This window comes from Trichosurus vulpecula, chromosome 4 (assembly GCF_011100635.1).
Source record: "Trichosurus vulpecula isolate mTriVul1 chromosome 4, mTriVul1.pri, whole genome shotgun sequence".
Taxonomy (NCBI): domain Eukaryota; kingdom Metazoa; phylum Chordata; class Mammalia; order Diprotodontia; family Phalangeridae; genus Trichosurus; species Trichosurus vulpecula.
Genome location: NC_050576.1, coordinates 49,266,771 through 49,555,128, shown reverse-complemented (window position 1 = coordinate 49,555,128; position 288,358 = coordinate 49,266,771). Strand labels below are relative to the sequence as shown.

Below are 288,358 nucleotides of genomic sequence, written 5' to 3'. Positions count from 1 at the left end.
CAGCTATTGCAGTAGTCCAGATGTGAGATGATGAGGGACTTCACCTGGGTGGTGGCAACATCAGGGGAGAGAAGGTGGCTTATCCAAGAGATGCTGCAAAGGTGAAATTGACAAGCTTTGGTAACAGATTCTACCTAGGGGATGAGAGATAGCGAGATATCGAGGATGACACCTGGGTTTCAAGATTCAGTGACAGAGGATGATGTTGCCCTAGACAGTAATAGGAAAGTCAGAAGGAGGTAAAGGTTTAGGTGGGGAAATGATGAGTTCAGTTTTGGGCATGCAAATTTAAGATGTCTACTAGATAACAGTTGAGGTGTCTGAAAGACAGTTGGAGATGCAAGATTGGTGGTCAGTAGAGAGGCTAAAGCAGGTTAGGTAGATTTGAGACTCATCAGCATAGAGATGGGAATTAAATCCATGGAATTTTTTTATCTTCTGGTTTCATTGATTGTGTGGTGCTTTGCATCGATATGGTTCAGTTTTTCCAAGAGCATGTTGATTTCTTAGCCATTGGACATAGATCACATATTCAAAATATCAAGAATTAACTTTGTTCATTGTAGAAGGTTTAAAAACTGTAATTTTTAGCACTCACTGACATACTTTCTCCCAGTCCAACATCATTACTGTGGAAGCAGAAGGAAGATAGACACAAATGAGACCCAATTTAAAATTTTTTCCTTGCTTCATGGGTTGCCATGTCTAAAGAATTTGCTACCTAATGGCCAACCAACTGGTGATGTTTCTCCATTTTTACCTAGTTTGGCCCTCAGCAGATTCAGTCCATTTCCAGGATTATATTGGAAGCTGTTCCATCAGAGTAGAGTTTGCCAGAGCTAACACTCACCTTACATAAAACTAGTTTTACCACCACACCACAAAGAGGCATTTGCGTAGGACTCTTCTTTAAAATCCCACATGTAAGGGAAAAAAAAATAGATAAACCATTTATAATGATGCTTAGAATGTTAACTGTAATACAATGTTATATTCAAAACAAAAGGAGGCATCTTGGGATAGTGGAAAGAGCTTTGGTTCTAAGTCACAGGACCTGACTTCAAATCCCAAATCAGCTATTTACTATTGCTGTTATTTTGGCTGTCACTTCAGCTTCCTATGCCTCAGTTTACCCCGCTTATAAAATGGAGGCCTCTAAGATCCCTTTCAGCTATAAGTATACGACCTTACAAACAGAATGTAATCCATCAACAAACTTTTATGAAACCCTGACTATGTTTTAGGCACTGTGCTAAATGCTGTGAATAGAAAGAAAGGCAAATACTGTCTGTCCCTGCTCTCAAAAAACTCACATCCTAATGAGGGAGACAATGTAAAGGAATAGGTACATACAAAAAACAGAGCAGATGAAAGGTAGGTTTAGAGGGAAAGGAGAATGTAGCATGGAACCATAAAGTGCAGTAGTATGAATGCTGGCCTCATTCTGCCTCACCTCTTCCCACTACTTAAACAGCAAAGTTTTCCTAAACTCGTTTTCATATAGTCACAGTGTTGGAAAGAAGTTTAAAGGTCCTCTAACCCTACCTCCTTTGCATTTGTGGGAATATTTCAGTAGATAACAATTAGTACTTAAGTGGTAAATCTCAGAAATCCCTGATTCACAGGATTATAGGGTTATATAAGGACTGTAACTTTATTGATGCAGCTCAAGACTGAATTGTCCCATTTTTTTTAGTAGTCAAGTCACACTTATGGCCAAATTAAGCCACTAGTTAATATAGAATCCAGAGCTTTTCACATAAATAGCTGTCAAGTCAGGTCTCTGTTGCTCTGCACTTGAACAACTGATTTTTAGAACCTGTATGCAAGATTTCATGTTTATAGTTATTAAAGTTTATTTTGTTTTATTCAGGTATTCTAGACTGTGACATTTTAAATCTTTTACCATCTTTCTATTAACTATCCTTCTCATTTTTGTATCCTTTGGAGATCTGATAAATATCCTTTCTGTGTCTCCATCCATTCATTGATAATATTTTTGAATAGCCCAAAGGTCAAGGACAAGGACAGCGCCCAGTGGTACCACAATCAAGACACCTCGCTGGGTTTACACAGTACCAGTAGTCAACACTATCGAAATAGATTTTGGCAACTAGTGGTAGTAGTATAGTTACGTAATAGTTCTAGTAACCAGTCTTCAACCCAGCAGCACTTATCAATGTTTTATCCTCAAGGTGGACAAAATGGAAGATCCTGTCAAATGGTTTGATAAAAATTAAGATACACCATGTCTCTGTTATTCCTCTGATCTGCCAACCTAATAAACCTAATAAAGGGAATTGAGGTTAGTTTGGCATGACTTTTTCTTAGTACATCCACTCACTCTAAGTAGGCATTTGGTTCTTTTCAAAACATTCACAAACAATCCACTTAATAATCTGTTCTAAAATTTCTCACCAACCTCAAACTAACTTAATAATAACATTGGTCAGAAATAAATGGTATCTTCTAGTTTTTGGACTTTTACCATCTTTCAAATGTATTGGCTTCTTTCCCAGCCTCTTTAACTTGCAATGTAATTATTTGCAATTACTTTTTTTTTCTTTTTTACAATATTGTTGGAGGAGAAGGTAACATACACCATAGACGAGGGGTGGGAAACCTGCGGTCTCAAGGCCACGTGTGGCCTTCTAGGTCCTTGAGTGTGGCCTTTTCACTGAGTCCAAGTTTTATAGAACAAAACTTTTTATTAAGGGGATTTGTTCTGTGAAGTTTGGATTCAGTCTATGGCATAGACTAACATTTTGCATCTTTCCATATTTTCATATATATATATATGTATAGACACATATATATACACACATATAACACACACCAAATACCTATGTATGTATGTATGTATATATACTCACATATGCATATATGTGTATGTATATATATGCTTATATATGTATACAATACTTGTGATCATTTCATTAGTACGAGAATGAGGAAATGTGGGCAATACAGATCATCATCTGCAACTTATGATCTTAGAAAATTGCCTGGAACACTAAAAATTTAAGTGAATTACCCAACGATGCTTAACCAGTATATGTTAGAAAGGGTACTTGTACCGGGTCTTTTTAATATGAATTTGTTTCTTTCTCTCTACTATTCTGTGCCGCTTCTTTATTACTAAATTATTCAATTTTATTTTATTCTTTTTTTTGTGGAGGGGGGAAAGATATCAATCATCTAATTTACATGTTTCTATTAACTATTGCATTCCCAATCCATTGGAAAGCTTCTCAAGTTCAGGTACTCACTTGGTGCTAATAAGATAGATGACCATATGCAAATACTGAACCCAATTTCTTTATCTATCTGTAATATTTCCATTAGAAGCTCACCTCTGCCACTTAGTACCTGTGTCACCCCAGGTGAGTCACTTAATCTCCCTAGTTCTCATTTTCCTCATTTGTAAAATGAGGGGGTTGGGCTACATGGCATTTGAGCTGACTCTTGAGCAAAATCAGGGATCTTGACCAAAGTCAGGTACACTGAGAGGTGGAGGTGAGGAAGGAGTGCATTCTGGGCATAGTGGTCAGCCAATGCAAAGCATGAAAATGGGAAATAGAACAGCACAGATGAAGCACAGCAAGAACACTAGTAAGGCTGAATCACATAGTGTGTGGAAGGGAATGATTATGTGTAAGCAGACTGGAAAGGAAGAAGGGACCAGGCTGTGAAAAGATTTCAGAATTTTTTTTAACAGAAAATACCCTATCCCTCTTCTCCTGCTCATTACACGGAGAAGTTCATGACATTTCAATGATAATATGATTTAGCAAGTGTCTTTGCTAAGGATAAAAATGCCCTTCAGGATGCCGTAGGAGTCTTTTATGTCTGTGTTCATTTCCCAAACAAAAGTGATGGAAACAGAGAGCCAAAAGGACCTGGGAAAATGGTGGTCTGAAAATTTGGGGTGAAACACTCTTTCCCCCTTTAATTTTTAAGGCACTTCCAACACCCACCTTCTGCCAGAGGGGTGATGGACTTAAAATGAAGCACGAGACATACTCTTAGGATGAACTCAACATGGGAGTTTGTTTTGTTGGAATATGCATATTTGCTATAAGGATTTCATCTTTCATTTTAAAAAATTGTTCATTGAGGCTTCAAAAATCATAAATGCTTATAAAAACAAACAAATAAATACATTTAAGGTTGTTTGTTATAAAAGCCTTAACAGGTGAACATCTAGTTATGAGCTACAGATAAATGTTTCCTTTGGGGGAGACAGATTCATTCAATTCAATTTAATAATCATTTATTCAGAGTCTACTAAAAATGTGCTAGGCATTGGGGATACAGAGATAAAAACAGAACAGTCCTTAGCCTCAAGAAACTTAAATTCTATGGAGGGAAGCAACATATATCTAGATAAATGTATGTGTACGTATATACGTATATATATATGTGAACATATGTATATACACATACATATGAACATGCACATGTGTATATAATATATAACAGTATACATACTATAATATGACATAAACATGTATATATAAATATATATGTATAGATCATTTATATAATATACACATTGGTATATGAATACATGTACACACACGTGTATATGTAAAATATATATATTGTTTATATATAGCGTGTGTCTGTATATACAGACACACATAAGGTCATTTGAAGGGGGAGCAATACATATCAACTGCGATGCAACAAACCCATCTTTGAAGTTCCTCTGCCCCTCCCTATGTGACTTTGATCAAGTCGCTCCACATTTCATCTGGATAAGGACAGAGTTGGACTAGGCATCCGCTAAAGTCTATTCTGGTTCTAATTCTCTGAACCTAAATCTTTTGTTTCCTATGTCTCCGATACGTATATTTTTTTTGGTGAAAATAAAAAAGAAAACATTAGCTATTCTTCCTTTTCTGAAGTGTTTTTCCTCTAGCTGGCTAGCTGGACATACCCAACTACTTTCTGAATGCCGGGTAATCTGGGTGGTACATGAACTCTTCAAAAACTCTCATGCTCGTAGGGACTTCTGTAGTGCATTAAGTTTTAAGATACAATGAAAGAACTTTTGGCAGCATCCTGGTTCCTGTTATGTGACTCGAGATTAGGATCTTAACAAGGAAACTTCTAAATAAAATAACAAAAGATTTTTTTTGCAACAATCACAAACTAAGATGACATAGTTCCTCCTCTTACAAGAGGTTCACATCACTTTGACTCAGGCATCAGCAATTTCCTTATATTCATAATCTCAAAATTGGTTGCTTTCCTTTATCTTATTCAGCAATCTCCGTGCAGATGAGCATTCCCCTAAGATGTGCAATTTTCTTTTCAACTTTTAATTTCTCTGGGTACAGAAAAGAAGCTCTGGACCCTTAATTGAGCAATTACTATTTTTAAGTGAATCTAGAGTGTAAGGATAGTGCCAAAACCCTCTTTTCATCCGCAGAATGAGCAGAGCTGAGTCAGTGGCACAAGTTTTCTCCTGGCAGCCTCCCAGTTCAAGGTAGAAGGGCCAATTCAAGCGTGAAAGGGGAGCCCATTTTTCACCCCCCTGCTCCCTCCTTGACATCTACCAAGTTTCCTGAATGAGTGCCAATTAGTAGCAACTTACAAGTCTCTTTGGAGGTTTTAGATGACTTGCCTCTAAGAACTATTTGTATTTCTCATTTAGGCTCTTTCTGCAAAATGGAATTGGCAAACTCCCCACACCCCCAACTATGTGGCTTTCCCAATGGCTCAAAGCAGACCTCTCTGTAAATCATTATTTCCAGAAAGTCCTAGGATGCCGGGAGTAGCAACGCGGTTCAGTGGAAAGAGCACCGGATCTGCAATTGGAGGCCATTGGTTCAAATCCTGCCTCGATGACTTTGGATAAGTCATTTAACTTTGTTGGGCCTCTGCTTCCTCATCTGTAAAATAAGGGGGTTGGACTGTCAGGATCCTTCTTGCTCTAGGTCTCGTGACCCCACTAAGTACTAGTTCCAGGACAGCAGTTCAGTCTTTCTTAGATACTTCTGTAGAATGGATCTGCCCCATGTTCTGTTATGACTTAGCTACCAGTTATCCCAGAAGTCACATGTAGAGAACAAATAATAGGTTAACAGTCAATATCCCACCCTGACTTATTGATTAATAAGGTTCCTGACTCACGAGATAATCATATCTTCTACTGCAACCAAGTACCTTAGCATCTAGCACAATGTCTTGTGCAGAGTAGGAAGGCAACAAATGCTTTTTCATTTAATTCACAAAATCAGAGAATTATAGAATAGAAGAGTTAGAAAGTAGTACAGAGGTCATCTGGTCCAACCTTTAACCACAGCATGAATTTTAGCCATTCCCAACAAGTAAAGGCATTATAGTATAGGACAGGGCTATCCAAAATGTGGCCTACTGGCCACATGGGATAAATCTTGGCCACCCAGAAGTATAGAAATTTACATAAATGCTTTAGTAAAGAAAGCCAAGCTACTGCAGAGCTCTCACTAAAACGGCAAATAAAAATATATTGGTCTGTTGTTACAATAAAAACTTAAGGTTGGACAGTCCTGGAATAGGAGAAAAACTGCTGGCTTTAGAGTCAGAGGATTTGGGTTCGAATCCTCTGACTTTTGGTCATTACTTAGGCTCTCTGAGCCTCAGTTTCTTCAACTGTAAAATGAAGGAGTTTGACTAGAGGACCTCTGAGATCATTTCCAACTCTTAATCTAGGAGCCTGTAATGTCTGGCCTTCTCTTGCCCAAGAAGGAGAATTCAATTTGAAACAGTTCTAATTGTTGGGAAGTTTTTCTTTGCATTAACTTGAAATTGGTACCCCAGGAGAAGGTAAGCACCTTGAGGACATGGATCGTATATTTTGTCTTTGTCTATAAGATGCGAAGCACCTCACTAAATGTTATAGGTACGTGATACATGTTTGTTGAATTGAATACAGTTGAAATCTGCTTTCTTGTAACTTCAGCCCTGCAAAGCCCTTACACCTTACTCCTCAACACATATTCTTTGACCCAGTAACACTGGCCTTTTTTTTTTTTGGAAGGGGAGAGGCAGGGCAATTGGGGTTAAGTGAGTTGCCCAAGGTCACACAGCTAGTAAGTGTGTCGAGTGTCTGAGGCCGCATTTGAACTCAGGTCCTCCTGCCTCCCGGGCCAGTGCTCTACTCACTGCTCCACCTAGCTGCCCCAACTCTGGCCTTTTTGACATTCTACAAACAAGACACTCCATCTCTTGGTTCCAGGCATTTTCTCTGGCTGTCCCCCATGCCTAGAACTCTCTCTTTCCTCATCTCTACCTCCTTGACTTTCTTTAAGTCCCGGTAAAAGTTCATCTTCTACAGGAAGCCTTCCCCAACTCCACCTAATTCTAGCACCTTCCCTCCATTAATTATTCCCTATTTATCCTGCATATAACTTATTTGTGCGTATTTGTTTACGTGTTGTCTTCCCCCATTAGATCACAAGCTCCTTGAGGGCAGGGAATATCTTTTGCCTCTTTTTGCACCTCTAGAAATTAGCACAGTACATGGCACATAGTGGGTGTTTAATAAACGCTCATTGATTGATTTAACCCACTGCTACCAATTCTGTTCCCTTAAGCCAAGCAGAACAAACCAGATCAATTTATTCATGAAAATCCTTCAAGTATTTAAAGACAGCAAACATGCACCACAGAGGTTTTCTCTTCTCTGGCCACTGTCTTTCTAAATTTATGGGATGCAGAATGGCATAGACCATTTCAGATGAGGTCTGATCAGAGTACAGAATATAGCAAGAACTCTCACCTCTGTCATTTGAGACATTATATTTGTATTCATGCAGACTAAAATTACATTAGCTTTTTTGGCTGTCACATCACCCTGCTATCCTATCATTGAACTCATAGTTCACTCAAATCATCGGATTTTTTTTTAAAAAAATGTACTTTATAACTCATTTCCCTCATCTTATGCTTGTGCATTTGGTTCATTTTTATCAGTCACTACTATTAAATTGGCTCTTGTTAGCTTCTATCCGCCTTTACTGACTTGAGATCTTTGTTTTTTATTCTGCAATTCAATGCACAAGTAATTTCTCCAAGCTTTGTGTAATTTGAAAAATCGACAATTATGTCATCTATGCTTTCTTCTAAGTATCTGATAAAAATGCTGAACAGAGCAAGGCCAAGGGCACAGAGGGTAAAGATTTCCTTCCAGATGGACATCATTCCATGAAACATTACTATTTGTGTGTGGTTAGTCAGTCAGCCAGCTCTGGACTAATTGTATCATCATTCAGGATACATCCCATCATAATGTCCATGAAGATACTGGGAGAAACTTTGTCAGATGGCTTGCTGAAGCCCAGATATATGACATACGTATCATTCATTTGACCTACTGGTCCTGGCCCCAAAGGAAATTACCTTATTCTGGCAAGATTTGTTTAAAGTGTATACTTAAAACCTTGTGGTGGTCAGCTTTTCCTTTTCTAGGTCTTCACAAACCATCTCTTTATAATGAAAAATGTTTTTTTTAAATCAGTAATTATCTGAAGTATTCGCCTTCTTCTACTCTGAAAATCAGGACGATATTTACCTGCTAATCTTGAGGCACTTCTCATTTTTAATGACTCTTCAGAAACAATATTTCAGCCATCACAACCAAGCAGTTCATTCAGCAACCAGAGATCTAGATTATCTGGGCCAGGGAACCTGAAATCGCTAAGAAAAACAACGTTCTCCACTCTTGTTTCCTAGAATCCCCAACTCCTTGGTCTCCTTAACCACCCCCCCCTCACTAAATCTAATCAGTTGTGAAGTCATGTTATTTTTACTTTTGCAAAATTTCTCTTACGTGCCCCCCTTCCCCACCTATCACTGCCAGCACTCTGGGACAGGCCCTTATCACCTCCCACGTAGACTGTTGCAATAACTTGCTTTCCTTACCTCTTGTTTCTTCCTCCATTCAACTACCAAAGCTGTCTTCCCAAAATGCAAGTTTGACCGTGCAACCCCCTATAGAATAAACACCAGTGACTCCCTGTCACCTCTAGGATCAAATGTAAAATCCTCTGTTTGGCTCTTAAAGCCCTTCATAACTAGAACCCTCTTGCCTTTCTCGTTTTTTATGCTTACTCCTCTCCTTATACTCCGCAATCCAGTGACATTGGCCTCCATGATGTTCCTTAAACATAATCTTCCCTCTCCAGATGCCAAGTGTTTTTACTGACTGTCCCCTGTGCCTGTAACTCTCTTTTAATTTTTTTTATTTTTAAAATATTTTTATTTTTATATATTTATTTATATGCAAATATATGTTTGTATATCATATATAATATATTTACTTTTTATTTTTGTTTTATTTTTAACTTATGGAGAATAAAACAAGCATTTCCATAACATAGTATAATTTTATTTTTTATTGTTATTTTGTTTTTTGGCAGGGCAATTGGGGTTAAGTGACTTGCCCAAAGTCACACATGTATCAAATGTCTGAGGCCAGACTTGAACTCAGGTCCTCCTGACTCCACGGCTGGTGCTCTACTCACTGTGCCACCTAGCTGCCCCATGACATAGTATAATTTTAAAAAGTGATTGCATATGAAACTGCTAATCCATTTTATACAACTTGCTATTATTTTAAAATATACAATAAACTTATTGTGTAAATTTCTTTTTTCCTCCTTTTTTTCTTACCTCCCCCTACCCTGCCCTAGAGATGTCTACAATTAGACACACACACACACATACACACATATACAAATTTACATATATATGTATGTGTTTACGTATAACTCTCTCATTTCTCATCCCTTCTTCCCATCTTCTGGAAAAACCTTTCTGCTTCTTCCTTAATCTTAGTTTTCTATCTCTGAGATAATCTCCAATCGCTCTTGTATGTATCTCATTCAGACTGAGCTCCCTGAGAGCAGGGACTATTTTGTGCCTTTCTTTGTATTCTCAGTTCCTAAGCGCAGTACTGACACAGCGTAAGTTCTTAATAAATGCTCATTGACTGGACTAGATATTTATTTGGATGGAGCTGTCGTTTTTCTTCTAACCATTTTTCTTCTTTCTTTCATATAAATAGAATTCTTGATAGAATAAAAGAAATCAAAAGAGATGTTGAGTAATTCAACCTTTTCCTTGTTATCCATTATCATCTTTTCATCTCCGTCCAGAAGTAGTTCTTCCTTGATCTTGCTCGTGTTAAAAAGCTCTTTTTAGTGTCTTTCGTACTTACCATAACATAAGCCTCAGCTCTTACTTGACTTTATTCTTCTTGACACTATTTTTATAGGACCTTGCCCTTCTTTAGTATTTTACCTCAGTCACCTGTCCTTACTTTCATCTCCTTTAAAAAAATAATCTCAGTTTGTTGATGACCTCTCCTTGAAGCCACACATATCTCTTAAGACATATCTTTCTTTTCTTCCTCACTGGAAAAAAAAACTGTGAGTGTGTCAACAGAGTATCATTCTTGAAAGACTCCTCTTAGGTCTTAAGCTGACTTTTTTTTCAACATTCTCAAACTATGATCTTTCTCATTCTATGTCTGAGCTCTTTTAAATTCACTTTCCAAATGCCTAGTGTACATCTGAGACCAGAGCTGGCATTCCTTTGCTTACTCTTTCAATCTCTAAGATGTCATGGTAAATGACAAGGCTTCCAAGGCTCCTATAGTTTCAATTTTATCAGTCAGTTCCTCTGCCATCGGTAATAGTTTTCAGTAGACTTTGAGATGCCCGGGTTGAAGGAATATGCCCTGGAAGCTATTTGTAATATTATTATGTATTTAAGAGCAGGAAGATAGTGTCTTGGTGTTGGAGGTTGAGTAGTGATAATGATAACAGTAACTGGCATTTGTATAATGTTTTAAGGTTTGCAAAGTGTTTTACACACGCACCCTATGAGGTAGGTGCTGTTATGATCCTCATTTTACAGGAAAGATAATTGTGGCTAAGTGAGCTCAGGTGACTTGCCCAGGATCACACAGCTGTCAATGTCAGAGGCGGAATTCAAATGGACGTCTTTGTGACTCCACGTTCAGTGGTCTGAACTGTGCCAACAGTAGCTCTCAGCAGTAGGCATGGTAGTGAAGAGACTAACCCGTGTGTTTGTGGAGATGGAGAAATAGTATGAGAATCGGTGTAGAGCATAAAAAGATGCATCAGAGGGAAAGAGAGAGTCGTGGCTGCAGAAAACACCCTGTGAGTCAGAGCAGAGGGTATGTATGAGGGCGTTTCCAGGAGGTTGGGACCCTTGTTGGCTTGTTTGTACATAAGCCTAGAGCTGGAGGAAGGAGCTTGATTTGAGGAAGCATCGGGAGAGTGAGGATGATGGTAAGTGTAGAGGCTATTGGGTATCCCTTTAAAGACGGTGTGCAGATGATGGTTCCCAGTGATAGCAGTTTAGAAACAATGGCCAGAAACCCTAGCATATCTGATCTCTTCCCAGTTATCCAAATTGGCATTTTCTGAACTTCTTGAAACTTCCGCGGAAATTGAGTTTCTGGGGGTCTAAGTGGACCAGAGGAGAGTGAAATCAGCATGAAGAGCAGTGGGTCAGTGACAGTTTTGATTAAAGACAAAACACTTAACCTCAACCCATCATTGCATATTATGGCAAGTGACTTTTCCTTTTTAATCAGACTTGGGATTCCATTGGTATTAGGAGCTCCCAGTGAGGAAACTGTCCCTAACGACAGCAGATCAGCAGTTGCTCCACAATGTTTAGTCTCAGAGAGTTGTCTTGAGCCCTGAGCGTTTAAGTGATTTGTCCGGTACGCGTCCGAGTCTGGGCTTAAACCCAGCCCTTCCTGACTGAAGCCAGCTCACTATCCACTACAGCAACTTTTAATGACAGTGATTTCCCAAATTATAGGGTGGGTAGGATTTTTTTTCCTTCTGTCCTTCTCATATGTATTTCTAATAGAAGGATCACCTTGACATGAGAACCACTTCTGTTCTACAAAGTGATCCATCAAAATCTTTTTTTGGTGGGGGATGTTATTCTGCTCTGTCAAGAAGTGTTCTCAATATAAGCATTTTCTTCCCGGCTCTCAGTGTCTGTCAGCAAATACCCACAAATTAGGGGCATACCCTGTGTCTAACATTCTTAGGAACAACAAAAACAACTCAAAAAGTATTTTCTTTGAAAAATGCTTCCCTCTCCCTGGCTCAAGCCTCTCACCATTCCGAACCATTCTCCATTTGGCTTTCAAAGTGATTTTCTTAGTGCCACAGGACTGAGTGTGTCACCTCTCCCCACCACCCATTAAACAACAGTGGCTACTGATTACATCCAGGATCAGATATAAAATCTTCTGTTTGTTGCCGGCTACCTTTCCAGCCTTACATTTTACTCCCCTTCACTTGCTCTGTATGATACAGCTCTACTGGCCTCCTTGCCATTCATCGTATACAATGCTCCAACTTCCATCCCTGCTCCTTTACACTGGCTCTCCCCCTGTGCCTGGAATGCTCTCCCTCTTAGCTCCCCTAGATACTTTTAAGGCATAAATCTTCCCTTCTGTAGGTGGCCTTTCTCCATCCCCGGTGCTGATAGTGCTTTCCCTTCCCAGATCACCTTCCATTTACTCATACATCTTGTATGAATCTATTTTTTACATATTGTATTCTCCTGCCCCCAAATAGAATAGGAGCTCTCTGAGGGCAGGGACTGTTTTTACTCTTCTCTGCATCCCCAACACTTACAGAGTGCCAGGCATATAGTAAGATCTCTATAAATCTTAACTGACTGTGTCTTCCTTTGAAATCTAATCTCCCATAAAAAGCTCTGCAAAATAATCCCTTTCTAGCCCACTCCTCCAGAAACATCTTTGCCATGCACCCTAGGGTCCCAGGCATCATAGGGAAGGCTTGGCTACCCTGTGCTTGTTTGGGGCTCAGCCAATGTGGATTTGGCCACAACCATACATGTAGACACTTTCTGTTTGCTGACATGTGTCCAGTGGGCGTTAGGAGTAGGGGGTGATATTGAAGAGTGTAGGAAGATTTCGTGGGAAAATGTACTATATGTACAAGGACTGAAAAATTGTGTAAGCTTCTTTTCTTGTTAGAAAAAATATCAGTATGGTCCTTTAGGTTATAAGTAACATTTTCTATATGAAGCATACATTCAAACTGGTTGATGGTTTTAATTTCCTATTACATAGTCAAGCCTAATAGTCTGTCTTTCATAATATGAATGTTAATTTTTGGAATTAGAAACCCATAAAAAATCCATGAGAGGCAGGACAATATAGGGGATAGAGAAGTGTTCTCAAAGCCAGGATGATCTGGTGTTAACCCTTGCCTCTGCTCTAAACTCACTGGGTGACCCTGGTCAAACTCTCAGAGGTCCAGGCAACTCCCTAAGACTATGGTGCAGAGGTGACAACTTGTATTAGTAGAGGGAATCTTCTTACCTAGGAGTTTCCAATGCCAATAAAATGAAAGGCCCAGTCCCTACTCTCACCCATTAGAATGTATTCTCACTGGGGGCACAGACTGATTTTGCTTTTTCTTTGTATCCCCCTCTCAGAGTAAGGGCTTAATAAGTATTTATTGGTTGACTGATCTAATTGTTAGCTGTTCTTCTTAAATTCACCTCCCTGTAATATGCACCCATTTGGTTCTTAGTTTTGAAGCAAGGAAGAAGGCAGATCATATCCACTCTTGCTTCCACATGTCAACCTGTCAAATATTTTAAGAACATTATCATGTTCCCACTTAGTCTAGACCATGGGGTCTATTAGTATTGTGGGGAATCTTGTGGCCACATGTGACCCTCCAGGTCCTCAAGGATGACCCTTTGATTCAGCTGCAGGTTCCCCACCCCTGGTCTAGACCTTTAGCCCCCATTTTCACACAGACTAAAGCTTGATTTTAAGGTCAGGTTTCAAGTTTAATATGAAAAGAAATTCCTGAATTGCATATTATTTTAAAATTGCATATGTCTTAGATTTAGGTGCCCTGTTAACTTTCATTTTGGGTTCTATAGCCATTGGCAACAGTGACTCAGTTTCCTGATTTGTAGGCATTGTGGCCTGGAGGTAACCCTGGGTTTTGAAAGGTTATGCTAGTTAAGTCAAGCTCTGGCAGATCCTACCAAGCAGGGGAAGATTCAAGTATATATCTTTAGTTGTCTTCATTAATAAACATTTTAGAAATTATCTGTGGTGGGTGAAAATGCAATGATATCATTGACTGGCTTTTCATCCTTGAGGTCATCATCTAATGCCTCATTGTGGAGGTGAGGTGAACCTGGGCTTTTGAAGGCTATACTTAGCACAGTATAAGCCCTGACAAGTCCAACCTACCGGGAAAAGAGTCCCAGAATTTGAGATTTGGAAGGACCTTGGTGGCCATTTAGTCCAACCCATAGCTAAAAGGAACCCTCACTATAACATATTTGATAAGTAGTCATTTAACTTCTGTTCGAAGGCTTTCAATGAAGGGAAACCCATGCCTTTGAGGCAATCCATTACATTTTTTCCACAATTCTAAGAGTGAAAGATTTGGGGTTTTTTTTTTTCCTGACCTCAAGCCTCACTTTACCTCCCTATGACTTTGTGACCTGTTTCTCTTGGTTCTGCTGTCTGAGGTGAAGCAACACAAAATTCATCTCTCTCACACAACTCAACTTTGTGTATGGGTTCTTTTAGAGTGGAGCTTCTTAACCTGGGGTCCATGATCTTGCTTTTTAACTATTTTGACAACTGCTTCTATAGAATTGTTCTCCTTTTGCATTCTATGTTTTTTATTTTATGCAGTTAAAACTGTCATTCTGAAAGGGGTCCATGGGCTTCACCGGATTGCCAAAGTGGTCCATGATACAAAAAATTAAAAAGTTCAAGGATCCCTGTTTTAGGGACTGTGTATATCTCTAGCCCAAAGAACAGCTAATTTAAGAGAAGCTCACCACCATGCTGACCACACAATAATTAACTTTTCAGTCATAATAACTTTTAAGGACTATATGCTAGGGGTAGGATCTGCCTTAGTGGAGAGCACTGTGGAGGATAAACTTACAGATCTGTGAAATATTGCATAGGATCATAGATTTAGAGCTAAAAGGAACCTCAGAATTTATATGATCAATAGTCAATAAATATTTATTACATGCCTACTGTGTACCAGGCACTATGCTACACACTGGGCATGCCAGTGTTTCATGGATACACCAATACTAATGTTTTGTAAAATGTGCAGAACATAAAAATATGAAAAACAAAGACAGTGCCTGACCTCAAAGCACTTACAAAAAATACCAGAATTATTGCCAAAGAAGCGACATATGGCATTTAGGTGTCAAATATGCCACTGGCTTGTGTTCATGATGATGATGATGATGATGATAATGGGGATGATGATCTAATCCAAACTTTTATAGAGTGCTTTTAAATTTGTAATAAATTATTAGACAGATCTAAGAGAAAGAACACTGAATTTGCTTGTAAGAAAGATACACTACAACTGAAGAACAAAATACGGGCTGTCAAAGTGTATCTTACAAGTGCCACTTGTATTGGGCGAAAAGCACAAAAGAAAATTCTTTGATATAAAGGTAAAGGTGCTGAAATTAATTTTTAGTACTTCCAGATTGTCATAAGCTTTCTAGTTCTGATTTTTGTAGAGATTTTGTTATTAGGCAGTATCATTTTCTAAAAAAGGCCAGTAGCTATGCTTAGAAAATACCCAACATTCCTTTAAGTATAATTAGCTAACAGTGTCAGACTTAGAGATAGTTTGAAAATTTGTTTTGTTCTCATGAAAATTTCTCTAGATCCCTTTTCAAAATGTTACTAATGGTGTATCCATGAAGTCAAACATTGGCATGCCCAAAGACGATGGCTCCAATTTAATGGATATTTGTAGTTTTCATGAAATTTCTATTTAGTAGAAAATTAGCCAAAATTCCCTCATGTCCTGGCCCATGGTTGCTTTAAACCTTTCTCATGAATTTGCTTTGTCTTCAGCTGCTCCCCACCTATCCTTTTCCTTTTCAGGAAGTTAAAGAAAAGTTTGATGTGTTAATTCTAAAAAATTCTCCAATAGAAAGCAAATAATCAAATAGACCTATTAGGAAGGAGCAAGACCCCAGTTAAATTTTAAGGTTGATTTTTCTATTTTTTGTAGTTACCAGACATTGAATAGAAACCAGATGACCTGTTCAGGGACATGCTGAAGATGGAGTTCTTGAATAGATTGAAACCTCACCAAAAAAGGTAGCGAGAGCAGAAAATGAATAGGAATAAAGGAAAAAGAAAAGATCCAAGCATATATACTCTTATCATCATGCCTTATCCAACATTCAATGGCCAACCTCCCTGGAAGGGTTTTGTGGTTAGGCATGGACCACATGTGTGATCAAATTCATCGGGACTGAGGTGTAAACTTGACTGCTCTGGTGGATACTGGAATGGGGAGGAAATATCTAATTAAATTTTGCATGGCTGCTGAGGCAACAGAATGTTACCATAGTGATTGAGATGAAACATGCAAGAAGAAAGATAATTAAATCTAACCCTTGTAGTAGTTTGACAGCCAATGCACTGCCAATAGAAAAACTTATCTACGATGTTAAAGATAAAACGCATTTCTCTAGGAAAAGAGCCGTACTCATATTTTGTTGTTCCCTTTCCAAATACATTGCTCCAGGTGACTCATTTGAATGTTCTTGTCTAATAATTCAATACGATTGTGACCTTGGTCTGCAGCTGCCTAAAACTTCTGCTTGTTCATTGTATCATGGGAACCGTTCACTACAAAAAAAAAAATCCGGTGTTCATGTAGCTGTGTGTGCGTACGTGTGTTTTAACTTCTTGTTAGCTAAAAGTATAGTAAAGCCTAAATTGTCACATTTGAGCTTAGAATTCAATAATATCTAGAACGTGCTGCCCTCTTCAGGAACTAGTGATTAAAAATACTTTGATTTTATTTATCGATTCAGGAAATATAATGATAAAATGTATACTCTGGTATCAAAGGTACTGTTTGAGTCTAATGCTTCTAATGCTCAGGAGCTATCATAGAGTAAAAAATAAAATAAATTGATTTTTTGGAAGAAGCTGTGACCACTAAAAGTTTTCCAGTAAAACATAAATTTTGATCTAAAAGTTTCAAAGTACCTATTTGTGCTCCAGATGAAATATGTGAGTAGTTATTCTAATTGCAGAGTTTTTTTTCCATTCTTTAGTGGATTTGGTATAGGCAGTGTACAAAGAAAAGAAAATGGCTTTTGTGTCAGAGGATCTGGGTTCGAAAGTGCCTCTGTCACTGGTTAGCTACCTGACCTTGGGTAAATAATTTTATTCTTCCAAGACTCAATGTCTTCATGTAGAACATAAGAGGGTTCTACTCAGTGACCCCAAAGGGTCATTCCAGATCTAAATTAATGGCCCTGTGAATCCTGTAAATTAGGGAATTCTGAGATTTACCATTTAAGTACTAATTATTGTTATCTTCTGAAATATTCAGAATGGACATAATTATTATTAATATAGTTGACACAGACACCCAACTAACATAACACCCACCCATAGCTGAACCCTTAAGTTCGGTCCCTAAGCGCCCCTATGATATTGCTAAGGTTGTGATGACTTATTGTTGCAGTTTCGCCCTTTAGCGTGCTTAGTTTACGAAAGCTTTATTCTTTCTAGAATGACTGTTCTTTCCATGAAGAAATGCAATGCTATTTCCATCAGATTTTTATAAATTATTTCATAGGATAGTAACAATAATAACAGCTGACATTTATATAGTGTTGTAAAGTTTACAAAGCACTTTATACATGTTCTTTCATTTGATCCCCACAACAACCCTGTGAAGTAGGAGCTATTACTAACCTCATTTTAGTTTATTTTTTTTTGTTTTGTTTTTGGAGTGGGGGGGGAGGCAGGGGAATTGGCGTTAAGTGACTTGCCCAAGGTGACACAGCTAGTAAGTGTGTCAAGTGTCTGAGGCCGGATTTGAACTTGGATCCTCCTGACTTCAGGGCTGGTGCTCTTCTCACAGCGCCACCTACCTACTACAGTAACCCCATTTTATGGATGAGTATGTTGAGGTTGAAAGAAAGCTCAAGAGACTTGCCCAGGGTCACATACCTAGTGAGTGTCTGGGGCAGAATTTGTGCCCAGATCTTCTGACTCCAAGCCAATCACTCCATACACCTATACCAGCTCCCTCCTTTTATATGACCAAAGATTTAGAGCTGGACAGGGGCCTCCAATTCAACTCATTCTTTTGCAGAGGAAGAAACCAAAGCCTGAGGAGACTAAATGACTCGCCCAACTCACATAGATAGTGATGTTCAGAGGCATCGTTCTGACCACAGAGCCAGTAACTTTTCCCATCGCATCATTTTCAAAACTATTTTTAAAGTATTAGCCTTTGAGATGAATAATATTGAAAGTAAAATATTTACCTCTCTATCAATACCACATGGATCTACAATTTTCCCACCATGGGAACTTACTCCCTCTGCCACAAGGATTATAATAGAGAGCTATTAGAAGACTCAATACAGAGTTAGGAAGGGATTCTTGAGCTTCAGTGAGGCTGAGACTTGCCAGTGTTCACCTAGATAGTCAGAAGAAGAATTTGAACCCAGATCTTGCTCCCTCTGAGGATGAAATTCTATCTCTAATGTAACTTGTTCTATTATATATGGGACTGGACCTGTGATTTCATTAGTATGAAGGAACCTCCAAAATAAAAGCTTCTAATACCACTTCAGATACGTACCTCCTCTGAAATTTATAGTCCTTTGAGAAGTTAAATGTCTTGCTCTGGGATACACAGGCATTACGTGTCAGAGCTGGGATGTGGAACGCAGCTTTTCATGACTTGGAGACCAGCTTTCTATCCACTAACTCATGACACCTCTGTACTAGCTAATGTTTTATTTATGGCATTGAGGTACAACTGAATTGGGAAGGCTTTTCAAGGGACATTCTAACTTGAATACTATCTGGATACCTTTTAAGATGTTATTTTTATTTTTCCATAGTTCTAACTCATTAAAGAATTTCAAATCATTTAACATTTCTTTCCAGACTTCAGAAATATGAAGGAGTGGGGGACACTCCATCTTCGCTACTTAACACAAATAGAGAATCTTGTATTATTGTTATACTAGAAAAGGGGAAGTCCCCACACTTAAATTTGCTTCTCAGCTTGCCTGCTGACTTCCTGCTGGGAAGATTCGTATTTAGCAACATACTTAACTTTAGCACGGATTGTCTAGTGCTGACTTCATGAAGATATAGTGAATCCTAAAAAAATCCCACAAACAACAACCACCGTACTTTCTGTATCCTTGGCAAATTCTCTCTGAACTGAAAGCGATATAAAAATGTAAGAGAGAGCTGACCTTAAAGCCAGGATAGACCTAAGTTCAAACCCCACTTGTTACATATACTTGCTCTGTGACCCTGGGTAGGTCATTAACCCTTCAGCCTTAGACAACTCTCTGGAGATGTGTATTTCAGAGAAGGTTCTTCATGGAAGAGTTTCTTCATTTGGGAGTTCCCTACACTAAAGAAATCACAAGACCAGTCCCTATCTCTGTACAAATTTATCAAAAACATTCGCTTAGTCCTGCATTCTCACTATTTCCAAGAAAATTATTTTCTCTTCCTATTCTCAAAAGCGCCCATTGAACGTCTCGCTTAATCTGTAGTTCAAGATCTTAGCCAGATAAAATATCCTTGTCAGATCTCTAGGGCAAGAAATGCTAGGGTGCCTACTGTCCCAGGGCCTGGAACACGTGCTCTAGTCTACATTAAAATCCTGATTTGTGTTTTCTACGATAGATTTGTTTCATTTTTGTTTTGCTGCTGATGCATTGTATATGGCAGGTGGGATCCCTGTGGATGAAGGTATAATAACTAATAACATTTTCTTTGCTTTCCAGGGTATTTGTGGCACAGTGATAAATTTCATCTTTCCTGGAATGGTAAGTAAGGCTCTTTCTATATTTGATAGTACTGAACACAAAGGAGAAAGTGAATTGGTACTTTAAAAAAAAAGAAACCTAAATGAATTGAATGGCCTGATAATTATAAGGTGGCTCATACATACATAAACATATGAATACTATATCCGAGACCTGTAAGCAAGCCAAAAATTCTTACAAAATGGTCTGATTCCTTCAAAAGGAGCATAAGGACTTGCTTTCCCTGTAGGATTACATTTGAACCTGGGGTGTTCCACATTGTATTTCTAGCATAATTTATTTTAATACATACGCAGACACACACATAAATATGGTTTACATTCTATGAGTAGAGGGGAAAAGTGTATCTTTGGTACCTTTTGTTGAGTAGGGGAGTAAAAGTAAGAATCCTATGGAATTTTTACTGTTGTATGAAAAAAAATTGATCCTTATTTATGTTTGACAGGGGCTCTGCTGCATCTATGAATTTCAAATAGTTTATTTTCCAAAAGCATGTATCATAACTTCTGAACAAACTAGCTTCTGTGAAATTTTTATTTAAAAACATAGTTTTAGTCATCTTTCTAGGTATTTTTTATGACTGAAAAAGGCAATATTTATTTTTAGTCCTGATCATAACATCTTTACAATCAAATAAAAATAAAAATTCATCATGTTGGATAGAGAAAGGTCATTGTAAAATTATATGTCTCAGCCAGCTACTCTTGAATCCTTTGAATGTGTAGTTATGAAGGGATGTTTGCTGAGCAATACTTTGGTCTTTTTCCTGCAAAACAAATAATAATGTCTTCATAAAAATTCATTTTGAAATGAATCAATCGATAACCAGAGCTATTATTACAATAGTGTAGAGATAGATTTGTGTGTATAACTCTATATAGATATATATACAAATCTTTCTCTATTCTATCGAAATAACAGTTCTAATTTTCTGTATGTATATGTATATATATATATATGTACACACACACACACACACACACATATATATATGTATGCATACACACACATGGAGACAGACTTACTGGGAGTAGTAGCTTACTGTAAGAAGAGCTAAGAAGATGCTCAGGTCCTGCTTCTGAAATAAACCATGTAACCCTTGGAAAGTCACATAGTTAACTTCTCAGGACTCTAGGCTCTAGAAGATGCGTAGTCTTAAGACTCTACGTTCCATTGGTACCATTAGTACCCTCACCTGGGATTTCCCTATACCAGTGAAATCACAGGTCAAGCCTTGTCCCTATCTTCCTAGGAAAAAGAAGTATTTGGCACCAAATACTGATATAAAGCATTCTTACTTCACAGTGCATATCACAGTTGTAAGACCTTGCCATCCATCCCAGAAAGAGCCCATCATCTCCTTTTCAAAGATTACTCTGAGCTCTGGCATACATATGCATAAAACAATGGATTTCTAAAATGAGTGTGAAGCTGAGAGTCATATTTATTTCTTTAGTACCAAACAGAAGTGCTTCTAGAATTCAAGAAAACCTGTTGAAAAACACATATTTTTAAAATAAAATAAAGTTTTGAGGTAGTGCTTTGGTTTCTAGTGCATAAGGTGAGGGACTTGTCTTTAGAGGACTTTTCCTTTTGTTCCTTTTTTTTTTTTAAAACAAAGAAAGAAAGAAAAAACTCGAAAAGGTCAAAACCTGCAGGTGAATCTGTTTTGAACTTAATCTTTCAACAAGCAGATCAAGCTAGTGGGTAATAGTTTAAAAGAAAACCCTTTGGTGTACTCCACAGGACACCTTCCCCTGCCTGCCAGCAAGTAGACATCCCAGAAGCGCTGATGTCAAGAACTCTTTTAGGGTCCGAGGTGAAAAGAAAACAAAACGTAGCCTGAAAACCCAAAGGGATGCTAGTATGAGAATGTACCTTAACCTTGCCCAAGTCTTCAGAATAAATTGGTTGTTTTTAGGGATTTTAATAAAATATAAACATCACAGAATCATAAAATATTAGCATTGGGAGGGATCAAAGAATGATGGACCCTTGGAAGGGACTTCAGTAGCTATTTAATTCAGTCCGCATCTGAAAGGAGTTCCCATTACAATAAACCCAACAAGTGTCCATTCAGCCTCTGCTCAGAGACCTCCAAGGAGGAGGAATTCATCCCCTCTTGAGGCACACTATTACACTTTTGGATGGCTCAAACTGTTAAGAAGTTTTTCCTGACATCAAATCTAAATTTGTCACTTTGTAGTTACCTGGCGGTCCATTGCTCTGGCCCTCTAGGGTCGGGGAAAACAAATCTAATCCCACCTCCACATGAATTATTGAAGAAACTGGTCATCTTCCACCACCACCCCATCCCCCATCCTTCTCTTTTCCAGGATAAATAGTCCCTACTTCCTTCAACTAATCTTCAGCTCCTTGTGAGCAGGGTTTGTTTTGTGTGTTGTCTTTATATCTGCCTAGGATAGTGCCTGGCACACAGTAGGCACTTAATACTCACTGACTGATTAACGCACTTGAGGCCTTGTACCATCCTGGTTGCTCCCCAGCTTACCAATTCTCTTCTTAAACCGTGGTGCCCAGAATGAAACGAGACTGGATGGCACTAATCCCCCCATAACAAAGCAGGCATTTGGTCATCCAGCTTTTGTTTGTGAGCCCTCCAATGAGGAAAAGGCCACTACTCCCAAGAGAGCTAATTCCACGATTCTATTACCCTACTTGTTAGGAAGGTTCTCTTAAAGAACTTGGGTTATAAGCAAATTTTATAATCAGAATTTAGTGTAAGGGCCAAATACTTCACTTATTCATTGGCTAATTATCTAGCAACCTTAACTATCCATAACATAGCCAAGAAGGTGGAAACCCTAGAGGCTTCTGAACAGTCAAAACTGATGTCATAAAGTCCATGTTCTTAACGCTCCAAGACTTTTCTCATGGGAGATCACTTCAAATATTTCCTCAGGGCCTATTTATTTTTACTTGACATACAATTCTAACAGGATTGGTTTTCTGTTTCTGTGGTCTACAGCAGATTAGAAGCAACAAATTAAAAGTGGGAAAAGAAGGGGTAGAGAAATATTTCTGGTGGCAGCTATGCAGTCAATACAAAGAAATGACAGAGGATGTTGAGGGATTTTAGGATTATAGATTGTTTCACAGGAGGCACTGGGGTTTTTGGACTCCAGCCTCTAACCACACAGGTAACACCAACTACACCAGTGTAAGACAGATAAATACATGAGGACTGCTACCAGCACAGGTTCACACTTGATCTGGGAAGATAGGAAGACAGCTTTGGGGGGAGGGGAGGTTAAATAAGCTTGTTTGCTTTATTCTAGTGTATTCTTCTCAAGAGGCTTTGCTAATAATGGGAGCACCAACGGCTATGGCAAGAAGCAGGGAGGTGTAACAACAATGTGACTAGCAGCTGTTGTGAGGTGCAGGACCCAACGAGACCAGCAACAAGAGCTACCAGCACAGGTTCCTTGATCTGCTTTACTAAGGAAAGTAACTTTAAGGGGTTAACAATCTAACTTTAATCAAACATACAAATATCGTTCACCTAGTTCAGGAGGAAAAGTCAGCAACCTGAACTTCAGAGCAAATACAAACAAATTACAAACATGTATTATAAACAGACCAAATACAAACCAACATCTGGGTTAGCAAAGCCAGGGTGCAGTTACAATGACTTGCCTAGTGTCATGCACCACTCTTCCAGTGAGTGAGAGACCCAAGGAAAAATACCACCCTCTGGGTTGATATATCCTGGTCAGGTTCAAAGGGCATCACAACATTTGACTCAAACCCATGTGGCCTAAAAGCCTCTGGTGTCAAAAACATGTAACTCAAAACCCTTGCAAATTAAGTTTTCCCTTGAGGCAAGGAGGTCATCAAAGACTCCTGATAGAATCAAAGAAATAAAGGTCAGACTCTTCAAGGGCACTTGATTACATAAGAGCTAATAGAGAAAACAGTAAAAGAAAGTCCAACCTTGATTACTGATACAGGAGGGCAACTACCCCTACCTCTCAAAGCGGTCAGTTGAGACAGGCATAGCATTCTAGCTTGTGCACTCCCCTGTATCCCCTCAAGCCTCAGTGGAGGCTGGTTGAGGCACACACAGCATTATGCTGTCATATTCCCCACTCACTGACCAGTGCCCACTTAATTTATAGGGCAACAAACAAAGAAGGCATTTCGCCAGCATTAAGCTCACAGGTTAACTTTAGCAATATCGTCATTCAGCGCAAGCGTAGTAAATGCTGCTTCCGTCATCTCTATATCTCACTGCACAAGCGTGGCGGAGATGTTTATAAGTCATAAGCCTAGGAAACATCATCTAACACCTGGGAACTAGAGATTGTCATGGCCGTGGATCCTTGAAACTACAGTCTAAAAAGAATAACAAAATCCTCCTTACTTTCATAGATTTAGAGCTGGAAAGGACTTGAAAAGTCTTCCAGTCCTTACATCCGTCATTTTACAAATGATAAAATGGAGGTCTGGCCAGATGAGGTGACTTCCCCAAAGTCTCTCAAATAGTAAGTGGCAGAGGTGGCATTTGAAGCCAGACCCTCTGCTTCTAAAGTGCTGTTCTTTTCGATGTAACATCCTGACTCTAGAATAGGGGGGAGAGGGGGATGGGAGAGAGAGAGAGAGTGGGGGGTGGGGGAGACAGAGACAGAGACAGAGATGAGAGAGAGAGAGAGATTTGAAAAATAAAACAAACCTTATCCAATCTGGGTCCTGGAAAACAGATAATGAAACATGACCTAAAGAAGTGGAGGAATATGGGGCCAGAATGTTGCATACATTGTCAGAGATGGTCAGTAATGGTTGATTTCTGCTTAATTGTCTTTCTTTGTTACAAAAGAGGGTTTGGTGCTGGTGGGGGATGGGTATATCTGAGGGTGACTATGATGCAAAAAAAAAAAGCATCACAAAACTTAAAAAAGAAATAAAAAACAGAAGAAATTACAGAAGTCTGGAGCCATGTACGATAGAGACTGAAAACCCTCCCTACTTAAGTGCCCTCTGTGGACATTGCTATAATTTCTATAGCACATCACCATTATTGAGGGAGGTATTATAGCAAAAAGAGAACTGGATTGTTAAGGAGGAGACAGGTTCTAATCTCAGTTCTGCCATTCTCTAAGTTGACTTTGCATAAATTGCTGTATTTAGGGGCAGCTAGGTGATGTAACCTGCCCTGGAGTCAGGAGGACCTGAGTTCAAATCCAGCCTCAGACACTTACTAGCTGTGTGACCCTGGACAAGTCACTTAACCCCAATTGTCTCCAAAAAACTCAAACCAAACAAACAAATAAATTGCTGGACTTTCCTAAAAATCCCATTTTTCCTTTTCTATGACATGATGATCTTTGAATTCCTTCCTGCACTAAAATGCTGATTCTTAGATAAAATATATGGCCATGAATCATTAGGAAAAGATCCCACTATGATCATTATATTCTCCTTAAGAAAGTGGAGAAGCGTGGTAATGTTTTATTTTTTTAAATAAGTTTTATTTAAAATAAGATTCTTTTATATCATAATCATTCCTGTTCATTACTACCACTTTTAATATCCCTCATCATACTTCCAAAATTGTAACAAAGAAAAGAGGTTAAATATAAACAATCAACAGGGTGACTGTGTCTGACAGAGTATGCAACATTATTCCTCTGTAGACCCTCGCCTCCCCACTGAAAGAAGAGTTCTCCAGGATTCAAAGTAGTCATTACAATTCAGAGTTTGGCTTTACTTTGAGTGTTTTTTCCCCCTCCTTTTATAGTGGTAATGTATTTTAGTGAGTTTTTATAAAAATAAAATTATAAAAGTAAAGCATGCATTTCAGTTATTTTGAAATTTCACTTTTATGGAACAGACCATATAGGATAAATAAATATGGGGTTACTGCATGTAGATTTTTGTCGATTTGTATGCTATGGCCCTACTTACATTCACAAATTCATTTAATAAATATTTTGAGGGCGTATTATGCACAAAGATGTCTTTACAAAGAAAAGTAAAACATAATCCTCCCCCTTCCTCGTGGAATGTAACAATTCACCCTTTTTCTCCTTTCCGTTTCAAGGGACACAACTGTGAGTCTTCTGGAACCATAGGAGCTTTATGCCTCTAGGCATCTGCCTTATGATCTTTTCCTCCTCTGATTGCTTAGTTTTAACCTGATCTCATCAGCTCAGCAGGGTTAGGCTCAGTTAGTACTTGGCTAGGAGCCTACCTGGAAAGAGAGACACATCTCCTGCCTTTGGGAAGCATCGGGTGTAGTAGAAAGAGCATTGACTAGGGTCTGTGGGTCTTGGTTCAAATTCACCTCTGATGCTTCCTAGCTGTATGAATTTGGGTCAATCACTTGCCCTCTCTGGGGCCCAGTTTTCTCATCTTTAAAATGAAAGGGTTGAATCAGGTAGCCTTTGAGGTTCCTTCCAGAGCTATATTTGTGATGCTACATTTTTCAGACATTTTGCCCAGTCCTCTCAACTGTACTCATCACACTTTCTTATAGCATAGTTATAAGTGGAAGTGTCTTTTCTCCCCGCTAGTTTGTGAGCTCTCTGAAAGCAAGGTCTCTGCCACATTCATCTTTTCAGCCCCTAGCGACTAGTGAAAAACTAGTGTTTTTCATAAAACAGGTGTTTAATAAATGTTTGTTGAATAGAATCTGAGGGGTCAGAGAACTGTGTGTTTTTAATTCATCATTTCCTTGCTTACGTTTTCTAATCACAAGTCAACCTCAGGCTTCAGAAGGAAACAGATGTAGAATCATAGATTTAGAGCTGGTATGTATTTCAGGAGCCAATTCGTCCAGCTCCCTTACTTTATAGAGGTCCATCAAGGCTACATGACTTGCCCAGGGTTACATAGGTACTAATTGGCAGAGCTGGTCTTTGAACTAAGGTCAGCTGACACCAAATCCAGGGCTCTTTCCACACTATACAATAAAATTGTAGGATTATTCTCCTTCTAATCTCTGGGCTTACTCTCCCAACCCACAGGCATACTAGCAGGTCAGGTTCTCAGAACTATGTTGGCTAGGGTATATCTCCTCTAGGAGAGTTCAGAGGTCTTTCTGGGTCTTTCTCTAATGTTGTCATCTTCAGCCTCCATTTCAATGTTCTCCCCAGTGTGATTCATACTCCAGGGTCATTTAACCAACTGATTTCAATCAGCTTTTTCAAAGGAATATGAGAACAGGGAGTAAGAGCAGAATGTGACAAAAGCCTCGTCTGCATGCTAGGTTTTCCTTAAAAGTTATCCAATAAACACTTTTTAAGCACCTGTTATGGGCCAGACACTGTAAGAAGCACTGGGGATGTGATTAATTAAAAAAAAAATCACTGTAGGAGTTTACCATCTACTTGGATAGACAACACCCAAAAGGATGAAATCATCCTCACCATTTGATTGGTTCAGGAGACCAAAGCCTCAAGCTGTTGACATCTCTTGGTGGGAGGGGCAGCTAGGTGGTACAGTGAGTAGAGCACAGGCCCTGAAGTCAGGAGGACCTGAGTTCAAATGCGGCCTCAGACACTTGACACGTTTACTAGCTGTGTGACATTGGGCAAGTCACTTAACCCCAATTGCCTTGCCTTCCCCCATGCAAAAATTTTAAAAAAGAAAAAAGGAAAAAAAAGACATCTCTTGATGGTTGCCTGATTACAGAGTAGCCACAATTAGCTGTAGGCTCTCTCTGAGGCTTGCCTGGCAGGCCACGATGGGCAGGTCAGGAAGGGGAACTTTATTCAGCTGAATCAATTGGCTTCAATACATACCCTTATTGAATATCCCTCTCCTGCACTGGCTGAGTAAATCTCCTTTTCTGAATTGTCGAGTGACCTACTAGTGTCTCATTTCATTCCAAAACCAAATAGAAAATGCCAACGGACTGGCTTGAGGTAGGCCCAGCCCAGAACCATAGTATAAACATTTTATCCCAAAGACAATATCTCTCCAACACTACCTCAATCCCTGGAGAGAGTAGGCTCAGATTCGAGGGGTCTGCTCTGACCATATGCCCCATCACGATCCTTTTGGATAGATTAAATAACAATATCTCTCATATCGTTTTCAGATAGAGTACCTTGAGGTTTACAGAGTGAAGGTGGAGCTTCACACCAGTCTTGTCAGATAGCTAATGCTGGTTTTGAGGCAATGATCAGATTACTTATCACTTATTTTCCATGAGTTGATATTTTATTGCTTTCTGATGTGGAACTTTGAAAATCTGGGAGAGGCTAGAGCTACAGTGCAGTGTGGCCTGAATTCAAATGTCATAGTCTTCGTATATCGTCGTTCACATACTTCTATCAATGAGTCCCTGTTGCCCCTAGGATAAAATACCACGTCCTCTATACTGGTTCTACAAAAGCCCTTCACTTTCTGGCTCCTGTGTTTCCAGTTTGATTTAATGTGACTCCTCTTCATGCCCTCTCCATCCCAGTCAAAAGATCCCCTCACCAGCTGTTCTCCATAAACGGTATTCTAGTGTCTTTGCATAATTGTCCCCAAATCAAGTATTTGCTCTTCCCTCTCCTCTGTTTTGAAGAATTCCTAGTTTGTTCAGGCGCCACCACCTGATCCTTGATTCTCATTCTCTCTCTCTCTCTCTCTCTCTCTCTCTCTCTCTCTCTCTCTCTCTCTCTCTCTCTCTCTCTCTATCTCTCTCCTTCCCTCCCTCCCTCTCCGCCTTCCCTTCCTCCCTCTATGTGTGTGTGTGTGTGTGTGTGTTCTGTATTTGTTTTGTATTTCTCTATTTGTGTGCATGCCATAGACCCTTCCACTCCAGTAGACCTCAAGTTTCCTGAGTTTCAGGATAGTTTCTGGCTTTTCTTTTGTTGGTCTTTGTAGCCCCAGAGCCTGGTACATAGTAGGAACTTAAAGAGTGTTTGTTGAAAATGTGGAATCCATTGAAATCAAACTTTTAAATTGTGACTATCCTTCCCATTGTTAGATTTTCTCAAAGAATAGTGATAAAATGCTAGAAGACGGAAGAAAAGCAAATCACTCAGTGTAATTAATCTACGCTTTAACAGAATAGACTCCCCTGCTCATTCCCAACTCTGGCTGTGCTTAATGAATAAAGATTAAATGCACATTACTATGAATAGTCACAACATCCAGCCTTCAATCAAAAAAAAATCTTTTCCCTGTATATGTTAATAAATGATTTGTTACTTTAACAAATTAATGACAAAAATTATGTGCTGGATTTCACTAAACCCATAGCCCATTTTGTCCTTTACTTTTAAAATTTAATTCCATAAATGTTTTCCATCTACTGCATGTCAATTTTTAGGTAAAATGACAGTCATGTAAAAGAATGGTTAATAACACAGCAGAGTGATTACTGTTCCTTTAAAAAAAAAGGAAAAGATAAACAGAGTCCTCTATTTTTCCTTCAATTAAAACTCCATGCAATTATTCTTGTAGATTATAGATCTCTTTGGGGACTTGGGGTTTCATACAACTTTTTGGTTCATTTCACAGGAATAATATTCATCTTAATTAGCAAAAACAATTGATGGGCTTTTTACAAGAGGGAGTTCACTCAGCGCACTGATTATCACCACTAGATTATCCTGATAACGGAAAAGTTCCTGCTTTTCCAGCAGTTTGTTGAATATGTTATCTTGTGCAGTCATTGCTTTGTTAAGGACAGGATGGCTTTCTTGATGAGTGGCTGACCCATTTTGTCTAGCATTCTAACATCACTAGGCGTAGTGCCAAGTTGGCTTCTGTAACTATTTCTAACCATGTGTTCAAGATTCAACTATGCAAATCACAATTATTAAACAAAAAGACATCACTGATTTGAGGCTGAAATGTATTACCTAGCTTACAAGGTCAAGATACTTGTTTTCTTCATCTGTTCAAATGAAGTTGAGTCAGGAGTGGTCAACAGTGATGGAAAGGAAATTATCTTATAACTTTTAATTTAGATTTTGATGAAACACAAACTCTTTTTCTGCCATGTTGGGATTTTAAAGTATGGCACAGTCTTGGTATTTAAATTAGAATAGTATTGCTGGGTAGAAACAAAAATACTACAAAGTGCATTAACTATAGTAAAAAAAAAGATTTGATTCAACGAATGTTGATGAAGCCCCTACTATGTGCTAGGTGTTCTGCTGGGAGCTAGAAATACAAAGACAAAACTGCTCTTACCCAAAAGAAGCTAATGTTTTACTGGCAGGATAAGGGGTTTGGGGCAGATAGCATGGACAGGGACAGAGATAATTTAAATGTACATGAAATAATAGTAATAATAATGATGGAGGAAGGGAACAAATGTTTATTAAGCACCTACTAGGTGCTAAGCACTGTGCTAAGTGCTTTACAGATGTTATCCCCTTTGATCCTCCCAACAACTCCATGTGTTAGGTACTATTATTAACCCCATTTTAGAGCAGAGGAAACTGAGGCAGCCTGGGGTTACTGGACTTATCTTGGGCCACAGCGTCTGACTCCAGGCCCAGCACGCTATCACTGTACCAGATAGTGACTTAATAATAATGATGATGATGGTGATGATGATGATAGTAACTAACATTTTATAGTGCTTTAAGATTTGCAAAGTGCTTTACATGTCCTAATAAATTTGACCTTAATAGCAATAATAATAATTATTATTATAATATTAGCTAAGATTTATATAGTGCTTACTATGTACCAGACACTGTGCAAAGCGCTTTGTATTATCGTCTCATTTGGCCCTCACAACAGCCCTGTGAGGTAGGTGTTATTATTATTCCCGTTTTACAGATGAGGAAAATTAATTAAAACAATAAAAACTCATTTAAATAGGGGGAAGGGAATATGCATTTATGAAGCATCTACTGTGTACCATGTGCCAACTACTACGCTAAGCACTTTACAAATACTATCTAATTTGATTTTCAAAACAACCTTGAGAAGTAAGTGCTATTACCATCCTCATTTTATAGCTGAGGAATCTGAGGCAGGCAGAGATTAGGTGACTTGCCCAGGGTCACACAGCTAGTGTCTAAGGCTAGATTTGAACTCATGTCTTTCTGAGACAATACTAACACCTGGGAGACTCAGAAGTGACTCTCGGGTAGGAAGTGGCATCTGAGCTGGGCCTTGAAGGATCAAACACTCTATGAAAACATCTCAGATGAAAAGGACAATGAAAGGGCAAATTTGCTTGTAGGCTAAAGCTAGCAAGTAGAAAGGTGGAGAAAGATAAAATTATGAAAATAAAAAAATCTTAGTGGTAATTTCATACAGAGGCAGAATCTAATATTCTCTTCAGAGTACAATATGTTTACTTTCGGATATCATTTTGAAAAAGGGTACATAATATTATAAGAATATCAAATACTCATTGGAATGGTGAGATTTGAATGGATGTTGGATGGAAAGTCTACAGTGCTTTTGCACATATTGAGGGTATCTCTCAGTAGTCATTCCTGAATATTTGGGCTTTCCTCACACTCTGATAAAAGATAGAAAAATCCAAGAAATAGTTTCTAGCAGCCCTTTCCCTCCCCACCCCCCATCCTTTCCCCTTCCTTGTCCAACAACCAATCTTTGCAAGTACTAGGTGACTATATTAACTTTCTCTCCGTAATTATGCCCAAATGATCCCTCCTGAGGGGCACCATGAAGTGCTGATTCTATTATACAAAACTTTCACGGATAAACTTCTAGAAATAGCCTGCTTTTGATCCTTCTAATTCCTCCCCACCTACTGCAGAGTTAGCTTCTTTACCTAATACTGAAGTGAAACTGTTCTCTCAATTAAGTCAGTCAACTGTCATGCTTTTTTAAAAAGTGTTTCAGACACTGGGGATATAAATTAGAAAGTGAATCAGTTATTGTCCTTAAAGAGTTTATATTCTATTGGGGCAATACAAAATGTATACAGATAAATAAAATCACAATATATACAAAATAAATATTTTATTTATGTAGTACTTTAAGATTTGCAAAGTGCCGTACTTTACCTATGCTCTCATTTGATCCTTACTGCAATCCTGAGGGGGAGATGTCATGATCATCCCCATTTTATAGATGAACAAACTGAGACTGAGAGAGGTTGAGACTTGTCGCAGGATTATGGAGGTGGCTGTGTCTGAAGCAGGATTCAAAGACCAATCCTGGCTTGGATTCTGTCCATGACGCTGCCTCAATGCACAGTGATTTAGAGGTGAGGGGTATTGGGAAAGATCTTTTGAAAGAGGTAGCCTTTCAGCAGGGGATTGGGAGCCAGAGCAGCATGGAGGTGGGAAATGATAAGTTGTGTCTAGGGAAGAGTGAGCTGGCCAGTTTTCGTGACAGCAGTAATGTGTCATGTGGAATGTGGAGAGACAGGCTGGAGCCGCTGTGTAAAGCTCTTTAAATGACAGAATGGTTTGCGTTTTGTCCTAAAGGCAATGGGGAGCCATGGAAACTTCTTAGCAGAAGGACATGACCAAACCTGTGCTTTAGAACATAAATTTAGTACTTGTGTGGAGAATGGATTGTAAAGGAGAGAAACTGGAAGCAGAGGACTAATTAAGAAGTTATTTTAATAGCCAGGGCCAGAAGTGATGAGGGCCTGCACTGGAGCTGTTGTAAATAGAAGGAGTTGATACATGTTTGTAAACAGCAAAGTAGGAGCTGGTTGGATAAGGAGAGGTTGAAAATTAGGGAGACAGAAGGATGATCCAAGAGGCAAGATTCTGGAGGGGATGAGATGGAGTCGCATCAGAGACACAAAAAGAGGGGTCAGCAATGATGAGAAGGTCCAGTTGATGCCCCATGATTGGATCAAAGAAGGAGCAGGTGGGTGATGGCTTTGAGGTAATAAGAAGTGTGGAATTTTGGTGGAACAGGTGGCTCTGCTCGTGAGAAGGAAGGGAAGGTAGTGGTGTAATTGGCTTGAGAAGGGAAGGCTTGCTTGCTATGGGTGATTTGATAGAAAGTCCTTCAGGAAAGAGCAAAAGGACCCTGCTGAGACTGCATCACAAAATGATAGTTGGCCTAGTTAGCATCTGAGCAAGGTCAAAGAAGTTGGATGAAGGGAGTAATCCAAGATGGGGGTCTGGAACTGGAACAACAGTGATGGCACTAGGGAATGACAGTTCAAGGACAGTATCAGTTCAAAGGGTAGTGGTGCTAAAAGACAGAAAGTGCAGAGAGAGCAGGGGTGAGGGCCTGGAAAACAGGGAGGAGAGGAATGATTGGACAGAAAACGGCTTTAGGAGCATGAAGTAGGTAGCATCAGATGGTGAGGAGATTATGATCAGACACAGAAAACTCAGAATTATGGATTATGGGGTTGATCACTCAAGCTAGTCAGTCCACTAGCATTTGTATTTATGTGCTAGGTAGTATGCTAAGTACTGGTGATGGATTATTGTAAGATTAAGAGCATGACCATCCCTGTATGGGGTGAAGGTCCAGGTCATAGAGGCTGAGGAAACTGATAAATTAAGAAGGGCAGGGGGGTTGTGGGTGGGAAGGGAATTAACTTGTAAATTGATATCCTCAAGTACGGGGGCAGGTTTTGGGGGTCAAATCCAATAATGTTTTTGTCAGCTTTTATGTTCCTTGACCTTTCTAAATCATTGGACATCCTTGTCCATTACCTTTCTTCTTGATTCTCCCTTCTCCTTTGGTGTCTTGACCCCGTTCTCTCTTGGTCCTCCTAATATGCTTCCTACATGCAAATTGGAAGTCTTCTTGCGAGTTCTCTCTCTCTCTCTCTCTCTCTCTCTCTCTCTCTCTCTCTCTCTCTCTCTCTCTCTCTCCCCCTCTCTCTCTCTCTCTCATTCCTCTTTTTCCTCCTACCACCAAAGTTTGAGTGTTCCTCAAGGCTTCTCTAAGTCCTAGGAGCTCTTCTTGTTTTCATTGCAGTTATTTGTCTTCTTCTAAAACTACTTTAAAGTCCTGATTTCTGGCCAGTTGATCAATCACTCCATCAATCGATCAATGGGTATTTATGAAATACCTGCTATGTGCCTGGTTGTATTCAAGGTGCTGAGAACCCAAGTACCAAAAAAAATGAAGCAATCTCTACTTGCAAGCAACTTGTGTTCTGATGGAGAAGACCACAAGGACATATATAAGTATACACAGAATATATATATATATATATATATACATATATATGTATATATATATATGTGTATATATATATATACACGCACACACACACACATACACACACACATATATGGAGAAGAAAAACAGTTTAAAATACAATGTCATTTGGGAAGCAGGGCACTAACAGTTGGGGGGAATCAGGAAAGGCTTCATGTAGGAGGTCATGCTTGGGTTTCATATTAAATGAAGAAATGGTAGAAAGAGGTAGGAATACACAGACTATTTTTTCTCAAGGTAAAGTAATTAATTAGCAAAGGAGAGGCAGAACTTTTGTAGCAATCTATATTTTTCATAAATAAAGTCTGTCACTTGTTTAAAGGAATTGTCAAGTATTTTGGGGATGTTGTTGGTTTCATCTTTTTTTTTTAGAGGAGGAAGGTAAGGTTAAGTGACTTGGCCACAGTTTGTCACATAGCTATAAGGTCAAGTATACAAGGTCGGATTTGAACTCAGGTCCTCCAGCGTGCTGCACCACCTCGCTGCCCCAGGTGATTTCATCTTAAATGAAGAGAAGGATTCTGTGTAAGAGGGAAGGAGGAAGGATTTTCCAGGCATTGTGGGGAGTATGGTATCTCCAGAAGTCAGAGGAGCTAGCTAGACCCTAGCTCTAAGTCTATGATGTTAAATTGCAACTATTCTCTATGACTTTTTTTTTAAATGGGAAGACCAAAGAATACAGTTTGAATTTAACTAAGAGATCATGTTTGTTTAAATCACAGTTTGGGATAGGAACTAAACATGAATTTAGTGGCACAAGAAACTTCCTGGTGAAGAAACCATCTCTATCATTGAAGGTCAGCACCTCCTCTATTACTTATATTGTCTATTAGTGGTTTGCTTTGAGTACCGAGTGGTTTAGAAAATTGCCCAGAGGGACACAGGCATATGTATCAGAGGTGAAACTTGAACTCAGGCCTTCTTGGGCAGCTCTTTATCCATTATGCCATGATGTTTCTCTTCATTGTAGATACAGACATATATACACATATAGACACTAATACACATATATATGTGTATTTATGTGTGTGGATTAGGATAGAGACTTGCTATATTTAAATATAGGAAGATATTAAAACAGATATAAAAAGATGAATATATAGATAATAAATGTAAATGCATAAAAGATTTAAGTAAATATAAAAATATTTAAAGCATCTCAGAATGTCAACCAGAATTGAAAAAATTAACTCGATGATAGAAGTTATTTTCCTATGAATACCATAATGTAGAAATAGTATGTAATCAAAAAAATGGTTAGCTTTAAACTGGTACAGATACTGGGGCTTTTAAAGAAGTCTCTATTCTTTGTAGAAAGTTGAACAGATCAAATATCAAGCTTATGCCTTTTTCTTGGTCAAATGAATTTACCCTTCTTTCTACTTGGTGGGGGGAGGGCGAAATCCACAGACTTTATTATTTCTTTTCCTAAGGTAAGGAGACTAATTAGCAAGGAGAGGCGGAACTTCTGTTGCAATCTATATTTTTCATAAATAAGTCTGAGACTTCTTTAAAGGAAGTGTCAAGTACTTCAGGGGAGGTGATATTTCAAAAAGCCAGGGCAAAGTGATTTCAGATGGTGTTTGCCAAAGTCTTGACTACACAAAATTGCTTATTTTTAGCAAGAGTTGAGAGCAAATGATTGGAGCCCGGGTATGGCCTTGCTTATTAAATGCTTATTAAATACCATGAAAGCCAGTTTCACAATGTAAAGTATGTGTTCTGGCAGAATTGAAAGGGTTATTGGAAAATAGATTCAAACATTGCAGGATAGACCCAGAGTAAGTTAATTAACCTAAATTAATCAGATAAAAGTCTAATTTATCTGAGTCATCTGTCACATCACTTTCACTTTAATCTGGGAGGAGAGGGAGTAGGAATGAGAAAGGGTTGCTTTTTTTTTTTTAGAAATATACATCCTAATATGCATTTGTAGAAGCTTATGTTTTTGCAATTCAGAATAGCTTTGCTCAATGCACGGACAAGAATTTAAAAATACCACCATTAGGAATGTTTATGACCTTGAACAAGTTTACCAACCTTTTTAGGGCTCAGTTTCTTCACTTAGTAAGAGGCAGTGATGGGACTAGACTATCTCTAAGGTCCTTGCAAGCTCTAAATGCCATCCTTTGATTTTATGATTCCTATCATATACTCTAACATGAGTTTCTAGGTTATAGGTGACAGTTATTTTACTGTAATCATTCCCTTTAAAATGGAGGGTTTTTTTTCCTTCTATAATCACTAAATGAAATCTGCCTTTGTTAAAGATAGGACTTTTATATATAATGCTGATTTGGGGCATTTTCTGTAATAAGGTAACATGCTGGTGGCTTTGTGCTCAGAAATACAGTAAATAAAGAAGCCAACAAGGTCAAGTTAGTTCCAGATTTCCTCTGTGTATGTACGAGCAATAACCGACATTAATACAGCACTTGAAGGTTTGCAAAGCAGTTCATATACATTATATAATTTGATCCTCACAACAATACTGTAAGATTTGCGCAGTAGATGTTATTATCCAAAGTTTGCTGATAAGGAAACAGAGCCTGAAAAAGGTTAAATGACTTGCCTGTGGCCACATAACTGATAAGTCCAAAGGCAGGATTAAAACCCAAGTGTCTGCTTCTTCAAAGTCCTCTCTCTCTCTCTCTCTCTCTCTCTCTCGTTCTCACTCTCTCTTCTCTGTCTTTTTCACTCATTCTCTTTCTTTGTCTCCTCTCTGTGTCTCTCTTACTCATTTTCTCTCTCTTTTTCACTCATTCTCTCTTTTGCACATTCTCTCAGTCCCTGTTTCTGTTTCTCTCTCTCATTCTGTCTCTTCTCTTTTTTCACTTATTCTCTCTTTTTCACTCATTCTCTCTGTCTCTCTCCATTTGTTTGTCTCTCTGTCTCTGACTCTCTCTTTCTCTTCATCTCCTCTCCTCTTTTTCCCCTCAACTCTCACATGCACTTTGTTCAGTGTGGTTACTGGGTACTTCCTCCACCAGTGAACTCTGATGCCCTTCAAAACTTACCACATCCCCAAATTCCTCATGCTGGGTCAAACTGGTAGCAAACCAATCCATCCTCCAGTTAGCTACACAAGTGATTTTCCTAAGGCATGGGTCTGATTATGTCACTCCTTTCCTTATTCAATAAGGTCCAGTGGCTCCTTAGTTACCTCTAGGATCAAATATTACCTCCTCTGTTTGGTTTGTAAAGCCTGTGACAACCTGGATCCAATCTGCTTTTCCAGGCTTATTCTATATGTACATAACTTCCCTTCACTCATACTACTGCCCAAACCGGTCTTCTTGGAGTTGCTCCCATGGGACACTCCATCTCCTATCTCCATGACTTTGCACATACCCTCCTTCCTTAGCTCTGTCTCTGCCTCTCAAGTTCTAGAACCCACTGCTCCAGGAGACCTTTCCCTGCCAGTGCTTTCTTCCTCTCTGCATCCAAATTACATTATAGTGATCTTTTATATCATTTGTACCTTCTCATTTGTTGATACTATGTCACCTCTGAGAGAAAATTTTAGCTCCTCAAGAGCAGAGACTTGTTTATTTTTTGTTTCTGCATCCCACACAGTACCTAGAACATGGTGGGCCCTTGATAAATGTATTGATTGATTAGCAATTCTTTCCTACTCTGGTTAGACTCATCTTTAATGCAGATATCAATGAGTCCATACTAGAAACCACAGCTTGTACTCCACTGACATGACAAGATAGAGAAATGGCATGGTAGATAAGAGTGCTAGACATCAAGTCAGGAAGACCTAAGTTCAAATCCTGCCCCCCACACTAACCTAAGTATGTGACCCGGGGCAAGTCACTTAACTTCTGTCAGCCTCAGTTAACCCATCTGTAAAATGGGAATGATGATAGCACCTATCTCACATGGTTTTTGTGAAGGTTAAATGAGATGCAGACTTTGAAGCAGACTAGATAACGATGATGATGATGATGATGATGATGATGATGATGACTCTAAAGCTTCTGAGGTTGCCATCATGCCAAGATGAGGATCTATACGAGCACTTTAATGGAGGTATGATACTAATGGATGTTTATATGTATAAGGAAAAACAGGAGTGAGATTTCAGCAGGGTTCATGATAATAGTACAAAGCCACATAAGAATGAATTAATAAATGAATGTTTTTCTGGAGCAGGAGATTTTAACCTGTGGTCTGTGGGTAGATTTCAGGGGGTCTGTGAATCTAGATGAGAAAAAAGTATACATATTAATTTTCGGTGACCTTTGATTTCCTTTTTGAGCCTATGTATGTTATTTTACTCATTTAAAAACATTATTCTGAGGAATCCATTGGCTTCATCAGACTGCCAAAGGGCCCCATGACTCAAAAAAAGGCAAAGAAACCATATACTAGAGGCATATTTTCTAAACTTAAAGACATGTTTCCCAGGAAAAGTTTTTCCTCCTGAATACTAACTAGAAATCATTCTAAAGGATATGACAAACTTTTTAAAGTCACATATTTAAAGGAAAAAAAAACTATTCCTGAGTAAACATAAATATTATTAAAGGTAATTAAAGATAATTGACTAAAGCCAAATATTGTATGAGAGCAAATTTTTTTAAACACTGTTGGAAACCGTCTTTGTCTTGATTCAGATAAAATAGATTGTCGCTACGTTAAAATTCATTGACCAGACCCATTTACCAATAGCTGCTGTTCATGAAAAAGCCTTAGTTACTTGGTTCAAAAGAGTTTGTGTATAGCTATTTATTTTTGTTTGTTTTCCTCAATGTTAGGATTCCTTAATTGTTTGTTTAACTAAGTGTTGTTAACACCAGCTTTTTAAGAAGTTTATAGGCACTTGTTTTGTCACTGTATTCTTCAAACAAGCTTGACTCCTTGCATGTGTGGTCCCTCTGATGAGCTAGAACATGGGCATATTAGATGGTTTGAAATTGATGTAGTGTTTACCACATCTGTATATGTTCATGTAGGTGAGCTGAGAGAGCCAGAGAGAAAGAAAGTGTATGGAGGCAAGCAACTTGGCGGCCAAAGTGGAACTTCCCTTGTTTGCTCTCCTTGGTCGCTAAGGCATTAAGGGAGAGATGCCTGACCACTCTCTGCCTAGGGGATGAGGTTAGGAAGGACACTTGAGCACTCAGCCACACTAGGAAGTTTCAAGAATAACATATCATTGTCTAATTACCCATGAGGCACTTCTAGTCAGTTTTTTATGAATCAGGGAGGATGCTCATTGGTTCTACCTTTTCATTTGATCAAACATATGATTCATTGCAAATGAGGAGTTAGGGTTTGTTCCTCATGGCCAATTCAATCCTATAACCCAATTGATTCATATGATGGAATTTTATTCTATTCACAGTATAAAGGGAGAAAAAAAACAAAATTGGGAGGAAGGATGGATTTCTTAAAATGGCCCAGGCCCTTCTTGAAAGACTGGAGGGAGGGCATGAGAGACAGGCATGTATCAATTCTGACTCTGTCTTTCATAGTAACCATATTTAAAATTATAATCTTAATGCCTCAATTCTCTAAGTTAGTGGAAAGTAAAGTGGTTAGGCTGATTCCTTCCCCTTTGGGCCTGGAGACTTCTCCCCTTTTATAAAGCCCCTAGGGCCAGAATGTAGGAAAAGAATGATGAGGAGAGGGAGAAGACAGCCATGCTTCTTGGTTCCTAGGGGCCCAAAGGGGCCATATTAATCCGCCATGCTTAGGCCAATCATTTAACCTCTCTAGGCAACAATTTCCTCTTCTCTAAAATGAGGAGGTTGGAGAAGGTGGTGTTGAAGTCTCTGCGCAGCTCTAAAATTCTATGTGTAGGTTCTCTGACAATTCTTGAACACTGTAGAAATCTGAAGTATTATTATTCAATTGGCTCTCCCATACCCTCTCCACTTACCTTTGTTTATTATCTTGTACATTGAGAACATTCATGTAGCCCTATAAGGACAAAGCACCAACCTTACAACAACCTCATGAGATGGGTAGTATGAGTGGGATTATTCTCATTTTACAAATGGGGAAACTGAGACTGAGAAAGGTTACAGCTGATCTCATAAGGTATGGTGGGCAGTGTGCTGAACTTGGAGTGATGAAGATGATGTCTTCTAATCCCACTCCAACATGGAGGCCATGATCTGGAACAGTTGACCACAAATAGCCTCTGACTTTGTTTCCTTATCTGTAAAATAAATACAATAATATGCATGGTACCTATCACACAGGTTTGTTAAAGGAAGATGCAAAGTGCTTTGCAAACCTTAACACTCTAAATGGATGTCAGTTATTATTATTGTTAATATTTTAATGCTCATAACAGTTTACATAGCCTATAAATGCCAGCACTGAGATTTCAGTCTACTTCTCATTCTAAGCTCAGCACCATTGCCACCACATTATGTTGCCTCTCTAATAAATGTGATGTTTGTGTTAATGATCCCAAAGCATTGCAAAATCAATCTTAAATTATCTAAGAAAAGTTAAGTTATATCCAGAATGCTGTACTTAATTGACAGGAAAATATGTTTATATATTTTGCAATATGTAAAAATATTTTTAGCTTTGTATCCCAAGTGCCTAGCACAAATGGAGATGGGGTTCTAAATTGGGGATGAGGGTGGTAATAAAATGGAAGGAGGAGATACTGAGGAGATAGGATAAACAACTAATTGAATGTTGTAGACGTGGGAGATGGGGGAAAAAAACAAAAGATGTCACTGAGGTTTTGAATATGCGTGACTAGAAGAATGTTGGTGAAATGAACTCCTGTGGGATGAGCAATTTTAGTGGGAAATAGAAGTCCAGTTTGGGAAAAGTTAAGTTTGATGTGCCATCAGGGCATCCAGGTGGAGATAGATGTCCAGTAGGGAGTAGAAAATGTTGGTCTGAAGCACAGAAAAGAGGTTGGGTCAAAAATAAACATTTGGGAGTCATTATCGAGGATGAATGGATGAGATGATTAAGGGAGAGAGGTGGGAAGAGAATGCCTTCATTAAGGGAGTAGGAAGAAGGAACAAACAGAGGAGAGAGGAGTACAGGGTCACTGAAGCCAAGGAAGGAAAGGTTATTCAGAATGAGGGCATGATCAAGAACAAGATTTATCATCTTTTTGTATGTGTATCATGGACCTCTTTGGCAGTCTGGTAAAGCTTAATACTGCTGTGGTTTGTTGCTCATATCCATCAACTGAAGGAAATGCTAAATTCAGTTAAAGGTTAGTGAAAATAATTTTTTTTGACCAAACCAAGTTCATGGACACCCTGATATCTACTCCCAAGTTAAGGCGTTTGTGATTCACATCAGATTTTACAGAGATTTAGAATAGGCAATAATGGGTCAGTCACTAGTTGGTTACCTTTGCTTCGGTAGGGTTAGAGATAGAAATCAGATTGCATAAGGATGGAGAGTAGTAGGTGGTGAGGAAGTGGAAGAGAGTGAAAGGAGGGTAGCTTGAAGAGATTCTTAAGAAGGTTTGGCTTTCTTTTTGTAGGCTGGAGAGATGTAGGTCTGTCTATGAAGAGTGAGGGAACAAACAAATGGAAAAAGAAAGATCAAAGGAGCAGGGGGAAATTGATTTGGTATTTCAATACTGTGATGGATCTGTGATCTCATCAATCTGAGTGTTCCCTCCAGTGATGCAGACCTCATCAATGTGAGTGTTCCCTCCAATGATGCGGACTGTAACTCTTCCCTGCCCTAGATGACTTTTGCCTTTGTCCTGTCTTAAAGCCTCCATAGAGATCCACTCAACATGCTAAGGGACTTCCTCTTGGTAGCTCCCTCTTTTTCTCTTGACATTGTTAAAGTAACTAATTGAGTAGATCAGGAAAAATGTCACAGATGCAGAATACTTGTATTTCAGCAAAACATTTCATGAAGTCTTTCATGATGTTCAAATGGTGAAATGTGAACATGGTGACAACACGTTGAACTCTATTCAGAATTGCTTGAAGGGCAAGAATAGAAACAGGAATAATGATATCTAGCATTTATAGAATGCTTTAACATTTGCAGAGTTCTTTATAAATTTTGTCTCATTTTTATCTCAGAATAACCCTGGGAAGTAGATATTATTATGAACTCCAATTTATAGATGCAGAAACTGAGGCAGGCAACTATTTGGTGATTTGCCAAGGATCACACAGCTGGTTAAGTGTCTGAGGATGGATTTGAAATCAGGTCTTCCTAACTTCAGGTTTAGTGCTTTACCCACTGAGCCACTATGCTGGCCTAGGTAGTTGATTAATGGATTGATATCAAATTGGAGTAAGGTCATCATTAAAGTTTTATATGAATTTCATTTTCATTCTCTTCATTTTATTCAACACATTTATAGTCGATGTCATACTTATTAGGTTTGGAGAACATATGAAGCTGGTAGGGATGGCTAATATAACGGATGAGAGAATTAGGATCCAAAATGATCAAGATAGGCTAAAATAATGGAATAAAGCTGATAAAATAAGACTTAACATACTTTAAAATGACAAATCTTAAGATTAGGTTCTAAAAGGCAACCACAAAGCCAATAGAAATGATGACTTGAAGAATTCAGAGAAACATGGGAAGACTTAAATTAATTGATGCATAGTGAAGTAAAGAAAACAAGGAAAACAACATACAGGACATTAACAATGAAAATGAAAGGACTATCTCCCCCGAAAGGGCTCTCTGCTCTCCCCTGCTCCCTCTCCAAATGAAATCAAACACTGTGTAATTATAATGAATAAGCTTTACCCTAGAGAAGAGTGGAGAAAATGCAAACCCCTCCCTTCAGAGGGGATCTTGGTGAGCAAAGTACTGGACTTGGAAGTCAGGAAAACCTGGATTCAAATCCTAACTCAGGATTTACTTACTATAGCTGTATGACCCTGGGCAAGTCACTTTTAACCTCTATCTACCTTTGTTTCCCTATCTCTAAAATTAGGATAATAATAGCACCTACTTTGCAGGGTTGTTCTGAACTATTAGAGATATTTATACCATAATATATTTGTAAAGTGTTTTGCAAACATTAAACCACTAGAGAAATGTTATTGGTGTTGTTCTGTTGAATAATTGATTTCTTGATTGAGTCAATTTACATTTTATTAATTGATTTTGAGGGAGATGAGGCTAATTGGGAGTTCATTTGGGGGTGAGCACAAGGTGGGGTATTGTTCAAGATAAGATAATAATGTGATATAGCAACCAAATAGTCAATGTGATTATAGTCTGTATTGACAGAAGCACCATCTCTGAACTATATCCTGCTTATCTAGCCTTCAGTTATGAGCATCCCATTTTAGGAAGGATGTTGAAAAATTGAACTGTGTCTAGAGGAAGGTAGTCAGGATGGTTAGGGGGCTCAGCAATTAGACTGTACAATGTTCAGTTAAAAGAACTGATTATATGTAGTCTAGGTTGAAGACTTAATGGGGATATGAAGGCTATCTTTAAATATTTGAAGGAGTAGACATTCTCTTCTCCATAAAAGGCAGCATATTGTAGTAGAAAGAGTGGTCATTTTGGAGTTCGAAGACTTAGGTTTGAATCTTGGTTCTGCCCTTTACTCTTGGTATGATCTTGGGCAAAGCTCTTTGGGCTTCACTTTCTTCATTGCTGAAACAAGGTGGTTGGAGCAGAAGGTCCCTTCTGCCTTCAAATCCTATGAATGAGGCTCAACGAACAGTGCAGTGCCTGGCACGTAGTAGGTGCTTAATAAATGTTTATTTAATGAAATGGATGAATTTGAACTCAGGATCGGAGAGGACTCTTAAAAATGAGAGTGCCCCCAAATGGAACATGTTGCTTCATGAAGAAGCAAATCCCCCAAATCCTGTAACAGGTTACTGAAAGAAAGCTGGATGACCTACTTGCCAGGTACATTGTATAAAAGACATGTACTCCAAGTAGAAAAGGGTAGGTGACATGTACTCCAGGTAGCCTCTGAGGTCCCTTCCAACTCTGAGATTCTGGGATTCTTCTACAACACCCTGATCTTCCTTCCTTCTTTCTAATTTCAAACTGGGGGATAAGGGTTAAGAGAGAAGGTAAATGTGATGGAACTACATGATGCCATGATTGCTCTTCTTCTGTATATGTGTTCAGGTATGCGTGCTGGGTATGTCGGGAGAAGGGGAGGAGAATGGGAAAGGACATTTTGTATTCTCAAACCCCAGTTAGTATACATGTGAGTTTATGTATGAAACATTGCCGTAGATCAACTCAGATAGTAAAACGATTTTTTAAAGCTATGAAAAAGAAAATGGTGTGAAGTCATAGCATGGAGCATTAATTGCTGAATTTTCTGCATTTCTGCAGACCAAGCATATTTTATGGAACTCTCCAGCTCTATGGAGCTAAATTAGTTTGGTTATTTGTTTGTATTTATTTTATGTGTTCTTATGCATTTTCCATATGTGTTTATCCTTTGTCCTTCAGAGATGGTATGTTCCCCAGGGGAGGGACTATTTTTACGCTTTTACTGTAGTAATTCCTGCAGTGAATAGTACAAAGTAGGCATATGATGAAGGCTGAGTAACTGATTGGCTTCATCATCTCTTATCTATTTGCTTGCAAAATTTGTAAAAGATGCAAAATTAAGAAAAGATGAGAGGAGTCTGGGCTCCGAAAGTCTTTTTGGCACTAAATCACCCTGGTGTGCCAAATGTAGCACAAATGGTCCTGTACTGGGAGTCCTCTTCAAAACAGTGGGTGATCAAATAAAACGTCAGCTGCAAATACTAAGTGAAAACGATGGAGTCAAGGACAATGTGCTTGGAATTGGAGTTTCTCTTGCTTGAGTGATATTACGCTTGAGTATCTATATATGAGAAATTAGCACACGTGTATATGCATATGTACCCACATGTAGGTGTTATTCACACATCCATACATATGTATACGTGTGTTTTGTAGAATATAAATTATTCATCCAAATAAATTATTTAAGCGACTTAACATTTTCTTTTAAAGAGATCAATGGAGTCTTGCTATTTAAAAAAAAAGAAACTTTTTTCTATGACATTGCAAAAATTCTAACGCTAAGAGAGCTTTTGTGAGATTAAACCTTTTAAAAATGAATACTTATGTCCATACTTATTATATCACAGATATACCATTTTTTTTTACTGGCAAAAGTGTCCAACATTTCCTGGCTTTTATTATTTTTTGTGGGGGGGGAGAGGAAGGATTCAGTGGGTTACAAAATAACTTCAATTTGAAAAATTTGATTTTTAGGGGTTGGTCTGGCAGAAATGGCCCGATTAATATAAAAGCAGATTTTCTACAACAGTACTGTGATTGTTTGAATTGTATAATTTGTGTAATGAGATAAAATAAAAACTATTTTTTATTCAAAATTTATGTGAATCCAGCTAAGTATTAGTTCTATAAACTTTTATATATCAATGTAGTTTACTAAGCTTAGCAATATATATTCAACTCTCAAGTCCATCTTTATGGTGCATGGCTCTTAATCAGAAAGATGTTTTGCTCTTAGAAAATTATGAGGAACCGGTATTTATATAAGAAGACCTTAAGACCCTGGGAAGAATTTTAAGGCTTTTTATGAAGCTCAGTATGCATTCTTTTGCTAAGTTTTGGCATAGTTTCAATTTGAGACTCCAGTGAAATTCAATTGGTTTATTTTATAATTAAAAACAAGGAAATCATAGTAACAAAAATATATAATGTATAGCACTCGTGTTTATAATAGAAACATCCATAAAGGAAGAAACATGTTCTAACTTTTCTCATTACCCCAAAGGGAATTGCATCTTTAATCACAGAAAGCACAACTGCTTTCTAATTTTGTTTAAAGTGTTTCAGTACTTACAAAACCCAGATCAGGTTATTGTAAATCTAAAGCAAATTAGAATCATTGGCCTCTGCTCAGCTGTATTTAAGGGTACTATGTAAATCATAAATTTAATGGCATACTAAGACACACATCTGTTTCTGTTTTGTAGAAGTTAATAATCTAACTACAGAGTATTTAAACACTACTTTCATTAACTGGAAAATTGAGAAAAAAGATAGACTAGGTTGAGCCATAAGGTATGGTAGGACTGCACCCTCAAAGACGTTGGTAAACTCTGTCTAAACGTGATTTTTTTCCAAGAGATCTGTGCCAGGGTCCACCTACTTCTTGCCCATGTAGGATTTCTCTCTGCTTAGCAAAATATAGTTTAAAGTAAACAGGCTAGCATTATGATCACAAACTCACACCTGTGTGTAACAGATTTGAATGGAGATTTTTTTTTCCTGTTTTCCAATGGGGGCCAGGAGACAAAGAACAACAATTATATAAAATGACAAAATGAGTGTTTGATTTTTCATCTGTCTTTCATCTGTCTTTATCTGACTACTTGAAAGTTTTCTTTTTTAATTCATGAATAGGAAATCCTTTTAGAAACTGAATTGGAGATACAGCTTTGCTTAAGTTTCTTGAATATCACTTTTGTAGTTAGTATTTGTCTTTGTATCTAATTTACTGTTATGATTCTAAATATCAAATTTTATTTAGCATGCCTTTTTGTTCTTTTCATATTAAACTTACATCAGAACTGACTATGTATGTGAGATAGTGTTTTACGCTTTTTAATTTTTCCATTTTGCATGCTGATTATCAATCAGAAACTGAGTATCCACTTTTAGATAACTAGCATTATTTTTTTTCTTCAACATATTTCTTTGTTGTCTGAACAATTAGAAATAGGTAACTTCTTTTTGAGTTGTTAGCTCCTTCAGTTATTAGATGGTGTTAATGAGACTAATGTCAGGAATTAAATTCCCAATAAGCGTCAGTTAGCTTTACCATGAGGAAAGGCTAAAATCTGCCCTCTTAACTCTCACTGGTGATTTTACAAATGAATGTTGTTGGTCACAAGGGAAACTGTATAAGAGTGTGGATGACTCAGTGTAACTTATCACCATTACTGGAAAAACATCCCAAAGCCTGTGGTAAGTCTGGTAGTGATTCTAGGGTGTCACTGCATAAGAATGACTTCTCAATCCCTTGTGGGCTTCCCATTGTTTGTTTTTTAACTGAAATGGTGCATCCTCTCTTTAAATATCCTGGTTTCCTATTGAATATTTCAACAAAATCTCATCATTCCCAATTTCACTTGAGTGCTCCTCTGAGATGGGAGATACATTTTTATGAGTTTCCCAGTCTACATCCCAAAGTAAACTAAAGCTATTCTGTATTAATGGTTTGGAGTGTGTTCAATACTATTTGGCTGTCGCATCATCTGCTAGCCAAAGACCTTATCGGCTGATGCTTTGTTGTCTTTTAAGTGTACAACTTAAAAGCTTTAATAAATAACAAAATTCAAGGTGAATCTTTCAAAGAGGAAAATATTCTCTGATAGCTGTGTTTGGAAGGTCGTATCTTAGGGAGTTGCCATGTCATTTTTTTTTACTAAGACTTATGTAATACAAAAATCTTTTCTCACCCTCTCTGACACTGTTGGGATAACAGTGAAATGAGGAAATAAAGGCAGGATAAAATACATCAAGCAGAATTATAGTGGCTGCTAAAAGCCTTTGTCAGAGAGATTAATTCAAGAAAATTTTATATATTTGGATATGTGTGCATGTGTGTGTACACACACATAATATATGTATAAACTGTAGATATTTTGCTAAAACCAAGTTTCCCAATGAAAAAAATATTAGAGTATGTTTTACCATAGAATTTTAGACTTTTGGAGTCTTTTGGAACCTTGAAGGGCCTCATCTAGTCCAGGACTCAATACATTCAGTCATTCAATATTTACTAAACTCAACTATGTGCGAGGCACTATGGATAAAACACAAAGGCGAAAAAATCTTTCCATTTGAGGAGTTTACAATATTAATGGACAGTATACTATTGTCAAGCAAGTAACTTAAAACTAATGAAATTTCATGTAGAAATATTAGAAAGTGCCATCTACTTGCATCTATAATGAATTTTCCATAATTTAATGCATATTTGCCTTCTAATTTTGTTTCCTAATGCTTACAGAAATATTAAGTAATATTTACCATCCATGAATTATGAAGTAAAATCAGAGATGGGTTTTCAAATAGATACCTTAGAATGATGAATCAAAAATCAAAGTTTGGGTATATGGTAAACTGTTATTTAGTTGCCTTTAGGGATTAAGACTTATAGTCTGCTTTAAGAGCGTTAGCTCCTCGAAAACAGGAATTATTTCCTTTTTCGGTTTTGTATCCTTGATGCCTGAAACATGAAAGGTGCTTAATAAATGCTTATTGACTGATGGGTTCATCAACTAACATATCGGAACCCTCATTACAAAGTGCTGTCCCAGAAAGTGGAAATTCTTCGTTAATTTTCACAGAACCACAGTTAATTTTTATCATGACACAAATATAGAGAAAGATTTAGAATGACTCCATTTCAATGACTTTTGAAAATATGAGTATGCCAGTAATGAAACCACAGTAATTCTTTCCCAAAATACCAAGGCCATTATGCATTAAAAGGGAGGGAAAGCAAATCTATGATCAATATACTTGACAATACATTTGATTACATATTTTTTTAAATGAATAACAAATCATTACTGAAATAGAGCCTCGGAGTCCTTGAATATTGACTATTAACCCCTTTTGACACAGTTGCTACGTGATCAATGTTATTGTTGTTCAGTTGTGTTCGACTTTTCATGACCATTTGGGGTTTTCTTGGCAGAGATACTGGAGTGGTTTGCCATCCCCTTTTCCAGCTCATTTTACAGATGAGTAACTGAGGCAAACAGGGTTAAATGATTTTCTCAGGGTCACATAACCTAGTAAGTGTCTGAGACGAGATTTGAACTCAGAAATAATAGTCTCTCTCACTCCAGGCTCAGAGCTCTATCCAATGCGCCACCTAGTGTCCCTTTAATAGGCAGCTCCTATGGGTCAAATAGAGTTAAGATTATCTTTAGAAATTCATCTTCTGTTTTGACAGAGGAATGATATAATAGGATCTAAAAGACCTGAAACTAGAATTGTTCAGGGTCTAATACCCTCTTTACAGAGGTAAAGATAAATAGGACAATAAGAGTGATGTACACAGATTATGGGAGTTGGAGGATATGGTTTCATGGCTCTTGCTAGGTTCATTGACTAATAAGTAGCTTTTGTTTCAGAACCGGTAAAAAGGCAGCCAGCAGTGACTGTGGCAGAGTCAAAAGAAAGCTGTGTTTAAAGTCAGGGAAACCGGGCTCAGATCACAGCTGTATTGCTGGCCATTGGGCAAGTCTTTGAAACTCTCTGGGTCTGTTTCTTCCTATGAAAAATGAGGGGGTTGGAACAGATGGTCTCTGAACTTCCATCTCTAAATTCTATGGAAATAAAAAAAAAGTACAATGACTTTAGTAGTGTAATGGGTGTCAAGGTGCATGGCTGTGAGCACATACAGGCAAAAACAGAAGGGTATGATACAAAGTTGGGCTTTTAGCAAAATATGAAAGGCTAAATAATGACAAAAACTTTCTTCAGCTGTAAAACTATGAGAATTTAGTTACGTATGCAATTACCAGAATTGTAACTACAACAGGACTAAGGTCAGTCAAGGAGCACTCATTAAGAGTTTCCTAAGGGCCCAGCACAGAGGGTACGAAGAAAGGCAAAAATATAGTCCCTACCCTCAAGGAGCTCACAGTCTAACAGAGAAGACAACATGAGAATCACTAGGTATAAACAAAATATACACAGAGTAAATGGTGCTGGAGTTTTGTCCCAAGACACCAAAATTTTGAAAGGGCAAAAATGTATCACATGTTTCTTGAGCAGTTTGGATCCCTCTACAATAATCACTTCCCCTCCTCCCCTGAAGTTCAACACAACTTGTCTTAATTATTTATTGTATTATTAACACATCACAAATGATAAAGTTTACTTGAAGGCTATTTTCATGATGTTTGCCCTAGGTGTATTTCAATCTGATGGTTCTGGGTGGTAAAAATGCTAGTTATGACTCTGGCAACCATAAGCAACTAGAAAATCTATTAAGTATAGTATATGAAGCTTATATCAATATTGTTTTTAAATTTTTTTAATGTTTACATTATTTCAGAGATGGCATCTTTACATTTTGCAGAAGGCTAGATTTCTATGACCATCCTGGGTAAGATTTGTTCTGAACAGAGATAGTTAAGAAACTGGTTAAAACTTGTTGGCTTTGACAAATGTTTTCATATGTTTCTGTTCTCCTGGAAAATGAATTTTGGTTTCATCTGAACCTACATGGCAAGGCTGAAATGTAAAGCAAAACTGGGATCTTTCATTCAGTTCTAGTTAAGCTCAGAGTTCAAATCTAATTTCCCAACTGGCCCAGAACTGCAGAATACATGTTGCAAAATCTTTGCCTTACTTGCAGCAAATATCTTAAAATAATCACGAGTAAGCACGAAGAACTAAGTTTTAGATGAAAATTGGCTAATTTTATTTCTCTTTCTGAATTTGAAACTAACTGAGCTTCACATGGTTTAGGGTTTCATTTTTAAATTCTCACTTATCCCTCAACATAGACAAAAAAAAATACCATCAACAATGTATATATGTCTCCCTCATTGATGGGTCCCTATAGCAGCAGTAGCACCAATTTAACAATATCCCTCTTCCTCCTCAAAAATATTCTGCACATGCCCACATGGGCATCCATGTGGGCATGTGCATACACACATATACATACACACCTGCCCCCCAACCCCCATGAAGCTACAATTGCATTGCATAGCTATCTCTAGATTTGCCAGAAGGAGTAAAGAGAGATCTGCAAGGAAGATGTAACTACCTTGTGTTCTGTTTTGTTATTAACTTCACACTATCCAGAATATTTATTAGCCGTATCCATTTTCGTTCCACTTCGGATCCTATAATTTCAGTTACAAAAAAACACTGCCTTTGGTTCACCTATTCATTTTGACATGGACATAAGCTACCTCCCTTTAGACAAAGGTACTTAGATATTACACAAATTTTAAAATTGGCAGAAATTTCTGCATCAGAAACAGGCCCATTGGATGAAATTATCCTCAGTTTCTTGAAGTTACTTAAATTAAAAACATGAGTTTCTACAGTTGGAAAAAACATCCATGGTTAAAATGTTTGAAGCCCATCAATCTCTCTAACCACATAGCTAATGAGTTCCTTCTGTTTTCTTTGAATGAAATCACCGTGAGTGGTTAGATGTTGATTTAACATAAAACAAATGGAAATGGGTGTTTCCTTAGTCATATGTAGAATTTATTTTTAAAAACAATTAGCAAGTATTATGAATAAGTCAATGACTTTACCATTACTTAAATAATAATATAGATCAAGTCATTAAAATTGATTGGAGAGTAGTGAATGCATGCTGCAGATTTAAAATCTTCTTAACTTGCTAACAGCTGCAGACATTAGTACACCTTTCATTTTATTGATGGCTCTTATTTTTCCCCCAATACCTGTATTAAGAGAAATAAATGAGGTGTCAGGCAAGCTGCATTTTCTGAACTTGTGGTCCTATTCTATATGCTATATTATTTAAGTGTCCCCTTTTAACGCTTTTAGGGGTCCACAGTTTAGTTTTACTAGATTAATGCAACTGAAAAAATTGTTTCTATCATCCTCTCTCTACAAACAAATGGAAGTGTTCATTATTATGTATATTGGAAAGGAATGAGAAAGTTCATTTAGTATTTAATATACTGTTATCCAAAAGGGAAAAGAAGGGGGAAAAAGGGAAAAAAGCAAGAAAACCCCACTCTAGCCCCACCTCACCAACAAACACTTTTCTAGGCTTAATCTTAGAGAAAAAACAAAACAAGCAAACAAAAAATCCCTACTGAATCACTTGAACTCCATCATCAGTGAAATCACTCAGTCTTTTATTTCTTAATAAATAGATATTCTACTCAATCAGGTTAAGTACCTCTCTATTTAGCCAAATATTTGTCATCTCCTGTGCTACTAAGCTCCTCTTCTGTCTGTCCTACACCCTTCCTCCTTTTGCAATGTACTCTCTTTAAAAACACATTGGAGAGTGAATCAGTGCATATGAGTCATTAGAGCATCAAAAAAAAAAGTGAGGAGACCTGTGAAATTTAGACTGCATTGTCTCATATACTCTTTCTAAGAAATGTATATAGAAAAACCACATATGGCCTGGTCTGGGAGAGAAACTGGATTTGACTATCAACTATGACCACTAAATAAAAACTCCAGCACAAGTCGTATGTCCCAAAGGTATGTAGGATTAGGTACATTTATGAACTCTATGTGAGTTTTTGTGAATCATGTACAGAAAAGAAGGCAGGTACAAATAGGTAATTTGCATGCATGTGTGCAAATTCCATTCTTCTTGCTTTCACATTTTAAGTCATATTTTATTGCACTAAAACTCTTTCAAAGGGCATTTATTTCCGACCACTCTAAGTATCACTGTTCATAGAGATGGTTCATTTCAGTGTCATAGATGCTGCATGTACTGTCTACCAAAAGCTGCACATATTACTATGAGATTTAAAGCTACCAGTGCTGAGTAAGTGGATTTTTTTTCCTGTCTGGGTTACATGTAGCCTTCATACTATCTTAATTATGTCTTCTAAGGCTAAGGAACCCCAAATGGAAGCAAGCTTAGTAGAAAGCTCAGGTGCAGGGGGTTCTGCATGTGGCTCTAAGGGTGAGAATTCTTAATTAGAACATTAACACACGAAGTGGAAAGAAATCAGATTCTCAAAGCTGCTCATTTAGCTCGGAGAAATACTACATAAAAATTTCATTATGATTATCAGCCTTCAAAGTAAGCTCTGTACTGACAGCCCATGTTCTGTTCACTTTTAGGTACAAACTTAGGAATGACTAGATAATATTCGACTTAGTGCTGTAAATATTTGGCACTGTGACAGGTTACATAAAATTTCACTCACCAAACATCTGTGAAGCACCTACTATCCGCAAAGCACTGTAGATATTTATAATTTTGGTGTCTGGTATACACCCTATGAGTTAAACTTGAAAATAACTGCTAAACACACTGTAGTTTGAAATGATTTCTCAAGCGTGAAGACTGGCTGTGCCTACAGGGATAAAGAGTTTTAATAACATATATGTGTGTATATATACATATATATAATTTTTGAAAACAAAACAACCAACATGAAGCATACTTCCTAAATACTGTTAAGCTTTAGGGCAGTCAGTTTTTCTTCAAAATAAATTCCAAAATACATGGCCACATTTCATCACTTGGATCCAGGTAAATTATTACCAAATACATCTTGAAACTATTATTCACTTTACGATTTTATTTAAAAACTCAGTCATTTTGAAACAAAAAAAAATCAAGGTTTGACTTATTTCCCACATGCATAAAGAAACTTTGCTTTGCATTTTGTTTTTCAAGGGTTATTTGCCATATCTTATTCTGTGCTCTTCAGTTTGGGTCCCTGGTTTGTTGGGCTTGACTGTTTGCTGACACTGCTAACAGAAACGTGCTCAGTGGACAAGAGCAAAAGCAATTTCAATCTAAGGAAATGAAGGAAACAGACCCAGAAGAAAAAAAAAAAACACCCAACGATGAATGCGTTTGAGAGCCAAGCGCCTTGTAGTCTCTTTTCCTTCCTTTGCTTATCCTGGTGGGTTTAATCAGAAACAAACACAACACTTCAGTGAAAAATTGTCAACAGTGTCAAAGTTTAGCCGGCTCTACGTAACTGCAGGGCCAAAAAAAAAAAAAGTCATCGTGATTAAAAAAATATCTATCTTTCATTAAGGAGCTAGCCGGAAATCTCAGGTATCCAAATGCCATTAAGCCCCAAGCGTCCCTTGCTCGGGCAGCTCGCGCCGGAGCCCGACCCGGGCACACACAGCCACAGTACGTTCCCTTTGTCCTGGCAGCCAGGCACACAAAAGGAAGAGGGGGACGGGAACTAAAACTTTCGGGGGCCTGGAGCTCTCAGCACTAGTGCCGACCTGGAGGTGGCGGTGGAATGGTGGGAATGGTAAGGGAGGGGGTCCTCAAGCTTCGGTGGAGGAGACAGGGGTGTCCAAAGTCAAGTCTCGGGGAAAAGTAGCAGGAGGAAGGTAGGGGGCTGGGGGTGGCGGCTACCACCGGAGCCCGGGAGGCCTCAGCAGCACTTGGCTCTGCCCAGCTTTGCGCGAGTCGGGCTCTTAAGCACCCCCTTCACCCGGTGCCTGGAATATAAGAATTTCACAAAAAGCATAAATGCGTGCGCGCAGGGGAACAGGGGCAGTCCAGGGTGGGCAAAAAGCGCCGAGGACCGACAGAGGGACGGAGAGGAGCTGGGGACTTGCCGGGCAGAGGGAGCTCTGGTCCCGCACCCGGGCCGGGGCTCGGGGGGGAGCCCAAGCGGAGGGGCCGGGGTGGGGGTGGGGGGCAGGCGAGCGCGTTCCGCGGCGGTGCGCGCGCGCCCCTCGCCGCCGCCGCCGGGACAAGTCCTGCGGCAGCCTCATTGGCTGCGCCGGGGCCTGTCCTCCCGCTGCTCCGGCTCGCTGGGGCTGCCGCCGCGGCTGCTTCTGCAGCAAGCAGCCGCAGCCGCAACCGCCGCCACCAGAACCGGCTCTAGCCCCGTAAGTGTCCCCCTTCGGCCCTCCTCCCCTACCTCCCCACTCCAACCCAACCTCTCCGCCCCCCTCCTCTGCAAGCGCCCCCCCCCCCCCCCCAAAGCTAAGGCACCCAGCGGCAGCAGCAGCAGCTGCTCAAATGGAGTGGAAAATGGTCATTGGGTGGCATTGACTTATAGATTATCTGCTCCACGTTGGGTACTTAGCTGCCTGTAATCTTCTTTTGAGTTTGCCCGAGCCCCTTGCTGGAAAAATCAGGAGGGAGAGATTTGTCCTTTGCCGCTGTACACGCTAATATGTTTATATGATTAGCTGAACTCAGAGGGTGGGAGGTGGAGACTGGAGGAGGAGGAGGCTGGAGGTGACTCCAGTTCAGACCTTGTGGAGAGTCTGTGTCAGGACTTAGCACTCCCCCATCTCTCTCTCTCTCTCTCTCTCTCTCTCTCTCTCTCTCTCTCTCTCTCTCTCTTTCTCTCTCCCCCTCTCTGCCTTTCTCTCCCTCACTCCTCTCACACACGGAGGTGCTGGAGCGAAATAAGGAGCTGGCCATAGAATTCCTGGGGATTGTTACGGGGGGGGGGGCATTTTCCCCTTCCTTTCTGTTGTGTTGCATTTATTAGAATTTTTCCTTCCCCCCTTTTTCTTTTTTTGAATTTCACTGTTTGCTTTCCTGAGCTTGATTCCTGGTCTTCAGCCTTTCATGGGGCAGCAGCACCAGCATCGGGAGAGAAGATGAGAAATGTGAGGAGGGGTTGCAACTGTCTCATGCCAGAGGCCAGAATGTCCTCGAGGGAGATGTAAATTAGGTCGATGCGAACGACCGACGGAGGGGGCTTTGCTTTACAAAACTGAGCTGGCCCCTGCTGGTACTGGTGTGTGTCTCCTTGTCCCCCCTCCCGCGATCTCTGCTTAGAAGGGACTCCGAAGTCGGCTTACCTCTGATTTGGCTTGGCATCTACCACCACCCCTCATCTCCCTCCCCCCGCACATTTTTGGGGGTCTTGATTTTGCATTTTTTTTAAAAAGACAGTGGGGTCTGGGGGGGTTATGTTTTTATAAAATCCCTCTTTCTCGGAGCGGCGTCTTGGAAACTGCATGAAAATGTTGACTTAACCCCAGTAGCCGCCCGGCGCTGGCTGCTTGGGAGGAGGAAGAGGTGGAGGAGGAGGAGGACGAGGAGGAGGAGGAGGAGAAGGACAAGGAGAAGAAGGAGCAGAAACCGTGTGTGTGTGTCCCAGCTCGGCGAGCCGCAGAGCTGCCTCCCCTGGTCCCTACTCCAGACTGCTCGTGCTTCCCGACTGGACTGAGCCTCCCCCCCCCCCACTTCCCGCGCCCCACTCTCCCCATCCAGCCTCGATTTCTCCGGCTGAAACCGAAGCCCTCTCCCTTCCTTCCCTGCCGGATCCCCTCCAGGCTCCCCTTGGTTTTCTGCGCCCCTCTCTGAGCTGCTTCCCCACCCTCCTCCCCTAGTGGATGGACCGATCTCCCCAGGGTCTGGCTCCCGAGACGGAGGTAAGAGCTGCGCGCTGCGAACAATGTGCTGCTTTCAGAGCCTGCTATTTGCTCTCTTCCATCCATACCTGTTTGCTTTTCGCCTCCGCTCTTAGGGGTCGGAGCCTTCCCCCCCCGCCCCCCAGCCCCCCTTGCTGGTGGGAGCTCGGGCTTAGTTTAGATTCGCCTGTTTGTTTATGCTCGCCCGGGGCAAGGGTGAGACTCGGGACTCACTCTCTGCCTTTCTCCCCCTCCCCCAGACCCCGTCTGCGTCCGTTTTGGAAATCAATAAGAAGAGAAAAACTCCTCGGCCCCAGCCGTTGGGCTTTTTTTTTTTTTTTTTCCTGAAGCTGAGCGTTGTGCGCTGGGGATAAATCACGGGGCTGGGGGTCGGATCGGGTGCGCAGGGTTGTCGCTTTTTCTTTTTTAAGCGTGTGTGTGTGTGTGTGTGTGTGTGTGTGTTGGGGATGTAAAGGATGCAAACCCCCCCCCCCAACTGGGCGGGGGTAGGAGGAAGTGAGCTGGGGGCTGAAGGGGGGACTGGAGTAGTGAGGGTAGGGGTAAGTGGGAGGGCCTCGGGGGAAGTGGGGGCGCCTCGGGGGAAGTGGGGGCCGGGAGGACTATCCTCGCCACCCCCCCCCCCCCGCCCCAGCCTGGTCAGAGTTGCTGGCTCGGACGGGCTCTGCAAAGTGCATGCACCGCTTAATCCCGGCCAGTAAGTAGCTGGAGAGGGACGACCCCGGAGGAAGGAGGGAAGGTGGGATGGAGAATGAGGCCGGGGAGCTTGGGATTGGGGGGAGCGGGTCAGGCGGCTGGGCCGACTGGTGTGGGGGGTGGAGGTAGGCGGCGAGCTGTTGCGGGTTTTGGGGGGTTGTTGTTGGTTGGCTGGTGTGGCGAGAAGCTGACTGGAAAACGTAGCCAGATGTGGACGGGTCGGGGCGGGCGCGGGCGCCGGTTATGGTAACAATTAGGGGCCGGCGGGCTGCTGTTGTGGCTGCTGTTGCCCCGGTTGGGTGGGGGGTCTTGGGAACTCTCTGGGCGGGGGGCTGAGGCTGGAACGGGGGGCGTCGAGCGGGGAGAATATCTCTTGGGGAGGTCTGGTTAACGCTGGGGTCGGGGGGCAGCCTCGGCCTGCTGGAGACCCTTAGGAATGAGCTGGAGGGGACTCGGTTTTTGTGCGTGTGCGTTTTGTGTGTGTGTGTGTGTGTGTGTGTGTGTGTGTATGTGTGTATGTATGTATGTATCTCTATATCTCTATGTGGGTTTTGGGGAGGATGGCAGGGGCGGGCCTGGGGAAAGCCCCGCCAGCTCTAGGGGAGCTGGATTTTGGAGGGTGCTGGGCCAGGGGAAGGGGAGGGAACGGTTGCATTGGGCCGGGAGACACCTGGGCCTGGGCGCTGCAGGCTCGGGAGAACTTGATTGGCTGTGGGGCCCCTCCAGCGGCGGTGCGAGGGCTAGACTCCTGAGAAGGGAAGGCAAGGCTAGGCAAGGCTGGCCAAGGGGGCCTCGGCAGCCCGCAGCGCACGGCGCACGGGCTCTGGCACTTGGGACTATTAAAGTTTGTTCCTCACTCGAGACTTCGGGATTTGGGCTAGTGCACTGGAGAAGGCGGTAGCGGCTGGGCTGCCAAGCGCGCCCCTCAGACCTGCTGGTCCTCCTAACGTGTCACTTTTTGGGGGCGGACCTCTTCCTCTGCTTGTCTCCCCTCCAACCCCTCGTGTCGCTCTCCCACTTGCGCCTCTCCTCCGCGGGCCCCGCGGTTGCATTATTCTTTATGCACACTATTCTGCTGCTGCCAGGGATTGAGGGAGAGGGGCCGCTCTCCTGTTCCTTGAAAGGGATCAGGCTTCTTAGCAGCTCCTCCAAGGAGCCTGGACGAGCCTGAGCAGCAGCCACCATATGGTTCCCGTTACAAAAGCCAGGCACTGAGGCAGCCTTGTCTTTGCTTCGCCTTGCGTTTCCCCCTGCATTCTTTGCCGTGCGCACGGCGTCTCCCTCCCCTCTCTTCTGGACGCGGTTGGTTCATTCATTTGCCTGTCAGAGTCTGTGCCTGGAGCAGGCCCCACCGAGGCTGCTCCGGGGGCTGGACGCGAGCTGCCCACTGAAAGGAAGTCACAGCCGTTCGGTAAATAATAACCTGTTGGGAATAGCTTTTACCAAATCAAGTGCAGTGCAGTGCCGAGTTCTGCAAGGCAGGGAAGGAGCAGGGCAAACAAAACTGACCATGGACTTCATTTGGAGTTGCAGAATTGTGCACTTTTTTTTGTTTGTTTAATAGGAGGGAGACTATATTTAAGGAGTGATGGGACACCTTTACTGTATCCTCGTTCTTAGACAAATGGCAACTTCGTAACTTTACATGGAGTGTTTCTGTAATGGAGGGAGTGCTAATGAGAAAATTTTATGTTCAGGTGCTTACTCGGGCTTATTTTTCCCCCCTTTTGTCCGTCTCCCCACCCCCCCTTCTGTGCTTGATGGAAAGAATCCTGCAGAACAAATGTTCTGTTGTTTGGTTTGCTCAGACGTTCGAATTCTCTCCTTTTGTTGTTTGCCACTAAAAGAGGTGCCATTTCACATCATTCTGCACAAATTGTTTGAATTAATGCAAGTGTGAATTCTTACCGTTTGAAGGGGACTATTAGCATATCAAAGGTTTCTTAGCTTCAGCTCAATTGAGAAAACTTCAGCCTGTCTTCCATTTACTTCCAAGCAGAGGCCCAAAGGGCAGTGAGAATTGTAAAGGGGGAAAATGGGGAGGTGGATTCAGGCTGTGTTTCTGAACTTTTACTGTTTTGTAATTATGTGAGTGAAAAACATTGTCTATTACTGTGGAGCCCTTGCAGTCGGCAAGACAATTATTTTCTATTGATAAATAGTTTGTTCCAAGAAAAAGGGTACCCTTCTATGACAGTCCCTGTTGCCTGGTTTTTGGTGTCTCCTCTTTGTTAAGTCAGATCCAGGAGACCTCTCCTAACTGAACTCGTACTTTAGATATGGCCTACACTTCAGTGGACTGAGAAAGAAAGAACTTGTAATTACTCTATGAAACAATGAAAATCTTGACATAAAGGCACACTTGTTTCCAAATTGAGGTAACTTTTCTTTAATATTTAGACTAAACAATAGAAATTCCGTGGTGGCTCTTGGGGGAAAAAAACCCTAAAATGCTAATATCACCTCTATTAAAATAATTTTTATCTTGAACATTAAAAACCCCAAATTTGTGGATAAACAGTATAGTAAATTTACATGGATCCTCACCTGTGAGGATACCTGTAGGATACCAGTCCTTATGAATTTTATGTAATGGATAGTTAGTATCTAAGATTAAATGTCTTAACAGTGATGTCAAGCACTAATTATAACAGTAACAATAATAGATGACGTTTTGTAGCACTTTTAAGGACTGCACAGCGCTTCGCACATTACCTCATCGTTTAGGTCACATCTTTATATTCCAATACTTACCATTCACATTTATTTCACATTTTATGATTCATTCACTCAGTTCAGCTTTATATATATATATATATATATTTTTTTTTGCTTATGTTTCTGAAGAGATGGAACTTAGCCTATTTCAGTCATTTAAAGGAAATCAATCTTCATAAAGTAAGACCGAAGTAAAATATTTTGGTAATTTGGGCCATTTTCTGGACAGCAGATGCTTCATAGATTGGGGGAGGAGGTGGTAGAGTTTTGTTTGATTTAGATTTCTGGCAGAAATTGAAACCCTCTCTTTTTTTTTCTTTAAGTTTGTATGAAATGGAATTTTCAGCTAAAAAAAGTGAGTTCTTAGAGCTTTTGAGATTTGGAAGCTCTTTTTATTTTTTATAGTTTTGCCTTTGATGGTTGGTTGATTTTGAACACGAAATTGATATGCCTTCATTGTAATAGGCATTCTTTAGTAATGTTCAAAAGAATCCCCTGGTCTTAACTTAATAAAGAAATTGAGCTGTGTAGTCTAACAATCTTGGAGGGAAAATATAGTTGGTTACATAACATTAGTCAGCTTTCAGTTTAAAAGGGTGACAGTTTTGGGGGGGTATTTTAGAGATGAGATTTTTAGTGGCTTTCAAATTGCATATCATTACCCTGAAATAATTTTAGAGTTAAGTTACCTTCTTCCCCTCTGTTGTCTAAAGGAGTACCTTTTTGTGGTATGAAAGGCACACACTGATGGGATTGCCATTATCACACTTAAGTTGCTGTTAACTAGTCTGCTTTGAATGCAGAGAGCAATAAAGCAAGCACATTAGTCTTTAGAGCTATTAGAGATAATCTAAAAATTGTCTAGAAAATGTTACTCTTCAGTTTATATGAAGGTGATCCTGATTTCGACAAATCTCTAAAGGTGTAAAATGCAGGGGAAAGAAGATTTTCAACATTCAGATGACAAAATTGGACCACTTAGAGAAAAATTAATGTGCGGCAGCAGTACTTCAGCTGCCTTTTTCAATCACTGTGGGTTACTATGTGTTGGCAACAGAAAACGAATTTAGAGTTACAGATAGCTCTGGGAGCTAGTAGTTGGGGAAATCAGGCTATTGAATCATGTGAGGTAGGACAAACCAATTACTTCAGGTTTTGACTTGAGAATTTCCAATAAATATAATTTTCCTTGGCTTTTGACTTCCCACTTATTAATGGGTTGACATCAAAGCAGACAACACCACTTCCAAATGTTATAAAAACCTGTGTAAAGATACAGATCTCACATGTAACACTGGAAGTCTTCATTTAAGGCGAGCAGTTGGAATTTTTCTGACTGCAATTTTCACAATCAGCAGAGACATTAACACCAGGCTTCTGGGTGTTTCCCTTCGTTAAAATGAGCAAGAAGGAGAGCTTTAAAAACCAGTTTACTTAGAGATTAAGAGTCCTATTTTGAAGGATCACTATAGACACTTCCTTCATGTTTCATTTATAAATGATCTAGCTTTTAATGTCCTCAAGTCAAATAGGTAGTATGGTTTTGGAGGTGAGAGAGAGGGGGGTGAAAAAAATGGTGCGAAAGCTTCAAAACACATAAACATCCTGTTTAGAAAACATTTCCTATCAAAGGAGTAAGGTAACTTTTATTTTAAAAAAAATGGAATGAGTTGGAAACAGCTAAATCTTCCAATAACACTTCATATTTTGGCAGATGCAATTTATGATTGAAAGAATTCATGGTAATTTATGCCAAGGTGTGGGTTTTCACTTGAGAGGTAAACACACTTAGAACCAATTGAGGAAAAAAATATTTTTACTTAAATAAAATTTCTTGCCTCCATCCTTTCTTTTGTGTTTAAATATTTCAATTTAATGGTATTTGGAAGGAAAACCTAAATGAAAAATGATGAGGCAAGAATCAGCCTTATTGGGAAATTGTGATTTGTAAAGTTTCTGAGGATGCTCAGGTGCCCTTGACATCATGACAGTCCACTGTCTGGATGGGAGTGTTGAAGGAAAAGCCCAGATGTGACATTTAGAAGAAAAAGAACTTCTGCGAATTTCTGCCATTTTTTTTAGTAGAGAAATTTGGGGCAAAAACTGAAAATGAGTAGGTTTTTTTTTTCAAAATGAAGAGAGCTTCAGAAAGAAGACCTAGAATATTTTTTAAAAATTTAAAGCATTTTGTTAATTAGTATAATCATTTGAAAGAGGATAGAAAAAGAGCTTTAAGCTAAGACCTTTGAAATAGGTATTAGTGACTTTACCAGCTAAAGTGTAAAATAAGCTATTATCTGGTATAAAACCGAAATCTTGCTCATACTTTAGGTAGCACCCAGTTGCAAAATTTATTGAAATATCAGTCATATTACCTAAATAGATAACTGTTTTCTAAAGCTTTTGGAGAATGACTCACTCAAATTATTTTTATTCAGAAGTTAGATTGAAATCATAGATTGGATAACTTTTCTCTTACCTGACATTAATTACTAACTTTACAGCCACACCCAGATGTTCATCTCTCTCTCAAAACAATTCTTGGAGATTCATAGGCTGGGTAAGAGGATTTAATCTTCTAGATTGCTATAATTAGACTAAATTGAGTTTGTTCTCCAAATCTACTCTCTAGATTCACTTAAAGATTATGGAGGCCCTTTAAAAAAGATAATCTGATCCTGTTTTTTTTGGGGGGGGTAATGTTTGGAGGAGTGGTTTGGTTAGAATAAGGATATATGTCATTATTGAAAGAGGCATATAAAAACGTCAAGTAATCATATCCTCATTGACTTAAAATTGTTTTAAGAGGAATAAGTCTAATGCATCCCTCCAAGTTCCTCAATATGAAACTTGACATTTTCCCAGTTTTAATTAAAATAGTTAAAACAGGTCATGATTTCTTTACTTGTTCAAAATATTATTATTTTTGCTAAATATTAAAGTAATACATATTAAGAAGTAAACTGGTATTTGAAGGTGCATGACTGTTCCTTAAGAAAAGGGTTCAGTATCAGATTTTTGAATTTTGGCAGAGATATTTATGGAATAAAATCAAGTAGTGGTCACAAATTCCAATTAAATTTTTTTCCGGATTTTTTTTTCTTTTTTTTTTTTTTAACCATCACTCTATTTCTACAAGTCTCCTATTTACCCCAGATTATTAGAAAGCAGTAACAGGAGCAGTGCAGACTAACAGAAGGAAATGAAGGTAACTACACTGGGGTTAACCCCAGCAGGTAAGTGTAGCTTACAGCAAAATGCTATTGATGGCTTTGGAGGCAGAAAGCAAGTTTAAATACAATTTGTTTAATTACAACAAAAATTCAGTTTTATGAAGTAATATACTTTGTCTTTGTAGAGGATTTTATGCATTGTGTGGTGGTAAGTAAAATCCCATCACAGTTGTATAAATTTGTTCAATTACCAGAACAGCTAAAAGAAAAAAAAATCAATTTACACTGAAAAGCAACAGAAATTAGATTACCTTGGTTAGGAGGAACTTGCCAGGAGTGACTAAATTGCTTTAATAATATCTCAGATTTACTAGAGGACAAAAATACTTATCTTTTACATACTGCCTCTCCCCCTTAAGAAAAAAAAAAACTTCCCCCAATCTACTGTTTTGTCTCTTTTTTTGTTAGAACATTTTTTTCTTCCTACTTAAAGAAGAAAAAAAAAACCACAAAGCCAAAGCCATGCAATTGTGGAGAAGTCCTAAAAGTTAATAGAATAGGAAAAAAAAACCCTTATCATATTATTTAAAAAACAACGACAAAACCTCAGATTACTTTAGCTATTTGGTTGTATTAATCATTTTCTGGACTTTTTGGTCTAATAAATAAAATTTTAAACATTTAATGAGAGGCAACAGATAAAATTAATTACATTTCTTAGGCTTTTTGTGACATCATCTTACTCATTTGAATGTAAAAAAAAAACCTGAGCTCTTACTTAGAATAACTAAGTCTGTTTGTTAATCAAAAGATAAATTCTAGGCTATTGACTGTCTTTGACTCATCTAGTTAAATGGCAGTTTTGAATTCTTGCTTCTGTAAGTTATCCTAGTAAAATAGCTGGACACCTGTTTTATTAGCAGGTTGATTCATTCTGGGTCTCAGATTTACTAGAGTACAAGAATAGTTATGTTTTACATACCCCCACTCTTCAAAAAAAACAAACAAGTCCCCTCCTCTTCCCTCCCCCCCCAACCTACTGAGCTATTCTTGGGACACAAAGTCAACTTTCTGGGATTCCTGGAAAAACTGGTCGAAAAGAGAGGACAAATGTCACTTCAAATAGAGATGTTTAAATCAGATTTCTGCCTAAGGGTAAAATTTAGGTCTGTTTTAGCCCGGATGTAATGTCTCCCTCTACAGAGCACAGCATTAATCACGGCCTGACAAGAGAACTTGGGCTGAGGAAAATGGGCCCCTGTTGGACTTGTCATTGATTTTTCCAATCTGTGAGGAGTACATTATAAACATTAAAATTCACACAAAGGGATTAAGCCCCAATCTCTACATTAAGATGTTGAAATCATTTCCCTTAAAAGAAGGCTATCTAAAGCTGAAAGACTTTTTTTTTTGAGAATTTGTTTTTTAGGTAGGGAGAGTACTTTAATAAAAATAGAAACAGATTAAAAGGTACCTTAGTCAGAGTCACAAATCACCTTCCTGAAAACATGGCCCGAGTTAAGTTTACTCCTATTTAACAACTTGGAAAAGACACTATATAGCTGATGCTAGAGCGAAAAGAATAAAGATGAAAGTGAAATATTTCTGTGGGTCAAATAAATGATGAATAAAAGTTAAATTTTTCACATTCTCCCAAAAATATTTGTATTGCATTTAAAATTTCTCCTTTTATTCCTTAAGATGAACAAAACACAGCCCTTATGTGCTTTAAAGATGACGGTAGTTTGTTTAATAGGAGAAAAAAGGGAGTTTAATGTTTTCATGCTCCAATTAGTAAGTGACTGCATTTTATCAGTCTTAGCAAAGAAGGAAAAACAGTGAAAGGCATTCCATTATAATCTCTTAGAAAGTACTCAAGTAAATAATTTGATATTTAATTTCATCTCGTTGAAAGACAGCTTGCACAGATTGTATTGAGTAAAATGCACCTTTCTGTGTCAGAATGTTCTATTTCTCTTTATGTATGATATATAATTAAAGCTACTATTTTAGCACTGAGTTTTAACGGTGACATTTATTTGACTGATCTTAAAGACAAGAGCATTATTTTGTTTTAAGACTCAATTCTTGCTCATGGTTCACATAAACACATTTATCTAGCCCTGTGTTGTGCCCTTCTTTGGGAAGTATTGTTATATCAGTCAACACCTCAGCCGGAGTACTGCCGTGACTCTACATGAGAGAATCATCTAACACCCATTACTGTCAGAAATGGGTCTTGGCAGCTGGGGGAGGGTTGGGTGACCTTGTTTTTTACTAGCTCTTTCTTTGTTGTGAATGGGAGATGTCCTACATAGGACAGCCCTGTTTCCTTTAAAAAGTTAGGTCTGTAATCTTAGTCATTTAATCACTCTTAATTTGTACATGAAATTAAAAGTAACATTAACCCCCAGTGTAATGGGTGAACTTGGAGAAAGACTATGGACCATTTCATTAGTTGCTTTTTCATTTCTGCTTTGCTTAGGTCACATTCACTTGAAGAACTCTTGACTCCAATTTGTGGGACAGGAGGCAGATTGCTGCTGTTTAAAATGCCTTAAGAGAAAAGCAAGTGACCAGTTTCTCTTAAGTCACTTATTTGTAAAAGGTGCCTTTTGTAGCAGATTAAAAAGCTTATCAATCTCTTTCATTTTCTTATCCCTTAATTACCCTTCTGGAACCACTGAATCTTAGAGCTGGAAGGCATCTTAGCCACCTTTCATCCAACCCCCTGCCTGATTTTTGCTGATGCAGAAACTGAGTCAGGGAGGGGGTGGTTACAAGTGTTGAACTTCAGAGCTAGGATGACTTCTGACACTAAAATCTTTTCATTTCATGCTTCCTCTCAAGCAACTTACAGACCTCAGAGTTTTCTATTCCTTTTTGCTGTTACTGATTTATGAATAACTGTTAATATCAGTTGCATACTCTTTAATCCATTGATTGTTCCATCTTTAGTCCTGCCATATACAGTGTCACTTTTTACATTCCTCTAATTGTAGTTTTTGTTATAGACCACTTCCAGGGCTACCTTGTTTGTTCCGAGGAACTAATTTTGAGAAGTACCACCTTGTGTGATTATCTTATTTGTTTCATTTACATGCACATAAACAGGTTGGTTTTTCTCCCGTTCAGTTTGACCGTGTTTTAGTAAGGCAAAAGGCAGAGTTAATGTTCTGTTAATGAATAAAAGGAGCACAACATAAAGAAATTAAGTTTGGAATCTTCTTTGTTGTTTTAAATTTGATGTAAGATTACTATGCATCATCCCCCTCACCCATCCATGTATCCCAGCAAATTATAACAATTCTAAAATAGTATTCTACCTTCCTTGGTTCTTGTTCCTTAATAGAACTTTAATGCTTACTCCTTTTTTTCTCAGTGCTGTCGCAAAGGAATATAGAATTCTACAACCTTCTTGGTTGGGCAATATGCCCTATGGATAAAGAATAATACGGAGTTGTCTCACTTCTTTTAGGCAGCTGCTACATGTAAATCACCATACCAAACCTGTCTCTGTAAAATAGCTTCTTCTTATATTAGCTGTATCTAATCTGAGATTGTAACAAAAAAAAAATCAAGGGTTTTTTTTTAAAGGGCAAAAGAAATCCCCTGCAAAATAAAGCTTGGTTTCATTCGGTCTTGCCTTCCTTCCTTGCTTCCTTCCTTCCTCTCTACCATCCTTCCATCCTTCTTCACTGGAAGAAACGAATATCGTTATGGGGTTTGCCTTTTGAGGTGCTTAGAAAACTTGGCATATTTGTTAAATTTTTAAATTGTTTCATTCTGTCTTGTTTTTGTCCTTTAAAAAATGGCATCCCTCTGGAGAACAGAATGAACGAGCCAGAACCTGAATATATTCCAAACCTTCAGACATAGCCTAAGAAACAGAGGATGCTTCCCTTGCAGAAGAACTTATATGTACTTACTTCAAACAAAAAAAAAATTGTCAGATATATCTACAGTATTGTTGTTGGCAGAAGATTCATTGTAAATGACAAAAACCTAACCCTGAAAACGTGCCAGGAAGGATAAAGTCAAGATTTGTAAAAATCAGATTTTGCTGTTTAATGGGATGTGAATCATGTAGTTTTTTATTATTATTTTTCTTTCTTTCAACATTTCTTTGGCAACTTTGTGATTCAGAACTTACAGATTTTCCCTTTTGCCTTTGGCTGTAAATTGAGTGTGAGTGCCATTCTTGTTTATTTTGTCATTTTGAGGTGAATCAGATAAACTTGGATGTTCTGTCTTGTTTTTGGGTGGTCTGTCTTGGCAGCCTCTCGCTTTCTGTGTAAGCAGAGTAGTGTTTTCTTTTCCATATAGATCCACTGTATGGCAGCAGCTTTTGAGTGACTTTGACTTAACCCTTCCCGCTGCTCAAGGACAAAGAGGGAAAGGGAATAAGCATTTATTTAGCACCTACTTTGTACCAGACACTACTATACAAATATGATCTCATTCAAACCTTACAACCACCATAGGAGATGGGCGCTTTCATTATCCCCTTGTTACCATTGAGGAAGCTAAGTAATAACAAGCAAAGCTGTAGAGAGCCAGCCTTAAATGTCTTAAAGGAATTTTTACTAGAACTTGTTTTCATCCCCTATTTGTTAGAAAATTTCCATCAAATGGTGATAATTGTCTTTATTTTTTATCCTGGCTACTACCTATGTTTCCCTCGTATTTTTGCTAACCCTTTTTATTACCTGCAGAGGGAGCTTGTATATGAGATAAAATAATCAGGGACCTCTGGAAGTTGATACTTTCCTTCTGGAAAAATTTAACTTCATTTAAAAATATTTCTTTCCCAAGTTTTTGAGAAATGTTATTCTAGGGGAGAGAATTTTTAAAGTTCATATGACAGTAGTCAAATGATAGTGAAAAATAAATATTCTAGATACCAACCATTTACAGTATATTGTCTTTCTAGCTTAAATATTTGTCCGTAATTTTTAAGGGATCAAAACTGGAAAGGTAAAGTGTCTAATCAAAATGTACAGTTGAAAAAGGGGGAGCAGTTGCAGATCTGCTTGGAATGCTTAATGGAATGGTTTTGGAATGGTTATGTCTGCTTCAGGGAGACTGGCTATAGAGCCATCTTTTGTCTACTGTCAGCAAAGTTTTACTAGAAAGTTTTCCAGATGATGTAAAATGTTTTTTGACAGACCTGCACATAAGACCAGAGTGGATTAAGTTCCTCAACATTTAATTAATAGATCTTCATTAGACTGCTTACAGATGCAAGGTAAATGCTTTGTTTAAAAAACAACAACAAATCAACAGATCACTTTGGATTAATGACTTACTCCTGATAATGGGACAGTTTAGGACAGTAACACTTAACTGCATAAGCTACCAGTTAAAAGCCAGCAATAAACAGTTTAGCAAACTGCTGAATGAATGGGAAAGGTCGGGGAGGGAAGGGAAAAGAAAATGTAGCCACAACATAGACTATTTGGTTTAAATCAGATTTGTAAATACTATGCTACTTAATTTCTAGGGAAGTGAAATGCAACTGTATCATAATTGGTACAGAAATACCTCAGATTTAGGGGTTTAGTGGAAGAATAATGTGAGGAGGATAAAAGAGTGGTAACTAAAAGAGTTAAAATATTTTTATTGAATAAAATATTTCACATTAATTACCGTACTGAGTAGGACATTTTGCAATTGACTACTCACAAAAATTCTGGCATTTTTGTTTGTTTATTTTAATTGCTTTGATTTTTTTCCAGTCTTTGCTTATTAAATAAAATGGAACTAATATTTCAGACATAGGTTCACATTTAAGTCTTGGGAAATATGTAGATGTTGATTTCTCCCTACCTCACTTAGTTTATCAGAGACCTATATTGACTTTATATTTTGAGCTTCTTTTTTAAATACCCAGAAAGAGTTTTTTCCTCCCCTGTCTTACTGAACATCATCTCAGTGGCAATTTATTATTTATACTGGCTAATCCTTACTAATGTGAAAAGTCAGCTTGTTACTGTTACACCAAATGGCCTTCTAAGTAGAGAAACAGTTAAGTAGATCCCCTCTAATAGGTTGTTGTCTAATAAAGAGATTTATAGCGTTGGCAAGGTCTATTGTATCGGTATTACCCTCTCACAGCTTGATCGTGTATTATCTTAACAACTCAGTACTACATTTTATGTGGAGTATTTTCATAACAGGGTAAGAATATTAGCCACAGCAATTACATTCCAATAGGATTATGATGGTATGTTTTATACAGAAATATACAAATGCCGACTTTTACATAGAAATTTTGATGGCCCACCCGGCCTTTCAGGGTTGCAACATTTGCTTGTGAAATATTAAGATAAATGGTGATACCTTAACTTGTCTGTTACTGAAGAAAATGTGGAGCAGTGAATAGAATCTGGTTTTCCCAGCTCTTTTCTCCTCCTTCTTCCTCCTTCTAGTCCTCCCCCACCTCACTGTGAGGTAAGAATTGCTTGAATATTCAGTCCACTCAAACTGTTCCAGGGAGCACATAAGTATCAGAAAGTCCATGTAACTTCTGTATGGATGTGGGGAAACACTCAGCTAGGATAACTTCTTCACAACCTTGAAGGTAGGAGATGGATATTTTTAATAATGATAATAATAATAATATTAATAATAGCATTGGAAAACCCTTGTAAAGAAAATAGCTCAATTAAAAGTGCCCCCCCCATGTTTTAGTTCTACTGTAAAATTATTTTGTATATTTTTTTAAAGAAATACTTATAACAAAGAAATTAGCTGGATGCTACTTAAATGTCATTTTCGATTTTGCCATTTTCCATCAGAAATTACCCAGACCCTTGTTCTTAATTCTTTATAAAAGCTTTATAACTCAACACTGTTAAAATTAAAAAAAATTATTAAAAACTAATCTGATTATGTTCTCAGCTCATCTGTGCCAATGATATTTAAGTAGAATGAATTTTCATGTGTTATCAAGTCTATATAGGAGTTAAAAGGGTTTTTTTTAATATCGTTTGAGGAGAATGCAAAATGATTACTTTTTCAGTAGACAGGATTTTTCTCTGTAAAATGTGAATGCATTTTTACATGGATTAATAATTTTAAACTTATAAGTCTGCTATAGATCATTTTATATATCTACTCCAAATTAAATTAGAAAGTATTATAAATGTAGACTTCGGTCTATATTTTTTTAATATATTGAAAACTTGAAAAAACCGTACTTAAAAATGACATTACTTTCAGAATTCTACAAAGACTACGAAATTATCAAACGAGTCTTGTAATCAGATAAGTATTATGATGATTCAAAGTTGGAATTTGGGAAGTGTGTTTATATCTACATATGTATTTGTAATAGGGAGTGCTTAGAATGCAGAGTTGAGAACCTGAAGATTAAATGTTATGAACTTTTGGAGAAAACCAAGAATATATTAATTACTATGCTTTTAGAATATTCTGTTACTTTTGGAGTGACAGAGTCATCCTAGACATTCAGAATGGAAACTGTGCTGGTTTTGTTTTCTTCCTTTATAGATAGCTAAGTTATGTGTCACTTCGCCTTTTTGACAAAATTGACATAAAGCTGAAATCTGATCATGAACTTATTAGACCTAATCATTTTTATTATTTATAGTTTTTTTATAGCAGGTCACTTTTAGGAAATCATCTCATGCAGACACATTCCTGAACCAAAGGTTTAAGATACCTACCCTTACTTAGATCCTGCTCCATTAGAAAGTAGAAATGAGAAGATAATATAGTATTTACTGTCCATGTGCTCTGTTTAAAGCATAGACAACAAAAAAGATAAAAGCAACAAAACTTTAAAATATGAATGGAAAAGCTCTCCATAAATTTAATGGAATATTTAAGGAAGTAAATGCTTCATATAGTACATTAAAATAATGGAAAACACCAGACCAGTGATGGTGAAAAATCCTACCTTTTACATGAAGTTTATATTTTTTGATTATAGAATGTGAGGCATTCATTAGCTAATCCATTTTGGTGACTTATTTGCAAACAATTTCAGAACAGTAGGTGCTTCATATAATTTAGAATAGTTGATATCCTATTTTGTCATTTGCACTGAGATCACCAAAACAAATATGTGATGTTGAAGAAAATACTTTAATTATATCCAGTGTACTTTTAAATGAGGGTCTTCCTTCAAATGTGGGAGTTATAGTTTCACATAGTCTTGTATACTATTGTAAGCATTCTGTAGGAGTATAAATAGAGTCAGCTTGGCCTGGGATTTTTCCTTTCTCACTCTACCATGTATAAGAAGACAGTACTTATAAATTTACTTACTTGACAAATAGGTCAGTTCGGCAGTATCCACCTTTATCTTTGGGTAATGTTTAAATAGTCTGTATAATGAAAGATTGGAGGTAGTGAAACGCTTTGAAGTATACTTAGAATCTTTGTAGGTTTTGGTCCATGGGATTCAGTTACAGCTGTAGCACATTAAAGTATTAAAAAAAATCATTTCCAACAGCTCTTTTCTAACATTATAATTTTTATAGTAATTTAGAGTGATTAGTACTTATAAACTATTTTGTAATGTTGTGGTGACTTAAAATTGTAAATAATATAGTGACTTTTATAAGAGAAATCAATGTACTATAGTCCCTGATTAATGGTCAAGTATATATTTTGTGGTTTACTTATTTTAATAGTTTTTCCCCCCCTTAATGTGTTCTGTCTGGCTTTGATTAGTTTTGTTGTAGTTAGTTGCCAAGACATATAATTCTTGTTCTCATGTCTCAGAATGAAAAACTATAACAGATTATAGTTCTCTTCCTTCTGAAATACAAGAGATATTTCTGTCAGTTACATTTTTTTCCTTTGGTAAATAATAATTACACACATACACACACACATACATCTAGACTCATAGCTGAAATATCATGGATAAATAACATCAAATAATACGGACATATTTTAATTTTCGTTTTAGTATCAATGGGACCTTCAACAGTACTTGGCACATAGTAGGTCCTTAATATAAGATGCTTATTGATTGAATTCAAGAGGTATAATTTCTTTCCTGACATTTTCATAGTCGTAGTGAATAATTTTTTTGCCTATAATTCTTAATTCCTATTAGTAGGTAACTTCGCACGCCATTGTATTCAGACTTGTAAAAATTCCTTGTTGAGTATATACAAGGAAAATCTCTATCTTGTAGTATTAATGCAGATTGATTTCTATGAAAATCAAATGAGAGCTTTTACCTATAGAATACAGAATCCCAGAGACCTTAGTTACCACCTCACTAATTCACCCCATACAGCAAAGCAATCTTCACTACAGCGTAAGTGACATTAGGGCAATCATTTGACTGTTAATTTTTAATTGAGAATTAAACTAAAATATATACTTCATTTATTCATATTAATCTTATCAAATGGATTTGCCTTGCATTTCTGAAGAATGTAGATAGGTTTTTCACATACTTACCTATTTATGACAATGTAGATATTATGAAAGGGACATTTTTCTAATATTATTCTGCCTAATTAAATTCTTCTAAGAACACCTGTTTAACTGTAACCCATGTAGCACTAATATTTGTCATGTGTCTTCTGAAATAATGGAATAATGTTTTCTTTTGATGTTTGAAGAATAGTGGCACCAGGTTAATCTTGTCATAATTGATGGCTAAAGGTCTTTTTGTTTTTAAGAAGTCACATAAATTTCTTTTGATTTCCCTTCTTTTCCCCTTCCCCCATGCATTTTTTTATTCTCTCTGTAGCATTCAGGTTATAGGTAGAGGTAGTTTTTGCTGGAATCATTATCTAATGATAATCTTTAAAGTATTTTTGCAGTAATTAGTATTGTGTTAAAACTACCTTGAAAAAACTAATGATTCTTCTCATTACATAATGTATGAAATGATTTCATCCATAGGAAAGTTATGTTATTATGCAGCATGAAAATTGTAGGTATAAAATTTAACCATTTTAGTTGGTATTTTTCCCCCAATAAAAATATTTCTTGTTAGCTATCATCTTAATCTTTTTATGTCTGTGTTATTATCTCTCTTCCCACGATTATAATCTTCCCTTATGAAGAATTGGCCATTTCCCCCTCTATTCTCAATTCAGAAATAAAATGTTTCTTCTAATGAAAACACTTTAAGGGATAGACAGTTTGGGAAATTTTTTTTTATATTATCGTAGTTAAATTGTGTTCAGTTTAAGAATAGAATGACAGGGGATATACATGAAATTAAAATGTTGAAACTTTAGTGATTATAGATAGGATTAAGGAAAAAAAAACCAAAACAAACCACAATCATATTACTCTTATGGAATTAATGAATTAGATCTTTGGCCATTGTCTTCTTTGCCTTTTTTGAATTTGCCACTATGTATTCATTGGTAAGCTAATACCCTTCTACTTAGGCTTAGAATTTGTTTGCCTAGATTTAAGTTCAGCCATGAATCTCCATATTGCCTAAATGGTTAAATTCTAATTGGCAATTGAAATGTCATGATGTTTCTTTTCCCTTATTTTCTCTTAAATAGTCTTGTGCTAATTTTGCTGTTAGGTTGTTACAGTTTTGCTGAAATTTGACTTGCTTTTATAAAAGAGACTTTAATACCTCACTTGTAAAAAACTTAAAATTTTACTAAAAAGGATAAGCGGTTAATGTAACACAGCCTCACACTGAAGATGCTTTTTATCAAGTCCAGAAGAGACTCCATAGTGTTAGTGTGAGTACAGAAAGAGATTATGAGTGACACTGAGAATCTGCCATAGGTCTGCTTTCTCTGTGAATTGTGAAAGTATTGTTCCATGTGAAATATCCATTGAATGCTTGTTATAATTTTGTGATAATTCTATAAACATGAAGCATTTATTGTGTGCCACTGTTGAGTATTGATAACACAAAGTTTTTTTATTTTTCTTATTATACCAAACACTCATACCGTATACACAATTTATCTACTGTGTATTTGTGTGCATACATTTCATGTTTTTGTATATGTATATGTATATATTATGAATTTTGGATGTTTGAAAATTTAACGTGTCTTTTTTTCTGTCTTTGCAATTAAAATGCACCTGCATGTATAGATTTCTAGGAATTTGTACCTTTACTTCTTTCACACTTTGTGTGTTAAACTGTATCTTTTCAACCTTTTAGTTTGGATAGTTCATTTTTAAGGGTTGATGCTGTAAACATTTATGTTTCAGTCTAAGACAGTTCATTGCATAAAGATAAAAGTTGAGAGGACATCAGGATTAAAATGGATCTCAGTGGGCATATGGTCCTGTCCATGTCCCAGAAGGAATCCCTGACAAGTAGGGTTCAAGCTTGAAGACTTAAAGTAATGACGAAACCTTCTACGGTGGTCTATTCTTCTTTTGACTAGCTCAGATTGTTAGGAAGTTTTCCTAGCTTGTACCCATTGCTTCTAGTTCTGCCCTCTAAAAACAGATAAACTTCAGTTTTACTGTGTGGGCTTGTTGGTGGGAGTCAGAGGCAAGAAGAATTCCTGGTAGCTGGAAGAGACCAGAGAGAGCATTTGATTCATACAGCTGCCTCATTTGTCAAGGAGAAACCGCCAAGGAGAAACCTGTGAACTCAAAATAAGTGACTTGCTTAGGGTTACATGGTAATTTTTACCAAGCTGGAGAGGCCTATGGTAGTGACCCAGTGTTGTTTCTCTTGTAGCTAAATCCAGTGGTTGGTATAGTAGATGATGAGTTTTTGATTCACAGCTACTTTTGAAGTCTGTTTAGTTAAGAGTTGGAGTGAATTTGCATCAGTGGTGGAATAGTAACAAGTCAAGTCAGCAAGCATTTATTAAGGGCTTACTATGTGTGCCAGGCACTGAGATAAGCATTGGTGATAACAAAGAAAGGCAAACACAATTAGCCAGGGCTAATGGGGGAGATAAGATGTGAACAACTAGATCAGATAAGATATCTTTTTGTTAATCTATCATTTATCTATACATACACATATCAATATATACATATGCATGTATTTTATATGTATATATACATGCACATATGAGAAAATACATAAATTGGAAGTAATTCTTGGAAGGAAGGAGCTAGCAGTGTGTGTGTGTGTTGTCTGTGTTGTGTGTGTGTCTGGGGGTGGGTAGGACACCAGGAAAGGCCTCACTGAGAAGGCAGAATTTGAGCTGAGTCTTAAATAGGAGACAGATGAAACCAGGAGGTGAAGAGAACTGGGGGGACCATCAGTGAAAAAGTGTTAAGATTAGGTGATGGAATATCTTGTGTAAGGAACAGCCAAAGTAAGCTAGTAACAGGGCATCACAGGGACCACGCATGGGGGAGTAAGATGGCAGAAGACCAGAAAGGTAAGAAGGTGCCAGGTTATGAAGGGTCTTAAAAGCCAAATACAGGATTTTATATTTTATTTTGGAAATGACAGGTATTTTAAGTATTGAAATATACCTTTGCATCTGAATTTTAAACATGTGACAGTATCATAGTTTTGAAAGTTGAACAGAAGAAAATCAAAAAGTACAGATGGGGAACACAAACCAAAGGTCAATTTTGTTACTTCTTCGTTAAATGATCTCTCTGTGTGTCTATTTATCTATCCATCTCTCTGTCCATCTATATCTCTCTCTCTCCATCTGTCTAATATTTCTTTAAAAAACTATGCAAAGGAAGTGCACAGATTTCTTGTATAATCCTCTTTTTTTGTATATTGAGATGTTTGTATGTAGATGATTGATTGTTCACTTCACAATTAGGAAAAAAATTTATAGGATTTGTTGTTGACCTTCTGGGCATTCCTTAAAGTATTTTAAATATTTTGGGAACAATTTGACAAAAAATGCCTTTACATTTATAATATACATTATGGCAAGAGTTCTGTTTATGTCAGTTTTACAGACATTTGGTTTCCAAGAACGCATTCAGTTAAAGATGAAACTGGCTAATTTCATTGACAGTCTATATTGAACCAAATAAAATAGAAACCCTTGCGTATGTATGTGTTGAGCCTGACTAGTGGCAAAATAGAAATTGACTTATTGTCTCTGGCTTTGAGATGAAAGAATATGTTGCTTTTGTGATAAAACAGCATGTTCTTTCTTTCTTGGTAGATTAATAAGAATTTCTATGTATATGCCCAAAATAATACAGGTATGCAAATGCTATTAAGAATTTTATAATTACAGCTATGTTCTGGAAATCCTTTTGGATTGATTGCTAGTTTTGGAGAATAGATCTTACTGTCTTTCTTTGTAAAAAGTTAATTTAACTGTGTATAGCTGTTATGTTTAATAGAATATGATTTGACCATGACATATCCAAATCTGTCTAAAAGTGAATTATTTTATGATGGTATTATGTTGTACTAATGCCATTATGATTAAAGAATACCTCTGTAGAATTTCAGAGCTGTTTCAATACTGTTCCTTCCTGAGGGTCATTTTCAGCATATTTCTAGCAGTTTCTCAAACACATCAAGGTCAAATGCTGACCTTGAGAGCTTTAGCCATGAGTGTGTCCCTTCCTGCTTTCCTCCAAGTCTAGACGCCTTTCTGTCTTCTTAGCCTGCTATCCCTTTGAAGCTTTTGTGTTTCATCTAATATCTTCCATTATTTCACCATGCATTTCCCAAACTGTCTACTCGCCACTTTTCTTTTATAGAAATTGCTAAAAATTTTCAGATTCGGTCTCTCTCCTTCAAAGATTTAGAAACAAAGTTAAAGAATTTTCTCATGGGCTTTTCATTTCTCCTAAGCTGGTATCTATTTGGTGATGGTGAGGAAGGGGAATTATAAGCTCAGTTAGCCCCTATTTGTGCTAAATGCAGAAAGCACCCATATGCCCAATTCAGTATCAAAAGCAATTATAATAAAACCAGTAATAACAAACTTTACTAAGCCATGGCAAGGTTTAGGTTCCATTCCCCTCGTGCATGTGAAAATGGTGGCTGTAATATTAAATGAAAATCCACCATTTAATTCAACAAAATATGTCTCTGATGCTTAGACTTATCCAGTGTTTCCGGCAAAACCGGAAACATTTATTCCTATTCTTCTCTGCTTTAGAGGCAGTCAGGAGTTCAGAGATAGGGAGCAGAACTATGGGGAAAGATTCAGTTCAGCATAGCAATTTAAACTGATGAGACTAATTGTCCTCCACAAATAAATGCCTTTGGTTTTATGTTAGGGTTCTGTAGCATTGGATTCCTGGAAAATAGAACTTCCTATTACTTGATTGGAAGGGTTTTGTAGACAGACCTCATAATTGACCTACCCAGCCATTTGGTTTTTATTAAGCACCGACTGTGTACTGAGCACATTGCTTAGATGGGGGATGCAGAAGAAAGACAAAAGATGGTCCCTGCCTCAAGGAGCTCTCTGGAGTGTAACAAGTAATTGAACATGCAGATAACTATGTCAAGATAGCTTGTGTGTGTGTGTGTGTTTGTGTATGATTTCACATATGTGTCTTTGCACACACACGTGTTTGTGATAAATTAGGAGTAATCTCAGAGGGAAGTCACTAAGATTAAGGAGGACTGAGAAAGCCTTCTTGTAAAAGGTGGGTCTTTAGTCAAGACTTGAAGGAAGCCAGAGAATCCAGGAGGCAGAGATGAGGCAGGAGAGAGTTGCAGGTGTGAAGGACAGCCAATGAGAACACTTGAAGTGAATATCTTTTGAGAGGAACAGCTGTCAGGTCAGTTTGGGACGAACAGCGGAAATCTGATAAAAGTTGGTCATTGGTAACCTTCTCACATTCCTTATTACTTAATCTCTTTCATGTTAGATTTATTTCATGTTGTTTTTAATATTCTTTACTATATAAACATAAGTTGTATTCTAAAATAGGGGAGTAACTCACATTTCTCCTGTTTTCCTATTTCTCTGTTGTACCAAAATGACAAATAAGAATTACATTAGTAGGTGAAGTGTTCATACTAGGGCCAATTTTAGTGGCATAATCTATGATTGTTTATATTTTATTCATTTGCTTTTTATTCAGGGACTACTTATCCAGTGTTTTTAATTTTATAAATGGTATGTGTAGTGAATAGGGCACTGGACTTGGAATCAGGAATATGAGTTCAAATCTTGCATTAAGAGGTTGAGTTAATGGCCTCCGAGAGCCCTTCTAGCTCTAAATCTGTGATTTTATGATGCTGTGATTGTGGGTGTTCCTTAAATTGAATGCGATTATTTCTAATTCTTCTCCTTCCTGCTCCGCCCCTTTCCAAATCACCCCTCCTCACACCTGTGATTCTCCTAGGCTGGCCTCTTCAGTACTGTGGGCATGTGCTGATAGACGATGACATTTGTTGAATTAATGCTTTTGGAGACTGTCTTGGAGAGTTGTCACAAATTTAGTTGACTCAATGAAAAGCAAACATTTAATTCAACAGACATTATTCAGTCCCTACTATGTGCAAACACTTTATTAGTAATTTACAAGTTTCTGTAGAAAAGCTAAGGCAGGACTCTTAAGTGTCTCTGCGCTGTATCCCCTAACACTTGATTTCCCTGGGTTCCATTAGATTTTACTCCTTGCAGCAAATATGCTTCTTATTAGGAGAAGTAAACAGTGGAATTCTAGTTCCATTTTTTGTCACCTTTCTTCAGACCCCCTGAAAAGCAACCCGACGGGAAAGAAAAATCAATAGGACCCTCCCACCTGAAAACGGTTTTTAATTGGGAAAATCATAGCACTATCTCCTTTTTGCTGGTGGACAAGATCAGTTGAACAAATCTGCAGTTCAGGTAACGAGTGTTAAGGGTGATTAGGGAGTGTAGAGATGGGGGGACTTTTTGGAGTTGGTATCTGGAAATGAATAGAAGTCCTTAAAGTGAATTGGAGAATATAACACTACTTTTATAGGAGGTGCAGAGTAGATAGATTGGTTTACTGGATCTTTCAGCAGAATGGATGGTAAATGAGTGTAATGTTCACTTCTTAAAACTAATTACATAGAAATGGGAAAATCACTAATACTTAATTTGAATGCTTAAAAAAGGAGCTTTTTTGTGAAGGTTATGAAATCATAACCCTGTAGTACACTCGGAGGATGGAACTTTGTTTCCAGCTGGAAAAAAAGGATCCGCTTTTTGCTGTCCTTTTCTTTAGCTACTTGATCCAAATTGCCAGGATTCAGAATCTGATTGAAATCTCGTTGTACTATTGCTTTCACAGCAGAAGACTTAATATAAATTGCATGTGATCTAAATGCATATAATATAAATAACATTATGTGAAACTGAATCATTCTACAGTTTGATTTAAAGTATTAATAAAATCTAAATTTGTACATAGTGGCTGTGGGGCTTCAGGATTTTAATTTAGGGAAATGCCAGAAAAGTGGTGTGTGTGTGTGTGTGTGTGTGTGTGTGTGTTCCATTTGATGAGTGTTATGTGAGAATCACGTCTTACTAAATTAGGACAGACATATATATGTATTACACCATTTACAAACTCTAATTATTAAAACCTGTTAAATTTCATATTTAATTTTCAGATGTCTCTTCACAAAAAAGCTGCTTAAGATTTATTGTCAACGTTGTCTGATTCCTCTATTAAAGTTGATTAAATTGCAAATGCTAAGCTGAGCAGGTGTGGGAAGGTTGTGCTTTGGATTTAGAAGTGGCCGTGGAGTTCCATCCACCACAGTAAATCGTTAATGCTAATCGGTATTAAGGAGGGTAATAAGTAAGTCGTGATGGTTGGTTCAGTATTACAGGAGAGCGGCACACCTTTCACTGCTTGCTTAGGCTAGAAGTTAGACCTTTCCCACTGTGAAATTTGCCACATTCTGATGTGGAGGTGAGAGCTAAGTCCTTTGTGGCCAAATTAATTTAATTTCTCATTTCATCTATCAGCAGTTTGTGCATCTGTATTTTGTGGGGTGTTGGGGTGAGGAGGAAACCCAAAGCAGGGGGTTTAATGTCAAAAAAAAATAGTGGTCCCAGTAGTAGTCTCCTCACAATAGACAGCTTTTTCTTATTTAACAGAAAAGAGGCAGACTCCAGTATGTTAATAAGTAGAAAAATGGATACTACTTTTAATTTAGGGGAAAATGGACTTTGGAAAACCCTACCCCCACTATGAAATTTTTGCCTGATTCTTTTTTGCACATAATAGATGCTAGGTAAAAGTGTCTTGAATTGAACTTTACAAGAATAAATTCACATTTTATAAGGGTTTTGAAGATAATTGTGAAATTATTTGATTTTTATAAAAGAAAGGTTAATGGTACCGTGGCATAGTTGATATAGAATTACTAAGCTAGGAAGGGCTGGCTTTTAGTCTGACTTCTCATGCATAGTGTCTTTGTAATCCTAGGCTAAATTACTTTAACCTCTGAGTGCTCTTGGCAACTCTCTTAAAACTCTTAAGTTGTTGAGAGGATACTAACCTGGATTTGTAGAGGGAGTGGGGGTTCCCTATAGCAATGACATCATAGATTCACTCTCTTATCTCTGGTCATTTATTCTCATGGCCTTTTTCCTTGAATTGTTGTTGAGTAGGTTTGCAGTCATATCTGACTCTTCATGAACCTGTTTGGGGTTTTCTTGGCAAGGATACTGGAGTGGTTTGCCATTTCCTTCTCCACTTTTCTTTACAGATGAGGAAACTGAAGCAAACAGGGTGAAGTGACTTGTCCAGCGTCACATAGGTAGTAAGTATCTGAGTTTAGATTTTGAACTCGGAAGATTGGTCTTCCAGACACGAGGCCTGGCACTCTACCCACTGTGCCACCTAGCTGCCCTTTGTCCTTGATACTAGCTTTTAAAAATAGGAATTTCTCAACCTCATTAATTAAGCATTTGATGTAGTGGATGGAAAGCCAGTTCTGGTAATCAGGGAGAGCTGGGTTCAAATCCCACTTGTGGCTGTGCTCCTCTAGGCAAAGTCAATTAACCCCCTATGGTAAAGATCACTCACTTGGAAGGTCACTGAAAGTTTCAGAGGGTGGAAAATTCATTGCCCTGTGGCCACTTTGGTGATGAGTCTCTCTAGATTTAGCGAGTCTGTTTTCCAGTCAGCAGATATCATCACCAGGCTGGTACTAGAATCCTTCTCGGCTTGATGTAGGACCTGGGTTGCTGCAGGTGTAGACTTGGAGAACCCAAGATCGCCTCTGAAACAATGAAGCGTGAATTTTAGCTGAAACCAAGTATTATAATACTGGAAAAAAAGTTTTAAAACTATTTAAAGTAGTCTTAATTCTACAGGACAGTCCTATTAAAGCGGGAGTTCTTAACCTGGGGTGCATGGATACGGATAAGGAACTGTGGATAGGTGTTGGGGGTCTGTGAACTTGGATGAAAAAATAATATTTTTTATTTCAGTATCATTGATTTCCATTGTAATCCTATGTATTTTATTTTATTAATTTAAAAGTGAGAGTGGCTCCATAGCCTGCCATGAACAATCTATAACATAAACAGGGTTAAGAACAGACCTATGTTAAACTAAAGTTACAAAAAGACAACATAGGAGTCATGAAATATAGGAGTACACACTTGATTACAAATGAATTTAAACTAGGGAAAAATCAAACTGGGTTAGGATGACCACAGGAAGTTTGTTGGAGCATCTGGGATTTGAGCGTTGTTCATCTGGGTTTGTAGCACATAGGCAAGGAATATATGGGTCATAGAATTATTTCACATGAGGCGACTGAATCTGGGATCAGTTAAGGGCACAGAGCAGAGTCTGATCCTCTGCCTGCAGAGGATTCATCATGCCACTGATTTTCCAGGTTGGTATGAGCTAAGTATGTGTGTTTGTGGAGGTTGTTAGGAAGATTATTAAGTATATTTAGGGGATGCTCGAGTCAATCAATACCATTTGAATTGGAGTTAAAGGAAGGTATTTGGAGAGACAGCAGAGCAAATGTTTTTGTGGCCAATTGTAGAGGGATTTGAAAGAGCATTGAACTGAATGAGGGTCAGGAGACCCAAGTTCAAATCCTGGCTCTGTTTGTAATTAGCTGTGTGATAACTTCTTTCTAAATTGAAGTGAGTCACTGTGGTCAATCAACCAACCAACATTTAGCAAGGGCTTAATATGTGCCTGGCACTGAGCTAAAAGCCAGGGATACAAACTCAAAAATAAGGTAGTCTTCTAGGAACTTAGCATTCCAATTGAGGAGCTGGGTACATAGATATTTTGTAATATACACAAGATGTTGGCAAATCAAATACAACTCTTTTAATTAAATTGACAACTTATGTCTGATTGTAGATTGTTTAGACTAAGGGAGACTGCTGAATAGATGTGAAGAAATAAGGGATTGGAGCAGGACACTTATGCTGGGAAAGGAAATGAAAGAATGGGCATGGGGTAAGGTCTTAGAAAGAATGATCAGCAGAATTTTATGTCTAATTGGAGGTGAAGGTGAAGAGGAGTCACAGATAATTTGAGATTGGGAGATAGACGGGGGGGGGTGGTATTACTTTAAAAAAATTGACTGACACATAGGTACTCAATAAATGTTTATTGACTGATTGAATCAGTAATTTCTTGATATTGTCCAACTATCTCCCCATTCCAATCCTCCCTTGCAACAGGAATGCCCGTTTTGACATCTGTTTTTTTTTTTTCCCCAGTGAGGGCACTACAGTTGCATATAACATGAAAACAAATGAAGCCTAGAAATACAGAAGGAACTTTTTTTTTTCACAATTTTCTGAAAGTAATGGGGCTTTTCCTGCTGAAATCTATTTCAAAGATTTGGGGTTTTAGAAGGGGACTGGATACTAAGTAATTTCACCTAAGTCTATATCTATAGATGCACACTGGTACTCCTATGATGGGAAAAAAGGTGTAATTTCATACAGCACATTTTACTCAAATTTTTTTCTTTTTGCCATTTCATAGCAAATACACCTCATTGTTATTTAAAATGAAAGTCACCAATTGAATGATGAAGGTATACTTTATGCTAAAATGGTATATGAGTATGGAAGCTTTTTCAGGAGACTAATAATGGAGTAGAGGTTGCTTTAATACATATTACTATATAAAATGCTTATTAATGTTAACAGATGTTGCACTTTAATCCCCCTGAATGATTGTTTGCTAGCAGCAGGAGATTTATTAAGCTTGAATTGTGTGAAATTGTGTGTGCATAAGCTGCTATTTAGATTGTAAAAATGCTATTGAAAACTGTTACAAAGTTTCAGCTGTAATTGGCAGAGAAGTATTAGCTATGCTAAAGGGAGCATGTGTGCATTGCTGGCCCATGTGCCTTCACCTCTTTATCATTTATCTTCTTGTATTAATGTCACTGAATTATTAATTCATGAGCTGGGGTGGATGGGGTGAAGGCTCCATTTAAGTGTGTGGCAAATTTATCCTTATCGCTAGAGACATGAAAAAAGTCATTTTGTGTTATCTGTAAAATGGAAAGGACATTTTAAAATTTCATTTACAATAATCCACTTCACTTCCAGTAAAACACCTAGATTATTACCACCATAATATAATGCTTTTATTAAAACTTAGTAACCTTCTCCACTGTGTCCTCTTCTAAATAACATTGATAGACACCGTAGGCTTCATTTACTTTTTGGTTGATACATAATAATTGTAGTTCTGAAATGTATTAATCTATTTTCTAGGAACATCGTGTAGAATAACAGCCACGTAAGTTGGAAGAAACATGAGATTAAAAATAAAGCTTCTGCTGTGTCTTAACGGGATCAAGAAACAGGTTTAAAATGAGGAATGGTGGAAAATGGGGCAGCTAAGGGGTACAGTGGATAGAGCACTGCGTGTAGAGTCAGGAAGACTTACCATCCTGAGTTCAAATGTGGCCTTAGACACTTGCTAGCTGTGTGACCCTGGGCAAGTTACTTAATTCTGTTTGCCTTAGTTTCCTCATCTGTAAAATGAGCCGGAGAAGGAAATCAAACCACTCCAGTATCTTTGCCAAGAAAACCTCTAGTGGGGTCAGGAAGAGTTGGACGTGACTGAACAACACATACATGGTGGGAAATAGGAAAGCTCAAGGAAAAAAAAATAGTTTTCTTGGTAAAGGGAGGACTGTATGCAGTGGTAGTAACTCTTGCTAGTTATTGGCAAACCTAATGTACTTTAGAAATTTAAGATTTTAAGCTTAAAGGATAGGACTTAAAGGATAGCATATCATGGGAATTATGGCCAAACTTTGGGAAAGTTTGTATTTTAATATGATGTGGAACTAGGGCAAATTCAGTATTCTGTGGGTGAGCAGAGGTGATGACCTGAGGATTCAAGAGCTTAGAGGCACTTAAAATAGATTGATTAGTGCCTTTGGTTCACTCAAATCATTTATTTCCCAACCTCCTGCTCTCATGGAACGCTCCCTGGTTACAGAGAAAAAAATTAGGTAAAACTGAGTGATGGCTTGCTGGCTCCTGACAGGATCTTCAATATTTCAAGTGCATTCCATATTCCAGTCCATAATCTCTTACTTTTCCTGTTAGGAGGGGAGGTGGTGAATTTCAAAGCTTTTTTTCTTCTGGTTTCCATCTTAAACCAAACTAATGGTAAGGTGCCTCAAAAGCCTTTTCCCAAATCAGATCACTTCCCTTTGTTGTTTTGCATTTAATGTCTTTTTCTGCTCTATATAATTGAATGAAGTAAATAATTTCCTCCCAAATTATAAAGTTTTCTCTAAAATATTAGAAATTGATGGCAGTATTAATTATAAGGTTGGATGTGCTCTGTACCAATATTGGATATACTCTATACTAAAAGATGACATTATTTTAATCAACAGAAATAAGGTATTGAAAAGAAAAAAAGAGACCTTTCAGTTATTTACTAGCAGGGATGGGGTGCTAATTTTTATTCTTTAAATCATTTCAAAATTTCCACTTCAGAAGCCCAGAATTTTTGAATATTGGCTTCTATGACCCTTCTACCCAATAATAGAAACAGCAGCAGCATATTCTTTATATGATTTAAAATTTTACTTTTACAACTTTTTTGAGATCGACTGAGTTACATGTTGGTAGCCAGATAGTTGATGGAATTGCAACTGACTGATTTGACCACACCTATGAGATGGTGCTTGTCGGGCCTCAGGATCTTAGGGTGTCCTGTTAGATCCATTTCCAGGGATTTCTGTGGAGCCCTCCTGTATTCCTTGCTTCAGTATCAAAAGGGAATACTGTTCATTTTCCTAAGATTAAAGGAGCTATTAAAAAAAATCTAGCACCGTAGGTAACTTGCTTTCTAGACAAAATTTGCCTAATGTATTTTAGTTCACTACTTTATATCTGGGGCAGGTATGTGGAAGGAAGTGTTCTTTAATTAACAGAACTTTCCCTAAACTCTTAATTCTATTTCTTGAACCCAAAATAGGAGTCAGAAATTTTTAAACGAATTGTTAAAGTGATATCTAGGCAGCTGAGATGTTGGACAAAGGATCAGCTTTTGGAGTGACAATTCGAGCTTTGTGTCCAAGATATTCACAATATAATTTAGTATTTGCGATATATTTTATATAATTAAGATTTGCAATATAATTTTCTTTTGATGTAGTAGCTTTCTATGAATTATAATGTAGTTGAAAGGAGTTTGCTGCTAAATAGATTTGAGATTGACAAGTAGAGACAATATAATCTTTTAAAATTTGCTCTTTATGGTACAGTGGTGGCTCTGGAGTCAGGAGACCTGGGTTTATATCCTGGCCCTGGTACTTAATTCCCTACAACTAAATGCAAGTCACTGGGCCTCAGTTTCCCCTGGTGTAAAATGAAATGGTTAAATCTAGATGATGTCCAAAGGTCCTCTCCTTGCTTTAAGTGTATTTTTAATGCTTGATCTTTGGTGTGTGTGTGTGTGACATGTGCACACGTGCTCATTTTGCATTCTTGGCTGAAGTTTAATTTGTTATTATCAGGAAATTTCTGTCAGTTTAATTGATTATCCAGTATGACTCGTTTTTGTGAACAGAGGGCAGAAGTACACACAGATCAATTATTTCTGAATATACAGCATGATGTGGTGGACATCATGACCCTGAGCCAAGGACCTGGGTTCACATCCTACCTTTCTACATGCTGACTATGATTTTGAATAAGTTACTTAACCACAAAGTTAGCCTAGGCAACTCTGGCTATAAATTGTAGAGCTAGTAGTGTTTGCGTAGTTAAGAGATGTTCCTTATATCAATAAAATTACAGACCCTATAGGAAAAAAAAACTCTCTCTCCCTCCTCCCCTCCCTCTCTCTTCTCTCCTTACTCCTCTCTCCTTTCTCCCCTCTCCCTTCTCCCCCCTTCTCTCCCTATAGCCTTCTCTGCCTTCTTAGAATTTAATATTAAGAATTGCCTTCTTATGTTCATAGGATCATAAATTTAGTGCTGGAAGGAATGACAGAGGTCATCTAGTCCAACATCATCTTCTAAGAGATGGGAAAACTAAGGGTCGAAGGCACCGGTGGGAGGGTGGGGTGTCACATATAGTCAATGGCAAAGTCAGGATTTAAACCCATCTCTGACTCCCTAGCATGCTTTCCAATGTCCTTCATTATTATGAACATCAATAATACAGGTTTTATTATAGAGGGGCCTGAACTAACTGATGTGGGGCATGTGGAATGTAAGACAGAGTGCATATTGACTTCCATTAGTTTTTCCTGGAACTTGCTTCCTTGGGGGGGGGGGAAATCAGTGACCTCTGATAGGCTCCACTCCCATCCTACCAAATCACTTGGAATTTTTATATATATAGTTTATACTTACCTGTGAACATGTTTCCCCCCCACCCCAAATTTAAGCCCCACCCACCATTGAATGACTCATTTTTGTCATAAAAGTATATTGAAATGAATTGGGTTCTCCTAGAGGTGGAAGAGGAATTATGTGTAGTTCTCCTGATGCCTCCGTGAAGGATGTCATGCCTACCTTCCTCAATTGAAAGCCTCGTAATACAATTAGGTCTGTGAAAACACATTTTCAGTCCCCCTTAATAGAGCCACTTGGCCGTCAAGTTGCATATGAAACAGCCTATAAGGCATTATTAAAGGACAGATTTGGCACTGTTGACTTCTAAAACTGTTAGTTCATTGTTGCTTAAAATAATAAACTCCTTCATTTGTATCAGCTGAAATCGATGTCATTTTGGCTGCAAAGAGATCCCTCTCTCCCCTCTCCAAGAACCCCAGGAAAGGGATACAGGCAACCAGGTGGCACCATAGTGTTGAGGAGACCTGAGTTCCAATGTGGCCTCAGACACTAGCTCTGTGACCCTGGGCAAATCATCTAACCTCTGTTTGTCTCAGTTTCTTCAACTGGAAAACAGGAATAATGATAGTATTTGCATGCCAGGGTTATTGTGAGGATAAGATGAGATAGTGTTTGTAAAGTGCTTAGTGAAGTTCCAGGATACCGATTGCTATAAATGCTAGCGGCTGCTGTTTCTATTATTGGGCAGAAGGGTCACAGAAGCTGACATTCAAATATTCTGGGCTTCTGAAGTAGAAAGCATGGTGAAGCTGCTCAGATAGTCCATTTTGAAGGATTTTTCATTTTGTCTGCCTTTCATTAAAAAGGATCTTAGAAAGCATATGATTCATGGCATGTTAGTGCGAATAAGGTTGGCAAAATTTAAAAACTTGCAACATATCCCCTCTTCCAGGATAATTGTCAATCAGAACCCGTAATGAAAGCAGGAAGTATCACATAGCTGCTTCCCCCCTGAAAAAAATTATGAAGCCATTAAAAGCTGGAGCCCTACCATATTCTTGACTTCCAGAAAAATCCTAATCTTTACTTTTATTAACTAGTGCCCTTTTAACTTGGCGACGCTGCTCCATGTTACCCTTAGTTTCTGAATCACTTAATGAAATGACTATATTTTTTTATTTTATTCCGGGGATATTGTAATTTTTTATATTTTATGCATTTTCTTCAGGGGCTTTTCTGGGGAGGGGAGATAGTTTTTGCACCAAGATGCAAAAAAAGATTATTATTAGAAGACGACACAATGTATGTAGTTGTTTGCATGTTTCCCAACTGTGAGCTCTTTGAGGTCAGAGACTGTCACTTTTCTCTATCACTAGTATCAAGCATATCCTAGTGCTTGGCACATAGTTGTGTTGTTGTTCAGTTGTGTCTTGACTTTTCATGACCCTCTGTGGGGTTTTCTTGGCAAAGGTACTGGAGTGATTTGCCATTTCCTTTTTCATCTCATTTTAGGGATGAGGAAACTGAGGCAAACAGGTTTAAGTGACTTGCCCAGGTTCACATAGCTACTAAGTATCCAGGGCCAGATTTTGAACTCAGGGAGACTTATCTTCTAGCTTTCAGGTCTTGCACTCTATCCAGTGTGCCATAGCTGTCCTGGGACCTAGTAGGTACATAATTGGATTGCTAATAAGAGATCAGGCTGTAATTTCATTCAGCCTTTTCCTCATATTTCAAAGTTAACAGTTACCGATATAAGCGGCATTAAAATATATATATCTTTAGCATTACATCAAAATAGAAAGTCCTAAATACTTATGACCCTCCCCTTTTCATTGCACTTCATATTGTAGAAAACACACTGCCCATCATTTGAATCTGTGAATTACATCGAGGGGCAAGAAGACGATAAAACATTCCTCTGTTTTCTCTTCCGATTTCTGATTCCTTCCTTTTGAAAAACCATTTTTTTCCTTGTCTCCTAGAACCAAGGGATCAGAATTTCAAAAGCATGGTTCATATTTTTAACACTGTAATTTTAATGGCTGTTCTGGCTGTACATTTGCTCCTTGTTAAGGGAGAGATACCTGGTTCAGAGAAAAAGACATTGAACTTGGAAGAAGCCTCATATGGAGGAAACAGTGCAGAGGGCTTTAACTCTTAGCTCTCATTACTTGTTAATGACCTGTGCCACCTTGGCCAAGTTACTTATATTTCTGGGCCTCATTTCGCTCATCTGTCAAATGAGGAGTTTGGTGTAGATCCTTATGGTCCGTCCCTGCTCTGAATCTTTGTATGATCCATGACCTGAATTCAGATTCTGTCTCTTCTTACTATCTCTGGGACTTTGATTAAACATCTCCGGACCTCACTTTCCACATCTGTAGAATGAAAGTGTTGGACTAGGTGGTTCCTCCCTGCTCTTCCTCCAAGGTTCCTCCCTGCTCTAGAATTACGATTATACGCTTCCTCAATTTAAAGGGAAATGGTTGCAGTAGAATCAGGTGATTTCTAGAGACCTTTTCAGGGGTGTGTGTGTGTGTGTGTGTGTGTGTGTGTGTGTACACGTATGTGACAGAGAGAGAGAGATTATTGAGTAAAATTGTAGTTACTGTTGTAAGAGATTTGAGCCAATTATCTAGGAAATGTGGACTCCAAAATGTTTTCCTGAGACACATTATTTGAGGGAAAATAATTTCCTGGCTTCAGTTATTTGGATTGTTGCTCTCCTTTATGTTGGGAATATGGACATCCTTTGTGCCACAGGACATCATGGCTTTACAATTATTCTTCAAATTAGTAGGTCCTAAGTCATAGAATCGTAAAGAAACCTCTACTTAAGTTGTTGGGGATTTCAGAAATGTCATAGATATTTTACAGCCGAGGAAACAGAGGCACCAGGGAAATTAGATGACTTCAATGAGATAATCTATACCAAGAACCTTTCAAACCTTTAAAGTGCTGTAGACATGTCAGTCACTGTTATTTGAGATCAAACACCCACTTAGTGACTCGGCCAGAAGTAAACCCTAGGGATCTTGCCCCTGTTCTAGGGAATCTTTCCACCCATATGTGTTGAGTCTTTGTAAATGCACAACTACGAGAAGAGTAATGTGATTCTCATTCCCCTTATTGTCCAAGTAGCAGGAACATTTATTGTCATTAACCTTTTTTTAAAAAGATTTACATTTTATTGGCTTATATTTGTTTTAGATTGCAACTACTTGGATAAATGTCTCCTTGGAGTCAGGAAATACAGTCCATATCTTTGTATCCAAGGTGGTGGTGCCTTGCACCTTTCTTTTTTGGGGGAGGGGGTTAGGGAGTTTCAGAACTGTGATTTCATTGTTTTAGGGAGTTCCCTGTACCAATGCAGATTGTCATTTTCTGTTCAGTTTATGGTCTTAGAGAGTTATATGGGAGCCCTGAGAAGTTAAATGACTTGTTTAAGGTCACATAGCCAGTATGGTCAGAGGTAGTCTTAAAACTCTGGTCTTCCTAATTTTTTAGCCAGGCCCTCCATCCATGACACCCCCACTGCCCCTCTTCACACTGTCCTAAACAGAATGCTTAGTAAATCAATTAGTGCTGCTTCTAACCCCAAAACATATATTTCAAAGTATTGAAATAAAATTCAGACAGTTGTAGCTATAAAAATCTTAATTTATGATAAAAAGAAGGTTTAAATGAGGATTAAGATGCCCCTATAAATATTGACTTCTGAGTAATAGGTAAGTTGTATCCTTTATTTATCATAATAGGCCATATAATGTACGTGACAAAAATTTCATCGCAATTTATTCTTTATAGTTACTTCTTCACATTTATTTCTAAAATCATTGGACACATTTTATCCAGATGACCTCATTACTACCAAGAAATTCCTATTGGTAATATTGATGATCTGATGTAGGACAGGTCCTGGGTCATTATTATTTCATTTAGTGGTCATATATATAGACCAAGAGGGAATTTGAATATTGATTCAGGGAATGGCCAGTTACAGTGATTTATGTGCCACTGATTTCATGAAGGGAACCATTCATGGGGGCTGCAAGATTGAATCTCTCAGGCCATCCCTGAGTTTGTTTCCTATTTGCCTGTGTGGTAATTAGGTCATGCTCTCAAAGAAATTATAACAGCATTCTCTCTATGAAACATGAATGCAGTATTTCTGTGTTTTCCCCCTAACCTTAACCAGTGGTTTCTGATATTAGAAGAGCAAATTAGATTTTTCATATTCTATAATTTATTAATTTATGCTATTTAAGGCATAAATATTTTAAAAGGAATGAAATTAAGACATATGATTGTAGATTTAGAACTTTTCTAATCCTCTAATTTTACAGATTAGGAAATAGAAACAGTGATTGGATGCCCAGGGTCACACAGCTAGTAAATGTCTGAGGCAGAATTTGAACCCAGACCTTCCTGATCCCGAGTCTTAGAGAGTTATCTGGGAACCCTGTTAGCATGCTGGTATTTTAGCATGTTAGCATAAAATTACTGGGTTTTTTGTTTGTTTTTATTTTTGAGCTGTTTTACTGTTTTTATTTTTAATCAGTTAAACATTTAAAAGAATCATTCATTTTGTATTTTATCTCATTTTTGCAAAATTTTATTGGCATCAGTTGCTTCATATTAATTCACTTATACATCTTCGTTGAAGTGAATTAAGGCCAGGTCCCTGCACTAGACAAAATGTCTGCTTTCCAGCAGCTGCAGTGGGGTTTGGGGGTAGAAATTAGTAACTGCAAAGTGATTTGTGGAGGGAAGAGAGCATCAGTAAATGTAAGGGATGATCAAGATAGGCATGGTGGGGGGCTTCTTTAGTTGAACTTGGGAACAAAGATGATTAAGATTAATAACCTGAAAATGACATTTCTTACTTTTTTTTTTGGCCACTTCGTGTTCAAGGAGGAAAGCCATAAAATGAAAAGCGTCTAGACTTCTTGGTGGCAGAAATGAAAAAGCCTTAGCCTCAAAGTTAAAAGACCTGGGTTTGAACTGTGACCCTCACATCTAATAGCTATAGCCATGGACAAGTCACAACATCTCTGAACCTAAGTTTCTTCCTTTGTTAAGTGGGAATAATGATATGTACTCTACCCCCACCGTCTTCTTGGCATATCCCACTGGCATCATCTTCTGATGCTGGAGCTCTTGTTCTGGAGACCCTGCCGTCCTGAGGAGTGAGAGCCGTCAGTATCTAGCTGGACTCAGCTCCCTGACTGTCCTTCCCGCTAGGCAGTTTGTGTGCTGCATCCTTACCATTTTCTCTGTCCTCTGCCCTCTGCCTCTTGTCCTGGGAACAGTGATCAAGTTAAGACTACCTTTGCTTCTGAAAAGGGCATGGCAGTCAACTGTTCTGTGGCTCTGCTTTCTCTCCCTGTGACTACCTGACCAAACACTCCCCGTTCTCTCCCTTCTAGCTGAGGGCAGGGATTGTCTCTTTTGTATCCCGTAGCACGAGGGATACAAGTGCTTTAAAAAAGACTTTTTCATTCATTGCTTCATTGATTCGTTCATCGTACTGCTCATCTCACGGCATTATTTTGACGAAGTTGTTTTGTAAACCTTAACGTGCTATATAAATGTCAGCTATTTTGAAGAATTATTTCTGAGGTATGGGTAGCAATGCTGGTTTTGTTTGTGTGCTCTCAGTTCAAGAACAATTAGAGACTTTGAAAAAGAGCCAGACAAGTGTGACATACTGTGAAACTAGGTCTCCTGGAAAACCTTCTGAAAGCTGGTCAAGAGGAGACTATTCAGGGTTATTAAAATGAAAAAAGCCTTCAAAACCCAAACCCTCATGCTGCAAGTGTACATTACGGCCATTTTTTCTTATATAATAAGAATAATTTCTTACAATAAATAAAAGCTATTTTAAAGGAATGGATTGTTTGGAATTCTCTACGATATTAGGGAAAGCATTAACTTTTCATCTAAGTGTAAGATGGGTTGGACTTGGTAAGTGTTTTTTTTTTTTTAAGTTCATTATTCCCGAGTTTGTGTTTGGTCCTAAAATCTTGCCTGTGCTAGTTTTAAAAATGAGAGCTACTTGTCATTGTCATTGCACAGCCTAGATTTTAATGAAGAGAATGGCTTCGATGGTACCTCTGGTGCCCAGAACTCTCAGTATGTTTAATGTGCTCAGCATGGCACCAACATAGTACAGCCTAACATTGTAAATTGACTAATAGAATCTTTCAACCCCGCCCCCTTCCTCTAAGTCCTTTCTGTGGGAGTTTTTATCATTAGGGCACCAGGAAATTTCAGCAATCTAATAGGGCTAGAAATGTTGAGAGACTTTTCATTTGATTTTTTTTATGTTTTTAAATTCAAAGGGGTCTTGACTTGTGTCAATTCACGTAAAAACGTGTAGTAGTTTTTAAAGGAAGAGAGAGAGAGAGAGAGAAAGAGAGAGAGAGAGAGAGGGAAGGAGGAAGAGAGGGACGGAAGGAGGGAGAGAGAGAAAGAGAGAGTGAGTAGGGGGAGAGGATGACAGAAAAATTCAAACCTGGCAGAAGGACAATGTCTAGAGCCAAAAGGACCTTTCTGATTAGCACTAGCAAAAGTTTACTTGGCATATTGAATGAAAACTCCCAAGAGGGGGCAAAATCAGCTGCTCCAGGAACGTAGCTCTGAGCAGATTGGGAAAAAAAGAACAGAGTGGGGTTGGGCCAAGTTGCAATGATAATTAGAAATGAAAATGTGATTTATATTATTTATTATCCTCGAATAACAGAAATGGACAGTTGGGTTTCATATTAATGGGCAGTGGGCTATTGCTTGTAAAACTTCACCAATGCAGGGAGAAAGCAAGTTTGTTACTGGTCGTAAGGGTAAGATTGCTCTCACTAGCAAATTCAGCCTTAGCAGTTAAGGGAAAGTAAGATCCAGAAAGACTGGTTTGGGGAAATCAGTTTTGGTTTATATTCAGAGTATGAATTGATTTTTCACATTTGGTTTCAAGCTTTGCCCAACATTGACACAGTGCACACTTTCTGTGGAATTCCTGCAGATGGCTTTTATTAGAAGGATGAGTGATCTTGGTTAGGTCTTGTACTTCATTTTCTGTTTCTTTTCCCCATCCTTTCCCATTCTTTATGTTTTGTGTTAGAAGTTTGATGTTCTAGGTATTACTAGGGATTCCTTCAATAGGAGCAAAGGATGAGTCCTTCAGGGATGGGTTCTTAGAATTGCAGTATTTTGAATGGAATCTCCATCCTGGTTGAGAGAAAGCCAATTTTAGCCTTTTTCCTCTTACAATAACCTGTTAATAGGAAACATCTTCAGTACTCTATGGCTCATTTACATTCATAGTTGAAGTGATATCAACAAAAGAATTTTATATTCTCTTTGTCTCTGTCTCTCTCCCCTTCCACCCCTCCTGCTCCCACCTCCTCTCTCCCCCTCCATCAGGGCTTGGGTTAGCCGTTCTGTGGGTTAGCTCTACTTCCCAGTAGTGAAGCACTAATACAAAACTATTAAGATGCTTTAGTGTATTTTCCCTTTAAGTACCCTGGCTGACAGACTAGTGCTGCTAATAAATAAACACAGGTTACTTACTATCTGTGGGTCTGCTGCTGTCTGTTACCTTGCAAGCTGAGCATAAGACAGGGAAGCCTGTTGGGATATGAACAGTGCTGAGGCCCATTCCTGGAATTCACCCTTCAACTCTGGAACATATGTCAGTTTAATAGTAGGGATGCAGTGATTGACTTATTGCATGCCGGAGTCAATAGAATACTTAGGATTATTTTTAAAATTTTTGACACCTCATGAGGGAAGCTTGGTAGACTCTAGCTTGTGGTTGATGTGCAAGCGAGCACAAATGCTTGCTTTTTATAACTATCCTGATGCCTACTCAAAATAAAATTAAGTCGTTTGTTTCTTCATAGATAGCGAGATAGAAAATGAGGAAAGAAGGGATTAGGACATCTATAATTCTTGGCAAAAAGCGGATTGGGTTATTGAAAATCACTGGTGTTTATAGCCAAAGAGGCTATTTTCTGTATCTTTTCCTTGTGCTTTGAAATTAAATGTCATTGAGCATTAAGGGACTTTTTTCTCTCCTTTCTGTCCATTTCTCCACTACCTTCTGACCTCCTCCGAGGCTCTAGATACATAAGCTTTCTGAAGTCCCTTGAAAAGGTTTATTAAGGCCTCTAGGAAAACACATTATTAGTGTAGGGGAAACACTTTAAGTAATCGTCCCTTCTGTTTGCTGAAAGGCAATTTAATATGGTCTTTCTGGTTTTGTTTGCTGTTTCTGTTTTGTTTTGTGAGATGCTGTTGTCTGTCTCCCCTTTTCAGGCAATTACATGGTCTGAAAGACAAGTCTGTCAGCCACATCTACGCGCATAAGTGTCCTTTGGCTCCAGCTTGCTTTTGGGTTAGCATTTTTCTTGGGATTAGTTTCACCATAGTTGATTAAGTATTGTGATGTCTGCTCCTTTTAGTCTTGGCTGATTGTGGTTTTTAAAAAGTATTTGGATTTCCATTAAAATTGTTCTCTTTGGAGAATTGCTTTAAATTTGGAGCAGAGCAGCATGAAAGTTCTTGGACTTCTGTTTTCTAAATTGTATTTCGAAGTTCATTTACCTTTTACTAGTAAATCTTGGGGGATGGGAATTTTATGGAATCTGGCCTTTCGTGTAGTTTAATGGAGGCTACAGAGCTCTATTTGACATTCTTTGCCCTTGTCATGACAGAGCAGACAGATGGACTCAAGTTTCATTTGATGGGAATAGGCAGTGACTTTATAAACGCGTTACAATTCCCTGTTTCTGTTTGTCAGAAACATAACCATTTACACCAAGCCCTTCACCAGGCTGATGTTTACTTTTTGCCACAGTCATTCTCAAGAGTTAAGCTAAGAATACACCAGGTCTTTAGTATGCTTAGAATGTGTCCATGAAGCATTCATTCCTGGCCAAGTACCACAAAAGAGACTTTGGTTGTATGGTTAGGTTTTGTCCCCCTCTTTCTCTTTTCCCCTCTCTGCCAGAGGTTTTCCTATCTTGGCAGCTGTTTCCTAGAAGGTGGTCATCAATCTCTCCAAATCCCCCGATTTCTTCCTTCCTTTTCTTCCCACAAACAAGAACTCATTGAAGTAATGTATGACAGAACACAGGCTGATTGCTGGCCATTTAAAGAAAGAGCTCAAGTTTTTAAAAATTGTACATGTAGGCAAGCCGCCCAAAGGCATTATCTCGTTGACATTTTTTTTAAAGGTGCATTAGAACGCCATTGTGGGCACTCAGATTCTTCACCCCAACTGGCAACATTTGAAAGGCTTACTCAGTTTCTTTCACTTGTGCCTAATAATGCATCTCATCCACATGCTGACATTCTAATTGCTTGGTCAGATCATATGTAGGACAGCCTGTATGGTACATGGAATTGTTAGATGATTAGTTGTTTGGGTGTGACAGGTGGTGAATTAATCCCCATTTTTGCTTGCATGTTGTTTGGGTCTGTTATTTATTTATTTATTTATTCATTCATACATTTAAGCTTTTTTACTCTATTTGTAGCCATTGTGTCAAGCACGTTCATTTGTTAGGTATGTGTGCTTGCTTCAATTTGGTTGTTTGTGTGAGAGAGATTTCAAATTCATTTGGATCCTTCTGGATAAGAATAAGTAGCCAGGGTATGGTAGTAAGAGAGCCCTGGCTCTGGAGGCAGAGGATCTGGGTTCAAATTCCCTGTGCCCACTTCCCTTGATGCTTAGTCTCTGTGTGACTTTGGGCAAGTTTCTTCACATCCTTGGTTCTCAGTTTCTTGTTGTCAAATGAAAGGATTGGACAGAATGGCCATCTTTGAGGTCCTGCCTAACTCTCTTGTCTCTACTAACTGTTGATGTCTCTGTAGTATTTCAGTGTTTTTTTAGTTACATCATCTCTTTGCTAGCATCTATTATCAATAATACTGTGAGCTAATTGGTGCCACTGCGATTCCCTGTGATTTCACCGGTATAGGGGAGCTCTTGATGAAGAAACCTCTTGGACTAATGTGGATGGGTGCCTCAGTCTTCCAGATCTGCCTGTGGCCTTGAGAGGCGGTTACGCCACAATCATGTTATTTACTTTATTTTAACGGATAAGAAGACTGAGGCCGAGAGAAGTTTAGTGTCAGACAGCTGGAGGTGGATATGACATCATGTTTGATGGTTCTTTCCCCTGATGAAATTTTTAACATTCAAAGCTGAATTCAAAGCTTTAATTTTTGTTTAATTTATATACGTTTAACTCTTGATTGACAGAAGCAGGGGCAGAAACAAATGCAGGAGGTGGGGTGGGGATGGTCTCTGAATGAGAGAGCGTTAACTGTGTACCTGGAGAACCTTTATGTTTTCAGAGCCTAATTTAATGGAATTAAGTTAAAGTGGGTCATGGGAAATGGCTAAGATATATGGGAAGTTCTGCATTCCCCCTCAAGTAAGTCACCGACATGATAAAATGAAAGCATGCGTGTTGTTCTGATTTTTCATTTCGGGAATAAATCTTAGGTTTTTTTTAATCTCTGCAATTCTCCACCAAAATGCTATTCTGTTGCTTTGTTAGAGTCTGTCTAGAGGCAATCCTGAATTCTCAAAGTCTGTATTCTTGACCATTGAGCATCAATGCTGCCCATCTAGAGGATATTGTTGGGATCCCAAGGACAGGATGGCCCAAGTTCAGACACCAGGGGAGATGATTCACTAGGGTGACAGCAAGTCATGCAATCAATCCCTTTCTGGGGAGTGTTTGTGGGATCTGTCTCCCCATCAAAGTCCTGGATCCTTGTTATATGTATGGAAGGCTAAATCCCTGATTGGTTACCCAGAGTCAATGACCTTGCTTTAAAAACAAAACAACTTTTGGTAACTGTATTTCCATATAATTGGTTCCTTTTGCAATCATACATATTTTATACCCTAAAAAGATGATTCTGAGAACAAGTCCATAAGCTTTAATAGACTGAAAAAGCAAAGAAGGCTTCCATGATACAAAACAGGTGAAGAATTACAGGTCTAGGCCTATTCTCTCCCATCCCACACCCCAAAGTCCTGTGTGTTTCTGGAATACCGTTATTTAAGAAGTAACAGTTGAATGCATATATGGAAACATTCTTAGAAATAATCATTACTTACTGTGGACAAAACTTTTCTTATTAGCTTGCTTTAAGTCTTAGCTCATACCACCTCCCAACAGGAATTCTCTCTTGATTGCCTCATTTTCTGATGTTCTCTGCAGAAATTACTTTGTGTCTAGTTCATATATAATGTGAATTTACTTATCTTTGTACCTTTGTACATCCTAATGGAATGGAACTTCTTTGAGGGCAGCATGTCTTTCATTCTGTCTGTTCTGTTCTATTGGTTCAGCACAATTTTGGCCCCTTGCCAGCTCTTAATAAATGTTTATGAAGGAATGGACAAAGTAAGAATGCTGTCCATGGAGCTTGATGTGTGATGTCTGTGGAGACACATTGTAGGACAATGGATGGGGGAAAGCCAGTCCTGCTTCCGTCATCCGGTTAGCTGTTCAGTGGTGGGCTACTTACATTAGCCTCTCCTGGCTTTATTTTTCTCATATGTAAAATGGTGGAACTGGACTAGGTGTTTACTGAGTTCTTTCCACTTCTTAATCTGTGATTTGAAGTAGTAAATGGCAATTTAGTTGTAAGATCAATGAATTAAAAGCTACAGTGGAGGAAAAGAAAAACAAATCCAAATGATCCTCAATTCTGTCTTATTACCCATAAACCAGTATGAGAATAGTTAAATCAGATATCTCTGACGTTAAAGAGAAAATTATCAGAGTGCATGGATTAGAGAAAAAAATAAGGATTTTGGTCTTAAGGAATAACAATACTGAGTTGAATCATATTTAAAGGTATTTTGAATATTTGAGCAGAAGATACCTTAGATTTATTAAATAAAATTCAGGAGAAAGGAGATAAATTTGTTAATGCATAAGCATTTGGTAGAGAAAGTGACTGTTGAATAAAATGTTTTAATACATATCTTGGATATGCCATAAAGCAAGCACCTTTTTTTTGAGCTTATCATGTGATGCTTCTCTGGCTTTCTGTTGGCTCTCTTTTCCCCCTCCCTCCATCCTCCAATTCTTTACTCTCTTCCCCTTTCCCTATAAGGGATTCTTTAGTGTTAGTGCCATGCTGTGTCCATCATAGGGACTATGGTGATTCGTAGATGTGATACGCCACTTTTGACTGCCCTGAGCTCTAGGTGGGTAAAAACGTTAAGGAACATTTGCTTTCACTTTGTGTTAGGGAATTTCTCAATCTGGGCAAATATTGAGGTTCGGGGCCAGACTCTCTGTGCTGTCTCGAGCCTAGGCTAGCATCACTCAGGATTTCGGCAGGGCTGTGGAGATGAGAGAGAAAGAGGCAGTCTTTGCCCTGCTTACTGCCACAGCTTCTCTAAAGGTTTTCTTTTAGGAAAGGATGAGGGAAGAGAGACAGAGGGAGAGAAAGACAGAGGCAGAGAAAGACGGTACTTAGGGAGCTGCCACGGTATGGTTCTTACATGCCGGCTCCTTTCTCTTTCCCACTTTCCAGAGGGCAGAAGAAAAGAACACACCATACTTGTGGTACTGTGCTTTCTTTGAACTATGGGTCAATAGGGTAACGTAATGAACCACCTAAAGATAAAAGGCAGAATGAATTCCTTACCCAGACTGATTTTATTTTTAAGAGTTTCAGTTTCTTCCTCAATAATGTTAACTCGCAAAATAGAAGTTATGCTTAGTATTATGCAGTTTTCTAAGTGGGGTGCAGTATTGGGGAGGAAAGTGTTGGAGGGATTGCCACCTGAATAAGAAGCATCTTACCTACCCACCTGGACTGGGCAGAAGGGAGGCCTTCCTCAGAGTATGGTCAGGATTTCCTAATGTATTGATGCTTTGCTGAATTCTAATCATAATCCTTTCTTGTTTCTTTGTTCACATGCATAAAGAGAGAACCTGGAGACTTGGATATATTGCTCTAAACATTTTCTGTGGAGGATGGTTCATTTCTAGGGCCAGGTCACTTACTACTGTGTAGCTTAGCTGAAAACCTAATGTAGTTGTACTACCTGTATGCCTCAAGCCATTAGTAATTACTCCTGTATGTACTGTTCATATATAAAGGTGATAAAAATAACTTGGAAGCAGATAACACATTTTACTTTGTTCTCTATCATGTTTTTATAGGTAACTCATTAATCAGTGGACATAAAACATTCTCGATCAATGAATAATTTTTTTTCCCATTCTGGTTCCTGACTGTCTGGAATGATATAGTTGATCAGTTTCTGGGCTATAGCTCTAAGCTAGTTTGCAAATATATGCTTCCTTTCATTTCAAGTGTTCTGTTATTAGATAGATTTTTTTTGGACTTAGAAAGCTTGGTTTAAACATTTTCTGGAAGATTGACAACCAGTTCAAGGACTTGTTCAACCATGTAGAATTAGACAAGACCATCCATTAAAACATCCCATTCAATTCCTTCAGGAATTCAAATTTCTTGGGACTAAATACACAGATGCAAATCATTTGATTCACCCTGCCCTCACACCCTTCTTACACTCGATCCTCAATTTACCGTCTCCCTGTTTAAATCATTGGGAAAATGTTTAAGTATAATAACTAAAGCTGACCAATCTCCCTTTCTTCCCACTCCTATCAAAATTATCAGACAAATGGTATAGGCTCTAAAAGCTCCTTTTTTTTGCAAGTCAATCAAAGCGGCACATTTCGACAGGGATGTTAAATATTCTATAAGTTCATGATTTTGCAACACAATTTATCCAAAGCCTTGAGCACTTTTAGAGTTAAGGTTCAAATAAAGTATGTTATAGGATCATGTATTTAGACCTGGAAAAGACTTCAAAGTTCATTTGGTCCAACCCCTTTATTTTATAGAGTTAGAACCTAAGGCCCAGAGAAATTAGAGGTCACACAAGTAGTAAATCACAGAGTAGAGATTTGAATCTGGGTCTTTGGATTTCAAATACCTCCAGGTCCGCACCATGTCTTGATGCCTGCCAAGACTAGGCATATTGTTAGAACCAACCTATATGCTTATTTTTTTTTCTTTTCAGATTAGTTTTAAACTCAGTGAGTTCCTACTTTTTTTTTAAGCATATTTCTGTAGCTGCAGTACATAGTAAATGATGGATTTTTTTTTCCTTTCAGATATGAAGATCAATGATGCACACTGCTGGGTTCAATGAAGCTGGGCATTTATAACTGGATTCATTAAGGAATACAAAGGAAATATTTAAAGAGATCAATAATGGTGTCTTCTGGTTGCAGAATGCGAAGTCTTTGGTTTCTCCTTGCAATCAGCATCTTACAGGGTACAGAAGGTAAGATGTTGTCTTTTAAAATGTACAGAAGTATATAGACTTTGAAATATTTACAGAATATCGGAGTATTCTGTCATGGAACAGGTGAGGATGAGTAATTAATTCATCGGCTGTCTCATACCTTTCTGAATGATTTCTTGATGATGAAGTTTGTTTAGTAGTTATAATTTTTTTTCCCTTTTTTATAGTGTTACACTGATGTGTATTGTTAAAGAACTAGAATTTCACTTTTCTTGACTGAAAAGTGGTTTATTTTTTAGCATTGTTTTCTACTTACCTTCATACAGTGCCGTTCTGCAGAGTAAGTGATTATAAGCTCCATAAATAATCTACAAATGTTTTAACTATGGCTTGATGGAACTAAAAGCTATCTTTTGTTGATGATTTTATGTTTATTGACTAAATTTATTCCTAGTGAAATCAAAAGCAATTTGTGGTGCCTGGGTTCTGTTTTTTTTCCATCATCACCTCAAGTGTTAATATAATATTTCTAAAACTCCAAAATAAATCGATCAAATCTGTTTTTGAAAAAATAGTTATAGTTCCTTTAGTGTTTGTGATGTTATCCATCTCTTTAAAAAAAAAGAGAGTGTATTTCTCACAGTGTGAGACTTTTGCTTGATTCTTAGGCCAGACGCTTAGAAATACTTCAGGGGAATAGTGTGTAGACTAGTTTAAAATAATTACATTTTGAAAGGCTTAGAAATAATCTTCTGCAGCTTCCAAATACAGTACTTGTTTACTTCAGCATTTATTTCTTTCTAATCTGTGCTCTTGGGCTTGGGTTGACAAGCCCATTTTGCAGAAATAATAATAGCAATTTCTGTAGGTAAACTTAAAGGAACCCAGAGAAGGAAGTTTTATCAAGGGCCATGAGAAGCCCAGAGAGCTTTGGTTCCTCCCAGAGTGCTTTAAAAATTTTTTTAAAAATACTTTTATAGTAGGGAAGGATATATTGTTGAGGACTGTGTCTTTTAAGAACACACTAATCTTTGTGTTTTCATTAAATAATAATCGCCCTTGTGATTCGTTAAGGACTACGCACACCCATCTTCTTGCTGCCTTCTGCATCTTTTAGTGGTAGATGAAGTATTTCCACAGAAAAGATGTGTTATGTCAGTAGAGAAGAGGAGGTATTGTTCAGACATTTTGTACTGATCGGGTCAGAAGTTAATATGGAGCTAGGATGCAGAAATTTTTATAGCTAGTTAGTTGACTTGCTTTTTATATTCAGTGTAAAAATAGATTTTCATGAGGAATATATAAGGCATTTGAGAGATGCATATAAAGCTGGGTAGTAGAAAATGGAATTTTCCATTTTATAGTTTCTTCCAGTTCAGGATGGTTTAATGAACATGACAGATAACATTACTTAGCGTTTATGTAGCACTTTAAGGTTTGCAGAGCACTTTAGAAATATTATCTCATTTTTGCCTGACAACAACCCGGGTGCTGTAATTACCCCCATCTTCCTGATGAGTGCTCATGAGGCAGACAGAGGTTTAAATGACTTACCCGGGGTCGCAGATCACCCTTGAATTCAGGTATTCATGACTCTGGGTCTGGTACCCTTATCAGCCTTACCAACTTGCTGATTTACGGTTTGCCTCGAAACTAGACAACATAACAATATTAAAAATTTCTTTTATATATTGTAAATATGTCTATATCATACAGATGTAAGGAAAAACCAGAGAGCAGGTAACTGAATCTTTGTATTATGTAGATTTAAGGAACAAAAGAAAACAGAACAGATAGGTAATCCATTTTCTGGGAAAAGAAGAGCTTCAGAATTAGGCATTTTGCATAAAACATTTTTAAAAATTTGTGTCATTCTGATATTGTGCTTTATTCTTCCTATTTGATATATTTTCAGAAATCGATAAATTCTGCAGTTTCACTTTTGTGCCAGGTACATTTACAGCCTCACAGACTGAGAAAGGATTGGAATTTAGTGAGCACCTTGCTTACCTTTATTAAGGTGGATTCCCTCATTTTGACCAATGTCAATTGCAAACATTACATATCCAGCTAGTTGTTCTTAGAGAGTTTCAGCCGATTAAAAATTCACCATTCTATGTCTTTCCTGGTGATGAACTTCTCTGAACCTGACAAAGAGTTTCTGGAATGACAGGCATGGGCAGTTCATCTCGATATGCCATATGTGAAGCCTTTCTAAAGTGGTGTTGCCAAAGTCACTGTCATGGCCTTAAAAAATGTAGTCATCACCATCATTCTAGAGTGAAGCATTGGCCAAGGTGGAAAATAATATAAATTAAAATTATGCTGGATAACTGGTTTTTTTTTAGATTGTTGTTTTCAGATCATGAATGTTAATGTTGAGTTGACTTCAAGCCACAGAACAAAATTAAAGAGTGATGATAAGGATCTCATGAGAATGCATCAGAATGAAAAGATACGCCAAATTCAACATGCTGACAATTAATAGCACTCCATACATAGAAGCATCACAAGCCAGAGATAAAAGAATAGGAATTGAGTAAAGTTTGTCATGGAAAGCTTGTATACATGAGCATGGTTTGTTTTTTTTTTTTGGCATCTGGTCGGGGGGAAAACCCTCACTAAATTCCCTGCTGTTCTTTTTGAGTGTTTCTGTACAGTTAAAAAAGATTCCAGGTGTGGACCAATGGCTCATTAGTCCACATAATGAAAATTTTTCCAATCAAGGTAGAGACCTCATTGCTGGCACAGTATCTTAACTCGCTGGGGGGCTATGGAGCAGAGGCTGTTTCATGAGAAACTGTAGTTTTATTTTCAGTGTCACCTATTAGGTCAGGAATCATATCTACTGTAAAGAGAAGTTTCATTTTTGGATGTGTTGGGCCAAGGGGGGGTTGCTTTTGAAGCCATTCCCTCCTACAGGTAAAGAAGAATCTGGAAAGGACCCATACTGCAAGGGATATTGTACAGAGTTAGCGCATACTGTTTTGACATTGATCAGTGTCATATGGGTTTTGTCTTTTAAAAAAATATTCTGACATGGCATGAGAGGCCTCTATCAACATTAAGCAGATAATGCTCTTTGAACACCTGTAGAGAGAACCAATCAAAGAAAGAATAGGGACAGAGGAAAGTAAAGTTAGGGTTTGAAATGTAACTCTACTACCTTTCAAAGCCTTTTGTGCTTCTTTTTCCTGATGTCTTTATTCACCACAACTGGGGAACTCCTTCTGCCAACCCAGATTGCCCAAAGCACTTAGAGGTTAAGTGCCTTCCCTAAGGTCACACTTCTCATCACTGGCAGAAGTAGGGCTTGAGCCCAGGTCATCCTCACTCCAACCCAGTGCTCTCTCCTTCATACTCTGCTTTCCTAAGTAAGGCAAATTTTTGCTTAGATATAAACTTGGCCTTTAATTTCATCCTGGCTGATCAGTCATGTCTGACTTTTGTGACCCCAGTTGGGGTTTTCTTGGCGGAGATACTGGAGCAGTTTTTCATTTCCTTCTCCAGCTCATTTCACAGATGAGAAAACTGAGGCAAACAGGGTTAAGTGACTTGCCCAGGGTCACACAGCTAGTAAGTGTCTGAGGCCAAATTTGAACTTGGGAAGAAGAGTCTTCCTTACTCCAGGCCTGGCACTCTATCCACTGCGTCACCTAGCTGCCCAATTAAATTTCATCCTATCTCCTTCTTAAACTTGGATGTTTATAAGTAGGATTCTTAGCTTGTGTGTTCCCCACATATGGCAGCATTCTTGGTCCGTTCATACACACATATTACCTAAGATCATGAAATCATATGGAGTTCCACTTCTTATCAACATGTAATGGCATTTTGATGTAGTAGTCAAGGCTTAATTTAGTAGTGCATTTATTTTCCATTTATAATTGTAAAAAACAACAAATCCGATGATAGGGTTGATTTAATATTGCTATGTTGAAATATTTGTCTTATTTTAGATACATTATTTTTTTGCTGTCCTTATTAAAGCAACAGCCATTAGGAATTCTTCACACTTTATTAAAGATGCTCACTTTGTAGAAGGACATTGGATATGATGATTCAAATGAGACTGCATCAAACCTTGCCTTTTAAAAGTTTATTCATAGCTGGAAAGTCCTAATGTTTAATTTAGCCTACAAAAACTAGGGTTCTTCCTTAAAAGTGTTTTGGCAGTTTAGATTATATTTGTACACATAAACTTACATGCCTTATAAAAGGTGGAGATTTTTGCAAAATATTTTTATAACATTTTTAAAAGTGTTAGAAAAATAAACTCAAAAATCTTCAAAAGTCATTTTTGCTGAGAAACTGGCTTTCGTTTGATTCTTTTGGCCCATTCTTAAAAGCATAGTGCCCATGGTAGAATCATGTATCAGTAAGTAGGGAAATAAATTGAATTTCTGTGTTCTAGAGAATTAAATTATGCCATATAATGGAGCCCTGGCAAGTGTAAGTCAGACATATGAAGGTTCACATTGGTTGATGTGACAAGTTATAAATAAAGTAGCCTATCAGAAGAGTCAGATACAAGGATTTCAGGTTGTGTCCCATATTCACTATATATTAGATTTCATTAGTAAAATTTATATTCAGTTAATTTAAATATCTTATTTCAAAGGAAAAAAATAATTAGGCATCTGTAAAAATAGGAATGAGAATTATAGGTATTGCTACTTTAAATATTTTTCTGAGTAAGGCAAGGAAACCTTAGAATGTAACTGAAAAAACATTCTTACTTTCCCTTAAGACCATTTTGGAGAAGGGCTCCTTAACCTTTCGATACCTTTGGGAGGCTGGTAAAGCCTTTGCACCTTTTCTCTGAATAGTGTTTTTCAATGCATAAAATAAACTATGTAGGATTACAAAGGAAACCAATTATATTGAAATATATTTGTCAGAAAATTGAAAAAAATCCCCAAGAAATTTACAGACTTGAACAAGGATGCCTGATTCAAAATATATATTATCTATATAAAAGTGCGGGTGTGTATACACACACACAGAGAATAGTTTATATGTTTCATTTTGTTTGCTTTTTGGTAATGACATGTTCTCTGTGTTGGTCACTTGTCACAGTATGATCTTATGGTCTTCCACTCTGTACTCTTGATGTGAGGAAAAGAGAGTAAGGACAAAAATGAGTGGGTCCAGATTAAAGAATGGGACGGTCCAGGCAAACCCTGGCCTGCCAACATTCTCTTTACATCAGTATCTACTGAAAGAGACGGTGACTAGAGGTCTAGTGCCATAAACACTAGATTTGGAAGGAAAAAAGGCTTTTTCAAATGCAGAGGAAAAGGATGTATTTAGGATTTGAAGAATTTTGATTATTTGAGGAGCCTCTCTGTATGTGAATTCTAATCGTTCACCAGAGGTGTTAGCGGTCTTTGGTGTGAAAGCCATAAGTTACCCAACCATTTGGGGATTAGCACCCACATATTTCCATTTTTTCCAAATTTCTGCTTCAGCTACTATGCCTCTGATAAAATCAACAGGGACACTGTGAAGTAAGGGATGATACACCCTGCCCACTTCCCTTGCTTTGGTCAGGAGTGTGAAAACATTGACAGATCTTGATCTGGGCGCTACAGTATAGTGTTCTACTGTTAGAAATGGGTTCTAACTTAATTTGAATTAACATATACTAAGCATATTTTCCCTGGAGGAAATTAACCTCAAAAATATCGTGGGACATAATTTTTTTACTGCCCTTTCTTTTGACAAAAATAGGCTTTGTTGTTAAGATTTTTTTTGACATATCCCATTGAAGAAAATAGACCCTTAAAATTGTCCCCGAACTAAAGGAAGGCTATATTCTTGTTACATTTTCAGAACCTCCTCATTTCTTGCTTCAGTTCACCTTTTTTCATTGTGATGACCTTGCCCTCTCTGAATGGTTGTAACCACATGCCCAGTCTCTAAGACCAAACTAAATTGGCTTACTCTAGCTTCCTTAGATTTCCCAGTCTAGCAGAATTTGACAGCACTTTTTATTTGTTTGTTTCTGTGTATTAGATTAGTTGAAGACTAGGGGGTAAATTTTCAGCAAGGTGCATGGGGACTTGGCCACATGATTCCTATTAAAATTAATGGGAGTCACAACTCCTATTAAATTAATGAGAGTTGCATGGCTAAATCTCTGTTTGCTTCATGGCAAATGTACCCATATCATCTTAATTCACAAATTATGTAAATTAGATTTCTTCCAAATGGTGTATTGGTATATATTTTGAATGATTATATTCATCTTAAAAAGAAAGACTAAGGTATTGTTCCTTACAAAAATGTATTTACTGCCCTTTTCAAGCACACATTTTAGATAGTCTTAGCCTTACTGTATTCTTACAGAATGTATTTGTTCAAAGTGGAGCCTTTTCCTTCTTCAGCGCCTCCCTTTTCTAATTATAGAATAGTGTATAATTCCATAAAAAAGGTGGAATTTGATATCATAATAGACCCTGGTAAAGGTGATTCTTAGCTGGAAAACACAAAATAAGAACTCAAAAGGACAGCATCACAAGCAAAGAAAGCTATGCCACTTAATGGTATCTTTTATTTCCTAGCAATTTAGGCTCCTCTATGAAAGTACCATGACATGTACTGTTATGTCAACCTTTTTAAGACAGATCTTTGGGAAGGAGCCAGGAGAGGGAGGCAAATGTCTCCTTGGCATAAAGACTCTGTGAGGGCCACTGTTTAGGCTGAAGAGGGGAGAGGGAAAAGTGTGTGGCAGGTGAGAGAGGAGCCCACCTGGATCTTGAAAGTTGGTAATGGATATTTTAACTATTATTCTTGCTAACTAGACCCTAAATGAACTTGTGTATATGCTGTTAAAGAAGTGCAAGTAACATCAACATTCTTAAAATTTCAGTATACTGGACAAAGCCCCAGTCACCCCACCCTAGTTATAGCTTTGGTTTATCCTACTGATTTTTCTTGCTGTAGCAAAACTATTATTTCTGAAGATGAGAATGAAGATTAAATTGAATTCCTAAATGTGTCTTCTAATAAAAAAAAGATTTAATTTGAAATTGTTAACTCGTGTTTCTTTAGTATGCAAACTAGGCCATCTTTTATATATGTAGATGTTTTTTTCCTGACCCACTCTTATTGAGATAAGTCTTTTATCCTCTTTAGTGAGTGCTTTCCCTTTCCCCTGTGTGCCTCCCCTTCCGCCTCTTCCCCCATAGTTTTAATGAACTTGGAGAACCAGAGCCACAGAAGTGAAGAGCATGAACCAGAAGACTTGCTTTGAAATTCTGGCTCAGCCTGTATAAAAACTGCTTGACCTGGGGGAAGTCATTTACCATTTCCATACTGGTTTCTTCATTTATTAAATGGAGTGAATAAGACTTCCTCTACCTGAAAACACTTGGAAGTTGACTATGATGAAGATGACAATGATGAAAGGAGGTATCTGTTCACATTTCAAAGTTACAAGGATCAAATATCATACTTTGACAAACAAAAGCTAACTCAGTAGGCCTGAGTTCAATTGTACAATTTTCTTAGTTTGATATTGTAAAAGAACATATTGTCTTTACTAATATACTTCATATTTTCTTCAATGAATTTCTAAAGCCGAAGAACAGATTTCCTGATCATGCCTTCTGCCTGCTGGCACAAATTTTAGACTGTTGGTTTGTGGCATGTGTATACATACAAAACATTTGTTACTGAGAATCTCATGTACTATCTATATTTTGAAGAAATTGGTTATTTTATTTTGATTGAATTTAATTATTAATGAAAATTTCCCTTCTAAAACATGCTCATTATTTAAATGTGCAGAAGGTATTTGTTGGTGTCTTATTTTGCTGAACTCTAGTATAATTCTGTTAGTTGCTTATTAACTTTTTTTGGATTAAATGCCATGCACATGTTATAAAGAATGAATCTTTAAAAAAAAACAAAACCCACCAACTTTGTTGTGATACTTAGACTAAACTTTTTGTTTGTTTGTTTTGTTTTGCTTTTGGAGGAGTGTGTGTGTGGCAATAAGAAACTGGTTCCAATGCTTTGCATAGTAGTGTCTTCTTGATAGAACAAGATTGACCTGAAAAACCAGTGTTTCCATCACATTGTGGAGAGGTTTCTTGCCAAAATATGTGCTTGCTATCATCGTATGTAATCTGTAGGTTACTTCCATGCCCCACTATTCCTCTCCTTCCTTTTCAGTTCATCAGAATGATAGAGGTATAACTAGATTCCTTAGACCTCTCTTGTTTTAAATCATTTTCTTAATATTCTCATAATAGTTCCAAGTCTGCTCTTGAGATCTTTTGTCAAATAGCCGAAGGGAGCCTGGGACCTTGAGACCTTTTAGCATTGATGCCAAGGATTGCTTGAAACATTGACCCAGGCAGGAGTGGCCGTAACAAGGCCACAGGAAACAGAGATTGAGTGTCCTAACTTGAAATGACAGTATTGGCATACATGTTTACTTCTTATTTATGTGGTACTTTCCTGGGGTTTGATTTTTGGGCCCCCAAGAGTCCCACTTTAGATTTCTTTTTTGAATCACATTTAAGAGTAGAGATGATGTGCTTTCATCCTTTTCAAGATCTGTAATTTGAGGGTCCCCAAGTCATCCGTGGACGGATAGATTTTAGGGATCATTGAGTGAATTGTATTTAAAAAATTGGTAAATATTTCAGTATATTTGGTTTTCTCTGTCATCCTATTTATTTTGTGTGATATATAGAAAACATTATTCTGAGAATAGTTCCATGGACTTTATCTGTCAAAGGGGTCCATGAAAAGGTTAAGAACTCCTGACTTAGATGTTAGTGTGCCTGTTTATTTATGTACGTGTACACACACACACACACACACACACACACACACACACCCACTCATCCGATTTACCTTTTAGGGTTTCTTTTCCATTCTACTCCCTTTTAAAGCTGAGTTTTGAGCCCTTTTATCCAATATGAAATAATTGTTAGTTTTATTCATTTCTTTTGTGTAACATTTATCCAGGGGTAAACATTTTCAAACTTGAAAAATTAAGCATATTTTTTCTAAAGGCAGGATTGACATTTTCAATATTATGTTGTTCTTTGAAAATATCACACCTGCTCCTAGGTTGTCATTGCTTTTCTTTAGTGTAACAAATTGTATCAGGTTTGGCACAAAATAAGTTCTCTGTATGATTCTGAAAGTCAATGATCTTAGAATCTCTGTTACTTTGTAACAAAATAGAAACTGAGTGAGGGCCTCCCTTGCTGAGGAGTATAATGCAATCACCGAGAAGTGATTTGTAATATCTCAACATCTGTCTGGAAACAAAAAGGGAAACTTGAACTGACTCCTTGAACTTTCTGAAACTGGTGGGGCTCCAGTTTTATGTATTTTCCCTTTCCTCAATGTGCTTTTGAAGAAGAAAAGAACTTGAATTCTACAAATGGCTAATTCACTGAAGCTATCCACATTTCATCAAATAGTCAGATCAAATCTTCCCAAATGGCATTAAAATCACCCTGCCATTGAAAAATAGCTGCCTCCAGTTGAACAAATACCTTTGATGAGCTCCATTTCTGTCTTGTCTTTTTCTTTTCTTTTTCTTTTTTTCTTTTTTTGGGGGTGCTATTCTACCCTATGATGGTTAGTTCTTCTACTTGGGACCGTAAGAATAATGGCCCCTTTTCCTTTTCCCAGACAAGTCATTGGCACCCCAGTGATCAGAGCAGAGGCCGGTTTTTGTCCTGTAACTGTTTCTTAATCATTTTAGGCATAGTGAAAACTCAATGACTATGAATTCATTTAGTACAGATTCAATTCTTAGCTCTTAAATTTGGCAAGTTGAACTAATTCTTAACTGATTCACACTATTTGATTTATTTCCTTCCCCATTTTCACAGATGGAAATAAGAAAGTGCCATTTCTACTGAAATAGACTGGAATGTGGATGAAGGTAGCATGCTGTTGTATTTTTAATCTCACGTCACCCTGGCCATGGTCTGTACTGACCAGCTGATTTTTTTTTTCTTTGGAGGGAGTATATCATATATTATCTATACTTTTATGCTGGCATTAGTCATTTTTATATATTCTGTAGAAGAGCTGAAACACCGAGGAGCAAATTTTAGTTCCAGGAAAGACAGTCGTGCTTTTAGGGCCAAATGAGGTTCTGATTGATTTGATTAGCAGCCAGCCCCATGGGAACATTTAGATCAACAGTTTAGAGCCCTGGATTGTCAGAAAGCAGAACTTTCCAGGAGGAAAGAGGATGGAACAATGGTCACACTGTGTCTGGGGCCGCAGAGGGATTAAATCCAAAAAGGACTGAGATTCATGTTGGGAGCCCCCTACTCTTTCTTTGCTTTTGTTTCATTTTTGCACCAGACTCTTTTTAGGTTTTGTTCTCCTCGGTCTCATTCTGGCCTTCTTCTTTCTCTCATAGGCCTGAGAGAGGCAAAAATTGGCACCATGAGGTGGATATGCTCAGTATTCAAAGCAGATTGTGTTTTTGACAAGCTGCTTCTAGTAGCTGGTTTCAGGCTCGGGAAATATTTGTATTGACTAGTATATTTCCATGAACTAATGTGTCCCTTTTAGCCCATGTCACTGAAAAGCTTCATCCAGACAAATTGCTTTGGCTCTTTTGAGATGGATGCTGTCCAAGATCGCTTGACACTTTTTGGTGAAAGATAGACTATCTAATTGGGTAAATTACGTTTCTATTAAAGGTCCTTAGAGGGCATAGATAGGAATCTATAAAGGGACCGTAGATATCATCTGATTCAGTTCTCTCATTTTACAGAAGAGGGAACTGAGACCCAGAGGGTTCAGGTGACTTGCCAAAGGTCACACATGACAATATTCTGTCCTCTTGAGAATAGTGAGATGTCTAGTAGATGAGCTGTGTGTGACCTTTTCTTGCCTCGAAGTAGGCTCTCATCTCATGGGTATTTGTATCCCCAGCACTTAGCATGGTGCCTAGTATGTAGCAAAACGCTTAATCATTGTGTTACCTAGTCTGTCTTTCATTCTATTTGTCTATTGTCTGGTTATGTTTTAAAAGATCTTTCCTAATTTTTTGGTTAAAATTTTATACACACACATATAATTTATATTTGTACTTGTCTTTCTAATCTTACCATGGGTGGTTCTAAATTGACTGCTTATTCATCAACTATTTTAAATCATCCTGTGGTCACTTGTGCAAACTGACCTTTTTTCCTTTGTGTTTTAAATGACTGTTCTCCACATTTATCCATTTCCCGATTATTCTATTATTCTCTCTTCTAACACTTTACATCATTGCTTCTGATCATTTTTCTTTCTCTTTTATTCTAGGTGTTTCCCTGTTTCTCTAATGGCACAATTAAAAAAAGAGTTCATTACAGTCCAGTAGCATATTTGTCATATGCCCATTTGGGAAACTTATTATTTTTTTGTGGCTGCTTAAAAGTGATTGTGCATTACCCTGGTTTCAAGATGAATGTGTTTGTAGGAAACAGAAAAAAGTGTCATTTATACTTATGTATTGTTTAATATTCATCTCTTGTCCAACATGAATGATAGACTAGAGGACAAGCTGGTGATTTGTGATGTGGAATTTTAGAGCACACAAAACATCACTTAAACAGATACAGCTAAAGACCTGCTTTATTAGCATAATATGTCATCTGGTACTTTTCAGCTTTGTAATGTTACATATAAGCAAAGGCTTTTATTGTTTCTTTTTAGGAGTGGAAGTCACTTATTTATTCCCAAATTAGTTTATAGACATATCACAGATAGGGGCTGTAGAAGTCAGCTAGTCCAATTCTCATCATTTTTTCAGATGAGGAAACTGAGTGAATTGCCAAATGACCTTGCTGATTGCAAATCCGGTGCCCTTGCCTACCCTACCATGCTGTATATTTCAACATAAATTAATTTCATTTCATTTCAATCAGTCAATGAGCCCCTATTCTATTTCAGATACTGGGCATTCAAAAAAAATACTATTTGTCGTCCAGCAGCTTTCATTTTCTTAGAAGAAACAACACGTACACATAGAGGTATAGATACAATCTGTACACAAGATGTATTCAGTACAATTCAACAAGCTTTTATTAAATGCCTACTATGTGCAGTGCATTGAGTTGGATTTTAAGAGCAGAGAGATGAAAAATGACATAATCTCCATTTTCAAGAAGCTCGACATTTCTTGGGAAGTAGGGAGAGGGATCAGACCCCAAACAAACAGAAACAATTTGAGGTAGAAGGGGGTAAGGGCAAAGGAGAGATTCAGAAAGTTGGAGGAGATAGCATTGGGGGAATCGGAAGGCTTCTTGGATCATTTTCATAATACTTGTAGTTCTTAGTGAATTATTGAATACAATCCTTCTCATGTATGAATATGTATGAGTTTGATCCTATTCAAATCCTAGTAAAGTTAATGTAGCTCATCAACTCTTTAAAGGAAAAAAATTTAATATCTAGTTTCCTTTTTTTTTTTTTGGTCTTAAAAGAATTGAAGAGATTTTATAGTAAGATTAAAGACTTTTAGTTTTCTTTCCAGAGAATGGATTTGGACTTAGGTTTTTAGATATAGCTATACATACCTCCCACCCCCACAGCTCAGTGTATATATTATTATACTTGTAACATAGTACTATATATTACAGATATTACATAGTATGGGATATGTGTGTGTGTGTATATATATATTACACATATACATAATTTCACATAGTATGGGATATATTATTGCACATGTACATAATATATATTATAGACATTACATACTATGTACACAATATATATGCACACATGTATATATGCACACATTATAATGTATACTGTATTAAGATTAGTGTATATTTGCCAAATAACACTTTTAAAGTATATTTGAAAATGTAGAATAGGTCAACAAAATTGTTCACTATAAACATTACTTAATATAGGCCAGGCAGCTTGAGAAATTGTCTATTAAAATATGTTCATTTTAGATTCCTATTAAATTGGGTTTAGCAGAATTTCAGGTTGAACCTACTTTTATAGTGTGGGCTTTATTTGTATTTTAAATAAGATTCCTATGTTATTAGGAGGCCAAGTCTAGTATGCCTCTGACCTACATATGATCCACCCCACCTAGAGACACAAAGCACACAGAACCTTTAAAGATGCTTTAAAAACACACACAGTCTTAGTACAAAAAACAAACACGTGAACCAAAATCCTGCCTCCCACTTATTCCCTCCCTTACTCCAGCAGCCTCCTACTGTCTCTAGGTTCTTTTCTGCTAGAAGTTTTAAAGAATTAGTTTTGTGAAATTCAGTAATGGTTAAATACCAGTTTTGCACTTTACCTTAACCCTTTTATTTATTTGCCACAGGAAGGCTTTTTAATACCTTGCTTTGTTTTAGAATTTAAGCAAATGTGGACACTCCCAGTAGAAGCTTTCAAAAGGTCTTTTTTTTTCCATTAATGGAATAGTTGCAGTGATCCTAGTCTTATTTACCATAAAGCTGGTCTTTGAGAGCTGTCATTCCATTCTCTCCACAGTATTGTTAATTGACTGATAGAAAAGATAAGCAGAAAAAACCTTTAGTGACTAAAGAAGGGATCAAGGTGTGACTCAAAAGACCAAGCTTTTGGTGAGTTTTTGCCTCTTGATCCCCCTTCTATTTGGAGTAAAAACTACTAAACAGGGACAGGAGAACAAAGTGCATTAAAAAACATTCAGAAATGTTAAGCAACAATAAAACCCGTAACCATTTAAATGACAGCAGCTGACTATTTGAATTAACTTTGTGTTTGGCTTAATTTGGGGTCCTAATTATTCCTAACTTAGTGAGTAGATTTCAATTATAGTATACTGCAGGGATTTGTAGCTAAGGCAACTAAAGGAATCATTTTACATAAAGTACTTTTGTTCAACTGATTAGGCAAGTTAAAATGGAATGATAGAAAATTGAAACTCTTCCCTGATAAGGTCCCCCAAATGGTTCCAGTGATATCATGAATAAGATAGTTTGCTTTTAACACATTTTTAATGTTTAGAGAAGATGAACTATTCTAGCACCTTTTATTATTTTTCTAAGTGTGGATGCTTTTATTTTATTTTGATCCTTTTTTTTCTTTATGCCCTGATCAACTCTCACTAATTCCACTCACTATAGATCCCTCTCTTGTGATAGAGAAAAGGTTGAACAAAACAAACTCTAGATAGTAAGTCTGCCAACCACTGTCCACAACCTCTCTACAGAGAGGAGAGGCATGTTTATCATTGTCTGTCTTCCAGAGCCCAGATTGGGCTTTGCATTTAATCTGAATTTTGACATTTTTCTTTGTTCTTATTTACATTACTTTATGTATTGTTTTCTAAATTCTGCTTTCTTTGCATCTGTTGATATGTCTTCCCATTTTTCTACTGGTTCATTATTTCTTAGGGCAGTGTGTTATTTCATCACATTAATATGCCAGAATTTATTCCATCATTACCTGCTCAATCACTTTCTACTCATTTTCCAAGTACTTGCTATACCATTGATTGTGCATTTTGCCATTGAACAGATACGGGATGAAGTATCATAATGGTTTTAATTTGTAATTGTTCTATTCTTCCTTTGGAGTGTGAAAACACTATGAAAAATAAGGTTAGTGGTGGGAAAACTCTTCATGGTTTGGGGCCACTTATCTATTGGGGAATGGTTCTCAATCTTCTCTGTCTGTGTCAGTTTCCTATGTGTCTTGGATATCAGACTTTCATCAGAGATATTTCCCCCCCCACTTGACATTTTAGATGCTGTTGGTGAAACAAATGAAATACTATGGGGAGGAGTGAATCTGTTATAATGTGGCGAGTTTTTATGAAATATTGTTCATATCTTTCTTAACCCTGATGCATTATCCTTATGACTTCAATTCTTCAAGAAACCAGCAGTCTCATCTATGCAGGGATACCTTTTACTGGTTGCAGATCATACCCATCCTGCCTTTTCATCCTGAGTACTTCTTGGCTTTGTTTTCCCACACATCCTTCATGAAGTCTTAACTTTCTAGAGGCCTTCTTTCTTTCAACTAGAGTAACAAGTATACACTTAGTATCCAAAATCTGGGCTTGGGGAGTTGGGTGGTACATTTCAGTTGAATGTAGCTCAGGAGGCAAACCGTGCTTCTTTCCATAGTCTTAGGATGCTGCGTTTCTAATAATCAATTTTAATATAAAAATGTTTATTAGGTACCTACCATACACAAGTTGGAAAGATAGCATGTTATAGTGAATAAAGTATAGTGGGATTAAGATTACATATTACAGATTGTTGGAAGGAGATTCCACACTGAGAATTCCCTACCCTGATGAAATTCCAAGTCTGCCAAAACTCACCCTCCACCCCCCATTCTTACAGTGGTGTGGAAAACAAAAAACTCCTCCTTGCTCCTCTATCCTCCCCAAAACAAGTTAGCAAGTTTCTTTTGGGGGGCATTGAGATTATAAATACTGACCCTGTTTTCAAGTTCCTTACATTCTTGGGTACCTGGCATATAGTAAGTACTTAAAAAGTGTTGGTAGCTTACAGGCAATGAAGCCAAACCAAATGTGGTTTCCACATTTCTGAAAGTAAGTAAACTTCATCAGCAATTTATAAAATAAATGACCCAGTGTATATATGTATAATTTCATCTACCCCACACTTTTCAAACTGTATTTCTATTCACGAATAGTTTCAAGAAAGTAAGCTAACTAGTGAGAGCCATTTATTTTATTTTATTTTATTTTTTGACTAAATTATTTACCAGATAGGGATTCTGTTCTGCTTTCTTAGCAAAGAAGTTTTATTTATTGACCTCAAAAGCTCCTTGGCAATGACCACTAGACTAAGGGACTAGACAATAGTAGGTCAGAGAATTGTGGCTAGAGATGTGTGTCTGCATTCCATTCTCCATAATAATCTCAGGGCTGGTCAAGTCAGAGGGAGGAGTGCCCATCCTGACCCCATTCTTCCTTAATAGTAGAGTGAGTCAGTGTTTCGTAATCGGTCCAACTTTATTCAGTGTTTTCTCTGCACCATTCTTGAGGATTTAACAAGTTAGGAGAAGCTGCAACTCTTTGGGACCACAGGGCCATTTGTCCATCTCTAGAAGCTGCTGAAATTTTGCTGGTTAGAAGCACCTTGAAAAGATGACAATGATCCTAGGAATCGTTGATTTTATATGTGTTGTTGAAGCAAAAATCTAAGAAAATGTGTATTTGTACAGTAATATTGTTCAGTTACCAGAAACCAGATGTGACATGCTTGGTTACACTTGTCCTCAAATGGATCACATATGGTTTCTGGAGCTGTTTCATCAGCATCACTTTTGAGGAAGGACCACATTGTACATCTTAAAAATGATTTTGCTATCATTCCATCTGCTTTCCAGGACTAACCTTTTTCATTTATACTAGTCTCTTTTCTAGACATTTCTGGAATCTTTTCAATCAGTAATGCCCTACTCCCCTTCCCTCTTCCTACCTCTGCATAGTCTTTCTTTCCTTCCTGGACCCTAAACTATTGTCTTTAAACATTCTCAGTTCAAGCTACCACTCTAGTGGTTTTTTTTTTTCTTTTCTCCTTTTGATACCAAATTTATCTGCTTCTGCATCATTAACCAGAGAAACCTTGCTTCTGCCCAGGCTACTCTACAGAAACTTTTCTTGAATATCACCAATGATATCCTATTTGCTAAAATTCATGGCCATTTATTAGTTCTAGTTTTTTTTACTTCCCTATAACAGCATTCCCTATAACCCTTTATTTTTGAAACTGCCTTCCACTCAGAAATTTCAATTTTTTTTTCTGAAAATTAAAGAGTAGTTTCAGAATTTGGGCAAAACTATCCTCTGGAGCTTTCTCTTGGGGAACCCAAAGGGAGATAGATAATCTTGTGAGCTCTCTGATTTTGAAGTAGACCAAAAAAAAAGGAGGAGAATTTAACAGCTCTAATCTCAACTATCCAACATTACAATGGATTCTTCCTTAGGAGGTTTTTGCCATCACGTTTGAAAGATATACAACTTTATTAGTTCTTAATGATTCCACCAACAGTTTAAAAATGAATGATAGTTGATGTTTGTGATCAAGAAATTGTTGACTGTGCAAATAGAGGCCTGGTGAAAATAAATTCCAGCTGTGATAAAGGTTATAGTAGAAATTAAGGTAAACAAATAACCCAACTATTGGAACGTTATTTTGCAGTGTTCATTAATTTTGAAGGAAAAATGACTGAAAATAGAAATCTTTCTTTGATTACTAAGTTACCTACTTATTTTATTGAGACATTTAATGAAACTATCTCATTAAGTTTTAGTAAATTAAATTTTCTCTTTATCTTAAGAACTTAGTGATTTCTCAACTGATGAGTACTATTGACTAATGAAAATTTAAAATGAAAGTTGATTAATGAGTACCCAGCTGGATTGTATTTTATATTTTAGAAAAAATAAAGTAACAAATTTATTGTTTGAACTTTGGCCTCTTTTAAAAACAAACAAACCCTTTTACATCACACTTTCTTATTACTTTTAGAGAAAGGTAATTTAACTCCCTACCTAGTTACTAAACCACTGAAAAATCTGTAAGTAAAAACATTGTCTAAAAGTAGAAGGTAACATTTTAATTCTTTTTTAATTAAAGTGATATTCACCAATCCTTTTTGAAAGTATTAATTTTTTTACAAGGATCCCCTTTAGTAATTATAAATATTGTGATGGATTTCTTTCCCTTTACACAACAAATTGTGATTCAGAGCATAACGCATATTATAAAGATATATTTAAAATACTATATATGTATGGGAGAATATAAAAGCAAAAGTAGTGGATGACAAAAAACCAACTCTGGTTTACCACTTAGCTAGGTACATAATTTTGATTTTTCTGGATGAGGTTTTGCTAATATTGTCTTACAGTTTTTTGTCAGAATGTTGTGTGGCTGTAGCATAAGGACAGAGCATTTTTAATACATCAGAAATTATACACTCAAATGAATATTGTCCTACAAAGTAGTAATAAGTAATATTACTTGTTTCATTGATGATGCCACTGCACAGTGAAATTTATTTTTTTTTTGTTTTCATTTGAAATTTCCTTCACAGTCAGTTTATATGCTGTAGAAAAAAACAGAATCTTTGGAGGAACCTTAGAGACCATCTTGCTCAACCCTTAAATCAATAAAACTTGTCCTCTTCAGCATTTCTGACCATTATCATCCAGTCTTCACTTTAAGGTCTCTCCTTGAAAGGAACTCACCACCTCATGAGAAAGTCCTGTTCACATTTGAATTGCTTTGATTGTTACAGTGTTTTCCTCACACTAAGCTCAGAATTTGCCTTTCTCCAGCTTTATCCCAGTTTTCTTAGGGTTATCCTTTGGGTTCAGGCAGAATAACTCTGATCCTTTATTCATATCTTGTCATTAGTCCCTTTGAGTTCCCTTTGAGTTCCTTGATAGAGAGGATTCCTTGTGAAGAAACTCCCTCTACCAATGCAGAATGACAGTGGACTCTGCCGTTGGTAGTCAGTCTCTAAAATTAGAGAGCTTCGTGGAGCCCTGAGAGGTTAAGTATTAATACTACTACTACTACTAATGATAATAGCTAATATTGATTGGAGTACTTACTGTGTGCTAGGCACTGTGCAAAGCGCTTTACAATTAAGATCTCATTTGGTCCTCTCAACCACCCTGGGAAGGTAGGTACACTATCGTTACCCCATTTTACGGATGAGGTTAAGTGATTTGCCTTGGCCATGGTCAGGTCACTCAGCTAGAATACATCCCAAGCAGGATGAGAATTTACATTTTTCTGACTCAGTGGCCAACGCTCTATCCTGTGTTCCCTTTTCATGCATTTTATGTCATACCTCTTAAAAGCCAGATTAAACCAAAATAAGGGTATTACTAGCCTCCTTCCTCACTAAGGATTCTCTCCTTTTTGGGGTGGGGGGTGCTGTGTTAAATCCCTCCTTCTTCTCTTTCCCCTAAACTTTTGCCATTGTAGAAGAAGGTACCACTATTTTTCAAAATGAGTTGACCAATGACAGCCTTATTGAAGATAAGTGTATAACTTCTTATTGTGACCTTTTTGAAGAGAACAGCTATTTTATTTTTTGTGAATGATTTTCTGGTATATTTGTTTAAAGACACAAATCTAATTGTTATATTATAGTTACATGAGATCTTGAAAAAGTGAAGAGAATATTCCGAGTGTGAATAAAATAGTCTTAATTTGTAACCAAGTCTTCTTAATAGTACATTTTTTGAGTTTAATTTTTATACTTCTTCAGAGTATGGTTACTTGAAAACATAGGGGAGGGAAAATAAAACCTACATAAATTTTTGGGTGGCAAAAAATAGCATAAAAAACTCCCTTTAAAAATATTTTTAGATATCATCTTTATTTACCATAAAATAACATATTTCATATTTATTGTTTTTGACAATTTAGGAAGGAAACATACATTTAGCTGAAATATCCACTTAGATGATTTTGGGAGCTGATAAGTACTGCACAACAAGAAAAAAACAGAATTATAGCACATCCTACTTCATTAAATTATTTTCCTTGCTGTGCAGAATATTTAAGAAATTATATCTGTACTTTGTTCAAGGACTTGATGTTTAAATTTCTCCAGTGAAAGTCTAATTTATTTATTTAATTTTTGGGGGGAGGGGGAGATGATATTAGAAGAAAGAAAATGCACAACCAACAGTTGTCCTTAGAGTGAAGAAGGTAGCCGCAGCTGGTCCAGGGGAGAGGGTCTGCTTGCTACATGGAAAACTCATGTCAGCATTTCCGCCTTGCGTTCTTTTGGGGTATCTTTGTTATCACTGAATATGAAACTGTTTCAAAATGACAGGCAGACAGAATGTTGTGCTGAATGTGTAAATTGGAATTATCACATCTAGCAGCTCTCTTTACCAGGTGCCAGCGTGGTGCGCACTAATGTCGAGAGATTGCCAGGAATAGTTTTATTTGCTAATTATCCCTTATCTCTTCCAGTATATAGTTTTTAAGTAAACAGCTTGCCCAGGTGTTTTCAGGAATGCCTTAGCAGGACAATGTAAGACTGCAGGTGCTCATGTGGCGATAGGATGCCATACAGATCATTGGAGATGCCGACATCCATCTGTGTGAGAAATGTTACTGCATCCGAGGATTTGACTCCCCAGCGTACTAAGAACAATCCTGTCAGTATTTTTCAGCCTCTGAAATACTTAGGAGTGCAGAAAAGTGAAGGAAATAGCTATTCAGACCATAGGGATGTGTGTGGGTGTGTTTTAAACAAAACAACCTGATGATACTCAACATAAATGAGTAAACAACAAATTCCTCTCCATTCCCAAATTGGGAAGACAAGAAAATGCAAAGGAAAATGGAAAATTAAGGATTTAAACATTTTTTTTCCCTCTATCCCTTTTGTTCCCTTCTCTTGGAAAGGACTGTTTAATATCACTGTTCTGCTTTTGTAGGGCATTTCTCTTCATTCAGTTCCTGACTTAAACAGACTCTGGGGTGACAGTTAATTACTAACCCAGTACTAGAACATATTTTAAATCCCTTTAAGAATTTTTACCACAGTCTGTTCCTCAACATGGCTATAAATGATTTGTGCTTCCAACTTAGCCCATCCAGAAAGAGTTTCTCTTTTCTTCTAATAATACACATCACTAGAGTGTCCTTTTGTAACCTCAATAATTGGGACCTCCTTGACTGCCACCAGTGTTTCTTTGAGGTGTTTATTTGCAGGCTTTTGGTCTAGTCTGTGGGTAATGTATTTTCATACCAGCTTTCTCATACGTAAGAGTATGCCTTTTCATCAGGCCTGCCACTGTCTGTTATTCTTTTCATTTCATGAAGGGAATTGGGGAGGAGGGGGTGCTATCTAGCAATGCAGCCTCAAAGACTGTGGAAGCTATGAAGCTTCCCATCAGCAATATGGCCTTAATTGGACTTTGAAAATAATTGTACCATTTCACCGCCTGCTATGTTTCTCTCAACAACGCTGCTAAAAATTCCACAGGAGTTACCGTGTCAGCTTTGATTTAGGGGTTAGGAAGTATTGTTATTTGTATTGATTGGATGGATCTCTGGGTCTTTTCACTGAAATGCCCTGCAGTGAGATCACTGCTATGCCTAGAACTGAGTTTCTCATGTGGTAAGGAAAAGGTAAATAAATCCCATTCCATGAAGCCTAGACATTGACTAAGTTGTGGATGGCCAGACTAAATTAGGCAAAAGTCTGAATGAGAGACTTCTTTGGGGGGAGAAGTGTGATTTTATTACTTTTAACGTGAACTGAGCCAACTTGAGTGTTGGTTTGCTTAAGTCTGTTGAGTATTTGTTTGAATGATTGGGTAATTATATATGGTGAGGTTTTCAGAACGATTTCTGTTCATTATTTTGTTAGATCCTCGTTGTGAAGTAAGTACTGTAGGAGAGGCCCTATGGGACACTAGGGAAAGCACAGAATTTGGAGTCGGAGAGGTAGGTTCTAATCTTGACTTTGCCAATCATTAACTGTGTGATTTGGACAAGTCATTCTATCTCTCTGAATCCTAATTTCTCATCTATAAAATGAACACTTTGGATGCCACCCTAACAGTTCTAGGTCTGTGATGGTCAGGAGGCATGAGTGGCTCAGGTAGGATTCGATCACAAATCCCTCAGATAAGAACAGTGATGAGCATTGTTTGTAAATGAGCATTTCTAATATTTGTAAAAACAATACTTTTACTTGAATACAAAGTAGTTTCCCCTTGATTGGGGAATGAATTAATAAATTGCGATTTGTATAAATATAATGTAATATTACTGCCCTGGAAGAAATGGCAGATGTGAAGAATACAGAGAAGCCGAGGATGATTTTTATGAACCGATAAGGAAATAAATAGAATCGGGAAAGTAACATACATGAAGACAAATATGCATGTTAGCTAATCTTATTTTTACTACAGTGGAAATGACCAAAAAAAATCAACACTCAAAATTAGATGATTTTTAATGACCTTGCTTAGCCCCAAAGAAGAGATGAGAAAATATATCTCCTTTCCTTCTTTACAAAAGTGGGAGACTATGGATTTGTAGAACATTGTATATTCGATCAGTTTTGGTTAATTTTTTAGTTATCTCTCCACTCTATTTGTTTTCTTATGAAACCTCTTTACCCTGGATTTGGAGCAAAATTTTATATTAAAGTCGTGAGTTCTCTGAATTATTGCTGATTCCACGTGAGTCAGATTAGAAGATTAGAAAAAAGAATTCACTTGATTATTTACTTATTTATTTTTCATCAATTTAGCCTGCATGTAGCGCCAGACTTCCTTCTGGATGGTAATGGCAGTCCGTATAGTTTTACTATATTTTGAGAGTTTAAGATTCAGCCGGAATGTACAGTGTGTGTGTGTGTGTGTATGTATGTAAAGATTTTGTTTAAAAATTCAGTCGTGTGGGAGCCATCATCTCAAATGATGTCTGCTCAAAGCTCGAATAATCTGTTTAAAAATTGTAAAATGTAGCCACTCAGCCACAGGATGCCAAACAGCTGGTTTGACTTATTTTTCAACAGCATTGACCAGATATTTTGGCATTGTGTAGGTCTTTTATCAGAAAAGCATTAATCAGTACACCATTATTTCTACCTGTGTGCAACCTTTGTCTTATCCCATCTCTTTCTGGTTGCTGCAGTTCAATTTCTATTGACAGCTAGTGTTCAGAGAGTAAGTAGTCTTCATGATATTATGCCACAAAAATGGAGATAAATTACTGTACCCTGCATCCCTAATCTCTTATGGATTCAACCTACTGTGCTTTCTGACATCTTATCCTATAGTGAGGTTGGTGGTTAGGGGGCTCCTGTGTACTGATAATTTGACCCCTATGTAGTATTTCTTATTTCTTTCTTATTGAAACTGCAGCAACGGCCTTTCACACAAAGTGCAGTCAACTGAATCATAGTTTGCTACCATGAGGAGCCATGGGTTGATGTAGCAGAAGAGGCAGGCTTTAACTTGATGTAAGGAAAAACTTCCTAACAATTAATGCTATCCAAAAATCAGACGAGCCGCTTAGGGTGAGTGCAATGATAATAATCGCTAGCATTTATGTATCACCTTAAAGCTTGCAAAGTGCATTACATTGGTCATTTCGATCCTTACAACATCCTTATGAGGTAGGTGCGGTTATAATCCCCATTTTACAGATGAGCAAATGGTGACCAGGAGGGGTGAAATGACTGCCCCAGGGTCACATAGCTAGTAAGTCTCTGAGGCAGGATTTGAACCCCAAATCTTCCTTGCTCCAAGTTCAACACTCTATCTGCTATGCCAGCAACTTGGGAGGGCTTTTCATATAGCTGGATTTTCTTTTATTAGAGGTCTTTAAGCAAAAGCCAAATGACCAAGTGCAGAAATGGGTAGAAGGGTAGTCTTGCTGTGGGAGGAGATAGACTGAAAGTTCTCCAAGGTCCCTTCCAGACTCTGAGGTTTTCTGATTTTCTGGTGGTCACTGAAAATTTATACTCGTGTGACTAAGAAAGGAGAGAAGTTGAAGAAAATATGAAGAGTTGATTGAGAAGTAGTTGTTATTTAGTCATGTCTGACTCTTCCTGACCCCTCTTAGGTTTTCTTTCCAAAGATACTGGAGTGGTTTGCCATTTCATTCTCCAGCTCATTTTACCATTGAGGAAACTGAGTCAAACAGGCTTAAGTGACTTGCCCAGGATCCATAGCTAGTGTCTGAGGCCAGATTTGAAGTTAGGAAGACAGATCTTTTTTGACCCCAGACCCAGAGCTCTATCCTCTGCATAGCCTAGCTGTCCTGGGGAATAGAGAAGTCCTAAAACTACTTTTGAAGAGAATGCCAGAAGAAAAGGAATCTTTCAACTTTTGGAATTTAAAAAGGCCTGTTGGGAGAGAAACTGTGGTTGAAATGAGCAACCTTTTGAGAATTTGGAGTCCTGAGCTAGTGATTAGCCAGAGGTGAAGGTAAGAGCTCCTTGTATCTAGAGGAAGAAGAGGAAGAACGCTCACTTTCAGACCCTTATAGTTTACTTATTGTTAATCTTTATTCCATTTGAAATTCAACTTAATCAGTCTAGAAACCAGGTGACTAAATGGATCAGGAGGCACATGAGCAGAAATCTAGCCTTTATAAATATGTAGAGAGTACATATGGACTAATAACTCCATTGAATGATGTGAAAACAACTTGTGAAATGTTCTCATGGTTCTTTTTTCTCACACTCCAGTGCAATGGAGTTATTTTGGGTTTTTAGTGTTTTCATATTGTCTTTGGTTATATTTTGGTTTAGGCTTCATGCTGTCCTGTGGCTCAGTGATTATAGTCAAATATGCATATTGTCATGTAATTTTGCACGTTGGGAATGTTAAATGAATAGAGGGAGCAGTGTTTTGATATGTAAGGCTGTATGGAAATAATTGTTCAGATTTTATTTTTATAGGTAATTATGGTCTCACATTCAGATTATTTCAGTAATTAATTGATTTTTTTAAAAAGAAAAGGTCTGAGAAAACAAAGATTTGTATCAGTAAAAGACAGGAATAATGGGTAGCCTAAGAGCAAAAAGAAAACATAGTCAATTAGTTATGCTGTGTTTTTTAAAAACATAGCCACCAGAACTTTAAAAATATTTGCCATGTCTATTTTGATCTAATTATATATACTTTCCCAGCCATTTCACTGGATACATTTTCTGTTATACAACTCTTTGTTTTGCTCAGATGTCAAACTCCTTCTGCATCCTTTGGTATGAATTATAATGGGAAATAATTGATAGTGTAAGGTGCCTTCACTCTAACGTTGTCTTTGATTCCAGAGTCTCTGTTCTTCAGTGTCTTCATTTTTTTTTAAGTTATAGTTAGCTGTGAATTTGTAAACTGTGAACTAATTGTAATTACCCAATCCAACATGACCATTACCTGTTTCTCTTGGCCCTTGGGATTTTGGTAGCAGGGTACAGTTTTAGTCCAGATGAAATGAAAATCTCTTTATCGAGAAGCTGGATCAAAAGCTTCTTATTATGATTATTGCACTGGTACCACACCAAGAACCTCTCTGTTTATGTAGTCTACATTACTAGAAGCCATCTGTTTACATATATAATCTCTCTCATAAGTTACATTATAACATTTGATAGAAACAGATAAACACCAAGCACCGGAGCATATTACATTTCTTATTACATTTTCAGTCAGATTGATGGAGGGGTATGAGTAGCATGCTTTCACAGAGCTGCTGGTCACTTTACCTTTGTGGCTGGTTGTTTCCTTATGTGCAAAATCAATGGGTTGAACTAGGTGATCACCAAGGTCTCTTCAAGCCCTAAGATTTTATGGAATCAATTCAGAATTTCATTTTCCTAAACTGTTAGTCAGCTAGCATTTATCAAACACCTAACACATGCAAGATATTGTGCTAAGTTCTGGGAATACAAAGAAAGGGAAAACCCAACAGTCCCTGCCTTCAGTGAGCTCACGCTCTAATGGAGTAGAGAACCTGCAAACAGCTATGTACAAACAAGCTGTGTGCAGGATACATTGGGACGAGTGTAAGAGGGAAGGCATTACGATGAAGCGGGACTGAAAAAGGCTTCTTGCAGAAAGTGTGACTTTGGGCGGACTTGAAGGAAGCCAAGATTTAGGACTGAGGAGGAGGAAGAGGAGTGTTCCAGGCATGGGAGCGAGTCAGTGAAAACACTGAGTCCGGAGATGGAAAATTGTATGGAGTATTTGAGGAATATTATGATTTCTATTAAAGACTGACGTTCTGCCTCAGAACTGAGGATAGTCTTGGGCTTCTGGCACATAGCACAGTGCCTAGAATTCAGAAGGTGCTTGATAACTGCTTGTTGGTAGTCTTCATAATTTTATACTGATATTAAGCTCTTCCAGTTGAAAGCCTACTATGACATCCATTCTTGAGTAGAACTTCCAATAAGATATCTGAGAATGGACTATTTTTTTTTGTTCTTATTTTAGTTTTTGTAGTAGTAGGGAAGGGGATACACATTTATTAAGCACTTTTATGCCAAGTCCTTTACAGATTTGATCTTCTTTGATTCTTACAATACACCTGAGAGGTAGGTGCTGTTATTATCCTCATTTTACAGTTGTGGAAACTGAAGCATATGGAAGTTAAGTGACTTGCCCAGGGTCACACAGCTAGTGTGTATCTGAGGCCAGATTTGAATTGTTGTAGTAGTAGTAGTAGTAGGAGGAGGAGGAGTTGCATTGTTTCAGTTGTGTCCAACTCTTCATGACCCCATTTTGGGGTTTTCCTGGCAAGGATACCAGAATGGCTTGCCCTTTCCTCCTCCAGCTGATTTTATAGATGAGGCACTGAGGCAAGGAGGGTTAGTTAAGTGAGTTGCCCAGGGTCACATAGCTAGTAAGTGGCTGAGGGCAGATTTGAACTCATAAAGATGAATCTTCCTGATTCCAAGCTCAGTGCTCTGTCCTCATACTGGTAGTCATGGCTAGCATTTATATCATGCTTTAAGGCTTGCAAAGGGCTTTACAAATGTCATCTCACTGAATCCTCACAACAAGCTTGGATGATAGGTGCTATTATTATCTTAATTTTACGGGATAAGGAAACTGGAAACCAAGGCAGACAGTGGTTGAGTGACTCGGCTAGGGAACTCAGGTAGGTCTTCCTGATTCCAGGTCTAGCACTCTATATCTACTATACCATGCCTAGAACAGAGCATAATAAATGCTTTTAAAAATTGAATTAAATTTAGAGAGACATTGTGGTGTAGTGGAAAGAGAGCTTTGATTTGAAGTAGGAATGAGTATTCATATCTCACTTCTGATGCTTATTTGTTCTATGACCATAAGCAAGTCCCTTAAGGTCTGAGGCTTACTTTCCCTTTCCATATTCTGGGGACAGTAACAAATGCAATGTCCTAGCTACATAGGGTTACTTAATGTGATAGAGTTCTTGTAAGGACTGGTTAAGATTTCTGTACTCAAAGTGCTTTGCTAACTTTTTTTAATTAAAAAAAACTAAACAAATCTGTGATTATTATAATTCAGCTGTTCAGTTCTTAGAACAACATTATACCGTTTTGGTCATTTGATTATATCATCCTGTTAACTATCTTGTAAGATGCGTAGATTGAATGCATACTTTTATGAGAGTGATCAAGTGTCAGAATCACTTTACCCATGACATTTTGTATTGCTGTTCTAATTATTTCACTAAAGTTGTTAATTCAGCTCGATAAAAGCTGCCTCTAGATTTGAGATAGAGATGTCCGAATGTCATGGGGCCCCCTACATCTTTGATTAAAGGTGTCGCTGTGATGAGAAACCCAGACTACAAAAAACACAACTTAAATTCTTATTGATTCTGTCAGCCTCCTTTGGAATATGTTCTCCTAACAAACAGTGGGATAAAACAACATGCACACAGGAATAAACTCCCCAGAGGCCAGAGTTTTCTCCATTACCTTTCGGGAGAAAGATTTTTGGAATATGAGTATTTATTTATTTACTTATATTGAATTTTGTGTAAGGAGGCTTGGCTTCTGTCTTAGATCCTTGCCTTTTGTTCAGTTTGTTAGGTATGGTGTCCTCGTTCTGTAACAGTACAAGCTGTCAAGCTTCATTCTTGATGAAGATGTCAGGAAAGTCACTACTTTTACCTTGGGTCTTCTCTTTCGTTTGTTATAGCTGTAATAGAGGACAATTAGAACTAGACAGGTTTTGGCCAGGATTGAAAACTGGGAGTGTTGGAAAACATTATGCAATAATGCATTGGAATGTGCAGTTATAGCATAATTATGTTAGTCACTGCAGTACTTCCAAAATCTGGGACCCTGAGGAGGGAGGGAGGAAGACAGAGAGAGAGAGAGAGAGCGAGAGCGAGAGAGAGAGAGAGAGCGCGCATGTATGTGTATAAGAAGATCTAGAGGCATAGATTTAGAGCCAAAGGGACCTCTAATGTTCATCTCATCTAAAACCACATTGGAATGTGGAATTATGTCATGATTGTGTTAGTCACTCCAATACATAGAAAACCTAGGACACTGAAAAGTATATGGGGGAGACGCTAGAAGCCTAGATTTGGAGCCAGAGGGGCCTTTATTGTTAATACGACCTCTCATTTTACAGAGAAGGAAACTGAACCCCAGAGACGATAAGTGACCTGCTCCACAACGTACAGGTGGTAAATGGCAGGATTCAAACCCAAGTGTTCGTGGCTCCACAGCCTCTTTTACCACTGGGCCACACTCCCGCTTTTAGAAATCAAGTGATTGAAATCACATTTTGAATCCCAGTCTTCAAAAATAGCTTCTAAATATTGCATCAGTATTGTATTTTTAGCCTGAGCTGTATGTATGTTAAACTTCAAGGCACAGTGATTTAAAACAAAACAAATCAACAGTGTTGATGCTGGGTGAGTCCCATGTGACTTCTTGAGATGCTTCTGGTTCGCCCAGAAATAATACTGGCCAGATTTTCTGAATTGTTGGGTATGTGGTAGTCCCTCAGGAAATGTTTGTTGAAATGTTCTTCCAGTGCTTCCTTACCTTCTGGTTAACTCTTCCCCATTCAGTTAATTAATAATTGTAATATGATCACTGTCATCCCTTTGCAAAGTACTCTTAGGTACATGTAGTCAGAATCCCTAAAATGACAGCTAGTACTTTTATAATAAAGGGATCTGTAGGAGAGAACAAGGATCGGTATAAAGTCACTTAATGTCTTATGGCTTCAGTTTCCTCATCTTTAAAATGAGGGGTTTGGACAAGGCTCCTCAGCTACTCTAAATCTGTCATACTCGTATGCTCTGAAGAGAGGTAATGCAATCATAGGCTTCATTAAAAAAGGCATGGTGTTCGGTATTAGGGAGATGATCGTGCTCATTGATTGGCCCCAAATGGGTCCCAGCCCAAAGCCTCACTTCGTCATTTGGATTCTTATGGCTCAGAGTGAGAGTAAATAGCAGTTGTTTCTGTTTTGGCCAAACACCTTGATCGTCTTCCCTTCCCAGACTGATTTTATTATTTTTTTGACCAGCTTAAAGAAGCCATTCTTTGTCTCATTTCTTACCCAGCCTTAATAGCCGAATGGGTGTTTCCTCAGACAGACTGAGCCCTGGGAAAGATCTTAGCTTAAAAAAGGCCAAGGTCTCCCACTACATCCAGGGCCATCTCCAGGTCTTCCTGATCTATATCTAGCCACTGGGCCCAGATGGCTTCAGAGGAAAGAGTGATGATGACTTTGCACAGCCCTCCCTCACCTTGCAAAGAAGGAAACACCTTTTTGACTTAAGGAAAACATTTCTATCAATGAACTGACCCAAAGTAGAATGAGCAGCCTTTGGAGGTAGAGAGCTCTTCTCCCTAGAGGTCTTCCTCCAAAGGCTGGATGATTACTTGTCCTAGGACTGGTGCAGCAGGGCCTTGGTGTGGGTTTGACTTGTCACCCAGGTTTCCAATCCAACTCTGTGATTCTGTATAACAACCATTTCACGTTTGTACAGAAGACTCCTATCGAGTGCTTAGTTGATTGATTTACAAAGGATCATCTCAACCAATAACCCAGAACCTTGTGACTAAACCGTCAAAGACAGAATGGTGACAGACAAGAAGGGGCCTTAAGGACCAGTTCTAGGGACTCGGATTCTATCGTAACAGGCATTAAGAAAGCACTGAATGTAATATGGCCATCACTGTCCATCAGTGTGTGTTTTGTATCTGCAGTGCCTCATGCGGCTTGTCACCTAGTAGGTGCTTAAAATGTTGGTTGACTCATTGATTAGGGAAGTTATTTTGACCGCTGTGTAGGGATGGATTGGAGCCAGAAGAGCTAGAGGCAGTGAGAACCTTTAGGAGGTTATTAGGGAAGTCCAGGTGGGAGACAATGATAGCCTTAGATCTAAAAGAGACCCTGGAGAACGACTAGTCCAGTCTCTTCATTTTATAGAGAAGGAAATGGAGGTAGAGAGAGGCTAACCAAATTGTCTCATCCACAAGACTTTAACTAAGATCACACTTCTCCCGTCCAGTGATTTTTTTCCTTATGCTGGCTGTGTTACTGTTTACATCCACTGCACTGGTCCTGGAGTTGGGAGGATCTGAGAACAAACCTGGCCTCAGATACTAGCTGCATGACCCTAGGCAAGTCACTTCACCCTCTTTGCCTCAATTTCCTCATCTGTAAAATGAGCTGGAGAAGAAAACAAAAACCACTCCAGTGCCTTTGCCAAGAAAACCTCAAACGGAATCACAAAGAGTAGGATATCACTGAAAAATGACTCAACAACAACAAAAGGGATGTTGGTACACAGTACCATGTTTTATATATATTTGTGTGCTTGTTATATCCTTGAGGGCAGGAGCTATATCCTCTTTAAAAAAAATTGTTACCAGTACCTAGCATTGCACCTTGCACATAGTAGGAACCTCATCAGTGCTGGTTAAATGGAATTCTTTTATTGTTTTAAGAACAACTTTGAGCAACTAAGTCACTCTGCCTATTAACAATACCCAAATTAACCTCAAAGATCTTACGAAGGAAGATGTTATTGGAATCCGGAAAGGAAAATTGCTGTGGTGTAGGAAATGATGAACTGGTTGAATAAGAAAAACATGGAAAGATTTGGACATATGAAGGAAGACACTATCCACCTTCAGAGAAGCAGATGATAGGAGGAAATAAGCAGTATGGCCTTACATATATGTGGATGAGTGTATATATATGTACGTCTATAGATATCTATGTCACTTAATTGTTGCCTTCTTTAGAGTGAGGGAGGAGAGAGAGGCGATGAAGTAAAGGGGGCACAGCAAAGAACAAAAGAAAGCCAACAAGAAGACAAAACTGGGCAGCATTGAAAGCAATGTCTAGTATTTATCATACAGGTTTTCTTGAAATGGAAATTTATTATTTAATATTGAATCCTCTATTATGGTCTGCTGTGTACATGGCAATGTTTTTTTTCTTTTCTCATTTTGTATTTAAGTGTGAAATTAATTTTTTTTTTTACAAATAATGAAATTGTTGAATTCAGAGTTAGCAATAAGGCACTGAAATATATAGTGTGACTTTGTGGATGGAGAGCCATCCTCATTCCTGGAGTTAGGAAGACCCGGGCTTGGGTCTGGACTGACACATTCTGGCTCCTATCAGGCAACTCTATAAGACTGGGTTGCAGAACAGTTGCATTGCCTGGCACATAGTAGGTGCTTAATCGATGCTTATTGATTGGTTGTGCTGTGTGGACAGAGGAAGTCTCATACACCAGTGAAATCAGCACCTGAAACAGGGTCTCAGCTCGGCTTCCCACCCCCCCTCCAAAAAAAAAGGAGAGGAATTTCAAAACTATCAAGAAAACTTTTTCATAAGAAAGTTAATAGTTTACTTTGTAAAAGAAATTTCCACAAGATGAGTTTTTTTTTCCTGCTTAAAAAAAAGGAACTTGTAATTCTTAGATTCTCATCCCTTCTTTGTTGTCCTTATGGCTCTTTTAATGAAATATTCCACTCTAAATTCTGGACACTGTAGATATGGGTCAGCAGTGTTGTGGCACCAACCAATGGCAACAGGATACTGTCTAATACACTTTATGGCTTCATTCCCTGTACCATTACATAAATAAAGCATTCAGCGTGTGCATCAGTGCTGTCAGGCATGAATACCCTGGTGGACTGGGAATTAAATGCCAAGTGAGGGGTCTGAACCAACAGAGGCTGAATAACATTCAGCAAATGTATACATATTAGGTAAGGAACACTGCCCTGATGCAGAAGAAATTGAATAAAGTACCTTAAAGCATCTAGATAGAGCATAAAGATTTCTTTTGTTTGCCTGGAACTACCATCATTGACCCATAAATAATTTTGTAATATGGAATGAACTGGACAATAGCTTATTAAGGATTAAATGAAGACTTTGGAAGCCGTGATCTCCAGTTGCATTATGCTTATTTGTTTTAACTTTTAACATCATGAACCACCTTGCTTTTGTGCAATTTGCAAGTTTATTATAAATATTTCCTCTGGGTCTTGATGAAAAATAAGAAAATGGAGAGAGAGAGAGAGAGAGAGAGAGAGAGAGAGAGAGAGAGAGAGAGAGAGAGAGAATGTGTGTGTGTGTGTGTGTGTGTGTGTGTGTGTGTGTGTGTGTGTGTGTGTGTATGCACTATGTCCTCCTTTTGCTTTTTAGTCCTTTCTAGAAGTCCTTTGAATTACCAGGAAGCACAGACGGGCTATACTCTTTGAGAATGTTATTAAGGTAATTTAGATGTACCATTCATTCATTGCCTTTTCAACGAGGCTTTTATTTTTTTTTCTGAGATTGTAACCTTGAAACTTAGAGTTATTCCCAAGTATAAATGTATATGTAATCACAATTTCAAAGCAAGCTTTCAAAATGCGACACTTACGGACTGACCAGTACGCTCTACATATTAACATGTCTTTCCCTCCTTGAAGTGGACTAAGATACTGAACCATTACTGGTTAGAGCATGAACATTTTTATATTTAGTTCCATGATTGAGAATCACTCATCAAACTCTGGTAAAATTGATCTGAGCTCTAAAATCTGGAAATATTTAGCAGAAAGTACTTTCTGCGTCAAAACTACTTTCTTTTACTTTTGATCAAGGAAAAGCAGTGTCCACATAATTGGTTCTTCATAAGAGCCATAATTCATTCAGCCTCCTTAAGAGAATGATGTCAGTTTTTGCCCTTGCAGCATCACTTTCCTGGGGACAGAAGAGGGAGGCTGTGCGGGATAGGAAAAGAATGTTGAATCTCGAGTCTTGGGAAGGATCCGAGTTCAAAAGCTGTAGCCAGCAATTTCTAATTGTGGCACTTTGGGATAATCACAGTCTCCTTTCTCTGGTCCAGTTTTTTCATTTGAAAATAATGCGTATTAGACTGGATGTACTCCAGGGCGCTTTACGACATGAAGCAGGGTGAGCCTTCATGGCTTCTCCCAGATTCTACCCAGAAGTCGAGCATGGGCTTACCACAAGATGGAATCTCTGATGCTAGTCATTTGCCATGTACCACTGACCTGTTTACAAGGAAATATTCTGAGGCAAAGGAGATATATATATACACACACACACACACACACACACACACACACACACACACACACACACACACATATACATAAATAACATACATATATCCACATCCATGTCTGAAACATACATACATACATACATACATATACACATACATACATACATACACATATACATATAATTTGGCAATTCAAATTTAAAAACACCCCCACCCCCCCAAACAAACAAACAAACAAACAACCTTTAAAGGCCGGCCTTTGCTGGGGCCAGCCCCTGATTGTTAAATTTTCTTTGTGAGCATTTGGAAATCCACACACATCAGGATTCGGTTGATTATCTAGACTTCAGAAAGTAGTGAAGAAAATGTTAATGTGGATTAAATTGTAAATGTTTCCTGGGCACTTTTTTTTTTTTTGGAGAGCTGGTTGGTTAAACATGAACTACCATATCACTGTTTAATTTTTTTTCTTTGTTTTATGTTTATTTTTGGAAAATGTTGCAGAAAGTCTTGTATCGAGCATATACTGATTTTACTTATGCTCAACATTTTCAAAGGCAACGTCTTACAGTTTCTACCTTGTCTTGACATGATTTTGACTTCTCTGCAAGCACAACTTAATGATTAATTAGGCTATTACCTAGAAGGTATTTCTTGAAACCAGGAGGGTAATCTAGCACTGATGATTTGCAATGCATGGGATGTCATGTTGGGTTGGAAAGAGGTTCTCCAAGGACCCCATACAATAGATACAGAAATCCTCTCTAAGTCTCAATGAATAATGAGAGAGGGTGATCCAGTAAAGTTAAATGGCAAGGAAATGCTTTTGGTACTGGAAAATCGATTGGTGTCTGTGGTTACAAATCAATTATATAAAATTACTTAAAAACTAGCATGTTCAGTCTGGATAAGAGGGGTGGGATTTGCTTTTCTGGAATTGCTACTATTTTTTAATCTTTGGGTAATAGCAAATGAAATGCAAATTCATGTTCTCTTTATGTGACGGTGGCTGGAGTTTTGTTTTTTGTGTCTTTTTTTAAACATTGAGTTTAATACATGAGCAGCAGCAAAACTGAAGTGATACCTTATTTTCTTTTTCAATGTTTTCAACATGATTGGAATTGATTCATGTGATATTTTGGCATCTGGAACCCCTTCATCAGTGTGATTAATGGTGACTGAGGGAGGGCATTTCACTTTTCCCAAATGGCTCTTTTCGTAAGGTACTTAAGAACAGCCCAGATGGGTGGGTGATTAGATGTGAGAGAAATAGCTTAGGCATGAGTTCACATGGACTAGGGGGAGCCCACCCAACCTCACTTTGGAATCATCTGAGTGTATAAAGAATATTTTGCTGAGCCCCCCTATATGGAAAAGACATAATCAAGAGATTATGAAATACTTGTATTTTGGTTATTTGCTAGATTAGCTTTAAAATCATAGAAGATTCTAAAAACCTATCATGATTCCACACTACTTCACCATACCATCTCTGCTGAGGGAGAGTAATCCCATATTCTGATGGAGAGAGGCTAAAATCCTGGCTTATGAGTCATGGGATAGAGGTCTCTGAGATATAGGCTCTGCCACCTAAGAGCTGTGTGTCTCTGGTGAAGCCACTTCACTTCTTGGGCCTCAGTTTTCTCATTCGTGAAATGGCAGTCATAATGCTTGCATCGCCTACCTCAGAAGATCATATAAGGATCAAAGGAGCTGACTAATGGATGTAAAGCATTTCGTAAACTTTAATGTGCTATATAAACATAAGCTATTATTAATACTGTGCTAAGAAAAACATAATTAAGAATTTAAATCATCTCAGTGGTTTAAAGGGTTTTGCTTATCCCCCACCCTCTTTCTCCTTCATTAGTGTGGATGATCAGGACTCGACATGCCCAACTAACTCATTCACATTATCATCTATATCATCTAGACCAGTGGTGTCAAACTTAGAAACTGAGGCCACTAATCTGTACTTAAGAATCCCTGTAGGTAGCACATCCACTCAGTTTTAAAATGCAATATTCTGTTTTATTTTTATTTATCTTGTGAAATATTTTCCAATTACATTTTAATCAGGTTCAGTTGCATTTGGGAGTGTTGTGGGCTGTATGTGGCTTATGAGTTTGACACCTGATCTGGCCAGACTACTGTTTGACAAAAAAAGATGGTCTACAGGACCCTAGGTGGCTAGGATTCTGGGAGTTGTTTGTGTCTCAGATGGAATTAGGCTTTAAGTATTTAGGTAACCTGTAGAAGTATAAATTTTAAAATACGGAGTTTAAAGGTTTTTTGGTTTGTTTTAAGCTAGTGTGTTTTCATCTTTCTTCAAACTGTACTTTCTTATTTATACTATAGTTGCAGTGCATTTGTTCTTCAGCATAAGAAAGAATATAGCTAGGATACCTTTACCACTTGATCAAGTTATACAGTTTTGAAGCCATCAAAAAGATGGAAGATCCTTGAGTTTTTGCATAGTTGCCAAACATAGGACAAATTTTTTTGTCTACTTAGATGATTACCCTGTGTTTATCACATTTAGGAAAAAACAAACGGGACAAAAATTGTTCCTCTAAACCTTTCTAAGTTTCATTGTCAGGTGCCTGCCATTCTCTGGGTAAGTCTGCCAGACTGCCAATAGAAAGACATTGTTGAAGGTGATGGTAGCATATACATATGGCAAGTTTAAACACTTAACAACAAACAGCTGATTTGAATTCTTATCATAAAAGAGGCTAATTTTATTTTGCCTATCCTGTCTATCTGGTCCTGTACAATGCTTGATGCATGATCCAGCCACTCATCAGGACACTAGGGCCTTCTCAGTATGGGTACCTTGTTCTGGCCTGTTGCCACATGGCTGCCTCTCGTTCCTTCCATCTCTTTGACGTCAGGGCTTATGTTGGTGTTGAAAAGGGTGTGACACTATTGGCCTAGGACCCTGCTGATTTGACTATTCTTGTGACTGTCTAGACAGAACTTTCTTCCCAGGCCACCCTGATTTGTATGTTGTATTCCCCGATTAGAATTAGAAACTCTATGAGAGCAGGTACTTTCTCACCTTTGTGCTTGCTCCAGTACCCATTACGAACTGGTGCTTGATAAATTCTGATTAAATATCATTCCCAATACAGTATTTTAGGAGCTGAGGGTCAGCATTAAAGAACAGTGGGGTGGTCTTACCCATAATTAATTTTTTGACTTTTTTGGTATATGAGGAAAAATGTATATGGGATGACAGAAACTAGGTCTGAGATGTTAGGCACTTGATGGGATATATTTAAATTCTTCAAATATACATGCTAAGTTTGTAATTTTTAAGACTGAGGAAATTTCAGTTAAGTCCTCAGAGTCCCCAGCCTTGGATATTTGCTTGATTTAGTTCTTTAGTGTTCCGACAGCTTCTCCAAATCACATTTTCAAGGTGCTGGTTACATTTTCCAAATCCTGATCTTAACAAACTAGACTTCCCTAGATTAATCTAGTATCCGACTTTACCACTTCTGTGTCAAATCAGACAAAAATAAATGAATAATTTCCTTCTTTGTGTTGGTTTTTTCCCCCCATATATTATTTTAGGTGAATGTTAGATTTCTATAAAGTCTAGACTTGTGCCAACAGATTATTCAGTGTTAATTTCATACATACTGGTATGTATCTGCATATAAAACTCTTTATACATATTCATGAGGGTTGAGACGTACATGTACACTACATAAACTCACCATATCTAAAAGAGGGCAAAAGAAAATGCTGACATGAAAAAAACAAAACAAAACTGCATTCTGTTAGTTACATTTTTATGAAAACTTAGAAGGGAATACAGAGTCTGATTTACCTGTTTTTTTTTAATTACATAAGTATGAATGGGTAATTGTTTGACTTGTCTGAGCTTTGCATTAAGCCTTATGTCCCTCAATCTAATTAATGCCCATTCATTTTTATAAGTAATATTTAATAAGTATAAATAAGTTGGAAATCTGTTTACAGAGTGGTACTGAAATTAGTGTCAGACTTGAGTTTGCAACTTTGTGGCTCTGTGACTTAAGGAAAATTACCCTTTCTAAGCCTCAGTTTTCAAATCTATTAAATGAAGTTATACTGGATGACCTTTAAGGTATCATCCTGCACTGGATCTGATTCAAAATAAGCTTTTAAACTTCAGAGACCCAATCTCTTTTGATGTAATACATACACAAATTAGTAAGAAGATGTTAGCTCTTGGGGAAGGATGAGCTCATAATTCTTTTGTCATTATAATGGGCATTGTAGACAACTAGGTGTTTTAAAGAGTTATAAATATGACAGGAATTTAAAATTACCTTTAGAACAAACAGTCCCATGCATAATTCTTCCATAGCTATTTGTGCCATGCAAATTACCCTTGGGAAGTGTTGAAAGGGTAGTGGATGTTTATGTAGTTGAGGCTAAACTCAAACATTTTGCAACACGATTTACCCATGACTATGCTGGGAGGGATACCTGTCACACTGGATGTCTCTGTGAGAATTCAAAAAAGAACTTAAGAGGTTTGAATAATGGGCTGATTCTAATAAGATGAAATTACTTTGGGTTCAAAAACCCAACTTCACAAGGGGAGGTGGTGGTTATGGTTATGTATACCTTCTTGCTTGGGGAAAAAAAAAAAACAGAGGTTTTAGTCACCTGCAAAGCCCCAAATGAAATGATCACATTGGCCTGCATTAAGAGTGCCTTTCCTTCCAAGAATAAGGAGATGGGAGTTCCTCTGTCCTCTTCCCCGTACAGCTGACGTCTGGAGTCCTCATTGAGTTCTGGGTGCCGTGGTTGAGGAAGTACAATTTTAAGCTGGACAACATCTCGAGGAGAGTCACCTGAATGACCTAATGTCACATAAGGATGAGTTTAAGGAACTGAATGTGTGTAGCCTAGACGAGAGAAGACTAGGCTTGGCACGAGGGCATTTGAAAGGCGCTACCATCTTTCGTTTGGCCCTAAATGGCTGAACGAGGGGCAGTGGATGGAAGTTGAAAGAGGCGGATTTAGACTTGGATGTCAGGAAAACTTCCTATTTATTAGAATTGTCTCAAAGCAGACTGAACTAAGTCAGGTGTTAGTGGGCTCTGCCACCTCTTTAAGTAGAAACTAGCTGGCTACTTTTGGGCATTATAGTGGGCATTTTTTGTGTGTGTGTATGAGTCAGACTATATGGCTGCCAAGATACCTTCCAGTTCTCAAGTTCTGTGATTCTGAATTTTCCAGCCATATGTAGTGGATGAAAGATTTATTCAGAATGCTAAAGCATATTTTATTATTCTTGGTTTTTCTTTCTTTTTTTCCCCAGTCAGGAAGATTTCCACTTGGAATCATAGAGTTCTTCTTTTAATATTTCATGTTCGATGAATATTAGATAACCATGCTTTCACTTGGATCACTCCTTTCTTTCCTCTTCCTACCACGTAGCTTTAGAGTAGATACTAGTTTTTCTTGCCCTAACCACCACAGCTGCTGCATATTCCCCCCATTCCTTCCAGGTCTTACATGACATGTACAGTATGGCAACCTCGGTGACCATATTGTTGGCAGAACCAAAAATATTCATCCTTATTTTTCTAGTCAAATAATATTCAGGGGAGAGGGGTTGTCTTATCTTTTGTATTGATTGATTTTTAAACACGTATTTATAAGTTCCCTATGAAACCTAGAGTGATCTTTTAAAACTTACAAATAAATTGTAATTCACCTCCTTTATTTGATATATGGATAATCAGTAACTAGTGTGTCCTCTGCTGATTTTGTAATGTAAAATATGTGCCAAGCATCAGGTATAAAAAGTTTAATGTTTGACTTTAAACTCTTTCTTGATGAAATTCTATTCCATATGGAAAAGTTTGTAGTTATAGAAACCTAACAACATTCACCCAAACCTAAAAACAAAAGAGGATTCAAAAGCTATTACAGAAAAGGAAATTATTTATTTCCTGCATGCTAACAGACTTGATATAGAAGTGCTAAAGTCTGGTACTATACTAATGTGGGAAAGTTTAATGTGTTAAGATGAGGATTTGAGGAATCTAATCAAAATCATTAAAATGTGATTTGGGAAAGCTATCTAGACACTTAAGAACTAAATCAAACAGATAACCAAGACTAGACTCCTGAGGACTCAACTGAGATTGTCTGAATCCTAAGAACTACAAATTTAGCATGTGTATTTGGAGAATTTAAATACACCTGGCCAAGTGCCTAACATACTTCAGACCTAGATTTTTTAGTCCTATAAGTTTTTTCCAACATATCTCCCAAAGGCTCCATTCTGCCTTCCGCCCTTCTCTTTCTACACTTTACTCCCTTGGTTAGCTCATCCATCCACATGGCTTCATTAATCACCTGTGCAGATTCTATTTTATATACTCAGTTCCACTGCTCCACCCCAAGCTCCAGTCCCCTATTCCCAGTTGTGAGATGGCCGTGGACGTCTAGCTGTGATCTTGAACTCAACATACCTACAATTTTTTTGTCTTCTTCCTCAAACTTGGCTCTTATTTTACTTTTCCCTATTTGCTTCTATGGAACTGTTATCCTCCCAATCAACTAGTCTGTAAACTTCAGAATTATTTTTAACTCTTCTCTTTATCTCAGCCCCTCCATCCAGTCACCTGCAAGTTCTTTTAATTCTTTCCTTAGAATAGTGCTGACATCCATTCCTACATTTCTATCCCCACTGCACCAGCCCAGGTCAAACATTTATCACCCTGCTGTTGAAGCTTTGTTATGACATTGTAATGTATGATAAGAAAGATATCCACCAAGAACACCGTCTGTAGTTTGGGCAAGCTTTTCTTAAGGCCTCACTCCATGTTAGTTTTCTTTAAAACATATTGAAACCTCAGCCCAGAGGGCTAAAGATTGAGCCATTGACCTAGTTTCCTTATGACCCATGTACAGCAGCTATGCCTTGAAAAGTAAGGAGCTCCTTCCTCATGCTACTTGAATACTTTTGACAGGAGTGGCGCCATGCTGAAAGATAAGTCAGGGGTGCTGCCCCCAAGTGAATCAGTGCTATATCTTTGTAGAATAGCCTTTCCACGCTATTGCTAAGTATGTATCATTTTCTTAACTATTAGATGTGGTGTAGTAGACAAAGGGCTAGACTGGAAGTCGGGAAGACTTGCAAACAGATCCTGTCTTAAACACTACTTTATTTGACTGGACAGATAATTTTATCCACCTGGGGCTTTTGGTTCCCTTATCTATAAAACAAGTGGTTTGGTCATAATGACTTCTATAATCCCTTCCAGCTCTAAAGCTCTGAGTCTCTGAGATCATCCACAAAACTGTCAGTTTGAACCTTTAGAACCACCTGATTCAGGCTTGGCCCACAGCACCTTGCCTCATTTCTCCCTTCTGTTGAATCATTCTTCAGACCACTGCAAAAACGATCTCCTGAATGCAGAAGTCTGACCACCGCTTAGCTTAGGTACCCTCTCTTCCTGATAGTAATGCTGAAAGGGAGCTCTCCTAAGATGTTCTTAAAACACTTTGCCTTGAAATCTTCCATTTGTCCTTTTCATGTACTGTCTTACCTACAGTCAAGTGTATAGCTGTTTATACCCCCATATATATGTGTACCTCCCATACACACATGTATAAATACATATACACACATGTGTACATACATGTATATGTATACGTACATATATACACATGCATACGTACATATACATATACATACATATACCCCCATACACATGTATATTCATCTCTGCATATATGATAGTGCCTTCAGACTGGAAGAGGGCTTTAATAAAATCAAAGCAATCATTGGCACACAGTATAGTGCTTAATGTTTAAAGCACGGCACTTTGAGGTTTGCCGTGAACTTTGCATATATTGTCATTGAAGTTCATGACGTCCTTATGAAGTACATGCTGCTATCATTTCCGTTTTATATCAGAAGTAACTGAGGTCAGAGAAGTGGCTTGCCCCGTGCTCCCACACCTGGTAAATGTCTTAAAGCGGGATTTAACCTCAGGTCGTCCTACTTTCACATTCAGGACTCTATAGATGTTTCCATCTTGCTGCCTTCTACACACACACACACACACACACACGCACGCACGCACGCACGCGTGCACACACACACACACACACACACACACACACACTGCTTCATTTGATCTCTTTATTATCCCCATTTCACAGAGGAAGAAACTGTGGCTGAAGAAAAGTGACTTTCCCATGGTTAAAAACCTAATTAGTGTATGAGGTCGGATTTGAATTCAGATCTTAAAGATTTCACAGATCCAATGCCCTGTCACTGTACTGCATAACTGTCTTATTTCTTTCCCCACCCTAACTCTCTGTTAAATTGTAAACTCCTTGAAAGCAGGGACTGCATCGTTTTCAGCTTTCTATCCTTAGTATTTAGCATACTGCATTGTACATAATGGACATTTCGTTTTTCAGTTAAACAATAGTTGCCTCTATTTATATTCATCTGTCTATCTCTATCTGTATGTTAAAATGTACAAAGTGATTTAAATATACTGTTCCTTTCAGTTTTATTTCATTTTTTGATGAGGAAGCTGTGACTCAAAGTATTGGAGTGTCTTGGCCAGTGTCACATACTGAAATCAATGCCTTAGTGAGAACGTGGAACCATGTAGCCTACCTCTGGGACCATTTCTTTTTACTAAGTCATGTTTTCATAGATTATCAAAAAGAGAAGGGATGTCAGGATCTATTTAGTCTAACTGATACCTCAAAAAGAATTCTCTCTATAACCCAGTGGAGAAATGGCTCTTCAGATTTGGTTAGGAAGCCTTCCAGATAAGGGGAACCCAAACCCTGCTTAGGAAGCCCATTTGGGATGGAAGGTAAGCTCCTTGAAGGCGGGGGCTGCCTACTTACTGTATTTGTATCTCCAGTGTCTAAAGGTGCCTGGCAGGAGCTTAAGACAGATTTGATTGATTGATTAATAGCTCTAATTATGGGAAAGTTTTCTTTACCATAAGTCTCAAACTACTCATCTGTTAGTTTTGCTCTCTGGGGCTAGGAAAGACAAGCTTTGATTTGCCCCTTTTACTACAGGTGTCTTCAGAAAATTGAAGACAATTATAGCCTTCCCTCTTTCCTTCCCCCTTCTCCTCCCCACCCATGTTTTCTTCTTCAGATTAAAACATTTCCACTTCCTGATCCTGATATAGCATTTGGGTGTCAACTGTTTGTCAGTATCTTAAAATATTGATTAAAAAGTGTATGGGAGGGGTGGGCGAAGGAGAAAAATCCCATAACTGCTTCTTCACCTGTAATTTATTTAAAAGGCCTTTCCTGACATCTCAGCCACATGATCATACTTGTAATGGGTCTAAGTAATGTGGAACTCTCTTGAATAACGTGCAGGATTAAAATAAGTAAATGTAGGGTATGAAACCAGTTTATGGAATGTAGATTAAAATGAGAACAAAGTAAGTACTGTATTTATCCATGCCTTATTGCAGCGTGCACAGAGAAAATGCTGAAGGTAAGACACAGGTCTATTTTGTAATTCAGGGTCTTTACTGAAATGTAAAGGCATTTGAAGCCACCTACCTATTTCAAAGATGGTATCGATAGACCACCCGCTGTGGACATGCTGTAAGGAAAATGGAGGGATGTAAATGAGTTTTAGTGATTTGCCTGCCCCTGAATATAAATGAGGCTGAAAATCTCCTGTCTTGTACTCTTAATAGTGAACTACTAGAGTGTGCTCAATTCACTTTGTTGGAAAGTGAAGGCTGTCATAAGGGATTACTATTAGCCTCTTTTTTATATTATTATTATTATTATGTGAATACTTGTTAGCACTGGATAATTCCAAGGTAATTCAGTTACAAATACCTCTCATTAAGATATGTCACTAAATGTGGTACTTGGTAATCGTGCTTCCACAGTAAGGAGGCTGTTCTGATTGAAATGGGGAAAACCATTTTATTTGAACATCATAAATGAGTAGTAGAGAGTTTATGGCCAAGAAGAAGAGAGATAAAATGGATTGGCCTTAATGGAGGCAACAGAGCTTACTTATCTAAGGCTGTAAAGAATAGTTTTTCTTTTCAGAATTGAGTGTATGCATCCTACACAAGCAAGGACAGACAAGGCAAGGAAGGGAAAGTTTGAGGCTCCAACCGAAACCAGAACTCACTGATGTGGAGCCGTGCCTGCTGAGGTTGATGTCAGACTGTATTGAAAATGTTTTAGCTAGATTTCAAGGGGGTCTGTGACATTGGCTGGAAAAAATACATCTAATTTTAGTACAGTTGTCTTACTCCATATTTAAATCCCATGTATAAAATACACCATAATACATAAATAATATGTATTTTATGCATTAAAAATTTTAGCTTGAGAGGGCTTCACCATACAGCCAATCTCTAGGTACTGTTCAGCTCTTCTCGTTCTGTGATACTGACCAGGTGTTTAACTTTAACTTTAACCTTGTAGTTATTAGCTTTTCATTTGTAAAATGGAAAAGGCTGGACGAGGTCCTTTCTGATTCTCAAATTCTCTGATTGACAGAGGTTCTTCACCTGGGATCCATGGACTTAAAATATTTTGATCTCTATATTTCAGTATAATTATTTTTCTTTGGAATCTTATGCATTCTGTTTTATGCTTAAGAAAACTTTATTCTGCATATTCCACAAGCTTCACAAGACTGCCAAAGGGGTCTAGGACACACACAAAAAATTAAGAATGCCTGTTTTAGCGAACGTTATCGGGGAAGAGAAGATGAGAAGTGCATTTGCTATTCTGATTCTTACAAATATGAAGATAGATTCCTTGATAAAAATGAATTTGTCAGAACCTTTAGTGATGCTAGTGAGAACTCAAGTATACTGTACTAAGGAAGGAATGAAGAATGAAGAGTGTGTGTGTGTGTGAGAGAGAGAGAGGGAGGGAGGGAAGGAGGGAGGGAGAGAGAGAGAGAGAGAGAGAGTAAAAATAGTAAAATCTTTCAACTTTCATGTCAAAGTACGGGATCAAGGAATTACGAGTGAGGCATGTATTTTTGGAATCAGGCAGCAACTGTCAGGGGTTTCAGTAGATTTCAAGAGGTGCCTAAAGAGTTTTCTCTTTTCTTTCTCCATGCAACTCATAAACTTAAAATCACTACTTTTCATGATTCATTTGAGATGGGAAGCTGTCCCAGCATGCCTGCCCTCCTTTGTCCATCTTCTTCCACTGCCCTAAGAACTTACCATTCCACCCCTTTTACATGCTTCCTTTTTAGCAATGGGACAGTTGAATGAGATTGTCATAACGATGGTTTTAATCCTTCTGAAGATTACATAGGTCAAGCTGAAAATCTAAGGTGAAGCTTGCTTCATAGCATCCATTATGTGCTGAGGGGCATTGATTGGTGGAATATTGATTTTAATAATAAAGTTCAGCCTCACATAATTTATAAGCCCTGTAAAAGGCCCCCAGCTCATTAAAAGAAACAACCAACAAAAAATAGGATTATGAAATTCTTCATCCTGGAAGTCCCTGACAGATTTTTTCCTAATGAAATTTGTCCTAAATGGAAGTTCTTACTGAAACTTAAAACCTAGATAAAGCTTTCAGATTATATTCTAGTGTTTTCCTGTAATGTTTTCCGTGCTTGCTGTGGATTTTCACCCCCTCATTGTACTGAGAAAGAGGATGAACAAAATAATAATAATCTTTGTTTGTTAATCCTGTTTTGTAATTAAATCTATCTTATACTTAACTTTCATATAAATTTGAAGGAAAGGGGATTTAGGAGAACATGATGTGCTTTTTATGAGATAGTTTTAGGATTATGAAATCAGCATTAAAAGAAAAAAGTTAACTTGCTCACCAAGCAGAAAGATTTTCGCTTTGTTGTTCTTGATTTGCTAGTGCTATGAAAAAAAATGAGAGCGTTCAAGCTGGGCTGCCTGTGGTTTCACTCTAATTCTATAGGCTGCACACTCTTTCTCCCCAAAATCCCCACAGCAAGTGACCTTGTCAAACAAAAGTGTGGAATAATGGGAGGCAGCCCAGGGATTGGGGCTCATTTACAAGCAGCTGTTTGCTCCTGTCAGAACAAAGGCAAATCAGGGCTGCATTAAAGGGGGATGACAGCCACAGTGAGCCACGGCCTACCCTCTTCTCTAATAAAGCTCATCCTCAGAGGTTTTGGTTCAAAAACTGGCCAGTTGGGCCAAAAGTTATTGTGTCCCTATTGGGTGAAAAGGATATTTGAGGTACACATGTAGGACTTTTTCTTCATTGTTTATCAAAATGTACAAACTTTCAATTCTGAAGAAATTTGACCAACGTAAGATATTGTCCCTTCAAAATGGTCCATTTGCAGAAGTGGACATAGTTACCTTATGAGCTAACTGTAATGCCCAGTGTCTGTTGTGTGTCACTGTTCTGTTGGGGGACGTGAGTCTGTGACATATCTGAATTCATGTAATAATGATGGTTTGGGGAGCCCCCTGGATTTGGAGTTGGGTGTATGTGAATTCAGATTCTAGCCCTGGAAGGACTAGCTCTGAACTCAGAAGACAGAGCTAGGTTCAAATTCTGCCTCCAGCACTTGCTTAACTGTATGACCTTGGGTAGGGCAGCTGAATGGTGCAGTGAATAAAGTGCCAGGGCCTGGAGTCAGGAAGACTCATCTTCCTGAGTTCAAATCAGGCCACAGATGCTTACTAGCTGTGTGACCCTGGGCAAGTCACTTAACCCTATTTGCCTTAGTTCCTCATCTGTAAAATGAGCTGGAGAAGGAAATGGCAAACCGCTCCAATATCTCTGCCAAGAAAACCCCAAATGGAGTCCTAAAGAGTCAGGCATGACTGAAAGGACTAACAGCAAATGGCCTTGAGCAAATCATAACTTCCTGGACCACAGATATCTCATCTGTAAAATGAGAAATTTGGACTAGGTGGTCTCTGAATTCCCTTCCAGCTGTGACCCTCCTTGTGTCACTTTTTTTTTTTAATTTGTAAAAATCATTTCACTTCAGAAGGCATTTCTTTTCTCTTCTGTAAAATAAGGGGTTTCTTTGGATGATCTCCAAAATCCTTTCCAGTCCAGACCTTGTGATCTTATGAGACATGTCAGTTCTTTCCTATTTAAAATAATTATCAGATGGCCAAATTGTATAAATGTCTAGATGTCCACAAGAGGGAAAGATGTGCTTTCTTTTTACAATCTCATGAATACCCATGTGTTTTTGCTAGCTATACAGTTCATGGTCTAATGTGAAATGGAGGACACTGGGTGTTTCTGATCCTTAGATTCTTATGTTGCCATTTTTATAAGTTTTGTTTTTGAATTGGATCCCTGATTTCAGTGCCGTCGAGAATTCCCTGCTATCTGGGGCCAGAACTGAGAGGTTAAGTCACTCACCTAGGTCACCATATTGCTTTCAAGAAAATTGGTAGACGTAGATGGTTTCTTTATTTCCGTCTCTCTGAGAGAAGTATTTATAACTTGGCTTTGGCTAGAACTTTTTTCTTAAAGCAATTATATATTTGCTTGGGTGTTTTAACTTTTTATGGTTCTGTGTTGTTGAAACAAAGACAAACACGAAGGACCAGTGTTCAGGGAGGATGGGATGGTCATAATTAATGTATGGCTCAATTCTTAGAATGGACTTGTGACTTCAATAGGGAACCATCTCCCTGTAAGCAAGTTTGCTTGGGGTGTGTTCCATAATGGTGGTCTCCAGACAAAGTCTGGATGACTGGTTCTTGGGTAGAATGTAGAAGAATTGTGACATTTCCTGTTCAGGTAAAAGTCAGAGGAAGTGCCCTTTTACAGCTGTCCTCTTTCAACTCTTGAGTTTCAATGTTTCCTATTTAGATTGAAGGTCCTCAGTCAAAAATTGGAACCCTCTCACGATGAAGGTGAGACTCAGAGAGGGTTAGTAATTAGCCTAGGGCTACACAGCTAGTGTGAGAGACAATATTTGAATCCAGATCTTTCCAACTCCCAAGTCCCACGTCCTATCTACTACTCCAAGCTGCCTTTATACAGAATCTGGGAAGCTTTTGATAGTAAAATTTTAATAGGACTAGGTCAGGTGAAGTCTGATTTCCCCCTTGATAAATTATTACAGTTTTAAATTTTCTTTCATTAATCAGATAAAGTTTTCAAGAAATTTACACACACACACACACACACACACACACACACACACACACACACTGCATGTTTGAGCCACTTTCTCTATGATAGTGCTTTGGTTCCACCTCTTTATTTATTGAATTTTCAAGAATATTTAGAATTTGTATCTGTAATAAAGTCATTTATCATCTGTTTATGAAGAGTAGATGTCTTATATTGGCAACTTGACTCTCTTTTTCTGATAGGTCCTAAAATTTTGCATTCAACCCAGGGGTGTGTTGCATAGTTTCTTTTGTTTCCTTGTAGAGCCTGCATCAACCAGTAAGTCTTGCCTTCTAGCGAATGATCTTTCTATAGTTTCTGGTGGTAATGATCATATATCATTTTCATGAAACTTTCTGTTTCACTGAAGATATTTGCTTGACTTAGCCACGGTTCAGCGCTTCTTTGTCAACGTGTTGTTTTGAGTTCTGGTGGGTTTTGTCCATGGAGGGCTCTTTGGTGGTGGTAGTGGTTTTTGTTGTTGTTATTCTGGTGATGAGTTCCTATGATATCACACTTAAGGGTCCTAGCATTCACTTGAAAGGAGCATTCTACTTTTCTAACTATGTAGTCTCTGTGTGTTTCTCTCCTGTAAATCCTTAATAAGGAGGTAGCAAAATGGGTAATCAATAAATGTAATGTTCTACATTCATTTAAAAGGATACACATATTGAAATATTACTCTCCATTTAATTCCCATTTATGTGCATGTTCTCATTGACTTCATGAGATTTGAATGTACCAGGAGCCACCAGAACTGCCCAGCTGGAAGAGCCAAATGGAGACACTCCGATTGATCCGTGAATGTTTACTGTATTACTGTTCTGTTAAATGGAGTTGCCCAGCTATCCATAAATGGCTGTTCACCCGTAACTATTAACTAATTCATAGAATCAAAAGTTCTTAGTGGAAGGGCCTTAGAGATTATGTAATCCATTTTTGTTTTTCAAATGTAGAAACTGAACCATATAAAGGTGAAGTGATTTGCCCATGATCCTTTAACAAAGAGTCAGTATTTTCTGGCTCACGTAACAAATAAATTATAATGGACATTTTGTCCGATAAAAGAAAAATCATATTTTTGACTCAAGACTTTTGTAATCTGTGGTTCTATTTATATCAAATATAGATACCTGTGATAAATGAGAGTACCTAAAACCATATTCAAATATATGTATATATTTAAACATATGTATGTATGTATATATGTATATGTGTGTGTGCGTGTGTGTGTATACAGACACATACATATACACACACACATATCCTGCTAATGGAAAGCTAATTTCTGCTGAATAACATGGTGGCCAGTAATAGACATTCCTGGTACATCTGAAACTTTCAAAGACCTTGAACTGATCTAAAGCAGACTTCACTTTGTAATGAGCTGGCGAGACATATTAAAGGTAATTATAAAACGATAAAGAGCAAGTTGTTTTTCAGCGTGATGGTTTCCTCATTAATCTGAGCATATTTTAGCCATTCTGAGCATCTCATACCCACAGTGAGACTATGGGCTATCTTTAGTATTAAAACTTGGGGAGGTGATTTTGGTTAGAGATGTGCATTAAGATCAGGGTGACCCCCGAAGGCCTTATCACTTACCTTGAGAAATGTGTCCTAAATCAAAACTAATCCCGAGCAAGGAATGGAGGTGCTGAGGTTTCAGGTGAACTTCTTCCCCACTAGGGCTTCTGTTTGGACCTCACAGGTCCCTTCTGGCCCTAAATCTATGGTGTTGTAGTCCTTGGTATTCCTGGAGTCTTGGAACCAAACTGGGCAACCCAGAGTGGATTGTCGTCAATAGAGAACCATTCTCGAGCCTTCCGTCCCTCTTTAGTCTTTAAGCATTTTTAAAATGAATTCAGCAACTGTTAAGAAACACAAACATCTACATATTTAAAAAAGAATGGAAAAAATAAAAGCAAAATTATCCTAGAAAATGAAAACTTCGGTTATTTTAGTTTCATAATTTTTTAAAAACTGTACGTTAGATTTAAAAGACAATGAAAAAAGTCATCTTGACTGTTCTCGTGTCTCCTGTATGTTCTTTTGGATTTTATTTCTGTTATAGAAATGAGTTGTATAGCTATAGTCAAAGTATGATTTATGGTTCTGCTTTATTCAGTCTACATAATATCATATAAGTTTCCTTATTCCTTTGTGCTATTCATACTTGCTGTATCCTAGTGACACAGTACTATTCTATTACTAATAAAAAGGAAGCTCCTTGAAGGCAAGGCCTAGCTCACTTTTGTATTTGTATCCCTGCTGTCTAGTGCCTGGCATGTAGTAGGATGTTTAATAAACGCCCATTGATTAATTGATTAATAAGTATATCATAATTTCTTTAGCCAGTCTCCAGTCTTTGGACATAATGGCTTGTTAAAAGTTTTTCTCTTTGCCACTACACATTTACTATTGGGAATATTTTTGTATAATTAGGTTGTGTTTTCTCTACTTCCCCCAACCCCCCAAAATCCTTGTAAGACCTGGCCTAGATATCCAGAGTACAGCTTCCCAAGCAGTTAGATGTTTCCTAGACTTCCCCAGGGACTTGGCAGTGTACCCAGCTAGTCCCAGAACTTTCTCAGTTGTACACTAGGGAGTTTAGTTTCCTACTTCCAAGTGTATTTCAGTGAGAAAACATATTGCGTTTAAAAAGAGTTTGTGCCCCTAGAAAGGATGGTACTTATTTTTGATGTCCCTCCCCCCCTTTTTTTTTACAATGAGACACAAGCAAACATTTCTCAGGGTTTACTTCATTCTGATCTCAAGTGATAATATTTAGGACACTTGTTTAAAGATGAACATTATGCAGAGTGAAGTGTCCTGATCCATAGAGATCCAATATTGGGTGGATGCTTAAGGAATCTCAGGCGTATTGGCTTGTCTTGATCCCAGTTATACTAATAAGATCTGACTTTATTTTTGTATCCCCATGGTGCTTAATAAATGCTTGATGGTTGATTGAGCTGTATAGTTCTACTATGTTCTGGACTGGCCTGATAGATTATAATACACTCTTCGAGAGCAGGGTGTATTATAAGTTTTGTCTTTGCATCCTCAGTGCCTAATAATGTGTTTGAAACAGTAGATGCTTAACCCTATACGCTTGTTTGTTTGAGTCATACCATCTTTAGCACAGGCTAGAAAGGATTTCTAGAAGCTCACCTGAATGGTCTGGAAGATTCCAAGAAGTCTTACAACAGATCCAGATTTCCTGAAATTCTTTCTTTCTTTGTTCTAACATTTTTCTGAATATCCTTCAGTGGGTTCCTTCTGGTGAACAAAATATGAACATTCTATATAGGGAGTTTACCAAAATCTCAAGTGGCTATGAAATCCTTAGGAGTTATTTAGAAGGGTCAGTCTGCATCAAGACATTTAAAAAAAAAAAAAAAGACTTACCAGGTGCTAGGTCAGTTCCCTAGATGTGGCTGAATGCTTAATGTTAATTTGAGAGGGGTGGGAGGGTTCTACTTCATAATCTCTATTTGGAAATTTAGAAATTGCCTTAAATATTTACTTTAGTGAGACAGTTTTATACTCGCTTATTATTTTTTAATGTGAGACTGATGTATGATGTGGCAGATAATAAATGCGAAAAACAATGCATATAGGCAGTGTTAGTACCTTAGAACTCAGAATTTTTGGTCACATGATGCTTGCTCAATTTACATAGAAATTACCCTAAAATGTATTGTTATGCTATCTTTATCTTTTGAAGTAACATATTAATTTATGCGAACAACTGTAATATCTTGCAAACATAATGCAAGCCTATTTAAGAGGCACATGCAATTCACAATCTTATGACAATTTTGATAAAATATTTAAAGATACATTAAAATTATAACAAATATCTTATAAAATTTAAGTTAATATTTATCTGTTTTCTAAATTGTGTTCTTGTGATAGGTATGTACCAATTTCAAAGATTGTAGCTTAAAATAAAAAACCTAAAGTAAGTTTGGCTTTCAGTAATTTGTGATATAGTATGTTGTGTTCCCCACCCCCAGCTTAAATTTGAGGTGGGCATCTTTTAAAATTGTACTAAGTGCTGGTGAAAGCTTGATTATTTTATCTTTGAAGCTGGTTTAACAGTAATTAAGGAGAGCAGGCCTTCACTTTGTGGCACTGCATCAATCTGTTAAACTCATATTTATTTTTTTTCCTGACTTCCTTTCAATTAACGCACCCCTTCTTGCAGGAAAGGAGGACATTTTGTTCATTACTTTGCTTGAATAATACCACAGCACTAGCAGATGGTCACTTTCCAACTGGTTTGTCTTGAAAAAAGAAATTAAAATATTATAGTGCCAGAGAGAGATGTTATAATGTGTCCCTTTCAAATTAACAGATCTTTTTTTCAACCATTTTATGATGATAAAATAGCTCAATGTCACATAAAAGGTTAAAAGCTGAAGTAAAATGGCATCATGGGAAATTTGAAATAAATAGTGTCTCATATGGTTTTATTGCACTCTACTTGAACACACAATGGATGCATTTCTTTCCCTGAAAAGACATTGTATGTATTACATACACTTTGTTGATGTTTTGGTTCCAATAGTAATTAGTGAAAACTGTGCACTTCACAACTAAGCAGTGTCTTTTTTCAAAATAGATTTTCCAAAAGACAGTTATTTATTTTTAGCGTACTTTAAGTCCCAAATAAAATCCCACCTTCTAGAGGAAAACTTTACCTAACCTTTCCCCTTAATTCCAGTGCCTTTGCTCTGTAATTTCTCATTTATCTTGTATATATTCATTTGCATGTTGTCTCCTTCTTTAGACTGTACGCTCCTTGAAAGCAGGGATTGTCTTTTGTCTCTTTTTGTATCCCTTGTGTTGGGCACTGTACCTGTCACAATAAATATGGATTGCAAATCCAGTGCTTCTCTTATTGCTTTGGAAGATCCTGGGGAGACCTATCTGAGAGATGTGGAGCCTAAAAGCACCAAAGGTAGTTGGATGAAGCTTATGATGACTCAGAACCAAGCAGTTTTAACTTTATTCAGTAATCTTTAGGGAGCCATTGAATCTCTTTGAGCAGAGAATACGGGTGATTGCACAGTGAAATGCATAAAGATGATGAGCAGCAGCAGTGTGATGAATGGTTTGGAAGTGTCTAGAGAGTAAAGTTGGGAAGACCTCTTCGGGGGCTATTAGGATAGTCTAAGCATGTAGAGACTGTTGATCATGGGAAGAGAGAGATACCAGGAAAGGAGCTGTACAGCTTAGAAAAACATGGCTTGACAAATAATTACATACAGGAATAAGGAAGATGGGGGGAAAATATCAAAGGTAACAACAAGATTTCTCCTTGAAAGAAGTAGTAAAGTTAAAAGCAGAAACAGAATTTTGGGAAAAGATGAGAATTTTTGTTTCAGACGTGTCTAAATTAAATTTCTCTGTATAAGATCCCGTGGTCTTTTGTACTTGTTAAATTTTTGTTCAGGTGCTTATCTTCAAGCATAGAGTTGTAGGCTTGTTTCCCTTATGTAAATTCTTTAGAAGCCAAATATCATTATTCTTCCTGGCTTCCACTGTTCGCTACTCACCTGTCTACCTTCTTATCATACCATCATGAGTTATGAGTATGAATTATTCGAGCTACATAACATTTGCTTAATCAAAACTCTGGATATCAGTGAAAGTTTAAATGTATGGTTTGGAATACATAAAGTTGGCTGATTTGATTTGATTCATGATTTGGGGCCTGAGAAAAATGTGTGAAGATAGAGAAGAGATAATGATTGATGACATGCTTTCCTATGACATGCAAAAGATTGTAAAGCATCCACAAATCAAATTGGCACAAAAGAATCGGTGCTATTTTTCCCCCTGCCTCCCAGGAGTTTATGAAGGTGAAGTTGATGAATAATCTGAAACCTCTCCTAGACCTTATTTTGTCTCCGTGAGGGCCAGATGAGTGACTCAACATGTTAAGAATTCTAATAATAATGAAAATGCTCAGAATGCATGCAGTGTGTTGTTTGCCTCCAAAATGCTTCTGTCCCTTTGTTATCTTCATAACAATGAAATACATGTGTGTCTGAAATCCTGCATTTGGAGCTTCTTGCAAAAACACTGCTTTATTCTCCATTTGTATTTGGAAGAAAACTAAATCGACAAGTATTTATTAAGCACTTACTATGTGTTGGGCATTGTGCTAGGGAAATAAAGGGAAAAAAGAAAAAAAAACAAGTTTCTGCCCTCACAGAATGTACATTCTAATAGGAGGCTCAACATGGCCATTTATAGTTATGTACAAGATACCAAGTGCATACAAGGCAGCCTAGAGGGGAACGGATTATCATCTTTGCTAGACTAGGAATGGCTGAAAGTGGGATTTGATCTGAGTCTTGTAACTCTTAAATGAATACTCATAATTGGTCTTGTGGTTTCCCCTTTCCACTCACCTCCTTTACTCATTAGTTTGCGTTGAGGCAGCATAATGCAGGGGGCAGGACAGGGCATTGGACTTGGAGTCTGGAAGACTGGGTTCAAATTCCACACTTTGAGATGGATTGTCCCAGACAAGTCACTTAAGGTCTCTGAGTTTTCATTTCCTTATCTGTAAAATGAAGAATGGTGGACTCAATGCCTTTCAGTTCTAGATTTCTGAGCATAGGATATCTTCTTTATTATGGTTGTTGCAAAGTGGTTGACACACTTTCTATCTCTTGAGCCTCACAGTAATAACCCCTGTGGGGTCAGTACTACAGATACTACAAACTCCATTTCATGCAGTTAAGGAAACCCCAAGGCATAAAGAAGTTAATTGACTTAATCATGGCCACCCAGGGGTGACATTTGAATGCAGGCCTCTCTTCCCAGCTCCAGAAATCTGCATTCCTAGATACCACACCATAGTAGCCATCTTGGACCTGGGAGATGACCTTGGTTTACATCCGAGCTTGGGTACCTGGCCTTGTGACCCTAATAACACCACCTCACTGGACCATTGTTTCCTTCAAGTTAAAAGTCTTCTTGTACATAAATACCTCATCAGTGAAAGCTGTTTTTAATATTAAATCCACAATTGTAGTTATTTTAGCAGCCAAAGCATGGAAAAGTATACAGTTGAAAGGAAATGTGTAAATAACTAGAGAATCAAAACCTTTATAATTTAGTAAATACATATGTTTACTAAATATAAATATTTTGTAGTCAAGAAAGATTTTAGAATATGAGTGATCTTCATAAAGTATCAACAAATGACATAAATCAAAACATTAAAGCTTCAGTTTGTTTGAATTACTACAACTAAATTGGAAAAACAGATTAATTGTAGTGAGGAATTCATTTAGACAAGTTTAGCAGAAAAAAATGGAAATATGTTTATTGAATCAGAGACCAAGAGCCACAAGGAACCTCAGAGGCCATCTAGTCCCAAATCCTTCTGAGTCGCAAGAAGCTAATCGACTTGTCCAAATGACTTACCCAAGGTCACACATAGTAAAATAGAGGCACCCTACATTTTATGATCTTTTAACCACTGTTCTTTTCGTTGCACTACAAGGCAAGACATGCTTGGTGGTTTTTGTTTTTCATTTAAATTTGTAGTCCAGAGATTGGTTGTATAGTTAAGCATAGATCACATATTCAGCTGAAGAGTTCAGAATTAGACTTAACAACATTTACAGGCATTTCCTTATTTGGCATTGTTTATTGGTAATTATTATACTTTTTTGAGCTTCCATTAATTTTTGTATCTAATTTGAAAACAGACTTCACTGTTTCCAATGGAACTTGTCTTCGTAGACTGTGTTCAAGTGTTGAGAAATTAAATATTCTTATGAGCAGAGACAAGTTTAAGTACAGGAAGTATCCATCATTTTAGGAGGGCCGTGATTAAGATTTTTGTGACAGTAACCAAGTGAAACCTTCCTGGTAAATACAGCTGCAGAGACCTGCCAAGGCACCTTCAAATCATTCAGCCCTTTTCTTAATCTGAGGGTTGATAGAAATATACTGGAGCTTACTAGTTAATTACTGTCTGCCTCTAGAAAGAGGATGGCCTTGAATGTAGCATTTGTGTGGTAGCATGGCCCTGTTCACTCAAGCTCAGTGCATGTAACATGATTGCCTGAGAGGACGAGGAAAGCCACTTTCTCAGTCTCTGACCAGAATGGCTGATAAGGCTTGGTGTCAAAAAGGGCAAGATGGGGATCATAGCAATTATGGCACGGGCAAACCGGTTTCCCTGACAACCGGATTGAGGATTCATTGTGATTTATTATTTACCACTTCAAAACCTCATTCTGTGATTTAATTAGGGCTTGGGGTTTCCACAAGGTTGGTCCCTTCCGCATCTGAATACCCTGTCACCCTTGTTAGGAGCTCAGGTCGAAACAGATCCAAATTGATATTGTCCTAAAATGGCTACAAATGAGGCCCAGCATTGAGGTGGGTGAAAATTTAGGCAGGTCACTTAAATCACTGTTCTCTGAGATTCCTGGAATTGTGTGCTAGGGAATCATGATCAGCTGAAGATAACCTATTGGTGCTCATTCCTGCTGGGAGGCCAGTGAGGAGGGACTCCAGAGCAATAACACTGAAGGGAATTACAAGTAACTTTGGCATCTTTTAAAAAAACAATTAGAACACAAAAAAATTTAATCAATAAAAAAAGCACCCAGCACATAGCATGTGTTAGAGGGCTTTTTTTTAAATCTAGTGCAATAGATTATATTTTTCTGCATGAGGAATGCTTATTCATGTATATTATAGTTAAAAGCATAAATATGTACATTTTCTTTTCTCTGATTTAAGGTCTTTTTCATTCTTTTTTTTATCTATTGGTAGGACTGATTCTTGTTCATATTGCAAAATCTTAGTCACTGGTAAGTTCCTTAACTCAGTGAGCTAAGGCAACTAAACTTCTGATAATTTTGGATGGCTCATCTAAGTGTTATCCAGATGCTTATTATTTCAGCTGGTAAAGCTTCAGCTAAGTTTTCTACTTGTTCTGCGTATCAATTAAGAATTTTAAAAAATGATTAGTTGTTCAACCTAAAGTGGCGTATTTGGATGACATAACCATTGAAGTAAAGATAATCTTAGACTTTTATTGAGTTAATTTTCAAAATGAAATATTTACATGGATCTTTTAAAATTAGCAAATCTACTTTGTTATATTTTGTGGTAGAATTTTTGCCTGAGGACTCTATGTATAATTAATGTAAGAAAAACAAGAGGGCGATCCCTTGCTTTAAGACAAAACAAAACAAACAAACAAACAAAAACCAATGGTAATGGCTTAAAAGTTGGAGTTGTGAAATGCTTTTTCAAAAAGATGTGTTCTGAGCCCAAAAGAACATATCCAAAAGATAGGAAACAGTCATTGCAGGACATACGTGTGTGTGTGTGTGTGTGTGTGTGTGTGTATTATATATGAGAATATATATGAAAATATGTATTAGAATATATACACACACACACATATATATGTATATATATATATACACACACACATATATATAAGAAAATGTTTTGAGGGAAAGATTCATAAATTCCTTTAGGTGCTCTAAAGTGTAGTGTGACGGACGTTGAGGCCATTAAGTGTGACGATACAATACAGAGGATATAGAAAATGACAGTCAGTCTGGAAGATAGGACCTCTTCCAAAGTCTTGTCTTGCAAACCCTCATGATTGGTTTTCTCTTCTAAACAATAACGCGGTGAGTAATTATTAAATAGGCACTGCATGCCAGTCACTGTGCTAAACACTGGTGATGCAAAAAACGAAAAATCAGTTCTTGCCCTCAAGGAGCTTACATTTTATCTGGGGAAACAACATGTATATATCTTAGGTATGTACAAAGAAAGGCATTATTTTAAAATACAACATAATTTTGGAGGATGGGGAAGAACTTGTAGCCAGGGGGATCAAGAAAGGCCTCATGTAGAAGGTGGTACTTTAGCTGAGCTTTGAAGGAACCTAGGGATTCTAAGTGGTAGAGGTGAAGAGTTTTATCTTTTAAAGTCACTATCTTTTAAATACCTTCTAATCACCACATGCAAAGGCTTCCTTCTCTCTGTCCTCTGCAGAATTAGATACCGCTGTACAACCCTCGCTTTTTGGGTATGCTTTCCTCCCTCGTCTTCAGTAACCTCACTTCTTTGTTTCTCTGATTTAGTTTGTAATTGCTTTTTTGCCAACTGTGTCCTCTTCTCTTGTCCATCTCGTCTACTCCCATGGCTTCAATTGTTAGATCTGTGTAAATGATGCTCAAATCTTTATCTCTATCCTCAGCCTCTTTTCTGGGCCAAAGGCCCCCTGTGTCCAATTGCTACCTTTATATGACTGCCAGGATGTCCCATCGCTACCTTGAAATGATCATTCCTATAAAACGCGATCAAACTCCTGACTTTACGGTTCCTGTTCATTGTACCGCCACTCTTCAGTCACTGATGCTCAAAAACCCAGTCATTCTTGAAACCTTAGTTCTTGGGTTTAATCAGTTGCTGAATTCTTTTAGCTCTGCTTCTCAGGAATACCTTTTGAATCTCTACCTTCCTAGATTCATCAGTTATTAGAACAGGAAGAAATGATAGAGATGAGGAAGTTTCCATCCCCGCTTCCACCAGGCCAATTCAAGTCCTAAGTTTCCACTGAGCTTATTATGATAGCCTTATACATCAAATCAGATAGCCTTATACATCAAATCATTCCCCAGCCTTTCCTCCACTTTCTCATCCAGTCAGTCATGCAAACCAAGGACACATATATTTTCTTGTACTCCATTTTAATTGAACTATTCCATTGCTCAGAAACGTTCAACAGCTCCCTGTAATTTACTGAATAAAGTACAAATTCTTTAACCTGACATTTAATACTTTCTCTCCTTATCTTAGGATATTCTAGTCTTCATATCTTCTATAGCCAAACTAGCATATGCGCTAAAAAAACTTTCCTTGACTACCTACATGTTTTTGTTCAAACTATTTTCCAAGTTGGATTGGGTTTCTCCACCTATTAAAGTAACTTCATTCATGGACAAAACATCTTCTCCTTCAGAATGTTTTCCTTGTTTCTCTATAGAAATGGGGAATGCTTCTTCTAAGTCTTCATAAGTCTTTGTTCATCTCATATATATATAGATATACACATGTAACATATGTATCATTCCGCTTTTATGTGTTTTGGCTCCTGTATTAGACTGTTATTGAGACAAGAACATATTATACTGATTTTTCAAAAGTTTTTTTTAAAGAGCATGTAATTCAGTTTTCTAGATTTAAAATAGGTATTTATGAATATTTAAGTCACTTCGGAATTCTGACTTTTCCAAATGAATGCTGATCTCATATCAGTCATGTGCAACATAAATTTCTATATAGATAAATGCGTATGTAATGTATGTATACACACTTGTGTGTGTGTATAGATCTATCTATTCATACACATATTCATATATTTGAACCTAAACTAGGTGTTACTACATATTCCTTGTTATTGAGTAAAATTTCTAAAAATCTTATTCATGAAAATAAATCTCTTTAATGAGCCTCTGAAAAATACCTATGCTGAATGTTACTTAGTTTCATTTTCACATCATGGAAAGTATTCGCAAACTTTAAAGCACTCTATAAATGATAGCAATTAAATGTGTTTCTTAAAATTCATTTTATATGTCATAGGATTTTGAAGTAGAAAAGGATCTTAGAATAATGGCCGGCATTAGTGCTTAAAAACAGCCCCGAGAGGTAGATAAGACTTTTTATAGTTACTCTCATCTTACGGATGAGGAAGCTGAAGTCCAGAGAGGTCAAGTGACTTGCCCATAGTCAAACACTTATGAAGGGTCAAAGGAGGTGTTTGAACACAGGCTTTCCTGATTCCAAGTCCCAACGCTATCCGCTGTGCCTCATTGCCTTCTAGTAAGAGAGCATTTCTTAGAAATCATTTTCTCTAACTCATTTTTACAGATGAAGAAGCAAAGGCGGAGAGAGAGGAAGTGACTTGTCCAAAGTGACATAGCTACATAGTGGCAGAACCTAGGTCTTTTGGAACCTTAATGCTACTTCCCTCCCCTTTGTTAATTGTCTCCAGTTTATGTTCTATATAGCTTGTATGTAGTTGTTTGAATATTGTCTCCCCCATGAGCTGCTTGAGAACAAGGATTGTCTCTTCCCTTTCTTTGTCTTCCCGGTGCTTATTACAGTGGCTGACACATAGTAGGTGCTTAATAAATGTAGTTGACTGTATACAGTGTTGTTTGTGCTCAACCATGCTGTCTGAAGACAGTGAAAAACCATTGTTGATGAGATGCCAACTTTTTGGGCTATGACTGTAGTATGATACTATGGAATAAGATCTTTAAAAAAATATTAGTAAACTGCTTTATATACTTTATCTCATTTAATTCTCACAAAAAACTTATGAGATAGACCCTCTTATTCTTCATTTTACAGATGAATACCCTGAGACCCAGAAAGGCTAAGTGACTTGTCCACGATCACATGCTTAGCTGTCAAGCAGTGGGCTTCAAACCCACCTAATTCCAAGTCCAGTGTTCTTTCAGGGACACTGTCTTACCTTCTCTCTTGAGAAGGCAGGGTAAGGCATTGTGCTATAGCAGAGACAACTGGCCCTGGAGCCGAAGGGCTTGTAGTCAAATCCCACGTTCATTGCTTACTCCCTATCTGACCCTGGATCTGTCCTTTAACCTCCCCTGCTTCCTTAGATTTCTCTAAATAGGTGCACTGTGGACCTAGAAAGAGTTAATTTGGGAGAACTCCTTCCTTTCACTAAGTTATACAGTTTACCCTGCTTTACCAATATGTGATATGATATTACATGTAATATGATACGTTATAATACAGTATGACGTAACATCATGTATAAATATGACATGCTACAAAACTTAATTTGTTGGACTGAATTTTGTTGCATTTTAATTGTTTGTAAAAATGCAAAAGTTACCTGTAATCCTTTTCAATTCTACTGCTCCGGGGACCTTCCCCCAGGAATGAGCACAGTCCTGTTGTCTTTAGCAGATTAACAAATCATCCTCTCCAGCATGATATCCCATAAATCTCAGGGACTTGCATGACCGTGTTTAATCCTAACTATGAACCTCAATTTGGGAGAAATAAACATTAGAGAGGATGCCGATTCTTGTATTCTTATATACTTGACCTTTCTATCTATAATGATTATGAATAAAGAGCTTTTTGAAACAATAAGAATTCCACATAACTGTGAACTATTATTATATTAGGTTATTGCTTTCTTCTAAGTTCAAATAAGGACAGATGCTACCAAAGACTCCCTTTGATGGAGATGAACTACTGTTAGAACCTGGGAGGATCAACAGATGCAGCTGTCCAAATACTGAAGTTTATTGCAACTCAGTTCTGCAGTTAGACACATTGCTTTTTTATGGATAAGAACACAGCTACTCCTTCTCTTAAAAAGGATCACCTTAAGTATAATAGGTAGAGGTTACCGATCTGTAAATGGGATCTTATCATACTTAGTTGGTTGTATAGGACTCCATAGAAAGCCTCATAGGGACTTGACGTAATAGCTTTAGCCTAAAAGGGCCAGGGTCTCCCATTGCATCCTGGGCCATCTCCAGTCATCCTGATGTGGCCACTGGACCCAAATGGCTCTGGAGGAGAAAGTGAGGCTAGTGACCTTGCACAGCCCTCTCTCACTCAAATCAGAGTCAACCGCAAGTCATGTCTTCATTTCCCTGATGTCATGATCCTCTTTGAGAATGAAGCACAAACACAACAAAGGGGGCTACAGAATGATGTCATTGGGCAGTTATTTTCAGGATACACGCACACGTGCCCATACACCCGCAGACATATTCCTTTTCATTATTTCAAACGATGTGACAATTGCACCAATCAATCCCAGCTTAAAACTTTCCTCTCTTAGTGGGGAAAGTCTCAGCATTCCTGTAACAGCAGTTGCTAATAATAAGCATTTGTGTCAGGCTCAGGATGTAATGATTGATTGATGCTAGAAGTACCAACTACCAACAGCGGAGAAAGCAGAGGAAGACATGGTGGCCTGGGGGACAGAGGTGTACGTTCAAAATCAGGAAGACCCTAGGTTCACTCCAGCCTCTAATAGACAGTGACTTTGTGACCTTGGGTACATCATTTTACTTCTCAGCATTCCAGGCAACTGAGACAGAACCATTTTTGTTGTTCAGTCATGTCTGACTCTTTGTGACTCCATTTGGGGTTTCCTTGGCAAAGATACTGGAGTGTTTTGCCATGTCCTTCTCCAGCTCATTTACAGATGAGGAAACTAATGGGGTGAGGTGACTTGCCCAGTATCACACAGCTAGCGAATGTCTGAGGCCAGATTTCAACTTACAGACGTGAGTTTTCTTGACTCCCAGCCCACTGCTGCACCACTCAGTTGCCCACAGAACAATTGCTTATCTACATTGCTTGGAAGGGTTTTCTCCTTGGGACTTTCTTTGCTTGCAATCCAAAACATACTACTTCTTCCCCACCCCTACCCCCAGTTACTCAATCAACAAGCATTTAACATTCCTTAAACACCTAGTACATGACACACACTGTGTAATTCTGGGGATACATTGAGGGAAATAATTAAGTCCTCGTTTTTGTGGAGCTTTCACATCAATCAAGAGAAACAACATGTACACATGTATGTACAAGATGTATATCAGCATTATGCATAAGATCATTACAAGGAGGTTTGGAGGGGGATTCTAAGGCAGAAGTGAAGCAAAAAGAACTGTTTGCCTCTAGAGATATTTTCAATGTGGAGCAGGGTGGAGAAACAAATTTTTAACATGGTCTTCCTAAAGTATTGTCAGTTAAGTATTTTTCAGTGCCCTTCTGCCTGTCTCTATCCTAGGGTTTAAAGGAGAATGAGAGAGAACCTTGATTTATATATTTTTCTTCAGTTACTAATTTTGTTTCTGTAAGGTTGCAAGTATCATAATTTCTGTAAATGAGATTTTATTTTCTCATTTTCGCAGGTGCTTCATTTTCATTTTGGGAAATGGTTTGATATAGCAGGCTGAGAAAAGCAGACCTAGTTTGGTACATACATGTTGGGTGTGCCCCAGTAGCATCTGAGCTCCTTGATGAGGGCATGCACTGGTTTTTCATTTTTTTATGTGAATCATCTAGCACCTTTCACAGTACCTGACACATAGTAGTCTCTCAATAGATGCAGTTAGATTGAATTACATAGTCGCAGTCCTGCTTTTTAAGGAGTTCTGTGTTCTTGGGCAAAATCCCTTTACAAATATCCTGTAAAATGAGGGATATTTGTCTACATGAGTTTTAAGAGCTTTTTACCCATCTTTAAATTTCCTATTATAGATCTTTAATTTACTGTAACTTTTTACACTAATATCTATGGTATGACTATTCTGAGAGATACTGTATTGCACAGTGGATGGAGATCAGGCTTCAGGATCTCAGGAAGACCTTCAACAGCCCTCTAACAGAGAGACTCTTTGACCCCACCAAGCTATTTAACCTCCTAGTTGCTCCAGGTAACTCACAAACTCCAGTTTTTAAAGATAATGCTGATATGCAGTGGCAGAAGTTCTTCACTAGGAGTTCAAAACTAGAAATTAGAAGTATAGTCCCCATCCTATTCCTTCCCACCTCAGCCCTACATTTATTTCTTACCTTCAAGTATCTAAATTTGTTTTTTAACAACAGGACCCTAGGGGGATTTATCATTTACAAGAAATACCCAATTATTTTGTAAAGAAACTTTTCATAATAAAATTGGTCATTCCATTTGTTTCTCTGTTTTGGTAAGCACATGTTCAAAATACCTTTTTCTACTTGATGCAAACTGAGACTATGATGAAACTAAATCAGGTTGCCTTGCTATTTTAGGGGAGAGGTGTCTACATAGCATCAAAATAACCATTGATAAGTAAATAGCACAGCTGATGTGTTGATTTGGTCTAAACCATTTTGATGGATTTTTTTTTCCCTTCTTGGTTTTTATTGTGTCATTGTGTAGGCAGCCTTAATTATCTAACATAATAGAAATAATGCATAACCTTCATCCTAATGTTGATAATAAAGGGCCATTCATTTTGTATTTCACTGCATAGTAATTATGTTAGGCATTGTCATCCAGTCAGTTAGCACCATATCTAATTTCCTGCCATGTGCATGGTAACTAGGTGTTATGAGATAGACCGATATATAAAACGTGGTCCCTGCCCTCAGAGATTACAGTCAAGTTGAATGTGTGAGGCATATATTTGGCTTACCTGGCTTCTTCAAATGCCTAGTATATACTTACATGTTTACTCCCCCATTACAGTATGAACTCCTTGAGAGCAGAGACTGTCTTGTGCCTTTCTTTCTATCCCCACTGCTTAGTACAGTGCCTGGCACAAGGCATAGGTGCTTAGTGAATGTTTATTGACTGGCAAATGGACAATTGAGAGTAGAAACACTGATTAGCTGGAGAGCATTTCTGGGGAAAGTTGACCCTGGTTGATGAAGGGACTCAAGGTAATTTCATAAGAGGATCACTTAAAGAGGTTTTTTGAGGTCACCAAGGCCAATGCTTCTCATTTTACTGATGATAAAACTGAGGCCACAAAGTCACATGTTTTAGTGAAGGTTAGTGGCAGGATCAAAACGAGCATCTTGTCTTCACATCGAGCATTCATTCATTCCATTTGGCCTTGCTTTTTTAGCCTGGAAAAGTGAAGTCGGGGTGGGAATAAGGGAGGAGGAGCTCTCTCTCTCTCTCTCTTTCTTTCTCTCTCTCTCTTTCTGCATGTGAACTTAACTGTTTTCAATTATTTGAAGGACTCTGATGTGGAAATGGGTTTAAACTTGTCTTGCTTTGCCCCAGAGGGCAGAAGAGCTAAGAAGAGTAGGAGAAAGTTGTTGAGAAAAGCAGATGTTTGTTCCCTGGAAGGAAAACCTTTCTAACAATTAGAGCTTTGCAGAAGAGCCGGGGTCTGCATCTGCTTGGGAGCTCATTCATAGGCTTCTCTGTAAAGAATGCTGGGTTTCGAATCACAACACCTAGGATTAAAATGCTGATGCTGCCACTTTTTATTTGTGTGAATTTTTGACAAAGCACGTTACTTCTGTGTTACATCTACTCAGTTTTCTTAACTCTAAAATGAGAATGGTGAGCTAGATGAGCATGAAGATAGCTGCCTACTTTAAATGTGGGATCTATGGTCTAGCTATCACAATGCGGGGTGAAGATCAGTCAAATATGTGAGTCTTTATCTGCTTTGCCAGTCTATAGTGAAGCAAAGAGTTTTCTTGCGTTGTAACCCAGTTGATTCTTTGGCTTGCATACCTTAAAGTTATACAACAATGTGTTGTTATTGGGGGCGGTTAGAAAGTTAAAAAGAGTTTAAGATAATAAGTGCAAAGATGGTGGTGGTGCTAGTATTATGAAACCTTTCTGAGCACCTGTGTATGTGTTGAACCAGAATGTGTGTGTATGACTAACATTCCCTATTTTCTGTTAGAATGGATGAGTATAGGGTCATCATATTTGGACCAGGAAAGGACCTTAAAGATAAACTCCAATCCCCCAAGTTTCTAGGCACAGTGCCCGGCACATGGCAGGTGTTTAATAAATGTTTATTGATTAGATGACTGAATGATGAGGATTAGAGGCCTTGGGAAGTAAAATGACTTACCCATGGTCACAGAGGTAAATACCAGAGGAGTCTGTCTCCCCAATTTATGTTTATGATCTTATTTGCCTTATGTATTGTTAGACTTATATCATGTCTTGCTTCTGAATTCAAAGAAATATGTAAGAATTTTGAATAGATAACTTTCCCTGGATCCTCTTTCCTTACATTTCCTATAGGACCTTTCATTAGCAGTCACTGCCCCTGGTCCTCCCCACCAATACCATCTCTTCTCCCCAAACTTTGTCTCCAGTGGTAGCTCTTTGTCCTCTATGCTCTATAAAACTGCATCATCTATGTAACTTTTTTAAAAAAATATTGATCTTAATACAATAGGTAGTCTTCAAAAGTTGTTATTCATTCATCATTCATTATTTCATCATTTATTCAGCAAATATTCAAATGCCTAATGTGTGGCCATTATTGCTTTACTAATTTGAAGTTTTACAAAATTACAAAATTTTACAAAATTTACAAAAACATGTATGCATGTATGTATATATATATATATTAAATTTAAAAAATATATAATGCATATTCAGCATATATTATAAGGCTTTTCACAAGAATATTTATGATAAAAATAATTTTATTCACCTTTCACTGAATAACTTATATTATAACTTATATAGGCTCAGTTCCCTAATATGTCAAATAAGGGGGTTGAAAATAGATTATCTTGAATACTTATTTAAAGAACTTTGTAAAACTTAAAGTTATATACACATACACACATGTATATATATACATATAGTGTCCATTATATGTCAGTTATTATTCTTGTAACTATTATCATCATCATTGTTATTCATTATTCTAGCCACAAATCTTAAGGTATTAATCTGTGAGGGCAAAGACCTTTTCTTAAATAAACTTGGTTTCTTCTCCATGGCCTGGTGCAATGATCTGCACACAATAGATATTTAATGCTTTGTAGTTCCAATTAAAATCTCACTTTGTACCAAAAACCCTCCTGGACTTCCCCCAGATCCCTTCCTTAATGCTAGTGCCTTTCCTCTAGGATTATTTCCAGTTCATCCTGTGTATTTTTTGTTCAGTCATTTTTCAGTCCTGTCTGACTTTTCATGACCCCATCTGAGGTTTTCTTGGCAAAGATATTGGAGTGGTTTGCCATTTCCTTCTCCAGCTCATTTTACAAGATGAGGTAACTGAGATAAACAGGGTGAAGTGACTTACCCAGGATCACACAGCTAGTAAGGACCTGAGGCTAGATTTGAACTCAGGAAGGTGAGTCTTCCTGATTCCAAGCCCAATGAATGCTCTATACGCCGCACCACCTAGCTGCCCTGTCTTGTTGGCACATAGCGGTTTGCATGTTGTCTCCCCTCTTAGAATGTGAGATCTTTAAGAGCTTGGGCTGTTTGAGGCATTTCCTTGTATTGCTTAACACAGTGCGTGGCACATAGAAGGCCTTTAACAAATGCTTGTTGACTTGAAATAAAGCAAATTGGATAGACTCCATGGATTGTATCTCTCTCTTTTATATACTGTTTTGAGAAGAGATTTGCTGCCTTAGAAGAGTCTTTTAAATAAAATTATCCTTCCTAATCAGTTTTTCTTATTCTAACCTCTAAAGAAAATATAATAAGATCTTAATAGAATTTCTGTGCTCTCATTATACATCCAGTTTTTCTTAGCTTCTTTTCATCCAGAAGAGAAGGTTAGTTTTTACTTTTGCCTGTGAGAGTGTATGTCAGTCATCTTATTACTTTTTCTGCCACTCTTTGGGGCATATTTCACTTGGAGGTTTTTAATATCCTCTTGACAAAGATAAATACCGGTAGAGTTAGCGGACACATACCTAGCAAGCAGTAATCAGGAGTTTTACTGCGCCGTAGGCTCAAAATGTAGTGCAGTCTTTAGCGGTATTTAGAGTCACAGTACCCAGGAATACAGAGGTGTTGGTCTTGTGAAGGCCAGCCAGAGGGGGAGTATAGCATTCCAGAATGGACAGATATGGTGATATGAAGACCCTTAAGTTCATGGAATATGAGGATTGATTGGAGGAACTGGGAATATTTAGCCTGGAGAAGAAGAGACTTGCTTGCAGAAGAGGCTATTTTAGCTTGATTTAAGTAAGAACTTAGTAAAAATAAGACCTATGCAGAATGGGATGGATGACCTTAGAAAGGTGAGGGGTACCTCCTTGCTGGAAAGGAGATTATCGCTCAGGAACAGGTTGGGCTTGATTACTTCAGAGGTCCCTTCCAATTTTGAGATTCCTTGTTATTGGCAGCTAAGCAGCCCAGTGGATAGAGTGCTAGACCTGCAGTCAGGAAGTCTTGAGTTCAAATGTAGCCTCAGGCACTCACCAGCCATATGACCCTGGGATAGTCACTTTATGGTTGGCTTCAATTTTTCATCTATAAATGGGGAAACAACATCTGCCTCTCAGGTTGTTGTGAAGATTAGGTATTATTTGTAAAGCACTTTGCAAACACTAAAGAACTATATAAAATGCTATTATTATTTGCAATAATAATATTTTCCCTGCCCTTCCAGAATGATCATTTCTTGACATACTATTTATATTAATAATAATGGCAAGCCACTGTGGTATAGTGGTTACCAAACTGGCTTTGAAGCCAGACAGACCAGGTTTCAAGCTCTGCCAGTACAAATACTGACTGTATCTCTGGGTGAGCTGCTTGACCTTTAATGCAGACAACTGGCTGGGACTATAAATTGCTGAGAAGGTGCCAACCTGCAGTGGTAGGTATTTCCTCACTGGAGAGTTCCCTTTACCAGTGAAATCAGGTCCATTCAGGTCAGCAGTGATTTATTATACTCTATTAGTCCTCATCCCTAATGTTACATATTCCTTCCTTCCCCCACTCCCCACCCCCATTAGTATTTGTTGCTGTGGTCTTTATTTAGGAAATAGAACATAATGGGGAAAGTAGTCTAGAAAACAAGTAAATCCAGTAAACCTGAGGAGTTATTTAAAACACCTTGCTGAAACCCCAGGGGAAATTCAAGTGGCAGGTTTAAAAATGGCATTCAGATTGAACTCCAGGATGGATCATTTGAAAACTAAATAAGGTACTAAATGTGGCAGTATCAGCAAACTGAGGGAAAAGAGGGAAGTCAAACAGGTATGTCGGGTCACTTGTCAACTGGAAATTAGTCAGGCACTGATTAATTTAGGGAATACTCTGCAAAGGATTTCTAAGCAATATTTTATTCTAAAATGAAAATATTTCCTTTTATATAAAAAAATGCAAGAAGCTAAGTGGAGGATCAGTGGGATTATGGGAAACATGGTGATGTTCAAGGAGATGAGCTAAAGATTAAAAGAATTATTTGCTTTAGTCTTTCCTTAGAAGGTAGATATTTCTACTTAGGGCTTATCTTTTGAAGAAGGTCAAAGTCAGAATAAATAGCCGTTAAGTGGACAGGATGTTCTAGACCTGACTAATTTAATCTTAAAAGCTACTTACGGAGTATGCCCTTGGTTCCTTGCAGACTAATTTTAGATTTTTTAATGCTTACATCTAAATTATTGTACAAAAATGGATGTTTAGAATGATGACTGAATCACCAAGGAAATACTTGTTCCGGGGATACTAGAATTAAAGTGTACTATTACATTTGATTTTCAGCAAGGGTTTAAATGAAAAATAACTTAAGGATCTAACCTCTAGCTTTAAATGCTGTGATTTTTCAGTTATTTAGAAAATAGGATACAAGGCAAGAACTCTATTCTTCCTTACTCTTACTCTCTTTCTTCTCTTAGAACTAATTGGTCCTTATGATAGTTATATTTTCAGAAAGGTTCTGAAAGTCTTGACATTCAGATGCTTGGGCTGCAAGTTTACATTCGAAATCTGTTTGGAGCCCAATTTCTGTAGCTGTAAAAGAAGAGGTTTGTGTGACGTGAACAACTCAAGTCTGAGGTTCCTTCCAGTGCTCAGTCTGTGCTCCTCTGACCTGGTTTTCTCTCTCTAATCTCTATAACTACACTTGTATCTGATCATCAACAAACATTTATTAAACACTAACTAGGTACTGTACAAACAGAAGGAGTTAAACATTTATTAAGTTGCATTGAATCATCATTTAGATATGAGAAAGAGGTTTAGGGTCAGTATATAAGTGAGTCACGATTGGATTTTGTTAGAAGAGCCTTCTCAATCCTCTTCAAAATAACCCAGCTAAGTAGGTGTGCAGACTTGACAAAGTAACAGAAGGGAGAGGGAAAGAGATTGCATGAGGAGAGAAAGGAGGAACTGGCAGCTTGGGCTGTAGTGGCGAAAGAGCTGGGTTCAAGTCTTGACTCTGACATGTATGGGTTATGTGAAAAATCCATGCTCCCTTTTTTTCAGCTTTGGCATTTTGTTTCAGTACAAACACAGGTGATAGCTCCGCTGACAGACATTCCCAAATCCTTCACATTGAGACTTTAGGTGTACAGTGCCTTTGAGACATAGGAAGAGGAGAATTCCCTTTTTTGGAGGAAAAAAAAATTGATCAAGCTACCGAGGAGGAGAAGGGACAGCATGGAATTGCTGTTGAGTTTCAGTCTGGATTCCCCTTGAAACCTGAAGTGAAAGCAGGGAGAGCCATGTGTGCCCTGGGAATTAGTGTGGGGCTTTAGAACTTCCGCTTTCTAGGTCACTGGTTTTGAGTCAGCAGTGGTTGAGTGTCATTACCATTGGATTGCCATTTGGTTGAGAGAAATGAGTGGGTGGTTTCAGGGCAGTTTCAGTGTTGTTAACTCAAATAAGCAACGGAGTCCCATTAATTGGCACCCTTCTAGATGGATACCTTCAGTGGGGAGGCCCCAGCATTCAAAGGGTGGAAGGAGCCAGCTGCCTTCCCACCATTCAGAAAAGATGATTTCCTATGGAAACTCTCCACTCAGGAATTATTCCATCCATACTGTATATAGGAATAAACTTGATGACCACTCCCACTCTCCTTTCTTTCTCTCTCTCTTTCTTTTATTTTTTATTTTAAAGAAATAAGTCAGCAAATTGCTTTTTTGCTTTATGGTTCTTTTTAAGAACAACTAGACTTTAACAGAATGCCTGGGAAGCCAGGTTTTGACCTTCTTGGATCTGGGAGAGGTGCCTGGGGAATAATTTAAATGAGGTCTCCACCCCTAATTAGTTTTATGCCTCAGACACTAAGGCAGTGACAAGAAAGGAATGGAATCCTTTCCCCAGCAGAGGTGGGCCTGAGTCACCAGGCCAGGTGAAGAAGCCTCCCAGCTTTTGTGGGCCACTGTTGGTTGGCTTCTCCCCAGAGCAAATGCAAAGGGGCTTGGAGGAGAAAGGACAAGCATTTTCATTAATAAACACTGAGGTTCAGATTGCACAACTTGAAAGGGCTGCTGTGTTTCATGTGTGTTTATATGTGTAAATATATTTTTAAAAATAATCCCCTGAGCCAAAGGAAAAAACTTTGAAGTTGACATTGGAATATAACAATAGTTCAGTCTATAGTGGTACATCTAGGAGCTAGAATATGGTTCTGTTTTCTTCTGCTTGTTTATTTTGTTCACATGTCAGCCAGACTACAAATAACTGGCCCTGTGGACCTGATGACTTAGACTCATTTATTCAGTTTGATTCAATTCAATGAATTTTTTTAAGCACTTAAATATACTACAGGCACTGTGCTAAACTTTGAGAATACAAAAAGAGGTCAGACAGCCCCTGCCCTCATGGGGCTTATGATCTAATGGGGAGACAACATGCAAAGAAATACATACAAAACAAGTAATAAACAAGATGAATGAGAAATAATTAAAAGAGAAAGCCCTAGAATTAAGAACTATGAGACATTGTGTAAAGACATTTATCCTTGCCCTGTCTCTAAGACCTGACAGTTGCTGATTTGCATTAGGATTTATTTACTCAGTAGGAGTGCCCAACACCAATACCCAGATTGGATATTGGACCCAGTATTTAAGGTATTTATAGAAACTGGATCTGTGGTTTCATTGTTCAGGGGAATTCCTAGATTCAGAAGCTCACTTTAGTCATGTTTATTAGCATTCTGCCTTACAGTTTTAAGAGCATTGAAAGGCAAGATGATTGACTAGTCCAAGGTCACACAACTAGAGGAGTCAGAAGTGGCACTTGAACTAGCCACTTAGTCACACTGATTTATATCAGATAGAGTCCTTCAACAAGCATTTATGTATAGGCATAGGCCACACGTCTGTGCATATAGAAAGAGGCAGCATCCTTTAAGGGATAGAAAGCTGGCCTTCTCATCTGGAAGTCTTCACATAATCTCCTGAATCTCTCAGTGCCTTAGGTGGCATTTCTTCACTGGGAGTTCTCTATAAAATGATATAACTAGAGGCCCAGTCTGCCCTGATTATTAGTGTTTGGATAAATTATACAATTCAGGGTAGTTTAGGTGGTATGGTAGATAGAGAGCTGGGCAGACAATTATTAGCTGTGTGACCCTGGGCAAGTCACTTCACCCTGTTTTCCTCAATTTCCTCATCCGTAAAGTGAGCTGGAGAAGGAAGTGGCAAAACACTGCAGTATCTTTGTCAAGAAAACCCCAATGAACAACCACAGATTATACAAATAATTTATAATAGTTTATTTGTTTCAGATGTACTGTGAATTACACAAAATGTTTCATTGTTACAAATACTTTCTTAATTTTAAAATATACTTTAAATGATTTGGATTTCAAAATTATTTTACTTGAAATGCATCATTTATCCCTATCCAGAAAGTTTACCAATGAGGATTATGGCATTCTGTGAATGATTAGCAAGGATTATTCCAAGTTTGACTATATGATAAATTAATGATGCATTTATTAATGAATTTCCTTTACCTGAAAGAACCGTTGTTGAGGTCAAGGGAGTGGAGGCTTTGTTTGTTGGCCATGTTTCTAGTGTGATATTTTTCCTTCTCCCTGACTTTTTAAGAGTGGTAGTTTTTTTTAAGTGCATTTTAGGGAATTGGCTCAATTTCCTTATCTATACAATGGAGATGAAAATAGCACCTACCATATATTTGTCAAGAGGAAATGAGATAATGTATATCTAAATCACTTTGCAAACCTCTGAGTGTATACCTATAAGTTGCTATTTAGATGAATTACTTATCTTGGCTCTTTTATCAAAGCCCTTTTTATTCCTTGAGACCAACCCAGACCAGCCCAGCTTCCGAGAGGGGCCCTTTTAAATAATCTTTTCTTTGGAAGATTTTTCTAGAAAACTTCTGAAAGATGAGTACAAAATTCTATAAAACTATGCCTCTAGCCTCTAGAAGTGGGACCCTAAGAACTTGGATCCTAAAGCTGGAAGAACCACCAATCTTCTTTTTTATTCGTCCTCCCTCTCCCTCCTTGAGGAGCTCAGGGAGTTCTAAACTCTCTGGGCTCCTGCTGACTGAACCCTCTCGGTATCAGCAAGGTCCAGATTGAATTTGGATTCTTTTCTTCTTCTCTGTCCCCAGGAAAAGCTATACAGTATTCCTGGAGAATCTTGTCTGAGTCTTTTTCTCTGTTTTTGTATTTTTGATGGTTAGCCCTGTGTCTTTCACTTAGTAGGTCCTCAATTAATGTTGGTAGAATGAAGCATTAAGGGGGAGGGGAGTTTGTGCTTGGCATTTTTTTCTGCTCTGTAGGAAGCAGGTTTCTGGAGAGGAAAGAACCTTCTTTTAGACCTTCTTAAATAGGATACTTTGCTTCTTCCTATCGAAGGCAGCTGAACATCTACCCCTATCTGCCTGCCTGTTTGTCTCTTTCTCTCATATATATTTTTTTAAGACCAGGCATCTGATTGGTTGGTATTTCCCAGTGAGGAAACTCCACCAATATGAATCGGCCTTTGCTCTGCAATATTCTCTTAGTGATACCTGTGGCCACTGATTGGCTCAAGGTCACACAGCCCATATATGTCAGAGGTTCTCAAACCCAGCTCTGTGTGACTCCAAGGTTACCTCTTTTGCTACCATGTCCCCTCCTGCCTCTTCCCTCTTTTCTTCTCTTTGTTTTTCTGTTCCTCCTTTCTCTCCTCTTACAATCTCTTTCTCCACCCTCTTTATTCCTTTGTGTGTCAAGTCTGGTAGAGTATCCAATCAGACCAGCCCAGTTAAAACTTCAGGCTTCATAGAGCTTTTAGAAATGTTGGCTGCCCAGGAACAAACCTTCCATTTACATCAAATACTGCTGTTACCAACTTTCCTCCTTCAGTTTTAAGTTTTTGTGGAACTGATTAATAGTGTTCCATAAGGGTATAAATTTTTGTGCTGTGACCTCAGGAGCCTACCAGGATCAGAGAGAGTCCACCCCAGGCCCTTGACATCTTTAGATAGATGTGTAAGCCAAGACGATTTTTTCATTTTAAACTAGAGTTCAGTAGTACATCAGCAGTATTTTATAGCAACATTTAAATTGTACCTGTCTCGGTGTTGGTAGCTGTTAAATGTGATACAATGCCAGATATTTTAGGGGGGATTTTTTTGGAGTGTGGAGTTAGGGGAGTGTGGGTAGGAAATGCTTACTTGTCTCTACTAAATGGTATGTAATGATCAGGGTTTGCTGCCCACTTTATTACCCTGTGGGGGATCACAGAATTTGAAGGATTTTCTGTATAACTTCTTAAAGACAATTCTGAAACTTAGGTATAATTTTCAACAATTTTCAGTTAATGGCATTCTTTGCCTGCAGGGATTTTTTTTTTAATCTTAAAAAAAAGATTCAAAGTATTGGGCATTTTCTGGCTGTCTGTGGGACTTGGACTTTGCTGTTATTTATTTATTAACTCATTCATTTATTTTAAGAGTGTGATTGGGAATGAGCTAATCTTTTCACCCACCCATATCTTTGCATTTTGCATAGGTACTTGACTGTGGGAAATGAAATTGGGAAAGGTAAAACTGTTAGCATTGTGCTTTTTTTTAAAAGTATCCTTTTTCTCCTAAATATTCTGTCAGACTAAAATTAATGTTAGGATTTATTAAATGTGTTAACTAAGTTGGTTTATTCCTTTAGAACAAGTATAATATTTCTGTAAGAATTATAGCATGCATGAGTTTTTGTGCTTAAACATTTCTGCATTGACATTACCAATGTATTTAACCTAACAAATCACACTTTCTGTTTCTTTCTTATGAGCAGAAGTAAGTTAGACAGTAGAAGTAGTTTCTTTGTCTCCAGATGTCAAAATTTGTTCACTCTCTGAGATAATGACAGTTTTAAAGAATTATGTGCTAGTGGGCACGAAAGAATATTAGGCTCTTTGCAGTTTGATTAATTTGGGTTATTATCCTTTAAAGACAAGTGATTTCTTAAATAGAACTAAGCTAGTAAAGTAAAACAACCGGGTGGTAAATGGGCCAGAACATGGCATATGTAAAATAAATTTTCTTTCTCACATTTTGCAGAATTCATAAAGTTTACTTTGGCACAGTAACTACTTGTCGCTTAAACTCTTTATCCTTTTAATAAGTCGACAAGGATATTTTCATTTACCGTACTTGGTAAGTTTTCCTCAGCTGGCCTAAGAAATGTGTAGAATCTTTTGGAAGTATTTGAAATCTCCAAGATTATCTACCAGTGAGCTAGTATATCTTATTATTTTAGGTTTAATGAACATTCACTTTTTGACCCCAAATCTTCTTAAGTAAAACATGAAAAATGGAAATGTTTCCTGGGAAGTTTGTTTGTAAGTTGAGCGTTCAGAGCATGGGGGGAAATCATGTTCTCTCATTATTAAGCATTTTCCTCATTTCCATTTAAGGAAAGAAATCTGATTAACATATATAAACGGAAGGGAATGAATCAGGTAGTGGATGTCTGAGCTAGCAATAGACTCTTGCTTGAGTTAATTCTCAGCCTGTACTTGAAGTCACAGCTTGGGTATCACGGAGGTCCTTGGTAATCAGCATGCCCAGCACCGGCTTGGACCATAGACAGCATGGGCAGTGGTATTCATGACTGGGTGCAGCCGGAAACAATTAGCTGAAAACAACACAAGAAAAGTTGGGTATTGTTTTCAAATGACAGCCTAATGAAGAAGATGTGCAGAGAGTAAAGTAGGAAGAGTGGACTGAATGGAGACCCCATTCTGACTCAGAAGGGAGTGGTTGAAACTCAATCACATAGCATGAAGTTGCTACTGACAACAGTAATTATCTGTGGAGCAAGTGCATTCATTTATGAAAGGCTCTGAAATGAAGCCCGATCTGGGCAGTAGAATTCAGACTCATGCCTTTCAGATTTCCATCCTGTAGCACTGTGTCTGCTCATTAAGAGTTATCTTCTGAATGCGAAAGTATTTTTTTCAGGCCCAAGTCACTGCACCTGTTGCCAAGAGGTATTTATTCCAATCACTTGCCTAAAGCATGGGGAGTTATTGCTTGACATTTTATAGCTTAGGGGAAAAAAAAACTGTCTTTTCAAAATCATTTGTTGAGAGAGGAAAAAATGGAGCAAAACAGTTGATTTTACCCTAAGCACTGCTGTTTGGCAGCATTTGAATTTGCACAGCATAAACCAACAATATTGATTTTTTTGCTCATAGGGCATCCCACCAGTTCTTTCTTCGATTGTCAGGGTTGTAAGATGGATTGGATTACATTTTGCCCGTTTGGGATGCTTATGATTGTCTCCTCCCACCCCCATCCCACCTTGCTGAAATAGAAATAGATGACCAATTTTGTTTAGCATAAATATCATTGTGATCATAATGCTAGAAGACTTTGAATTTGGAGAGGAGGGCCCTTTGGGTTCATTTGTACAGCTTTGCATTCAATATATCGAAAGCTTTACCACCTTAACTCCTTGTTGTTTCCTTTGGCTGTGTCGGCTCCTGCCTCTTCTATCAGGACCCCATAGGTGCTGGTAACTTAGGTATGCCCTCAAGAAGAAACTTGTTCTGCTAATGGCAGTCATCTGAGCTGAGTAATCAACTATGTACTGCATGCCCTCACAAAGGCAGAAACTATGTTTAAGTAATGACGGAGATCTGACCTGAAGGCAGGATATCGTCCTCAGTCTATCTTTAACTTGCTCGTGTGGTTCAGAATTGGAGAACATTAGGGCGATTTGTACATAGAATATTCTAAGGAATGGTGTGACTTCAGGACTCTGTGTGTGTGTGTGTGTTATGGGGAAGGAAGGGGGGTTGTGGATTATGACTCATTCCATCATCACAGATTGCAAGATTAAAACTAATTAAATAACTTTCAAGATAAATCCTAGACAGTTGCTGTAGGCCCACTGAAATTATGTGATGATTGACGGTCATACCGCTTGTAAATGTCCCAGGCCATTGTGGAATCTCACTTTTCCTCACTCCAGGTCACTCTTTTAGCAACTAGGCTTATCTCATCCCATCTATGACTGATTTTCCTGAGCAAGAGAAGAAATTGATTGAAAGTTTTTAGTAGAAAATTCTGACTCCCCTCCTGAAAGATTTTTTTTTGGTCATTGTAATTTGTGGTTCTTTATTATTATTGTGGGGTTTCTGTTTGCTTTTTTCTTTACTAGTTATCATGCCAACTTTTATCAGCATAAACTTTAGGATTCTAATCCTTATATCCTTGGGACAGGCAGCAGCCTAACCAGAATCTTTATAGTATGTTCTGGTTTGAATAGGTAGGCATAATTCACTGATTATTGACACAGTTGGAGATGTTAGGACACTGCTGTACTTCATCAAGGGAAGCTTGCATATTTAAAGCATAATGTATTATTTAAACAATGTAAACATTCTGCTGGCTGTAAATGTTACCCACAAATCTGTACCTCCTGCACACAGCTTCTATCCTTACCATTGGAATTTGTTTTTCAGGGGGGTCAGAGTGAGCATTGACCATTTCCAGTGGTTACTAGAAATCATGTTACTCAACTTATAGGTTATGATTTTTTGTTCCCAGTTTTAGGAACTAGTTTTTTTCTTAAGAAGCAATTCAGTCCAATCAAGTAAGCATTTATTAAAGTGCTTCCTGTGTGCCAGGCCCTTTGCTAGAGACTAGGAATACAAAGTTAAAAGAAAATCTACTCCAAACTAAAACAAAAACCCAATTCCTGATCTCAGGGATCTTACTGTCTATTAAGGAGATAATAAGGAAGTATATATAATGCATACACATGTTAATTTAGTAGTATAACATAGTTTTTAGATAATATTAATAATAGGAAGTAATATATTTAAACCAATATTTTGACCTGGTTTTTACCTTCATTGCCTCCAGGATAAAACACATTTAAAAAAAAATCAGTATTTAAAGTAGTACAAAGCCATATGGGATCATTGATATGAAACTGGAAGTGATTTTAAAGGCCACCTAGTCAGAGCTCTTTATTTTACAGATAAGGTAACAATAGCCAGGTGAGATTCCGTGACTTGGTGGTCTGAATGCATAGCTGGTATTTTCTCCAAAGTGGTACCATTTCAACCAAATTCACATGACTCCCTTTGGTCCACTCTACATTGCATCGAAAATGGGCTGCCTATTGTTCCCTGAACTGGAGATGGGTGTGTGTGTGTGTGTGTATGTGCGCGCGCGCGCATGCGCATGCGCATGTAGAGATCTATCTTAACTTTCACACACACATACACATGTATGTATGTATGTATGTGTATACGTATCCATTCATAGAGGAGGGGGCTTTCTTTTACCAGTAATACAAATGGCCAACATGTTGAATATTTTTATATGATTTTTACACATTATGTCCTTTCTCGTACCAGACGTGACAGTTACATAGCATGATACATCTTTTTAGGTAAAGTAGCAACACTTGAAAACTGTCTCTTCTGCTCTGTTGACACCGAATATATTAAATATAAACCTGGATGAGATGGTTTCTGTGTTGTGTTGTTCTGGCCTAAGGAAGTTAGACTGGAGAGACTTGAATTCAGATCTGGACATGGATGCTTTGAGTCTTTTTCAGTATGAATTTTCTCATCTGTGAAATGAGGATGATAATAGTGCCTCCCAGGGTTGAGTCATGGACCAAACGAGATAATACAGTGTCCCAAAAGTCTTAGTTTTAAGCTTTAATAAATTAAAACTGTACTAGGACTTTTGTGACAACCTTGAATATTTAAGTTGCTTTGAAAACCTTCAAGACCTGTAAAATGTTAAATATTATTTTTACTCAGGTTTGCCAACTTTGAAATTGACTACTTTTCCAGAAACATCATGCTAGCCCACAAAGTCTTATTTATCTATAATAATTATTATTAATAATTGATTCCTAATGGCCTGGTTTCAAAATTCAGTCTCTTCATACCTCCTAGTGGCGTGACCTTGAGAAAGTCACAACTCCTGGGCTCCAGTTTTCTCATTTGTCAAATGAGTATGATAATACTCTATTGCTATAGGGTTATTATAGTACTGTATATAAGTCCATCTGACGTGGTTGTTGTGTGAATTAAATGAGTTAAAATATTTATTGAGCTTCAAATACTTTAAAGTGCTCTATGAATGTTGGCTATTTTTATGATTATTTCCAAAGCAAACCTACAGTTTTGTACTTGCGTAATTTCTAGTTATTAGAGAACTGCCATGCAGCATTAGTACAAACCACTTGAAAATTCTATGTGAATATTTTCCTTCCCACAAGTGAATAATAGTTATTAAATCCCCTCCGTTTCTTATATAGGTTTCAGCCGTGCAGCACTGCCATTTGGATTAGTTAGACGAGAATTGTCCTGTGAGGGTTACTCCATCGATCTCCGATGTCCAGGAAGTGATGTCATCATGATTGAAAGTGCTAACTATGGACGAACAGATGATAAGATTTGTGATGCAGACCCTTTCCAGATGGAGAATACAGATTGCTACCTCCCAGATGCCTTCAAAATTATGACACAGAGGTAAAAATTTGCATATATTCTGTACCTATTTTACTAGCCAACATATAGGGGCAGTGATTCTGATCTACAGGTAGGCATCCAAGCCACTCCCACATTTTGTATTTATGAAGAGTTGGGGTATGGTAGTGGACGGAAAGCCAGCATGGAAGTCAGGAAAGACTCAGGTTCAAGTCCAACCTCTGACATAAACAAGGGAAAGTCATAGGTACTAGGCAGAAGGAGAGTGAGTGTGGATAGTTTAATCACCTTCCTTGTGTGATTCCAAATTCACATCCCAAATGTCTGGACCAGTTCACAGCTCCATCAACATTGTATCAGTGTGTTTACATCCTCCCAACCCCTCTAACATTGAATATCCCCATTTTTGGTCATTTTTGATAATTTGCCTGGTGTGAAGTAAAACCTCAGAGTTGTTTTATTTTGCTCTTCTCTTACCACTAGTTATATGGAGAATGTTTTATTGTGGTCACTTACAGTGTGCAGTTCTTTGAAAACTCTTCATATCCTGTAACCACTACTTATCTGTTAGGGAATGTTCTGTGTATATGTTGGTCTTTTTTTTCTTTTTTGGTTTGTTTCATTTTTCCAGACAGTTATTTCAGTAATATTTTTGGGTATCAGACTTTTGTCATTGATACTTGATATAAATATTTTTTTTCCTAGTCTACTATGTCTCTTCTGAGTTATGTGTTCATCTCATTTGTGGGAAAGGTTTCAGATTTTGTGTAATCAAAATTGTTAGGGGAAAGAATTTCAATCATAGGTCTAGGGGTTCCCCATCACACTTGCCCTGACCTGCAGTACAACCATCCCCCCAAAAGAGCAGGCTTATAGCTTGTCTTCTGGTTTATGCTTTTTTCATATAAATTTGGCTTATTCAAATATTTTCATTTCTAGGTAGATTAGTGAAAAGGAGAGGTGAGACTATCTGTGTAAGAGTTTTCTTGTTTCTCAGAAGTGGGGAAGAAAAAACAAAGAGAATCCACTCTTTCATTTGTTTGTGGTAACAGCCCTTTATAAAGTGGAAATGCATAAGCATTGTGTTTATACAGCTGCTGTATGTACAAGCAGTTCTAAGGACCTTTTATAAATGACCTGGCTTCTATCAATCTGATCTAGCAATTCCCAAAGCATGGCCTGGGGACCCCTAGGGGTCCCCAAGACTCTTTCAGAAGACCTGGGAGGTGAAAACAATTTTTATAATAATACTCAGATATTTTAATTTCTAAAATAATAAATATTAATAGATATAGCCCACATAAGGGACAGCTCTTTGTGGGGAGAGTAATACTCAGTCTTTTTGAAGCATATAAAGGGGTCTTGGGAACCACTGATGTAATTGAGAATTGACTCCTTCTTGTCTAAAGTTAAAATAACATATAACTAATTTCGAGAAGTGTAATGGGCTGCCTTGGAAGGTTGTGCATTTCCTCTCACTTGGGGTGTAGAAGCAAAGGTTGGATATTCACTTGTCAGGTGTTTTAAAGAGGAGAGTCTTTTCTCAGGTAGAAGTTGGACTAAATGATTGCTGAGTTTCCTTTCAAGATTTTTCTAACAAAATTACTGCTTTTTTGGTGGTCTTGTTTGTCTTTCTTTTTACTTTTTTGGGGGATAGAAGATATATTTGAGAGGCGAGTTGGCTTAGTAGTTAGAGACTTTAAATAAGCAAGACTACTTGTGATTATAGACTGGACAGGCAGTTTTCAGGTGTGATCTAGAAGGGAGGCTTTTTCACAAATCTGGAGCAGATGGGCCTCTAAGGTCCTTTCTCTTTCTCTGTAGCACTTATCAAGCCTCTCAGTAACCCAAACAAAGACTAAGTTTCAGAAGAGTTGCTCATTCACATTGGTAATGGGAGTCCACACTAGGAATGTCTTCCATGGATGGAACCATGGGTCCAGACCAAAAAGAAAGAAGAGGAAAAAAAAGAGAAAAAGAAAAGCAGAATGTAGTCCTAGCAAAGGTTCTTCCTGAGATTACTAGTCACATGGAAAGATTAAGAAACAAAGAAGCATCCTGAGTATCATTTAAAGGACTTATCTTCAAAGATCTATTCAGTTGATTATGTTAAATAACATGCAAGTGATTTTAATAAAAATATTTTTCAAAATTGTTATTGGCATATTGTATTTTCAGTAAATCTCTAATGGTAATTGTTAGACATCTTGTCTGATAGAGTTACAGTATAAATATTTATAAATAGTATTTCTCTCCCCCCCCCCCCCATACATCCCCATATATTTTATAAAATGGCTCAAACCAACTATTGAACTTGTGGATAGAATGTCAAGTTGAGAATTGTCGAAGGTTTGGAGACGTAATGAGGCAAGGGCCTGGAGTCGAGTGTGTTTTGTCTTGAAACTGGTGGTTTGAACAGTTTTCATCACCCCTATCTTTTTAAAACTACTTTTTTTCATTGGTTCCCTTTCAAGTTGAGGAAGAATTATCTGTGGGTTACTTCAGGCTGTGGTCTTTCTTGGATAATTCTGTCCCCTTCAACGGTTTGTTCTAGAGCTAAGAAAAATTAGTTAGGTACATAGAGCCTTTCACCCTATCATTCATTGTATGGTTTCTTCCTCTGAAGTCCTTTTTCTGTATTTTGTGCCGTGGAGATGACCCCGAGCTCTCGAAGGCTGTGCCCAGGGAAGCATGTTTTGATGAAGATATATGCATTACTACAATAAATCTGTAGGTGGTTGCGATTCATTTCTGTATCTTCCCACCTCATCCTTCTTTCTCCTTTGACAGTGCAGGGCCTGGACTTTTATTTAGCATTGATATTCTGTGACATTATGCAGGTGCACATACTACCTTTCATCTGTGTACCTGTTTCCAAAATATCTGCTTAAGTGCTCAAGTGGGTATTTCCACACAGAGCTTAAGAATACCTACTTTATAATTGCTGAATCATAGAAATAGCATAATTGCTGATTACATACTATTAAGAAAAATGAAGGACTTGAACATTTTGTTGATAAATATAGCAGTATTTAATTTTTTTTAAGAAGTTGGGAACTTCAGCAGTAGACGTTGCAATAGTCTTATTCTAGTGATGTCTGAAAAGACCTTTGAAGGGGCCTGCTTTATCCTATTGGTGTATCACTGCAGACAGATCTACAAAAATAGAAGGAGGGAGAGAGAACATGATAGCCCTTCAGTGGAAGGATCATTGTCGCCTCTGTTCATTGTTGCATTTTCAAAGCATGCTCATGGTAAATATTGTTATTTATGGAGGAGTTAAGATTCATTCTTTCCCACACGTACTTGGGATTACTTTATTAACCTTCTTTCTTGGCAAGTGACTCTCTCTTTGTAGTCTCAAGAAGAAAGGGCTATTTATTTAGAAAGGTTTGTCAGGCAGAAAGGATGGCCAATTCTTGTCCTTGAATGTAACATATTTTGCTTGTATTAAGAATGCACAAACACATATTTTTTTTTAAAAAAAAGCATTAGAACATTTCCATTACATTTAAATTGCCCCTTTCAAAGTTTGGAGGGATGAAACGTGTATGAAGATACGCACACGCTAAAAAAATAAGCATTATTGAAATATGCCTTTTATTTTAAGACCCTTCCATATCCCATCTCTGCCACACATAGCAACGAGGACGTGAGTAAGTGTCTTTGTAAATGGACTTTGGCAAATGTTGTGGGGTCTCCCTGGAAAGATTGATACTTAGATTCCCTCTCTGGGAATACTCGTGGTGTTACTGGGTAGCATTTGGTGAGAAACTACATAAGCATTTTCTAAGCAGTGGCATTTCATTTAAGACTTACACTACATTATTCTTTCTTTCCTTAGAAGAATATTGTGCTAAATAGTCACCTTGATACTACCCTTAATAGTTGAACTGGGAACTACCTTCCAGGGAAGTCACTTTATTTCTGGCAGTTGGTTGCCTGGTGGATTAGTTCATCTTCTTCTTAAGGTTATGCTTCCCTCTGCCCCTAGAATGTCTTGAGTGCTGTTCTGGTTATCTGAAAATTACTGCTCCCTGTGGTGCATAAATAAAAATGCATCCAAGAAATAATTTACCAGTTTTTTTGTCTTCCTCAAGAACTATTTACATCCCTAAATACTTATGGTCCTGTGTATTATTACATTCAAATTGAATTCAAAACAAGTGATAATTTTGTAACTTCTTTTTATTGATAACTTTTTTTTAAGGCAGCTAGGTGGCGGAGTAGATTGAGTCTTAGACGTGGAATCAGAGAGGTTTGAGTTTGAATACTGTTTTAGACCCTAGCCATGTGACCCTCAGAAAGTCACTTAACCGTTCTCAGCCTTGGCTTTCTCATCTATAAAATCGGGATAATAACAGCACCAAACTCCCAGAGTTGTTGGGAAGAGATGAGATAATATTTGTAAATGTTTACAAAATGCTTTGCAAACTTTAAAGTGCCATGTAGGTGCTAGCTATTACTAGCATGAATATTCCCGTTCTATCTCCTTCCTTTCCCAATAGACCCCTCTTTTACCTGGTGAGCCATCACTTGTAATAAAGGTTTAGAGAAAAAGAACAAAAGAGTAATTCAGCAAAACTAACCTACACATCAACCATGTGCGACAGTGTTCCCAGATCAAGACCTACTGAAGAATACCAAATACATTTGTGCACACAGATGTCTGCATTGACATTGCACAAATGGGATCTTAGGATGATTGCATGTCCGATTCTTAGTTCTGTAATTGCTGATTGCACCAGTGCCGTACATCTCCAGCTTTGGTTGCTGATGCATGATTCTGTTCAATCTGGTTAATTGAAGAGTAATCTCTTCAATAAAGACCAACTTAAGTATCTTCCAGATATGGACTTAGGCTTTCAGTTAAATATGTATCGATTTTTTGGGAAGGCAGCATTTCAACAATCATACTTTCCCACTGTAAACATACTTTGAAAGAGACCTCCTAAAAAGAAAGAAATATAATTGTCTCTAATGAATTTAATTAAACAGAGTAACCTCGAGGGACAAATAAAATATTTCCTTAAAAGGTTTTACATGTAAAAAATAGAAGAGGAATGAAAGATATTTTTTAAAGAAAAAACTGGTTAAAATGGTGAAATTAGAGAGGATTCTGTTAATAGCAGGGGCAGCTAGTGATTAAAATGGAAATGGGGAGGTGCACACTTGTATTCTCCGCTGCTGGGGATTTGAGGCTAGTAGATCCTTTGTTCTCAGGAATTCTGATGTAGGGCTAACTGCTCAGGTGTTCCCACTAAATCTGTCACCAATACGGCAAACCCCAGGGAGAGGAGGGCTGCCAGGCCTCTTAAGAAGGGCCCTTCTGACCCTGGGAAGAAAACCACACAAGTTAAAACTTTTGTTCTCATCAGTAGTAGGCACAGGTGGGCTTAGCCATCGTACTGAATCAGGCGGGGAAACCTAGTCTTCATCAGTCAATCATCTTTCTCTCTTAGCAAGCAGAATAAATCTAGATGCAAGTCTTCGCATAGAAATTCATGTCCTGTCATATTAATGGAATTCAATCAGAACTTTACTAGTTTCAGTCTCCTTTTCTACAAAATGTTTATTAAAACTAGTTAAGTTGAAATCCAGTAGCAGATTTATTTTATACCACCACCTCTTTATGTCTGTTGCTGTTGCAAACAATAAGAACCCTCTCATTAAAAGTAAATGTATTGTAAATTTTAAAAAAATCAAAGCTATTATAAAAATAACGACACTTTAAAATGATTAATGTCTAAAAGTTTTTGATGGAATATTGGTTCAAATTAGTGAAATAAGATTACTTGAAAGTTGATGGACTGAGGCAAAACCTAGTTCCTAACTCCATTTCTGATGCTTACCAACGGTGTGACTCTGGGCAAATCACCTTTCTCTGAGCCTCAGACAACTATCTAGGAATTGTGTACTGAGCCTTGGCTTGGAAGGAGATCTACCTTGCCAGAGGGAATTCCCAGAGCTGAAGGAAATCCTCTGTGTTGAGGAAATTAAAGATACTTCATGTATTATTATAATAATGTAATTATGAATAGTGTACTGACATTGAGAACACACTGGTCAAGAAGTCATGTTTCATTGATCCTCAGTGCACATGAAGATATGTGTCTTGGGGGTGGAGCCAAGATGGTGGCTGGAAAGCTCTCATCGGATTTGACTTGAGGAGGGAATAACATACGCACTCAATTGGGTATCTTACTCCACAGGAAAGAAGGAGGAAGGGCATAAAAAAGGGGGGGACGATAGAAGGGAGGGCAGATAGGGGGAGGAGGTAATCAAAACTAAACACTTTTGAAAAGGGACAGGGTCAAGGGAGAAAATTGAATAAAGGGGGACAGGATAGGAGGGAGAGAAATATAGTTAGTCTTTCACAACATGACTATTTATGGGAGTGTTTTCCATAATGATACGTGTGTCGCCTATGTTGAATTGCTTGTCTTCTTAGGGAGAGTGGGAAGGGAGGGAAGGGAAGTGGGGAGAAGGTTTGGAACTCAAAGTTTTAAAAGCAGATGCTCCAAAAAAAGGTTGTTTTTGCATGCAGCGGGGAGGTGGGATGTATAGGCACAGGGGCATAGAGGTCTATCTTGCCTTACAAGAGGGTGGGGGGAAAGAGGATGGAAGGAAGGGAAGTGGAATGATAGAAGGGAGGACTGCCTGGGGAATGGGGCAATCAGAATATATGCCATCTTAGAGTGGGGGCGGATAGAAATGGGGAGAAAATTTGAAACTCAGAATCTTGTGGAAATGAATACTGAAAACTAAAAAATATCAAATAAAAAAAATCTTAAAAAAAGATATGTGTCTTGTGAATTTCCTGACCTTTTAAGTTTAGTTAGTCACTGACAACATCTGTATTCCCAGGTAAATATTCCCTTCTCAACATCCAAGATTTTAAAGTGTTTTAAAAAGCATTTGTCTTTTTGTAGTAATTTATGGTTTTTTCTTCATTTTTATCAGATTATATTTGTCTTCTGGTATATAGAAAAGTAAGTCATATATTGAAAAGGTGGGCTCTCCTAGTGAAAATGAGAGGTGATATGTGGGAAGTCCAAGTGCCACCCAGCTGCTACCTCCTGATACCTTGAAAGAACCAGAGAAAACCTCATCAGTTTATGGGTGATTATTTATAGCTGATTTGTGGAAAGCCATTGATGAAAACCTTAGAGGATGAGAAAACATAGAGAGCTGGTGGAGGGCATAGCCTTTATTCTTTACACACAGATGAAATCAGGGTCCATCAAAGTATCAAGCCTTAGTTATTGCTCTTACTGGCTCTGTTTATATATTTGTTTAGTCTCTGTTATATATTTGTTTAGTCTCCTTTGTAAATTCCGTATGAGAGCTAACTTTTATTTTACCATTAAAAGGTTAATTTACATAGTCTTCCTTTTCCATAAATACTTTGATTTTCCTGTAAGTGGCAGTAAAATGGTGCTAGGCTGTGAGAGGCAGAAGGACTGAAAAGTAAGCTTGTAGGCAATCCAGGAGTGAACGAAATAAACACAATCCTTTTTTTTTTCTTTAAACACCATCCCTAGATTTCAGTTATCCATCTCTTAACCACCCACTCCCTTCCCAACCACCACATGTAACCAAAAATTGGCTGTAAAAGAAATTTGATATTGGCAGTGCGAACAGTGAGAAGGGAAGTGTCGTGTGTGTGTGTCTGTCTGTCTGTGTAGAAACTGAAAGATTACAGTGCGTATAGGTGAAAGAGTACTGCTCTAGGAGTACAAAGGCCTGGGTTCAAATCCTGCCTCTGAAACATACTGCCTTTGTCACCTTGGGCAAGTCACTGAACATCCCTACACCTATCCCAGTTTCTTCATTGTAAAATGATGAGGTTGGGCTGGATGGCTTCTGATTTTCTTTCCAGCTTTAGATCTATGATCCTCTATTTTAAATAGGATTGAAAGAAGGCAAGCATTAGTGCTGTTGGCTGTCTCCGTTTGAATTCATTGAATTGATGTATGTTCCTAAGAGAAGGTGGGAGAGTGAGAGAAGCCATTTCTTCTACAGTGGAGGAAAAAAATAGAGGTTTATTAGTCAAATCAAGTCAGAAACGTCCTGCTACTGTATGAGAGGCACTGAGCCAAACCCTTAGAATACAAAGGAAGGTAAAAACCATTTGTCACTCTCATGGAGCTCACAGTCTAAACCATGCGTGTTGTTTGTTCAGTCGTGTCTGACTCTTTGTGATAACATCCGTGGGGTTTTCTTGTCAAGTGGTTTGCCATTTCCTTCTCCGGTGGATTAAGGCAAACAGAGTTAAAGTGACCTCCCCAGGGTCACCCAGCTAGTAAGTGTCTGAGGCCAGATTTGAACTTGAGTCTTCCTGGCTCCAGGCCCAGAGCTCTATCCACCGAGTCACCTAGCTGCCTCCACAAAGGAAGCTATAGACGGGATGAATTGGACATAATCTCAGAGGGAAGGAAGATAAGAGATATTGGAGAAGGGCTTCTTGCAGAATTCGAGACCTGAAATAAGCCAGGGAAGCCAGGAGAGGGGGCAGTGGTTTAGGCACGGGTGGATAACCCATGTTGTTTGCATGCTGTCTCCCCCGTTAAATTGTGAACTCTTTGAGAACAGGGACATTCTTGGCTTTTCTTTGTATCCTCATTGGTAAGCACAGTGTCTGAACATAGTAGATGCTTCATGCTTTTTGATCAATCGCTTGCTTGCTTGATTGATCAATGTAGTCATGAGTGCTTGCAGTTTAAGTGACTCACCCAGCTAATGTCAAAGGGAGGAATGGAACCTGCTCTCTCATGGCACCAAGACCTACTCTCTGTCCCTTACTCATTCCATACTTTGGCTCTTGCTGATAGGGTAAAGCTTATAAATGCATCCATGTCTTGTTTCTAGCTATCATTTTTGCATTTCTAACAAGGATTTTTATAACTAATAGCATAGAGTCAAAGAAAGGACTTTAGAAATCATTTAATTCAACCTTATCATTTTACCGAAGAAGAGACTGAAGGCCAGAGAGGAACTAGAAGGTACTTTAGTAATGATCTAAATCAACTCCCACCTTATATAGATGTAGAGACTTGGGTGGAAAGTGGTTAGTGTGACCTGAGGGAGGAGGGGGATACTGCCTTGCATTTCTGTAGTGTTTTGAGGTTTGCAAAGTGCTTTATTTATTCATTATCTCTTTTGGTTAGAGGAGACATTATTAGCCCATCTAGTTCATCTCCCTCCCGCATCCCATTTTACAGGGGAGAAAACAGGTACGGAAAAGGTTAGCTGACTTGCTCAAGACCTCACTGATAATAACTGGCAGAGGGCAGAGCTAAGACTCAAAGCCAGGCCCTGTTCTCCACTCTCCAAAGTCACTTAGGTATTAAGTCACTAGACTGAGATTGGAACTTCATTTCTTTGAATTCCGATCCAGGATAGTTTCTCCTATACCATGCTTCCTTAATTAAGCCTTTAACTCAAAGGAGTGATTCAGCTGATGAGAATTTGGGGAAGGAGGTACAGTAGTGCAGGGTGGGTATGGTTTCCTGCTTCAAGCCACTTGCAAATGGTAGTTCTTGTCTAGTGTTTGTTCCCTGGCTCATTATGCTATGGCAGGTGTGGGGGAGGCTCGAGAATCTAATTATGCCCTGTTTCACATAACTCAGTTTAGTTTCTCAGCCAACATGCAGCTGTGAGTGGTTGGAATGGAAGCCAGGCTGGTTTCCCCTTTGCTCAGGATTAAGCTGAAGGATGTTTTTTCTCCCTTCTCTCCTGCAGAAGGCATATGGCTTGCCCTTTCTTGGAAGCGATTGGACAATGCAGCCCATTGTTTTGCATTTAAAGAGAGCATTTTTTTTCCGAGAAGTCTCAGTGCCCTCTGTCTCATTTTACAATGTTTCTGTGACAGAGGACAAGCAGGATCAATCTCATTTTACTAACGAGGAACTTTGAGCCCAAAAGATTGAAAGGTTTGGCCAGCTGGGTGCGGAAATCTCTTCTTAAGAACAGAGGTCTTCTAGGAACATCACTTTCTCTTTTACCTCTTCCTCCTAGGTGTGAAGTTCTGTGTTTTCTGATAGGTTTGTTTCTTCTTCTCCTGGTGCCTCACTGTGTCTTCCAGATTCCTTTTACTCTTCAGTTCTATGACCATGTCTATAAAATGATATCAATAATTTAGCCTCCTACCCATTTCACAGGGATGTGGTGGAGATTAGTGAGAAAGAAGCATGTGCAAGGTGTATGAAGAAAGAAGCTGCCTAAATACCTATCCACACTAAACCTTGATATAATTTACTATGAAAAAGTGATGGCAGGTGGAGGCTGATCAGAATATAACCAGGAAAAATCCATTAAAATGCAGGCAGAGCTCTCCCAGTATGTTAGGGCAGACTTCATGATTATGGATTCCAGCATCTTACATACTCTCTTTGACATATAACCCTCTCAACTCTTATATTGATCATTCAGTCTTCGTAAAGTAACTGCATATCCAAATCAAAGCTTCATGGGAGTGTTGTTTATTGAGTTTCCTTTTCCTGACCTCTTCCTTAGAAGGATAGAATTTCTTTGAGCTTACCCCGATCCAGCGTCTTCATATTTCTTTTTTTTTTCCCATTGGCAGATCTCATTTTTAAAGAAAAATATAGAGACTAAATAGTCACCATTCCAGATGATATCTTAATGTTTAAACCTCTCATTTCTCAGACCTCGCTGAGAGAACTCTCTGCTTAGAGCATTAATTTTTTCTGTCATGTTCTGTAATTACTTGTAATACCTTAGCATTTCTACTGGATGCCATGTGCCTTGAGAGTAGGCAATTGGGCTCTTTATCTTTGGATCCTCTAGAACTGTGCTTAGTACAATGCCTGGCACGCAGGAGACTTTGTATTGTCTCCTAAGTTATTGATGTAAAATCTAGTTGTAAAATTTTGTTTTTCAGTTATTGGATGAATGAAAAGTCATTTATATATATTAAATGCTTACCATGTGCCAAATACTGTGTTAGGCATTGGTTTAAAAAACAAAACAAAAAACAAGCAAACAAGATAGTCCTTGTTCTCAAGTGTCTTATGTTTCAATAGGGGAAGATGAGAGATGGAGTTTAAAAGACAAGGGTATGTGTCCTGTGCCACATAGGGGGTGGCCTGGGACCAGCCTAAAAGCTCATGAGCCTCTGGGCTGAGAGGAAGAGAGAAGGCCAGGGTGTAGGCAACTTGTTTTGGAGATGGCTGGGAAATGTATATAGTGGCAAAGGACTGTAAGTTGGGAGCACATTGATCAAAACCCAGGGCTCCAGTGGTAGGATTCCAAATTCAGATGGGAGGAGTTATTGGAACTGTTAGGCAGCTGGAGACAATAATCCCTGTTTAACACATGTATTCAGTGGTTGTTTCATGGGAAAGTTTGCTTCCTAGCTTGGGGAAACCCTATTCTTAGACTTATACTCTTTGTCCCTCATGACTATGTCTATAGGTTGTGATGAAAGTAGTGAAACTTCTGAATAGACAGAGTACACATCTCACATTCTTTCATTAGGATGAGATCTATCTGGGGAAAAATAAAGCAATAACTCATCCTACTAACCCGCCATCAGTCTGGCGAGCACTTGGAGTTATTTTTCCATTAGGTGATGAATTTCCTCCGATCCTCTCACCCTGGTCCCTTGGGAACAGCTACAGCTCTTTCCAAGAGAGCTGGCAGGGTTGAGGGGTACGTTGTGTGGCAATGGAACAGAAAAGATCTGTTAAACTTAGTGCTGGGCTCTACAAAACAGTTGTGCTATGGCCAGCCTGTGTAATTGGCCATCGACTGACCATGCCGGGTGAGAATTTTAGATTAGTGAGGGGCTCTCGTTCTAGGCAGGAGAGGAAAGTGCTCATCGGAAAGAGGAAGAACCATGAAACAGGAAGTTTGAAAGAGCCAAGGAAATTATCCGTTGGTTCCAAAAAGAAAGGGCAGGAGACAGAGACAGACATCAAGTACACTTAGACATGTTCCTGCTTCTTAGAAGCCCTAAAAGAAACAATATCTCAACGAGGGGATCCACCCTGGAGCTGTTCTCCTCTTTCCTTTTCGTGAAAATTGGAAAAGCAAACCCCTTCCTGAATTCTGTAGACTCAGAGAAGGCAAGTGTGAACTGTCGGTGTCTCCCGACGGTTCTCGTTGATGTGCAGCTTCTTGCCTTTTGTATATTGTGGCCACCAGCCTGGGGAGTCAGAACCATTTTCCATAAGGGAGCAGCACCAAATGACTTGTCTGTGCTCACCCCTAAGGGGCAGTTCACATTTGGCATACTACGAGTGGCAAGAGGAGCTGTGTTAAGTCAAGTCATCATCTGGGATTATTCTAACTAATAGCAATCTAAAATACAACTTCTACCTTCAGAGGCTCAAAAACGTCATTAGATATATTTGAGCAAGATAAAAGGTAGCTTGGGACTAAGGGGCTATATTCAGTTTTCTTTGCTGTGGGTAGAACTAAACTACGATGCTTGTGAAAAGAACATTGCTGATAAGTGTGAAAGAATCAGGGTTGGCATTCCAGCTCAGCCACCTGCCCACCTGTGGGATGCTGTGGTAAATAAGTCACTTAAATTCTCAGAGCTTCAATTTCCTCATCTGTGAATGAGGGGGTTTAACTAGATAGGCATAGTCTTGCCTTAGGTTGGCATAATAAGAGTACTGGGCCTGGAGTCAGGAGGACCTGAGTTCAAATCCAGCCTTAGACCCCTATTAGCTCTGTGACCCTGGGCAAGTCACTAAAATCTCTGTTTCCTCAACTTGTAAAATGCTTATAACAGTAGTGTGTCTCTCCCAGAGTTCTTGTGAGAATCAACTGAGATAATATTTGTTAAGTTTCTGGCACATAGTAGGCCCTTAATAAAGGTTTGTTCCATTCTCTTTGTCACCTCTGCTTTTGCTACCAGTTTCATGAGTTGCTATAAATAAAAATCCAAAATCCAATCTGCTGTTCACATAGGCTGGTTTTCATATGTCTCCTAAACAGTTTTTGCATTTAGTCAAGTCCAATAACCTTTCTCTGGGTCTCAGCTTTTTAATCTGTAAGCAAAGTAGGAGCTAGCTTAAGTGATTTCTGTCGTCCTCTCAGCTCTAAGTTTCTGTCAACTCAGTCAGCAAACATTTATTAAAAACCGTGTGCTAGGCATTGTGCTAATAAGTAGCCAGGACACAGTGATAGAAGAGAAATGGCCGTTGTCTTCAAGGAGATAAAATTCCAATAGTCAAAATCATGGACCTCTATGAGTAAATGTAGAATAAATACAAACTAGGCATGAGGTTGTTTAGGGTGATGGTGCACTAGCATGTGCGGGTATCAGGAGGAACTTCATAAAGATGTGCACAAAGTCGTGAAGGAAAATAGAGACTCTAAGGTGGAATTGCTTCAGGCAGCTAGGCAGTGAAGTAGATAGATCACAGACCCTGGAGTCAGGAGGACCTGAGTTCAAATGCCGCCTCAGACATTTGTTAGATGTGTGACCCTGGGCAAATCACTTAAACTCCAATTGCCTCAAACTCCTCCTCCTCCTCCAAAAAAAAAATCAAAAACAAACTAACAAAAAACCAAAACCCTCCAAAGAAGAAGGAGGAGGAGGAGGAGGAGGAAGTACATTCCGGTCATGAGTTAGGTCTAGTACAAAAGCATGGACATGGAAGACAGAGTGCCATGTGGGCACAAGATAACAAGGATGGCTGGATCACAGTGTAAGGAGGGGAGTATTGTGTAAGAAGACTAGAAATATGTGAAGGGATCAGGTTAGAAGAGACTGAAAGATAAAGGAGTTTATGGTTGATCCTGAGGGTGATAGGAAGTCGTTAGAATCTGGTAGGTGTTGGGGGACAAGGATCTGAAGAGATGATACTTAAATTACATTTGATTAGGAAAGAGACTTCAGTTTTTAAATACAATTTTTTTGGTGCAGATTTTTTTTAGAATTCTTTTGGCTTTTTTGTTTTTATTTTTTCTCTCTTTAAATTTTTTAATTTATTTTTTGTTTCCATAAGATTTTGAGTTCCAAATTTTCTCCCCATCTCTTCCTTCCCTCCACCCCAAGATGGCATGTAATTTGATATTAGCTGTACATATACATTCATATTGAACCTATTTTCACATTAGTCATGTTGTAAAGAAGAATTAGAACCAATGGAATGAACCATGAGAAAGAAGAAACAAAAAAAAAAAGAGAGAGAGAGCTGTTACTGTTTTTGCTTTTTTAGCAAAAATCTCATACCTAGTTGTACCAAAAACCAACAATTCACTATTTTTACCATGTATAATACAAATCTAATACTGATATACAGTTATTAAAATAGCAATTTGCACAGTTATTTTTAAGTGTTGTTGGGAAACTTTAGAACAGTTTATCCTGAAGTTCAGACGGTTACTCTGACTCGTAGTTAGTAATTGATGGAGCCAAGATTTGAGCTCATGCCCTGTAAACTCAAATTATAGGTCATAAACCACTGGATCGTAGGTCTGGGTCTGGAAGAACATCTAGTCGAACTCCCTGATTTTACAGATGAAGAAGTTGAGGGACAAACAAGCAAAGTGATTTACCCAGGTTCACAAAGGTAGTAATTAGTGGCACATCTAGGATTTGAACCCAAGACCTCTGACATCAAATCAGTCCAGCTTTACACTGTGCCACGTTTTCAGCCACAACTTATTTCATGGAGCTAGATTCTGGTGAATCTGTTTTTTTACTCTGATTTATGTTCCTTTTGAATGAGTCAATGCTTCAACATTTCAGGGGTCCCTGATTTTATCATTTTAGTTACTTCCTCTACCAGTGCATAATATAACACCTCTATGAGTTGGTAAATAGCCTTTGAGAGTTGCTATGGCCCCAGAATTTGTCATCCTGCAGCCATCCTGGTTTTGAATTTCTCTAAATTTAGCAAAACTGGTCCTTTGACAAGAGATGTAAAGTTTGGGGGTGGACCCACAATCAAAGTCTTTCCAGCTTTGTAGAACCTCAAGACCTTGGGTTCGAGTGGGATTACCTTAAGGATCACTGCTATGCCATACTGAGACATTGTAAGATATGCTGAGAGGAATAAATAATAAAATAGTTTATATTTATAGTGTACTTTTTGATAACAAAGCACTTTAAATCTGTGATCTAAAATAATCCTTAAAATCACTCATTGGTGTTGGTGTTGCAGGTATTATCTGGATTTTACATGAAGAAACTGGATACACAGAGCTAGGATTACTTGATCTCAGGTGTTCCCATAGAATTGTGAGTTTTAGAACTAGAAAGATTCTTTGGGGTCACTGAGTTTAACCCTTTTATTTAGCAAGTATAAAACTGAGGCCCAAGGAAGTTATGACTTCTCCAAGGTCACATAGTAAGCAGTAGAGCCAGCCTTTCTGTTTCTAAGCCTTCTTCCAGTCCAGTAGCCTGCCATCTTTGACTCTGACAGTGTTCATTCTCCTTTGCCTATGCCTAATGATTGACCCCCCACACCTTGCTTTGTGTCTTTTTGTTTTTAAGTTTATTGATGTTTTTCTATTACTTCTGGTAATGAGTGGCAGAAGTTGCATGAATTTCTTCAACATTTTCATTTGTGACTTTTAAAAAAAATTTTCATTTTAAAAAAAATTATGGGATGCGAGACTTTCATAAAGACATAAATGGTGGACTTGTCAAATTGAAGAGTGTTATGAAGCAGGACTGGGGGTGGGATTTAACAATGCATGACAGAATTGGTTTCCTCCCCACAATCCGGTAGGCTAGAAAGCTGTCCAAATCTAATAAAATGAAAATGAGTAGAGATGAATTGAAATACTATTATTATGTTCAAAAATTCATCTGCACCAGCACTGGATAAACAAAGTGAAGCTAGACGATAGTTTCTGTGGAAAAACCTGGTGGTTTTAGTGGACTATACAAGCAAGATCTGAGATCAAAGATGTACCATGATAGCCCAAAAAAGTCTGTGGTTTTAGTGGACTCATAAGCAAAATAGAGGATCAAAGGTGTAACATGACTGACGAAATAATGTTAGAGGCATAGTGGCCCCACAATACACTGCTCCTGACTGAGGAAAGCTAGAATATTGTGTTTACCTTGGGAATCCTTTTATTTTGGAAGGACATTGGATGAACAAAACACATCAAAAGGAAATGTAGCCAAAGGGCCCAAGAAATTGTATCATATGAGTTCATTTGAAGGAATTTGGGATGTCTTGCCTGGACAAGAGATGACCCAAGGAGATAGGATACCTGTCTTTCAAGTATGTAAAGGCCTGTCATGTGGAAGAGACATCAGACTGACTTTGTTTGGCCTACAGACAGATCAAAGGGTTCCGATCCCAAAGGTAGATTTGTATATGACACAGTCATAAAGCTGGAACTCACCTACACCAACCCATACTTGAAGTTTCTTCTAAAAGAATAGGTCACTTTATAAGCTAGGGAGTTCCATCACTCAAGATCTTCAAAGCAAAAGGTATAAGAACACTTGTCATTGGTATTATAGTTGGAATTCTTGTCCAGATGTGAAGTTGGACCAGATGGCTTCCGGTTCCTCCAAGCTCTAGAGATTCTGCAATTTTGTCATAATATTAAAGAGAGGATTACCTATTATACACTTATAAAGTCACCTTTGGGAAGGTTGATTATCTAAGTATCAGCTTATAAGTTGCAAATCTTTTTTTCAAGTTTGCTGATTGGTTCATGCTTAATTTGTAGGGGATAAGAAAGTAGTTAGGGACATTCTGTGCTTTAGGTAGATTTTTTAAAAAGAGGGTTTTATTGTTGTCTAGTAAAATTGTCAGTGCTATTTCATTCACCTACGACTTATGAAAATGTTGCCTTGCCCCATTTCTTTTGTGTCCCTGTTGGTGTTGCTGGCAGAATGTGTACCTCTTTTGTCTCTTGGGTTTTTATGCAGTTCCTCTGATATCCAGTGGATTGGTAATATTTAGGAATGTGACAAGACAGAGACCAGGGAATGTCAATGTCTTAGTATCAGACAAGTACCTCTAAGGACTTTAATAAACCCATTTTTTCTTTCTACATGAAATCTATTAATGCTTTTGCATAAAACCTCTTCCATAATATGGTAGAACATGTTTCTTTGTAATAAATTATTAAGTGAGATGTTTTATTTGGGGGAGGGGACTCTCTCATCATTAAACTTAAAGAATTAGGACTATGTAAGCTTACTGCACACCTATGAGTTATTTTATCATTCTCATCATAATGGTTTTAATTGTTATGTAGTCACAGGCTTAGAATGTGAAAAGCATAAGATTTTCTGTGTCGTTCTTGTCATTCAAAAGATTTTCCATAAGTAGCTGTTAGTTTCTTTATTTCTAGTAACAGAGTTCGCCAAATAAATCAATACCCAATATTCCTTCAATACAGTGGATGTTGGTTTTCCCGGTAAGTTTCATAATTTGCTTGTTTTTTCATATACGCATGACCTTCTGGGCCTGCTCTATGGTGTTCTCATATTTAATTCATGTGTGGCTATATTTAATATACAGTTGAATATGCACCTGTATAGAAATAATTTTTAGAATCTACTTGCATGGTCTTCCAGTGTTACAGTGTGTGATGGAGGACATCCCTTTTGCGTACATGGTCCAGTTATGTTGCTGTAATACTAGTCATAACAACGCCATTATCTGATAAGTTGATTTAGGACTTTATACATGCATTCATATAGCCGTTTATCACAACCCTTGCTGAGTAGACCTTTATTAAGCTGTGATGATTGCTGAATATGAAATGTAACCAAGATTATTTTTTTATTCAAATATAATTTAAATATTCATCAAAGAGGAGTTATGCTTGAAACTGACAGAGACTATTAACATCAAGAAATATAATTAACTGCACTGGGTATCATGAAGCAGAGTTAGCCAAATAGCCGAGAGGTCTAATTGCTCCAGAGTTTGAGAAGCAATAGTTTTATTTTATGTGGTAGCTGTGGAATTAATAGTAATGTGGTTTCTTATGTGGGCCAATTAAAAGCTGCCTGTTAAGGTTCATTCCTCTATAGGAAATCCATTGAATATCACTTAGTAAACAGGATTGACATGTTAAAAAGTACATGAGGTTGGAGGAGGATGCAAACCGCAAAATACAAGGAATAAGTTGATTGAATTTGTGTTTTTGTAAACTCAAATTCTTTGATTTGTATTTATGGTGTTAATGAAGAAGACAACAAAAATCGCTACTAATTGTGTGTTTGTGCGCCTGTGTAAAATCTATCACCTAAAATTGTTTATGTGTAATCACATGCATGCGATATGATGTGATTGTACTAATTACTCCAAAGTAGAGACCAGGCTGATGGATGGCTTCATGTAGCTGTGCCTCACTTAAATCCAGTTTGCGAGCAAGTTAGGACATTACCTTGTGATGTCATTGGTCCTCTTTGAAAACGAAGGACGAGCAACAGCATTCAGGTAGCAAAGTTGGGACCTCACTTAAATTCAAGTGTAGAAAACTATGTGTGTAACATACCACAAGTTTACTTGTGCTGTGCAGTGCCCTCGTCTATATGGTAAAAGTGATATTCTTATCTTTGTGGCCCAATTAAACTTTTTGCTAGGATTGGTTGGATTCAATAAGTAATGAGCAAATCCAAACAATTTTGCAGTTGTCCAGGCTATCAAGTGTTTTTTTTTTTTGAATGGCCAGCTTTTTTGCCATTTACAAGAGCCGCTGGAATGGAAAAAGTTTAAGGGTCAAAGATAAGTGAAAACCAAGATTTTTCTGGTGCTCCTTATCCCCCAATAATGATATTTCAAATAATCAGTAAATTGATTTTCATGATTTATAAAGATCAGCCGTGCTTCTTTGGTTCTGTGTTTTTGAATGTGGTTGATAATTTTTTCTTTTTAAAGAGAAATCTTTGTTGTTAATTTTAAAAAAGTGATTCTCAGGGTCTCATAACTAATTGACACTATCGGATATATAGAGTTGTCTTAAGAAAACTTGACATTTAAATGTTAACTGCAAGGTAGTGATACTTAGGTTTAATATGTACAATGACATATGAAAATGTGTTTTAAAAATACCGAGGAATGCCGTCTGTGAAAAAGATTTCCTGTCCGTCATTCATTATTTAATGCGCTTAGCCTGTTTATATCAGTGACATAAGAGTGAATGCTCAGCTCTCAGAAGAGTACCATTTTTGCTGCTTCACAGAACACTGCCTTGTACTCCATGGTTTGCACATGGTGTTAGCAGGTATTTAAAGCACTTCAGTCTACCATTTTATAGGTCATGATGAACTGATCCTATAAAACAAGTTACTGCATTGAAGTTAATGTGCTCTCAGAGTATAACATGGAATAAATGCCGCACTTCAGGGGCTTTGTAATATTTTTAATTTGCTTTGTAAGCATCATTTGAAGACAAAGAAAAACTCTGATTTAATTGTCTCTATTAAATATAAACAAAACTTGTACGTACTGTGCAGTACATTCATTCATTCAACAAGTATTTGAGTATCCACTACACGTGTAGCACTGTATGGGATACAGAGATGAATAAAACATGGTTGCTGCCTCCAAGGAGCTGACGGTCACTCTAGTAAGACTAGTTCATGAAAAATAAAAATAAAACAAAAAAGAATTTACATCATAATTTTGTTGTACATATGAAAGGAATAGCAAGTTGTAAATAGTAGATTGACACTTTCATGTGCACTCATCTTTTTTTATTGCACTGTGTTTTAAATTAAAAAAAAAAGCACACAATGGAGAGAGACTAGACCTCTGATTTCAGTGGCTCCTCGTAAAGAACTTCCTTTATGAATACAAGTCAGTGCCTTCTCTGAAACTTCCTAGTGTGAGAGTTGTGTAGAACACCACCTGGTTAAGTGACTTGCCCAAGGTCACTGCCAATATGTGTCAAGAGACAGGACTTAAATGCTATTCTCTGTCCAGCAAGCTTATAAAGTGCAGATGATTTAAAGTAGATATTTAGCATGTATGTGTGTGTCTATATGTTGAATACTTGTGGAATCACAGCATTTCATAGTTGGAATGATTTTTGGCAGCCATTCAATCTGGTCCATACCTCAAAGGTGTCCTTTATGTAGCCTGCAAGTAGTGGACCAGTCTTCATGAAATATTTTATCTCCAGGGTCTTAGGATCTGTCCTTGGTCCTGTGAAGTTGAGTAGTGTTATGATAACTTGGATAAAGATATAGGTGACATGCCTGTAAAACGTTTTACAAATCCTGCTGATATTTATTGGTTGTGTGACCATGGCCTAGGTCGTTTAAATTCTCTTCAGTCTTATTTTTCTCATCTTTATAATAGGATAAAACATTTCCCACAAGGTTGCTAGGAGGATCCAAAGAGATACTATAAGTAAATCACTTTGCAGAAGAACACTTTGTTAAGTATTAATTCACTTAATTAATTAATACTTAATAAATAATTAATTATTATTAAAGGAAGAAGAGAATTTTAATGGTCAAGGATATAATCATATCTTGTATTCATATAGCACTTTAAGGTTTGCACAGTGCTTCACAAAGACTATCTCATTTTGTCCTTATAACAGTACTGGGAGGTGGGTGCTCTTATTACCATCATCTCACAGGAAGCAGAGACAGAGGTAAAAAAAAGTGTCTTGCTCGGGGTCACACAGGTGGTAAGCATCGGAAGCTACATGTAAACTCAGGTTTTCCTGAACCTAGGCTGGTCACTCTATCCAAAGCTCCCTAGATTTGCCTATTCCAGACCCATTGGGGCAGAAGAGGACAAGATGAAATCAGGGGATGGTAAGAAATCTGGTCTGGCTGTAGTGCCAAGTACATAAACGGTAGTATTGTGAAACAAGGCACAAGCCAGGTGTTACTTCTCCCATCATTGGAGCTTGAAATAATTTTTCCTTCCTCAGTCCCTTCTTTTGTTATGTCCTCTGTTTTAGTTAATATGTTTCTTACCTATCTACTTGATTGTAAGCATAGCTTAGCACAGTGCCCGGCACATTCTAGGCTGTTAATAAATGCATTTTGACTGACTGAGAGCGTAGATTGGTTTATATTTCTTCTTCATACTTTTAATCACCTGGTAGTATGCTTGTTGATTGAGTTAAACAAAACTTAGTTTATTGTGAAACACTGAATGATTAAAAAGTGAGCCAACAGTTCTACCGTCAAAGCTGCTTCAGTAGGTCAAGGACCTGGGATTTCATTGGTGTGGGAGCTGCTTCAGCCCACACAGACCACTCTGCCTCTGTAACTTACTGCTGGAGGTTCCGAGGGGGTTACCCAATGTGCCCATGTTGACACAGCAATTAAGTGTTAGAGGCAAGCTGTAAGCCCAGGTCTTCTTAACTTGAAAGACACTGGACTGCCATTCTTGTAGCAAATAAAATTTTGTCAGAATTAAATTATTTTTTTAAAAACTCTAATCACAAATTGAGGAGAATAGTTCATTACCCAATCATTTGGCAGTATCTTCTTATAGTATTTGATGGGCATTGTTCAGATGCCATTCTATCATATGCCACAAAGAAAGTAGTGTAATTATTTAAAAGAGGGAGAGATTGTTTTCCACTGGACTAATACAGGAAGCTTGTATGGAGATGACATTTGAGTTGGCCCTTCAAGGATGGTAGAAATTCTGATAGAACTCACTGTCCAGAGAAAGTCTACTGGGATGATGAAGGGCATGTCATGGGAGTATAATTTGAAGGAACAGAAATGTTCAGCCCAATAAAGAGAAGACCTCGGAGAAACAGCATAATAGTGTTCAAACGTTTTATGGGCTGTCACATTGAAGTGGATTTAGCTTTACAGGTAAAAGAAAGGCAGAGTGGGCCTTATGTGGAAGGGAAATAAAAATCCTTTCAGTTAGAGCTGTCCTGAAGCAGGACAACCTAGACTACCTTGGAAGATAGGCGATGACTCACCAGAGCAAGGTTTGTTAACCTGAGGTCCATGAGCTTTAAAAAAATATTTTATAACTATTTCAATATAATCGGTTTTAGTGACCATGTGCATTTTATTTTGTATATTCAAAATATTCTGAGAAAGGCTTCAAGAGAAAGGCCTCCCCCCCCCCAAAAAAAAAGGTTAAGAAACTCTTCTCTTAATGTGGTGGAGCAAAACCTTGGATGATTGAGATGAGAAATATTATAAAGGGAATTCCTATTTAGGTACAGGTGGCCTCATTTCTAATTCTGGGATTCTGTATTACAATCACAGTTTCACAAAAATAAATGCTTGCTATGGAATTGTTGAATTCAATCAGCTCTGTGTTTAGTTTGGGGGTGGTTTTTGGCAGGGGAGTGAGTGGGATGAGGGAGAGGGTGTACTGCGATTTAACTTGAAAGTTACATGCCTGTGTTACTGGGAAGAATGGCAGTCCTTTAGCAGAAACAGGAAAATCATAAAGAGGGGGAGGTGGTTTGAAGGAGAGCATTTGAGTGCTCTTTCGCACATAGAGAATTTGATGGATCTAAGGGACTTTTAGGGAGGAAATGTCTGGCATGGTGTTATGATTGTTGGACTGAAATTAGGGAGATGTCAAGGTTGGGGATGCAGATTTGACAGTAATTCACATGAAGGTGCTAATTGAATCCCTGAGTCTGAATGGGACTAGTAAGTGAATGGGGAATCAAAGGCAGAATTTTGGAGGATATACAGGTCTGGAGGTAGGGGAAGGAAGTGTGGCTAGTGAAGGAAGCTTGAAGAACATGATCCATGAGGGGAAAGGAGAATAAGGACTATAAGCCAAAGAATCCAAGGAAGAAGAGAGTTTCAAGAAGGATGGGTGTAGTCAGCAGTGTCAGATGCTATAAACAGGTTACCTGAAATAAGAACTAAGAGTTGGTCATGGGATTTGGCTGTTAGGTTGTCTCTGGTAACCTCCTAGACAAGGTTCCAGTATCATGGTAAATGTGCAGGTTAGTTCTTTTTTAAAATCTTTTAAAAATAGTTATTCACTAAAATATCCATGTTAAAAATACTTGATTTTTTTTAAACCCCTCTTGAGTCAGTTAAACTAAGGGGGAAAGTACAGTTAGAAACTTAAGAATTTAAACTTTAAAGCAATTTCAGATATATGAGTGGAATCTGGCCATGTTTGGATAGGGGGAGAAAAATATTATGCTAGTAATGGTTACAGAGAACTTGTCTATTGAATTATTTATCAATATATACTTTTCCTTTTTTCTGTAGTTTATTTAGGGCCTGTGTGTTATAAAGATTTTCCTTAATTTTGCCCCCAAAGTTATATGCCTAAACTAGTCCTTCCTCTTAGATATACATACTTCCAGAAGAAGTGAATCCATGGTCTTTAAACCTGATTTTTCTTTGTTTGTTTTTTTTGAAGGGGGAAGGCAGGGCAGTTGGGGTTAAGTGACTTGTCCAGGGTCACACAGATAGTAAGTGTGTCAAGTGTCTGAGGTCACATTTGAACTCAGGTCCTCCTGACTCCAGGGCCGGTGCTCTACTCACTGCACCACTTAGCTGCCTCCTGATTTTTCTTTAATAGCAAAATGGACTCTTCTCTGTGACACTGGGAAAGGAGGGATCATACTCTCTTGAATAGTATATTATAATAATAATAATAAATATTCTCAAATATATAATAATAGTCTTCTCAAATAGTCATTAGACTGACTATAGAAAAAAAATAGTCTTTGCATATATATCATCTTTCTACCCTCCGCCCAACCCTTACCACACAGTCTTGCACAGTAGAGTTGTCTACCAGGTAATTATTCATCGAATAATGAACAGTAAATCAAGCTCAGTAAAGAATGGTCTTCCATAATTCATAGTCTGTTGTTTCACAGATGTATCCCGAAATGTACAACTTGTATATGGCAAATTCAGCATCCTCTTGTGACTCAAAAATTGTAGGTGTTTACACATCTCTTCTTACTCTTATGCCAGAATCCCAGATAGGCAGGAAAATCGTCACCTCCTTTCCATATTTAACTTCCTTAGATAATTCTCCTGCCTTTGTGACTGAGATATATGAAAAGGACACCTCCTGGAGTCATGTTTTAAAAGGAGCACTTTGGGCAATATGCTGTAGACAGAACACTTGCGCGTTAGCGTTCAGTTATCATGAATGCCATCAGCAATGCCTTGTTGCCTTCTTATCAGCCACTTCCTGCTGTCAGCCTGGTGCTTATTTCAATAGAATAGGATTTGCATCAAATGTAATGCTGTGTTATATACAGCTAACATGGGGCTTTTAATTGTACAAACATACGAGACCCCTGCCATGGTAGGCAGTTTGATAAAAGAATTAGATTATGAATATTTTCGACATGATTAAAGATTAGTTCTAATTCGCTGGAGGGGAGCAATTGGCAGGTTTTTTTTTTTCCATGTATTTCTGCATGGCATGTGTTTCTTGACCTTGACTTGACCTGACCCACTAAAGATTCATCTCTTTGTCTATTGCTGTATCTATGGACAGTTCCATTATTTATATCTAGATTATTTCACTTTGGTGGGGGTGGGTTTCAGCCAGTTTGCTGATGCCCTTTTCCCACGATGGACCCCTATTTCTAGAGACCTTTTTTTTCTCAGCTTCTTTTCTTACATTTTGATTTTAAGGAGCTCACTTATTCCTTCCTTTTTTGGTTTGTCCAGAAAAACTGTATATTTTATTGTGATCTTTCTGAACAGTGGTGCAGGACTAAAAAAAAAAATACAAGTATGACCAGCTCTGAGAGAAAGTTATACCACTTCTAAGTCTCTACTTAGAAATTTGAGTTTTCTAACTCTATTACTTTTTTCCAGATTTCCTTTCTCATGTCCCTGGGACTATTTGAGGGATTTGGGGGGGGGTCATTAAAGGGGTACAATTCTGTGCTTTTATCAGTCTAGGGGACTTCCAGTATGGTAACGGCTTCCACAAATTCAGATCAACAAATTACGTGTTAACTTATGGTCTTAGAGAGTATCCTGGACCACAGAAAAGTTCAGTGACTTGTCAGGGTCATATAGCCACTATGGGTTAGAGATAGACCATGAACCCATCTTGTCTTTTTTCCTAGTCTAGTCCCAAAATATTCATATATGTCTACTATGCCACATTGCCTCTCAAGCAAGAAAATAACTAGTGTTATTCCTTACTTTTTAAAAATTTTTTATTAAGTCAAGGCCATAAATGTTCATGAAATAACATGTCTAGAATTACACTGGACATTGTAGATACAAGGTACACAAACCATAAGACTTTTACCAAATTGAGCAAGTAGGTTTTTAGTTGTCTCCTATACGTCTAGCACACTGCACTGAGTGTTTGAGGAAGGCTTTAAAAAAAATGGCTATGGCACTGCCCCAGCCTTAAAGAAGCTTACTGTTAAGTTGGGAAACTAAGACTTAAAATCTTTGTAACAATGAGAAAATAGTGACCAAACTCCAGTGAATCCAGATTCTTTCTCTGGATTACATTGGTATCAATACTACAGTGCACCCTTTGCTCTGGAGCTACTCTGGAACATAATTGACTTTTATATCAAATGAACAAATATCTCTTTGAGTATATGCTATTATGTCCTAAACTGAGGGGGCGGGAGTTAGAAGGTGGTTATTTTTCCAATTCAGTAAATATGAATTGAATACCTACTGTGTGCAGGTACTATTTTGCATCATGTTGGACCTAGAGATGATGAAAGCATGGCCCCTTCTTTTGAGGAGTTTATAAACAATCTGGGAATATAAGACATAATCAAGGGAAAATTAATTGATGCAAAAATTTGCAAAACAGTTCAAAACAATGATAGAGGAGATGCCATAACAGTATATGATGAATTATGCAGATGATGATCATTATAGAAGTAATTGTTGTCTAAGGGACTAGTGAAGGAAATAACTAGGAACATTTTCTCTAGTTATGTATTAAATCAAGCCAAGCTAGAAAGCTTTTAAATAATTCCTTGCTTTATTTCTTGTACTATGCGTGGTATTTTGAGGACATAGAAGAAATAGTGGTGATCTAAAGAGAACTGAAAACAAACGTCTTCTTCTAGGAATAGCTCAGTAGTATTTGTGATATATTTCAGATAATTTCCGTGGTTTCACCTGTATTCACTTCATTATCGCCCTACAGTAAGGAGCGCAACAGTGCATTCATGATAAATTAAAGCTGGGCTGGTTAGGGAACGTGTTATGGAGAAATGGGACAAAATATATGGCTTCAAACTAGAGAGGTGGGAAGTCAGAAGTTAATCTGTAACAATTTATCGAGTGTAGAAATCAGAGTTCATTCCTTTACCAAATATGGTAGAAGATACAGAGATATGAGACATACTTTTGTATTAAAGGAGTTTAAAATCTAGGTGGTAAAGGGGGAAGTGACTCCTGTCTGCAAAGAAGGTGGGAAAACAAGGCAAACATAACAACCTCGAGAAAAATAAAGTGAAGTTAGATTTATTAACAGCTGACATTTTTTTTAGTGCTTTAATGTTTACAAAGCACTTTCTTCTCAACTTCTCTGTGTTGTAGAGAAGTTGTAACAGTCATGTTTTTGTAGCGATTTAAGGTTTACAAAGTACTTTCCTTAAAACATCACTGAAATAGGTAGGGCTAAGTATTATCACCCTGCTATGTTATTCAGGTATATCAGAAATATAACACAAACAGCATCAACCATGTTAACCATAGACACACAATGCAAATTTAGCACAGCCTGTTTTTGATGAAGCCATATGCTGACCCTTAGGGTTGACTACTTTCCCTTCTAAATGAGCACAAAATATCCCCTTAATTTTACAATCTGGAATATTGTTAGGAGTTGAAGGCAAGCTCACCTCATCATTCTCCCCCTCCCAATTCTCCTTCCTCTTCCTTTTTTAAAATTGAGACTTTGGTCTTTAGTTTTCCGTAGTTACTATTATTTTTCAGAATATCTCAGCAAGCAGATTCTTTGATTCTTTCAGTGTCCTGGGATGTATTTGTTGCAAACTTTTGTTACTTGCACTGATTGAGGGCAACTAGATACCTCTCACATGCTAACTCTCTATTAATCATTTCTGTTTTATTTTAACCAATCCACTCATCTTGCTTAGCATAGAGGGAAAGTTGAAAAAAGCTCCCTTTTCTCTGTCATCTGTCTTTATCCTACCCAGCCTGAATAGTAACCTTTCCCCTTCCCTGGTCTTCCTCTTTTCTCTAATAGAGGTTGTAAAATAAACCCCAAATCATCGTTATTTTCAGCATTCACTGCCAGCCTCTGCAGCTTCTGACACCATTCTTATGCGTCTCCTTCCCTCCCCTGCCCTCTTATCCTCAAAGTTGCCTAAGACATGACATTGTTTTCTTTAGACTTCTCCTGCTTTTCTTGCTCATAAAACTGTTTTTATTTGTATGTTTTTGAGAACAGTCCATCTTTTTTGGTTCATATTCACTTCTGGGATTTTAGGCTACAGGCTCTGAACTCTGAAATATTCCTTCCCCTCATCTAGGGAGCATATCAGATTGTGCCAACCCCACACACGTCCTTTCTCCTCCCTGCCCCATAATTTCCTCATCCGTAAACGAGCAATAATGATAATTCTTATACTGCTTCCGTTACTGGGTGGTTGTCGGTACAGTGCTAGCATGAAGGGCTGCATGAATGGGAACTGAGGAAATACCATGTCTATGCCTGCTTTTGCCATCTATTGAGTAAATGTTATGATTATCCCTGTTTTTGTCTTCTCCCAGCACTCAACACAATGTTTGGGATATAGAAAGCACATAATAAACGCTTTTTGACTTAACTATTGAGTAAATATTATGATTATTCTTGCTTTTACCTTCTCATTTAATACATGTTTCATGTTTCAAAGTCAGTGGTGTTATTATGACAGATTTTTTTTGTTTAAGTGTGAAGTATACTTTTTGAGACTTCGTGGCAAGTAGAAAACAGTTCTCTTTCTCCCCTCTTATTACCTATCTCCCCCACTCCAAAAGAAAAACCCCACACCAGGGCTACCCTAGATCCTGGGGAGAGAATTGAGACATAGTTTCATAGCCACCTTAATCTATTAGCATTAGTTCAGATGGGGTTAGGGAGCCAGCCTTAGTCCAGGGAAAGAGAGCCGGGAGAGAGTTGGACCTAACACTCCACATAGTCTGCTATTTTAATAATAATTATGTTTATAAGAGACAGATTTTTCAGTGGCAGTTTATACAGTTGGATCATTCTGCCCCTGCTTCTACCTACCACCTCCATCAGTACCATAACTTGCCCCTCTGTGCCAGGTAAAGAATCTCTTCCTGAAATCAACATCTGTTTCCACTGTCTGATTGGAGAAGCTAGTACACTTTCCTCTTTTTTTCTCCCATTGATTCTTATCCCAGTAATTTCTCCTGTTCTGGTTCTTGTATTTTCTCATGTAAACATTCTTAATTTACAACACTATGCCACAACTCCCCCTTTTAAACCTGTTATTTTTGATAAATTCTGGTCATGAATCACATCTTACCATGTTTCAGCGATACCTTTATTGTCAAATTTATATCCTTGCTTATTAATAATCCTTAATATTTTTATTTCCATATTTTGCACATTTATTTATGCATGTCTCAGACCACAGGCTTTACTGATCCTGTCTTCTTGGATATTCTCTCCTGGTCCTTTAATCCTTTTCAACTACATTAGTCTTCCAGAGACTCTTCTGTCGATCAGGAGCTGTAATGTAAAAACCTGATATTGACCAGATCGGTCCACTCTATTTCATTTTCAGCAGTAGTGATTTCTGTGTTTCTTTGGGTGCTATCGTTTGTTCCTGTATCACTCTCCAGAAGTTGGAGTGGTCATTATTAAATTGGACATGTCTCATCAGTCTTTCCATCATCATGCCTTGGATAATGTGCTGCAGGAAAACTTTCTACCTTCCTGTTGTTGAGGTCTTGTTGCCATATCATGGCCACTTGGAACCCCTCAGAACCAACTACCATGACTTGTTTCTTCTTTTCTGACCAGTACTAGATAGCATTTTTGCAGAAGGGAGCCTATTATAAGTTCTAGAACAGAAAAATGGTTTGTCACTTCCCTCAAATTGTTCATTTGAGAACAATTCTCTCTCTCTCTCCCTCCCTCCCTCCGTCCCTTCCCCTGTCTCCCTTCCTCTGTTGCCCCACCTCTCCTCTCTCTCTTTCTCTCTCTTCCTGCAACATCAATCTGCATGTAAACAGAATTAAAATAACTGAATTAATTTGTTTTTTTAATTGCCAGTGGAAAATAACTTTTCCTCAAAGAAAAGTAGCCATCAAAAAAGTAATACCTCTCATCATTTTGGAGATGGAAAAACAATGTAGCGAAATGCTGTACCTGAGAACCCTGTAAGGTTTCCAGAGGGTGATTAGATACAGACTTCATTGTGACTAATGAATAATAGTACTCTTGTGATGGACTTTTTCCTCTGTAAGTTTTGTTTTGTTTTTAAAGAAAAATATTTATATAGAAGGCAGAGAAATGATAATAGTGAATACTTTGATTTTCACTATGCTGATTAGAGATTACGAAGTGATTGTACTTGTGTTTTAATTGTGAAAATTTTAACAGATGAGAAGATAATATGAAAAGGTTATAATTTTGCTCTTACTCATAAGTTCAAAATGCATACTTATTAAGCTCTCAGCCCAATTTCAGTAGTGTAGGAAATTCTGCCAAACAGTACAACGCTCCCCGCTCTGTCTCTGGATCTGTTTTCTCTGCATACATGCACAAATACACATGTACGTACAACATTCTGCAGTTTATATGCAGTCAATAAGTACCTCTTCAAAATAGAGAAAAACAGAATTAATTATCGTTAGGCCTTGGAATTAATTCACCTCCAGCTATCCATTTTGTTTTCAGGTTTGTTACCACTGAACCAGTCAGTTAACACTATATGTCTTGATGGGGGATAAAAAGTCATTGGGTATGATTTTGACTTTTCTCTTTATGAAAAATTACAAACCCCTTCTCTGAAAAAGATATCCCCAAAGGTGAATTCAAGGAGGGGAAATTGTTTATTCATTTTTACCCTCTTCCATGAAGGTTTTTTCTACTAATACGAACTCTTATTCTCTGAGTGGGTAATTAACGTACCAGAAAAGCCATTTTTGGAAAAGCAGTCATAAGGGTGAAAATATTTCTTCACTGAATGATCTTTAAGGAGTAAATAATTACAAGAGGAAAAGATTTGGGATGACCAATCTAAGTCTAGGGATAATTAGAAGGAATAGAGTCTGCAAATCGAAGTGCTTGGCATGTACAACAATTCTCATATCATAACAAGACTAATTAAATATTTAAAAGCCAAAAATCTCCTCACTATTTGAAGAAAAATAACCCACCACAAAAGGGTCTGTAACTTTGCAGATAATTAGCAAGGGTTATGGGAGGAAAAAAATCACAGATTGGCTCCAAGGTTCTGCAAGGTCATGTCTTATTACGCTGTATCTTTTATATGGTCTGGTAACAAGTTTCTTGCTAATTTAATCTAACTAGGGCATCCCATAGCGATTTCCCATTTCCCTTGTTAAAAATGTGATAGTTTCTGCAAGTGCAAACTGCAGTAGGTTAACATTTTTATAAATAATTGCTCCTAATTGATACAGGTCATAATAATTTTTTGAATTATTAAAGGGGAAGTCTTGAAGTTATAGACACAAAACATTTATTTAAGAAAATCTTTTACAAATTTACAGGGGTTTTTTGTCCTCATAAATTAGGTTGTTCCCTTGACTGTGCAGCAAGACCTGATGACCCTATGAATGAAACTTGGTCTCCGTGGCCTGCTTTGTAAATAAATGTCTTATTTTGCTAATAAAAGCAAGTACATTTATGTTGAATGTGCATTTCTGCAAACAAGAGATTTTGTTCTGGATTAATAAGGCTCTGAATGAGTGGAGCCTAATTTGCATTAAACTGACCCAAAGGTCCAGTAAAAACTGTAAGGAATTATCATAGTTTGTAATACATTGGAAGTTTCTTTCTTCCTTCCTTCCTTCCTTCCTTCCTTCCTTCCTTCCTTCCTTCCTTCCTTCCTTCCTTCCTTCCTTTCTTTTAATAGAACAGCTTTTCTACTTTAAAAAGTTCATTTTAGCAATTTTCAAGTTTATTTTTAGGGCAGGGCAAATTTAAGTTGTTTTAAATTATTAATATGTGGTTTAAGATATAGACAAATTACCTTGGCTGATAAACCACTTTGCTGTTGTAATCCCAACCTGAACATCTTACACAAAGATTCACAGTAAAAAAACCAGGGAATCAATTTCCACTTTGAACTCTGTTAGAGAAGTTGTCAATGCCAAGGCATGGATGAAAAGAAGGACAGCATTCTAGAGATGAGTTAAAATAGCTTTTACTGTCAGCCCCGTGGTGAGCGCGGCTGCTCTGTGCTGTGACCGGATGCTAGTATACTCCATGTTCTCTGTGGGATTTTCCCCTCTCTATGTTAAGGCTTGTCTTTTTTTTTTTTTTTAATACTGCAGTGCTGTAGTAACAAATATCCTCCCTCACTTTTTTTGTCCATCACTTGGCCAATACCAGAATTCCAGAATCCACTAGTTTAGAAAGGAGGATCTCTGACATTTTAAATATTTTAATAGTTAAAATGATGTTTTTTTTTAATTTTTCAAGAGCATGGTCTTATTGATACTAGAGATTAAAATATTATCTATGGTTCATTTTTTTCCTGAAATACTGTTTAAATCTATTAAAAAATCACCAATAAGGGTTGAATAAACAAAAATTATATTAAGATTTTCCAAAATATAAAGGCCTTACAAACATTGATATTTACTCAGTGATTATGAATAAGAGTGTAGAGCTCACCCTTTTCATTGATGAATTTCAGAGTATGTAAAATGCTGATCCTTAAAATAACAGCTCATAATTTTGAAATTAGGAATTTTACAAGACTGATTAGAATGTTCTGGACAATTCATATTATTAAATTAATTATGAGTACATATTTATTTGACAAATGATGGCATTGTTACAAAACACCTCTTTTTTGCCATGTTAATTACATATCATTTAATTTCCTAATGTTATGTTTACTTAGTAATTAGTAAGACTCACAAATCATCAATATTAAATATTTAAAGAAAGCTGAAACCATTTTCCTTAGCCCCACAGTATGGAAGTTGGGATGATTAAAGAACATCTTGTTATAAATAAACAGCAGTTTACTTTCTTTCAAAGATTTGATCTAACATTGTGCTCAGTTTTCCATCACCACTAATCTGTAAAGGCAGCACCTTGGTATGGTCAGGAGAACTTCCTTAGAAACATTTGACTTATACCTATTGAATTCACAATCATAGCAATCAGAGCTGGAAAGGACCTTGAATATCGTTTATTCTAACCCTTTCATTCTACAGATGAAAAAACTGAGGATCATAGATGTTAAGGGACCGGCCCAAGGCTGTGCAGGTAGTGAGTAGTGGAGATGGGAAGTAAGTCTGGATCTATATGGTGGGTGCTTTCTGTGGGAATTCTCTTTGTATTGAGGAAGGGTCCCACATTTGGAATATAAGGAGGTTAGAGAAGCCCTGGAGACTGGTACAAGGGTATATTCTCTGGCTATGTTGCCCATTTCTCTCCCTGCTATACAGATTATAGAGCCACGGGGAGACATACTGGCTTTTATGGTGCTTTGATGTGCCAACAGTGACACACGATTCTCTAAGAAATAGAGATAACAGTTTACAGGATGGATATCTGATTTTTAGCTGCCCTTGAGTTGTATTTACAGGTAGTCTAGTAAAGAGTGTGTGTGTGTGTGTGTGTGTGTGTGTGTGTGTGTTAAATGAGGTTGTTTTTAAAGGAGAGACAAGTGGGCTGTTAGAGGGTGTCAGCATATTTTTGTTGCTTTTGGTGATTCTGTGTTTTTGTTTGTTTTTGCCGATTTTTTGTGAGTTTATAAATCCATGGGTTTATTTGGGCTTTTTTCTCCCTAATTTCCGTACCTAGAAAGAATATAGCCCTCTCTTGAATCGTAATGCTGTAAGGCAAGCTTTAGAATAGAGAATGACTTCATTTTAGTGATGATACCAGGAACAACCTATTCTTTGGGAAATACATAACTTACTTTTGATGATGACTTTATATATTTTAAGATACTCGTGGGGATGTCCTCAGTAGACCTGGGGGTATTGGTATTATCAAATGATACACTGTTGCCTCAAAAGAGTTATTTCATCTCTAAACCATGTGCACTTTACCCCTAAGAGTTGGTGATTCTTCAGAAGAACAGACATACAGTCAAAAAAAGCATGGGGTCAGAAGTTAGAGGAAGGAAGATCTGGGTTCCAACACCACCTGATGCTTGCAAGTCACTTAATTTTCAGGGTATCAATTTCCATTTCTTGAATTGAGGGATTACACTAAATGGTTCCACGGCCACTTCCAAACTTTAGAGCTATGATCCTTATCACCTGAGATTATTATTATTGCATAAGTGAATTGTTTCAAATGATAGCAGTCACTAATGAAAACCATGTGTTGTGATCAATATGACGCTTCTCTCTCCAGAGCTCGGCATTCCCCTACTCCCTGAAGGTTTAGTACAATATTGATTCTGGTGACGACTCTTCAAACTTCCGCTGTAGTTGAGTTTTAGGTTCCTGTCATAATCGGCAGAGCTTTTCATTTGAATGCTGGAGTATTTGTTCAAGTCCATAGATTTTGCATTTTTAATCTTCCATAGAACACTGGTGAATAATGGCCCCTGGCAGGAGATAATGAAATTTTCTTAATTTATATTTTCAAGCAGAAGCTTCAATTGAAAATGGCGTCCTATGGCCTGGAGACATAGCTCTGGTGCGAGTTTCAGGGGAGCTGTAATAATAATGCAGTGCCATCGGTGACGGGGAATGATAGGACAGTGAAGAAGTAATTTAAGGAAGAAAAGAGAATGTACCAAAGCTTTATTGTAGCATATCTAATGATCTGCTGAAGATTCCCAATGGTTTTTGGAGCATGACTGGAGAAACTAATGTTATCTTGCCAAAACATAAGCCCCTGCTTAATCAGCAGAACAAGACTATTGATTAAAACACCTCACACAATAGATTACACATAGAATCTCATCTCCATACTTTGCACTTGGTAAAGTGTAATAATGAGCATGGGATAATCAAAAGAAGAGTAAAAGCAATTTGTTGGGCATTGTACAAGTCAAGATTAGAGTTGCAATGGAAACAAATTAGCATGAGAAGTACTGCTCTTTTTTAAAGCTGTGCACATGGAGAAATTTACACAACACAGGGAAGATGACACATGAAAAAGGGATTTTTTTTCCCTTCTGCCACTTTAGTTTTTGCAAATCTGTGGAAATTATTGGTTGGGGAGGGGGCGAGGGGCATACATTTATCTCTCTGTCGTGTGAAGAACCAGCCCAGATTAGCAAATAGTTCTGCTTATGAGACACATTTAAGTTCATTATTAAATTAGTTTTTAAGAATTTGCTTTCTGATTATACTAATTGACACCTGTGGTTTGTGAAGATACAACCTTGTTTTGTTTTGTTTTTACACTTTAAATGATAAAGGAAGGAAAGTGTTTGAGTAGTTCAAAACCAGCCGTTAGCATTTTATTTCCCTCACAGTGGTTAGGGACAAAAACAAAACAGATAACTTTCCACAAAATTGCTTTTGATCTGTGCACAACTATGGTTTCTGAATAATTCATATGCTTATATAGAACATAAAATGAACTGTTACTATGTGTCTTGTCAAAAATTGTATTTATTTTCTTGTAATAAATTAATCTTGTTTTGTCATTGTGAATATTAAGAGGCCCTAACTGGTATCTTGTAGTGTATACTCTGACTTTCTGGAGTCGTGAATAGAGGACAGATTAGTCAGCGTTCAAATTGTGCTTCTGACTCTTAGTAGCTGTATGTGACCCATGGTCACTTAAGGTTAAGTCATTTAGCCTTCCTCTGCCCAGGAGAACTATAAATTATGGAAGAGTTTACTGATACTTGTTGGTAGAGATTTCTGTCTAAACTGATGAATTCACAGGTCCAGAGCAAAATAAAACATGAGATTTTATTATGATCAAACTATATACTATTAATAAAAATCAATATAAGTAAAAGCTGGATAACTACCTGCCACAGATTTTAGAGATTACTGTATTGGGTAGGATATTGGACTACATTATTCTAAAGTTAGAATCCTCAACACTCTTGAGGTCAGGTCAGCTCCTTGAGGCCCTATTTCTCTTTGCCATTTCCTCAGTATCTAGCAAAAAGCCTTACGCATAATAGATACTTAATAAATGAATAAATGGTCATTAGACTACTGAATGAGCGCCATTTGCTATAATGTGGTGTTCTTTAAGATTTTCTTTTTAAAGGTCCTTTGTCTCATGGAAGTTTTGGACATATACCAGCTCAATGTCTTAAAGGCTTTTAGAATTAACTTTATTCCTGTAAATGTGCTGAATTTATTGTGGGTTTTTTTTCCCTTGTATTTCAGAAGTTAATTAGACTGTAACTTGAAGGTGTTCTGGTTCAAGATTTTTTTTTCATCCTCTCTTGAGAAGACAGAATCAACCGGCCTTATTTCTGAATGGGAATTTCTCACTTTAGATTAAGTGAAAAAAAAAATACAACTGTAGGAATGAGTATCAAAGTGTAATAATTCACATGTGTGTAATTCCAAAGCAGGGCCCTTTGACCCATATAGTGAGAGTGAAATCTGCTTTTTGTTGTTGTCATTGGTGCATTGTGTGTCACAGAGCTCACAAGGGAGGTTTCTCCAGTTCATGGTCATTTTCTTGTCATTTGCAAAACATTTTTTCCCCATTCTTGAATCTCTGTTTTTAGATATTAGACGATACTCACCTCATACTTACCAGGATAATTTTAGATTAGCATATCTTACAAAAATAGCTTTTTATCTCAACCTGACATTTTAACTTTAAGCCACATGTGTTACTTATTTAATATATGGGGAGTAAGGACCTGGACCTGTGAATTCACTAATTTGGACACCCTTTTTAGTAATGCAGTGACCTCAGCAACTTCTCTGTTACTTAGTGTCTCAAAAAGGTACCTTAGAGCAGAGGTGCTTAGAGCAGGCTGCTCTGCATATGACAGGAATCAGGTCAAAATATAGTTGGGAAGTATTCAACAAAATAAATAAAATGCAATAAAACACAGTTAATGTTAACATGTGGTATTCTTAGTATGCACCTGTAAGGATCCTCATGTACTGATCTGTGGCACTGATTTCTACTTGAGTTTGACCTTCCTGGCTTCAGTTACTGACAGGTTCTGTAACTTTGCTGGGATCCCGTCATTAGGAAGTTATGTATCAGGCAGGACTTGAACCCAAGCCTTCCCTGTTCTGAGGGCAGCTCTCTATGCATTCTGTCATTCATATTTATTATGTTGCAAAGAATAAAGCCAATGAAGCATAATGCAATAATAGAAAAAAATCACCAAAGGTGGCTATTAAATTCTTTCTGTGTACAACTCATTTAAAAAAAAAAACAACTACTAATTATCAGAGATTTAAGGTACCTCAAAATTAGAGTAGTTTAGATTTAACAAAAACAAGTCATGGTTAAATGTCTTAGTGTTTATATTCCTCAAATTCCAGGAAACAGCCATATCTTAGATTAATCATCTGACTTTACTTGGACAGGTTTAAATGGATCAGGCTCACAGTATTTTTGCATAGAAATAATTACAATGGTGAAAACAAATGAAAAAGTTCAGGTTAATTATTAATGAAATCTTTTCTCTAATGACATATAATGCTCCCCCCCCCCAAAAAAATGGCAGTAATTTTATTTCCAGAATCATTTGGGTTTGGAAATCTTTATCAACTAACATTCCAGGGGACAGTGTGGTTTTTGCCAGAGTCACATCTATTTTTGAAGGCTATGTGATTAAGTAGCACAGCTGCAATTAGACCCTGTTCTTACTTAAGCTTTCCCAAAGAAGTGGTGATATTGTCCATCTATATGCCTGTGGTGCACTCAGCATTAGATCACCACCATTGTTTCTTATAATTCATATTATTAGTAGAAAGCATTACTATTATTAAGTCTATTAAACAAAACTACATATAAATTCTATTCATCCTTTTAATTTTTCATCTCTTCTTTATTGGTTATTCTTCAGTAGCATGGGTCTATAGTCTCACTGATGCTAATACTCCTTCCAGCAACTGAGGTTACAAGCCATCTATGCCTTATGTTCTCTGTTTCTTATCCATGTCCTCCTAGACATCCTCCAAAAGGCATCTGATCAACGTGCCAGGGATCTTTTTAGGGCTCTCCTCACATCATTTACCAGTGTAGTATACCAAATGCATGCACATTGGTTAATTAGTTACTTTGACCAGAACTTTGATTTCGTGTTAGAGGAAAAGCCTTCTACCAGAAGAGACGAGGACCTTCTCAGCAATAGATGGTCTTAGAGATAATACTTGTCAAATGTGATATTTGTAAAGCACTTTGCAAACTTGAAAGCACCATATAAATACTGGCTATTATTGTTAGAGAATTGCATGGGAGCCTTGAGAGGTTAAATGATTTGTCCAGATTCACACCAACAGTATGTGTCTTAGAGGATGTATTTGAAACCAGATCTTTGTGCCTCTGAGCCACATATCCACTACCTCATAATGGTCCCCTGCTTAAAGTATTAAAAGGATATTGGAGATTTCATGCTAATGGAATTATAAGTATAGGTGACACAGGAGCTTTCTTTTCCCCCTCATCTTAGAAGATTTATACTTTATGAGTTTCTTTAGCTGAGTGAAGTTAGTGTCCTACAGCCATTTTTTTTTGGTTATTGTTCAGTCATTTCAGTCATGTTCAACTCTGTGACCCATTTGGAGTTTTCTTGGCAAAGATACTGGAGTGGTTTGCCATTTCCTTCTCCTGCTTATTTTACAGAGGAGGAAACTGAGTGAAACAGGGGTAAGTGACTTGCCCAGAGTCACACAGCTAGGAAGTATGTGAGATTTGAATTCAGGGAGATGAGTCTTTCTGCTTTTGGCCTGGCTCTCTATCCACCACAAGTTTTCTTTGAACCTACATAGGCTAGTCCCCAGATAAAAGACACATATGTACCTAGGTAGAAACTCAAGACTTTTTGGAGAATTCAGGAAAGTGAAGTAAGATGAGACAAGGAAATCTTCAGAAAGTTAAGTGGTTTAAATCTTTGAATTTTCACAGGGAAAGAGAGGAAAGTAAGAGACCCATATGGGATTCAGGTCCCTTTGGTCACACAGAACCTATTTTATTGCCTTCAAGTCATGTGAGGTTCACTTACGTAGAAATGTTATTTTCCTCTTTTGGATATTGTGATATTATCTTCCTTTATACTTGAATAATAATAGCACAATTGGAATGTATTAATGAATCCCTTAGATTTATTTTTAAGTATATCATTAATTTTAATCATAATGCATCTAAAACTTTACTGATACAAAGAAGTTTTCATGGGGGAATTTAAAAAATATTTTTTTCCCCTTTGTGTAAGTTGTTTTTTTCTGTTTTATCTGAACAAAGATGTGTATACATGGACACGTAGAATAGTTATACTGACAGTTATCCATTTTCTTTCCATGGGAAGATTATTGATATTGTCTACATAAACTTAAAGATGACTTCTGCATATCTATGACAGATTCATCGTACCCAAAAGAGAATGCTCCTTTGTATTTGACTGTTTGTCAGAGAGTCTCAGAGTCAGAAAGCACCTCAGAGGCACCTAAAAAGACCATCCATCCTACAAAATGCCTATTAAATAACCATCCAGCCTTTGCTTCAAGACCTTCACTGAGGGGGAACCCACTTAATCCTTCCATGTTTGCTATAGTTATATGGCTGACTTAGTGATGTTTTCTAAGTTTACAAGATTTTTCTTAAAATGCGAAGAATAAGTGATTGAGTTCTACATGTAGGAAAAGTCACTTAATCACTCAGTTCCCTCATCTATTAAGGAAGAGAAATAAGTAGGCAGGAGAGAGTCAGAAAAAGACTGGACTGGATTCCATGATGTTATAGATCAGTACCATTAATTGGGCTGATGATCTTTTAAGGGAAGTCGTTACATAAGTTTGACCTCACTTCTCCTTTTTGGTGTGTGTGTGTGTTTGTGTGTGTGTGTGTGTGTGTGTGTGTGTGTGTGTGTGTGTGTGACATTATAGATCTGAGTTCTTGCTTTCTCCAACCAGCATTCTGTATGGAGCTACATTAGACCTTAAAAACATGGTATGTGGCTGCCATTTAAAATGACCAGAACACAAATTTTTATCATGATCCTCATCTCCTTATTTCACTTATACAGCACACGGACACTTTCTCCCCCACCCCCAAAGGGAAATCAAATAGAAACAAATAATTACAGTAGTAATTTTTTTTAAAAAAAGGGCATTTCAAACAAATTCAGTGTCATTACATTCATACTATTCACATGCTCCAAATTACTATACCAGTGATACTTTTATGAGGTCAGAGTTTATCATAAGTTAATCAAAATAAAATTGTCATTAATAATTTTGATCTTATTTGAGTAATATCCATTAAAATATAATTTGAATAACAGCACAAGACTTCCTCTTCAAGGTCAGTGTATTACACTCTGACCTGTATTACTCTTTGAAATTTTGTCACTTTAAAATCTAAAAGCTACTTCAGACTTTGTGATCCTTCCAAGGAGCCAAGACAAATCTGATTTGAGACTGTAGTCCAATTATTAGAGAGGTTATACCCCTTTCTGTTCTCCCTCCAAAAAAATTACCTCTGTGATTTTTCAGTAATAAATATTTCTTCCTTTTCTTCTCAGTGCTTGTCCATTACTGATGGTGCCAAACAAAGCCAGATAAACAGACTCTGAATACTCCACTTAGTATCTGTTTGACCTTGGGCAGTTTATTTAACCTCTCAGAGATTCACTTTCCTCATCTGTAAAACAAAAGGCATTGGATTCGACCTATATGGGGCTTTCCATCTCTTAATTCATGGGCCTATTAGTTTCTTTTTTCAGGATCCAACAATTTAGCAGTGAACTAATCATCCTTGGGATTTGGTTTTAATATTTGCCTCTGCCACTAACTAGCTCCTAGGACCTTAGTTGATTCTTTGGATTTTTGTTTCCTAGTCTCTCCATTTCAGTTCTGGAATAGACGACCTTTGTCATAGGACCCCTTCCAAAAGTGGCTAACATGGATTCAGATGAATCGAAAGGACGTGGAAATAGAGACCACTGTACAGATGTTGAATATGTATTATTTTGCTCAATCAAGACATAGTCTGCCTATTCTAACTTAGAGGAAGAGATGTGTGTGTCTAAGAGGTTTACCATTGGAACAATACAACATTTTAATTTGGTATAGCAAGATAGGCATTCCAGGGAATTATTAAATCATTCTCATTTATGTGCTCTTGTCGTGTCAATTTATAAAGAAGAATTTGTAAATTAATCTTAGCATTATGGGTGGAAAAGGACATTTAGACAGGAGGTGTATCACATTGGCCTGTGATTTTGTATTTAAGAATGTGGGAAATACCTGTGGTAGAGAAATCATCTTGCAAGTTGCCAATGGCCGAACAATTGCTTTCATAGCTATATTTCTTTTACTTTTGTGGTCAGCCTGGCTAGTGGATGGAGTGTTGGGCTTATAGTTAGCAAGACCAAGATCTTGCCTCTGATATTTATTAGCTTTGTGACTGTGGGCAAGTAATTTCACATACATGTGCCTCATGAAACTCCCTAGTAAATTATTAGTGGTTTTTAGAGAGAAGTCCTTCAATTGAATATTTCCCTCCTGTTTGCTGACAACACCTTCAAGATTACCAGCTAGGCTTTTCTATTTTCATTTCTAATCTCTCTCTCTCTCTCTCTCTCTCTCTCTCTCTCTCTCTCTCTCTCTCTCTCTCTTTTCCCCCTTCTCTTTTTTTCCTCCTCCCTTCCTTTCCTCTCCCTCCCCCCTCAGTTCAGGGTTAAAAGATTGTGTTTCTGTTGTTCTTTACACTTTATATTATATTTTAAACAACTGAATGGCATAGAAATAAAATTTTAATAAAAATGACTGTTGTGTCATGAAAGATTAGTTATTTTCCCCTTTATAGCTACAATCTCTAATAAAGCCTGGATTCATAGTTATTATGAAATCAGATAGCCATGAATGGAAATTTATGGTCTTGATACACATGATTTATGAGCCTCAATTGATCTAATATTGGTTGATCTTGTTGCTTTATTGAGTTGAGAGCAAATTACAAATTCAGATTCCAGTTTAAATTAATGAGCTTTTTCTCTTTGTTCCCATTACAGGTGTAACAACCGAACCCAATGCATAGTAGTTACTGGGTCAGATGTATTTCCTGACCCTTGTCCCGGAACATACAAATACCTTGAAGTCCAATATGAATGTGTCCCTTATAGTAAGTATAAACGTTTTGTTCTCGTTCACTTCCTCTAACCTTTCCAATTGATGCTGGAACACAACTTCCTAAAAGAGAAGCATACGTTTATGGCCTCCAGAACCATTATGCATGCAGAGCACTCACAGACTATGGCCTCCAATTAGCTTCACCAAGTGTGGAAGGAAGCCATACTGTGACACTGGCCAAGTGTCTGTCTGTGTTCTTAAGTGTTCGGCTTTTAAGGCTAGTGTTTTTCCAGAAAACAAACTTGAATTAGCTATTCAATAGGCCAGATAGAAATTTGTACTTTTGCCCAATACCAGTTGCTAACAAATTGGTTTGGCTCACAGCTTTCTAAAGAAGGAATTGACTTCAATTTTAATCCTGAGTCCCTTGAAAGACAACCTGCTGCTGTGGTTACTTTGGTACATGGTGGAAGTCACCATCGAGGTAATGGAGGCAACGGCTTCCTTTGTTGCTCAGTTTTGTTGAGGGAAGTTTTCTTTGCCTGTTTCAGCGGCGGATTTATCCATGCCACTCATCAAAGTCAATACACATGAAACACATCAAACAAAATTGTAGAAAAGTACCTGTTGTTAGTAGCATCTTAGAAAAGAACATAAGTATTTTTAAAGGAATGATGAAAATTACAGGTAGGAATCAGCAGTGACTTAAGAGTCTATGAATTCTTCAAACATTTTTAATAATCAGAATTTACATTTTGGAATCCTCTTTTTATTAATTCAACACTCTTTCAGCCATGACATTTGAATCCACTTGAAAGCTGAAATATAACACTTTTTTTTGTGACACCATTTTGGGTCATTTCCTGTAATTCTTGTCATTTTAAAAGGAACGGGTGGTCACATGACCTAGAAGCCAATATCCGTCTGAAGCCAGAGTTCTTTGTCAGTACTCACCCCCCAACATAAGCATCTTTACTCACAAAATCTGAATCGGAGGCATACTGAAATCATCGCCTTTACAGACTTAGAAACCAAAAGAATGAGTTCTGGCATGAGACTCATCATGTTCAAACTGCCGGTGAAAGTAGTTATTCTTTCAACATGTTTAAAAATGAAAAAGTTTGAAGACCTCCCGCCGAAGTGCTTTCCACTACTGAATTGATTTAGGGTTATGGAGTATCAGTTAAAGGCCAAACACAGATCATCTTTTCGGTTTCATTCTTGCCGTGTGTTCCCGTGTTACCGTAATATGGATGCTTTTTTGTGTGTGTTTCCTTTTCTTCCCCCTGTACCATTTGTAGGATCGGAAGCCTACTGTGAGCCATGATCTTAGCTCCATTCCCCTTGTGCGTAATATTGGTGGCTTATATAATCGTTCTCTTTTTGCCACCAGAGGAACTGTGTTGTTTTGAGCTAACCGAAATTATTCTGTTCCGCAAAGTCGCTTTTACTTGAATTTAGCATGGTTTCAGTCCTCCAATTAAAAAAGGGATACACGTCCTGACCCTAACAATGGAATGAGTCAGAGCTGCCAAGAGTTGTGTCTCCCTGGAGCCAGTCCCTGTAACCCAGGCCATAGACCAAGAACAGTATTATGCACATGTTATTTTCAGACTTCAGTAATTTCTCATGCTGTTTGAGAGGGGGAAATGTTTGGATATCTCCTGCTCATTCTAACTTTCAGAAATTTTACCTTTTCAGCTGTTCAGAAGTCTAGTCCATTGTGTGTGAGCACTAAACTCTTTACACAGAACCAGATTCAGAAAAGTATTTGTTCTCTTTACTGGTAATTCAGTTAATATTCGCTTCCTAGATGTTGGCACGAGGCAGCAATGGGTCTGTGGCTTTTCTTTCCTTCCTAATGACACATTAAGAAAATAGAATTGTGCTATGTAGTGGTGCCACACAGTTTCATTTGTACAAATTTTCCGTAAGGCTGAAAACACTTTACCTCTTAGACGGCTCTTTTAATATCATTCCTAAAGCATTTCAAATGCCATGATTTCCGTCATCTTCTCTCCATGCTATATTTTTTAAAAAAAGTTTCATTTACCATGTTCTCTATTATCTGTCTCCTCTATTTGCTGCTCTTTTTAGGGTTTGGCTTTCACATATTCTCTTCTTCCATTGTGTTTCTCCTCCATGGTCAAGTCGAATTTGCATGCCTCTTTCTACAGTTTACTGATTGGATGGAAATGATGTCATCATTAAATAACATTTTTTGGGTGTCTTTTGTCACATGGAACTACATTAGTAACTATTCAAAACAAATCCTCCAGGAACTTAAAAATCCTAAAATGTGTTTTTCTTCCTCCACATCTAATGTCAAAAAAAATTTCAGTATTCATGGAAATTTTTAGATATGAATAAATTTAGCAGAAACCATTAGCAATACTAATAATTTATTGTTATTTCAACCCTTTAACATGCACAGATACATACATGAATAATTGTTATATGTACTATCTAAATACCTCATGTAATGATTAAACAAGTACAGATTTTTAATCATTGCTGAAGTACCAAACATGCATAGCAATACACATGCATATGTAGTATATGAACCATGAATATCTGAATTAAATATATATATATGTATATATATATATATATATACATATATATACATATATATATATATATGCATAAGACTCCTGAGCATCACTGGAAGTACTGAAATTTTGTTCTGCTCTTTCCCATGATCCCCTGAACAAATTTAAGATATACTAGAATGACTTGATGAATGAAGCCTCTAGCTGGCATTTTAACCCCCCAGGCCTCAACATTTTTGTATCATTATTTTTCTGTAAATAACTTTATTTCTAATTATCTTATCATGAGAAATTGCACCACATAGTATCGCTACAAGTTTCACATAGTGATAAAAATGATAATCGGACAGATGTCTTGAGACAATTCAGAATAAAATGCGTTTTGTGTCGCTTTAGGTACAGAATCTGCTTTCATATGTGTATACATGTGCACATACATGTTGGTGATGTGTGTGCATATGCCTCAGTTTTTCTGAGGCCAGTTTTTTTTTCCTGCTTATACATGCAATCCTTTATTGACAATGGTAGGTAATGTATATTTGTTTGTTCTACAGATGTACAAATGGACTTGGCTGATTTTGTACACTAACTAAACCAGCCTTTTTAGGACAAGTAACAATTTACATCATGCACTTGGGGAAGGAAAGCCAATTCCATTAATTATGTTGCTGTATTATGAGAGTGGCCTGGAAATTTTCTTCAAATGGGGAGATGTTATTAGAATTTTGACGTTGTGTATGTATGGGTATATGTACATACATACATACGTACATACATACATACATACATATGTACACATATAAGGCTGGATTAGCATGCTTATTCTTCTTAGGATCTCCATGAAAAAAGTTTTATATGGGTTGAATTTTAAGCATATAAAAATATTAATCTGAATGAGTCACCAAATGGTATCTGTTATCCTTAAAGTTTAAATATTGCTACCCAGTTTTCATCAGGGCAACAAATTCAATAATACTTAAATTCAGTCAAAAAAAACCCCAAATAACTCCCTACCTGATTTCTTCCCCCGTCACTATATAGTATGTTAATACTTTGAATAACAGAAGTCAGCTTGTTGCAATGAATACAAAATGTTAAACTATATATTTCTGCTTAAACTTTTTATGCAATTTAGACAAATTATATGTGTATGTATATGTACATAAATGTGTATTACATGTTTTATTTTCCATTCATACTTGATGGAATTTGTAGCATTTGTTTAATGACTATAACCATCTATCACCGCAAATCCTATATGGCTGGAATGCAGACATAAAACTAATGATTTCTGTTCTCCTTGTCATTCTATCACTCCCCTACCATTATCGATTCTAAGCAGGTACAATATTGCTCTTCATTGAGGAATAGGTTCATACATTATGTGCACAGAAGGAATCATCTGCAAGTCATTAACACCGAATTGCAGAGAGCCCCAAAGTGTCTATTTACTTGAATAAATCTAGAATTAGAAATTAGAGAGAAATAAGTATGTTACCTGAAGATATCAGTGTGCCTGGTGTATAGTAAGTGCTTATTAAACCATTTGGCCTTAGCAAAGGTAGAGGGGGCGAGGTGCCACTTACTTGACTAAAACTATTTCTCTGTGAAACTTTCTGAACGACCCCCTCCCCCCAAAAAAAGCAAAACAAAACCCAAGTACAATAACAACCACCAGAAGCAGTAATAGCAAATCAGAGCTGGTCAGTGTGTAGCATTGAGAATAAGTACAGCCTAAGCTTTGAGCAGTCAGGCTGTTAATATAATAGGTAATGCCCATACAGTTGGGCAGTCCTCAATCCTGTGATGGTTTTATGAAACTCAGGCAACATACTTCAAAGTCTCCTAATGTGTAATAGTTTTTTTTTTTTATTGCTGATAATTATGAGGAGACTCGTCAGCAACAGAATTCTTACGTAACTTGCTTCATGTAACAATATAATCCTTTTTAATTTGTAGGGGGTGGGTTTCGGGGGTGGGGTTCGGTGGAGGGGAATTGCACCTGTAATATAACTATTAATCAGGTTTGTTTTATGGAGTATGTAGAGTGGGAGGGTGGGATTTGCCTTGGATGCTCTGTGTGATGATTTCTGCATGCCGGCTTGCTGTTCTGTAGTGAATTTGATGATGATAAGAGACTGTCTTAATAAGCTAACCAATACTTTTCTTTCTCCCTTTTCTTCCTTGCCTACTGTGCTTGCTTTTCTCTTGTATGTATTTTGCTTACAATTTTTCTAAGCTTAGTTTTTAAGTATTAGATTTAGATTATATAGTTTATTAAGAACTTCAGGGCAAACAAGCCATAAGGGTTGGGGGAGGGAATCAAATCGAATAGAATTTTAACACAGCAGAAGGTCTGAAACTAGAGGAAGTTAGTCACCTATTTAACCCACAAGTCCACATAATCTAACCTAATTATGTTGGGATTAAAAATGTGGCCTTATCAATATTTAGGAAAATTTGAACTGAACATCAAAATATTTTGTTTTTTTTAGTAAAGTGGCCAATAATTTCCTACTCTCCCTCTCATCTTTTAAAAAAAATCAGTGTTGGTTGAACTTAAGGGTGATAGGCTAATGTGGAAAAAAATAAAGCTAAATCTGTGTGCGTGTGTGTTTGTGTGTGTGTGTGTGTGCACGCATGTGTGAGTGTGTGTGTAGTGCATGCCTATATAAAATAGGACTCAGTGAGATTATTGAGTGACATTGGGGAGGGGAGAGTATGTATACCTTGCATTAGTGAAAGCTTTCATTATTTATTTAGGTACACTAAGTGAAGCAACATGCCACCATATCTGTATTGCCTCTTTAATCTACTAAAATGATTGATCTATGTTCATTTATGTAACTTTAGAATCTTTCTCTTGCTAGGTTTTCCTGTTGTCTGTTTCTCTTTATCCAAAGTAGTACAGCTCTTATTCTCCCTATATTTAGCATCTATTACTAATTCAGTCTTAAGACTAATAGTCAATTTATGTTAATCTTTTTTCTTTTCTCCTTGCACTCTTTTTTTTATTTTTTCTTCCCGATGCTTAAAATAGAAGTGGAGCAAAAAGGTAAATAACTGAATACAGTCCAAACCCCAGCTCCTTGTTATGTGCCTTATGGATGTTCACCTCCTCACTCCCCTCCCCCCACAACACTCTGAATACTCTACTAATCAGCAGGATTTCATAAGTGCACCTCCCAGGGAAGTCGACTGTTTGCAACAAAAATTGGGCTGCTAAAGCAGGTGGTGGGCTCTAGTTCCCGAAGTCCTTAGGGGTAGGGATGGGGGGGTGGGGGTGGGAAGGAGCCTTCTCTGTCTCTCTTCGTACTGTACCTCTTTTTTCTCACACCCTTGGGTACTTATTTGTTATTAATGTGCCATCCTGCCTGGCTTCCAGAACCCTCTCCATAGCATGCCATGGTTACAGGGTTTCCTGGTCTGTTTCTTTCACTGCTTTGGTTATGTACACTCTGCTCCTAATTACATATTTGGTATATTTGTATTTTTTTATTTTGTTTTTTTTTTTATTTTCAGTAAATTAAGACCCTTTTATTTTAAGTCTCTTTAAATTTTGAAACAAACCTTTACTGTTTTTTTTTTGTTGTTGTTTTTGTTTATGTTTTATTTGGGGATATCATTTGGGGGCTTGAGAAGAGGTTGGTGGGGGGAAGGTGAGGAGCCTGAACTTAAATGAAATACTTCCTATGTTGCAAGACAGTAGCTAAAAGCCTTTGATGCATAAATTGCTTAAAGCCCAAGATTAAAGTGCAAAAGTAAAACGCAAATAATTTCAACTTAATTAAGAATGCCATTAAGCTTTGGTTTGAACTGTGAAAATTGTTCCAATCCACTTTCTATGTTGATACGTTGAACATGGTAACTTTTAGAAAGGTGGATGATACTTGCATCAATTTAAAAAAAATGAGCTATAATTTCATGCTGCTGAAATGAATCTTTCCTTCCTGGTTCATTGTCATTATAGCTTACTTATTTACCTTTATGTATTTTTTTAACTCATTATAATTCTTGTCTTCTCTCTGTGACTGTTAGTTTTTGTTTGCCCTGGGACGTTGAAAGCAATTGTGGATTCGCCATGTATATATGAGGCTGAACAAAAAGCAGGTGCTTGGTGCAAAGACCCTCTTCAGGCTGCAGATAAAATTTATTTCATGCCATGGACACCATATCGTACGGACACCTTGATAGAATATGCTTCTTTGGAGGACTTCCAAAACAGCCGCCAAACAACAACATATAAACTTCCCAATCGGGTGGATGGTACTGGATTTGTTGTCTATGATGGTGCTGTGTTTTTCAATAAAGAAAGAACCAGGAATATCGTGAAATTTGACTTGAGGACTAGAATTAAAAGTGGAGAGGCAATTATAAACTATGCTAACTACCATGATACTTCTCCATATCGATGGGGAGGGAAGACTGATATCGACTTAGCTGTTGATGAAAATGGTTTGTGGGTTATTTATGCCACTGAGCAGAACAATGGAATGATAGTTATTAGCCAATTGAATCCATACACTCTTCGATTTGAAGCAACTTGGGAGACCATTTATGATAAACGTGCTGCCTCCAACGCTTTTATGATCTGTGGAGTCCTCTATGTAGTGCGGTCAGTCTATCAAGACAATGAAAGTGAAACGGGCAAGAATGCAATTGATTATATTTACAATACCAGATTAAACAGAGGGGAATATGTTGATGTCCCCTTTCCCAATCAGTACCAGTACATTGCTGCGGTAGATTACAACCCAAGAGATAATCAACTTTATGTGTGGAACAACAATTTCATTTTACGATATTCTCTGGAATTTGGCCCACCGGATCCTGCCCAAGGTAGGAATGCTTGTTTATTGATAATTACATATTTTTAGTAGTTTATTTCAAATAACATTTTAAAACAGACTTCCATTTGAGTTAGCCTATTGAGATTTCTTTCTTTTTTTTCATCTTCTCCTCTTCCTCTTCTCTTCTTTTTTCTCTTCTTCTTCCTTCTCTTCTTTCTCTTCCTTCTCTGTTTACTCCTCTTTTTCTTCTTCTCCCCCCTCCTCCTTTGCTAACTATATTTAAACAGCCTGAACTTAGTAGGTCCTCCATAAATGTCTGTTGAGAGAATGAATGAATCAATATTGTCATATGTCACAGTGTGCTAGAGTGGTATTTCATAGTCTCACTTGGGCTATTTTTACATGAAAACAGTAATATGATAGCTATTATAGTAAATGTCACTTTTTAAAACCAGTTTAAGACTTTATCCATAATATGTTTTATCATGATATGTCAGTTTAGTTGTTCTTTGCTAAAAATAAAGGAGTTCATAAATTTCAAGCTAGATACCTGTTAGCTTTGTGCTTTCCTACCTGACTTTTGAATTGATTACAATCTACATGCAGACCTTTTAACTTCTTGGCGCCAGTGGTTGAGGGAAATGTGTGTTAGGGAGTCTCAAGAGATTTGGCAGAGTTAATGTGCATTGCCAGGCATAAATGTTCTTGCAGTCCCAATCACAGTCTTCCATGTCTGCTTAGAAAGAGGAAAAGTTCTTCCAACATCTTATCAGAAGTGAGTGACATAAAATTATATTTTCTTGCTTCTTGTAAATTGGTGGTAGTTGTGAACCCAAAATGATGACTTAGGGAATGCATATAAGAATATTCATCAGAATAATTTGAACCCATCTACTTTTCCGTTTTCCACTAGTAAGCGCTTAAACTATTAACATATACCCGTTAGCCCTGAGTATGAAACTGTGTTGGAGTGGATGCAGTGATCAGAACAATGCCTTTTCACTAAAAAGAAATTATTTTCATGACGTGGGAATTGATAAAATATTCTTTTATATGTTACACTCATATTTTGTTTGCATGGTATTTTTTATTCGTGATTAGTGTTTGAATTTATTGAGTTAATTCACAGTTTTTGATAATTTAGTTATATGACATACTGGAAACAGGAATTATTTAAAGTTATTTATAGTTAAGATGGAGAATTTTTTTATGTTTCCCAATAAAAATTTTTTTTTAAAGAGCTGTCATAAGAAAATTTCCTTTCAAATTCTGGACAGTGTTATGGGATCAGGACCTTAAAAGGAAAAGACGTAGTCATTTCTGGTTGAATTTCTAATTTAGGGTCATGACAGAGAACCCGGAGTCTGTGTCATTTCTTGTAACAGGGACAGTAATGATGTATTGACTTGTTCTCTGGGCTCTCTATCTCTAATCTGTGTCTGTCTTGACTTTGTCAGCTCCAAGCTGCACCAATAACATCCCGCTGCTGAATGTTTCAACACTTAAATCTTCCTCCTGGGTAGAAAGGCCACGGTGACAGTGTGTCTGAATCATTCTCTTAAGTTAATAATATATTTTGCTCCTTAGACCAGAAATTTGGGTTGTATCCTTGACCCTAGTTGTATGGTATTGATGTTTTGTTGGTGGTGGTGGTGGTGGTGGTGTTTTTCTTTTGCTAACATAAAGCAATTCTCATTTAGAAGTTTGTCAAAAACCACCAGGGGAACATAGTTAGAATTTGACCTTACAGCGACCCTGTCCCTTATTTATGCCTTTATCATTCTGTCAGCTGTTGAAAGTTGTATCTTTGAAGGAAATGAATCTCTGGGTTTCTTCCAGCTTGGAAAATCTGTTGCTATTTAGAATAGGTGGACAGCACATGCTTACAGAGCTTGGAAATAAACCTGATTAGAAATATCTGTTAAGTCAACTTAAAAAAAAAAAGCATGATGTCCTTGTTAGAGATGGAGAAGTCTCTGATAACAAGCATTTGTTTTAAGGAGCCTCCAACAGCTCAGAAGAAAGGCCATTGCCTCTATGATGGTTGTAAGATACTGTAACTTTTCTGGGTCAGGGTAGACAGGAGAGCAAAGTCAGAGTGAGTTTCTGAGTGCTTTGAGGCAGTTGGATGGTTTATATTTGCATCTTCATTTGGAAATCCTTCAGTTCTCGCCTTCTCCCATCTTTGTTTTAAGGTATACATAATGTTACATTTCAACATTCATTCATTCTTTCATTGAATAAGCACTTATTAATCACCTACTATGTGCCCAGTGCTGTACTGAACACTGGGTGTACAAAGATGAAAAAAATCAAAGTTTTCTCTCCTCAAGGATTACTCCTTCACATATAGTGGGGAAAAAACCAAAACAAACACACAAACCCTGTCATCTTGTCCTGGCGCTTCAGAGGTGATTTGTAGAATTACAAAATAGCCAGGTCCCATCTCTACTGCTTGGACAACTACGGCAGTTAATGGTATCCCCACTTTTTCCCTTTCTTTGTAAAACATTAATTCTAGAAGTGACTTTGAGAGGGAAATAAATACCATGGCCTAGTTGTAGAATTTAACATAAAATATCCCATCCGATTCTTAAACCTTTCCAAAGGAGACTGTTTACTTACTAGTTTTATTATTTGATCCTTAATGATGCCAAGATTTTTTTTAATATGCATGTCACATAAATCCCACCGTTGACCCTGTTTGTCCCATTTATCTGTCGCTAAGACTCCTCAGCTTCCTTGTCACTCCCTGCCATTTATTCTGGGATAGATTCAGGCTCCATGGTCTTTGGGATCGCCATTTTGTACAACCACTCCAACTTGGAACTTGGGAGTCAGCCACAGCGAACCTGAACAGCAGTTTGATCAAAGCAGCAGATAAAACTGTGATGGGAGGAATTAGGTCTGTGCTCTCCCTCTGCAGCTGAAGCTGGCTGCCTTAAGTGCAATTCACTCAGAAGTCATCTGTGTTGGATCTGCTGCCTAGTCTTGCTCGCAGTAACCCTGGCTAAAAGGATACTGAAAAACAGTTCACTCCTTTTAAACTTTTAATAGGGACCCTTTTGCAAAATGCCAGCTTACCACTTAAAAGACTTTTCCTCCATTTATTTTAAGGTATTCTCCACCCCTATTCGTAATAACAAAAGTGTATTGTCCATGCATTTAGATATGGGGCATTTATCTATTCCATGTTCTCCCCTTTTGAGTTTTTGAACCTGTCGTCTGTATGTTTTCCTATTAGGCTGTTATTCCTATTATGTATGTTAGCAGTTTTTCTACTCCATTTATCCAGCCTTGTCCTGTTTTCTATCTCACAAAATAGCTCTAGAATGGGTTTACAAAAACAAATAACAATAAAACCCTCATTTCCCTTTTTTTTTTCCTTTTTAATCCAAATTACTGTGGATTTACTCAATCAGGTCACCACATTTGTACTGCAGACACATGGACGGGGCAGCAGGGTGGGGGGAGGGAAATCGCATTTTGTCTGGTTTTGAATTTCCCTATTTTTCTCAGATAAAAAACGAAAAAAAGCACTATTCCAGGTATTTATTTTATACCAGTTAAGAAGTTAGATACTTCAACCATGTGAGGAAAAATAAGAAGACATTTTTATTAAAAGTTAGGTGTATTTTATTTTTTAAAGAATTAGGATCTAAATAGCACAAATGTCCATTTCTTGAGTCATTCTTGTTCAGCCATTAAGTGCTCAACCAAATGTGATCAGTGATTTTTTTTTAAACATAATGAAGAAAGGATAATTTAACGAACACTCATTTTAACTTTATGAAGTACGGAAAAGATGCCCAGCCAAAGTTCATTCTCTCAACACTAGGTAAGTTCAGAGAGCTAGAGAAGAGAAAATTTGAGACTAGTGCTATAATGAAAAAAAAAGTATCTATCCAATTCAGTTCCTTAAGAAAAAATTGATGGCAAATACCAGTATCTCAGTTACAACTACCATACTAAATCTATCCCAACTTACAGATGATAGTGAATACGTAACTGCTAGGGTCCCCGTTAAATGGGTGCATTTGCTTAACCAGTTTCGCCCTCTCTTCTCCAATACTGCTAGGAGGGAGTCAAAAAGCCAAACTGTCCGTAACCCGCCCCCCCACCCGCCCCCTGTCTGGAAGCTTGACTAAGTTGGCAGTATTCCTAAGTATGCTTCATGTATAATATGCTTCTTCACAGGTTTGGAAATGAGCTTCTTCAGCTCTGTGGATGAAGGGAGCCATTGGACTGGGTGATTTCCAAGGCTCCTTGCAAGCTTTTAAATTCAACTATACTATGATTTTATTGCAAGAGGAAGGGCAGGTCTTCATGTTTTCTGAATGGTCCTTATGCTGTATTGAGGAATTTTACCATATCTCCCATTTATTGTCACCAGATATCAAATGTGTTGTCCTTATGAAACTTTTAAGTGATAAATTCTGGCCTGAAACTCTGTCTCCTACAGCTATTTACCCATGTTTAAATGTTGAAAGAAGCCTTAACAGCCACAGTAAGCATGGTTTAAATACAGCAAGTGTGAGGAATAAGCTTCTAATTAGGCATGCTTTATGCAGACCCCTTTAAAAGAATCTTGGAAAAAGTATTTGCCCAGTGTCAAAGCGAGAGAAAAAGTAATCCTGTCTACCTGAGCTTTTTTTTTTTTTTTGATATTGTGCATAGTTTAGTGTTGGATGTGGAATCATAAGGTCCTGAGTTCAGATCCTCCCTTAGAAACTTAATAGCAGTGGGCCAGCCTAAGCCAGCCATTTAGCCTCTTTCAGCCTTAGTTTTCTGGTCTGTAAAACAAGGATAATAACAGCTCCTCCCTCACAGGGTTGTTGAGGTAGAATGAGTTAACATGGAAAGTACTTTGCAAACCTAAAAATTCTAACCTTACATATTTTAAAAAAATTAGATACAATAGCTTTCTACCCTGTTCACTTTCATGTGCTATAACAAGTTGTGTGGTGGGGATCGGCGGGGAGTAGACTCTTCATTGCCTGGAAAGTTGATTCAGAATGAGTTTATTCTTCCACTAAATAGCTTGTCTTCATGTTACCATCGTAGAAATTATAAATATTTAAGTGATTTTTTTTTAAGTAATACATTATATAGTGTCCTTAAATGTCTTTTTTCTTAATAGAAGAATTAATATTAAAAGTAGAAACAGGCCAAATGATTTTATGATATGGAGTCACAGGGAGAAAATAGACAGAAAAATAGCCATAGTTCACCTCTTTCGGGTTTCCTGAAATGATGCCCAATTGTGATAGGTTCAGGGACCGGTTCTGGGATTTCTTTCCTAGAGGGAAAACTTAGATGAGGGAGTACTTTCTACCAATTCAGGTCCATAGTCGGTGCAACATAATGTGCTTGAGAAGTTGCCTTGAGTACTGGACAGCTGAGGGCTTTGCCCAGGGTCCCACAGCCACTCCCTTTCAATTTCTGGTGGTTGGCACCAGTCCCTTTATTGATACTTTAAAAAAAAATAAGGATTACAGGAGCAATGGAAGAGCTATAAAAAAATGAGAGTTTGATAATTAAATTATAGTTAATATTTCTACATTACTTTTGGGTTTACACAGTTCTTTATACATATACCTTCTTATTGTGAGGTATGTGCTGTTATCCCCATTTTACTGATGGAGAAATTGATGCTTAGAGAGGTCTAGTAATGGCTGTCAAGTGTCAGGGCAGGATTCAAACTCAAACCTCTTGGACTGTAGTCCATTCATCTTGCTGCAGGGCCACATAGGCATGCTAATGCGAATATTCTTATGAAGCATTTCCGTCATTCCCTGATGTCCTGATAAGGAGAGTGCGTCACGGGAAATGGGGGAGCATGACGGGAAGAACCATTTACCACTTTCTCTCCCCTTCTCCATCCCCTTCTCTCCTCCCTGCACCGGCGCCCTGGATGAGCAGCAGTTACTTGACACTTCTGCAAAGATTGTGATGTTTTTGACAAATGTTAATTGAGAAAGCACTGAAAGCCTGACTGCATTGTAATCAAAAGAAAATTACAGAGGTTTCACAAGATGTCAGGCAAGTGCTTACAGAGGAAGACAGACAGGTTTGAATCGGTTCTTGAAGCAGCTGGCTAGGCATGAAGTTTGACTCAAATATGGAGGCAGCACTCAAACAGTCAATAAATTATGCCCTGGAAATAAAACACATGCTCAAGAAGTTTCTGTTTTGAGATGGAGAAGAAAAGCGGAAGCAACAGTATGCACTTACTGTTAGTGAAAAATGAGGCTTGCTACCTAAGATCTCCCCAAACAGGTGCACAGAGAGATTTTTTTTTCCTGATAAATTCATTGTACGCTCCTGATAACTTTCTTGATATAATCAAGCCTGTGCTCACATTATTTTATTAATTTAAATATCTTAATTAAATTAATTAATTGAAATCAGCTGAATTAAATCAATTTAATTCTGGGTAATTTTAATCTTCCAGTTTGGACTTTTGGATTTTTTTTAACACATGTAATTTTCCATAACATGATTTTCTTGAGCAGGATTTTATTTTAATAAAATAATAAATGTGGCTGGAAAAATGATCTTTTTCTCAGTTTAATAATAAAAAAAGAAAACAAACTTAATTGCTAGAACTCTTTTTTTCAGTATTTTTGTAGAAGAATTTGAGAACCAAGAACATTCCTATTTCCCCAGTGATGACAAAAAGAATGCACTGGTGAATTTTTAGCTTTTCAGTGTTTCATATCTAGCTATTTCTGACAGTTTGAAATTAGTCTTGTAGGACTAAAAATAGCTTTTCTTCACTGTACCTGCTATTCCAGTCATATGCAGGTTATAACTTTTTAATTTGGGAAAATAAAACATTAAATGCTTTTATGTTTCAGATATTTTATGCTATTAAGTTTCCCTTTAAACTTTTTAAAAGACTCAGTAATATTTGTGTGCAGATTTCAGATTCAAGATAATATTATCTTGACATAGTAGAATAAATTATATACTAGCCTCTGCCTGGAATTAGTTGTTCCTTCATACCTATTTTGTCAAAACTAAGAATGTGAAAGCTTCAGATGATGGTGATGTATAGAAACAGTACAGGCTTACTAGACTTTTCTTCTGTTTGCATCTAATCAAGCGTGTTGGAATTCTCTCAAGCAAGAATGACTGCTGGGTGGGAAGATCTAGCTACAGTAATTGTTTTCCTGCAAGGTGTAGACCTGGGTGACTTAAGGGTTTTTTTTAATGCCCTAGTTATGTAGGGCTCAGATTTTGTGGATACATCATATTTGATTGTTTACCTAACAGGAGCTTAAATTACTCCATTATCCACTCTTTCTAGGCGAAATGGAATTTGGTTAATCATGACTTTTTTCATCTTTGTCATATATGATGATAATTCCTCCTGGGCTTTAGAAGCACAAACCTCAGCCTGTGTTAGCAGGAAATTATAAAAAGTTGGCCCTAAAATCATCGTACATATTTGACTAAGAAGTAAATCCTACAAAGGTGCTGTGGAGCATATTAATTTTAAAAGCCTAAAAACAGGAGTGTAATATAATAGATAAAGGAAAATCTTTGGGGCCAGGTTGCCTTTGACTGCCTTCAAGCTGTACGGCCAAGGGCAAGTCATTTCACCTCTTGATACCCTACTCAGTTCCCTAAGACTAGAAACTTAATTTGAGCGTTCCAAAGCTGGTGCAGTTGTAGAATCCACAAAACAACAAAAACAGGTATGCCCAAGTCAGATGCATGTAAAAATTATTTTAAAACAATTCAAGGCTTTGGTGGATCTAAAAACCCTACCAATATGGAAACACCTGTCCATAGCACATCTCTTAAGCCATCTACCCCCTATGCCTTCTCATTCTGTATAACATGCACACAGGTGCTCCCTCTGTAATCCATATTAGAGAATAATTGAATTAAATTGTTTTTTTTTATCTTTGACTAGAGTTCTCAGTGATTCTTGTGAACTTTTGAAAAATCGGGATTAACACACTCATCTTTTTTCCATAGTGCCTACCACAGCAGTGACAGTAACTTCTTCAGCTGAGCTGTCCAAAACCACAGTATCAACCACAAGTACTCCTTCACAGAAAGGCCCCATGAGCACAACTTTAGCTGGTGGAACAAAAGAAGGAAGCAAAGGGACTAAACCACCTCCAGCAGTTTCTACAACCAAAATTCCTCCTGTAACAAGTATTTTTCCCCCGCCAGAAAGATTCTGCGAAGCTTTAGAAGCCAGGGGGATTTGGTGGCCTCAGACACAAAGAGGAATGATGGTAGAACGGCCTTGTCCCAAGGGAACAAGAGGTATTTCCTGTGAAATATATACATATATATGTATAAAAATATTCATGTATATGTGTGCGTGTGTGTGCATTATATATACATATGCACACAGAGTCCTCAGTAGGTGCTCAAAGCATCATGGAATGCCCCCATTTTGGGAGGACCAGTTCCAAGCGCCATATTTGTAAAGTTTGATAATGCAATGTCTACAGGCACATTTAGATTTTAATCTGTAAAAGGCTTTTGAGTGCAGGCCATGAATGCCTCGAATCCTTGAGGACCCAGGTTATACTTGAGGTTTTTGCCCAAGGACTGTAGTAAAGATTGCTTACAGCTGCCTTTCTCATTACAAGCCCCACTTTGGAGAAATTCCAAGAAAACGAAGGGCTTTTGGTTTGTTTGCTGTAAGCGGCTGATATTTCTACGCCGACTTTATATTTACTGTTTGTAATCTGCGTTATTCCCAACGTTTTCGTCAGTTATTGTCAACTGCCTCCATTAGCATTTATTCAAAATTTAACACACAGAGCGGGAACGGCAGAGCTGATTTCCTGAATGCATGCAGAAAAATGGTTTCAATTTCACTGTTGTTTTCTACATCTGTTGTAGGAACTGCCTCGTATCTCTGCGTGGTTTCCACCGGCACATGGAACCCTAAGGGCCCCGATCTTAGCAACTGTACCTCACACTGGGTAAATCAGCTGGCTCAGAAGGTTGGTTGGAATCTTTTAATATGATACACACTGGTGATTAAAGGCTTTAACTTCGAACATAAATAATTCAGCTTAGTATGTTGAAACCATCTTTATTGCTCTTTGTTCAGTTTAAAAGTAGAAGAATTATGCATAGTTTTTGTCTGTGAACCATTTATTGAAAGTTAAGCCTGCATGTGTTTTGGGGTATATTCTTTACTAAGTTAAGCTTTTTAATGCATACATGCTTGCTTAATTTCATTCATGTTTAGCATGTTCTGGGTCGGGTTTGTTTTGTTTTGATTTAATGTTCAGAAGATGAATTCTACATAGGCCTAATAAATCAAATAGGTTTAAATGTGCAACTGAATTTCCAGAACCTAAACAGATGTTTGGTTGGCAGATGATGATAGAACAAATAAAATGTCTTTTAAGATGGCATTCTAAGCAAAATCCCTTTTATAGCATATTGCACTATCACCTTTTGTTTTTTTTTTCTTCCTCCCCAATCAACCTTTGTGAAGTAATGAAAGCTAGATAATCGTCATGTGCCCCAGACCACTTCAGTTTGACTTTTAAATGCCTACAACACTAGTATGAACCAGAAGATTTCTGTGCTTCTGATAATAGCAAGGGGAAAAAACCAAGCAAACCCAGAAGTCAGATGAAATGGGAGCCTCAGCCCCAAATTTCCAATCTGATTTCAGTTTGTTTTTTTTTTAATGCTTGTTAAGAAATTTCTTTTGTGTGTCAAGGATCTAAGAACCTTTCATCTTCCCAGATAAAGAAAAACTTTATTGGTCTCAATTAGTTGCAGATTTTGATGTGTGTGCAAACGGGTGTTTTGCCACTGCAAAGGTATGCTGGGAGTCAACTTGGAAGCCGTGAGCGGAACACGGGCTCCTGCTGAGATAATATAAATTGTCATTTCAGATCCGAAGTGGAGAGAATGCTGCTAGTCTCGCCAATGAGCTGGCTAAACACACCAAAGGACCTGTGTTTGCTGGGGATGTGAGCTCATCTGTGAGACTGATGGAACAATTGGTGGACATTCTAGACGCGCAGCTGCAGGAACTCAAACCCAGTGAGAAGGATTCGGCTGGGCGGAGTTATAACAAGGTATGGAGAAGAGGTCTTGTCATTTTTAATTAGGCGTTTCCTATGGCGACTTCTCCTTCTCCCAGCAGTTTGCTGCTGAATGCTCTTCCTCTTCTCCGTCCCCTCTTTAATTCTTATTTGCTTCAGTTCCCAAGAAAGAATTATGATTAAAGGCAGGACAACAGGACAGCAATATTATGTAAATAATGTCAGTTAGGTCATGGGAGACCTCTGTTGCTGACAGTCTTCAAAGACTAGATTCCTCACATCAAAATGCGTCATGTAGGCATTAAACTGGCAGACTTTTCAGACAGTTGTTGTCATTTATATCTGTTCTGGCCTCCTAAGGAGACTATAAAAAATTGTGATTTTTTTATATCTTACTAGTAATCATTGAATTAATGTTTATAAGGGCAACCTTTGGGAGTGGAACTTAAATTTTCAGTTATCCACTCCTTATTTTAATTGCATCAGATGAGTTTTATTTCATTTTATTTTATTTTGATCTGAAGATAATTGGTTTAGTACATGTCTTTGTCCCCTTTGGTAGAATTAGTGTAGAGAAAAGGATACAAATCCTGGGTGGGAATATGATGCTCCCTAAAATTTATAAGGCATTGAAGATTGCACATTTCTTTCTTTTGGTGTGAATTCTGTGCCAGAATTTTATACCTCTTCATTTAGTGTCCTAGAAAGGAAAATGCAAATGATAACAAGAGTCATAATAGCTAACATTTATATGGCCCTTATTATGTGCCAGGTACTGTGTTAAGCATTTTCTAATTATGATGTCATTTGAATTTCACAACAGCCTTGGGAGCTATTATTAGCCTCTTTTTACAGATGAGGAAACTGAGGCAAATAGGTTACGTGATTTGACCTGGATCACACAGCTGGTTAGTGTCTGCGGTCGCATTTGATTCCAGTCCCAGCACTCTGTTGACTGCACAACCTCATTACCCAAAGCGATAAAGGTGGAAGAATCTAGTTTGGGAGTCAGAAGAATCATGTTCAGATCTTGTCACTGCCACCTACCACCTGTGTGACCTTGACATCTCCCTCTGCCTCAGTTTTGAGGGGGTTGGATTTGACCTTTAATGCCCCTTCCCACTAAATGAAGACCAATAACGGTAGATGGTCTCATACTCAGTGAAACCAGATAGGATTGCAAAATCACCATACAATTTGAGATTAACTTGAGGGTTTAAAAAAAATACCTACATATGTATTTTGGGGGCAGCTTTCTAGAGATGTTCATCTAACCTCTGATTTTCTTTTCTCTTACTAAAAAGCTCCAAAAACGAGAGAAGACATGCAGGGCTTACCTTAAGGTATCTCTCCTCTGCTGTCACCCTGCTTTCTCCCTGCGTCAGCTACCTGCCACGCTTTATCATCCTGCTGCATGATACAATGTATTTCAGTCTTTGATAATTATGTATTGTGCCCCCTATCAACTATACAAATGTTGGCTTTTACACAGGTATAATACTCTCAGAATAAGCAAATAACCCTTTTCTTTTCTTTTGCAACATTTCTATTTATCCAAAAGTACAAGAATATTAATAAAAACCTTCTGAATTGGAAAGTAATAATACAATCCCTTTGTTTCCCAATGGTATCCCTGTGGATCAAACAACAGCTGGCAATCAAACAGCTGTGATCTCCTCTTGGCAGTTTATCATATCAAAGACTGTGTGGTCATGATTGTATGTGCATGAAAATGTCACTGCTTTCCTATTTCTGTGGGATGCTTTTAAATGAAACAGCTTTGGTCTCGAGATTTTTAAGGGTTAATTCCAAAGATAGCTTGTGTAGGAGTTGGGTAAACTGCAGATGAAATACGAATATTGTGACACTTCCATTAGTGTCTGTTTCATGGTACTTCTTGCCAGGCGGAGAGGGGCAGGAATAGACTATTTGCTTACTCCAGCCAATTGTTATGCCCGTGGTTAGGGAAGAGGACAGCTCTATCACACGCAAGAGAACGGATCTGAGTGGGGCAGTCAGTGGGTTTTCATTTTGTCTCATGGGTTCTTGAAGTTCCTTTTTGTTAGGGGGCAGGGGATCCCCTAGCTTTTGTACATCCTCCTAGGAAACACAATAGTGGCCAATCAAAGTTCCAAGTACCATGCACCGTGCATGCACATACCCATGTTTAAACACTTTGTTCTCTCGCTTCTGTGATACTTTAGTGGAATAAAGGTTACTCAATGTCCATGACTTCACCGGTATTTTTTGGCATGGTCTCCAGTAAGAATGGCAACCAGCCAGATAGGATTAGACTTTGCTGGACCTGAGAGCTTTAAAAGAAAAAGTGGTGGGAGGGTCTGTTTTTAGGTATTAATGTTCTGAATGTCCCTTTTTAGCCTGGCTAATGGGGGCCAAGAAATAACTGCTGAAGTGGTTAGAATTCTTCATTCTTTAATTTGCAGTTCACCTTTAAGGTAAAAGTTTAATGTATGAAATGTAATAATTGGTATGTTGCCCAGGACACATGCCTCATTGGGAAAAGTAGCCATTTTTCCTTTGGCAGGGAGAGTATCTCAGGAATATTATTTTGCTGATCATCTTGTTTCCACTAGAGGCATAGACATGGTAATAAATAAGCTATACCTGAAATTAATAATAGCACGTCAGGAGCACACTCTGTGGCAGCATGAGAAATCTGAACACAACCTTCAGCCCTGACCAGTGTCACTTTCAGAACATCCCACATGAGCTTCTGTGGTTCGGATAAGACGAATGAAACTTCTTCAGTTACAAATCAGAAGCCGACTTACGCTATGCAAATGGATCTAGTTCCCACTTTGTGACAGAGGATTCATTTGTACCTCAGATTAGAGGCTCCAATCTGTATTTCTCGGTGACTAATGAATCCAGCCTCAGCAGACCAATTTCGGTTCCACTCCAGTTAATGGCTGCAAGTGGGATCGGTGTGAGCATTCTGACAATTCCATCTCCCATTAGAGAACAGAGTAGGGTGGGGGGAGTCTTTAATTCCACCACGGAGTATCTTCCACCTGCCACGAAGGTCGTGGTGGCTCACAAAGCAGACAGAAAGAGGATATTAAGATGGATTAAGCTAATTAATCTTACTCTGGCAGCAGCCTCCACCAACATTTTCCTATTCATTTCAATGCAGTATTCCCAACCAATTTTAGGGGGTGGGGTTCTGTTTGTATGCTCTGTGCTCATTCTGCCCTCAGCATTTATTACCTAATCAAACAGATCACGTACGTGCTTAAGGACACATGATGACCAGGTAAATGGGGCAGGGATTCACCAGTGCATGACATTTTCAATGCACAGTTTATACTATGCATCAATGAGAAAGCCTGCCTTCAATCGATTAACTTATTAGTGTGATAGATTGGGTTATTTTATAAAGAGAATTAAAAGATGTCTCTTTGAATTTCTGTTCCCCTCCCCACCCCCCTTTATTTATTGTTGCTTTACGTGGTGCTGAATTAACCTCCACACGAGAAGATTTTCAACGTGGTCATTTTCATGGACTTTACTTTGCTTCACATACTTCCTCCCCTTTTCCCTCCCCAGTTCCTTAAATTACCAGTTTAGACTTTGACTGTCTTGTTTGTTCAATTGACTAATTGCCTTTGTTCACTGACCACTGTGCAGGAATTATAGTTAGGATTTGTAGGATTTGGGCTCAGGATAGCATAGTAAGTTGGGAGAAAGAAAGTTCACAGATCATTTATACACTCTGAAACTACTTCATTTCATTAGTCTTTGCTAATAAACAAATGTGCCAATAAACGCTGCGGGCCACAGTTTGGGCAAGGTGTTATTTTCAAAGACACCATATTATCTGTTCTTTCCCACTGTCAACAGTAGGCTACTCCTTAGTCTCAAGTATTTCCTGTCCAGAAAATAAAACCCTTTACACTGTATGTAAGATTAAAGCCTCAGGCAAAGTTATTGGCACAAGGTTTTTAACATTTTTCTCAACTTTTTGACCCTATTTTTGTGCACTATATAAATAGAAATAAATCAGATATCTACATTTACATTTCACGACCAGTTTGACATTCTAGTAACCTTTTTAAGTAGTCCTGTTTTGAAGTAGTTAGATCTATTTTATGTTAACCAGGTGTTCTGGTATCTTTAAATCAGAGTAAATCATCTTGACAGCTGAATATTAGAATTGTCACAAGACAGCGCTAGAAAATCTCCTCAGTGCCAGAAGCAGTCAGGCCTAATGATAGTTTTCTAATGGATGCAGGCAATTGTTGACACAGTGGACAACCTGCTGAGACCTGAAGCTCTAGAATCCTGGAAAGACATGAATTCTTCAGAACAGGCACATGCTGCAACGATGCTGCTTGATACACTGGAAGAAGGGGCCTTTGTCCTGGCTGACAATCTCCTAGAAGCAACCCGGGTCTCGATGCCCACAGAAAATATTGGTGAGTGTTCCTGTTGACACATGGAGCTTTTGCATAGGAGATGAACCTGGGTGGAAGGACAATGCTTTTATATTCACTGCTTGTAAATATTTTTAATCGCTTTCTTTTCTTTTCTTCTTTTTTCCTCCCCTTCCTTATTTTTTCGTTCCCTTCCTCCCTCCCTTTCTTTCTCCCTTCCTCCCTCCTTTCCTTCCCTCCCTCCCTTCCTTCCTTCCCTCCCACCCTCTCTCCTTTCCTCTTTCCTTCCCTCCCTCAGTTCTTCATTTCCTCCCTCCCTTCCTTTTTCCTTCCCAGAAGAAACAAAAGAAGTAATAGATAAGCAAATTGAAGGCAAGGAGTTTTTCCTTTTTGTCCTTGTTCCCCCAGTACCTGGTGGCACCTAGTAGGTTCTTGATCAAAAACTTGTTTAATTAAATTGAATCAGCCCATAACCAAATTCATACAAAGGGAAAGGATAGAATACATGTTTTAAAATTGTTTGGCAGTTGAAAAAATCATTAGCAGAACACATGTCTAGAAAGAGCTGCTTACATGCTGGGCCATGGGTTTGCTGAACTTCCCCAAATTCTTCCTGTGGAGCTGTGGAAGATGCCTTTTCATTTTATATCATCTGTTCCTAATGAATTTAAATTACTTTTTCGGAATGCATTCTGCCAGCTACATATTTTAGGCACATAGTACACGGGCCACATGTTTACACTGAGCACAACTGCCTTCAGGTGAAAATGTGCTCAGTGAACTACATCTCCCATAATGCAGAATGTCCATGCTCCATGGATTGCAAAATAGCTTCAGAGAGTTTAGAGCATAATTCAGAACTTAAATGCTGGCACTGAGAAGAAAACGCTCAGCGATGAAAATGAATGAGGCAGAGTTGTACCACAACCTGATTTACTATAGTCCTTATTAATCCAGAATTTGTCATAATTCAGCTGAGTTTACCTGAGTTTATGTTAGCCAAAGAACCTTGGGAATAAAGAGTTTGCCCAGCGAATAAGTAATGGAATGCTGTTGCTCATGTTGGAAAATGCATGAGTTGCAGGATTTGAGAGTTGGGAGGAACATCACAGGTTATATAGCTTTACCCATACCTAGGACCTGAGAGACGACACCAAGGTTTTGGGCACAGACCACTAAGCTACTAAAACAAGTTGATTTGTTGTTTCCAATTCATTGTGGTTCTAGAATCAGATGTCTGTGCTTGCTGGAACTGTGTGCAAAACAAGAATAAACAGGCTCCAAGTGAAGTCACATTGGTAGGCATTTTTTATTCAGTGCCTTCAGTGTGCCAGGAATTGTGGTAAACACAAAGAAATTCCCCCAAAAAACACACAAAACACACACACATACACACACAGTCTGTGTCCACAAGGAATTCATAGTTTGATGGTCAAGATACCATGTAAACACTCACAGAAAAATGAGATCCATATACAGGGTAGATTGGAGAAAATCTCAGGGAGTTTAGATTAAGAAGGTCTGGGAAAGTCACCTTCTGGAATGTGGGACTTTAGCTAAGACTTAAAGGAAGTCAAGCAGAGATGAGGAGGGTGAGGGCATTCCAGGCATCGAGGACACAGCTATTGAGAAAACTCTTGGCATCGTAAGATGGAGGGACACCATTGTCACTGGATCAGGGGATGGGGTGGAGTGGGATGATGGTGGTGGGGTCAGGTCCTCTCTGATCAGTCTGTTTTGAGATCGCTGGCAGAGCTTTTATGCTTCCTTTCTCATTCTCTGTGTTCTGATCAGGTGAGAAACAGTTTAGAGAAAGAAGCAAAATACACCCCTGTTGTTGCCTGATTTGTGCTGGTCTTCATTGTGTCAAAGCTGTTCATATGAAGTGTTTCAACTGTGCTTTCTCTGGACCCTCATTCTCTACCCCCCAAAAAAAGAAAAAAAATCTTATTGAGGTGATGTTCCTCCATAACAAAATTCTATGAGTCCTCTGAGTTCATCCTCTTTTTGAAAAAGTCAGTCAGGTACAGGTAGTAACAGTCCACCTGCCTTTCAAGGGAGAATGTAAAGGAGAATCTGTAAATCACACACCCCTTTCCTCATTGACCAGGATCTGCCACTTTCAGAATGGGCAAAGCCATCTTTACCCCACTCTTTGCAACACAAAGAAAGGAATCTATTTGCCTAGAGATAGTCATATGAATATAATTTTCAAATTGTATATACAGCTGTATGAAAACAGAGCCTAGCATAGCTTGAATGAGAGACTTGGCTTATAAATATACAAGGTGGGGAGAGGACAGAAATCGAGCATTCTACACCTCCACTCCCTTTCTGGCAAATATGCCTGCTAAGGTAAGGGGGCATGCAGATGTAGGGAGGTCTCTTCAGTTTTCTACCTGTTCCATCATTTCTGTCTTTCGTGGTCAAGAGAGTAAAGTTTGTATTTGATTCTCTTTCTGTGTCTTGTGAAAAAGCACTGTCTCCAGGGAATTGACCCATCATCTCAATGGAAAGCATCACACCGCCCCCCACCCCCACCCCTAACCACTTAGGGGACTTCTCTCTGGGCTAATGTCTTCATAAACTTACATGTACATTTTATGTATTTGTAAAAATAGAAAAACACAATTATTTAGATGGGTTTAACATAGTTACCATGACATTTTGCCTCTTTCTACTATATAAAGATCAGTTGTTTCTATTTTGTCATTGTAATAAATACAATAATATTTTTTCTCTGAATAGATATTAATACAAAATGGCTTTGTCAGCAAGCTACTCCTTTTAAGCAAAAAAAAAAAATCAGCATGAAATTTTGAGCTTTAGTAATAAAATTTCTTTTAGTACAGAATGTTAAAAGTTATATATTTGTGTTGAGGATTATGATGATTGTCATATTTTCTTAGGCAAAAAAATTTTACATTTAATTTAATTGACTCCATTGGTCATGTAAAGGCCCAGAGTAATCTCTGTATTTAAACTTCTCATTTGTGTACACTTGCTCGGTCAGTGGAAGTGTTTGTGTTTCTTCTTAAGATTAGAAAAAACACAAAGACAGAGGAGTTGAGACTTGTGACTGTCTGGATTAAGAGTTATGTGTATGTGTAGAAATAAATGCCAGGCTTAGCCTAATGCAAAGAAACCTGTTGATAAAAATTTTGTGCTGATCTGAGTAATTTGAGAAATAAAGAGATCCCAGTTTTACATAGTTATCCTACATGATCTTAACTCTGCACATGTATGTGGACCCAATTTTATATACAGAATAAGTGCATCCATTTGGTCTTTGAGAAGCATTTTTTAGGATTGACAGTGAAGCAAAGAGTGTAAAAATGAGGTTTCAAGATCTTTCCATCCCCAGTTTGCTCTAGTGATTTAAATGTAAACTTCACCACATGTCAGATAAGTTATAGTCAGAAATTCCTCCCATATATGGGCTAGATCAGTTGGCTTACCAGGATTAGTGCTCAAATTCTGTTAATCCTTTGAAAATATTGTAATCCACTGAAAATCATTATGCAGAGCTTCAATAAATTGATACCATCAGAAGATACAAAAATGGTAAAAATCTTAAATTGTCATTTAGGAGTCATTCTGTGGGCCACAGTGTATATAGAATTTTCTTGGAGTATGAGGATTCTATTCCATGGTGAACTTGTTGAAAAAATAAACAGTGTGTATATGTATATGTATGTATATATATGTGTGTGTGTGTGTGTGTGTCTATGTGTGTGTATATATATATATGTGTATATATATGTATATATGTGTGTGTATGTATTTATGAATGTATTTTGCATATAGAAACACTACTCAGGAAAATTTTGCCTGTTTTTTGACCCTCAAAAATATGTTTAATTCATTTTCTCCATCCTTCTTTGTTTGTCTGACTGAACCAGTTTTGGAAGTTGCTGTGGTCAGTACTGAAGGTCAGGTACAAGACTTGAAATTTCCTCAGGGCAACAAAGGATCCAGTTCAATCCAACTTTCTGCAAATACTGTCAAACAGAACAGCAGGAATGGTAAGGCTAAACATAAAATGATGGGACTTTGCACTTATGCTCCATATTCAGACCACACGTTCTCGACTTCTTTGTTCTTAAACTTCTGATTAACTGGACTCTTGCTGTATTAAAAAAAATTAGCTAAATTTTTTAAACGATGATTTGGACTCGACTTGGGACCAAGTCCAAAATGATACCTTTCTTCCATTTTGTCACTATTAATATTCTGTCTCACTGCTAGAGACCTGGTATAAGCATTGTTCCTGTGAAATCAGATTGTTTTCTGCTTTACAGGGCTTGCAAAGTTGGTCTTCATCATTTACAAGAGTTTGGGACAGTTCCTTAGTACCGAAAATGCAACTATAAAACTGGGGGGTGACTTTGCTGGCCGTAACAGTACCATCGCGGTGAATTCCCACGTCATTTCAGCCTCGCTCAATAAGGAGTCCAGCCGTGTCTACCTGACTGACCCTGTGCTTTTTACCCTGGAACACATTGATGTGAGTTACTCTAATGAATTAATGGGAAGGTCATCAAACCTAGCAAGAGAAGGGAGCAATGTTGGGGTGGGGGGGGGGAAGAGGAGGAGGAACACCTTTCCATTTGAATTTTAAATGTTGGACTAGGTCAGAGACACAAGTTTATTTAAGTCTATGAACATAAAATTAAATGAGCCTGGTTCAGTGATTATTAGAACTTAAGTGTATTCTTAATGAAAGCTAATTCAGTAATCAACATGAAAATGTAAATGACTCTAATTTGTTTCAGATTGAAAATTAACTCTTACCTTAACAGCAGGATAGCAGAATATCAACTCTTATGGCTTTGCCTGTTTAGTGTGGCAAGTTTAAATGTCAGTGAAAGCATTTAACCCCTGTTTTTTAATTCCAGGCTCTGCTTGGGAAAATGTTTACGAAGCACTGTGAATTAAAAGGTGAAGCAGGGCGAGGAAATGCAGTTTCTCTGCTGTGTCTTGAGTTTACGGCAAACCTCCATCCTAGCTATTAAGTTGCTAGTTAATTGACTGCGCTATGTTAGAAGATTGTCTGCAGTCTGTTTAGGCTTCCTTGTTATAAGCTGAGAGAATCAGTTCCCTCACACAGCCAAGTGGATCACCCGAATTGGCACAGGAAAATAAATGTGTGAGGTTACTTCTCTCTCTCTCTCTCTCTCTCTCTCTCTCTCTCTCTCTCTCTCTCTCTCTCTCTCTCTCTCTGTCTCTCTCTCTCTCTCTCTGTCTCTCTCTCTCTCTCTGTCTCTCTCTCGCTCTGTCTCTCTCTCTCTGTCTCTCTCTCTCTCTCTCTCTGTCTCTGTCTCTCTCTCTCTCTCTCTGTCTCTCTCTCTCTCTCTCTCTCTCCTCCTAGCGATTTCAGCGGATTTGCCTGGAGAGGAGCTTTAAGGAGTTGGCTGTGTCATTCACACATTGCTGCTTACGTAGTCCTCATACAGAGCTGACCCAAAATGAGGGGAAAAGGAGAAATGGATTCTAAAACACTTGGTTCCTAGAGAGATCCCTTAGAATATAGTCATAGCTCTAATTTTGTCAGAAAGGGAAAAATGACTCTTAATGTGCCATCAGTATGTAAAATCATAAGATGGAAATTGTAATTGTCTAAAATGGGTCTTTGGTAATTTAGAGTACACTTTACAGTGTTTCGGATTATAAAGTCCCTTTTAAGCTAGATGCCTGCCTTGTACAACACAGTCCACAATTTTGCTGATGAAAAACTTTATAGTCCGAAACATGCAAAGTTTAATCTAAATTACCTTTTACACATATTAAACAATTGTTATAGCCATCTTAGAGTGTAAAATCCTAATTTTATCTTGTCATTTTATTTCCCAGCCTGACAATTATTTCAATGCAAACTGCTCCTTCTGGAACTACTCCGAACGAACAATGATGGGATATTGGTCTACCCAGGGCTGCAAGCTGGTTGACACTAATAAAACTCACACAACGTGCGCGTGCAGCCACCTAACCAATTTTGCTATTCTCATGGCCCACAGGGAAATTGCAGTAAGTATTTGCACTTCTAATGAGTATTGGGAATGTCTCCAGAGATTCCACCCAGCTTGAGAAATAAGTCCATTCTTTGGGTGCTCATTGTGAGTGAAAATGAAACCAACTAGGGGGACCTTCCGGAAGTCCCCGTAGTGCCCTTCCTTGGCCGTATATTTGCTGTACGTTCTCGGAGGCATCTGCCTTTATATATTTCTTTCTGTTCTAGCCTTAGCTTTCTTTTCTTCCCCCTAGTGCATTCTTTTCTAAGATTACATTCTTTTTCTCAAATTACACCCGGGTGGAACCACGTTGCACCACATATCCCTCTCTGTTTCCTAATACTCTGCCGCTGTGTAATTACATGCCTAGTACAAGGTAAGAGGTGATGAAAAAAATGAATGTGTTTTAACATTCTTCCTTGTGCCTGAGTGGGAACAGAACACAGAAATCCAGGCACTTCTACGGAGGCCTGGAGGGTATCAGCTAGACCTTTTGTGGGTGCTGAGCAGCCAGGGTGGATAGGTAATGAGTGATACAAGGAATAATTAATAAAATACAAGATAATGACACAAAGGAGCAAGAATTCCTTTAAAGCTTTGCCTATTTCCGAGTCTGAAAAACTGGGAGACGATCAGGCTTTTATCCTAATTCTCTCAGGCTTGGCAGTTTCCAAAAATGCGTATCATCCTGATAGGCCTTCTCTATTCTGTCCAGTAACATTTCCAAATTAAATTTTCCTCTTCTCAACAATACTTTTGATATTAAAAATAATGTAAGACAAGAGGAATGTATTGTTATGTGATCACAAATTCTTTTGTCGTATGGAGACCTGTTCTTATACCTGTATGCAACCCAGGGTAAGATCACATGATCTCCGTCTCAGTTTTCTCATCTGTAAAACGGGGATAATAATAGCACCCACTTTGCAAGATTCTTGTGAGGATCAGAGGTGAGATAATATATGTACACACCACCCTGTCATTCTGACTTCAGTTAAGCTCAGGTCTAGAAGATAACGTTCTGACAGGCTTTTTCTGTTTGGACATACATGAAATAAGAAACGTTCCAGCTTCAGCTTCTCTCACTAGAAGTACAGCCCTTTTAATGCTCCCCGTCTCACTCTCTTGCAGTACAAAGATGGAGTTCATGAGTTACTCCTCACCGTCATCACCTGGGTGGGCATCGTCATTTCCCTTGTGTGCCTAGCCATCTGCATCTTCACGTTCTGCTTCTTCCGCGGTCTACAGAGTGATCGTAACACTATTCACAAGAATCTCTGCATCAATCTCTTTATCGCCGAATTCATTTTCCTAATAGGCATTGATAAGACTGAATACACGGTACGCTACCCCTGTGCCTATTGATCATCATTTTCACAAAATGACTTTTTGATTTTGATTTTGATGTGAATTTAAATACGACATTGCCCCCAAGCTATCAACCCACACCGCATGTCTGATGGGGGAACAATAGGAGGAAAGTTTGACATAGATCAAGACAGACAAGTTAATGATATTTTCATGCGTTGAAAGTATCAGCCCATCCTGCCCCTTTCTCCCCTATTTGAGAAACATACTTTGTTATTAAGTCAGATGATTTGAACAGGACAGATTTGGTTAGTCCAGAAATAAGAAGAGATCTTCTTTCACAAGCTCTTGCCTTCTTTGCATCAAAGACTCTATCCAGGGATGATTCCTGGAGGTTTACCTGTCACTGTGGAATCTGTGACACAGCCTGAATTTTAAAATGTGGTGGTTATTTCATTGTGTCTTCACCTAGACAAAGGTGAAACTAAGTTGGTTACACATCTGACAGGTGAACTTCCTCATATAGTAAAGGCTGAGGTATTTGTCATTTAAAGCAGATAGAGAGACTCCTGGCTGCTGCACAGAATTTTAACCAGAAGCTATAAATAATATATTTGGAACCAACTGTTCTATCTAGCCTCATGGACCAAATCCACTACAAACTTGTCCTTGCAGAATTGTCAAGATTTTTCATAGTGTTAACAACATGCCACCATTGTAATTAAAGGATTACAACGTCAGTGAGTAGCCTGTTCCATTAAATAATGTGCTGTAACTTTTACTACAGTATCAAAAAAAAAAGAAAAATGAGCACCATATGAAGTCACCACAAGTTCCAACACTGTATTAAAATTTCAGTAATATTATTCACTTATGGCTTTGAAAATATCAGGACCCCATGAATAGAACTTCATAGTCAATCATAGCATTTTTGCCTATTTGTTTGCAGTAATGTGTAGTGTTGCCTAATTTTTAAGAATAAAATGGTGAGGTTTCCCAGCTAATCTTATCCATTTTCGAGGCAAGGTGCTGCCGTTGACACTTGTCCTTTCTTTGCAGATCGCATGCCCAATATTTGCTGGCCTCTTACACTTTTTCTTCCTGGCTGCCTTTGCTTGGATGTGCCTAGAAGGTGTACAGCTCTATCTAATGCTTGTAGAAGTATTTGAGAGTGAATATTCAAGGAAGAAGTACTACTATGTTGCTGGCTACCTCCTTCCTGCCACTGTAGTTGGCGTCTCAGCAGCCATTGACTACAAGAGCTATGGAACAGAGAAGGCGTGAGTAATTGAAAGCGACCTGAGTGTTTTTCAAGTGAATAATTTTTTTACAGCCTGTTAGCTGTCACTGAGGGTCCCTGACAGACTAAAATAGCATCTGAAAGCTTTATTGGGAAGAGAATGGCCATGCCGTACACAGATTACAATCAAGTCTTTTGTAATTTTCTAGGTTCAGAGAATTTCCACTCTGGGAGAGGCAGATTCTAAATGATGGTCTTTCTTTTTAACACAAAAGATTGACCTGAAACAAATTGAAAAAGTAAATAACTTTTTGGTCTAAAACGGATATTAAGTAAAAATTCTTTTTTAGGTTAAAGTGTCTGACAGGCTTAACCGCTCAGTTTTAAGCTAATGCGTCATTAGTTCCCTTTGTTCTGCTGCCCCTCTGGCTAACTCTCACACTGAATGATGATAGAAGAACATTCTATCCCATATGATGTTTTGCTTTGATAATATTTTGTCAGGCAGTTTGAACAGGATTAAAATTAGCCACTGCCTTTTATTTATAAAAAATAGAGATATTTATAGAAAGTGACAGAAGGTAGACGTAGACATGTTTCCAAGGATTTGAGTTGCTAGAGGCATGAATTTGCCTCCCTATACTGTTTACTTTCTCCTTTGATAAAATTAGTTGCATTATAGAAAGATGCTAAGGACTACAAGAGAGCTGCTTGATTTTGCAAATGATGAAAGACAAACAAAAACGGTTCAGTAGAAAGGCAGCAGCAGTATTGGGGAGCAGGAAGTAAAATCATCTCTGCCTCTTCAACTTGGATACCATACGCGTGGAGTGCTTTTCCCTTCGGTCCCCTTCCCTTCCCAATTGAGTCATTTTATTTATGTCATACTGTTTTGCAACAGAACATGACATCTGAGCATTTTCTGTCTGTTCTGTTCCGTGGGGATAAGCACTTTACTTGAGATAGATAAAGATAAAAGGCAAATTTTGAAGATTACACGGGGAAGTTGAGAAATATCAAATGGGTTTTTGATGTTGAAGTTCATAGCTCTTTTAGTAAAGCCTGAAATCTTAAAGTGGACAGAGGGCTTTCTTTTGTAGTTCCTGTTGTTCTGTTTTCCCCAATAATGGGGAAATTATTCTGGCATTATCATACCAGGAAAGGAATCAGCCTTAGCAGAAGCTCAGCAAGTATTTAAAATACTCCTCACTCAATAAAATGCTTTGTTAGGCAGGAAAAAAAGGCTACATTTTTGTGATCATCGTTGCTTACTCTGTATTTACTTTACAAAGTCACATCTAGAAATAGCGTGTAGAGTTTCAAAATAACATTTTGTTGTTTGAAATATTTGAGGAGCCAAAGAAACACTGCGTAACTCATGTTTTCTCTTTCAGTTGCTGGCTTCACGTAGATAACTCTTTTATCTGGAGCTTCATTGGGCCTGTTACCTTTATTATTATGGTAAGGATGCTTTTCTCATCCACCTCCTCCCCTCCAACCCTTCTCTCCTTCTTGCTATAGTAATGATGTTTTCTGTACAAATGTGATTTATGTTGAATCATTAATTCATTATCAGACACAGTTTTAACAGTTTTTAATTTTGTGCATCTGTGGTGTATGCTTTTTAAAACAAATATGTGTCATCATTGTATTCCACATATTCAAATAGCTACTAAATTTCCCTGTGTTTGAAAAGTATTCTGCCTGTGTACTTCCATCCTTTTTTCCAACTCTGTCTTGGTATTAGAAGAATACACTAATCTAATAAACGCATACACACATGCAAATACATATGAATGTATTCATGTGTGTATATATATATGTATATATATGTATGTATGTGTGTGTATATATATATATGCATATACGTGTATGAAGTATGCCATCAGAGCCATTTGGGTCAATATGGCACATATGGAAACTAATTTTGTTACAGAACAGAACAAGCCAAGTACACATTTTAATTAGTCTTTTGGCCAAAGAGAACACTTTTAGGATTGCTTCTTCCCTGCCCTCCTTATTTTGTGTTGAGAAAATGTTTGCAGATCCCTTGAACTCTTACACCATCACCGTTGCAAATACTGCTGCGCCAAAATAGCAGACTTTCAGAGAAAAAAGGGTAAATATCGTATTTGTGTTTCCCATTTATGTTGGAGCTTTTAAATTCAATTGGTTTCTCTAGATGAACATCTTTAGTGTCAGTTTCCTTCTGAGTGCAAAAGGAGATTATGAAAAAGGGTTAAGAATACTTCATAAAATACTTATTATAAGACAAAAAATACACATTTTGCATACAGAATAATTTCTGAATAAATTAGTAAAACATTTACTTTTCACATTTTTTAGAGGGGTGAAGAGGAAGGATAATATTTATCTTGAAAAAAATCTGCGTTTTTAAGTCATTTTATATATGGAATCAAATGAAGTTAAAGTTGTTTCATACTTTTAAAACTGTATATTTTTATATTCTTTATCTAACTTTTGACTAATAAGAAAACTTTTTTTAAACTTCCTCCTTTTATTCAGTCCATATTCGGAAAGAGACAAAAATTGGCAAAGATATATAAGCAAACTATCTCAATTTGTCTATTTGAATTTTAGATTTTATCTCTATGTTTGGCATTGTGTAGATTTAGTCTATATTTAGTAGTATAAAAAGAAATGAAAATTATTTTGAATATTTTTAATTTAGGGAAGGTAGTATATTGGGAGTTGTGAGTGATGTAGAAACAAAATATATTAATAAAATTGTTTGTTTTAATGTTGTTCTAATTGTTTGTTTAATGATAGGGGGCATTGGTTGCATGATCTCCAAGGTACTAAACCCTGTGATTCCTGTTTATAAGAGGGGGAAACTGAGTCTCAGGGAGGTTTAATTATCTGCCTAGTCAGACAGTTAAATGTCATGGCAGAATCACTGATTAAAAAGAAAAACAAAACTGAGTTAACTTTGTCAGATATCAAGCTATGTGAATATCTAATTCTCTTACAAGAGGAAAAAATCAGATAAATTATATCTTAGGGAGTCATTTCTCTGGGCCAAGTTTAAAATAGTATTTTTCTTGAACGGCATAACAGCATTAAAGTTAGGTCTTTTCTTTTCTGAAATTAATTTAATTTGGTATAATTTTTCAAAATTCCTTGGAGTAGAAGTCAGGAGCCTGATTTGCCCCTAATGTCACGTACACTCTTGAGAAGTTGACTTTGTATCTCTGGCCCTCCATTTTCTCATCTGTAAAAAAGAGGAAGTTATTCTATGTTACCTAGGAAGTTTAATGATGCCATAATTCTACAGTAAAATGAAAATAATCTCAGGCAAAAAATAAAATGGTTTGGAGTCATGAATGTTTTAATTAAAATATGTTACCATTGAATAATAGAACAAATAAAATATAACATTAAAACTGACTTCATTTAATTAGTGTATATCCTTACAAAATCATAGAATTGAAAACTGAAAGGGACCTTAGCTACCACCATCTAGTCCATTCTGTACCAGAAGAAGAATCTATACTGCAACACAGAAGTATAGTCATTAAGATATATTTTATACATATACTTTTAAGCTAAAGAATCACATGCCATAACATGTTCTTAACTGTACGTCTGTGTGTGTGTATGTGTGTGTGTGTGTGTGTGTGTGTGTGAGTGTGTATTCAATTGGAAAAATATATTAGCACTTTGAAGGACACTTGAGACTATATCTGGGATTTTCAGAATTTTCTAATCAATGGTATACTTCACATCAGAGATGTCGAACACTCCTCTGGCCAATGGACAACATACCCTAGTTGGGCCAGAACCATATTAAAATGTAACTGAAAATATTTAACAAAATGAATAAAACTCGCTTAGAATATGGATAATATTAATATGTGGTTTTCTAAGTCAGTCTGTCCCTACAAGGATCCTTATGTATGACTTAGTGACTCCTTCCCATTTGAGTTTTACACCTCACATATATTTAAAAAAGATATTAACAGAGGGCTCTCTGGCTAATACAGGCAAACCAAAGACCTTTCTTTCCTTTAAACAAAAGTAGTATCTAATATGATGCAATGACATCTGTAAACAATTTAAAACAAATATATGCTGTCATTGTATTCCACATATTCAAATAGCTACTAAATTTCCTTGTGTTTGAAAAGTATTCTCCTTGTGTACTTCCATCCTTTTTTCCAACTCTATCTTGGTATTAGAAGAATACGCTAATCTAATTAAAAACACATACATATCTCCTTTGTGTTTTTTTTAAACATCCTTAAACATACATACACAGAAGAAATTTTAGAATAAAACAAGCTATCTGGTCGTGTAGATGTCCTATTTCTACCTACTCCCCTCTTCCCCCCCCCCCCCCGCCAAAAAAACTACAAAGCTATTAACACATTATCTGGGGCTAGGCACTTAACTTCTAAGTCTCAGTTTCCTCATCTGTATGTAAAATGACAGAGTTGGTCTAGATGGTTTCTGAGGTTCCTTCCAGCCCTAGATTGATGCTAAATAGTCTGTTCCCAAAAATTGAATTAATAAAATGCCTTCATACAGAAAAAGGATTATATGAAGTTAATGAACATTATTTATTCACATATATTGTGCTGTGATTTTCTTTGCGTCTCTAACAATAAATACTTTTAGAACGCTTAAAAAAAATTTACTTTGGAGAGTTTGGCCGTAGGCATTGCTAAGGGCATTTATGTTCACACCTAACCAAGTCAGAGTAAGAATAGAGGTGAGGGACGTTTAATCATGTTGCCCATGTTCAGTTAAAGTCCACTATTATTTATTGGCCTTGTCATTATTATCCTTTAGCAAATCATTTTGACGGAGATGCGAAAGGCCTTTGGGAGCAGTATTACCAACTCCCCCCCCTCCCCCCCAAAAAATGTAACAGCAGGTAGCAATCACAGTACAGTTCCTGGGAGTAATTCTTGTCCTGCAATTGGTTTGTCCTCTAATCGTCCCAGAACAGAGCAAAACAGAGAGAAATACAGTACTGTAAATAGTATCTTGAGTATAAGTGGAGAGGATCCCTGTTCTACGGTAGCATATTCATCATTGGTGGCACACACAAAAAAATAGCTTAACAGCAGTAACCTGTAACCCATCACTTATTTATTTTTGTGCCATGGTACCGTGTTTGGTGTGATGCATCTCTTGCTTCTATAATGGGTGAGATTACCTTATAGAAAGTATCACCTACTTTCCTTCTCTCTGAGCTTACCCCATTCTACTTAGTCATGTTAAAATCAGTAAACGGTTTTAGATCATAAGGATCCTGTGAAGGAATGGAAGGCTCTGAAGAAGACAAACCTTCAGGCTTTTGCATTTCTATAGTATGATATGCCTATGGGCACCCAGGGTTATTATATCTATGAGAAAAGAGCATGTAAGTAATGAGCGATGGGAAACCATTAGTATGCCTGAAATGGTTTAATGAAAGCTTGGATCATGACACGTCAGGAGCTGTTCTTATCATTTGGACAGCTCCATCTGCATCTTTAATAATTAATTCAGTTCAGTAAGAGTTCAGCTCGCACACTCATTTAGAAGTCTTCTTCAGAGAACCCCTCTCTGGCTGCCAGTCCCAGGGAGAAATCGGCTTCTGCATGGCTACCAGCAAAGATCTGCAGATCCAAGCGCAGTTTGAGAGCTGCATTTGCCAGGTAGCAAAAGCTCGAGGGAGGACAAAAAGGGTCAGAGCATGTGTGGTTCAGCGAGGTTACTTCAGAGAGGTGTTCCTGTTCTCCTGTCTTATCATATCCATGTCAGCACTGCAGGCTGGGCATGGTGGATTTTAAGCTGCTGAGCTCCGGCATACGTGATTCAATTGAGCAGGCTGATGGCTAGAAAACAAACAGGGCTCTACTATAATCTCTGGTCAGAAGAGCCCCTGGTCTTTTGACTCCTTAGTAACCCTCTGTTCACGCACGCTTACTGTGGGTAAAAAGAGGTAGAACCAGCCAGCCAGTCAGTAGGGAAGCTTGATCCTTATGGAGAGTTCTAATAAATTATGCTGGCAGAGGTTATTTCAACAATAATTTATGAAATTACAGGATTTCCTGAGGTTGCTGAGAGGTTCTTTTCATTAAAATATGGGGAAAATATTTCTTCTTCCTGACTTTCTCTACTTAGGTCCATGTAGTTCCATTCAGATAGATATGCAATCTATTTTTCAGATGTTTGCATGTTGATAGAATATGAACATATGTGGATAGTTGAAATCTATCCATGATTATGGTCAAGATTATTAACTCACTAATCTCCAAAGTTAACCAAGCAGGTAGCTAAAAAAAATAAAATACCATGATATGTGGGATCACTGGCTAAAGTAAAGGTCCCTCTTCCAGTAAAGGGATGAGATGGATAAGGGGTCACAAACAAGCAGACCCGAACATCTAGAATGAGTAGGACAAGCTGCTTGAGACAAAAGGCATAATTAACTCTTATGAGTGGGGAAGGGATATATTTTGGACCCTAACCCACTGAAATACATACTTCTAATTTACAAGAACATTTATTTTCCCAGAAACATACATACATATCATTAGCCTGAAAATGCACAAGTGTTTTTGTAAGATTTGCATGTGTATGCGTATGTTCTATTAATGAAATTATGGCTTTAAAGAAACAAGTGATTATAAGTAGTAAATAACTTGAAATAGCACTGACTTAAGTAGTTTTTGTTTGCTAAGGAATCAGGGGAGTTTTTCAGGTAACAGATTTGTTTTAAACCTTCCCTTCTACTCTTCTCCCTATTCCCAGCCTTCAGTAATATGAATGAATTAAAGTCAAGTCCTACATGAGGATCAGCTAGAGTAGCTAGAGGGCTTTGGAGTTAAAAAAGACTTGGGCTTCTTTCTCCAACACATACTCTATGTGTGAACCTGGCCAACTCACTTAAACTCTTAGTTAAATCTGAATAGCTGTAGAGTATTTCTAGATTAGCTGCTCCCTATACTGATGAAAAGAGAGATCTGGCCATTTTCCTCCCCACCTGAACCCCTAAAGAAAAAGGGAAAGGCAGCATACTGATTCATTACAAACAAAATGCTATACTGTTGCTCATCATTATCTATACAAGTTGTCCTTTTGAATCTTTAAACAGAAAAGGTAGAGAATTGGGGCTTTACCTGGAAATGTTTTTAAATAGTTATTTGAAGTTTTGACAGTTTAGGCTACCCTTCCCTTTAATGAAAACTGTGTGTTTGATACATTCTCTTCTCCTACTCCCTTCCTCCTTTCCTCCTTTTCAGTCTGAGGGAACAATCCATTTTAGCTCTTTGATGTGTTTCCAAGATAGGGAGGGATTTGGAGCAGAATGAGGAAAGTAAATCTTTGATAATTCCTGATAGGAATCGTTTGACCACTTGTACTTTCTATATTCTAAAAACAACAGCGACGACAATCATGACAATATTAACCACTTCTTGTAGAATGTTGATCCTGATTCATCTCACAAAGCCTGTATCTGCTATATCTTTCTCACAGTTCTGTTTCTTTGCACTCTTGGGTTGGTACATTTGATTTTTATTAGATATAATCATTTGTATTCTTGGAAGTCAAACTAAAAAAAAAAAGAGCTGGAAGACAGACATCAAAATAAGGGAGAAAGAGTAGTCTGAAGGGGTCGAGTTCTTAAATTTTTTTCTTTTCTGTGCCATGGAGCCCATTGGCAGTCTGATAAAACCTGTAGATTCTTTCTGAAAATAACTTTTTAAAATAATTGACAGTTGAAGTGGTGTTAAATTTCAGTTAGATATCAATAAAAATAAAGATTAATTTTTTTCCCTGTCCAAGTCCAAGACCTTCCCTGAAATCTCTCTATGGGCCCCTTGCGTGTCTGTGGACTCACTAGTTAAGAATCCCTAGTCTAATGGAAAGAAAACCAGTAATAGCTGTGGTTTTTGTTTATTTTTAAACTCCAAACATTGGAGCATGGGAAATAAAACACACATCCAAAGTTTGGTACTGTTTGTTTTTTTTTTTTTTCTAACAGAATTTTCTTACCATTTTTGAAGTGCTAGTGACAGAGGTGTGGAACCAGGAAAAATAAAATTAGAGAGTCTAGGAGGAGGAAATAAAGGGGGGAATAAAAATGGATAAGACAAACTAGATCTGTACAACTCTGATTTTGCTACTGTTTTTCTGCTAGGGAGAATAGTCTTCGGGCTGTAAAGGACAGGAGTGAAGTGGCTAATGAATCTCTAGGAATAAGGGAGTACCTATTTATACTCGAAGAGTTCGAGTTCTCCAACCCAAATAAACTTCACCAGTGGGGACCAGCTGGTGGAGATGACTGCCAAGCCATGGTTAGTGGTAGAAAGATAATTGACTCGTGTCTTGATAATCATAACCACCAATTTTGGAGAATAGCAGGGCTCTTTCAGTACTACAGAAGAACAAAGGTTGCCTTGATTTTCAAACAGGAAGAGAGAGGAGTCGGAAATCTTGAAGTCAGTCTTATCTTGACTTAATTAAGTTCCTGGCAGAATTCTGTAGTGTATGGCGAGATGGAAAGTTAGTAAACATGGAGAAAAAAAATGATCAAAAGAACTTCGCATGACTTCATCCAGACCAGATTATGCCAGACTAATAATGAACAATAATAGCTGGCTTTAAGGTTTGTAAAGCACCTTCACTTATATTACTTACTTTGACCCTTATAGCCCTGTTAAAGAGGTCTGTTATTATCCCTGTTTTACAGATAAGAAAGCCAAGGTGGAAAGGTTAAGTGACTTGCCCAGGATCACATAGCTAGTGACTATCAGAGCTGAAATTTGAACTCAGGTCTCCTAACTGCTAGTCCAGAACTCTATCACATCATTTTTATTTTACTAGATCAGTGGATTGGAGGATACTGTTCATATAGTTTGCCAGTATTTTGGTAAAGTATCTTCTAAGCTTTGATATTGTAATTCAGTGGCCAGACTCAAAAAGTATTCATTAATGATTCGTGATAATTGGAAGAAAGTTTCTACTGGACTGGCCACAGGATCTGTTCTTGCCTCTGGGGTGCTTAGTGTTTTTATCAATGACTTGGATAAAGGGAAATGATAGATAGCATGATGATCAAATCTGCAAATAAAACCAATCTGGGAAGGACTGTTAATGTATCTGATGATAAGATCTAGAAAGAAGTCGTCAGCCTTGTTCTTCATGCAGAATTGAACATGATGGAAGTAAAAAGAAATGGATGTACAGTCTTGAGACAGCACAATGTCATAGAGAGGTGACCTTGGAAACAAGAAAAGCTCCATGATGCATATTGGCTGTGTCATCCTAGGCAAGTCACTAAACCTCTTCAGAGCTCTGGGCAACTCTCATTTTCAGTGTAGATGCAGGTCTGCATTGCATTTGCTCCTGGGAAGTTCCCTATATTAATGAAATTACAAGTCTAGTATGCCTTTGGTCTTAAATTGGATTAAAAATCATTTAACCGGAGCAAGAGTCAGGAGGTATGGCCAGAAATCAGTTTGTCTAAAGAAAGATCTGGGCTTTTGTATGGCATTGAAAGCTTAACATGGGTCAACAGCATACTATGGCAGCCAAAAAAGCCAGTACAATTTTGGATTGAATTCAGAAGAGAATGGTTTCCAGGACTACTTAGGCAGTACTTGATGTTAACTCTGCTTTGGTCAAACAACTTTTGGAACATTATATTCAGTCTTGTGCAGCATTGTACCGCAGCATGGAAAAGATGTCGAATAGGACGGGGAGTCAGAGGCTGTGGGTTTGAATTCAGTTGTGCCACTTATTACCTGTGTGACATTAGGAAGTTACTTCACCTCTCTACTCTTCAACCGTAAAATAATGTGGCTGGATGGAAAAACCTGGAAGGTTCATTTTAACTCTAAATCTATCATTCTATGATTACAAGAAGGTTGGTTAAGACCCTTGGGATTCTGGTATCTCTCGGTATTGTGCTTTTCCATGTTTAAATTTTACTTCTAATAAATTTTTATTGACATCTTTTTTTAACTATCACTTAACATTTCTTAGTGCATTCCTCCATATTCCTCTCTCAGAGAAACAACCCTTATAAAAGGTAACAGAAAGAAGGGAAAGGCAATTCAGCAAAACTAAACATTTATTAAGTATCTACTATGTTTCAGGCAACATGCTAAGCATATATAGAGAAGCAAAAGATATCCCCTGTGTTCGAGGATCTCAAGTCTCAGTTAAAGCCCACCTTCTGCAAGAATCTTTTCCTGACCTCCCCTTAATTCTCATGCCTTTCCTCTGTTGGTTTTCTTCATTTTATCCTATTTGTATGGTTTGTACTTAGTTTTCTGTGTGTTGATTCCCCCATCAGAATGTGAACTACTTTAGTAGAAAAAGTCTTTCGCCTTTCTCTGTATCCCCAGCACTTAGCACAGTGTCTGGCACATAGTAGGTGCTTAATAAATATTTCTTGACCAACCGACTAACTAAAGACTCATTCTGTTTTCTAGGAAAAATTCCTCATTTTTATTGTTAAAATTAAATGTTACCTTCAGGGATACTCAGTTTGTCATTCAGATCTGCTCTTTTAAACACTATGCATATTTAGTCCATTTCATTTTTCGTTGTATGTTAAATTGTATTATTTTCCACATCTTTTCAAATTATAGGTATATTCTTCTTCAGTCTCTAGTTTTTCTTGTTCCATGAAGACAAGAATGATGCACAGTGTCCTGCCTGATTGGGCTTTTACAAAATGGCATTATTATTGCCAAATTTTGTGCTCCCTGCTTCTTCAAGAACAATAAAATCATGTAGTTTGAGTTATAGTCAACCTTACTGATCATTTAGTTACATTCCATCATTATGTAATAGATGATGAAAATTAAGGCTGTTTTTTTTTTCAACCAAACTTTATTTTAAATCAAAAAATCTTCACTTTATCTCCTTAAAATAACTAGTCCTGTTTCTAGAAGTGTTTCATATTTCCAGTTTATAGAAAATACATTAGAGAGTATTTTACCAGTGGGATCACCAAATTACCATTCTGTCTCAACAAATAAGCCATTTAAATTTAAGCTTTTTAAGGACAAGGTCTGCCCTGGCACCTAGCACAATGTCCTTCACACAGTAGGCGTATAAGAAATGTAGGTATGGTGTATATATAGTATAGTAAGTATATAATAAATGCTGATCAGATAAGATTGAAATGGAAATATTCCAATCATTAAGTGGCAAGAAAGCATTTCCATCCACCTAGAAGGAATCCAGGGTAAAATATCATTCTACTCTCAATAGTATGACAGGGAAAGTATAGCAGGCAACAGTTGAGGAACTTGAAAGGAAGAATGAAAGAAATGATCCAGAGTAGTGTTTCAGCTTAGCTTCCTGAGCTGATCATGTCTGGAATGCTAGAGCGTCCTGGCAGTTGGCAAACCAGGCAGCAGTCACAAATGAAGTGACCCTTTCTAAAACAGCATCTATTTCTTTACATCAGAAGCTACAAAACATAGCAGCTCTTCCTGCAAACCAAAGGAATCTATGGGTGCATGTATACATTTTGCTTATTTTTTGTCCCATTCCAAGGCACCTGCAATTTTAACTCCTACCCCTTCTTTATAGCTTAGTTCAAGTGCTGTTCCTTCCATTAAGCTTTACTTGATCTTTCCCTAAGGTGGGTACACACCAAATTAACTTCTTTACATTCCACTATATTTGCTATTCAAAAGTAATAATGATAACAAGAGCTTCTCTTTAAACAGTGCTTTAAGGTTTGCAAAGTGCCTTAAATATAGCCTGCTAAGGACCTTAGCTTTCAAAGGCCAAGGTCTTCCACTGCATCCTGGGCCATCTCCAGTCATCCTGATGTGTATCTGGCCACTAGACCCAGATGGCACAGGAGGACAAAGTGAGACTGGTGAATTTACACAGCCCTCCCTCACTTAAATCCAATTCACTTGCATGTCATGGCGTCACCTCCATGATATCATGGTACTCTTTGAGATCAAAGGAGAAGCCACAATAACACCATATCCTGGACGTATGAGTTCATTGGCATGGGTGAGGAAGCTCCCCCTGCCTGTAGGGATTGGGACCTTCTCTGAAATTTGTAGTCTTAAAGTGTTTCCTAAGGCACTGATAGGTCAGCACAGATCTGTTTATGCTGAGCCATCCAGTATGTGTCAGAGGTGGGATTTGAACCCAAGGCTTCCTGGCTTGGAGGTCAGTTCTCTATACAGTTCACAAGGCAGCTTCTTGAATTTGGTTTTCACAACAACACTGGGAGGTAGGTGCTGTTATGATCCCTGTTTTACAGATGAGGAAACTGAGGTTGAGAAATGAGAAGGGACTTACCCAAGGTCACACTCTGAGTAAAGATTTGAGTCGAGATTTGAACTCTGGTCTTCTTGACCTCAAATCCATTGCTCTCCTTCTAGTATGAAATACCGCCGGACTGATTCTTCTTTTTGGGCAGCTCTACTCAAACCCTTTTTTCCTTTAGCCTCCTTTAAACAGGTGTTCTTCTTTACCTTCCCTCTTAACAATTTTATTCAGTATCTGGCTTCAGCAATCACCCATAAGACCGTTATTTTCAAGAGAACACTTTGAAATCCTTTAAATGCTATATAAATATTAATGTTTGCATTTTGATTTTCGGGTCTAAGTGTCCGATCTTAAGGTATCTCCCTGAGCTCTGTCCTCATGGGTATTTTAAACTGCCTATCAACAGGCTAGCCTTTTCCCTTTCCCCCTAATCCTTTTCCTTATTCTTACCTCCCTGTTTCTGCAACTGGTATTCCTATTTAACCCAGTCTCCCAAGTATGAACCCTTGGTGCTGTCTCTGCCTGTACTGTTGCTTCTTGCATCCAATTAAGACCCGCGTTGGCCATGACAGTCAAGAAGAGCCTGAACAAAGGGACCACTGAGATCCCTTCTAACTTAAACATTGTGTGATTCTTGGATATCTCTAAACTCTTTTCTCTCTCTTCTTTCCTTTATTTTCCCAGTGCCTCCTGCCAATATGGGCTTTCCTTGCTTGGTCCAATTTAATAGCTTTCTAAAAGATAGTCTCACCTTCCCTTTTCTCCAACCCACTTTCTATAATATTGCCAGGCTAATTTTTCCCATGTAGATGCAGTAACTAGTCATGTCATGCCATGCCATGCCTTTAATTCTCTGTCGACTCTAAATAGCCTATTAAGTAAAATTATCTCTCCTTTGATGGACTTTGAAAGCCTCCAACAATACAGCAACACCTTATCTCCATAGCCTTCTGTCATACTCCTCCTTTCCAGCTAAGTGATGCAGTGACTTGAATGGTGGGCTTAGAATCAGGAAAACTTGCGTTCTAATCCTTCCTCAGACACTCAACTCCTCCTTTTTCCTCAGTTTCTTTATCTTTAAAATGGGAAGAATGATAGCGCCTACTTCACGGATCAAATGAGACAACATCTATAGTGAGCACTTCATAAACCTTAGACAACTATCTAAATGCTATTATCATAAACCCACCTCTTTGCCTTTGTTTCTCTCTCCTCCCTTCTTGAAATCACCACCTTCTTTTTCCCATTCTTAATTCATACCTGCCCTTGAAAGACTGATTCAAGTGTTAGCTTTCTGTGAAGTCATACCTGATCTGTTTTTTTGGTAAAGATCTTTCCATCTTCTCACTATTTATAATAATAATAGTATTTATAGCACTTTAAGGTTTACAGAGGCCTTTGCATATGCTGATACATGAATGATATACATGTTCATTTTGTGTCTATCTCTCTCCCTCTTAGATCATAAACTCCATAAAGGCAAGGACAGTATTTAACCTTTATAATGATTTTTGTGGCTTCTCTTGTCCAGTGCCCACTGGGTTCTAATGTACTATTTACCTAATGAGTATTTAACTAAATATGAATAAACATCACTTTTTAACTGTGAATATGAAGAATAATTCACTTATCAGTGCCTCATATTTATATTTCAAATCCCACCTTCATGTTAATCATATTTATTGGATTATTTAGCTAAAATTAACTAAACTCAGCTTATATCTCTCAATTAATTTTTGATTTACCACTTTAATTTTTGCCTGCCTGAGAAAATCCTGCCCTACAGTTCTAAATGTCCTATGAACATATCAGATAATGCACGTCTCAGCTCTCTAAGTTTTAATGTGGTTTTATCTACTTGAAATCTTATCCATTGTGGGTAGAATCTCCTCTTCCACTGAGACATACACATTAATATGTGTAGATATGGATATAGATAAATATATCCAATCTGCCCCAGACTTGTTTCCCAACATTAACATGTCCCTTTTTTCTTTGTAACCTTCTCTTCACTTGCCATCACCTATGGTTCCTATAGTATTCAGATTATTTTGTTCTGTTAATAAGGGCTGGTTTAGGAAATTGTTTTCCTTGTATCATCAAGACCAAAAGGGGCAAAGATCAGACAAATGAAAGAAAGTACACTTTATGGAGGACAGCAATGTTTCACTCTTCCATTGGAGACATTGAAGACACCCTCAGACATCTTGATTTTTTTTCCTTGGTGGTGCAATGGAAAGATCAGTGCTTCTAGTTAAAAGTCAAAAGCCTCAGCATCATACGCCATCCCTGATACTTACTGTAAACAAAAGAACGTCCCTCAGTCTGTTTCCTCACCCATACATGAGGAGGTTAGCATAGATATCCTCTTGAAGTCCTTCCCATCTTTAAATCTGTGATCTTTATGGGGAAATCCCTTACTTATGCCTTCTTACTTTTAAAATTCATTTTCCAAACTTGTAATAATCTTAACTCCTTCAATCAGTTCAATATTCACCAGATATTTATCAAGCACTTACTAATATATACAAAATACATGAGGACTAAGGAAAACCTTCTTCAGTTTTCTTGACCTATCTGTAAAACCTACTTGAGCTCCAATCTTGTTTGCAAACTCATATAGTTAGATTTTTAGTTCCTAGTTTATTTCCATTTTACTGCAGCTTATATTACTTTTTTTTTTAAAACTAACTTGTCCTTTAACTGTGAGAAAACTGGAGGGACAGAATTAAGACAATCTGAGTTTGAATCTTGCCTCTGAAGCTCCATAGCTTTGCAATCTTTGGCATGCAAGTCAATTAACTTCTCTCTGACTCAGTTTCCTCATCTGAAAAAATGAGGATAATGATGATGCCTTAGGGTTAATGACATTTTAGGGTTATTGAGGGGAATAAATAAGATAACACGTATAAGCCTTAAAGCAATATATAAATATAAAGCAATACATAAATAACCATTAATAATAATAATAATTTTCCCCAAGTCATTTTTCCATGTTTTTGTATTGATGTCCACTTTTCCTCTAAGGTCTATACATTTCCTAGGCTGCCTAATATCTAAAAGTGTTTAAGAGAGAAACATAACCTTCTGTTTTCTTTAAGATAAACACCAAAATTATTGTGCCACCAATGTATTTATGGCTTAGAAATCTTTGAATATTAACACTCCAATTACACAAGTTGCAAGAAAACCTTGGGAGAGACAAGAAGAGATTGGGATGTCTCTGTACTTAGAGGTGGCCTCTCTGAACCCTTCAGACCAAATTAGAAAAGCTTGGGACATCCTGACATATGTTTACTATAGTTGTGAAAATCTGTAAAATGAGAAATATGGAATATATGGGTCAGCAGATAAAAGAATATCCTTATTATCTAATGGGCAGGGTTGTCTCTCCCCCCGCCCCAAGAATTTTTTAAATCATCTTCTTAGTAACTTTTATCTCAGACCTGATCATGATGGATAATTTAAGGTATCAACACAGTGTTATAATGCACAAATCTTAAATTCCTATTTGCCTTATGTGACTATCAGGAAATTTTAAATAAAAAAAAAAAACAACTGTGACTCAGGTTACATTTGGGGATATGATGCCAGAAGTCTAATCTCTCAGTTGTTAATATCTCAGAAATTGTGCACGTTCATTTTTAACCTCTCTTGGTATAACTCACCAGGGATAACTTTCTGAGAAGGAGTTCAGAGGAATAAATATTTTAACAAAGCTACTTTCAGAATAATCCAGTAATAAGGTTGCTGATTTTTTTTTTCATTTTTTGGCACGAATAAATATCTAAGGAATTAATTTAACAAAAAAAAACTTTATTTAAGAACCTCTTTTGTCTTTAAGTAATTAACAGTGGATGGGATGCTGTCTGCAGACATATGCAAACTATTCCCATTAACCTCATTTTCTCTCTTCAGAGGGAGTTCTCTATCTTGGGGCAGTACTATGGCACAGTCCTTAGAAAGCTAGGGGGATGGCGGGGGGGGGGGGGGCGGCGCAGAGAGCTCTCGTGGTTATAACTTTGACCCTGTTCCAAAATTAATCATTGGACCTTTAGAATTTAGAGTACCGACTTTACTTCAGTTTACTTAATCACAAAATGTTATAATAATATAGGCTTTTCTCATGCAGTTATTGTGAAGATTAGGTGTCAAAATGTTATTAACATTTATGAACAGTTGTCTTTAACTTGATAGCTTTGACTTATGTACTTAATCTTATTTCAAAACCATTTATAAATGTCAAATTGAATATGTATGTTCATATTTAATTCAATATATATGTATATATGCATATATATACATATGTATATATGTGTATATATATATATGTGTGTGTGTGTGTGTGTGTGTGTGTACAATTCTCTCTATACATATACATTATAGTAGATGGATGTGACCTATGGAGTCAGAAAGAGATATGGGTTCAGATCCAGCCTCTGCCACGTATTAGCTATGTGACTATGAGCAAACCACTTAACCTTGGAGGTACCACAATCAACTTTGATACTCTAAGTCAGGGCTGTCCAAAATGCGGCCCACCTACAAGCATAGAAATTTACATAAATTCTTTAGTAAAGGAAGCAGAGCTCTCACTAAAATGGCAAATGAAAATACGTTGTCTATTGTTTCAATAAAAATGGTTGGACAGCCCTGCTGTAAGTTAAAGAAGAGTTGCTGATCTTCATTGATGGATTGCATTTTCATTTTCATAATGGCAATTCACAGGATCCGAGTCCTCAACCTTTCACCTTTCCCAGGTGGTCGTGTGTGTGTGTGTGTGTGTGTGTGTGTGTGTGTGTGTGTGTGTGTGTGTGTGAGAATTATGTTTAGGGTTTCATTTGAGAATCGAAGTCTTCCTTTCCTGGGTAAGAGGAATCGTTTATCAATTGAAAATATCTTTTTGCTGTCTTGTACGAGTTTTTAGTAGGACCAACCAGCAAGACCTAAAGTCACCCAACTTCTCATTTTCTTTATAAAATGGTGAATAATATTTGCATCACCCATCTTTCATAGTCATTCTTAGCATAATACCACTTGGTAAACATTAAAGTGCTATGTAGATCTTTTTAAGGTTTACAAAGTACTTTTTTCTAAAAGAAAAGAAAAAAAAAGATGTACCATCATTTCTCTGTCCAGACTCTTACCTTGCCCTTATTCACCTCTAAGAATCCCTAGCTCCATTCAAAGTTCAACCCAAATGCCACTTTCCATTTTGAAGCCTTGCCTGACTTGTCCAGCAACTAGTTTCCCTGCTCCTAATTAATTACCTTGTGTGTCTTTGTTGTATAGTTTGTATTATATGTGTACATGTAAACATAATTGAATGAACATGTCTTTGGGACAAAGACCAGTTCAGTTTTTCTTTGAATCAGGTCCTAACATAATACTTGGCACTGCTGTAGGTGCATAATAAACTAGATTGGTTTGTTGAATTATTCTCAGTGTTCTTCTTTTGATAGACTTTTATTTTTCTTGGTGTTAAGAATAGCATTCTGACAAAGTAGGTGGTCAGTGGCTTAATGAATATTTGTTGAATTGAAACAATATATGAAATTATATGCTACAATATGTAATACATTACTATATTACATATATAAATGTACGTATGCTGGATTACATGACCATCTGGCTTATTCAATGTGTGCACGTATTTACATATATGTGTATATTTGTATATATGTGTATCTGATTATATACACACGTATATAGTGGACTGTTGCACTTGGGATCGGATAATAAGCTCATTAAGGGTAGTTTTTTGAGGGTTTTTTTTTGTCTTTGTATCATGATAGGGTCTTAATAAGCTTGTTAATTAATTGACATGTACAGTCCATTTGTTGTAGTACACACAGATTCATCACAGTACAAGTGCTGAAAAATTGAACCAATCGTGTCCTAAGTATATGTGGTATATTTGATCTCTGCGCTTGCTTTGCTTCATCGGACCCCTGAAATCTATCTGCCAGATCTTCCTTATTCAGCCCCTCAATATGGAATAAACTTAATTTCATTCTTATCTGTTTTGACAGCTGAATCTTATCTTCTTGGTGATCACTCTGTGCAAAATGGTGAAGCACTCGAACACTTTGAAACCCGACTCTAGCAGGTTGGAAAACATTAAGTAAGTGTTCTGTGTTTAAGTTGGAATACAAATGATAAACTCATGATGACTGGAGGAAGTGATCCAGCACTAGGAACATGGAACGTTGTCTCCTAAAAATAATAGATATGAATAAGACTCCAACTTTATGGGTCTGCTTGGGTTATACTGTTGCCCTGTCACAGGCATTGGTCAAAATTAGATAATAATTCCCTACCTTGAGCTAGAGCCAAGAGGGGGAAAAAATTTTTTTTTCAGTGGCTCCATGGAAATTCCATAGCACTGTGGTAATTTCATTTGCATTTAAAATGCAGTTCAAAATGATGTTCCTGTTTGCATGGCTGATATGATTATGTAGAGTTTGTTTTGTTAAATGACTTTTTGATTTAAGGATTCTAAGCAGTTTCCCCTCCTAATCCTGTTCTCCTAAGAGAATTGACTCTATTACTATTGTTAACTTGAAGATTATCTGTTGTTTTCATGCTAATTAAACAAATGTTTACTTTATCTCAATGCTGAATTAAAAAAAACAGCAATATCCCTCTCAAAGAGAAAGGGGGGAACAGTATTATGTAATTAACAAGAAATTGATAGCTGTTGCTTCATTAAATCATCTTAAAGAAGCATTTGAAGAATATTATTTCGAATGGGAGGCTTTTTTATTTAAAGTCTGTGAAGGTATAATTCAAGTTGAATATCAGGCTTATGGAAAAGACTCCTTTTTTAAAAGATGCTTTTTTTTTTTAAATGGCAGATCTATAGTAAGGGTAACATTTAAAACTTAGATGTCTCAGATAGGTTAGTATCAGCTTCATTGCATGTTGCATGGTAAGAGAGAGAGCTAATCTTTAGCATCTCTCTCTCTTTTCTTCCTTTTCCTCTTTCTGTCTTCTCATCCACACCAGTAATTACCGTGTTTGTGATGGCTACTATAATACGGACTTACCTGGGTAAGGTAGACCCCTACATTAACAAATTTATGGCATGAATTATATTTTTGCAAACTCGGTCAATATCATGAATTACCCTTAATTTAATAATTAGTTTGGAAATAATCTAATTTGCTATAGTATTTTTTAACTATTATATGCCTTTATTTTTTTAAACTGCTTGCCTCTGCATTTTGAATTTCTTAATTTGACTGATTTATATAAATATATAAATGCTTTCTTATTAATTTCTATTTCAATTCTGTCTAATAATTTTGTTTCTCTTTTCTGCTTATAATGCTTTCTAGCTATGAAGATAATAAGCCATTTATCAAGTAAGATCATTAGTTAGCAATGGAATGCACTGACTTAAAATTCCCCTCATTCCGCCCTGTTCTCTATAATTCCTTTCTCCTTAAACTATTCATGATGAAATCTCTCTAAAATATTTTATTTTGTGGTCGTACTCATTTTTTTCTTTTGGTCACATTTCAGCCAGGCTTCCTCATGCTATAGATCTAAACTCTAGGTTCACCTGAGCTTAGGGGATCAGAGCCCCCAGTTTAGATGCTAGGCCTTTATCTGCCATATAACCTCTCTCTGTCCGTGTTACATTATTCAGTGTCCTCTGAAAGCACCACAGAGAAACCACACAGGGATAAGTGAAATCAAAGAATTCTCCATTTCCTTTTACTAAAGTTGTATTTAAAAAAAACAAAACAAAACCAATTAGGTCATTTGGGGGTTGTTTTACACCTTTGTGTTTAAAATACTTTTGACATCTTGTTCATTCTGGAAATTATGAAAAAGCCAAAACTGCTGATGCGGCTCTCACGGGAGGCTGAAGTTCTTAATCACTGAAAGGTTAAAGCCAAAGACTTGTTGAATTTGAATGTGAACATAGAAAAAGTCAACTGCAACTACTGAAATTAATGTAAATATTCATATGTTCACCCAGGTGTTTGCTGCCAGACCTGTTTGAAAAAAAAAATCCATTCTCTTCTTTCAGGTCCTGGGTCCTTGGTGCTTTTGCCCTTCTGTGTCTTCTTGGCCTCACCTGGTCCTTTGGGCTGCTTTTCATCAATGAGGAAACCGTTGTGATGGCTTATCTCTTCACCGTATTTAATGCCTTCCAGGGAGTGTTCATTTTCATCTTTCATTGTGCCCTTCAGAAGAAAGTAAGTAATGGAAAAATGCAAGAGGGCTTTTCTTAGATGGCCTACATTATGGGAGGGAAGGAGTAGATACGTGAGATAAAATTTAAATTAGAGTACAGTAACATTTGTGAACTAAAATATTTTCCTCACATTTTAGTATTATTAAAAGTACATGAATATTTGGGAAATTTAGGTGTCTTTACATGTAAAATAACCTTATGAACCAAGAAATGTTGAAGGCAAGTGTTAACCTGAAGGAAATAAACTTGTTTAGTTTCAATATTTTGTTGACTATTTCAATATAATAGGTTTTCATTGAAAACTCATGGATTCTGTGTGTTTAAAGACATTCTAAGAAAGCTTCTGAGGACTTTACTAGCTTGTCAGAGGGTCCAGGACAGAACAAAGGTCAAAAACCCTTCCTCGATGGGAAACACTATAGTGTGGTAGAGGAGGGTAATTCAGAGAGCCAGAAGAGAAAGCCAAGAAAGAAGGGAACACCCTGAAAGACACCACCAGTTTAAAAGCACCAGCTATGGAAATCAAGTCATTAGTTCGTGGTATCTCCAGACTGCTTGTAAAGGCCCAGAAATCCAATGGTACCTCACTTCTTTACATCTTCCTTGTGCTGATTTCATGTTAAGTGGAGTCAGCAAAAATGATTCAAAAATTCGTCAAGGATGAAAAACCTTAATCTGTATATGGCGAGGAGATGTAAACCTATAAGAATAGCCAAGCTGTTATTTAAGGTTGAAAGTTTTCCTGTCTGTCCCTGGCTATCACCCTGTCCCTGTCTGCATAACTAATGCAGTCTTTTTATTCTGTTATTACTAGTTGGTCACTAAATTGAACAGAGAAATAGAATTGTGAAAGTGAAAACTATTATGTTTTCAGTCCTGACAAGATGATAGTGTTGTTACTTCCATCAGTTTTGAACAAGCTATAATTTAGAGCTAATGACAGTGGAATGTGCAATGCTGACAGATAATGTACATTCGCAACAATATAGGCATTAGGCAAAACCAACCCTGGAGGTTGTTATTTGGGGAAAATACCATTGTGGTTGCTATTGTCCTGGTTATAGAGCAGTTAATACCTATTAATGCTTAGAAATTCTTCTTGAGGTATCCTAGATGATAAAATAACACAAAACTAAGCTTTTACGTTTTCTACAAGTTTAGCCTTGGCATAATTAACTTTGGATTTTAGGAGCTTTCTCTAATAATTGAGAGATCGAAGTATGTGGCATATCTTGTTGTAGCCACACTCTTCATTTGTGCCAGAACTCTTCTGTTCATATACATAGTGCAAGACCTGACAGGAAACTTCATTTCTGGGTCATGGGAACCTTCTTTTGCTCTTCTTTGGTATAAGCATGGTACCAAAGCTTTGTTGATACAATGCTTTATATCATTTTCAAAGAAAAATGTGAGAGGTTTATGAACAAAACTTATCAATGCATAGCATGTTTTTAGAATATTATTTCTGCAATCTATTAGGAAATTTACCCCTAAGTCTTTTGCTTTCTATTTCAACACTCCTACAAAGATGGTTTCTTATGAATCTGCTATAAAGTGACTCTGAGACCCATAGATCTTATTGCTTCGATGACTTGAAATCAAACCTTATTACTATTGGTAATAAGTATAATTAAATGTAACTAAGGAAAAAAAGACAAGAGACCATTAATTTAATAATAATTCTCTGTGAGGTTTTAAGTGACAATGTTAAAAGTTTAGGACTGTTAAATGAACATAGCCTTGTGGGAAAAAAAAAAAGGAGTGGTGGGTTTTTTTGTTTGTTTGTTTTGTTTTGTTTTTTATATCTTGTTAACTTATGTCATTTGCCTCCTTTGTTCCATCATTCAAAGAAACAACTATTAAGAACTTTCTGTGTCCTTTGCTTGGAAGTCATACTCTTGTTTAGCACTGAAATACTTGACTCCCCAAAACTGGTTCTGAGTTACCATACCATATACATTCAGGTGCTGTTTTGACAGTGATCTCTCTTTAAATTCATGTCCCACAGTTCCAGGCGTGGCCATTTAAATCACTAGTGATTATAGACTTTTCTTAATAAACTTCACTGTGCAGTCTAATGACTTTCTGATCAGTTCATTCATCAGGGCTTTAGAGAAAGAGAGAGATTATATGGTAACCCCCTTTAGCATGTATATATATATTGCTTTAATAGATTTTTTTGTTGTTGTGTGCTAATGAGGAGAATCATCTCCACATTTCTTCACTAAATGTTAAAGCTGGTAGTGTCAAAAAATGAAGAAAGCATTCCAATCAAATGAATGCAAATTTACCAAAGCATGTGCCCTCTTTATTCTTTCCAGAGTAGTTTCATCATTAAAAAGAGGAGATTACCTGAAAAACTCTGCAAATGCATAAGCCCTAGAGCAAAGAGATTTATTTGTTGACCTGAAGTGGGGGAATCTAAAGATTGTGAAACTTTAAATGACTGAATTGCTGGCTACCTGAAAAGGGAAACCCTAAGTTTGAATTTCATTCATCCTAGAGAGAAGTTTTCTTAGCATGTAAAAATAGCAAATAGTTAGGTAAACTTGACAGTAAGGTCAACTTTTGCAAAGAAATTTTTTTTAAAGACAATAATAATTATATTAGTGAGTGGAGCTGTTGACTGTTTGTTAGGTTGACTGGTATTGAGGCTGCATTAGCATGTCAAATGTAGTTAATTTGCTTAATAGATGTCTATTTTCCTAAAGTGGTTTTCTATAAGCTTATCATCTTGTAGAAAATTAAATGTATTTTATATTTAAGTATATATTAAATATATCTATTGTCTTTCCCATTATGATATAAACTCTTTGAGGAAAGGGACTCTTTAAAAAATCAACTCTATCTTGTATATATCTAGTTTTTTGCATGTTATCTCCCCAATTAGAATGTTATCTCCTTGAGGGCAGGGACTGTTTTGTGTTTTGTTTTGCTTTGTTTTTCATTTACTTTTATCCCTAGCATTTATCCCAGTGCCTGACACATAGTAAATATTTAGTAAATGTTTATTGACTGACTGACTCTTAGATCAATTGTACCATTTTATTCAACTGCAGGTACGCAAGGAGTATGGCAAATGCTTTCGACATTCTTATTGCTGTGGTGGGTTACCGACTGAGAGTCCCCACAGTTCAGTGAAGGCATCAACCACGAGAACTAGCGCCCGATACTCCTCTGGCACACAGGTAACAAAGAGTTTGACAGCATCTTTTAATTAACCTTATTTATAGAAAGCCTACTGAGACATGTTCTGTTCAGATGCACTAATTGTCTTCTCATTATAATGATCTAGATGGCAAATACTTGGTGTTTTTTTTTCCCTTACGTTTTGGTTGTTATGTGCATTTTAAATATTCCTTTAAGGTTTTCTTTTTAAAATTTTTTCCTTATACAAACACCAATTTCCTATTATTGTGACAATAGGTTATGACAAAGAAATTGAAGTGTCTTTTATCCATTTGGAAATCAGTAGCTTGAGTTTCTCACAATGTACAAGCATATACTTTCTTAAATTTGAACTCAGAAGCAACATAGATGTTTAACAGTGGCAACAGATAACCCCCAAAGGATCAGGATGAGGGAACAACCAGTGTGTGTTCCTAGTGGGGCTGCGCTCAAGCAAACAATCTGCATGGAACTTAAAATATAATATCTGTGTCTTCTTGCTTTCCATCAACAGAGTCGTATAAGAAGGATGTGGAATGACACTGTGAGAAAACAGTCAGAATCTTCCTTTATCTCAGGTGACATCAATAGCACTTCAACGCTTAATCAAGGTCAGTTACTAGGAACGGTTTCAATTTGAGAATAGTGAAATTTTGTAGTATTTGTTGGTTTAAAAGAATCTTGTCTTGGAGGAAACTTGTAAACAATATTTTTTTTTTCTCTTAAGAAAGCCATTTTCATGTTGTATAAGATGTAAAAATCCTGTTCGGTCAACTTGTCTCAATCCTTGAGGTTCATTTCATGGAAAGCACATTTAAATAACCTCCATCAGTAATTTAAATCAAAAGCAAGAGCATAATTCCAGACTGTTAAAAACATTAATGAGACCAATGCTGAAACAAATCATTGAGAACCTAAGTTCAAATGACGTTTTCCCAGTGAAATCAAATTGACATCCTCTCTAACCAAGAGACATTTATAAAAGTTTTCCTTCTAAAATATTGATGTAATTAACATAATTACTATTCCCACTAAACAATGTCAACTTTTACAATGACAATTCTAATTAGTGAAGTACTTACTATTTGAACATTTCTTTCAAAAACCAAAACTTAAATGTTAACAACAGAGCTGCAGTAAATCCTGCCTGATATGGAATAAAATTAAAATACATGAGACAGTACATGAAACTATTTTTTTTTTCTGTTTGAGTTGGTATTTCTGCATTCGTCTAGATTGCAACTTTAGGAAATTATGGCATAAATCAATCTAATTGTTACTTAAATTAAGCCACTATCAAATAAGATTAGCATAATCTGTCAATAAAGGAATTCTCTACTGAACTCTAAACATTTCTCCTATCTAGAATAAAATAACTCCAGTAGGATAAAAGCATAAATATTTAAAATATAATATCTTTTTTGCTTTTGCCTGAATGAAAGCCTAATAAATTTATATTTAGCATGAAAATTCAGGTGACATTTTCACTCTCTTTGGATGTGTAAAATATCCAGGTAATACCAATTTTGCTGCAATACAGTGCATTGGAAAACAACTAAGTTGTATTTTATCTCAATGAGGTGCCCGAACTAATGTATTCAAGAAGGGGCATGAGTATGATTTTTGTCACTATTTTGTCAAGTCTTTCCATTAATCTTTGGGGGAGAGGGACAAGGGGAGGGTGGAAGGTTAGGCATACCTTGTGAACTAAGGCCAACTGGAGGTCGGCTGTGGTTTTAAACTAAACTAGCCATGTTAAAATCATATGTCAGAAAGTACTGGAAGGTTTGTAAATGGTGAGTTAAAATGAGTAGGATATATGTTTATTATGCTTGTTAATGTTTAATCAGTCAAAGTAGCTATCTTAAAGGGAACGAGGTATTCACATATTTATTTTGGAAAAAATGTCAGCATGAGCCTCCTAGTGCATATGTGGGAATGGTCTAATCCATCCAAATAGAAGCATTGAGGTTTGTTTCTCTGCATGTGTGCTTGGGCTTATACTAAGAGAGAAGCTTTTTGCAGAGTATGTTCGTACCTCTTCTTGTTGGTAAAAGTTGGTTTTCCTCTTCCCTTTTGCCTGAGTTTGTATTAACACAGATGTTTCCATAAGGGATAAACCCCACACCTGTAAATTCATAAAGTTTGAAATTCCCCATTCAGGGCCCTCAGTGGTTAAAGTTTTTAATATGAAGCAGTAACATCTTGAAACACGGCGCTGATCCCTCTGCATTCAGTTACCACTCTTGTTTATCTGGGGCTTTGTATAAATTAGTAAATGTCATTTTTCGCAGGTGTTTACTTTGGGGATTTAGAAAGCACCTGTGGATTGCCAACAAAGCGACCCTCTCCTTTTCTCCTTCAGATTACTAGTTCAAATACAATCAGGAAGTCACTTAAGAATGTCATTTGACAACTTAACCCACAGAGATGCCATGCAGTATATACACCACACTTGGAGTTAGTGAGGCCGGGCCTGGGTTCAAGACCCACTTCTTACACTTCCTCAATTTTTGACCAAAAGCAAGTCACTTAAAACTACTTCAGGTCTGTTTCTTCAGCTGTTAAACGAGTTCCCAAAAGCCTCTAGAACCTACCCCGGGGTTATTAAATGAGCTAATGTGTGTGAAGCGCTTTGCCAACTTCAAAGCGCTATATAAATAAATAATGGTTGTTATTTATCAATACAGAAAGATGCTTTAATGAAGCTGTCTGGCCAAAATAAGAGAACTGATGGTTTTTTTTTTTTCTGTTTCTTTGCTTTAGGGATGACTGGCAATTACCTACTAACAAACCCTCTTCTTCGACCCCACGGCACTAACAATCCCTATAACACATTGCTCGCTGAAACAGTTGTATGTAATGCCCCTTCTGCTCCTGTATTTAACTCACCAGGTGTGCTTATACTTACTGAATAGAACTAGTTTTGTTTTGTTTTTTTTGCTCCTAAACAAAAACTTCCTTTCTTGCTTTTTTTTCCCCTTTTCTGAGATAGAAACTCAAGTTTTCATATCCTTAGAATGCATTCTGAATTTTTCAGTCTTGAGAAACATTATGGTATTGCCTGTGCCAGGCTTCTAAAACTGCACTATATTATAGTAATGCCTGAGTCATAGGAATATTTACCAATCCTTATCCATGTTTTTAACGCAGGTGGCATAAATCTTAATATACTATTACAGGACTGACATCACATGGTCCGAGAGCCCATCTTCAAGATATATATCACTTAGAGGTATCATGTCTATGTAATATAAGGTTCAGTTGACTCTAAAGCTTGCTGAGAAAAATCTGCTTATGGAGCTGAGTAGATGATAAAGGCAATTTGGATGCCAAGGTGTGGGAAACCACATCGGGCATTGAGGATAAACAAACTATAGTATAGTGCAGCTTTATGTTAGTTTTGTTGTTGCTGTTTTGTTGATGTTTATGTTATTGTTGTTTTCCTTAGGAAAACTTTTTTGATTTTTTGCTGAAAGTTAATATTAGAACAGTTTAGATGTACTCGGGGTGGAGGGGGTGGGGTTGTCACTAACTCACTTTCTATTATTACTGTATGTATTTTCCAGTAATTGCTTTTTTCTAACTTGCAGAATAAGCCATAACTTTAATGTATCTGTTTAGTCAGGGTTTTGTTGAAAGTTAAAATATAATTGCCACTAGTATGATGATTCAAGCTTAATATTTGCAGATGTAGAAAACACAAAACTTTGTTTCCGTTTTTCTTTCAAGTCGCTTTTTTAACTTAACTGCAGTTTCTATTTTCATTCTCTTGTTTTCTTACTTTTCCTTACGCTTTCCTCTAGCAACCTACAGAGAGACAAGTATGGGAGTAAAACTTAACTTTGCCTATCAAATGTAAATTTTTTCAGCATGATTTTTAATGGGCACAATTAAAACATTACTAGCAGTCATGAAGTAGACTCAGCGGGCAAGTGGTTCACAATTTGCAACTAAAAATGATCCCAAATTCAAACAGTACTACTGTACTGTACTGCCTTTTTCTTGATAATAAAAGGTCTGTAGCAAATGCTGATGATAATTGAGGATATTCAATGCTGAAATAATTTGCTGCTTAAAACTGAAGTACCGCCAAGCAAAAAAAATGCTTAATAATTTACTTATCATTTCTACATTCCCACAGTAATCTTGCTACAGGCTATGGAAAAGACTTCAAGTGAATTACCTGAACTCGGGCAGAAAATGTTGCCTCTTCAAAACCAGTCAAAATGTGCTTAAATCTGCAGTATATCATAGAAAACACCTCTTGTATGATCCAGCTTAATAGTGTATCTACTTAGCAAAAATGAAAAGAAAAAAATATGAAAAGAAAAGGCCTCCCTAGAGGATGTGAATACTAGCGTGTGGTCCATGTGTCACTTATCACTTTTGAATGCCACATGTTTTGGTATTGGTAAATCTTATAGGAAAAATTAATTTAAAGGATATGTGAAATTTCAGAACTATGAAAATCTAATCAGAACTAAAAATGGGCAGGTTTTGCTCTCATCTTGTTTGATTTATTATATGTGGATCATGCAATTATATAGAATTATTTGCAAATTTTCCTAATGTTAACATTAGTCCAGCAGTATTCCAATCATTTTAAGACCATGAGAAACTTAATCCCTTTTGTCCCCCTGGTCTTCTCTTAACAACAATGGAAAGATCCTTTTGATTAAAGAAATATTGAGTTTTCTAGGATAATCTGCAGCTTTAAGGGTAGAAAGAGGGCAAAAAAAAAGAAAATTACCTATTTTTTTTTTATCAATTAAAGATATTTCTTATACTCCTCCAAGCCTTGCATATAATGCAGCAGCCTCTCACAGTGGTCAGTTTCATTCCAATAACATCACTTCATTTTTTTTTCCAGACATATATGTAGCCAAGTGATTTTTCTAGGAATTGACCTAATAATAACCTAGGTTCCATGGTGCAGACCTTTTAGTTTGTCCGCCCCCCCCCCCCCCAAAAAAAATTTTTTTTTGTTTCTTTGCCTGGGAAGCACTGTGACGTTGTAGTTTACATGTTTATGTGTCTGTAGAGAAAATAAAACTCTTATCCAATGAGAGCATGTTACCATAATTTTTTCTTTTTCCTTCTTAAACCTTTTTTTCATATCTTCAGCAAACTTACCCAATTTGTCATTCTTTCAGAAGCTAAAGTTAGCCAAGGCTGACACCCTTTTCCCATTCCACAGCTGATATTTATTCTTTGGTTTAATTTCGGTGACCCATACTTACAGAAATTCCTAACATTTCTGCATCTGACCTCCATGCCCATGGTATCTGTGGGCCTTACTCTTAATTGCCTTGTGCTGGCTCATTCAGTGCTGTCACTGTGACTGATGCGGACTGCAGGGTTGCAGGCAAACTTTGACCTTTAGAAGCCTGAGGCCATTACTGGTAGAGAGAATATTAGTGCCAAAAAAAAAAAAAATTACATTAAGTGGAAATAAAAAAAAAAAAAGGCTGCTATTGCTGGTAATTTAATTTGCTGAACCCTTGCTCTGACTAAGTTGCTGAGAAGCTTAGAAATTCTTCATCATGTTACAATAAATCATTTTACTTTCTTTTATATATCAGCTACTCTTAGGCCAGATAGCCTGAGCAGACAGACATGATGTGAGTTGTCCAAAGTGAGTCATTCCACCTGTTGTCTATCGTGTTGTTGGATGGTGCTTGTGGGCCCTGGTCCCATTAGTGTGAGAGATGGCTGTCCTTGTTTAACATGAATTCTTTGTATTTGTCCATTTTTTTCATTCTTTCCTTTATCTCATCTCCAGAAAAAAAAAAAAAAAGGAAATGTTAGAAACATCGTTTAAAGTAGTTGCTTGCAAGTTATGTGGGTTTATGTTGTACATTTGCCTTTGGTTTTTTTGTATGTGACTTATTCCTTTTTGATTTAGTGTTGTTTAGGACAAATCCTGTCAATTTTATTTTTAGAAACCATGGTGTTGTACTTAAAAACGTAACTGTCACAAAAGAATTGCTTTGCATTACATATGCAAGGGCATGGAGTGAAGAGTTCCTTGGTAAAGGATCAATGAATTGACACAGAAATTTAATAACTGTTGTTTCCCCTGAAATTGATTAACTAAGATTCCATTCCATCCCCACCCCCACCTTCCCTGAGAAATCAGTATTATTCCTTAACACCTTTTTCCTATCACATAAGGGGTACAACGTAGGCTTCCAATGGGAAATGCTGGAAAACTTGCCACATCTCAAGCATTGGCTTACAAATATTACTTTGTCCTGAACTACATTAAAAAAGTCTTGTACAAAAAAAAAAAAAGAGAGACATCACATAAGAAGGGGGGACATTGTCAGTTAACCCAGAATCTCCTTTTTCTCTTCCAGGACATTCACTGAACAATGCCAGGGATACAAGTGCTATGGATACTCTACCGCTAAATGGTAACTTCAATAACAGCTACTCACTGCGTAACGGGGACTACAGTGAGAGTGTACAAGTTGTAGATTGTGGACTCAGCCTGAATGATACCGCTTTTGAGAAAATGATCATTTCGGAATTAGTGCACAACAACTTGCGAGGCAGCGGCAAGAATCACAACCTGGAGCGCACGCTCCCTGCCAAGCCCGTGATCGGAGGCAGCAGCAGCGAAGATGATGCTATCGTGGCAGATGCCTCATCTTTAATGCATAGTGACAACCCGGGACTAGAGCTGCACCACCGGGAACTCGAGGCCCCTCTCATTCCTCAGCGGACTCACTCCCTTCTGTACCAACCACAGAAGAAAGTGAAGACCGAGGGAACTGACAGCTACGTCTCGCAGCTGACGGCGGACACGGAGGACCACCTACAGTCCCCCAACAGAGACTCTCTTTACACAAGCATGCCCAACCTTAGAGACTCTCCATACCCAGAGAGCAGCCCCGATGTGGAAGAAGACCTCTCTCCCTCCAGGAGGAGCGAGAATGAGGACATTTACTATAAAAGCATGCCAAACCTGGGAGCTGGCCATCAGCTTCAAATGTACTACCAGATCAGCAGGGGAAACAGTGATGGTTACATCATTCCCATTAACAAAGAAGGGTGTATCCCAGAAGGAGATGTTAGGGAAGGACAAATGCAATTAGTAACAAGTCTTTAGTAGTATAGCAAAGAAATTCTAAGGGCCACATGCAAGTATTTAAAACAAAAAAAAAAAGAAAAAAAAGACTCACTTGGCCCTGTCCACCTCCCTCCAGTCTGCTTGAAGAGACAACCTCTGTTGACCTGTGGTTCTCCGGTGAGAGAGAGATTACTGGACCTTGCAGTTCTGTGAATTTTTATATAACATACAAAAAAAAATAAAAAAAGACTTTGTATATACACAGAGTATACTAAAATGAATTATTTGTTACAAAGAAAAGAGATACCAACGAGGTATTTTAAAGATTTCTTCTGCTGCTGAGTTCATAGAAATTGAGAAAGAAGCGAATCAAATCTCCCCCAGCCATTTTACTGCAGCAGTCTCTGAACTAACTTTGTAAATATGGCTGCACCATTTTTGTAGGCCTGCATTGTATTATATACAAGGCGTAGGCTTTAAAATCCTGTGGGACAAATTTACTGTACCTTACCGTTTCTGACGAGACTTGGAAAAGCAGGAGAGAGATTCTGCATTCGCGTGCAGTCCACTGCAAATCTTTCCCATTAAGGCAAAGATTGAAAACATGTCTAACCACTAGCAATCAAGCCACAGGCCTTATTTCATATATTTCCTCAACTGTACAATGAACTGTTCTCATGAGAAAAAAAATGGCTAAAGAAATTATATTTTGTTCTATTGCTAGGGTAAAATGAAATACATTTGTGTCCAACTGAAATATAATTGTCATTAAAAATAATTTTAAAGAGTTTGGAGAAAATATTGTGAAAAGCTCTTGGTTGCACATATGTTATAAAATGTTTTTCTTACACTTTGTCATAGTAGTATGTTTAAAAAAAAAAAGACAAGTTCTACTCATTTTCACTTATTTTCCACTGTAAACAGTGTTCTGCTTTGACAAGTTAGTCTTTATTCTTACATTTAAATTTCTTATTGCCAAAAGAACATATTTTATGGGGAGAAATCTCTTTGAAGCCAGTTATGCCATGCCTTGCACAAATTTGGTGAAATCTAGGAAAAAAAAGATTGTATGTCATTCCCTCTGTTCATTCTTGCACAGGGGGCAGAGAGGGCACTGGACACTTCTCACAAACTTTCTAGTGAACAAAAGGTGCCTGTCCTTTTTTTAAAAAAATAAAATAAAACATAAATATTACTCTTCCATATTCCTTCTGCCTATATTTAGTAATTAATTTATTTTATGATAAAGTTCTAATGAAATGTAAATTGTTTCAGCAAAATTCTGCTTTTCTTTTCATCCCTTTGTGTAAACCTGTTAATAATGAGCCCGTCACTAATATCCAATGTAAAGTTTAACACCTGTTTGACAGTAAATAAATGTGAATTTTTTCAAGTAGTTAATGTGCATTATTACATATCACATATAATTGGCATTAATTAGCACACTGGCCCATTTTTTAGAAAAAGCCCTTGAATATTACTCTCATTCATGAATTTTCCTATATCAGTAAGTGACATGATTTCAGCTGCTTATATGGTATCTAGAAACTAAAGTGTATTTTTCTTCTAGTTGTCACTACAAATGACTCAAATCAATTCTATTTGGAAAAATTATGAGATGCACTTGCATTTACATAACTGTTGTTTGTTTTTTGTTGGTTTGGTTTTGTTTTTTTTTAAACTGGACTCAGCACCAATACTAAAAAGATGAAGGGTTGCAAACTCTACATTTGGCTGCCTGTAATTGTCGTTCTTAAATACAAAATTATCAGCAATGGAGAAGAGGAATTCTTAAAACAAACTTTTAAAGTCTCAGCACTCTGTGGGTGCGATTTTGCTCTGATGGAAAAATGTCATTCACAAGTTCAACAATTATATAATTGAATCTCAGCAATAAAGGTTTTTCCTGACTAAACCTGTGAGCATTTAGACTGAATTCCTCTCAAACTAAATGATTCTCTTTAGTCCTTCCACTAACTTAGAAACCGATTCTATCTGTACAAGATCTGCCTTAGGCATTTAAAAAGAGTTTTAGAAGGTGAGAGGCAATGTGGCATATTATATAGCAAATTGGTTGGGAGTCAGGAAGACTTAGGTTGACACACACTCTCTGTTTGACACTGGACCAACCCCAATCTCTCAGAGTCCCGTGCAACTTTTTAAGACTGTAAAATGCATTGCAATTCCCCATCTGTACTACTAGAGGTAATTTCATCATAGAATTCACTGTACCATTGAAACAAAAGGTCTGCCCCACCTCCACACACACATACGCACACGCACACACACTTATTCCGAAAGTGAGAGAATGTGAAATAGGTACATATGCATATATATCTATATATCTATATATATCTACATGTGGATATATCTTGGTAGGCATTCATATATGCTGGAATATTTTAAATGAGTATATTAAATATTAAGATGAAATTAATTTTATAACAAGGGAAACTGTTGTTAATTATATCAATGCCTCAGAAGAATTAGACATAAAACTGAAAATGAAGAATCATTGCATATTTAGTGTCCATGTTTAGATTTAATGGAATTTCCTTTTCCCATAACAATGAGTATTTTTTTCCTATGTCAGTTTCATTTGTAGATTTCCTGCTGTGTGTTTTTTTTAATAGTTAACAAAGGTCATATAATTACATGGTCAAACATTTTTACTCTTCTCTTAAAATGTGTTTTGTTTTTCTTTTTTCTTTCATAGCCTGGAGCTATCACAATGTCACACTATTTTCTATCAGCTCTCTAAAGCTAACCAGGGTTAAATTGGGTCAGTAATAAATTAGAGAACTACAAGGAAAAAAAAAAGTTTTGCAAGAAGCAGTTTTGATTGTTCAGTTGGCAAGCTGTCCCTCCCCACCCCATTAAGTCAATTCAGAGCATGTCATGAAAACTTACTAAACGACTTGATTTTTTGCTGCCTCTTAGATGGAATTGAGTACTGCCTGTAAGAATATAAATAATAATTCACATTTAAATGCTTTAAGGTATACAGGCCACTTCCTTCAAAATCTCCCTGCAACCTATAGTCACTGTAAAGACACTCTGGTGTAGAATGGTAGCGAAAAGAAAAAGAAATCTGCATGTTTTAATCATAACAGGCAAGAACACTGTCCACGTTTATGAAAACTGTGGGAGATCAGTATAGACAGCACTCAAATAATACATGATTTACATTATTTTTTCCTAAGGCCTATCCAAGAAGAGCTTCTTGAGCACAAAATTGTTGACATACTGGCTAGGTTTCATATATTGATTTAATTTCAGTTGGCATCCCATTTGCAATTTGATCCCTATGGTCATATATATGAAGAAGTAATCCTCACATCTTGGGATCCATCATGCCATTATGTCTGTGATACTCTATGAAATTACAGTAGTATATTTATCCAAGGACAGTCAGTGTTGGTGGGAAAACAATGTGTTGTCTTGTTAGTATCTCCATAATTCGACTTAGAAGGCTGTCCTAGTTAAAAGGCAGAAAAAATTAAGCTTGGTTTATTTTGTACTCTGCAAACCCCAGCTTAAACTGGTTTTTGACCTTTGTATTGTTACTCCCTCTGTTGGATGAAGAAAGGTCTTCATCTCACAAACAGTTGTATACCACATTTGAAAATGTAGAAAATTTTTCTGATGGATTACTTGAATATGTATTGTCAACCCTAATGCTTAGACCAATTGAGTATTATGTACTCCAAATGGAATTGAAAGATAGTTTTCTCTAATGTTATAGTTTTCATAAAACATTTATTGTGTGTCTGTATAGGGCAAAATTGCAATTAAAGTATGTAAGGACCAAAACCAGAAAGCTTTTGAACATTGTGAACTCAGCGTCGGAAAAATGGGTTATTTTAGCTGTGGTTTGTGGGTTATTCTAAATGATTCAGTCTACGTTTACAAATGGAAAGCAGTTTTTTGTAGACTACCTTTGACCTACCTCTCCCCACTTAAAACTTGGGAACAGTTTTTACATCTAGGAAAAATTAACTTCCTGTTTGAAACCTTTTGTTTAACATTTCAGTTGAGCATGAGTTGTTGGTGCAGTTAACTACCTCAGATTCAAAACATGAAAATGTTCCTCTACTTACGTAACTCATGAAAAAATCTATCCATTTTCTTTGTTATTAATATTGTTATTGTAAAGTCAATGCTCTTGATGTTTTATAAGTATGACTATACTAAGAACCAAATAACAAACTTATCCTGGATCCAAAACATTTCCTTATTCTTGCATTAACCTCAGTCCTTTCTTTGGAAGTTACCGGCATATGGGGCACAGGTCATCCATCAGACTGGGGAGCCTGATGAAGTCAGTCTGAATGCTTGGCTTTGTGACTGCTTGGAGCCAGCCAGTCAGCAGTGAAGTGCTGGGAGTAACCCCAGTAGGAAATACATTGGTCTTGACAGTGTCTCCTTGCATTAAGGCTGGAGAATGAGTAGCCAGGGAAGAAGGAGTGAGTGTGCAGATTACTTCATGACAGGTCCAATCGTGATGCAGATTGTCTGGTATGAGAATATTTCTTGCAGGCTCATCATAGTTCTTTCTCAGTGAGAGTGGATATAAAAATGATATCTACTCTGTGCCCAGCCTCCATGAGCTTGCAATGTTTATGCATGGCATTACTTGCCCGGCATCTCAACTTTGTGCTTATCACTAGTGTATTATTCCAAAAATATTATGGAACTAATGTGAAGTCTTGGAATTTTTCCAAGTTCGTTTGAAGGCACTTTGGCCACTTTTTCATGGTCTGAGTAACATCTCTCTGTCATCCTCCATTAATAATCTGCTGCAAGGGCACTGTGTAATTAGGCTAATTAAATGTGCTCTAAGCATTTTTCCCCCCTGAATATTGGCCATAGATTGCTCCTCATCTTCTAATAAGGCTTCTCTAGGGTCTTCAACCTTTTACTTACAGCATTGCCATTTATCAAGCTTATAGTTTTAGAGAAACATGAAGCCTTAGAGCTAGAAGGGAATTCCAAAGATCCACTAGTGCAGGCCTCTCATTTTAAAGAGGACATAGAGGCCCAGAAAAGTGAAGGGCCTTACCCAAGGCCATCCAGTTGGCCATGACTAGAATCCAGTTGTTCTGCCTCCTACTCCTCCATAGAATGGAAGCACAATGAGGGCAGGAACTATTTCAATTTGATTTTGCTTACCTAAGACTAGTTCAATAGATAGTGAATAAATATTTATTAAATTGAATTTTAAACCCACGTTGAACTACATTGATGACTTGTGGCTGGTGTAATTTTTAAAGTGATCTAGAGGAGAGAGACTTCGATATTTTGTATCCCCATTGTATAGCACAGAGCATGGCACATAGTAGGTACTCGGTAAATGCTGCCACATTGATTGATAGGTTTCAGTACCCTCCGTCAGATGGCACCATTATTTTTTGTGGTTGAGCATTGCTTCAAATTAAGACTGTAGTCAAAGGAGGGAATTTTTTGTGAACTTACATATCTTTTCTTTAATAAATCTAATGAAATGAAGAGACTGAGCACAATTCACAGATCTATGCAATCTTACATAGATTTCCAGTTTGATAATGTCATTGGAGTTAATTATTGTGTGGCGTAAGTTATGTGAGAATTTTATGTATCCATATCCATGTATCTATAGATATTGAAGCCTTGAAGCTCGAGTGAGATTCAAATCTGTATCTGTATCTGGGTGAATCTCACTGAAGCCTCAGGGATGAAATCACAAAATGTTAAAGCTGAAAGGGATCTTTAAAATCACCTACTTCAACCCTCTGCTTTTACAGATGATAAAACTGAGAGGATGGAGGGAATGTGAGGATTCACCATCAGGAAACACTATTTGGTCAGAACGACAACAGCCAGCAATTATTGGAGGACCTAGCTCAATATTCCCCTGGTGCTTGTATTTTTACTTCTGTCCCATAGTCATACAGATGGTAAGTGGCATAGTTGGGGAATGAAGCTTGATATTTAGACTCGTAACAACCAGTGTATTTTATTTCTTCATATTCACTGCCTTTATACCCCGCAAACCAAACCACACAGTGTCAGCACAGATTAAAAGCATGGTCGGGAATAAGCCCTTTTTAATGGGTCTTCTGAAATGTCTCACCAAAGGAAAGGATGTTCTACTGATAATGGCTTCCATTGAGATAGAGCATGAAAGAGTGACTGGATAAAGTGTTCCATTTTAAATCTGGAACACCTGAGTTTGAATTCGATCTCAGAGCAAGCTGTGTGGCCCTGAACAAGACTCTTCCCACTCCAATCCACCATCCACTTAGCTGGGAAAGCGATTTTTCTAAACGGTGGGTCCAATAGTGCCACCTCTTACTGAGCTCCAGGGGCTCATTTTCAGGATTAAGTACAAGATGCTCTTTTGGGCATCTAGAGCTCTTTATGACCCAACTTTTTCCTACTTTTTCAAGTCTTCTTACCTTTTAGTGCTATGCACATATTATATGATCCCACAATACTGGTCTTGCTGTTCCTCAAACATGACACTAAACTCTGCATTTTTGGATCGGCTGTCCCCATGATGGAATTTATGCATTACACCTTCCCTACCTCTTAGTTTTCTTGGCTTCCTTCCAGTCTCAGCTCAGATGTTATCTTCTGCAGGATACCTTTCCTGGTCCGACCTACTCCCTTCCTCAACTAGTGCCTTCCCTTCTCAGATTACCTTCCAAATACTTCAAATACTTAGTTACTTATATGTGTATCAGAGTCGCAAA

General features: G+C 37.6%; 1 protein-coding gene and 1 long non-coding RNA gene across 11 annotated transcripts; one reads left to right on the top strand and one right to left on the bottom strand.

The window, feature by feature from the left end:
* Nucleotides 1-51,224: 51,224 nt before the first annotated feature.
* On the bottom strand, nt 51,225-54,319 carry LOC118848313. The gene is made up of 2 exons (XR_005010252.1): nt 52,914-54,319; nt 51,225-51,449 (listed from the first exon to the last, which is right to left on the bottom strand). It is a non-coding gene; the product is annotated as an uncharacterized LOC118848313 (long non-coding RNA).
* Nucleotides 54,320-55,088: 769 nt separating this feature from the next.
* On the top strand, nt 55,089-283,539 carry ADGRL2 (adhesion G protein-coupled receptor L2). Of its 10 annotated transcripts, none has more exons than XM_036757029.1 (23): nt 55,089-56,082; nt 100,506-100,678; nt 179,112-179,325; nt 220,507-220,616; nt 226,157-226,171; nt 227,155-227,955; nt 235,896-236,192; nt 236,781-236,884; nt 237,797-237,982; nt 239,254-239,292; nt 242,202-242,385; nt 246,246-246,368; nt 246,645-246,850; nt 248,197-248,370; nt 249,486-249,695; nt 250,722-250,942; nt 252,297-252,363; nt 269,202-269,293; nt 271,211-271,379; nt 274,438-274,566; nt 275,061-275,157; nt 277,700-277,781; nt 280,909-281,561. In XM_036757029.1, the coding sequence occupies exons 2-22, from the start codon at nt 100,606-100,608 to the stop codon at nt 277,732-277,734; spliced, it is 3,546 nt and encodes a 1,181-aa protein (XP_036612924.1). In that variant the 5' UTR covers nt 55,089-56,082; nt 100,506-100,605; the 3' UTR covers nt 277,735-277,781; nt 280,909-281,561. The 10 variants fall into 10 exon arrangements, with proteins under 10 accessions (XP_036612924.1, XP_036612925.1, XP_036612926.1 ...); XM_036757030.1 differs by lacking the exon at nt 280,909-281,561 and adding an exon at nt 280,132-280,288; XM_036757032.1 differs by lacking the exon at nt 277,700-277,781 and adding an exon at nt 277,313-277,441 and having other exon boundaries at nt 55,090-56,082; nt 280,909-283,539.
* Nucleotides 283,540-288,358: the final 4,819 nt, after the last annotated feature.

Bases quoted from the DNA above. Each gene is read 5' to 3' on its own strand.
- ADGRL2 (XM_036757032.1), top strand. From the start codon at position 100,606: ATGGTGTCTTCTGGTTGCAGAATGCGAAGTCTTTGGTTTCTCCTTGCA. The intron at 237,983-239,253 runs GTATGGAGAAGA...CTTACTAAAAAG, and splicing joins CTGGGCGGAGTTATAACAAG to CTCCAAAAACGAGAGAAGAC. The intron at 239,293-242,201 runs GTATCTCTCCTC...TAATGGATGCAG, and splicing joins CATGCAGGGCTTACCTTAAG to GCAATTGTTGACACAGTGGA.